The sequence below is a fragment of the Ranitomeya variabilis genome, chromosome 5 (genome assembly GCF_051348905.1).
Source record: "Ranitomeya variabilis isolate aRanVar5 chromosome 5, aRanVar5.hap1, whole genome shotgun sequence".
Lineage (NCBI taxonomy): Eukaryota > Metazoa > Chordata > Amphibia > Anura > Dendrobatidae > Ranitomeya > Ranitomeya variabilis.
In genome coordinates, this window is record NC_135236.1 from 347,173,155 (window position 1) to 347,461,512 (window position 288,358).

General features: G+C 44.2%; 2 protein-coding genes across 6 annotated transcripts; both read left to right on the forward strand.

The window, feature by feature from the left end:
* The first annotated feature begins 9,891 nt into the window (after positions 1–9,891).
* GRAMD4 (GRAM domain containing 4) lies at positions 9,892–217,189 on the forward strand. 5 transcript variants are annotated; one of them, XM_077264851.1, is made up of 21 exons: positions 10,138–10,210; positions 63,782–63,878; positions 73,434–73,641; positions 100,273–100,393; positions 111,759–111,879; positions 146,716–146,774; positions 148,254–148,389; positions 149,165–149,190; positions 149,909–150,000; positions 150,202–150,293; positions 154,252–154,300; positions 162,506–162,577; positions 163,883–163,926; positions 164,014–164,123; positions 167,879–168,033; positions 175,925–175,942; positions 185,020–185,164; positions 187,110–187,203; positions 192,473–192,557; positions 206,740–206,808; positions 214,937–217,189. In XM_077264851.1, the coding sequence occupies exons 3-21, from the start codon at positions 73,483–73,485 to the stop codon at positions 215,036–215,038; spliced, it is 1,749 nt and encodes a 582-aa protein (XP_077120966.1). In that variant the 5' UTR covers positions 10,138–10,210; positions 63,782–63,878; positions 73,434–73,482; the 3' UTR covers positions 215,039–217,189. The 5 variants fall into 5 exon arrangements, with proteins under 5 accessions (XP_077120965.1, XP_077120969.1, XP_077120966.1 ...); XM_077264854.1 differs by lacking the exon at positions 63,782–63,878 and having other exon boundaries at positions 9,912–10,210; XM_077264850.1 differs by lacking the exons at positions 63,782–63,878; positions 175,925–175,942 and having other exon boundaries at positions 9,892–10,210.
* Positions 85,554–90,837, forward strand: LOC143776001 (lamina-associated polypeptide 2, isoforms alpha/zeta-like). Its single transcript, XM_077264848.1, has 2 exons — positions 85,554–88,147; positions 88,271–90,837. The coding sequence occupies exon 1, from the start codon at positions 86,521–86,523 to the stop codon at positions 87,574–87,576; it is 1,056 nt and encodes a 351-aa protein (XP_077120963.1). The 5' UTR covers positions 85,554–86,520; the 3' UTR covers positions 87,577–88,147; positions 88,271–90,837.
* Positions 217,190–288,358: the final 71,169 nt, after the last annotated feature.

The following is a 288,358-nucleotide window of genomic DNA, read 5'->3' on the forward strand; positions in this document are numbered from 1 at the left end:
GACATCGGGTGATGTCACTGCTCTATAGGACCTTCAGTGACACACTGACAGGAGACAATGGCTCTTACAGTGCATCACTGAGAGGTTACTGTAGTTCAGAGTCTCACTTTATGGCAATTGCTGCATGGGAAATTTCTCACACAGCAATGCCAAAAGTGAGACTAGGGACTATTTTTTTACAGCGGCGGAGGAATACAGTGCAGAAGGATACCTTCCTCCCGTCATTGTATTCCTGGTGCCCCTAGAGAGCGGTCGCATCAGCTGATGCTGCCGTTCTCCATGGGAGATCGTCGTGGGACACTCGTGGATTTCTGCGGATCAGGGAGTATATTGTTTGTTTGTTATTTTAATATTTTTTACAGATGACACTGGCTTCGGGGATCAAAGTGACAAGAGATGGTGAGTATGTACTCTGTTATATGTACCGTATGTCTATATGTATGTATTGTATGTAATGTATGAATGTATTGTATGTAGTATGTATGTACTATGTATGTTGTATGTAGTATGTATGTAGTATGTTGTATGCATGTAGTATGTATGTAGTATGTATGTTGTATGTATGTAGTATGTATGTTGTGTGTATGTAGTATGTATGTATGTAGTATGTATGTATGTAGTATGTATATAGTATGTATGTAGTATGTATGTATTGTGATACAGTGACCCCTGTAACAGGTAGGGGGCGCTGCATGGTCTCCCCGGTATGTGCACGGAGTCGTATTGAGGCCGTGAGAATCGACCTGCAGTGATGTCAGGATCACGTGACCAGCCCAGGTGATCCATTACTGTGGGTGTGCTTACGGGTACATAATGTGGCCAGGGTGTGGGTCACATGGTTCCTGTGTGGTTCCAGTGTTTGGATCTGTTAGGTCCAAGTGCAAGGTCCTGGAAGCCTGTGTTGGAAGACCTGGGAGGAGGCTTCCTGGAAAGCACTTGGTTTGGACCTGGTGGCCTGTGGTGTTGGACTAAGTCCTGAATAGCACCCAGACAGGCCACATGCCTCTGTGGTTGGACGGTCCCAGGTGGGATGGACGTTCTGAAGACCACAGTGTGATCATGGTCCTGGACAGTCTGTGTTAGAAGCTCCTGTGAGTGGAGTCTTCTTGGAGCACCTGAGAGACTGTGGACCTGGATGATCGGTGTTGGGGAAGCTACCGGCCTTCGGTGGCTCTGGACTGACTGAGGTGTGCTGGCCAGGCAAGTTGGTGAACCCCGTAAGGCAGTTTCCCCAGGAGAGAGGACTGACAAGGAGTCAGCAGATGGAGCAGGAGCTCCCATAAGGTATCTCCATGAACTATTTGTGCTTGTAACATGAACTGTGTGGTAACCCACGGCCACGGCCATATTCTTCATGTGATGACGTCCTCTTGCTTCCTGTCGCGGCTCCGGCACAGGCGTAATTCTCTGCCCTGTTGAGGGCAGCACAAAGTACTGCAGTGTGCAGGCGCTGGACTTCTCTGACCTTTCCCGGCACCTGCACACTGCAGTACTTTGCTCTGCCCTCAACAGGGCAGAGAATTACGCCTGCGCAGGAGCCGCGACAGGAAGCGAGGAAGAGGACGTCATCGTATGAAGATGGGAGGCGCCGGACCAGGACGCCCATCGGACCAGGCCGAACCGGAACCGCCCCTGGGTGAGTATAATCTAACTTGCTTTTCTTATCTTTCACGTTACATCGTGGGCTTATCTACAGCATTACAGAATGCTGTAGATAAGCCCCTGATGGCAGTGGCCGAAGCTTATATATGAAAAAGTAGGTGATAGATTCGCTTTAAGACTAGGTTCATATTTGCAGTTGTGTCCGCAGCGTCTCGTCTGCAACCGCATTGCAAAACGCATGCAAACGCATGATAAAGCTGCGTTTTTTTATCCGCATCAACTTAGGCATGAATGATAAAAAACGCAACGTTTGCACTCGCTTTCATGCGTTCGCATTTTTGATGCACATGCGTTTGATAGGAAAACGTTTTCAAAGAAGAATTTCCTTGAAACAAGCCACGCCATATGGGCGTGGCTCATGGGATTTCTGTATATAAACCCTTGTACAGATGAAATCCTCACATTTTGCTCCTGTATCCTGTGTGCTTAAATACTGTCCTAAATATTATTGTTATAAAAGCCATGTTCTTTGTTTTGTTTGTTTCTTTCTTTCTGTTTTAAGCCACCCCCCACACAAACATTATAAAAGAAAGGGTGGGCAGTGGAAGCCCGCTGTTGCCACATCCATGTGCGGTGCCTGCTGCCACATACATGTACAGTGCCTGCTGCTGCCACATCCACATGTATGTGACAGCAGCAGGCACCGCACATGGATGTGGCAGCAGGCACCGCACATGGATGTGGCAGCAGGCACCGCACATGGATGTGGCAGCAGGCACCGTACATGGATGTGGCAGCAGCGGGCACCGCACATGGATGTGACAGCAGCAGGCACCGCACATGGATGTGGCAGCAGGCACCGCACATGGATGTGGCAGCAGGCACCGCACATGGATGTGGCAGCAGCGGGCACCGCGTATGTATGTGGCAGCAGCGGGCACCGCGTATGTATGTGGCAGGAGCAAGCACCGCGTATGTATGTGGCAGCAGCAGGTACCGCACATGGATGTGACAGCAGCAGGCACCGCACATGGATGTGGCAGCAGTGGGCACCGCACATGTATGTGGCAGCAGTGGGCACCGCACATGTATGTGGCAGCAGCGGGCACCGCGTATGTATGTGGCAGCAGCAGGTACCGCACATGGATGTGGCAGCAGCGGGCACCGCATATGTATGTGGCAGCAGCAGGTACCGCACATGGATGTGGCAGCAGCGGGCACCGCACATGGATGTGACAGCAGCAGGCACCGCACATGGATGTGGCAGCAGTGGGCACCGCACATGTATGTGGCAGCAGCAGGCACCGCACATATGGCAGCAGCGGGCACTGCACATGTATGTGGCAGAAGCAGGCACCGCACATGTGGCAGCAGCGGGCACAGCACATGGAAGTGGCAGCAGCAGGCACCGCACATGGATGTGGCAGCAGCGGGCACCACACATGTATGTGACAGCAGCAGGCACCGCACATGGATGTTGCAGCAGGCACCGCACATGGATGTTGCAGCAGCAGGCACCGCACATGGATGTGGCAGCAGGCACCGCACATGGATGTGGCAGCAGGCACCGCACATGGATGTGGCAGCAGGCACCGCACATGGATGTGGCAGCAGCGGGCATCGCGTATGTATGTGGCAGCAGCGGGCACCGCGTATGTATGTGGCAGGAGCAGGCACCGCGTATGTATGTGGCAGCAGCAGGTACCGCACATGGATGTGACAGCAGCAGGCACCGCACATGGATGTGGCAGCAGTGGGCACCGCACATGTATGTGGCAGCAGTGGGCACCGCACATGTATGTGGCAGCAGTGGGCACTGCGTATGTATGTGGCAGCAGCAGGTACCGCACATGGATGTGGCAGCAGCGGGCACCGCACATGTATGTGGCAGAAGCAGGCACCGCACATGTGGCAGCAGCGGGCACAGCACATGGAAGTGGCAGCAGCAGGCACCGCACATGGATGTGGCAGCAGCGGGCACCACACATGTATGTGACAGCAGCAGGCACCGCACATGGATGTTGCAGCAGGCACCGCACATGGATGTTGCAGCAGCAGGCACCGCACATGGATGTGGCAGCAGGCACCGCACATGGATGTGGCAGCAGGCACCGCACATGGATGTGGCAGCAGGCACCGCACATGGATGTGGCAGCAGCGGGCACCGCGTATGTATGTGGCAGCAGCGGGCACCGCGTATGTATGTGGCAGGAGCAGGCACCGCGTATGTATGTGGCAGCAGCAGGTACCGCACATGGATGTGACAGCAGCAGGCACCGCACATGGATGTGGCAGCAGCAGGTACCGCACATGGATGTGGCAGCAGCGGGCACCGCACATGGATGTGACAGCAGCAGGCACCGCACATGGATGTGGCAGCAGTGGGCACCGCACATGTATGTGGCAGCAGCAGGCACCGCACATATGGCAGCAGCGGGCACTGCACATGTATGTGGCAGAAGCAGGCACCGCACATGTGGCAGCAGCGGGCACAGCACATGGAAGTGGCAGCAGCAGGCACCGCACATGGATGTGGCAGCAGCGGGCACCACACATGTATGTGACAGCAGCAGGCACCGCACATGGATGTTGCAGCAGGCACCGCACATGGATGTTGCAGCAGCAGGCACCGCACATGGATGTGGCAGCAGGCACCGCACATGGATGTGGCAGCAGGCACCGCACATGGATGTGGCAGCAGCGGGCACCGCGTATGTATGTGGCAGCAGCGGGCACCGCGTATGTATGTGGCAGGAGCAGGCACCGCGTATGTATGTGGCAGCAGCAGGTACCGCACATGGATGTGACAGCAGCAGGCACCGCACATGGATGTGGCAGCAGTGGGCACCGCACATGTATGTGGCAGCAGTGGGCACCGCACATGTATGTGGCAGCAGCGGGCACTGCGTATGTATGTGGCAGCAGCAGGTACCGCACATGGATGTGGCAGCAGCGGGCACCGCGTATGTATGTGGCAGCAGCAGGTACCGCACATGGATGTGGCAGCAGCGGGCACCGCACATGGATGTGACAGCAGCAGGCACCGCACATGGATGTGGCAGCAGCGGGCACCGCACATGTATGTGGCAGCAGCAGGCACCGCACATATGGCAGCAGCGGGCACTGCACATGTATGTGGCAGAAGCAGGCACCGCACATGTGGCAGCAGCGGGCACAGCACATGGAAGTGGCAGCAGCAGGCACCGCACATGGATGTGGCAGCAGCGGGCACCACACATGTATGTGACAGCAGCAGGCACCGCACATGGATGTTGCAGCAGGCACCGCACATGGATGTTGCAGCAGCAGGCACCGTACATGGATGTCGCAGCAGCGGGCACCGTACATGGATGTGGCAGCAGGCACCGTACATGGATATGGCAGCAGCGGGCACCGTACATGGATGTGGCAGCAGGCACCGTACATGGATGTGGCAGCAGCAGGCACCGCACATGGATGTGGCAGCAGGCACCGTACATGGATGTGGCAGCAGCGGGCACCGCACATGGATGTGGCAGCGGGCACCGTACATGGATGTGGCAGCAGCGGGCACCGTACATGGATGTCGCAGCAGCGGGCACCGCACATGGATTTGACAGCAGGCACCATACATCGATGTTGCAGCAGGCACCATACATGGATATGGCAGCAGCGGGCACCGTACATGGATGTCGCAGCAGCGGGCACCGTACATGGATGTGGTAGCAGCGGGCATCGCACATGGATGCGGCAGCAGCGGGCACCGTACATGGATGCGGCAGCAGGGGGCACCGTACATGGATGCGGCAGCAGCGGGCACCGTACATGGATGTGGCAGCGGGCACCATACATGGATGTGGCAGCGGGCACCGCACATGGATGTGGCAGCGGGCACCGTACATGGATGCGGCAGCAGCGGGCACCGTACATGGATGTGGCAGCGGGCACCGTACATGGATGTGGCAGCATCAGGCACCGCACATGGATGTGGCAGCAGCGGGCACCGTACATGGATGTGGCAGCAGCGGGCACCGTACATGGATGCGGCAGCAGCGGGCACCGCACATGGATGTGGCAGCAGCGGGCACCGCACATGGATGTGGCAGCATCGGGCACCGCACATGGATGTGGCAGCAGCGGGCACCGTACATGGATGTGGCAGCAGCGGGCACCGTACATGGATGTAGCAGCAGAGGGCACCGTACATGGATGTAGCAGCAGCGGGCGCCGTACAGCAGCGGGCACCGCACATGGATGTGGCAGCGGGCACCGTACATGGATGTGGCATCAGCGGGCACCGCACATGGATGTGGCAGCGGGCACCGCACATGGATGCGGCAGCAGCGGGCACCGTACATGGATGTGGCAGCGGGCACCGTACATGGATGTGGCAGCGGGCACCGCACATGGATGTGACAGCGGGCACCGTACATGGATGCGGCAGCAGCGGGCACCGTGCATGGATGTGGCAGTGGGCACCGTACATGGATGTGGCAGCATCGGGCACCGCACATGGATGTGGCAGCAGCGGGCACCGCACATGGATGTGGCAGCAGCAGGCACCGTACATGGATGTAGCAGCAGAGGGCACCGTACATGGATGTAGCAGCAGCGGGCACCGTACATGGATGTGGCAGCGGACACCGCACATGAATGTAGCAGCAGCGGGCACCGCACATGGATGTGGCAGCAGTGGGCACCGTACATGGATGTGGCAGCAGCGGGCACCGCACATGGATGTGGCAGCAGCGGGCACCGTACATGGATGTGGCAGCGGGCACCGCACATGGATGTGGCAGCGGGCACCGTACATGGATGCGGCAGCAGCGGGCACCGTACATGGATGTGGCAGCGGGCACCGTACATGGATGTGGCAGCATCAGGCACCGCACATGGATGTGGCAGCAGCGGGCACCGTACATGGATGTGGCAGCAGCGGGCACCGTACATGGATGTAGCAGCAGAGGGCACCGTACATGGATGCGGCAGCAGCGGGCACCGCACATGGATGTGGCAGCAGCGGGCACCGCACATGGATGTGGCAGCATCGGGCACCGCACATGGATGTGGCAGCAGCGGGCACCGTACATGGATGTGGCAGCAGCGGGCACCGTACATGGATGTAGCAGCAGAGGGCACCGTACATGGATGTAGCAGCAGCGGGCGCCGTACTTGGATGTAGCAGCAGCGGGCACCGCACATGGATGTGGCAGCGGGCACCGTACATGGATGTGGCATCAGCGGGCACCGCACATGGATGCGGCAGCAGTGGGCACCGTACATGGATGTGGCAGCAGCGGGCGCCGTACATGGATGTAGCAGCAGCGGGCACCGCACATGGATGTGGCAGCGGGCACCGTACATGGATGTGGCATCAGCGGGCACCGCACATGGATGTGGCAGCGGGCACCGTACATGGATGTGGCATCAGCGGGCACCGCACATGGATGTGGCAGCGGGCACCGCACATGGATGTAGCAGCAGCGGGCACCGTACATGGATGTGGCAGCGGGCACCGCACATGGATGTGACAGCGGGCACCGTACATGGATGCGGCAGCAGCGGGCACCGTGCATGGATGTGGCAGTGGGCACCGTACATGGATATGGCAGCAGCGGGCACCGTACATGGATGTGGCAGCAGGCACCGTACATGGATGTGGCAGCAGCAGGCACCGCACATGGATGTGGCAGCAGGCACCGTACATGGATGTGGCAGCAACGGGCACCGCACATGGATGTGGCAGCGGGCACCGTACATGGATGTGGCAGCAGCGGGCACCGTACATGGATGTCGCAGCAGCGGGCACCGCACATGGATTTGACAGCAGGCACCATACATGGATATGGCAGCAGCGGGCACCGTACATGGATGTCGCAGCAGCGGGCACCGTACATGGATGTGGTAGCAGCGGGCATCGCACATGGATGCGGCAGCAGCGGGCACCGTACATGGATGCGGCAGCAGCGGGCACCGTACATGGATGCGGCAGCAGCGGGCACCGTACATGGATGCGGCGGCAGCGGGCACCGTACATGGATGTGGCAGCGGGCACCGCACATGGATGTGGCAGCGGGCACCGTACATGGATGCGGCAGCAGCGGGCACCGTACATGGATGTGGCAGCGGGCACCGTACATGGATGTGGCAGCATCAGGCACCGCACATGGATGTGGCAGCAGCGGGCACCGTACATGGATGTGGCAGCAGCGGGCACCGTACATGGATGTAGCAGCAGAGGGCACCGTACATGGATGCGGCAGCAGCGGGCACCGCACATGGATGTGGCAGCAGCGGGCACCGCATATGGATGTGGCAGCATCGGGCACCGCACATGGATGTGGCAGCAGCGGGCACCGCACATGGATGTGGCAGCAGCGGGCACCGCACATGGATGTGGCAGCATCGGGCACCGCACATGGATGTGGCAGCAGCGGGCACCGTACATGGATGTGGCAGCAGCGGGCACCGTACATGGATGTAGCAGCAGAGGGCGCCGTACATGGATGTAGCAGCAGCGGGCACCGCACATGGATGTGGCAGCGGGCACCGTACATGGATGCGGCAGCAGCGGGCACCGTGCATGGATGTGGCAGTGGGCACCGTACATGGATATGGCAGCAGCGGGCACCGTACATGGATGTGGCAGCAGGCACCGTACATGGATGTGGCAGCAGCAGGCACCGCACATGGATGTGGCAGCAGGCACCGCACATGGATGCGGCAGCAGCGGGCACCGTACATGGATGTGGCAGCGGGCACCGTACATGGATGTGGCAGCGGGCACCGCACATGGATGTGACAGCGGGCACCGTACATGGATGCGGCAGCAGCGGGCACCGTGCATGGATGTGGCAGTGGGCACCGTACATGGATGTGGCAGCATCGGGCACCGCACATGGATGTGGCAGCAGCGGGCACCGCACATGGATGTGGCAGCAGCAGGCACCGTACATGGATGTAGCAGCAGAGGGCACCGTACATGGATGTAGCAGCAGCGGGCACCGTACATGGATGTGGCAGCGGACACCGCACATGAATGTAGCAGCAGCGGGCACCGCACATGGATGTGGCAGCATTGGGCACCGTACATGGATGTGGCAGCAGCGGGCACCGCACATGGATGTGGCAGCAGCGGGCACCGTACATGGATGTGGCAGCGGGCACCGCACATGGATGTGGCAGCGGGCACCGTACATGGATGCGGCAGCAGCGGGCACCGTACATGGATGTGGCAGCGGGCACCGTACATGGATGTGGCAGCATCAGGCACCGCACATGGATGTGGCAGCAGCGGGCACCGTACATGGATGTGGCAGCAGCGGGCACCGTACATGGATGTAGCAGCAGAGGGCACCGTACATGGATGCGGCAGCAGCGGGCACCGCACATGGATGTGGCAGCAGCGGGCACCGCACATGGATGTGGCAGCATCGGGCACCGCACATGGATGTGGCAGCAGCGGGCACCGTACATGGATGTGGCAGCAGCGGGCACCGTACATGGATGTAGCAGCAGAGGGCACCGTACATGGATGTAGCAGCAGCGGGCGCCGTACTTGGATGTAGCAGCAGCGGGCACCGCACATGGATGTGGCAGCGGGCACCGTACATGGATGTGGCATCAGCGGGCACCGCACATGGATGCGGCAGCAGTGGGCACCGTACATGGATGTGGCAGCAGCGGGCGCCGTACATGGATGTAGCAGCAGCGGGCACCGCACATGGATGTGGCAGCGGGCACCGTACATGGATGTGGCATCAGCGGGCACCGCACATGGATGTGGCAGCGGGCACCGTACATGGATGTGGCATCAGCGGGCACCGCACATGGATGTGGCAGCGGGCACCGCACATGGATGTAGCAGCAGCGGGCACCGTACATGGATGTGGCAGCGGGCACCGCACATGGATGTGACAGCGGGCACCGTACATGGATGCGGCAGCAGCGGGCACCGTGCATGGATGTGGCAGTGGGCACCGTACATGGATATGGCAGCAGCGGGCACCGTACATGGATGTGGCAGCAGGCACCGTACATGGATGTGGCAGCAGCAGGCACCGCACATGGATGTGGCAGCAGGCACCGCACATGGATGTAGCAGCAGCGGGCACCGTACATGGATGTGGCAGCGGGCACCGTACATGGATGTGGCAGCAGCGGGCACCGCACATGGATGTGGCAGCAGCGGGCACCGCACATGCATGTAGCAGACGCAGCGCACAGGTGAGCAGTGTGACTGTGTACAGGCTACAGAGGGGGAGCGGCAATGCATTAAAAATAGAATAATCAGGGGGCGGGGCTGTGTCTGGCGCTCTGGTGACGTCACCACAGCACAGGCAGCCGGAGAGCGGTGTGTGTGCCCGGCGCTGTCAGTAGGTGGCGGAGCCGGCAGCCGAGAGGGAGGTGACGGAAGAATAGCGGGGCTAAGGAGAGTGTTGTGCGGCTCGCGTGTATGTGCGGGGCTGGGGCCGAGGCTCCGCTCATCCCTCTGTCGTGTACGAGGACTCCATGCTGCCACCACACCACCGCGCTCTATAGAGGGGAGAAGAGGGCACGGCGCTGTGTCGGGGGCACCGGGAGCTGCCGCTGCTGCTTGGATGAAAGTTTGCTGTGATGTCGGTGCAGGGTAAGGAAGGCCCGTGTGTCCGTCGGGGCAGGGGTTAATCCTCTCCGTGTGTGGCTGCTGCCGCTATGGCCGTGTGTGCAGGTGCTGAATAATTTACCTGCTGCACACTTGTAGCCTCCTCATCCTCACCGTGAGCCGCCGGCTGTGTGCTCCCCATCAGGAAGTCCTGGACAATGGCTCCCCCGGGGTGACACACTGCACCGGCAGCGTCCTGTCCTCAGTGCAACAGTTCATTACTGTACTTGTGAAGCAGCCAGTGACTGGGCTATGAGGGTGCTGTGTGTGTGTGTGTGTGTGTGTGTGTGTGTGTGTGTATATGTGTGTGTGTGTGTGTGTGTGTGTGTGTGTGTGTATATGAGGGTGCTGTGTGTGTGTATGTGGGTGCTGTGTGTGTATGTGTGGGTGCTGTGCGTGTATGTGTGGGTGCTGTGTGTGTATATGAGGGTGCTGTGTGTGTGTATGTGGGTGCTGTGTGTGTATGTGTGGGTGCTGTGCGTGTATGTGTGGGTGCTGTGCGTGTATGTGAGGGTGCTGTGCGTGTATGTGAGGGTGCTGTGCGTGTATGTGAGGGTGCTGTGCGTGTATGTGAGGGTGCTGTGCGTGTATGTGAGGGTGCTGTGCGTGTGTGTATGTGAGGGTGCTGTGCGTGTGTGTGTATATGTGGGTGCTGTGTGTGTGTATGAGGGTGCTGTGCGTGTATATGTGGGTGCTGTGTGTGTGTATGTGTGGGTGCTGTGTGTGTATGTGTGGGTGCTGTGCGTGTATGTGTGGGTGCTGTGCGTGTATGTGAGGGTGCTGTGCGTGTATGTGAGGGTGCTGTGCGTGTATGTGAGGGTGCTGTGCGTGTATGTGAGGGTGCTGTGCGTGTATGTGAGGGTGCTGTGCGTGTATGTGAGGGTGCTGTGCGTGTATGTGAGGGTGCTGTGCGTGTATGTGAGGGTGCTGTGCGTGTATGTGAGGGTGCTGTGCGTGTATGTGAGGGTGCTGTGCGTGTGTGTGTGTGTGTGAGGGTGCTGTGCGTGTGTGTGTGTGTATGAGGGTGCTGTGCGTGTATATGTGGGTGCTGTGCGTATATATGTGGGTGCTGTGCGTGTACAGGTCCTTCTCAAAAAATTAGCATATAGTGTTAAATTTCATTATTTACCATAATGTAATGATTACAATTAAACTTTCATATATTATAGATTCATTATCCACCAACTGAAATTTGTCAGGTCTTTTATTGTTTTAATACTGATGATTTTGGCATACAACTCCTGATAACCCAAAAAACCTGTCTCAATAAATTAGCATATTTCACCCGTCCAATCAAATAAAAGTGTTTTTTAATAACAAACAAAAAACCCATCAAATAATAATGTTCAGTTATGCACTCAATACTTGGTCGGGAATCCTTTGGCAGAAATGACTGCTTCAATGCGGCGTGGCATGGAGGCAATCAGCCTGTGACACTGCTGAGATGTTATGGAGGCCCAGGATGCTTCAATAGCGGCCTTAAGCTCATCCAGAGTGTTGGGTCTTGCGTCTCTCAACTTTCTCTTCACAATATCCCACAGATTCTCTATGGGGTTCAGGTCAGGAGAGTTGGCAGGCCAATTGAGCACAGTAATACCATGGTCAGTAAACCATTTACCAGTGGTTTTGGCACTGTGAGCAGGTGCCAGGTCGTGCTGAAAAATGAAATCTTCATCTCCATAAAGCATTTCAGCCGATGGAAGCATGAAGTGCTCCAAAATCTCCTGATAGCTAGCTGCATTGACCCTGCCCTTGATGAAACACAGGGGACCAACACCAGCAGCTGACATGGCACCCCACACCATCACTGACTGTGGGTACTTGACACTGGACTTCAGGCATTTTGGCATTTCCTTCTCCCCAGTCTTCCTCCAGACTCTGGCACCTTGATTTCCGAGTGACATGCAAAATTTGCTTTCATCAGAAAAAAGTACTTGGGACCACTGAGCAACAGTCCAGTGCTGCTTCTCTGTAGCCCAGGTCAGGCGCTTCTGCCGCTGTTTATGGTTCAAAAGTGGCTTTACCTGGGGAATGCGGCACCTGTAGCCCATTTCCTGCACACGCCTGTGCTCGGTGGCTCTGGATGTTTCCACACCAGACTCAGTCCACTGCTTCCTCAGGTTCCCCAAGGTCTGGAATCTGTCCTTCTCCACAATCTTCCTCAGGGTCCGGTCACCTCTTCTCGTTGTACAGCGTTTTCTGCCACATTGTTTCCTTCCAACAGACTTACCATTGAGGTGCCTTGATACAGCACTCTGGGAACAGCCTATTTGTTGAGAAATTTCTTTCTGGGTCTTACCCTCTTGCTTGAGGGTGTCAATGATGGCCTTCTTGACATCTGTCAGGTCGCTAGTCTTACCCATGATGGGGGTTTTGAGTAATGAACCAGGCAGGGAGTTTTTAAAAGCCTCAGGTATCTTTTGCATGTGTTTAGAGTTAATTAGTTGATTCAGAAGATTAGGGTAATAGGTCGTTTAGAGAACCTTTTCTTGATATGCTAATTTATTGAGACAGGTTTTTTGGGTTATCAGGAGTTGTATGCCAAAATCATCAGTATTAAAACAATAAAAGACCTGACAAATTTCAGTTGGTGGATAATGAATCTATAATATATGAAAGTTTAATTGTAATCATTACATTATGGTAAATAATGAAATTTAACACTATATGCTAATTTTTTGAGAAGGACCTGTATGTGTGGGTGCTGTGCGTGTATGTGTGGGTGCTGTGCGTGTATGTGTGGGTGCTGTGCGTGTATGTGTGGGTGCTGTGCGTGTATGTGTGGGTGCTGTGCGTGTATGTGTGGGTGCTGTGCGTGTATGTGTGGGTGCTGTGCGTGTATGTGTGGGTGCTGTGCGTGTATGTGTGGGTGCTGTGCGTGTATGTGTGGGTGCTGTGCGTGTATGTGTGGGTGCTGTGCGTGTATGTGTGGGTGCTGTGCGTGTATGTGTGGGTGCTGTGCGTGTATGTGTGGGTGCTGTGCGTGTATGTGTGGGTGCTGTGCGTGTATGTGTGGGTGCTGTGCGTGTATGTATGTGTGGGTGCTGTGCGTGTATGTATGTGTGGGTGCTGTGCGTGTATGTATGTGTGGGTGCTGTGCGTGTATGTATGTGTGGGTGCTGTGCGTGTATGTATGTGTGGGTGCTGTGCGTGTATGTATGTGTGGGTGCTGTGCGTGTATGTATGTGTGGGTGCTGTGCGTGTATGTATGTGTGGGTGCTGTGCGTGTATGTATGTGTGGGTGCTGTGCGTGTATGTATGTGTGGGTGCTGTGCGTGTATGTATGTGTGGGTGCTGTGCGTGTATGTATGTATGTGTGGGTGCTGTGCGTGTATGTATGTATGTGTGGGTGCTGTGCGTGTATGTATGTGTGGGTGCTGTGCGTGTATGTATGTGTGGGTGCTGTGCGTGTATGTATGTGTGGGTGCTGTGCGTGTATGTATGTATGTGTGGGTGCTGTGCGTGTATGTATGTATGTGTGGGTGCTGTGCGTGTATGTATGTGTGGGTGCTGTGCGTGTATGTATGTGTGGGTGCTGTGCGTGTATGTATGTGTGGGTGCTGTGCGTGTATGTATGTGTGGGTGCTGTGCGTGTATGTATGTGTGGGTGCTGTGCGTGTATGTATGTGTGGGTGCTGTGCGTGTATGTATGTGTGGGTGCTGTGCGTGTATGTATGTGTGGGTGCTGTGCGTGTATGTATGTGTGGGTGCTGTGCGTGTATGTATGTGTGGGTGCTGTGCGTGTATGTATGTGTGGGTGCTGTGCGTGTATGTATGTGTGGGTGCTGTGCGTGTATGTATGTGTGGGTGCTGTGCGTGTATGTATGTGTGGGTGCTGTGCGTGTATGTATGTGTGGGTGCTGTGCGTGTATGTATGTGTGGGTGCTGTGCGTGTATGTATGTGTGGGTGCTGTGCGTGTATGTATGTGTGGGTGCTGTGCGTGTATGTATGTGTGGGTGCTGTGCGTGTATGTATGTGTGGGTGCTGTGCGTGTATGTATGTGTGGGTGCTGTGCGTGTATGTATGTGTGGGTGCTGTGCGTGTATGTATGTGTGGGTGCTGTGCGTGTATGTATGTGTGGGTGCTGTGCGTGTATGTATGTGTGGGTGCTGTGCGTGTATGTATGTGTGGGTGCTGTGCGTGTATGTATGTGTGGGTGCTGTGCGTGTATGTATGTGTGGGTGCTGTGCGTGTATGTATGTGTGGGTGCTGTGCGTGTATGTATGTGTGGGTGCTGTGCGTGTATGTATGTGTGGGTGCTGTGCGTGTATGTATGTGTGGGTGCTGTGCGTGTATGTATGTGTGGGTGCTGTGCGTGTATGTATGTGTGGGTGCTGTGCGTGTATGTATGTGTGGGTGCTGTGCGTGTATGTATGTGTGGGTGCTGTGCGTGTATGTATGTGTGGGTGCTGTGCGTGTATGTATGTGTGGGTGCTGTGCGTGTATGTATGTGTGGGTGCTGTGCGTGTATGTATGTGTGGGTGCTGTGCGTGTATGTATGTGTGGGTGCTGTGCGTGTATGTATGTGTGGGTGCTGTGCGTGTATGTATGTGTGGGTGCTGTGCGTGTATGTGTGGGTGCTGTGCGTGTATGTGTGGGTGCTGTGCGTGTGTGTGTGTGTGTATGAGGGTGCTGTGTGTGCCTCATAGAGAGATCCTAGGTGTCCGTATAGAAGGTGTGAGCAGGCTCTGGCCGTCCCCAGTGACACAGGAGCGTTGTACCTATCTGTTGTATCCCACAATGTGACTTTCCCCTGGGAATCGCCTTCTCCTCGGTGTCTTGTGTAGTTTGTCAGACATTGAGGAGAAAGTCTCTGCCCCCAGTGGAGCCGCAACCTTTACGGTTGGTAGGAAGTGCGTGGGCGGTGCAGTGAGACATCCTCACTCTCGCCTCATCCGTGATGCGGTACTTTCCTCTGCTGCAGCAGTGTATAGTGTGGAATTGATATTATCAAACATGACATAACCTAGATTACTATGTATCTCACACCGCGTTCCCCAACCCAGTCCAGCAATGGAAAGTAGAATATATTTATTAGTTCTCGGTCTCGGTGGTGGGAGCGGATTTGGAAACTTTCTATGAAGGATGCAATCTGTGATCGCCGCTCAGGCCTGTGACTTACAGGTGTCTGAGCAGTGCTGCCGGGAAGCCATGGACGTGCCCGGTCCACTAGTCTTCTCTGAAATGCACAGGCCGGCTTCTACTAGGACCCTTGCTATTTATTGGCAGGTATCTTGTGAAGTACATACATTAGAGACCTATCCATCACCTGGAACAGCGCTGGGAGTAGCCAGCCAGGGTGGCATCAGACGGTTCTTGTCTCTTGCTCAGCGTCTCCAAACCAGGGCTGTGGAGTCGGTAAGCCACAGTTGCGACTCCGACTCCTGGATTTTATCAGGTTCCGACTCCTTCATAAATGGCCAATTCGTAACAATAAATTTACTGTTGTAAAATATTAACATCGTGCTTATTCAGTTTCTCACCATCATATAAGTAATCAGACCACTTAGAGCAAACACTATATTTAGTAGAATACAATTAGAATATAGCAAATAACTTTTATAAACTTTTCTAAACTCTTGTAAGTAAATATGCAATAAACACTGTTATGTAGTTAATAAGAAGAAATCTATAAATTTGTCCTCAGAAAAAGTATTGCCTCTGTCAGATCCTCCTTCATGGATGCCCTCAAATCTGATCTAATTATTTTGAGAGCAGAGAACAACCTCTCTTCACTAACTTGGATTGGTGGCAAAGCAGTAACCACTCGGGCAACATCTCTGACAATGTCAGGATACAGAGGAATCGCTTGTTGCATTGTTATTTTTGATGAAAGGTCAAATTTCTCAATTTCTTTTAGTGCACATGAAAAATTCTGCTGAAATGTACTGGCTGTGTTCTTTGATGGGGATGACTCTTCTTCTATGCGGGAACGCTTTGCAGGGTCCTTGTGATCCAAATATTTTTCAAAATTAAATTCTTCATCAGTTGATGAGGGTTAAGATGTGGCAGGACGACCAAATTCTTCTTGTTCCTCCTGACTGTTCTGCAACCCTTTCATCCTTACTGCTATTTCAAACAGAGCTTCTTTTCCTTTAGTTAGCTGTTGATCATCTAGAAGAATCCGATGCATTGGGTCTACATAAATAGCTGCCAAAAGAATGTTATTTTGTAATAGTAGTTCCTCTCTCCGTTTCATTGATGTAGCAATGCCACTTGCAATTAACCCTCCTCTTTGGGATAGGCGAAACATCAGGTTCTTCCACTCCTTTAAGAAAATACCTGGAGTTAAGTCCTCTGCTTGTAATTTTTTAGTCACTGTAAATGGGTGCTCTAGCAATTTTTCCAGCTCAGTCACCTGATTCCACTGACTTTCATTTAGCATCAGTTGAGGGTTAGCCATGTCTACAAGAAAGGTTTTCAGTTCAACCAAGCGCTGAATCATTAAGTAAGTACTGCCCCATCGTGTGGCTTGATCAATAATTGCCCCTTTTCCAGCACGTCTCTTCAAAATTGAGTCAACTTTAGGGGTTCTGGCAACAGTAGCCAATTTTCTCACCTTGCCAATCAGTGCAGCAGCATGTCCTTCTTGCAGACTGTCTCTTACAGCCAGCTGTAGCGTATGCACAACACAGCGCATGTGATGAATGAAAGAACGTATTGACCGTTTCAACAAGATCATCTAAACTATCATGTTGCTGTTCATCTGAAGCAACTTCAGTTTGCTCCTCAGTTACAATACTGTGTTCCTCTATTTCAAACATTTCTGTGTCTGTGGACCTAGAATGTTCTTCTAGCTGCTGGTCACCATCATTACTCTCATTCATTAGCTTAATAGTACTTATCATAGTTGAAGCATTGTCAGTTACGACAGAAAGAACTTGCTGTTTTTTAAGTTCATAGTCTTGCAGAACCTTTTCCACCAAGACCTGGAGAAACTCACTGGTGTGATGAGCTTTGGTGTCTTTTACTGCCAATGTCTTGGTAACTATTTCATTTTTGTCACAAATCGGATATTGATGGCAAAATAGTTCACTCTGTGACGTGTGCAGGCATCCTTTTTAAGAAACAGAAAGCGTCTCTTGAGAGTTTTTTTAAGTTCTTCCTTTTGTTTAAAAGCTTCTTTGATTACTAATTTTCTAATACTCTCTCTCCAGAGAAACACCAAGCTTGCGGGCCATTTCCCCATTCAGACACATAAAAGCTGGTTGTGAAAATAATGAAATAGGCACACTATCCTTTACAACAAGCTCTATGATCTGTTTTTTAAATGCATCTACTGTCATTGTCACAGTAACTTTTTTACTGACAAAATATCTTGCAACTGATGGCTGCAAAGTTCTCTGCTCCTTTGTTTGGCTGGAAGAGCTGGGCACTGGTTCATTGGTTTGGATGCAGTCTTTCTCATCCACTGCTTTCAGTACTTCTGGATGAAAGCGCTGGAAATGTCTCTTTAGATTAGAAGCTCTGGTAGGAGCATTTTTATCTTTGCCTGAATATGCACTGATCTTAGCTTCACAACATTTGTTTTCGTCTGGATCATTTGTCATACACTGACAGACATAATGTTTTCTATCTTGAGTGATGGTGAAATGTTCAAATACAGCTGATTTAATGTGACGCTTCTTTGACATTCTCATGTTTTTAATTCTGCATTCACAATCCAAATGACAATTGTTTTTCCTAAAAACAATTGTACAAAATTATTGCCAGGTCGTACAACTGATATAGTGGTCAGTAATACTGTCACTGGCTTCCTATCGCCCAGAGACTCCAGTTCAAAACCCTCACAATGACCTACAAAGCCATCCACAACCTATCTCCTCCATACATCTGTGACATGATCTCCCGGTACCTACCAACACGCAACCTCCGATCCTCTCAAGACCTCCTTCTCTACTCCCCTCTCATCTCTTCTTCCCACAACCGCATCCAAGACTTCTCCTGTGCTTCCCCCATACTCTGGAACTCTCTACCCCAACACATCAGACTCTCGCCTACCCTAGAAACTTTCAAAAAGAACCTGAAGGCTCACCTCTTCCGACAAGCCTACAGCCTGCAGTGATCCTGAACCTACTGAACCGCTGCACAACCAGCTCTACCCTCTCCTAGTGTATCATCACCCATCCCCTGCAGACTGTGAGCCGTTGCGGGCAGGGTCCTCCCTCCTTATGTACCAGTGTGCCTTGTTTTTTGCTCATGTTTAACCCTGGAACACATACCTGGGGCCTCGCAGGCCTGCCAGGTCACTTGTTTTCTATTTTCTGTAAAAGTACTTTAGTTAGAATTTTGAAAATCTAGGTAATCCTCAGGTATATAGTTGTTAGTAATTTCCAGTTATTCATATATTTTTATGTTACAGACATTTTGGTATAACAACCTTTTTTTGGGACTACCCCATATTCACGCACCTGGGGCCTTTTAGGCCTGTACTAGGTTTACATGTGATACTCAGTCTTTTTGTCTGTATTGTTGCTGGGGAAGAACTTTTATGACTCTGCTATTGCTGGGAAGAGTTATTTCAGAACCCATTTGCAGATCCACACTACAAAGCTACTATGTCCATCAATAGATTTGAGGGTATTCGGAGATGCCTTCGTTTTGCTGAAAAGAGAACTCGCCCTGTGAGGTTGGCAACCGATAAATTAGCCCCTATTAGCTATATCTGGAATCTTTTTATCAAGAACTGTACAAAGCTTTACCATTCCAGTGATAATGTGACAGTGGACGAGCAACTTCTTGCCTTTAGGGGACGTTGCAAATTCATTCAGTATATGCCCAGTAAGCCAGCTAAGTATGGCATAAAAATTTTCTGGATGTGCGATTCAGCAAGCTATTATGGGATGAATGGTCTGATTTACTGTGGCAAAGAAGCTGATGCTCCAGTCCAGAAAGACCTATGTTCCGACATAGTAAAAACACTTGCTCTACCAATTTTCAATTCGGGAAAAAATACTACAATGGATAATTACTTTACCAATTTTGAAATGGCCAACTTTTTGCTTCAAAAGCAACTTACCGTATATACTCGAGTATAAGCCGACCCGAGTATAAGCCGACCCCCCTAATTTTGCCACAAAAAACTGGGAAAACTTATTGACTCGAGTATAAGCCTAGGGTGGAAAATGCAGCAGCTACCGGTGAATTTCAAAAATAAAAATAGATGCTCCATACTGTTCATTATGGCCCCATAGCTGTGCCATATAGTGCTCTGCGCCATTATTGCCCCATAGCTGTGCCATATAGTGCTCTGCACCGTTCATTATTGCCCCATAGCTGTGCCATATAGTGCTCTGCACCATTATTGCCCCATAGCTGTGCCATACAGTGCTCTGCACCATTATTGCCCCATAGCTGTGCCATATAGTGCTCCGCACCGTCCATTATTGCCCCATAGCTGTGCCATACAGTTCTCTGCACCATTATTGCCCCATAGCTGTGCCATACAGTGCTCTGCACCATTATTGCCCCATAGCTGTGCCATACAGTGCTCTGCACCATTATTGCCCCATAGCTGTGCCATACAGTGCTCTGCACCATTATTGCCCCATAGCTGTGCCATATAGTGCTCTGCACCGTCCATAATTGCCCCATAGCTGTGCCATATAGTGCTCTGCACCATTATTGCCCCATAGCTGTGCCATATAGTGCTCTGCACCATTATTGCCCCATAGCTGTGCCATATAGTGCTCTGCACCATTATTGCCCCATAGCTGTGCCATATAGTGCTCTGCACCATTGCCCCATAGCTCTGCCATATAGTGCTCTGCACCGTCCATTATTGCCCCATAGCTGTGCCATATAGTGCTCTGCACCGTCCATTATTGCCCCATAGCTGTGCCATATAGTGCTCTGCACCGTCCATTATTGCCCCATAGCTGTGCTGCTGCTGCTGCAATAAAAATAATAAAACACATACTCACCTCTCTTGCAGCTCCTCGGCGCCATCTTCCCGGCGTCTCTCCGCACTGACTGATCAGGCAGAGGGCGGCGCGCACACTATATGCGTCATCGCGCCCTCTGACCTGCACAGTCAGTGCGGAGAGAGAGACGCCGGGAAGATGGAGACAGCGCCCGGCGTGTGGAACGAGGACAGGTGAATATGTCATACTTACCTGCTCCCGGCGTCCCGCTCCTTCCCCTGCCTGTCTTCGGTGCCGCAGCCTCTTTCTCTATCAGCGGTCACCGGCACCGCTTCATTGGAGAAATGAATAGGCGGCTCCGCCCCTATGGGAGGTGGAGCCGCCTATTCATTTCTCTAATGAGCGGTCCCACGTGACCGCTCAGGGGAAGAGGCTGCGGCACCCGGAGACCGTGGGACGGGCAGGGGGAGCGACAGGATCGCCGGGACTAGGTGAGTATATGACAGTCCTCACCCGCCGACCCCACCACCGATCATGACTCGAGTATAAGCCGAGGGGGCACTTTCAGCCCAAAAATTTGGGCTGAAAATCTCGGCTTATACTCGAGTATATACGGTACATTTGTTGGTACTATGAGGCCAAACCGCCGCGAAATTCCTCCAATCATGAAGCACAATGCACAGCGAACAATCTACAAGAGTGTATTCGGTTTCTGCAATCAAGCAACAATGGTGTCTTATAAAGCCAAGAAAGAAAAATCCGTGATATTACTAAGTACAATGCATCATGATGGAAGTATTGACACCAATGACAGGAAAAAAAACCCTGAAATCATACTGCATTATAATAAGACAAAAGGAGGTGTCGACAAGATGGACAAAATGATTGGAGAGTATTCGTGCAAAAGGCAGACTAAACGTTGGCCTGTTGCCCTTTTTTCCAATATCCTTGATGTGTCAGCCCTCAATAGCTACATTGTTTATTGTCAAACTAATCCAGAATTCCATGCCAACAGGAAAGACAAGAGATGTCTATTTTTGACAGAACTTTGTTATCAATTTTTGATGCCTACTATGATGGAGAGAAGCAGCATGATATGCTTATCAAGGCAAATTACGGAGGCAATGATCCGATGTGGAATACGCTTTCTGGAACATCCAGAGCAAAGAGAAAAAAAAAAGAAAGCGCTGCTATATTTGTCCAGCAAAGAAGGAAAGAAAATCGGAGCATTTCTGTTCTACTTGCGGACAAAATGTATGCAAGGAACATTCAGCCGAAAAAATAATATGCGAGAATTGTGGGGGGAATATGTAAAGTAACAAATAAATATTCCTGCACCAAGTTTGCTACAACCAAAAAATGTTTTCCTAAAAAAATTGCATATAGAATGCCTATATTTGGCGTGCCCGTTTACTTACTTTTTTGTTTTATGCACATAATTATGTTTTGAAATATACACATCTTAGGCTGTGTTCCCAGTAGCGCTGGGGTTCGCCAGAAGGGGATCCATAATGGATCTGACCTCCTGGTAACTCCAGCTAAGGCTGCCGGAATGGCGGGATTCTGCCATCCTTAGCTGGGGTCACCAGGTGGTCAGATCCATTACGGATCCCCTCCTGGCGGACCCCAGCGCTAGTTGGAATGCATCCTTACCTTGCAATTGTAAAATACATTTTGAAAAGTATTTTTATTTGAGTTTAGTGGATATAGAGAAATACGCCTGAGCACTCACCGGTCCTGGAGTCAAAGATTCCTTTATTAAATATCCATATACATCTTCACGGCACGGGGGAACAAGGCAGTGTGAGGAGTGTGCAGAAGGAGACGACGGCCGTTTCGCGCGTTGCACAGCGCTTCTACGGGTCTATCAATTTGAGTTATTCCGTGTTATTTGCACACAGGCCTAAAAGGCCCCAGGTGCGTGAATGTGGGGTAGTCCCAAAAAAAGGTGGTTATACCGAAATGCCTATAACATAAAAATATATGAACAACTGGAAATTACTAACAACTATATACCTGAGGAATACCTAGAGTTTCAAAATTCTAACTAAAGTAATTTTACAGAAAATAGAAAACAAGTAACCTGGCAGGCCTGCGAGGCCCCAGGTATGCGTCCGCCAGCCTTAGCTGGGGTCACCAGGAGGTCAGATCCATTACGGAATCCCGTCCTGGCGGACCCCTGCGCTAGTGGGAATGCATCCTTACTTTGCAATAAACTTTGAAAAGTATTTTTATTTGAGTTATTCCATGATAATTGTAAACAGGCCTAAAAGGCCCCAGGTGCATGAATGTGTAGATTTCTATGGGTATGCGTTCTAGGTTTAATGTAGTTGTCTATATTTGCCCGTATTTCACATGTAAAGCGTCATGGAAAAAATGGCGCTATAAAAATGTATAATAATAATGTTGATATTGTTGTTCCTCATGTACTCACAGTTAACTGATGCAAAGTTTGTTGAAAGGATAATACTTCTTACAGTCTTCCTCTTCTGAGTAGCAGCTGTGAGATGCTTGGAAGACGCACACCTAGTAAACATCTAGTCTAGAGGAGGAGCTTTACTACTAAGAATTTGCAACACATTTTCAGTTTCATACATTGTAAGTAGGGGGGTTGGGGCAGCATGAGGTTATCCAAGTATAAGATTAGAGAAGGGCAGTGGAGAACAGTGACGCACAAGAAGTAAGAAATGTCTATCTCCAGCAGAACTGCTTATCACTGTTGTTCATAATTTGATAGAACATATATATTTGAGTAACATTTATAAAATTCATGTGAAAGTTCAACTATGAAATATTAATACATTTTTTTTTAAAGCTGGAGTCGGTACATTCCTACCGACTCCAACCAAAACTAACTTCGACTCCATGACTCCGACTCCGAATCCACAGCCCTGCTCCAAACTGTATTTTGATTATACCTGGCTGTAATCTTGCGGCCGGCCTCTGATTGATTGATGCTGCCTATGGTTTTAGCGGCATGAATCCACTGGTTCCCCTTTAAAGGGAGTCTGCGAACACACTGTTGAAATCAAGCAAAGTTGCTCAGTGAATTTTCCCACTTACAGGTTTTACATCCATCTGAGAACCTGCCTCCTTGAGTGACAGCTCTGGCTTTACAGAGGCTTGAGAAATGGCGATGGTGGATGGCGTGAATGGATGTAGAAGGTGCGCTGAACTTTTTGGCTATGCCTAAGGTGAGCTGAGCACTAGCAATGAGCGAACGTGCTCGGATTGCGTGTTTGTCGCTGTTAGGCAATCCCTGTATGTCGAACAGTCACAAAACATGCTGCTGCGGGCCTTCAAGCACGTTCGAGACACTCGGATAACACGTTATCCGAGCACGTTCGCTCATCGCTACTGAGTACCTGTGCTTGGTTTAATTTTTGGTCCATCAGCTTTGCGCTCGTCATTAGAGTTGAGCGAATTTGATCGGGTCCCTGCTATAGCGCTTACCGAATAAGCTGCAGTGGGAACCTGGCTTCCTGGAGCGTGCTGGCTGATCGTCTCCGCAGTTGCATGTGTCGCGGCTGTGTCAGTCACAACACACAGGCTCTCCATGCTTGTGCTGTGACAGTCACGTAGCCGTGGCCCCGAACAGCTGATCAGCCGGCGTGCTCCAATCAAATTCGCTCAACTCTACTCGTCATGCATAACAAGCTCAATAGTTATTCACCCTCTTCTCCTCCAGTGACTCCTCTCCACCAAGGCTCTGGTTGAGCTCACGTGGTCTACATCTGCATTAATGCTGAGCCCAGGGATTGGCTGCAGTGGTTACATGTGCTGAAACTGTGAAGTCACTGCTACAGCCTGTCAACAAACACCAAAACCTTAGCAGAGGCAACAGTGGAGCAGAGAATGTTGGGGTTCTTTCATCATGGTGTTTTGGAACCTGTTCGTGGGTCCCACCGGGGCTTACGTTCAAACCTCCCCCCCCCCCCCCCCCTACAAAATGGATATGGACATATGAGCAAATTAGCAACAGGTCTATAGACTATAATGATGCAGACACCTACAGCTCTGCCGTGCATCATTTTCGGACGTGTACACCTACTGGAGACGGACACCTAGACGTAGTATTGGAGCACGCTGAAGATACTCTGTTAGCATACGAGCTTGGTCGGATAACACCTTATCCAAGCACTTTCGCTCATCACTATCCACTTCCAATAGGTGTGCGTGCCCGAAAATGAGGCACAACAGAGCACGTGTTCACTCTGAGCACCATTATAGTCTATAGCCCCGTCGGCACATACGTCTGAATCGTGTTTTGGGGGAGTTCGGACGTAATTCCTGAATGTGGCAATGAACGGGATGCCAGTGTGAAAGCGCCCTTACTGCTTTATTTTTAATAATTACAAGTGAATAGATTGAAATAAAAAAATTTCCGGAAAACCTCTTTTTTTGTTATATTGATGTTACCTGGCATAGCTTCCTGTATTGCGCTGTGTGTTGTTCTTATGTAGTGGAGATCACCAGGTGCATCCGTTGCCCAATTAAAAGCTTTTGGCAATGAGCCCAGATCCTGAATATTTTCATAACTGCATATAAAATCTGCAGTTTATTAGGCTATGTTCACACTTTGGGGGTTTTACCGCGGATCCGCAGCGTTTTTGCAGCTGCGGGTCCGCAGCAGTTTCCATTGCGTTTACATTCACATGTAAACCCTATGGAAACCGCAATCCGCTGTGCACATGATGCGGGAAAAAACGCGCAGAAACGCAGCGGTTTACATTCCGCAGCATGTCACTTCTTTTGTGCAGAATCGCTGCGATTCTGCACACATAGGAATGCATTGATCCGCTAACTTCCCGCATGGGGCTGTGCCCACGATCTGCTCTCCTCCAGGCCCTGGGAACCATATTAGTGTAAAAAAAAAAAAAAAAATTAAAATAAAAAAATGGTATACTCGCCTCTCAGCGCTGCACGCGGCCGTCCGGTATCAGGGTTGGTGTGCGAACAGGACCTGCGGTGACGTCGCGGTCACATGACCGTGACGTCACGAAGGTCCTTCTCGCACAGCATCTTTGGAACCGGACCGCCGCGTGCAGCGCCGAGGAGATCGGGACGTCAGAGGGTGAGTATAACCATTTTTTATTATTTTTAACTTTACTATTGATGCTGCATATTGCTGCATATGCAGCATCAATAGTATAGGAGTAAACCCGCAGCAGAAACCGCAAAACAAACCGCGATAAATCTGCAGGGATAACCGCAGCGGTTTTGCCCTGCAGATTTATCAAATCGGCTGCGGGAGAACCCGCAGAGGACCCCGCAAAGTGTGCACATAGCCTTACAGTAGCAGCAAAATGGATGTGTTTAAGAATCCATCATGTACATTGACCCTTCCCCCATTATTAATGGGGCCGCTAGACACTAGAGATAGCTTAGCGCTGCGCTCGACAGGTCTTTGGCACTTTTATAAGAATAAATGGAATGGGCCGTGTACATCGTTGACCACCGTTCCATTCATACGGGATCAGTGGAGGTTACAGGGGTCAGCTCCCCAGCGATACGTAAGTTAGTTATCCCCTATCTCATGAGTTGGGGACAACTTCAAGGCTTGAAGAAAATCTTTAGAACATTTCGACAAGTGTTCTACACTATTAGCCATTATAAGCTTGGTAATCACCTGATGAACGTGAAACTATTATTTGTTGCTGGATTGGATGTTGTAACCGTAAATATTGTTACAGGCAGCATATTGCCCATGTAAACGGGATGTGCTGCTGATATTGTGAACGAGTGTTCCATTATTAATGATTGATCGTGTGCCAGGGAAGCACAGTTGGCTTGTGTAAATGGTCTATTAAATGACCGCACATCTGCAAACATATAGCCGAACGGTAGCCGTGTAATGCCATAATTTGGCCATTCTTAACGAGCCATTATGGGTAGATGTCAAAGATCGCAACCGGTGAGTCGTAACTGAACCCATTTGCTGTTATCTTTGGAGCAAATGGCTCTCTGATGCCCGCTATAGTCTGGACGATTATGCGACTGACCGATTAAGAGAGGAGGCCTCATGCTGTTTCCACTACTATGCCGGTTATCAGGAATCTAACAGTGAGCGTATGGTACATACATCTCTGATTCCACCACACGGAATATGTGTTTATACCCCCGGTTCATTAACTTCTAATGTCACGATAACCCAAGACTATTCGCCACCACCACCAGTCGTTTATACAGGCTGACTAGAAGTCTGATTCTGATGGATTGTGTCTTCTCGGTGTGGTTTACAGAACAAAAGGAACAGAGCTATTACATTTTATATTTAATCCAGAACGATAAGCAGTGTTTGTAAAATCTTTTTTTGAATAATTTTTTTATAAAGGGGAGAAAGCCAAAACAATACAGCATATACCATTACATAAAATAAAACCAGATTAACAAAAGAACTTGTTACACCGATCACAAAGCTGATTCAGCTTGGCAAAGGAGAGACTTCGATTGGAGACATTCAGTGAATGGGATTTATGCATACACAGTTGGGTATCTCTCTACAGAAATCCAGATCATAATTTGCGTTGATGTTTTACAGTCGTGTGGATTACATATACAGTATTTTTACACGTAGATTTTCTGCATCTAATGCAATTCTATAGGGAAAATTTTCACGTATAACTTGGCGTACCTGCAAGAGACATCAACAGGTCTATTATTCAGGATCATTGCGCATTTGAAGCCTGGTGAATGCTTCCCAGCTTCAGAGGCGCACTGCGCATGACCGGAAGTGCAGAAGTTGGCTCACGTAATCTGCACTTCCAGCCATGCACAGTGCGCTGCTGAAGTCGGGTATACGTAATGCGCAATGATGCTGCCCAATAGAGCCGCATGAATGCGCAAGATTTGCAGGGTGCTGGCGATGACGCGGACTCTTGAAATCACGTTCAATAAATAAAAAAAATAAAAAAAGGCTGACAGCACTCACTAAGTTGTGGCGCCCGTTCCAAATCCAGGGAACCCTCCTGGATAGTCCAAGCAGTTGAATAAATAGATGAACAGTGCTCCATCCAGGTGTAGTAATATAAAAAAGGATTTATTCAGCCATAAAGAAGCAACGTTTCGACCATCAATAGGTCTTTGTCAAGCATGTCATGCTTGACAAAGACCTATTGATGGTCGAAACGTTGCTTCTTTATGGCTGAATAAATCCTTTTTTATATTACTACACCTGGATGGAGCGCTCTTGAAATCACGTCATCACACCCACATGGGTGTGATAACATGCAAAGAGGGCTGACTAGTCTGGGGAAACAAACTCTCCAACGACTAGTCAGAGGACTGATTGGCATAAGAAAAACGGATCTTATAAATACTTTTTTTTAATTAAACATTGATTTAAGTAACTAAGGGTATAAAGGCATGGGTTAGGCTGGGAATGTAGTACATATGTGAATACTGCTGGGTTAGAGGGCATGGGAGACCTGACCGGTTCCCTTTAAAATGCTTAATCTGGTGAAAGGTCCTTTGTAGAGATGGGCGAACCCGAACAGTAAAGTTCGCCGTCCATACCAAATACCTACTGTTCGGCCATAGACACCGAACACGGACTTCATCAGGACGTCCGTGTTACTGTTCGCATTCAGCTGTTCGAACACCGGGTGTTTGTCACGCTATCATGGGCATGACAGAGTGGCTAACACCGTTTCTGATGGCAGTGAAATCATCCCCGCCGGTTAGAGAGCCACGGTTCCAACGCAGTCAAAAGACAATCTTTAAACAGAGACCCAATCTCATAGTGATTTGTGAGCAAAGTACACAAAATACACTTGGCCACAAAAATAAAACCACTCCCAAAATGGCATAATAGAAAAGGAGAAACAAAGGAGTATTTTATTTTTTATTTTTTTGTATAAAATGTTATTAAGGCTAAGTTCACACTGCATTAGCAGCAGCCCGTTCAGCACATACGCTAACGGGCTGCTGTGACGCAAGTGCCGACGTTTACATCCCGCTAGTGCAGATAGAGCATCTGCTAGCTCTATCTGCGCTAGCAGTGACGGACCCGGAAACGCTGCAGTCCACGTCTCAGAGTCCGTCACTCAATGGCGGCACATCCCTAGCGCACGCCCATTATGGGCGTGCGCTAGCGATGTGTCTGACATTGCAGTCAATGGCGGCCGTATTGGACTACGTTACACCGCGTTTATGCCGCGGTGTAACTTAGTCCGTTCGACGGACTGCTCGGACGCAATGTGAACCCAGCTAACAGAATTGGCCAAAAAGCGACATAACATATAAAAGGTGCAAATAACATAGTAACATAGTTATTAAGGTTGAAGGAAGGCTTTAAGTCCATCTTGTTCAACCCATAGCCTAACCTAACATGCCCTAACATGTTGATCCAGAGGAAGGCAAAAAAAAACCATGTGGCAAAGAGTAAGCTCCACCTTGGGGACAAAAATTCCTTCCTGACTCCACATACGGCAATCAGACTAGTTCCCTGGATCAACGCAATATCAAGGAAACTAGTATATATAACCTGTAACACTATACTTTTCAAGAAAGGCATCCAGTCCCCTCTTACATTTAAGTAATGAATCACTCATTACAACATCATATGGCAGAGAGTTCCATAGTCTCACTGCTCTTACAGTAAAGAATCCGCATCTGTTACTGTGCTTAAACCTTCTTTCTTCCAGACGTGGAGGATGCCCCCTTGTCCCTGTCTCAGGTCTATGATTAAAAAGATCATCAGAAAGGTCTTTGTACTGTCCCCTCATATATTTATACAATAACATAAGATCACCCCTTAGTCTTCGTTTTTCCAAACTAAATAGCCCTAAGTGTAATAACCTATCTTGGTATTGCAGACCCCCCAGTCCTCTAATAACCTTGGTCGCTCTTCTCTGCACCCGCTCCAGTTCAGCTATGTCTTTCTTATACACCGGAGACCAGAACTGTGCACCGTATTCTAAGTGTGGTCGCACTAGTGACTTGTATAGAGGTAAAATTATGTTCTCCTCATGAGCATCTATGCCTCTTTTAATGCATCCCATTATTTTATTTGCCTTTGTAGCAGCTGCCTGACACTGGCCACTAAATGTGAGTTTGTCATCCACCCATACTCCCAGGTCTTTTTCATTGACGGTTTTGCCCAGAATTTTAGAATTAAGCACAGTTATACATCTTATTACTTCTACCCAAGTGCATGACCTTACATTTATCCCCATTAAAGCTCATTTGCCATTTATCAGCCCAAGCTTCTAGTTTACATAAATCATCCTGTAATATAAAATTGTCCTCCTCTGTATTGATTACCCTGCAGAGTTTAGTGTCATCTGCAAATATTGAAATTCCACTCTGTATGCCCCCTACAAGATCATTAATAAATATGTTAAAAAGAGGGCCCAATACTGACCCCTGTGGTACCCCACTGCTAACCGCGACCCAGTCCGAGTGTGCTCCATTAATAAACCACCCTTTGTTTCCTATCCCTGAGCAAGCTCTTAACCCACTTACACATATTTTCCCCTATCCCCACACACAGTAGTGACGCCCAGCAATATTTGTTTGTGATCATCACTTATTGCAGTGCATAATTAATTGTACTGGTAAGATGTGCCATATAGATTTTTAAACATATGTGAAACAATGCCTCTCAATAAATATTAGCCACCTGTCCACCATGAATTAAAACAATTTTTAGTATATGTGGATCAATAGTATACAGAGGCATGTTCACATAGTTAGACATCAGAAGAGTCACACACAGATTTCAAACAGAGACATCATACATCTTATCAAATATACAGCAATATAACCATAGATCATCTTACCAAATGCTTAGGGCAGATCACTCCGACCTTTTAACAACCCCGATGCTCGTTTCGCTTGTTAATGTTTTCGCATGCTTTCTCAAGGGGAGGTCATGGAAATGACAATGCAACAGGAGACTTCACAATCTTTAGAGGCATTGGTGGCCAGAACAAAATAATCCTAGTGTTTTTTTTTTTTTTTCCCTCGCGTTTTTTATTTTTATTTTTTTTAATTTTTTTAACTGAAAACAAATAACAATTGGGCATTATTTTACAAAGGACCAGAGAAGTGCGGACCCCTGCATGTTCGGGTTCAGTCGGACAGTTACAAAAAGTTTGGGTACCAGAAAAGAATCTGTACCTGAACCTGGACCCCATTCACTTGAATGGCGAACATCCAGTGTTTGCCATTCTGTCATGTGCATGATAGCGCTGCAAACACCAACTATTCCTACTCAGTCAAAAGACAGCGTGAGCACTTGGATGTGATCGGAGGTATAAACTTTACCTCCGGTCACTGGTGTCAGTGGATGGAACTACAGCTCCCATCATCCGTCACCTGCTGCTGCTAATAACAGTGAGAGCAGGAGCAACTGATGGGTGTATTCATTAGCCGGCTCCTGACTTGTAAATAAGTAATAATAATTTTTAAAAAAAGCGTGCGTTCCCTTTTATTTTTGCTAACCAGCCAAGCAAAACTCACGGCTGGAGGCTGCAACCCTAAGCTGTCAGCTTCAACAAGGCTAGTTATGAAGAATAGAGGGGTCCTCATGCTGTTTTTTTTTTTTTTTTTTAATTATTTAAATAATTTAAAAAAAATGAAATGGGATCCCCCCATTTTTGACATCCAACCTTGCTAAAGCTGACAGCTGGGGGCTGGTATTCTCTGGCTGGTAGGGGGCCATGAATATTGCCCCCCCCCCCCCCTAAAAATAGCAGCCCGCAGCTGCCCAGAAAAAGCACATCTATTAGATGCGCCAATTCTGGCACTTTGCCCGGCTCTTCCCACTTGCCCTGAAGCGGTGGCAAGCGGGGTTCATATTTGCGGGGTTGATGTCACCTTTGTATTGTCAGGTGACATCATGTATTTCGAACTACTGAGAGGTGAGGGATATTGTTGTTTTTTATTTTTGTTTTCTTACAGATGACGAAGGCTTCGGTGGAATAGGCGTTAGGTGAGTATAACTGTTTGTTATTTTTAAATAAAAAAGTGTTTTGTTTTATTTCGAATAAAATACTTTATTACTTTATTCTGACTGTGTCTTTATTTACAATACAACTATAGAATTAGTAATGGATAGGTGCCTTATAGACACCTCTCCGTTACTAAGCTGTGGGCTTGATGTCACATGACAATACAAAGGTGACATCAACCCAACAAATATGAATCCCACTTGCCACCCCTACAGGGCAAGTGGGAAGAGCCGGGCAAAGCGCTACAATTGGTGCATCTAATAGATGTGAATTTTCTGGGCGGCTGGGGGAGAGGGGAATATCCATGGCCCCTTACCAGTCTGAGAATACGCTCCTGCTCTTGCTGTTATTAGTGGCAGCAGGTGTCTGATAATGGGAGCTGTAGTCCCATCCGCTGACACCAGTGACCGGAGGTAAACTTTATACCTCCGATCACAGCTCAGTGCTCACTCTCTTTTGACAGCGTGGGAAATGCGGCTCTCTGACTGGCCCGCCGCACCCAAACATCCAGCTGTCCGCACATCTCTAGTCCTTTCTAAAATAATGCCCAATTGTTATTTTGTTTTCAGTTAAAAAAACAAAAAACAAAAAGCCAGAAAGAAACACTAGGATTAATTTTTGTGGCCACCAATGCCTCTTACTAAAGATTGTGAAGTCTTCTGTTGCATTGTCATTTCCATATAGTGTTACCTCCTAAGCGCTGCCAACTTTCAGAGACAGGCTGCTGAATGGAGACAGGAGCAGTCCTGCCAGGGATGCTGAACAAGGTCATAAGTGTTCTGTAGAGGGCACAGATATATTTATTCCATGATTGAGTAATAATTATACATGGGATTATGTTTCCCTTACTAAAAGAAGTCACTGGCGGATGGTTTTCATGCAGGCCATGAAATGCCAAAGTAATAGTCCAGATCTGTTACCTCTGATCATAATAAACCCTGTTACCTGTTCATTGTGACTTCATTATCTTCTTTTTAGCAGTCTTGTCAGCTGGTCTCCTACTTTATTTTCGTTGTATGCCTAGTAGAGCTATGTAGGGAGTTACTGCTTGTCATCATGTGTAACTTGGCACTTGGTATAACCAGAGACCCTTTCTATCTGCTAACGAGTGCTGTCAGCACGTTCCCTGCTCTAATAATTGACAGCAAATGCTACAATATGCCCGAGATACTGCAGAGCCGTGTATGAAAATTCTCTTTTGTTGTGAATTATGTCTTCCCTCCACCCCTATTTATATTTTCCCTGTGCCCTGATGGGGTGAGCTGTCCAAGCCTGATGTATACAATTAGATAAATTGGTCTTCAAGAAGCCTGTAAAATTTGTTTTGCCATCACAGTTCATAGGTTACTTATCCTTTTTATGATTTTGTGAAAGGACAAAAGAGTAAAACCTGACACTGCTGAAAATTGGATCATAAATAATTGATATTTGTACCATGTATTTTTTTTTTTTTTGCACACCAGTAAAATTGCAGAGGTGTGAACCAGGCCTAATGTGTATTCTAGCAAGCTGCAGTATAAAATATTCTGTAGTACCGGCCGCTGTCTGTAAAATTCAGAGTGGGAGCTACTGCTATGCTGTCACCTTGGTTTCTGCCACAAGAGAAACAATAGGTGGGTCGTCTGTGCTGCTGATGGAGACAGAATGGTACAGGATACAAAGTAGACTTGATGCGGTTTTATTATCAATAATAATTTATAATAAAACCGCTTGAAGTTTCCTTTCTATCCTGGACCATTCTTTCGGTTCTCCATCAGCAGCACAGACGACCTACCTATCGTTTCTCTCATCGTTGACATATTTAAGCTTGATCCTTGTTATGTGATAACACATCTTTACCAGGTGAGCAATTCCCTGCACCTTATTGTCCTTTATCACCAGATAAGACTCGATTGCACTTTTTGCTCCTCAGCTTTTTCCTACATCTGGGTTTCTGCCATTAGTCTTTTCTTCTAATTGCCCATCCCACTAGCTTCTCTATCCAAATAATTAAAGGGAACCTGTCAGGTCTCCCATGCCCCTAACCACCAGCAGTTGTCTGCATATGTAGACACACTGCATAACCAGTCTCTGTGTTATATTACACACCCAAACAGCTTTTTAGAAGTATTTCTATCCCCTGTTTATGATATGTAAATGAGGGCTTTGACTAGTCAAGGGGGTGTTAGTGTCCCCAGACTAGTCAACCACCTAAGCATGTTGTCATGCCCCTATGGGCTTTGTAACTTAACTTGCAAGCACTGACAACATTGCAAACGCTATAATAAAGCTGGTTCAGACTTGCGTTCGGCAGGGCTGCAGATGGCAGCCTTCTTCCTCTGTTAAGCCCCACCCACTGCCACACCTCTTCATCAGCTCCACCTACTTCTGCATGCGTCCCATATCTTTAACATTGGGTACACAGGTCATGCGGATGTATGTGGATGCCTCTGCATGCGTCGTTTTGATGCTGCGCTGACCTGCGTTGAACGCAACATGTTGCATTTTGCTGCGGTCGGCGCAGCTTCAAAAAGACGCAAGCGAAGGCATCCGCATACATCCGCATGGCCTGCGCACCCAATGTTAAAGATAGGATGCATGCAGAAGTAGGCGGAGCTGAAGGAAGAGGCGCGGCAGTGGGCAGGGCTTAACTGAGGACGAAGGCTGCCATCTGCAGTCCTGCCGAACGCTAGTGTGAAGCTAGCCTTACCTCGGGCATGCGCGCAGCTTCCCCACTCATCATTGATCCTCTGAAGCCAGGTGAATATGTCCCTTCTTCAAAGAAGCGCATTGCGCATGATCGGAAGTCTCCGACCACTCCTGGCGGCGATTCTGCAGACATCACGTCGACAGAGCAGCTGCTTCTCTTCCACTCTGCTGTCCTCAGGTTGTGATGGTGAATGTCATGCTGATTGATAGTTGGCTTACCGCTGCATAATTGAGTTGTGCCCTGTCGACAGAGCAACTTGGAAGAAGCAGCGCTGCTCTTTTGACCTGTAGTAGCTGATTCGCTCGCAGCGGTCAGTGATCCCCTTGAGCCGGCGCTGAATGGAACAAGCAGCTAGCTGCCAGTTTAGTTTTTTGAGTCATAGTTAAAAAACAAAAAATAAATTTAGTTCTGAATAACCCCTGTAAATAAAATGTGTATCTTTTCGTAATATTTTAAGGAAAAAGTCTGTTCTGTTCCCGCTTTGGCTTATCTATTACCTTCATGTCTTGTAAAATCATTCCTATTGTCACTTGGCATTACTAAAAATGGCAATTGAGCGAAAAAAATATTTTATTATCTGTATTTAAATTATTTCAAATTACTGCCTTTGTAAAAGAGCTCCCTTCCCCTTCTTCCCTCCCCCAAATCTCACCCTATAGCCTTCATATTGTACAGTGTTTTTCTTTTGTCCTCCTATACCCTATGATGAGATGACCTATAATGACCGGCCAAAAAGAAGCTTGTCTCCTCATTCTTAACTATGTAATCAGTAGTTCCTCTTCAGCTCATTGACTGCACTGCTTGTTGGAGACTAGTAGCCCTGTGCGACTTTGGAGACCAGAACGGGGACACAACATTCTTTCTATACAGCACTGAAACATAATTGCTGCTTACCGGGAGAGACCTGAGAATATTTCAGTATGAGGTAGTTCATCTTATCTATAACTTGTCTGCTTGTCATATTTGGACTTTTCGTGCTTTCCTTAGACATCGGCGCTTTAGATTTGATCTAAATGCTGCTTATTGTGAGTTATAGGAGCCAGGTTCTAAATCTTGGACTTGCACTTATTGAGAAAGAGAGCCAGTGACTGACAGATCTCCTTTACAGGTGATTCCGCAACCATTGTCTGGAAGGACGGGACAGCCACCTAAAATTCAGCTCGTATCCAACAGCCTTTAAGCTGAGTGTAATCTGCTGCTCCATATCTGCAGTCTTGAAAGAAGCTTAGTGGTCTGCTTTAATTGGATTACTCTCAGGAAGTCCTGAAAAATGTCTGCCCTTATGATCACTGCTTTTACCTTTTATTCTTCCAGTTCTGAAAACCGCTAGAATCAATTACTGATATTTGTAAATGCCATTAGCTGCTCTTTATATAGAATTCACTTGTATGAGGTTTAGTGATACCTTTAACAAAGGGTTTAAACTATGCTCTGACCGGTATTAGCATTAACCTCTTCATAATCTGATCTTTGCTACATTTCCACCTATTCGTGCTAAAGACCCTGTGTCCTACACTATTCTGAATGGCGGTTTGAATGCCAGCTTCAATGGAGCGAGCGCTGGAGTAAGGTTCGGCAAATTCCTTCTTGAATGTAGCACATCTTTACGTTGTGCGCCATAGCCAGTATTGTACTCGGGCAGGGGCTGGTGGACATTTCTTTTGAAATTTACTGGACTTTCGTGGTGTAAATTATGATGACTTTTTAGGAATTCTTAGCATCGCCCACTTAATAAGTTTGCACAGCTGTCAGGACTAATGTTTAAAACAAAAAAATGGTAAGACCTTCATGATGGTTTACGAACAACAATTTGGTCCAGTTAGCCATTGGCAAATTATTTTTTATTCCTTGTTCCCAAAAACCTCTAACATTATTTATGCTAAATCCATGTGATGAATGCCTTATGGTTAGACAGAAGTAGCTTATACCCTCCAGCAGGCAATTTGACATTTCAGTCATTTTGCTGCCGGCAGCTTTATCTTATCCGTAGGGTTGAAGGAACTCATCTTGCTCAAGCAGAAGATTTTACATGTCTAGAGTGTGGCTGTTGGGGTATGTGCAGGAAAACGGCACCATTTTGCCGCGTCTATGCTGCGTCGTTTTACTTGTGTTTTTAATGCTGCTTTTTCCACACTCATTAGTATGGGGCAAAATAAGCAAAAACGGTGAAAGAATTGACATGCAGCAGATTTAAATCTGCAAGTCACAAATGTGCTTGAGCTGTCAGGATTCTCATTCACTTTGCTGGCATCAGGAAACCCTTCAGGTTTTGTGATGAATCTGAACAGGAAAAAGTCCCAATTTGTGAGAAATCTGCAACGTCTGCACAGGCCCTTAAGGCTCATCCAGAATTTTTTTATTTATTTTTTTCAAATTTTTAATCCGTGTTTGAATGCCAAAACCAGGAACGAAACCTACAGATAAACTGTGTTTTGGAGACACTCCTAGTTTTCGCATAAAATCACTGACGTCTGGATGAGCCCTTTTAGGCTATGTGCATCGGACGTTTTTTTCAAGTGGATTCTGCAGAGGTTTTGTCTGAAAAAGTAACACAAAAGTTACATAGTTACATAGTTACATAGTTATTAAGGTTGAAGGAAGACTTTAAGGCTACTTTCACACTAGCGTTAACTGCAAACCGTCTCAAAACGTCTTTTTTCAGAAAAAACGCATCCAGCAAAAGTTTTTGCTGGATGCGTTTTTTCCCCATAGACTTGTATTGGCGACGTATTGCGACGGATTGGCATACGTCGTGTGCGTCGTACAACGATGCGTCGAAATTTGGCGACACGTCGTCGGCAAAAAACGTTGCTTGTAACGTTTTTTGTCTCCGCCTAAAAAACGTGTCGCGACGCATCCTGCGGCATGCGTCGTTGGCTACAATGGAAGCCTATGAGCGACGGATGCGTCGGGACACGTCGTACGACGCAATGCAGCGCTGCAATACGTTTTTTTACACTGAGCATGCTCAGAAGCTGGATTTTGTTGCCAATTGGCCTGACACCCCCAAATCTATATAAACCTGGCCTGGGCCTTCAACCCCACATATATGGCCACGTACTTAAGTGCCATGTATATAGGTGCCACGTATATAGGTGCCACGTATTTCAGTGCCACGTATTTAAGTACCACGTACTATAAATACTATAACCACGTGGTTATACGTGGCACTGAAATATCGTGTCACGTAAATACGTGGCACTTAAATGCGTGGCACTGAAATACATGGCACTGAAATATCGTGGCATTTACATGAAATACGTGGCACTTATGTACGTGGCACCTATATACGTGGCACTTATATACGTGGCACCTATATAGTGGCACTTATATACGTGGCATGTATATAAGTGCCACGTATATAGGTGCCACGTATATAGGTGCCACGTACATAGGTGCCACGTACATAGGTGCCACGTATTTCACGTAAATGCCACGATATTTCAGTGCCATGTATTTCAGTGCCACGCATTTAAGTGCCACGTATTTACGTGCCACGATATTTCAGTGCCACGTATAACCACGTGGTTATAGTATTTATAGTACGTGGCACTTAAATGCGTGGCACTTAAATGCGTGGCACTTAAATGCGTGGCACTTAAATACGTGGCACTGAAATACGTGGCACTGAAATACGTGGCACTATGACTGTCAGAAAATGTTCATTAAACGGTTAGGTGTGAGGTTAGGGGTAGGGTTAGGGTTTGGATCCCTTTATCATCATCTGTAGTTCATTAATCGGATGTATCCAGAGTCGCCTCCGTCTCCGTTGCTGCAGAAGCATCCTACGTCTTTCCGCTGCTGCCTCCTTCTCCCGCACTATGATATCCAGGCGATTCGTCTCAAAGATAACGTCGGTAACCAAACTAGCAATCCTCCCAAGAACACCTTCCATCGCTGCCACAAAACTAAAACCCTCAAAGATGGGCTGTAAAAACAGTAACTATATAGTTTTCCATATTTTCCAGTATTTTTCAAATTTGGGAGCCTCCCATTTTAAAAACGTATCCGTCGGAAAAACGGATGCAACGGATGGTAAAAACGGATGCAACGTATGCAACGCATCCAGTATTTCGACGGAAACGTTTAGCGGATTTGCGACGGATCCGTCGAAATGCTGTATGCGTTGCATACATTTTTCACTTTTTTTGACGCATCCGTTTTTTCGGCAAAAAACAGATTTGCGACGTAATGCAGTTAACGCTAGTGTGAAAGTAGCCGAAGTCCATCTAGTTCAACCCATATAGCCTAGCATGCCCTAACATGTTGATCCAGGGGAAGGCAAAAAAACCCCATGTGGTAAGAGTAAGCTCCATCATGGGGAAAAAAATTCCTTCCCGAGAAAGGGCCCAATAAAATGAAGGTAGTGCACAGTAATGTCCCAATGACTTGTTGTGCACGTTACAGCTTACGGTAATTACTTCCTTTAACCACTTCAGGGTTCGGAAACCACGAGGTGCTAAAGTGACATGCTCCTTCTCCGGCTCCCACGACAGAGCTGCTGCAATAACAACAGCAATACCACCGACCGCTAGCGTTTTCCTGGAGAAGGCTACACTTGTGAAAACTGTGTGCGCTGGCGGCTGTGTAAGGTGGTGGACTGTGCTATCACGTTCCTGTAACTGAAGACCCCAATCGCATTGTGTTGTACTGTAATGTAAATGTCTTTTGTATATATTGTGTAATGTGCCGGAAAACATGCGGGCTCATCACCGCAGCCCACATAGAGTGCAGGGACACGACCTATGACGTATACACACGTTATGGGTTGTGGAAGGGGTTAATAAAGCTGCTTTGTTTTTGATAGTTCCTGGCATTTGAGTTTGACCAATTTTATTGACAATTGTGCGGATTACATGCTGTTAGTGCGTTTCAGCTGCGGAAGCACTCTAAGAATGCATGTGCGTTTTTTTTCCCCTGCATCTGATGCAATTCTATGGGAGAATTCTGCACATAACTCTGCATACTCACAAGAGAAATTGACCTGTTCTGGATGCGTGTGAAGTGTAGATTGACAAAGCCAGTCAAACAGAAGCAAGAGGGAACTTCAAGGAAGGTAGTGATTAAATATCTCTTGAATTTCAAGAAACTCCTCATAAAAGGTAATTAAAAAAAAAACAACTAATTTTAACTGGTTAAAAAAACTGATCCAAGAACATGATGAAAATTCACTATAGTGATGGATGACTCAGCCTCATGTCAGATGTATGTGCTACTGCTTTGATTGAAATCCTTGATTTCCCCATCCATGCTGTCAGATTTCAATGCTATGATTTTCTGATAGATACATCTCTGTAGAAGCCTTCAGTACAATGTTATCTTTATTAAAAGCAAACACAAATAATGACCTTGATAATATAAAGAAAATGTATGGTATCAAATAACTAAAAATTGGAATGTACTTATGTATTCACCCCTCACAACTTTTTCTATGAAGCCCCCAAACCAGTGTTCCCCATCTCCAGTCCTCAAGAGCCACCATCAGGTCATGTTTTCAGGATTTCCTTAGTACTGCACAGGTGATAATTGCATCACCTGCACACGCAATAATTCCATCACACGTGCAATAAAAAGGAAATCCTGAAAACATGATGAAAATCTGTGGGAAGAGCTGAAAACTGCTGTTCACAAACTATCTCCATCAAACCTCACTGAGCTCAAGCTGTTTGCCAAGGAAGAATGGGCAAGAATTTCAGTGTCTCGATGTACAAAACTGATATAGACATACCCCAAGCGACTTGCAGCTGTAATCGCAGCAAAAGGTGGTGCAACAAAGTATTAAGTTATAGGGGCCGAATAATATTGCATGCCCCACTTTTCAGTTTTTGAATTTCCACAAAAATTTTGAATAAGCAATAAATTTCGTTCAACGTCACCATTGTGTTCCACTTGTTGTTGATTCTTCACCAAAAATTTACATTTGGCATCTTTGTTTGAAGCATGATATGTGGGAAAAGGTTGAAAAGTTCCGGGGGGCCGAATACTTTCACAAGGCACTGTAGCTTAAAGGGGTTGTCCACTACCTTCAATTAACCCCCCAATGTATCCCCCCGGGGCCCCTAATGAATTGTGCAAATACCTTTCGTTGCCGTTTTCGCCTGTGAGCGGCGCTATTCCGGCGGGTGAGTCTGGGGCACGTGACCCCCAGGCTGCAGCCGCCGCTTATTTCCGCCGAAGTCACGTCAATTTCCAGACTCTGGAAATTGACGTGACGTCAGCAGCAGGCGTGAGCCAGCCTCACAGTCAGCAGTCACTCATGAAAGAGTGACTGGGCTGTGGGCGGCGCTGGGGGCGGGCGGGGCTGTGCTGGGGGCGGGCGGGGCTGTGCTGGGGGCGGGCGGGGCTGTGCTGGGGGCGGGCGGGGCTGTGCTGGGGGCGGGCGGGGCTAGGCAGGGAATCCACGATGTGATGTGCGGGACTCTGCTTGCCGGCGCCGGTATGTGCGGGCCGGGGCTCTGCGCGCCGGTGCCGGTATGTGTGGACCGGGGCTCTGCGTGTCGGCGCCGGTATGTGCAGGCCGGGGCTCTGCATGCCGGCATGTGCGGGCCGGGGCTCTGCGTGCCGGCGCCGGTATGTGCGGGCCGGGGCTCTGCGTGCCGGCGCCGGTATGTGCGGGCCGGGGCTCTGCCGGCGCCGGTATGTGCGGGCCTGGGCTCTGTGTGCCGGCGCCGGTGTGTGCGGGCTGGGGCTCTGCGTGCTGGGGCTCTGCGTGTCGGCGCCGGTATGTGCGGGCCGGGGCTCTGTGTGCCGGCATGTGCAGTATGGGCGGTGCTAGGGTCTGCTGCGGGGGTGGTCATTGGGGTGTGTGTGTGTGTGTGTGTGTGTGTGTGTGTGTCTCGGGCTCTGCCTGCTACAGTGACAGTGAGTGACACATTAGCCAATGATGGGACAGTGGTAGTCCCATCATCCGGCTAATGTGTTGAATGTAAAAAAAAAAACACATACACATGTACAGTACATACACACATACATACAACACACACATGTAACATGTGACAACATGCAACATACAACATGTGACATGCACCATGCGACGACATGCACCATGCGATGACATGCAGCATGCGATGACTTGTGATTACATGCTGCGACATGCACCATGCAGCAACATGCGATGACATGCAGCATGCGATTACATGCGACGACATGCACCATGCGACATGCACCATGCGATGACATGCGATTACATGCGACGACATGCAACATGTGACATGCGATGACATGCATCATGCAATGACATGCCACATGCGATGAGATGTGACGACATGCACCATGTGACGACATGCACCATGCGACGACATGCAATGAAATGCGATTACATGCGACGACATGTGACATGCACCATGCGGCAACATGCAACATGTGACATGCGATGACATGCAGCATGCAATGACATGCCACATGCGATGACATGCAACATGTGACGACATGCAACATGTGACATGCAACATGCCACATACAGTACGTACATACATACAACATACATACAGTACATGTAACATAGAGTACATACTCACCATCACTTGTCACCTTGATCCCTGAAGCCAGTGTCATCTGTAAAAAATATGAAAATAATAAACAAACAATATACTCCCTGTCCGCAGAAATCCAATTAAAATGTGTGTCCCTCGACGATCTCCCGTGGAGAACAGGAGCATCTGCTGATGCGACTGCTCTCCAGAGGCTCCAGGAATACAATGATGGAAGGTATCCTTCCACAATGTATTCCTCACAATGTATTCCTACGCCCCTGTGAGAAAATAGTCCCTAGTCTCACTTTATGCCATTGCTGTGTGAGATATTTCTTCAGGCAGCAATTGCCATAAAGTGAGACTCAGAGGTTACTATAGTTCAGTGATGCACTGCAGGAGCCATTGTCTCCTGTCAGTGTGTCACTGAAGGTCCTATAGAGCAGTGACATCACCCTATGTCACTGTTCTATAGGGGAGATCGTCGTGGGACACTCATTATTAATTGGACTACGGCGGACAGGTAGTATACGGTTTATTATTTTACGTTTTTGCAGGCGCTGAAGTATGGTAAGTGTGGTGAAATGAAGAATATAAAAATACTTTTTCCTAATGTGTGTGTGTTTTATTAACCCTTTATTAGTATTGGATTAATAATGGATAGGCGTCTTATTGACGCCTCTCCGTTATTAACACGGCTTAATGTCACCTTACAATAGCAAGGTGACATTAAGCCCTTATTACCCCATATCCCACCGCTACACGGGAGTGGGAAGAGAGGGGCTAAGTGCCGGAATCGGCGCATCTTACAGATACGCCATTTCCGGGGCGGCTGCGGACTGGTATTTGTAGCCGGGGGGGACCAATATCCATGGCCCCTCTCTAGGCTATGAATATCAACCCGCAGCTGTCTGCGTAGCCTTTCTGGCTATAAAATATTGGGGGACCGCACGTCATTTTTTTGGGGGTGTCCCCCTATTTTAATAGCCAGTAAAGGCTACGCAGACAGCTGAGGGCTAATATTTATAGCAGGCTACAAATATTGGCCCCCGGCCGTCGGCTTTCCTCCTCTGGTGCAGAAAATTGTGCGGGAGCCCATGCCGTTTTTTTCCGTTTTTTTTATTAAATTAAACGCTTATTAAGGCCTCTTTAACACTTGCGTCGGTATGGGTCCGTCGCTATGCGTCTGACCGACTTACTGACGCACGTTGTTAAATTTGTGCACGTGGACAGCGGATGCAGTTTTTCAACGCATCCACTGCCCATTCTGAAGTCCGGGGAGGAGGGGGCGGAGTTTTGGCCGCGCATGCGCGGTAGAAAATGGCGGATGCGACTGACAAAAAACATTCACTTGAACGTTTTTTCGTGCCAACTGTCCGCCAAAACACGACGCATCTGTTGCACGACGGACGCGACGTGTGGCCATCCGTCGTAATCCATCGCTAAGACAAGTCTATGGGTAAAAAACGCATCCTGTGAGCACATTTGCAGGATCCGTTTTTTCCCAAAAAGACGGATTGCTAAAAACGCAAGTGTGAAAGTAACCTCAGAAACATCGCCCTTTCTATTATATATCTATGGATATATCTATCTATAGATATATTTATAGATAGATATATCTGTAGATACATAGATGTATCTATCCATATATCTGGCTGCTTTCACACATCAGGTTTTTGCCGTCAGGCACAATCCGGCGAGTTTTGAAAAAAAACGGATCCATTTTTTCCGCCGGATCCGTTTTTTTCTCATAGAGTTGTATTAGCGCCGGATTGCGCCTGATGGCCACACGTTTCATCCGTTTTTTGCCGTATCGGTCAAAAAAGCTGTTTCTGCCGGACGGAAAACACATACAGACGAACGTTTTTTCTGTCCGGCGAAAAAACGCACAGTGACGGATCCGGCAATAAAACATATGAAACTGAGATGTGAAATGATGAATCCGGCCTCGGAATCCGTTTTTTCATGCATGTTTCCTTTCAAATCATGCACATTTTCCATTTATTTATTTCCAAAAACTGCATCAAAACCGCGCAAAAACCGCACCAAAAACTGCATCAAAACCTGGTGCAGTTTTGCAGTTTTGATGCAGCTTTTGGTGCAGTTTTGGTGCGGTTCTGATGGAGTTTTTGGTGCGGTTTTGATGCAGTTTTGGGTGCGGTTTTGATGCGTTTTTTATGCAGTTTTTTTGCACGGTTTTGATGCATTTTTTAATTCTTTTTTGGTGCGGTTTTTGCACGGTTTTTATGCATTTTGGTGTGTTTTTGAAAGCTCAATAAAGATGTATTATTGAACAAAAAAAAGATTTGTGATGTTATTGTCCAACCTCCTCTTTTACATTTGTCCAACCCACACTCCATTACACACACAGATAAACATATAGATGATAGATGAAATGGATAGACAGATCTACATATAGATAGATTTATAGATGCATACATCTATCTATTCCTATATCTATCTATAGATATATATGGATAGATATATCTATTGATAGATGTATGGATAGCTTAGGGTGTGTGTCCACTGTCCAGATTACATCCGAATTAGTTGCAGATTGGATGCTGCGTACTTGTAGTCCCATCGGATGATGCCTGCACACACACCCCAAAAGACCCCCTGCACAGCCCCGCACACACCCGAGCAGCCGTGCACACACCCGAGCAGCCGTGCACACACCCGAGCAGCCCGCAAACCCAGCACACACATACATGCACACAGTCACCGCCCACTTTCCGCCCACACACTTCCCTCCTCCCAAAACTGCAGCGTTTCTCGGACCCACATCCGCAGCAAAACTGCAGATCTTTTTTACATCTGTGGTTTTGATGCTGATGTGCCCGAATCAATGAAAGTCTAAAGGTGCAGAAACGCTGCAGATCCGCACAAAAGGACGTCACCGCTGTGCTCTGCTTTACTGCCGGCGCTGACACATTCAGTGCAGTCAGCTCTGAGCAGCAGCGCGTAACCCTGTGGACGCCGGGGGACGTGACAGACATCAGAATGTGAGTATGTAGTGTTTTTGTTTTTTTTAACTTTTACAATGGTAACCAGGGTAAATATCGGGTTACTAAGCGCGACCCTGCACTTAGTAACCCGATGTTTATCCTGGTTACAAGTGAACACATCGCTGGATCGGCCTCACACACACCGATCCAGCGATGACAGCGCGTGATCAGCAATGAAATAAAGTTCTGGACTTCTAGCTTCGACCAGCGATATCACAGCGGGATCCAGATCGCTGCTGCGTGTTAAACACAACGAGATCGCTATCCAGGACGCTGCAACGTCACGGATCGTCGTCGTTCTCGCTGCAAAGTCGCTTAGTGTGAAGGTACCTTAATGGAGTGTGGGTTGGACAAATGTAAAAGAGGAGGTTGGACAGAAATTACATCACAAATCTATTTGAAGATAGAGGGGGAGAGGAGGGAGGGGTTGGAGTGTGTTTTGGAGTGGGTGTGCCAGGTGCAGAGTTACAGGCGAGTGCAATGCATCATGGAACTTGTAGTATTAGAGCACAGTAAGTCAGGAGAAAGGAAGTTGTCGATTAACCCCATGAGAGCTGGATCCAGCACTGAAGATGTGCTACTACAGCATGATAAAAGGTAATATTGCTAAAATAAACACAGTAGATGTTTTCAGTGGCACATAATAGCAAGATTTATGAAAAAAAAAAAAAAAAAGGTTATAGTAGTGGACAACTTCTTTAATCTGTGTGATACTGTCTGTTGAACTGTGATTTTTAGAAATGACACTGTTCATACTGTGTATTAGCTCCAATAATCTGTCGCTTGATATTACTGTTGCAACTTTGTATTATGAAGGTACAAATGACACTGATGTATATGCACTAGTGTCTGTTACACTCTAATTTCTCTAATTATTGCACGCCTGTACAGTTTCTGCTGTTTCTTGATTGGTCAGCACTTGTTTTATTTTGTCATGGGTTTGTTTGCTATACTCACTGATCAAGGGCTGTTCTTATCTGAATCGTGTCTGGATGTTACCTAACAATATCAAAAGACCGTCTTACCAAGAATAGCCATCTCCATATATAACTAACAAAGTAGCACTCTGTAGTGCTATAGCATGTAAACATGAAATATATGAAATTTGAATTGTACTGCACAAGAAAATATGAAAAATTGAGAATACTTGGTGCATTCATGTATACTCGGCAGCCACGATAAGGCGATTCTCGTTGCTGAGAACCCATCTAAAGTGAGTCCTCTCTTAGACTGAAGTCTACATTTATATGGGAAGGTAGGATCCTGCTGTAACTAAAAACACCTGAGGCTTGAGGGGTGGAATGCTCCGTCAGAGAGCTATGTATACAAGTATCAAGACTGACTGTCACTTCCAAACTTCTTATGTACCACTAATCCACTATTTATTCAGTCGCCATGACAGCACTAACGAGAGGGGATCCGCCCTTCAGGGACAGGAAACTTACAGAGATAAAAGGGCGGCACCTCTCTCCCGCATCAGTTGGTTTCCTGTCCCTGACAGGGGACCCTACAGACTTGCCTTATGAAGAAGGTGAAGACTGAAGACAGTACCCAGGCTCGGCAGGCCGGTTCTGGAAGCGGGGGTTCCCCGTCCACGGTCGGGTCCGATGCGCTGGAAGTGCCACACCACAGAGGGCTGTGGGGGTAGGCAACAGCAGATAAAAGCAGCCTTCAGGGGGAGTGCTGACTTTGGAGTGTCCCATCGCCGCAGGTACAGGTATGTATGCTGTGGGAGGCCCTGTCTCCGAAGTTCTGCGACGGTGGGGGCACGGGTGGCGGCAGAGCAGAAGCCTGGAGAGTGTCGGCGCCATGTGTGCGCTGTAGAGCGATGGCGGCGCATGCGCGATAGGGCCGCGGCGGTGATGATGGCGGCGTCCTGTGGTGATGACGCGCGGCGCATGCGTGATTGGGCGTCCTGTGGTGATGAAATGCATGCGCAGTAGGGCCGCGGCGGTGATGATGGCGGCGTCTGGTGATTGGGGCCGGCGAGGGCTAATGACACACGACACAGGCACAGTTGAACATGGCGGCGCCCTGCAGCACTCAGCGGAGGAATGCGGGGTTAAAGGCATACGGCACAGCTGTGAAGGTTCCGATAAGCGTGCGGGCTTCTGGGGGAGGGGCCTCCCATATGCAATGTACCAGGCAGTTCACCTGGATTAATCTGTTGACCCCATCCGGGGGAGGTACCTACAGGGGCCGGCTATTTAAATTTGGGCTACCACATGCTTCCTATCCGTATTACAATGGTGTCTCAGGAGCAGGAACCTTTGCAGTCTGAGCAACAGTGTCAATCCCTGGAGAAGCCCCAAATAAGCACCCAGCTGCGATCTAGTGGCAGTAGTCATCCTGGAGGTGATAGAGCCGGAAAATCCTCAGGCCGTAAGGATGTTACAACGGTTGAGAGGATCCCCCCGCAATCTACGGTACCACTTGGTCACTATAGGGGTAAGTGATCGCCAAGAAAGTTCACTTAGTGATGTATATCTCCCCTTATATTCCCTCTCTCCATATCGATCAGGGAAAAAAGCGATCCTCTAAATCTAAACACAAGGAATGTGCAGAATGTGGAATTCCTCTTCCGGATGACTACATAAGAAAATTATGTGGACCGTGTATTCAACGGTTAATAGCAGAGGAAACGCCAGATTTCACTACCAGCCTAAGGCAAATGGTCAGGCAGGAGATTAGGGGTTCAGCAAAATCCCTATCCAAAGTAGAGGGTCTAGAGTATTAGAACCTAGATCCCCAAGTTCATTTGAGTACAGTGACTCAGGCGAACTGAAGTCGGTGTTCTCATACATCATCATCTTCCTCAGAGATTGAGTACGGTCATTCATGTTTTTCCTTTGACCGGATAGACCGCCTCGTCAAGGCAGTAAATAACACAATAGGAATCGAACAAACTCCGTCAGAGAAATCTATGCAGGATGTGATGTTTAAAGGATTAGACCTTAAATCCCGCAGATGCTTTCCGGTAGTAGATAAAGTAAGCTCCCTCATTACTCGAGAGTGGGAAAAAAACTGAAGGGAAAGGTTCTCTTCCTCCATCATTTAAGAGAAAGTATCCGTTCGAGGAGACAGCATCTGCGACATGGGATAAAGCCCCAAAACTTGATGCAGCCGTGGCTAAGGCTTCCAAGAAATCCTCACTGCCGTTTGAGGATCTGGGAACTTTAAAGGACCCGCTAGACAGGGGAGCGGATGTGTTTCTTAAGGGAGCTTGGGAAACTTCAGCAGGGGCTCTCAGACTGTCAATTGCAGCCACCTGTACAGCACGCTCTATGATGGTGTGGCTAGACAGCCTGGAAGATCAGCTTAAAAATAAGACCCCGAGAAACAAAATCTTATCCTCCCTCCCTATGATTCAGGGGGCTGCTGCTTATCTGGCTTATGCATCAGCAGATTCGGTAAAATTGGCAGCCAGATCGGCGACACTTTCTAATTCGGCCCGTAGAGCCATCTGGCTGAAATGTTGGCAGGGGGACATGCAGGCCAGATCAAAGTTGTGCAGCATTCCGTGTGAAGGGGCGCACTTATTCGGTCCAGTTCTGGATGAGTTATTAGAAAAAGCGGGAGATAGTAAAAAACGATTCCCCTACCTGGGTAGACCCACTTACAGACTGGGCGCTAACAGAAGATGGTTTGACCGAACAAGGTCGAATAAAGAAAAACCCAGATATGACGCCAATAGGAAGAAAGGTAGAGGCTACATGTTCAACTCCTTTCGGGACAACAGAAAGCCACAATGACTGCCGGACCGAGTAGGAGGTCATGGCACATCTTCATGGTGGAGGTCATGGCACATCTTCATGAACAGGATATTCTCGTAGTTCCATATCTGGATGACCTGTAGATAATAGGGAACTCAAAATCACACTGCTCGGCCCAACTAGATAAAGTAATTGCAGCCTTACAGAGGTTGGGTTGGATAATTAACTTTAAAAAATCACGATTACAGCCCCTAAAGGTTCAAGAATTCCTGGGTCTCATATTGGACTCAAGGTTGCAGGAATGCCGTCTATCAGATACAAAGGTAGAAAAAATTCAACAACAAATACTCAGGGTTGTTAATAATCCATTGGTAACATTAAGAGGAGCGATGTCACTGTTGGGCTCACTCACGTCGTGTATCCCAGCGGTTCTTTGGGCCCAGTACCACACCAGAGTCCTACAGTGGGATGTATTGTACAATACTCGTCTGTTAGAGGGCCACCTGGATAGTACCTTTTCCTTGTCCGTTGCCTCTATTCAGTCCTTACGTTGGTGGTTACACACTCCAAACCTGTGTACAGGTGTTCCCTGTATAAACCATATATCTCGAGTGGTGACCACAGATGCTAGCCCCAGGGGATGGGGAGCACATATGGGTGATATGTGGGTCCAGGGGGTTTGGTCACGTTCCGAACAAAGTTTGTCCTCTGACCTTAAACAGTTATTGGCAGTAGAACAAGCTCTGTGCCATTTCCTTATGTCCTTACAGGGCCATCACGTCAGGCTATTCTCAGACAATCAGGTAACTGTAGCTTACATTAACCATCAGGGGGGAACCCGATCCAGATCTTTAATGGAAGTGGCGGGTCGTATCTTACAGATAGCCGAAACTCATCTACTGTCACTCACGTCGCTTCATATAAAAGGAAAACACAACATCATGGCCGACTACCTAAGTCGCAGAAAACTCGGACAAGGAAATTGGGTTCTCAATCAGACCATCTTCGACCAGATCACCCTTCTTTGGGGGTGCCCAGAGATAGACCTCTTCGCCAGCAAAGAGAACAAAAAGTGTCGCCGGTTTTACTCCCTAAACCCCAGAGACAATCCGTACGCGGTGGATGCCCTCCTAATTCCATGGCATTTCAATATGGCCAATGCCTTTCCCCCATTGAACTTGATCCCGATTGTTCTGAGGAAGATTCGGGAGGACAGAGCTCGAGTAATCCTGATAGCGCCATTCTGGCCCAGGAGGCCGTGGTTTCCATAGCTGAGGAAAATGTCCATTTCTCAGCCTTGGATTCTCCCAGACCTCCTCTCACAGGGTCCAGTTCTCCATCCACGAGTGTCCAATTTACATCTGACGGCATGGGATTTGAAGGGTCATTACTAAGAAAAAGGTTTTTTTTCACAAGGTCTTATTAATACTCTATTAAAAAGCAGGAAGGTTTCCACGACAAATATTTGTTAGTCTGGAAAAAATTCATGACTGTTTCAGGATCAGAGATGGGTCAAAAAGTCAGTATTACTAAGATTCTGGAGTTCCTGCAGAGAGGTCTAGAGATGGGTCTAGCTACAAGCACCCTTAAGGTACCGTCACACTTAGCGACGCTGCAGCGATACAGACAACGATGTCGATCGCTGCAGCGTCGCTGTTTGGTCGCTGGAGAGCTGTCACACAGACCGCTCTCCAGCGACCAACGATGCCGAGGTCCCCGGGTAACCAGGGTAAACATCGGGTTACTAAGCGCAGGGCCGCGCTTAGTAACCCGATGTTTACCTTGGTTACCAGCGTAAAATGTAAAAAAAACAAACACTACATACTTACATTCGCGTCCCCCGGCGTCTGCTTCCCTGCACTGACTGAGCCCGGCCCTAACAGCAGAGCGGTGATGTCACCGCTGTGCTGTACTTTCACTTTGCGGCCGGCGCTCAGTCAGTGTGGGAAGCGGACGCCGGGGGATGCGAAGGTGAGTATGTACTGTTTGTTTTTTTACATTTTACACTGGTAACCAGGGTAAACATCGGGTTACTAAGCGCGGCCCTGCGCTTAGCAACCCGATGTTTACCCTGGTTACCAGTGTAAAACATCGCTGGTATCGTTGCTTTTGGTGTCAAACACGATGATACACGCCGGTCTGACGACCAAATAAAGTTCTGAACTTTCTTCAATGACCAGCGACATCACAGCAGGATCCTGATCGCTGCTGCGTGTCACACTCAACGATATCGCTAGCCAGGACGCTGCAACGTCACGGATCGCTAGCGATATTGTTTAGTGTGACGGTACCTTTAGAGTTCATGTATCGGCTTTAGGGGCTTTGTATAATTGTAATTTAGCTAACAATTATTGGATTGCTAGATTTATCAAAGCAGCGGCTAGATCAAGACCAATTATTAAGAAAACACTGGTCCCATGGGACTTAAACTTGGTACTTACAGCTTTGATTGAAGCCCCCTTTGAACCTATAGAATCTGCTCCTATAAAAGTCCTGTCCTTAAAAACAGCTCTCTTGGTTGCTCTCACATCTGCGAGGAGAGTTAGTGACTTACAGGCTCTCTCTAGACAACATCCATATATTCAGTTTAAAGAAGATGGGGTAGTATTAAGAACTGATCCCCTCTATCTTCTGAAGGTAGCGTCAAAGTTCGGCAGATTTCAGGAAATAAGTCTCCCCACTTTTTGTCCTAATCCTAAAAATCAAAAAGAACTCAAACTCCATTCGTTAGATGTCAAAAGATGTCTACTTAGGTATATATCTTTAACAGACCCCTGGAAAAAAGAGAGTTCTATATTCATATCCTTTCAGGGAGTCAGGAAAGGGTTTAGGGTGTCCAAAAACACCTTAGGTAGATGGATTAGGGAAGCGATTTCTTTGTCTTATTCAGCAGGTGGCCTAGAAGTCCCAGGAGGCATAAAAACTCATTCCACTCGGGCCATGGCGACTTCCTGGGTAGAAAAGTCGGAGGTGTCCATTGAGGATATATGTAAGGCGGCCACATGGTCATCTCCATCTACTTTCTTTAAGCATTACAGATTAGATCTGGGTGGCTCCAACAATCTCACATTTGGTAGAAGGGTGTTGGAAGCAGTAGTCCCTCCCTGAAACTCTTTTCTCTGTAATTCTCTCGTTAGTGCTGTCATGGCGACTGAATAAATACTCAAGCTACTTACCAGGTAGCGGTGTTTTTCAGGAGCCCATGACAGCACTCCTATATTCCCTCCCTTTTAGGCTGGCAGGACTTATCACCACTTATTGATATTAATTTTTAAAGTTTAGTCACAGGGTGAAATGTGTTAATTATTTATGTGTTACTAACTAAGGAGGTCCTCTCATGCTCTGTAATCCAACTGATGTGGGAGAGAGGTGCCGCCCTTTTATCTCTGTAGGTTTCCTGTTCCTGAAGGGCGGATCCCCTCTCGTTAGTGCTGTCATGGGCTCCTGAAAAACACCGCTACCTGGTAAGTAGCTTGAGTATTTATGGCCACAACTGTTTATCACTCTCCCATAATGATAGTTCTGCTTCACGTCACTTATCTTATCTATTGCATTATTTCTTTCTGTGCTGTTTTGTGTATAAATATGTGATTCTTCAGATTTTATATTAGTCTATGCCTGATGAAGACACCTGAGTAGTCTCGAAAGCTTTCAATTTGTTACCATCTTCTCAGTTAGCCATTAAAAGGAATCAATCACTGAGGACTCTCAATTCTAAATATTTTTCTATCTACCACCATGAATTTTAATTTTATGTTTTGAAATAAAGCTTTGAAGATTTTATTCAGTTGCCGACACTTGGAATCTTTCTTTGTCTCAGTATGTAGTAGGTATAATCTTAGCAAATACCTCCAATTAGAAATCTAGTATAGTTTTTCTGATTCGCTATGTCTCTTTCCTCATGTGACGGCATTGCACAACCTTGGGTATCCATGGTTACAACCACTAGCAACTAGCTAACTCACAACCATGGATACCTAAGGTGCCTGCACAGGAAGAGACATAGCGAATCAGAAAAACTATACTACATTTCTATTTGGAAGTATTTATTAATATCATTGTTATTATTACACCTACTACATATTGACATAGGATTTTGGAACTGGGAATATCCCTTTTAAAGGGAGTCTGTCAGCAGGGTTTTGCGTTATAATGTGAGGGCAGCATGTGGTAGGGGCTGAGACACTGATTTGAGCATTATCACTTATTAGGCTTATTTTTGTTTCAAGACAAGTGTTTTATCAGCAGGCGATAATGTTATCACTGCCGGACTAGCTGCCCTCATGCCTCCTGGTCCAACCATGAGCACCGATTAGCAACTTACTGTCTATATGCAATCTACACAGAATGCTGTGTTGTGGGTGGGTTTAGCTTTCTGAGCACTGCTACATATACATCAGAGAAAATGAATTGTTTCACAACTGCTGCACCCAGTAAACTAAGTGACACATGGCTGGAATCTGGATTTCATTTCCTAAATGCTGCTTTCAGATGAGTTATCAAAAACCTGCTGGCATCAGGCTGCTCTCATAAGATTTGGCAAAAACCTGCTGACAGATTCCCTTTAAGGGTCACTTATACTGCAACCTGTTCATATCGTCTGGTGAAATTCATTTTATATGCAGCATAAACCTCTGTGGTGCATCATCCTGTGTAAACTTGACTTGTGCTGCTGAGAAGTGGCAGCCTGTGCACTCAGTGCGCAATGTTTGTTGGTCTGCCAGTGTAAACATTTACTGATCAGCGGTCGTATGGTGCCACATGTCAGGCCTAAGGGTCCCCTTACAGACTATAAACTTTTTTCTGCTAAAAATTAGCACATCGCAAAGGGATTTATTTTTGTCTGCTTGAAATATATACAAGCTAACTGCTGTATTTATTGATACATGAGATGAAATGTAGTGTACTGCACCTGGGACAGAGTAATCCTATTGCTGCCTATTCATTAAATGGGAGTATACTCGGAACTACAGATCAAGAGAAGGACTTGGGTATTCTGGTTAGGCTGCTTTCACACTAGCGTCGGTACGGGCCCGTGAAAGAAATGCCCGACCCATTGCAAGGTCCGGGGAGGAGGGGACGGAGTTTTGGCCGCGCATGCGCGGTCGAAAATGGCAGACTCTACGCAGAAAAAAACGTTACATGTAACGTTTTTTGTGGCGGCAGTCCGCCAAAACACGACGCAACCGTCGCACGACGGTTGCGACGTGTGGCACTGCGTCGCTCATAAAAGTCTATGGAGAAAAAACGCATCCTGCGGGCAACTTTGCAGGATGCGCGTTTTCTCAACGACGCATTGCGACGTGCAGTGCCCGACGCTAGTATGAAAGTAGCCTTACACGTAAGCTGAGCAGCAGTACTCAATGTCAATCAGCAGCTGCAAAAGCAAACAAGATTTTAGGGTGTATAAAAAGAGCGAGAAAATCCCGCAAGCCCAACGTATTTTTACCGCTTTATAAATCACTTGAGACCACATCTAGAATATGGGATCCAGTTTTGGGCCCCAAATTTAAAAAAGAGCATTCAGAAATTAGTCAGTTCAAAGGCAGGCAAATAGATTATTACAAGGGATGGAGATCCTCTCATGTGATGTAACTATGTAACATTATTATTATTTTTTTGTAAAGATGGGTGAATTCCATGCATGACTAATGCTTATTCACTTCTTGGAACACGTTCAAATCACTTTTATGCCATCTTTTGTGTAGTGTCAAATTCAGTCTAACTGTAAAGAATTTAAAGGGTTTGTGTGTAAAAATAAAATATAATTATATATTTTTATTAGTACACAGTCATGGTGGAAAGTGTTTGCACCCTTGATACTGTTTTATAAAATAAAGTATTTCTCACAGAAAATTGTTGCATGTTTTGTTGCACACTAAGGAAATATACAGTACAGACCAAAAATTTGGACACACCTTCTCATTTAAAGATTTTTCTGTATTTTCATGACTATGAAAATTGTACATTCACATTGAAGGTATCAAAACTATGAATTAACACATGTGGAATTATATACTTAACAAAGTGTGAAACTGAAAATATGTCTTATATTCTAGGTTCTTCAAAGTAGCCACCTTTTGCTTTGATGACTGCTTTGCACACTCTTGGCATTCTCTTGATGAGTTTCAAGAGGTAGTCACTGGAAATGGTCTTCCAACAATCTTGAAGGAGCTCCCAGCGATGGTTAGCACTTGTTGGCCCTTTTGCCTTCACTCTACGGTCCAGCTCACTCTAAACCATCTCGATTGGGTTCAGGTCTGGTGACTGTGGAGGCCAGGTCATCTGGTGTAGCACCCCATCACTCTCCTTCTTGGTCAAATAGCCCTTACACAGCCTGGAGGTGTGTTTGGGGTCATTGTCCTGTTGAAAAATAAATGATGGTCCAGCTAAACGCAAACCGGATGGAATATCATGCCGCTGAAAGATGCTGTGGTAGTCATGCTGGTTCAGTATGCCTTCAATTTTGAATAAATCCCCAACAGTGTCACCAGCAAAGCACCATCACACCTTCTCCATGCTTCGCGGTGGAAACCAGGCATGTAGAGTCCATCCTTTCACCTTTTCTGCGTCACATAGAAACACGGTGGTTGGAACCTAAGATCTCAAATTTGGACTCATCAGACCAAAGCACAGATTTCCACTAGTCTAATGTCCATTCCTTGTGTTCTTTAGCCCAACAAGTCTCTTCTGCTTGTTGCCTGTCCTTAGCAGTGGTTTCCTAGCATCTATTTTACCATGAAGGCCTGCTGCACAAAGTCTCCTCTTAACAGTTGTAGTAGAGATGTGTCTGCTGCTAGAACTCTGTGTGGCATTGACCTGGTCTCTAATCTGAGCTGCTGTTAACCTGCGATTTCTGAGGCTGGTGACTCGGATAAACTTATCCTCAGAAGCAGAGGTGACTCTTGGTTTTTCTTTCTTGGGGCTGTCCTCATGTGAGCCAGTTTCTTTGTAGTACTTGATGGTTTTTGCAACTGCACTCGGGGACACTTTCAAAGTTTTCCCAATTTTTCGGACTGACTGACCTTCATTTCTTAAAGTAATGATAGCCACTCGTTTTTCTTTACTTGGCTGCTTTTTTTCTTGCCATAATACATATTCTAACAGTCTGTTCAGTAGGGCTATCAGCTGTGTATCCACCAGACTTCTGCACAACACAACTGATGGTCCCAACCCCATTTATAAGGCAAGAAATCCCACTTATTAAACCTGACAGGGCACACCTGTGAAGTGACAACCATTTCCGGTGACTACCTGTTGAAGCTCATCAAGAAAATGCCAAGTGTGCAAAGCAGTCATCAAAGCAAAAGGTGGCTACTTTGAAGAACCTAGAATATAAGACAGATTTTCAGTTTTTTCACACTTTTTTGTTAAGTATATCATTCCACATGTGTTAATTCATAGTTTTGAAACCTTCAGTGTGAATTTACAATTTTCATAGTCATGAAAATACAGAAAAATCTTTAAAGGAGGTGTGTCCAAACTTTTGGTATGTGCTGTATATATTGGTAAACTGGACATAATTTCATACAAAGACCCCAAAAATTGGCTGGTCAAAATTGTTGGCAACTTTCCAAAAATGTTGGTAAACCGCTTTGAACAAGCATCACATGCTTGAAACAAACTCGCCTGTGGTAAGTAACAGCTATGGGCAATAAGAAAATCAAACCTGAGACTATGTAAAATTGGCAATCTGCTTTCAAATAAAATTGCTTTTTAGCAGGGGTTTCTGTAGTCTTGTGTCTGATACTTGGGTATTACACTAAGTGGAATTCTAGTTTTAATGTCTTAAAACATATGTTTTAAATGGGACCTGCAACTTGAAAATGGCGTCTGATCAGCAGGCAGGAGGAGTTGATCAGATTGATTTCAGAGTGGGTTTTGTGGGAAAAGTTTCAGCAATCTTTGCATTTTATTTGTCAGTAAGCATGAGTACAGTGGCAGGTCTTCACTGTGTGACTGCATGCGGAGATAGCTGTTAATCACTGCTGGGACCACCCAGTGGCTTTCCTGCATACAAATGCCATCAAATTCAAGCAATGAAATACAAGTTTGTCAGTGTGCAGACCGAGTATTTTTGCTGAGTTTCTGGAGTACAAACTGAGCAGAAGTTCCAAGGTTTTGAAACTTTTGAGGAGTAGTTGCAGAATTTATCCTACAAACCCTGTAAGAAAAACTGCTCATATCCCCTTATACTGAATAATTCCAACAATCCTATATATCTGCTCCGCTTCTCCTTTATACTATGATGATCACAGATCAGACTGTACAACTAGACAGGTTCCCTGTAAAGGGAACCTGCCATGCCCCCAAGGATTGTTAATTTCCAGGTTACTAGCATTCCAGTGCTTTGGAGATGCCTTGACGAAAACTTGGCTACCAGGAGAAAATTCCGCCATCAGTCAGAGTTGTTCCGGATTGTCTACGGTCACTGCTCAGTACTCAGTGAGTGGTGGATGTAATCACACTTTGACAGCTCGCTCTACTGTGTATCTATGCCGAGAAGCTATAGTACCAGTTTCGGGGCGTGCTCACAGCCACCACTCATGCTGTGAGTGATAACTGAAGCCGCTCTAGGTACGCCTCTACAACTCAAAGCCGGCGACTCTTGGTAGGAGTAATTTTTTTTTTTTCCGCAGTAGCCACTATTTCAGTAGAGCAGCCGAATAGCATTAAAACGCTATTAACATGTTGATAAACCCCACAACTTCAGGTCAATAGCTATTGGGGACATGACAGGTTCTTTTAAGAACGTGTGGTCTACTCATGTTGGGTCTACAGATTACTCTTAAGGTACCGTCACATTAAGCGACGCTGCAGCGATAGCGACAGCGATGCCGATCGCTGCAGCGTCGCTGTTTGGTCGCTGAAGAGCTGTCACACAGACCGCTCTCCAGCGACCAACGATGCCGAGGTCCCCGGGTAACCAGAGTAAGCATCGGGTTGCTAAGCGCAGGGCCGCGCTTAGTAACCCGATGTTTACCCTGGTTACCAGCGTAAAAGTTAAAAAAACAAACAGCACATACTCACCAGCGCGTCCCCCAGCCTCTGCTTCCTGACACTGACTGAGCTCCGGCCCTAACAGCACAGCGGTGACGTCACCGCTGTGCTTTCACTTTAAGTTTAGGGCCGGCGCTCAGTCAGTGTCAGGAAGCAGACGCTGGGGGACGCGCTGGTGAGTATGTGCTGTTTGTTTTTTTAACTTTTACGCTGGTAACCAGGGTAAACATCGGGTTACTAAGCGCGGCCCTGCGCTTAGTAACCCGATGTTTACCCTGGTTACCAGTGTAAAATATCGCTGGTATCCTTGCTTTTGCTGTCAAACACGGCGATACACGGCGACCTAGCGACCAAATAAAGTGCAGACCTTCTAGCAGCGACCAGCAATTTCACAGCGGGATCCAGATCGCTGCTGCGTGTCAAATACAGCGATATCGCTATCCAGGTCGCTGCAACGTCACGGATCGCTGGCGATATCGCCTAGTGTGACGGTACCTTTAGTCCATGTTCACATGTTGCGTTTTTTATTGCAAATTTTCTGCTGTGTTTCACAGTACCAGCAAAGTAAATGAGATTTCGGAAATCTCAAGCACAAACGTTTTTTGTTTTTTTTCCCCTGACATTTGTCAAAGAGCTGCTTTTTCCAAAATGCAGCATGTCACTTGTTTCATGCTTTTTTTTAACCCATTGAAAGCAATGGGTAGTGCAAAAGCGCTGCAAAAACTATGCGAAAAACGCAGGTATCAAGTTTTGGTATTAAAACATGATAAAGTTGAATCAGGTTTTTTTTTTTTTTTTTTCTATATGCACTAAACTTTCAGTAGGCACAAGAGACAAATGTACCCTGACAAAACCGCAGTAAAAAGCACATCAAAAACTAAGCAAAACTTGCTTGCTTAAACGTGGCATAAAAAATGCACCGTGTGAACATAGCCTTAATGAAAATATTAGGCTAGTTTTTGCTCTTGAACTATTTTTTTTTTCTTCTATTGCTCTTGCAGTCCTATGCGTGACTGAATTGTAGAGTGACACAGATGTGAACTTTCTCTCCATTCCGTGTATTGGTCTGACTCTAGTAAGATTGATCGTTAATCAATATGACATTGCTTCAACTGACAGATTCTCCGTGTAATTCATAGTACGGGAACATATTCATCAGTCCCTTAAAGTATTCAAATCCTGTACCCTGAAGGCTGTTCTAGTATATTTGCCCTGGGAGTTATCATGTTGTGTAGTGTCACTTATAGGCAATAAAGACCACAGAAAAGCCATTGTTATCACCAGAGAAAAGAACCTCCACAATCTTAAATTAACGGCCTATATAATGCAAGATCAGGCTGCGTCCGCCAGAACTGGAGCTACTCTTGTGGTTGTTATCAAACTTATATAAAGATGTAGATAGAAACACTGTATCAAAAAAAAATCTGTTTCTGATTTAAGTGTTATTTTCTGTTTCATTTTGTATTACTTATTTTGGAAAAAAAAAGGTGAAATACCCCTGAAACTTTGCTTTTGTGGCTGTCACAATGATATGATACTTGCGTAGTCCAATAGTAAACCTACTATATTCAAATTTCATTGTTCATGTAAACTACACATTGCTGTCTGTTTCACTAGTCCGATAAGATTTTTCACTTTTCGTAGTAACCAAAGTGTGCAAGGTGTTCAGTACTTCAGGATTCCTAATTTTCCATCGTTCAAAGCTATAGAAACAGTATGTTCATCATCATCATCATTCAGGTTAGTTTTCCCACAACTGTCTCATTGTTGATTCAACTCCAGATGTGGTTTCAAGAGGTTGCAAGCATCCAGCAGATGCCTTTTGTTATATCTGTTGAGAATGTATTAAAGCGGAAAATAGGAGAGTTCTCCATTTCATCATCAGTTAAGATGAGTCAAGCATACAAGGCATACTTCGAGATTCCTCTTGGAGACTAGGGCAAATACTGGACTCCACATTTCACTCTTGAGATGTGTAAGAAAACTGTGTAAGAGTGGTACAGAGGGGAAAAGAGGACTACGAAGTTTGGTATTCCAAGAATATGGCAAAAACCCATAGATCCTTCCATGACCTGTTACTTTTGTATGGTAGACCTCGCTAAACGACATGCTGGCAAGAATGCACCTACAGTCATAAATCCAAACATGCCATCAACCATTGCTCCTGTGCCACATGGCCCTGATCTTCCTGTTCCTACTCATCCGCAGAGAGATAAACCTAGTGATGAAAGTAGTAGCTCAGGTTCTACAGATTTTGAAGATCAGAATTACAGTTCTACAGATAAAACCAATGAATCTCAAACATAATTACCTTAATGATTTAACCAGGGAGCTTACAAAGTCTAATGCGGATCTTAAACATCATGATATAACTGGTCTGTTTCAGAATATTGGAATTCCTTTTGATCCTAGTGAGTGGTGCCTCTTCACTGACAGTTCATCAAAGAGTCTTAAAGCAGTATTACTCCATAATAGTAACAAGTATCCTTCTCTTCCCCTTGCCTATTCAGCGAAGCTTAAAGACGACTATGAAGATGTGAAGAGATTGCTAAATGCATTGAAACATTAGGAATATGGTTCAGCAGTAATTGGAGATTTTAACATGGTTGCATTCTTGATGGGTCTTCCTGGAAGATATACTAAGTTTCCATGCTTTTTTTGTCTTTGCGATAGCAGGGCCTCTAAAGCACACTACCGGCCATTATTGGCCTGAACGTACTGAGTTTTCTGTGGGAAATAACAATATTAAATGGGAGCCACTTGTAGACCCTCAAAATACAAATGCCACCTTTGCACTTTAAAACTAGGCCTAATAAAACAAATTCACAGCTTTGTACAAGGAATCGGTGGCATTCAAGTATCTACAAGATCTCTTCCCAAAGCTTTCAGAAGCAAACGTTAAAGCTGGAATTTTTGTTGGTTCTTAAATCAAAAAAGTTAGAAAGTGTCAAGAGTTTCTCAGCCTCCTCAAAAAAGGAGAAAGAAGCATGGATCCATTTTGGTAGAGTAGTTATAGGCTTCTTTGTAATTCTAAAAATTAAAGGACACTGTTTGTAAAAAGTAGAAATTGAGATTTTAAAAGCCCATTTGGGCTTGTTGATGTTTCAGTTCAACTAACAGAACCCTTTATAGGTACATCCACTGCATATCAATAATTACAATAAAGTGTAAAGTTTCTGCATTTATGCACAGTGCTTATCAAAATACATATTTTCAAATACTAGATAATATAAAGTGCATACATGTGAATTTCTCATAATCCGAATTCATACAAAGTATAAATGTCAATTGATCTTGTCAGGTGTGTATAATTTGAAGCTATTATCGCCCCATTGTGCATTCAGAATGAGTGCCTAAGATCAATTGCGCATGTCAAAAAACAAAAAACAGAAAATGCTTCCATCATTCAGGCTCACTGGGTGAAATGATGTCACCTGCGCCATCTACAATGAGGTCAGTGCCAAAGTGCTCATTGCACATGCTCCAAAGTTGTGTTAAGGCGCCATGTTTGTAAAGGTACCTTCACACTAAACAACTTTCCAACGAGAACGACAACGATCCGTGACGTTGCAGCGTCCTGGATAGCGATCTCGTTGTGTTTGACACGCAGCAGCGATCTGGATCCTGCTGTTATATCGCTGGTCAGAGCTAGAAGTCCAGAACTTTATTTGGTCGTCAGAACGGTGTGTATCGTCGTGTTTGACAGCAAAAGCAATGATACCAGCGATGTTTTACATGGAGCGAACTGGAGCGAACAACCACCGAGAACGATAAGTACGTCACTGACGTACTGACGGTGTCTGACTTCTCCTAGCGACCTAAACAGCGACGCTGCAGCGATCGGCTCGTCTATATCGCTGCAGCGTCTCTTAATGTGACGGTACCTTAAACCCATTGATGGAAACACGCATGTCAGGCATTCGCACATCGGATTTGTCCGAGAACCTGAGTGTCAACTATCTTCCTGATTAGATCATTAAGAGCTGCGGATGCACGCATACAAACTCACGGAAGAAGACTCCATCTTAAGGGACCATATATTGGCAAAAAGCTACCGGTTCTTATCGGACAATGAGACCAAATCCAAATACAGTGGTGAACAAGGGAAAGTGTCTTTGCTTTCTTTTTCTGTGTTTTGTGTGTATGTTCTTTTGAGGTTTTCATTCACTGGACTACGTCGAACCTGCATTGGATTATTTTTTTTTTTTTAAATAAAATGGTGAACCATGAAAAGTGTGAGGGAGTGTTTATATGTTTTTTTTTTTTTTTAATTTACTGGGTTAGTATTGGGTGTGTCTGATAGACACCTCTCCATTATGAACACTAGGGCTTCATGTGAGCTGTGTTTTTTGACAATTCACAGCTGACATCAGCCTAAAGCCCCATTACTAACGCATCATGGAAAGCCAAAGCTAAGTGCCTGATTTGGAGCATCTCATGTGGTGCTCCAATTCTGGGGAGGTTACAGGCTGGTATGGCCCCAATAACCATGGACCCTCCCAGCCTGATATCAGCTGTTAGCTTTACCTTTGCTGATTGCAAAAAATGGAGGAGGGGGGGGGATCCTCCCTCGTAATTGCACAACCCCATGACACATTATAAAATTATATTCATATATAGACCTCTGGCAGCTACATTCAGATATAATTATATCTGTGTGCGTAAGTGTAGCACGGGGCAGTAGCCGCGGGCGAGGCACTCTTCGTTTTTTATGCCCCAGTGTGCTACATGAGTGTGTGTCCTCCCTGGGTGTGTGAGTTGGTGCTGTGAAGATCTTGCACCTGTGCAGGCCACCTGTAGCTGCTGATGGTGTTAGCTGACCAGTACTATAGGTTGCACGGTTCAGTAAAGGAGACTCCCGTTCTTTAACAGTCTTTACTGAACGGATAATTGGAAAGGGTTATGTACAAGGAGTAGCAGTACGATGAGAAGTTTTTTTTTTCATTCTAACAGTAGCTTTACTCTGTAGTCTACTCCAGGGAATATTGTTTCACCCTACTTCATCACAAGTCTGCTTTTCGCCACAGTCCTGATCAGCAAGTCTCTACTCTCTCAGCGGTTCCACGTCTGGTGCCCTGGATCTACTGCTTGGGACGCCCACTTGTACCACAATCTGAGTCCTGTTTAGGCCCGTCACCTTAGGCATTTTGCAAGCTTAGGGTTCTTCATGATTTGTTGTCCTATCCAAGGGCTCTTATTTCCGGACGTCGATTCTTTCGTTTGTCACTTCAGGATCTCGCTTCTCCCCTGTCCCTTAGTTTCCTTCTCTTGTAGAAGACACTGCTCACATAACACTTTCTATTTGCACTTGAACTGGACCCTAACTTTTTACAGGAAGCTAATCTCAAATATTAACTGCTAACTAACCCTAATGTGACTACCTAAGCTATAGTCTTATACTACTTATGCTATGTACTAAGCCCTAAACTTTGTTCCTACAGTACCTGTCTTATACACTATGCATAACCATATCACGATACATTACAACACTATTACCATGGCACAATGTAAACAAAGAAGCAAGACACATAATGAGGTTGTTGTCCTCAGGTGGTAGGAATATGACAGTCCTGTCCAACACTCTGACATACAGCTCTGGCAAAAATTAAGAGATCACCACATCAAAACCTTGTCATAGGCAGCACAGTTTCCAGACTTGAACCCTATTGAAAACCTCTGGAATGTAATCAAGAGGATGATGGAAAGTCACAAGCCATTAAAAAAGAATTGCTTACATGTTTGCACCAGGAGCAGTGTGAAAGACTGGAGCATGCCAAGACGCATGAAAGCTCTGATTAAAAAATCATGGTTATTCCACAAAATATTGATTTCTGAACTCTTCCTGAGTTATAACATTAGTACTGTTGTTCCTAAATTATTATGAACTTGTTTTCTTTGCATTATTTGAGGTCTGAAAGCACTTTTTTGCCAGTAGTTTATAGAATAAAAGTAAAATTTATATTTTACTAAAATATACCTATAAAGAGAAAAATCAGACAAACTGAACATTTTGCAATGGTCTCTTAATTTTTGCCAGAGCTGTATATATAATATATATAGAGATCTGGAAAGAGGTCTCTGGTCTAGCCCAATGTCTGTTATACTGTATATAACCCCTGATTAGATACTGATGAGAACTCGTACAACTCCACAACGTGTGTTGCATGAAAAAAAGTGTCAGTGCATATAATGAAGTTCAGATTGTGCTAGATCAAATTTATGCAGAGATATCCACTTATATTAAACCCATGTGGGGTAATCTGGATTAACAAGACTGACCCAGGCCAGATACAAAGTTATTTCACATGGCTACCAAAATACTGCAACCTCGACGTCTTTCGCTATTTATAATGCTGATTTATCAGGAGGAATTAACAGGTAGTAGATGGGTGGTTTCTTGGAGTAACAATGAACCTGGTACTCAGGATTGTTTGAACGTATAACAAATTTATTGACAATTCATAAATTTAAAGTTTCGGTCTGTTTAGACTTTCATCAGAACTAATTGCCATGTGGAACCCGTCAGAAATGAGCGCTGACACAGAACGATCCGAATTGCCGTAGAAAGCACCTTTCTGCCGCAGTCAATTCTGATGAAGGTCTAAACCAGTGTTTCCCAACTCCAGTCCTCACGGACCCCAACAGGTCATGTTTTCAGGATTTCCTTAGTATTGCACAGGTGATGGAATTATCAGGAGTTCTCTCACTTGTGCAGCACTATGGAAATCCTGAAAACATGACCTGTACGTTAAAATAGTACCGAGTGCCAGGTTTATTGCTACTATTGGATTACGGGTTGGAATCCTACCTGGGCACCAGAGTCACTCACCAGGAGTGCCTTATATCTCTTTTCTACAGGGTAGTTTCTTGGAGTCATGATGCCAAAATCGGAGTATGTCTGTCTGTAACGAGAGGCACCTTTTTATATGCTCACCAAAGGTTAGAAGCACAAGAGGTAAGAATGTGTCAAGAGAGTGTTACAAGCGCAGAAAAACAAATGTATTTCTAAGTCCTAGAAAGCTCTAATGGTCGGAGACCAATTTGTGCACACATAGCCGGGCTTTTCATTGAAATATCGTTTTGTAACAAAAGGAGCTTGAACAAGGCAGTTAAAACTAAACTTCTAGTGTGGTGTTTGAGAAGTAAGCAAAATAAGGTAATAACAAAGATGAATAACTTTGCCAAGCCTAATCATTAATTTAAAAAACAAAAGTTAATTTTGTTACTAAACTAAATAATGCTACAATAGAAAGAGCTCTTTCATGGTCACTTCTGTCTAAACTGACTCACCAGTTACACCTCAGAAAAACTGATGCCTTAGTTTGTACAGTAGTCTGAAATAATCTATAACTGTGCTTCTGAAGGTATATTTTTAGTATGCATGCTTTTGCATGACTACAATTCAAGTAGTTCACCAAACTGCCAGTCTCCTAAATTTTATTGGAGAGCTATTATTTTTGAGCTTGTGTACGGTATTTTATTTCCTCTTGCAGTTCAGTGACTTTTACCCCATTGAATCAAAGAAAAGTAAAAACAAGTTTTGCCCAAGTGAGCAGTATCACAATGTAAGGGAAGTGCAAGGATAAATACACTGTGCTGTATTTTGCTTTGCTTGCGACCTCATGATCCTTGTTTGTGGTTTTGTTTAGAAGTGGGAATCCTTGTAATTGCAACTTTCCGCTCTTTCACAATACAGTTTGTCTTGACTTCTTCTGCTCAGTGTACCAAAGTTCATGTAGCTTGAGATGATGTGTAATGCGAGAAGGAATGTATTTGGATTTTTTTTTAGAGATTTAGCTTTTTTACTTCAACTTATCAGGCAGTGGGTAGAACAAATCTGAAAATGATCTGCTTGTAATTTTTCCAAATGCAATGTAGCTCAAGGATCCCATAAACGTGGCGCTTATAAATTCAGTGTCCAAAAATAGGAGCCACCAGATTCTATAATCGTGCACCTTTCCGCAGCCTTCCCAACAAAACTAACACTGTTGGTTAAACCAGCCTACAAAACGCATCAAGTTGAAAAATGTGAATAGAATTCTGAGTATAGGGAATTAATGACTCTTAATGAAGCCTTTCAGTATTTCCTCATTATAGAGAAGCTTTCTTTCTGGTAAGCCTTATCAAGCCTTCCTTAAGTTATGTGACGTCAATTCCCGGAAATGGCTGCCATATACTGTAAAACATTTTCACTGTAGCTACCACTGTCTGGCTTACACTTGCCCCAGCATTGTAAAAGGGGTTGTCTCATCATATATTTAATAGCCAGATAACTTGATAAACTATAGTTTTCAAAAAATAGTTTTGAATTCTGTATAAAGAAAAAGTTCGATCACACATGATCATGCAATGTTGTGGTTTTTTTTTTCCTTTTATATTCCTATTGGAATGTACAGATTGTGGTTTTGCTGCCTTCAGTCTGGATCTACAAAGGTAGATGTATGGAAACAAGAAGTAAAGAAACCCATGTGGAACAAAACGTGTTGCATTTTCAATTCCTCAAAGTCGCCTCCCCCCTTTTACTCTTAAAGGGAATCTGTCACCCCCAAAATCGTGGGTGAGGTAAGCCCACCGGCATCAGGGGCTTATCTACAGCATTCTGGAATGCTGTAGATAAGCCCCCGATGTATTTTAAGATTAGAAAAAGACGTTAGATTATACTCACCCAGGGGCGGTCCCGCTGCTGGTCCGGGTCCGGCGCCTCCCATCTTCATCAGATGACGTCCTCTTCTGGTCTTCACGCTGCGGCTCCTGCGCAGGCGTACTTTGTCTGGCCTGTTGAGGGCAGAGCAAAGTACTGCAGTGCGCAGGTGCTGGGCCTCTCTGACCTTTCCTGGCACCTGCGCACTGCAGTCCTTTGCTCTGCCCTCAACAGGACAGACAAAGTACGCCTGCGCAGGAGCCGCAGCGTGAAGACCAGAAGAGGACGTCATCTGATGAAGATGGGAGGCGCCGGACCCGGACCAGCAGCGGGACCGCCCCTGGGTGAGTATAATCTAACGTCTTTTTCCAGGACGTCCCTCCTGACAGCACCATGGAGGACGTCTCCCCTCCTCCTTGCTGGGACAGGAAACATATGAGAGTTTAAATATCCGGTACCACCCCTCACTCTTCAGTGTTTTTCCTGTCCCTGCATGGAGGGACACACGAAGAGGAGCAGCATGCTTACCGAGCTCAGGGGGATCGTGCGGTCATCCAGAGCCTTCCCCCTGTCAAGTGGCTCAGGGTCGAAACTCCCCAGCGGGGAGTCCCTCTACCCCAAAGGCCCGGAGCGGGACTAAGCTCCGGGATTGAACCGCTCCTCCCGGTGGGAGGCTTTCGGTTCACGACGCGGCAGCGATCCCGACAGGTCTCCAGGCTGCAGGCGTGGTTCGGGAGTCGCTACAGCCGGCCGGCACTTCCTGATCTAAGGAGCCGCGTCACTTCCGGTTTCGTCAGAGCCGGCAAAACGTCACTTCCGGTGGCGTTCTAAGAGCGGGGAATTCAAACACTCCACGGTGGAGAACGCTGAGCAGAGCGGTCGCTGGTGTGTAGCGTCCAGCTTCGGGCGGTGGTGCGTTATATACCTCGAAATCGGATATGGAAGACCGAATTGAAGAGGAAGGGGTAAGTCTGCCTGTGGCAGTATACCCTTACATCACAAAATACCGCACACCTTCTAGCCTATTACTCCCTATCTTATGTTGTCTAGGATAAGGGAAACCCTGCTGTCTCCCTGCTACGGCTAAAAAATCTGGGAAGGCCACGGCTAAGAGCATCAGATGTCCTGTATGCCATGTAAAGCTCCCAGATTCCCATGGCAAGACCCTCTGTACAGCCTGTACTTCTAAGGTCATGAAGGACGAGCAGTCGTCTCTGCTATCTGAGATGAGGTCCCTAATACGGGAAGAGGTTCAGGCCTCTATATCCAGCCTCTCACATTCACGCCCGGCCAGTCCTATAGTGGGTCGCAAACGTGCCAGACGGGAGGAACCCCAGGGGGAGCCAGAGTATTCTTCTGATGAAGGTTCCGAACTCAGGGATTCGCCATCAGAAGAAGAGGGAGAAATCCCAGTAGGAAGCCAGGATCAGAACAGGAAGTATCTCTTCCAGTCTGAAGAAACGGACGAACTCGTACAGGCAGTACGAAATACGATGCAGATCGAGGACACTTCCAAACCGCAGTCCAGACAGGACTTGATGTTTGGGGGACTAGTGGCTCGGAATCAGACTGTATTTCCTATAAGTGATCATATCAAAGCTATGATCCTGGAAGAGTGGAAAGAGGCCGAGCGTCGATTGGTTCTCTCACGTGACTTTAAAGGCCGCTTGCCATTCGATCTCGAGGAAGTCAATTTATGGGAGGAAGTCCCTAAAATTGACGTTCCTGTTGCTAAAGTCACCAAGAAAACGGCTATACCATTTGAAGACTCCTCCAGTCTTCGTGACCCTATGGATAGGAAGGCGGACATTCTCCTGAAAAGGGCCTGGGAGGCATCTGCGGCCCTGATCAGAACAAACATAGCAGCCACCTCGGTAGCCAGGTCTGTGTATCTGTGGATGGGGCAGTTGGAAGAGCAATTAGCTAATAAGACCCCTAGATCAGATATTTAGCATTCTCTTCCTATCATGAAGTCCGCTATGGCATTCCTTTCAGATATGACAGCAGAGTCAGTCAGATTTTCAGCTCGTAACAGCTCTCTATCTAATGCAGCTAGGCGGGCAGTATGGCTGAGATCCTGGTCTGGTGACAATGCATCTAAGTCCAAACTCTGTTCTATTCCATTTTCGGGACAGAGGGTGTTTGGACCGGCTCTGGCCTCTATCCTTGAGTCAGCATCCGATAAAAAGAAAGGGTTTCCAGAGGATAAACCTAAACGACCCCTGCCTTTTCGGAGAAGTTTCTTCTCCAAGAGACAGTTTGATCCGAGAGGCCAAGGTCGGTCCAGCAGAGGATCCTACAGAGGCTCCCGTGGACAGGGTGGCAGAAACAAAGGCTTTTTCTTTAGTCCATCCACTAGAAATAAGCCACAATGGCGCCACCAGCATTGGGGGAAGACTGCGGGGGTTTGCAAAAAACTGGGCTCAGATTACTCAGAGCCAGTGGGTTCGCAGAACTGTGTCAGACGGATACAGCATAGAGTTTTACTCCCCTCCCCCAGAAAGGTACATCGCTCCTACTATAGTCACGGCAGAGTCGGCCATACTAAAAGACTTACAGGTCATGCTCAGGACAGAGGTAATAATCCCGGTCCCTCAGTCAGAGATAGGAAAAGGGCACTACTCCTCCCTATTTACTATCGCAAGGCCGTCGGGCGACACTCGCACCATAATAAATCTAAAGCCTTTGAATGCCTGGGTGAGATACAAACGGTTTCGAATAGAATCCATTCGATCAGCAGTTCAGCTCATAAATCAGGATGCGGTTATGTGTACTATCGACCTAAAGAGGGCCTATTATCAGGTCCCAGTACATCCCTCATCTCAGAATCTGCTGAGGTTTGCAGTAGCGCTGCCATCAGGGACCTTCCATTATCAGTTCCAGGGCCTCCCGTTCGGACTGGCTTCAGCTCCTCGTATTTTTACAAAGCTTGTATCGGAAATGGTGGCCTTCCTGCGAAACCAAGGCGTTATAATAATTCCGTATCTGGACGACTTTCTTCTCGTGGCAGATTCAGTAGATCTATTGGTGGCTCACAGAGCTCGAACAATCGCAGTAATGGAACATCTTGGATGGGTACTAAATTGGCAGAAGTCCGATTTACTACCAGAACGGAGGAAAACTTTCCTGGGTGTGTGTCTAGACTCCAGACTAAGAACGTCCTTTTTGCCAGATGTCAGGCGAGTGACAATTCAGGTGCGGGTCAAGTATCTATTGGAACATCGTGTCACCGTAAGGATGGCAATGAAAGTTCTCGGTCTAATGACAGCTTGTATACCATGTATCAGGTGGGCTCAGAGCCATTCAAGACACCTGCAGAGGCAGATCCTGTCAGTGTGGGATCGACGTCAGTCTTCCCTAGAGGCTCCACTAAGGGTGTCGAGCTTAGCACGGAAGTCTCTCCACTGGTGGACACATACAGAGAACCTGAAGGTGGGTGTCCTATGGACCACCTCCCCCTACGTGGTCGTTACCACGGATGCCAGCGCATGGGGATGGGGAGCCCATCTACAGGGCAGAATCCTGCAAGGCAGGTGGCCAGCAAGCATCAGAAGCAGATCTTCCAATTTCAAATAGCTATATGCTGTCTGGCAAGCACTAAGACACAATCAGCTTACGCTCTCAGATCAACACGTAAGAATCTTCTCCGACAATATAACGACGGTCGCTTTTCTAAACCATCAAGGAGGCCCAAGATATCAGCCACTGCAGGATCTGGCAGAGACGATTTTCAACTGGGCAGAAGACACAGTGTTATCGATAACTGCTATCCACCTAGAAGGCTCTCAAAATGTGGTAGCGGATTATCTAAGCAGACGGGATCTGCGTCCAACAGAGTGGGAATTGGAGCAGAGCATCTTCCGGACATTATGTCACCGATGGGGAACCCCCGATATCGACTTATTCGCAAACAGAAGAAACGCGAAGACCCCAAGATTCTTCTCTCTGAACTCTGCGGATCTCCCAGAAGGGATAGATGCACTGAGCCAGCAGTGGAACCAGCCTCTCTCATACGCGTTCCCTCCCCTGGCATTAATTCCAGCTGTCCTACGGAAAATCAAGGAGGATCAAGCAAAGGTCATCCTGATTGTCCCGTTCTGGCCGAGAAGAAGCTGGTTTCCCGTACTGGGGACCTTAGCAGTCGACCATCCCGTTGAACTGCCTATCAAGGGGAGAGTCATCCACCAGGGTCCAGTATACCATCCAGACCCCAGCAGACTTCGTCTTTCAGCCTGGATCCTGAAAGGGACATCCTGAAATCAAAAGGCCTATCAGATCAGGTCATAACTACTATCCAAAGTAGTAGAAAACCTGTTACTTCAGCCATCTACCAGAAAATCTGGAAGCGTTTTTTGTCTAGAAGGTGGCAGGTCCGACGTCGTATCAGGATCTCCGGACATTCCCTGCATACTGGACTTCCTTCAAAAGGGATTCAACCTGGGTCTTCGTCCCAGCACATTAAAAGTCCAGATATCTTCACTAAGCTCATTTCTGGACTATCCGTTGGCATCTCACCCATGGATAATAAGGTTCATTCGGGCCACCCAATGAATGCGTCCTACCATTAGGCAGCTATTACCATCATGGGACCTTAACTTAGTCCTTAGAGCCCTGTGTAAAGGCGCTTCCGCTATGGGGGATGATATGCCCATTTCTATCCGCACCCGGAAAACGGCTTTCTTAGTAGCTGTCACTACGGCCAGGAGGGTTGGAGAAATTCAGGCCTTATGTACAAGGGATCCCTACCTCCAGATCAGAGATGATAGTCTAATTCTAAAATTAGATCCGTCATTTATCCCGAAGGTAGCCTCTATCAAAAATAGGAACCAGGCAATAATACTTTCTTCCTTTTGTAATAACCCTTCTAATGAGAGAGTGAGTCCTCCATTCCCTGGATGTCAGACAGGGGGTCCTGGACTATCTTAAAGCTACAGACTCTTGGCGTATAGATCCAAATCTTTTTATTCTTTTTGGGGGTAAGAACAAGGGTAAGAAGGCCTCTAAGGCCTCAATTGCACGTTGGATCACGGCCGTGATCTCAGAAGCCTATCAGTCAGAAGGCATGTCACCTCCAGTAGGTTTAAAAGCCCTCTACTCGGGGAGTATCTGCCTCTTGGGCGGAGCATGCAGGAGCCTCAGTAGAACAAATCTGTAAGGCGGCTACATGGGCCAGGGCTGACACATTCTGTAGACATTATAAGCTTGATGTTATGTCCAGCCAGCACACGGCTTTTGGGAGGAAAGTCCTCCAAGCGGTAATCCCACCCTAAGGAGGGTCTTTGGTACTCTCCATGGTGCTGTCAGGAGGGACGTCCTGGAAAATCGGTATTAGTCTTACCGGTAATTGTTTCCAGGAGTCCATACTGACAGCACCGGTACTTCCCCCCATTCTATCTGTATTTTTGGTATAATCAGTTTGTGTGCCTATATACTATTTGTTATATGATTCATTCATTAAAATGTTTTATTTGCATCATTCCATGAGTTGGTCCTTGTTACAACACTGAGGAGTGAGGGGTGGTACCGGATATTTAAACTCTCGTGTGTTTCCTGTCCCAGCAAGGAGGAGGGGAGACGTCCTCCGTGGTGCTGTCAGTATGGACTCCTGGAAACATAATTACCGGTAAGACTAATACCGATTTTCTAATCTTTTAGGGTACATCGGGGGCTTATCTACAGCATTACAGAATGCTGTAGATAAGCCCCTGATGCCGGTGGGCTTACCTCACCCACGATTTTGGCGGTGACAGGTTCCCTTTAAGACATCTTTACGCTCCCTTGGTGTTCTCTCAAGCTCCTTCAACTGGAATGGCTTCCAGTAAATAGGTACGACTTGTCGAGTATTCATTTGTGGACTCCTCAACCTTCAGAAAGTGTTTGTGACCATCAGGTGTGTTTTGCAGGGACAGTTCTATACAGTGCTGAGACCTGTGTTACAACTATTCAAAGCCAGAACAGGGCGAGAATCTCTCAACTTAGTAAAGAGAAACAGTCTATCATTGACTGACCTGCATGTCTTAAAGTAATCTGTAAAATTGCTGAATGCTTGATGGTATCCAAATGTGCAGTATTGAAAACCAACAATCATTATGCTGACATTAGCTGGATGGACTCCCCATGAGTTGAAGGCCAAGAGTTACCTTTGTTGAAAACTCAAATTGACAGCACCTCAGATAACAGCCCTCATTAATGATGCACAGACATCTGGTGCAGATACATCTCAACATCAGCTATTCAGAGGAGACTGCAGTAGTTTGATCATAAATGACTACTTCTCACAAAGAAGCCACTGCTGAGGACCGCAAACAAGATTAGTAGACTTGCTTGGCCCAAGCACACTTGCCCAGTATGGCTACCGCTACTTTCTGTAATGATGTGGCATCCCAATTACATTACTTAGTGGGACCACGATTTGTTTTGAAATAGAACAATGATCTAAACAACACCTTGAGGTTTTGTAAGGACTATGTGACCAATAAGGAGATGTTATGAGATGCGTTAGACTGCAGCAGAGAAGCAAAAATGCCAAAAGGTGCTTGGCACCACTGAGAGTACTATCAAGACTGTTGCAGAGCCGTTCATGGTGACTACCTGATGAAGCTGCTTGAGAGCATATTAAGGTGACTAAACGGCTGGAACGGCATGGCAGTTGAGTAAAAATGTTTTTTCATTTTATCAGGGCCAAACATAAGGAATAAGAAGGGGTTGTCCTAGTAGAGGAAAACCCCTTCTAATGACATTGGTTGTTCTTCTCTGCTCCCCTTCTACATCAGCTACGGCATCCTTATACACTGAGACCAAATTAATACACAGTATTTTAAATGCGGGCGCACTAGTGACTTGTGTAGAGGCAAAACTATGTTCTCGTCATGAGCATGTATGTCTCTTTTAATGCATCCCATAATTTTATTTGCCTTGGCAGCAGCTGCCACACACTGGTGGTCACTAAAGTGGAGTTTCACATCCACCCATGCACCCAAGTCTTTCAGTGACTGTTTTACCCATATTGATTGAATTGCATTATTTGTGCCAAATCTTTTGTGTGAATTGTGGCAATTTTAACAAATCTTTTGATGCTATGTACAAAATAGTCACAAACCTAACTAAAAATAGTATGAAAATGATAGTAGTAGTGATTGCAGTGCTATGGATACCAACCCAACTGTCTTCTGCAATAATTTCCACAAGTGGGCACGGTTGGATACTTTTTCACACACCACTAACTTGAAGAAATAAAGTGCTACACATTTGTTAACTGTTAAAGGGGTGTTCCCATCTCAAAGATCCTATCCCAATATGTAGTAGGTGTATTAATAATAATATTAGCACATACCTCCAATTAGAAATGTAGTATAGTTTTCTGATTTGCTATGTCTCTTTCCTTATGTGCATGCAATGCAAGATCTTAGTTATCCATGGTTACGTCCACTGATGAAGTGACGGCTAGGTGCAAGTGGTCATAACCATAGATGGCTATGGTCCTGCAAAGCCTGCACATGAGGAAAGACATAGCAAATCAAAAAAACTACACATTTCTAATGGGAGATATTTGCTAATATTATTATTGCACCTACTGCATATTGGGATATGATCTTGGATATAGGAATATTCCTTTAATGACCTGAACTCAGTGAAAGTTACTATACCTGTGTTGGGAGTCACTATGTGTCTTACCATGTGTGCATTGCTGGCTCCATTCTGTGGACTTAAGAAACTATATCAGCATGATAAGGTTTGCAGCCAGTGTTAATCCGTCACATGCTTTAGTTGGGTGTGGAATTAGGAAAGTTAAGTATGTGCAGCCAGAAATGTGAGAAATGCTGAAGATTTACTTGTTTTCTAAATGTCTTCCTATTTTCCTCTACACAGCGATGTAAACAGTCATGTTAAAGTGAAGCAGAGAGGTGCTGTGCAGAACATGCTAAGGAGACTGGACAAGATCAGGTTCAGAGGTCAGAAGAGAGACGAGTTTCCTTACTTGGCCGAGTCTCCCAATGCTTCCGATACAGAATGTGGCGAAGAAATCACCCTGAAGTTATCCCGATCTTCTAAAGAAAATGAGGAGTTGAAGGACCCTGTAAGTGCTCATCTTTGTGTCCCATATTTTGTTTTTTTTTCTGTATGTTGTACTAAAAAAGTATCTCTTAGCATAAACTGTTTTTTAGAGAGATTTTACATCTCACTTCTATGGAAGTATTTATTCCTCGATATCCAGCTGTGGCTGTAATGCATCATGTCAGTGCTTTCTGAGTGTGACGCTTCTAAAGAAGCAAACCCGGAAGTAGGCAAAAAAAATATCTACATCAGGTTTTAACACTGACAGATGGGAGAGGACTGTTGACTTGGCAAAAGCAAATTTATCCAGAATTCCAGGTTCTCAATTCTTACACACAACCTGTTGTGCTGACTCTCATTTATTTTTCTGCTATACTGTTCCATGTAAATTTATCGTTTTTTCCTTCACCCATGGCAGCACACCTGAGAGAGGGATCTGCCCAGCTAGGACAGGAAACCTACTAAAATAAAAGGGATGTACCGTATATACTCAAGTATAAGCCGAGATTTTCAGCCCAAATTTTTGGGCTGAAAGTGCCCCTCTCGGCTTATACTCGAGTCACGGTCGGCGGTGGGGTCGGCGGGTGAGGGGGAGAGGGCGCTGAGGCATACTCACCTAGTCCCGGCGATCCTGACGCTTCCCCTGCCTGTCACACTGTCTTCGGGTGCCGCAGCTCTTCCCCTGTTCAGCGGTCACGTGGGACCGCTCATTGGAGAAATGATTATGGACTCCACTCCCATAGGGGTGCAGCCGCATATTCATTTCTCTAATCAGTGGTGCCGGTGACCGCTGACAGAGGAAGAGCTGCGGCACCCGAAGACAGTGTGACAGGCAGGGGGAGCATCAGGAGCGCTGGGACTAGGTGAGTATTTTATATTCACCTGTCCACGATCCACACGCCGGGCGCCGCCCTGTCTTCGCGTCCTCTTGTTCTGACTGTGCAGGTCAGAGGGCGCGATGACGCATATAGTGTGCGCGCCGCCCTCTGCCTGATCAGTCAGTGCGGAGAGACGCCGGAACGGGACGCTGAGGAGCTGCAAGCAAGAGAGGTGAGTATGTTTTTTTTTTTTTTATTGCAGCAGCAGCGTTATATATGGCACAGATTTATGTGGAGTATCTATGGGGCAACGGTGCAGAGCATTATATATAAGGCACAGATTTATATGGCACATCTATGGGGCAACGGTGCAGAGCATTATAGATGGCACAGATTTATATGGCACATCTATGGGGCAACAATGAACAGTGCAGAGCATATAAGGCACAGCTTAATAAGGAGCATCTATGGGGCAATAATGAACAGTGCAGAGCATATATGGCACTGCTTTATATGGAGCATCTATGGGGCAATAATGAACAGTGCAGAGCATATATGGCACTGCTTTATATGGAGCATCTATGGGGCCATAATGAACAGTGCAGAGCATATAAGGCACAGCTTAATAAGGAGCATCTATGGGGCAATAATGAACAGTGCAGAGCATATATGGCACTGCTTTATATGGAGCATCTATGGGGCAATAATGAACGGTGCAGAGCATATAAGGCACAGCTTAATAATGAGCATCTATGGGGCCATAATGAACAGTGCAGAGCATATATGGCACTGCTTTATATGGAGCATCTATGGGGCCATAATGAACGGTGCAGAGCATTGTATATGGGGCATCTATGGGGCCATAATGAATGGTGCAGAGCATTATATATGGCACAGCTTTATAAGGAGCATCTATGGGGCCATAATGAACGGTGCAGAGCATTCTATATGGCACAGCTATATATGGAGCATCTATGGGGCAATAATCAACGGTATGGAGCATTATATATGGCACAGCTTTATATGGAACCTCCTTTGGGGCAATAATGAACGGTATGGAGCATCTATTTTTATTTTTGAAATTCACCGGTAGCTGCTGTATTTTCCACCCTAGGCTTATACTCGAGTCAATAAGTTTTCCCAGTTTTTTGTGGCAAAATTAGGGGGGTCGGCTTATACTCGGGTCGGCTTATACTCGAGTATATACGGTACCTCTCCCCTGCTTCAGTTGGTTTCCTGTCCTTGATGGGAACCTTCATGCTGAAACTCTGTGATTAAGAGTTTATTTTTTGTGTATGACTTACCCACTCCTGTCCCGGTGCTGGAAGAGCAGACGCCGGCCTTATGGAGATGGAAGCGACGTCCACTGGTCCAGATAGGGCTTTAGTGCATGTGTGGGCGGCACAGACGATTATGCTGTGCATGTCTGGATCTGCTGCGCCACTCTCCCTCCTCCCTCTTCCTGCTGACAGACTCCGTGGTGAGCTGCACTTCCTGAGTGCACTCCTCTGATGTCACAGGCAAGGTACGCTTGGAATGGGTGTGCCCAAGGGATGTTGGAGGGGGTGCGCTGGAAGCAAGATGGTGGCGACCTCGGCCAGCATGCCAGCCGGAGTGGGGAGGGGCTTTTTTTGGACTGGTGGAGGCGGAACCGATGATAGTGCTGTGGATCCACCTTAAAAAGTGGGGGGATGACCACGGGATATCACTTATGTCAGCTCACTCCATCATGGAGGATTTGAGAATTCAGCAGCAGCCATCGCAGCAGTAGCATCCACCAATATCGTTGACTGCTCACCAGCATGGGCACAGTAAAGGGAGCAGCCGCTCAAGTGGCAGGAGTCGCAGCTGTCCCAGTCAAAGGAGTGGAAGGTCCCAGGACTCATCGGTATCCAAGAGGGATGTTGTATGTTCCCCTTATCAGCCTCTGAATCCTGTACCCTTACTGTGACAGCGGGATGTAAGTGATCTACATGAATGTCATCCTTTTCAATATGGCCATTTTCTTGCTTAAATCACTAGGAAAGCTAGCACAAACAAGAATAGAGTCTGCCCTATGTAAGACTCTGCTAGCAGTGCACTAACAGAAGAGTCTCTGCTCAGACTGCATCCAGAAAACTAACATGGATGAGATTTCAGACATTGCCGCAAGCTTTAGGTCTGAGATCAAGGCTGAGGTTGAAGATTCCCTAAAGACCCTGTTAAAGAAAGGAAAAAAAGAGCTAAAGAGGTTTCTACTGAGTCAGAGGATTTTCCACTGTCGGAAGGAGAATGTTGCAGTGACTCCACGTCCTCCTCCTCGGACAGTGATATAGGGTGCAGACCATGCTTTCCAGCTGAGGATACGGATAGACAAGTTAGAACCGTTAAATCAACAATGGGCCTCAAGGAAGAAAGAACATCTAAGTCCCTGGAGAATATAGTGTTCAGAGGGTTGGAGGAGAGAAAAAAAGCACACCTTTCCGGTTAATAGCAAGATGCAGGCTCTCATAAATAGAGTGTGGGAAAAATCAGAAAAAGTCTGGTGTCTTGCCCTCATCCTCAATGAGGAGATACCCCTTTGAGGAAAAGGGCTCCGATCTGGGATAAAGTCCCTAAAATTGACAGAGTAGTGGCTAAATCTTCTAAGAGGTCGACTCTGCCCTTTGAGGATTCCGGGGTGCTTAGGGATCCGCTGGACAAAAAAGCACATGGGTTTCTTATCTGGGAGACAGCTGCTGGGGGTCTGAAGTTGGCAATTGCTGGAACCTGTACTGCTTGCTCCCTTATGATTTGGCTGCAACAAATAGAGGAGCAGCTTAAGGACAAGACCCCAAGGGATAAAATCCTGGCCAATATGCTTCTGTTACATGGAATGGCAGCTTTTCTGTCTCTCAATTCTGCAGACTCGGTGAGGCTAGCAGGCCCATCAAATGCAGCCAGACAGGCCTTATGGCTAAGGGCTATCCTGAGGATTTGCAATAAAAAAAAGAGACTTTGCTCCATCCCATGCGATAGACAATTTTTTTTTAGGAAGAAATTAGAGGACATTTTGGAAAAAGCCGGGGACAAAAAGAAGGGCTTTCCTGGATTCCCCACTGATGCTAGGAAACCTTCCTTTCGGAGGAGAAATTTTAAGTGGGTGTTCAACAGCAGAAAGGAGTCCGGTTTTATGTTCAGCTGGCCCTCTAAATCTTCCAAAAAATCCTCCCAATGATGCTAGGTCAGCTGCAGGGGGAATGTTCTCCCTGTTTCTCCCTGCCTGGGTGAATATCTTCCCCAGTCGCTGGGTCTCGAATATTGTGAAGGAGGGTCTAAAGATAGACTTTGTCTGCCACGTCAGACCTGCATAGTGACACCTCTTAGGAGGTCACCAAAAGAACAACTTCCCATGAAAGCAGAGATCATAGGACTCTTGGGAAAACAAACTTTGTGCGAAATCCCAGAGGAAGAAAAGGGAAGGGGATTTTATGCTTGCCTCTTTTTGATAAAAAATCCAGATGGTTCCTTCAGAACTACTATCAATCTGAGGAAACTCAACTGTTGGATTGTAAATCGCACCTTCAAGATGAAATTGGTGAACACTGCTATAAAGCTGTTATATCACAACGGTTTCATTGCAGTCATGGATTTGAAGGATGCGTATTATCACATCCCAATCTATCCGGACCATCAAAAATATTTGAAGGTAGCTCTGTATGGCCGGGGACAGGTCAATGATTATCAGTACACAGCTCTTCCATTCGGTCTGTCAGTAGCTTTGATACTTTTCACCTTGATAATGTAATATCCAAGGTGACTGCTTACCTGCGTACTCGAAACACCATTTTTCTCTTCGCCACGACAGCACCCACTGAGAGAGGGGATCCGCCCCTAGGAACAGGAAACCCTACGGAGAGATAAAAGGGGCGGTCCCCCTCGCTCCCACAGTTTGGTTTCCTGTTCCTATGGGAATCCACGGAGAAGAGGATGCCTAGCCTGGATGCCGCTTGCGCGGTTTACCTGTGAGGACGGCAAGGGCTCCAGAGCTGGAAGCAGCGTCGGGGGTCCTGGTGTCAGCTTCCCCCCTCTGCTGGCAGACGCTGTGAGGCCAGGGCTGGAGAGTGCTGGCTCACAGAAATTCATCCGGAACGTCTGCGGGGAGTTAGCGCTGTAGTTGGGGAACGCTGCGCCGTCCTCGGCGAGCGCTTATACGGCGTGGAGCCCCAGTATGCCCCCCGGAAGTATAAGCTAAAAAGCTTCCGAGGAGAGGGAGGAGACGGCGCCGGCGCTGGTGCCGGTGACAGCGCGGGCATATGGAATATGGCCGCGACCCGGAAGTGATTAGCACTTCCGGGTTCAACAGGAAGAAGATGGCGGCCCCCATGTGAAAAGGACGCCGGCAGTAACGCTCCGGCGTCCAATATGGATTCGGCACAGGACCCTGCGATGTCTTCTATTGAGGCCACCGCAACTACTCCTCACAGCCATACCAGCAGCAGCAGCCGCTCCAAGCGGAGCGGATCTTCTAAAAAGAGCAAGCCTCTGCAGTCTCCTCCTCGTCAGCCGGTACCTTCACAGACGCTTCACTGGGGTGAGTGTACATCTACCCTATTAAGCTGATTGCTGTCCCCTCTTCTCTAACACTCTAGGCAAAATGTACTGAAAAAACGAAACACAAACAGTGTGCGATATGTCTTCAGCCCCGTCCGGAAAGTTACACAAAGAAACTTTGTAAACCATGCATTGATTCCACCTTACGGGAAGAGGCCTCGGTTAAATCTGAGGACATTAGAGTGTTGATTAGAGAAGAACTACAAGCCCTGCATAGTTTGGGAAAAGAAACGCGTCCTAAGTGGACAAGAGAGTATGTTTCACCCATATCTGACCAATCTTCCGAATTAGAGAATGCAGATTCGGATATTTCTAGGGATTATGTTTCCTCGGATGAGGATCAAGATACGTGCTTCCCCACCGACAGTATAGATAACCTGGTGAAATCCGTCTGTAACACTATGGGCATCGAGGATTCTAAGACCCCTAAAACACAGCAGGACATAATGTTCGCTGGGCTGTCCGAAAGGAAAAGACCCTCCTTTCCGGTGATAGCAGCAGTAAAAAATTTAATTAAAAAAGAGTGGGAAAACCAGGGGCAGAAGGGATTACCACCATCTTCAAAGAGACGTTATCCCTTTAATGATGAGGAATTCTCGACCTGGTCAAAAGCCCCAAAAGTAGACGCAGCAGTGGCTTCCACATCTAAAAAATCCCTGCTACCTGTGGAGGATTCAGGTTCACTACAAGATCCTCTGGACCTCAAAGCCGACTCTCTCCTTAAAAGAGCGTGGGAATCTTGTGCGGGAGCCCTAAAACCGGCTGTGTCAGCTACATGCACCGCTAGGTCCATGCTAGTCTGGCTAAGTGACTTGGAAGAAGGACTTAAAAACGGTCTCTCTAGAGACAAGTTGAGAGCCTCTATACCTTTAATTAGGGGTGCTACAGCCTTCCTGGCAGACTCATCTGCTGATTCAATACGTTTAGCGGCCAAGTCGGCGGGGCTGACTAATGCAGCACGTAGAGCCCTGTGGCTTAAGGGCTGGAAAGGCGATCCCCAGACAAAATCCAAATTGTGTGGTCTTCCATGTCAGGGTGAGTACCTATTTGGTACTAAGCTGGACGAGATCCTGACTAAAGCAGGGGAGAGGAAAAAGGGCTTCCCTAATAATAATTACCTTCCATCTTATAGGAGGGCGTTCCGAAAGCCCATGTTTAACAAGAGGAAGGATTTCAAGAACCAAGATCGCTGGGCCACTAGAGACACCAGACAGAGAGGAGCACTTTTTGGGAAGCGCCCTTACAAAACTGAGGAAAAACCCCGTTAGAACAGATCTGCCTGTCGGAGGTAGATTGTCTTCCTTCTCAGATCAATGGCAGAAAATAACTTCGAACATTTGGGCAAATAGTATCATCACCTTCGGCCTAAAATTAAAATTTTCCCGAGTCCCGCCGGACTAATTTCTATTGACTTCTTTAAAAACCCAGTTACAACAGGAGGCTTTGGAGCAGGAGGTAATGAACCTTCTAGCCAAAGGGGTTTTGGTGGAAGTCCCATTTCTTCAGCAAAAAAAGGGGTTCTATTCCCCTCTATTTTTAATCCCAAAGCCAGATGGATCTTTCAGAACCATATTGAACCTTAAAAAATTGAACACCTTTTTGCAGAATCAAACCTTTAAAATGGAGTCTATCCGATCCACCATAAAACTGTTGTCTCCCCATTGTTTTATGACGGTACTCGACCTAAAAGATGCGTATTACCATCTGCCAATTTTTATAGAACATCAACAATATCTCCGCGTGGCGATTGTGTTGAATGGACGTATACGACACTTTCAGTATACAGCAATGCCCTTTGGACTATCAATAGCTCCAAGGGTATTCACTAAGTTAATGTCGGAAGTAATGTCATACCTAAGAGTAAAAGATACCCTCATAATTCCGTACCTTGATGATCTTTTAGTGGTAGGAAGTTCCCCTTCACAATGTCACCAACGATTGTGTAATATGGTCTCGTCCCTGCAGAGGCTAGGGTGGTTGGTGAATTGGGAAAAATCTAGACTTCTTCCAACTACTCGACAAACATTCTTGGGAATTATAATAGACTCCATAAGCCAAAAATGTTTCCTACCACAATCCAAGCAATTGACAATAAGAAATAAGTTACAGTCGGTAATAGATAAACCTCTAATATCTTTAAGACAAGGCATGTCCCTCCTTGGCTCCTTCACGTCATGTATCCCAGCAGTACCATGGGCCCAATTTCATTCAAGGTGTTTACAATATGCAATTTTACATGAGGAAATAAAATTACAAGGTCATCTAGAAGGTAAAATTTCCCTTTCTGAAGACGTAATTAAATCTCTATCCTGGTGGCTAGAACCAGATCACTTGGTTAGTGGGGTCCCCTGGGTAGTTAAACCTTCAAACACAATATTCACGGATGCCAGTCCTAGTGGTTGGGGAGCACATATGAGAGATCAGGTAGCCCAAGGTCTATGGTCGGTTACGGAGTCAGACGACTCATCTAATATAAGAGAGCTGAAAGCTATCCATCACGCTCTTTGTGAATTCCTTCCGCAGCTACACGGAACACATACAAGGATTCTGTCAGACAACATGACATCAGTAGCCTATATCAATCATCAAGGAGGAACAAGATCAGGAACACTCATGTCTATAGCCGAAGACATCCTAACTATAGCCGAGAAACATCTACTGTCTCTATCAGCACTACATGTCAGAGGAGTGGACAATTCAAAAGCGGACTTCCTCAGTCGCCATACCCTCCACCAAGGGGAGTGGGTTTTAAATCATCGAATCTTCAAAATGATAACCGTAAAATGGGGTTTACCAGAGGTAGATCTCTTCGCTACAAGAGACAACAGGCAATTAAAAAAGTTCGCTTCAATGTTCCAATCCGACAAACCCGATTTTCTCGATGCTCTCCAGGTACCATGGACATTTCAGAAAGCGTATGCCTTTCCTCCTCTGATACTTCTACCAACAGTAATCAGGAAGATAAGAGAGGACAAAGCCAATATAATCCTGATTGCCCCATTTTGGCCAAAGAGACCATGGTTCTCCCTGCTCAGAGCTATGTCCATCTCAGATCCATGGATTCTCCCAGAGGATCAGGATCTTCTCTTCCAGGGGCCATTCAACCACCCTCATGTGAAGGGTCTACGGTTGACAGCCTGGAATTTGAGAGGCAATTGTTGAAATTAAGGGGTTTCTCTGATCAAGTGATTAATACTCTATTATTAAGTAGGAAAAGATCCACTACTTCTATATATGTAAGAGTATGGAGGAAGTTTCTAAGTCTTTATCCATTGGCCTTGTCAAACGAAATTCCTATACTTAACATTTTAGAATTTCTCCAGAAAGGACGTGACTTAGGTCTTTCAGTTAATACCTTAAAAGTACAAGTCTCTGCTCTAGGGGCATTGTATAGTCACAATGTAGCGGGTGATAGGTGGATAACTAGATTTATTTCAGCCTGCCAGAGGTCAGAACCAGTTCAGATTCCCCGCATACCGCCTTGGGATGTTAATCTAGTCCTTGAAGCCTTGACAGGTCACCCATTTGAGCCACTACACTCAGCTCACATTAAACACGTTACTCTCAAAACTGCTCTTCTTGTCGCATTAGTATCGGCAAGAAGGGTAAGTGACATGCAGGCACTATCAGTAGATCCTCCCTTTCTGTCAATATTTCCAGATAGAATCGTCCTGAAAACAGACCCTTCCTACCTACCTAAGAGGTGTACTAAATTTCATAGATCTCAAGAAATTCTTCTTCCTACTTTTTATGATAATCCTACAAATCAGGAAGAGGAGAAATACCATACCTTAGATGTGAAAAGGGCTGTAATGACTTACTTAGACAGGACTAGCGCCTGGAGGAAGAGCAGGGCTCTCTTTGTTTCCTTCCAGGGTCAAAGGAAAGGAGCTGGTGTCACAAAAGGCACATTATCTCGATGGATTCGGGAGGCGATATACCTTGCCTATTCATCTAAAGGGGAAGATCCACCTGAGACTGTAAAGGCACATTCAACCCGGGCGATAGCATCATCCTGGGCAGAGCGAGCAGAGGTTCCAATAGAACTCATATGTAAGGCCGCAACCTGGTCTTCGCCTGTTACCTTCTATAGTCACTATAGATTAGATCTATCTGCTTCCACTGATTTGTGTTTCGGTAGATCAGTTCTTAACACGATAATCCCCCCCAAATAACTATCTCTGAAAGTCTCTCAGTGGGTGCTGTCGTGGCGAAGAGAAAACACCGGATTACGTACCGGTAATGCTCTTTTATAGAGCCACGACAGCACCCCTTTACTTCCCTCCCTTATATATATTAATTTGCATATGAGCACTGATAAGGGTGATTGGTTCTTGTAAATATACGTGATTAAGTCAAAGATGAAATGTTAATATAGAATGACCTACTAAAACTTGTGGGCGGTTCCTCGCAATCTCTGTAACCCAAACTGTGGGAGCGAGGGGGACCGCCCCTTTTATCTCTCCGTAGGGTTTCCTGTTCCTAGGGGCGGATCCCCTCTCTGTGGGTGCTGTCGTGGCTCTATAAAAGAGCATTACCGGTACGTAATCCGGTGTATCTTCTCTTACCTGGACGACTTTCTTAGGGTGCATGTCCACGTTCAGGATGGCCGGCGGTATCGTCGGAGCGGCTAAGCCGCTCGGCGCTAAGCCCCGCCCCCTTCTGGGACGCGATGATGCCGGATGTGTTAACTGTACACATCCGGGATCATCGCACTCCTCGCATAGGGCCCTGTGATATTCCTTGCGGCGTCGCCGCAAGGAACACGGACATGCTGCGATCTGAAAAGACGCGCAGCATGTCCGGAGTCGCAGGGCCGCCGCGTGCGTGTTTCCACGCATAGTGGACACTGGATTTAAAAAAATCCCCTCCACTATGCTGGAACATCTGGACGCTGCGTGTTTGACGCTGCGGCCCCACGCAGCGTCAAACACGCAGCGTTAACTGACCGTGGACACATACCCTCATAGTGGGAAAATCGGAACACCACTGTGCAGAGCAGCTAAAGGATGTAACAATGGTTCTTGATGGTGAACGCCCTTTAGTCAAGACTAAAACCAGAAAAGATAGTCCTTCCTAGGCATGGTTTTGAACTCTGAGCGCTAAATCTGTCTCTTACCAGAGGACAAAATAATGAACCTAGCTCTGTCAGCAATGGATCATCCAAGGATGACCCTAAGAGCAATGTCCCTGCAAGGATCCCTGGCATCTTGCATCCCGGCAGTAATATGGGCCCAATTCTACCTGAGGCAGCTTCAGTGGGCAATTCTGTCTGCACAGAGGTTAAGAGGACATTTAGAAGGATAGGTAGATTTTTCTTCAACAGTCAAATTCCCTCTCTTGGTGGACAGACAGGGAAAACTTGCTGTCAGGGGTCCAGTTGGTAAGGCCAGTACAGGACATAATTACAACAGATGTGAGCAGCACTGGTTGGGGGGAGCCCACCTGAGGAATCACACAGTTCAGGGGACTTGGTCTTCTCTAGAGAGAATCCAGGGATTGTACCTGAAATAACTATGGGCTGTGGAAAGGGCTCTAACACTTTCTTCCCTTCCTCTTGGGTTGCCATGTCCAGGTCATGTCAGACAACTGAGTTACTGTGGCTTATATCAATCACCAAGGGGAAACCAGGTCCCATACCCTAGTTATGGCAGCAGACCATCTACTCCAGCTAGCAGAACAACACCTGTTGTCCCTTACAGCACTTTTAATATAAGGGGAGTAGAGAAAACAAAGGCAGACTTCCTGAGCTGAGAGACTCTAAAAAGGGAGAATGGTCTTTAAATTCCCATATCTTTCAGCAGATAGTTCATGCATGGGGCGGCCGGAGATCTATTTGCAAGTTTACAGAACAGGAAAATGAGGAACTTCTGTTTGTTAGACCCAAGGGAAAAACCATTTGCAGTAGATGCTCTTCAGATTCTCTGGAAATTCTGGATTGCTTATGCCTTCCCTCCAAAAGCGATGATTCCAACAGTCGTGAGGAAGATCAGGCAAGGGTGATTCTCATTGCTCCATTCTGACCAAAGAGGCCATGGTTTTCCCTTAATGTCGATGTCAGATCCTTGAAACCTGCTGGAGATCTCGGACCTTCTCACACAGGGGCCAGTATGCCACTGTGCCAGGGCTTCCATCTAGCAGTGTGGAATTTAAGAGGGCAATACTGAGTCAGAAAGGTTTCTCACCTCAAGAATTTACGGCAGGACATGGAAGAAATTTCTGGAATATTCAGGGAAGTCTCCAGGGGAAAAGGCCCCAGTAGGATCCATTCTAGACTGTCTGCAGGCAGGACATGAGCTGGGGTTAGCAACCAACACCCTCAAGGTACAGGTGTCTGCCTTAGACGCCTTATATAACTGTAATTTGGCTGCAAATAGATGGGTGTCACAATTTATAAAATCCAGTGGTAGGTCCAGACTGGTTATAATGCCAAAAATTTCACCATTGTATCAAAATCTGGTACTAGAGGCACTAACTAAAGATCTATTCGAGCCCCTTCAGGTTTTATCTGCCAAATTCCTCACGTTTAAGACCATTCTTTTACTCTTCGCCACGACAGCACCCTACTGGAGAGAGAGGGATCCGCCCCGCAGGAACAGGAAACCTATTGAGAAATAAATGGGGGCGGTCCGCCTCTCCTCCTCAGTTTAGGTTTCCTGTTCCTGCGGGAACGACAGGACTCTTACTGAGAAGACATACCTGGGCTTGCATGCCGCCTGCGCAGTATCCGTGAGAACGGCAGGGGCTGCGGCTCAGAAGCAGCGTCGGGGGAGTTCCGTTAGACGGCTCCCCCCTCGTCTGATGGAGTGGGCAGACGGCCGGGTCCGGGAAAGGCCGACCGGCGTCCTTCCCAGCGTGCGGTACGGCAGCAGGAGCCGGGTAAGGTGACCTTCCAGCGGCCGGCGTTGAATCCTGGGCCGCGCGTGCGCCGACCGCCGCACATACAGGCTACCCCGGAAGTGGTTCTTGGACTTCCGGGGCGCCTAGGCCGGATCCAGGGCGGGGGAGCCGGCACTGATCTGCGCATGCGCGGGAAAAAAAAAAAAAAAAAAAAAAAAACGTTTTGGCGCTCTATTTAAAGCGCTCACTAACGCTGAATCGGCGATGCAGAGATGTCATCCCCAGGTGCCATGGACCCTACAACCGGAGTTCCAGTACCCCCCGCCAAAGATCACGCCAGAGGATCCTCGGACACCGCTCGTAAAAGCGACGGTTCCAGAACAGGATCTCGGCCTTCTGATCCGGTATTATTTGCTTCACTGGGTGAGTTGTGAACTCTACCTATTAAGCTAACGCTGTCTCCCTATCTCTCTCTTTCCCCTTTCTCTCTCTACTTACACGCTTAGAGCAAAAAACGACAAAAAACGAAGCACAGGGAATGTGCCTTGTGTAACCAGCCCCTCCCTGACTCATACCCCAAAAAACTTTGTGAGGACTGTTTAAAAGAAACACAGGGAGCAGCAGTGTCCATTACGGACCTTCGGGCCATTATTAGAGAAGAACTAAAAAATATGACCCAGGAAAAACCGCGTAGTTCTAAATCTAAAACGCCAACACTTGTGTCAGACTCCGACAGTGACCAACCGATACTGTCAGATGCCTCCCTATCATCATGTCCAGCGTCATCATCCTCATCAGAGATTGAGGGACGCTCATGTTTCCCCTTGGACAGTGTGGACAACTTGGTAAAATCTATTCGAAATACCATGGGGTGTGAGGAGTCTAAGGGTGCGCAAACCGCGCAAGAAATAATGTTCGCGGGTTTGGCAGACAGAAAGAGGAGATGTTTTCCGGTTATTCCAGCAGTGAAAACATTGATTAAAAGAGAGTGGGAGAAGCAAGATCAGAGAGGCTTTCTACCCTCAGCCTCAAAACGCAAATATCCGTTTAGTGACGAGGAGCTTCTTACTTGGACCAAAGTCCCTAAGGTCGACGCAGCTGTAGCCTCTACCTCCAAACAATCCACTCTACCTGTGGAGGATGCGGGACTATTGGTCGATCCTTTGGATCGTAAGGCTGAATCATCCCTTAAACGTTCCTGGGAAGCGGCTACAGGGATATTCAAACCTGCAGTAGCCAGCACTTGCGCGGCCCGGTCAATGATCATCTGGATTGATCAGTTAGACCAGCAAATTGAAAAGAAAAGCTCGAGGGAAAAACTAAGAGCAGCCATCCCTTTAATACGAGGAGCAGCGGCCTTTCTGGCAGACGCCTCCGCCGACTCACTCCGTTTAGCAGCAAGATCTGCGGGCCTTGTAAATAACGCAAGAAGAGCCCTATGGATGAAGAGTTGGAAAGGGGACGCGCAATCTAAGTCTAAAATATGCGCAATCCCATGTGAGGGTGAGTACCTCTTTGGTAAAACCTTAGATGAGATACTCAAAAAGGCAAAGGACAGGAAGAAAGCTTTTCCTGAAACCTCTATTCCGTTTTACAGGAGAGCCTTTAAAAGGAGGCCGTTTGGCAAAAGGAGGCAAACGGATAGGTCTACAACATGGACCCCTAAAGACGACAAGCAGAGAGGTACCATGTTTAGAAGACCCAACCCCCCAAAAGACAAATACTGAGGACATACCAGTTGGGGGCAGACTTAAATTTTTCACCACCCAATGGGAGAAGATAACATCTAGCTCGTGGGTTTTAAATATCGTCCGAGATGGAATTAAATTAAAATTCTCTCGTGTACCCCACGAGTCTTATATTATAACAACTCTCAGCTCGCCTATACAGCAACAGGCTTTAGAGCTTGAAATTCAAACCCTAATATCAAAACGGGTCCTAGTCCAAGTGCCAGTGGGACAGGAGGGTAGGGGATTCTATTCTCCCCTATTCTTAATCTCTAAGCCCGACGGTTCTTTCAGAACCATCATAAACCTTAAAAAACTCAATTCATTCATTGAAAATTATACATTTAAAATGGAGTCCATTAGGTCCACCATAAAACTCCTCTTCCCAAACTGTATGATGGGGGGCATTGATCTAAAGGATGCTTACTATCATCTCCCCATTCATAACAGATACCAAAAATTCCTCAGAGTGGCGGTAAAAATCAACAACGAGGTTCGTCACTTCCAGTATGCGGCCTTACCCTTCGGCCTCTCAACAGCGCCGAGGATCTTCACCAAGATAATGCTAGAGGTGATGGCATACCTACGCCAGAAGGAAACTTTGATTATGCCCTATCTGGATGACTTTTTGGTAATAGGAAATTCAGTTACTCAATGTGCCGATCGTTTGGCTCACGCAATTTCCTCTCTACAGGACCTGGGCTGGATAATCAATACCGACAAATCCAGACTCACTCCGCTTTCCCGTCAGGCGTTTTTGGGGTTCCAGTTAGACTCCATATCTCAAAAGTGTCTCCTGCCGCAGGTAAAAATCCTACTGATCAGACACAAAGTCCTAGCCGCAATAACTAATCCTCGTATATCCCTAAGACAAGCTATGTCGTTACTAGGGTCTCTTATCTCTTGTATACCAGCAGTGAGATGGGCTCAACACCACACTCGAGTCCTACAACATCAAATTTTACAAGAGGATAGACGGTTATTTGGTCACCTAAATACAAAAATAACCTTATCTCAGGAGGTTTTAACTTCCTTAGAGTGGTGGCTAGACTCAAACCATTTGTTGAGTGGGGTTCCATGGGTAATAACGCCATCTCACACCATAACCACTGACGCCAGTCCTCATGGATGGGGCGCTCATATGGGGAACGATTATTGCCAGGGTTTATGGAGCAGGGAAGAAAATTGCAGCTCCTCTAACTTTAAAGAACTGAATGCTGTAAAATACGCCTTATACCATTTCCTCCCACAGATTCGGGGGAAAGACGTCAGAGTCCTGTCCGACAACACCACCACGGTGGCGTATCTAAATCGGCAAGGAGGTACGCGATCAGAGACTCTGATGTCTTCTGCTACGGAAATCTTAAATCTAGCAGAAAGTCACCTAACATCCCTTACTGCATTGCACATAAGGGGAGCAAGCAATCAGCAGGCGGACTTCTTAAGCAGACACACCCTGAGGCAAGGAGAGTGGTGTCTAAACCAGCAGATATTTCTGGACATAATATCTCTTTGGGGCCGTCCTCAGATAGATCTCTTCGCCACAAGGAAAAACAGAAAAGTCCGGAGATTTGCTTCTCTATCTCCAGCGGATCATCCGGACATTCTGGACGCTCTCCAAGCCCCTTGGCAGTTCAGTCTGGCGTACGCGTTTCCTCCGATCATATTGCTTCCTCAAGTTATACGCAAAATCAGGGAAGAAGGGGCGAGAGTTGTACTGATAGCTCCATTCTGGCCCAAGAGACCATGGTTCTCATGGTTACAGACCATGTCGGTCTCAGATCCTTGGGTCCTCCCCTCAACGCCCAACCTTCTCTTCCAGGGTCCGTTTTTCCACCCTCAGGTGGACAATCTACACCTGACGGCCTGGAACTTGAGAGGCAGATGTTAAGATCGAGAGGATTCTCGGGGGGTTTAATTGATACGCTTCTCCATAGTAGAAAACCCTCCACCACAAAAATCTATACAAGAGTATGGAGAAAATTTTTTCAATTCCATACATCTACCGACACATCAGAAATTCCGATACATTCTATCCTGGAGTTTCTTCAAAAAGGGAGAGAACTAGGTCTAACTGTAAACACCTTAAAGGTTCATGTTTCAGCGCTAGGAGCCCTCTATGGCCATAACATCGCGGGGGATAGATGGGTATCCAGATTTATTACGGCCTGCGAAAGAATGAATCCAGTTAACATACCTAGGATTCCACCCTGGGATTTAAATTTAGTCTTACAAGCCCTAACAGACTCTCCATTCGAGCCAATAGACTCAATACCAATTAAATGTCTATCACTAAAAACGGCCCTCTTGGTAGCACTGACTTCAGCTAGGAGAATCAGTGACATCCAAGCACTCTCTATAGATCCACCTTTTTTGTTAACCTTTCAGGATAAGCTAATTCTTAAACCAGACCCTTCCTACCTGCCCAAAGTAGCAAAAAAATTCCACAGGTCACAAGAAATAATCTTGCCCACTTTCTTCAGTAATCCATCCACTCCTGAAGAACAAAAATATCACACTCTAGACGTTAAAAGAGTAGTGTTAAAATACATTGAAAAGACCAGCAGCTGGCGACAGAGTAGGGCTCTGTTTATTTCCTTCCAGGGCGTCAAGAAGGGTCATGGAGTAACAAAAAGCACCTTATCCCGGTGGATCAGAGAGGCTATCAGACTGGCTTACTCCGCGAGGAAAGAAAACCCTCCGGAAGGCATAACGGCACACTCTACCAGAGCGATGGCATCCTCCTGGGCAGAGAGGGGAGACGTCCCGATTGAAACTATATGTAAGGCGGCAACGTGGTCAAACCCTTCTACATTTTATAACCACTATAGGCTAGACCTATCGTCAACTTCTGACCTAGACTTTGGCAGGACTGTCCTCAGCACGGTGGTCCCCTCCCTAGGTGATGGTCTCTGAAAGATCTCCAGTAGGGTGCTGTCGTGGCGAAGAGTAAAAAGCCGGATTACTCACCGGTAATGCTCTTTTAGTGAGTCCACGACAGCACCCTCTTACATCCCTCCCTAGATTAATATAATACATATTATTTGAGTAAAATCCTTTTAATCATAAGCAAATAAGTTTAAACAATGAAATAAATGATATTTGCCTAATACTGGCGGTCCTCCGGGTACTCTGAAATCAAAACTGAGGAGGAGAGGCGGACCGCCCCCATTTATTTCTCAATAGGTTTCCTGTTCCTGCGGGGCGGATCCCTCTCTCTCCAGTAGGGTGCTGTCGTGGACTCACTAAAAGAGCATTACCGGTGAGTAATCCGGCTTATTAGTGGCTCTAACATCGGCCAACAGGGTGAGCGATATACAGGCCCTGTCTGTATGCCCTTCCTATACTCAGATATATGAAGATAGGGTTGTACGAAGACTTGACCCGACTTAACCCGACTAACTTCCCAAAGTGGCCCTTAAGTTCCATAGGATACAAGAAATTTTCGCCCTCCTTTTGTGATAGTCCTAGGAATCCAGGAGATTAAAGATTCCATAGGTTAGATGTGAGGAGGTCGCTGTTGGAATATATGTCCATGACCAGTCAGTGGAGGAAGGACCAGTTCCTGTTTATAGCTATTCAGGGTAGCAGAAAGGGGTATGGATTATCCAAGGGTACCATTGCCAGATTGATCATATAGGCCATTAGTTTGTCTTACACTGCAAGTGGTGCTTCGGTTCCTGAAGTCATCAAGGCTCTCTCCACTAGAGCCATGGCAACCTCCTGGGCAGAAAAAGCGGAGATATTAATTGATCATATTTGTAGGGAAGCTATCTGGTCCTCATCTACCGTCTTTAACCCCTTCATGCCACAGCCATTTTCATTTTTCATTTGTTTTTTTTTGCTCCCCTTCTCCGAGCCATAACTTTTTTTTTTTTTCTGTCAGTATGGTCATGTGAGGGCTTGTTTTTTGTGGGATGAGTTGTACTTTTGAATGACACCATTGGTTTTACCATGCAGTGTACAGGAAAATGGGGAAGAAAAATCCAAGTGCTGTGAAATTGCCAAAAGGTGCAATTCCACATTGTTCACCAAATGCTAAAACTGACCTGCCATTATGATTCTCCAGGTCATTGAGTTTGTAGACACAAAACATGTATAGGTTCTTTTTTTTATGTAAGGGGTGAAAAAACAATCCAAAGTTTGTTTAAAATAAATAAAATTAAAAAAATTGCGTCCTTTTCCGAGACCCGTAGAGTCTCCATTTCTCGTGATCTGGAGGGCTTATTTTTTTGCATGTCGTTCTGATGTTTTTATTTATACCATTTTAGTGTAGATACGATCTTTTGATCTCCCGTTATTGCATTTTAATGCAATCTTGCGGCGACAAAAAAACCCGTAATTCTGGTGTTTTGATTTTTTTTTTTCTTGTTACGCTATTTACTGCTGATTAATTTTTTATATATTGACTGGACGATTCCAAATGTGTGTTTATTTATTTTTAATTGTTTTATTTTGAATGCGGTGAAAGGGGGTGATTAAAACTTTTATATATATTTTTTTTCTATTTTTAAAAACTTTTTTTTTTTTTTTTTACTTGCGTCAATAGTCTCCATGGGAAACTAGAAGCTGCAATCATTCGATTGCTTGTGCTACACATAGCAGGGCTTCATCTGGGTTGTCATGCCAAGCCATCGGCGACCCGCGGTCATGTGACACAGGTGCAGATGGGCGGGATTAGTGACGCGCTTCTGATGCAATCGTGTTAAATGCCGCTGTCAGAGCTGCTCGTCTTCTGTTCTAACTGGCGCCACTGCAATCCTGCTCCGCCATCTTGTGACTGCAGCAACTGACCACAACTTATGGTTCCCTGCTTTCAATGCAAGTCTACGAGATCCTTGTTTTAGCTGTCATAGACTTACATTGGGAAGTGACTTCCAGTCTGCACAGTAAACCCTAGAGCAATCTGGCTAGTCATACGATTACCGTAGCCGTACCAAAAACGGCAGAAGACAGCGACTGGTATCTTACTGCGGGCAGGGAATATTCTTTATACATTAACCTCTTAGTGACTGAGCCCATTTTAACCTTAATAACCAAGCGAATTTTTACAATTCTGACCACTGTCACTTTGAGGCTATAGCTTCAACGGATTGCACTGATTCTGGGCTTGTTTTTTCATGAAATATTGTACTTCATGTTAGTGGTAACCTTTATTCGATATGTAAAAAAACTGAAATTTGGCAAATTTTGAAAATTTAGCAATTTTCAAACTTTTCATTTTTGTGTTCTTAAATCAGAGAGTCATATCACACAAAATAGTTAATAAATAACATTTTCCTCATGTGAATTTACATCCGCACAATTTTGGAAACATAATTTTTTTTCGTAGGATGTTATAAGGGTTAAAAGTTGGCCAGCGATTTCTCACTTTTCCAACAAAATTGACAAAACCATATTTTTTTTTTTAAGGAACCACCTAACAATGGAAGTGACTTGGGGGGGGGGGGGTCAATATGACAGAAAATACCCCAAAGTGACTCCATTCTAAAGACTGCACCCCTCAAGGTGAGCAAAACCACATTCAAGAAGTTTATTAACCCTTCAAGTGCTTCCCGAGAACTAAAGCAATGTGGAAGAAAAAAATGTTTTACTTTAGACCCAAACAAAGGTAATTACACAAGGGTATCAGGAGAACATGGACCACAAAATGTGTTGTGCAATTTTTCCTAAGTACGCCATCACCCTGTATGTGGGTGCATGGCAGGGCTCAGAAGGGAAGGAGCACCGTTACGACTTTGACAAGCAAAATTGGCTGGAATCGATGGCAGGCATCATGTCGCATTTGGAGAGCCCCTGATGTGCCTAAACAGTGGAAACCCCCCCCCCCCCCAATTCTAGCCCCAACTGTAACCCCAGCCCCAACCGTAACACTAGCCCCAACCCTAACCCTAACTGCAAAGAATGGAAAAAAATTATAATTTTTTTGTTTTATTTATTTTTTTCTAACAAAGGGGGAGTTGATTTACTATTTTTATTTATTTTGTTCACTATGACAGACCCTATCACATTGATCAAAATAAACCAATAGAAAAAATCGATTGTTGCTGGGTACCGTCTGGCAGATCTCGGCGGGTGCACTGCGCATACGCCCACCATTTTCTTCTAGGAAGATGATGTGGAGGGCCGCAGCACGGAGCAGCAGGGTACTGGGATAGCGGAGATACCGGGGTTATCAGTGGACCCCATTTTTCTCTCCTCTGGTATGCTAGTTCATAGCATGGGAGAAAGAAATGAATGGAAAATCAGACTTTTTTTTTTTTTGGTGATCGCCGTTATTCGGTGAAGAACGGCGATCACGTGACTGGGGACTATAAATACCAACCCCAATCATGTTCTCCGGGGTCTCGGCCACCGTGGGAGATTTTGTTGGCGCTATACATTTGTTTCTCAGCGCCGTTAAAAAGCGGTCAGGAGGAATAAGGCCCTTTAAAGGCTATATCGCTGGTCGTTAAGGGGTTAATGATGCCACCTCAGGCGTGAAATAAAAAACCAAAGTGTTGTTAGTGGTGCTGTTAAAGTGAGCGTTACATAGGTTTCCTGAGTTTATGAAGAAATTACCAAATATACATTAGGGTATGTGTGGGCATAACCTTAAATGTGGAACTTGGGCAAGAATTCACTTTGTTTGCACTGCCTTTCTTAAACTAACAAAAGTAATACTGGATCTTGACCGTTGCTTCAGTTTTGGTGGGGTAGTATCTAATAGAGCTTTCTTTCGGTGAATCATATCTCAATTGATTCTTGATTATATACCATATATTCCCTAGATATGATATTCCAAAATTTGGATTTCTTCTATTTTTCATATGTTGTGTAACATTCATCTACGTTGCTAGACTAATAAAAAAAAAAATAACATCATCATGGTTGTTTATATTTTATGTATTGAAATCCCCTGTAAGGAAAATTATAATATCGGTAATATAACATTAGACCAGTTGGCCCGTGTGAAATTTTCACACATTGGTTGCCGGGGGCGCAGGCAATTTCAGGAAGATGAAGCTGGTCAAATGTAAATGTATTTAATGAGATGATGAAAACAGAGGTATGTGTCTCACTGATTGTGTGTGTGTGTGTATATGTATGTATGTATATGTATATATATATATATATATATATATATATATATATATATATATCTATATATAATTGTCTAAGGGTTTTTCCGTCTGTCTGTCTGTCTGTCTGTCTGTCTGTCTGTCTGTCTGTCTGTCTGTCCTGGAAATCCCGCGTCTCTGATTGGTCGAGGCCGCCAGGCCTCGACCAATCAGAGACGGGCACAGCATGGCGACGATGATGTCATAAAGGTTGCCTCAACCAATCAGTGACGGGCACAGTCTGCCGCAAATTCTGGAATCATCATTGTCCATATACTACGGGGACATGCATATTCTAGAATACCCGATGCATTAGAATCGGGCCACAGTCTAGTATATATATATTTGTCTAAGGGTTTTTCCGTCTCTGTCTGTCTGTCTGTCTGTCTGTCTGTCTGTCTGTCTGTCTGTCTGTCCTGGAAATCCCGTGTCTCTGATTGGTCGAGGCCGCCAGGCCTTGACCAATCAGCGACGGGCACAGTATCGACGTAGATGTCATAATGGTTGCCAAGGCGACGATGATGTCATAAAGGTATACTACGGGGACATGCATTTTCTAGAATACCCGATGTGTTAGAATCGGGCCACAATCTAGTGTATGTATGTATGTGTATATATATATATATATATATATATATATATATATATATATATATATATATATATATATATATATATATATATATATATATATATATATTAATATATATATTATATACACGCACGCACGCACACACACACACTCATATACATATACACACACACACGAGATGGTGGCCCGATTCTAACGTATTGGGTATTCTAGAATATGTAGGTAGTATATAGCGCAGGCTACGTACTATATTGCACAGTGACGTAGTATATAACACAACCAACATGGTATATAACATAGCTACGTAGTATAGAACAGCTACGTAGTATGTAACACAGCGTACGTAGTATATAGCAGAGCTACGTAATATATAACATAGCCACGTAGTGTATTGCACAGCTACGTAGTGTATTGCACAGGCACGTAGTATATTGGTCAGCCACATAGTATATAGCAGAGCCACGTAGTATATAACATAGCCACATAGTATATTGTAGAGCCACGTAGTATATTGCACAGTCACGTAGTATATAGTACAGTCACTTAGTGTATTGCACAGGCACGTAGTATATTGGTCAGCGACGTAGTTTATAGCAGAGCCACGTAGTATATAACATAGCTACGTAGTATATTGCACAGCCACCTAGTATATAACAGAGCCACGTAGTATATTGCACAGTCGACGTAGTATATAACAGAACCGACACAGCCACATAGTATATTGCACAGCTACGTAGTATATAACACAGAGCACGTAGTATATTGCACAGCCACGTAGTATATTGGACAGTCACGTTGTATATTGCACAGTCACGTTATATATTGCCCATCTACATAGTATATAGCACAGAGATGTAGTATATAACAGAGTCCACGCAGTATGTAACACAGCCCACGTAGTATATAGCAATGTGGGCACTATATGCGTGGTTAAAAAAGACTTAAAATAAAAAATAAACATATACTCACCTTCCAAAGGCCCCTTGAAGTCCTGGCGCCTGTGGCAGCTTCCGGTCCCAGGGTTGGTATGAGCGCAGAACCTGTGATGACGTCGCGGTCACATGACCGTGATGTCATGGCAGGTCCTTCTCGCATAGCATCCTTGGCACCGGAACCTGCCGCTTGCACTGCCGAGGACAGCGCGCGATGTCTGAAGGTGAAAATAACTTTTTTTTTTTTTTTTTTTATTCTTTGTAACATTAGATCTTTTTACTATTGATGGTGCATACGCAGCATCAATAGTAAAAAGTTGGTCACATAGGGTTAATAGCTGCGTTAACGGAGTGCGTTAAACCGCGGCATAACGCGGTCCGTTAACGCTGCCATTAACCGTGTGTGAGGGCTGATTGGAGGGGAGTATGGAGCGGGCACTGACTGCGGGGAGGAAGGAGCTGCCATTTTGCCGACGGACAGTGCCCGTCGCTGATTGGTCGCGGCAAAACAGCCACAACCAATCAGCGACTTGGGATTTCCGGTACAGACAGAAAGACAGACAGAAAGACGGAAGTGACCCTTAGACAATTATATAGTGTGTATGTGTGTGTGTATATACCGCCCCTGGGTGAGTATAATATAACCTGTTTTTCTTATCTTTCAGGTGACATCAGGGGCTTATCTACTGCATTACAGAATGCTGTAGATAAGCCCCTGATGCCGGTGGGCTTAGCTTATAGGTGAATTTTGGGGTGACAGATTCCCTTTAAAGGGACACTGTCACCCCCTCCAGCCGTTATAAACTAAAAGAGCCACCTTGTGCAGCAGTAAGGGTATGTGCACACGTCAGGATTTTTTGCGTTTTTTTTGCGTTTTTTCCGCTATAAAACCGCGATAAAAACGTGAAAAAAACGCTAACATATGCCTCCTATTATTTACAGTGTATTCCGCATTTTTTGTGCAAATGTTGCGATTTTTTCCGTGAAAAAATCGCATCGCGGAAAAAAAAGCAACATGTTCATTAAAAATGAGGAATTGCGGGGATTCCGCACACCTAGGAGTCCATTGATCTGCTTACTTCCCGCACGGGGCTGTGCACACCATGCGGGAAGTAAGCAGATTATGTGCGGTTGGTACCCAGGGTGGAGACTCTCCTCCACGCACTGGGCACCATAAAATTGGTCAAAAATAAAAGAATTAAAATAAAAAATAGTCCTATACTCACCTTCGATGTCCCCCGGAGTGTTCCCGCCTCTCACCGCTGCATGCTGCCCCTTCGGTTCCTATAGCTGGTGTGCGGTGAAGGACCTGTGATGACGTCACTGTCTTGTGATTGGTCGTGAGCGGTCATGTGACCGCTCACGTGACCGCTCACATGACCGCGACGTCATGGAAGGTCCTGCGCGCACACACCAGCTATAGGAAGAGGAACGGACGCCGCTGAGGAGATCGTCTGGGTGAGTATAAGCATTTTTTTATTTTTTTAATTATTTTTAAACATTCTATCTTTTACTATAGATGCTGCATAAGCAGCATCTATAGTAAAAAGTTGGTCACACTTGTCAAACACTATGTTTGACAAGTGTGACCAACCTGTCAGTCAGTTTTCCAAGCGATGCTACAGATCGCTTGGAAAACTTTAGCATTCTGCAAGCTAATTACGCTTGCAGAATGCTAAAAGAACCGCGAAAAAAACTGAAAAAAAAAACGCAAAAAAAAATGCGGATTTCTTGCAGAAAATTTCCGGTTTTCTTCTGGAAATTTCTGCAAGAAATCCGGACGTGTGCACATACCCTAAAGCTGCATTCTACCAAGGTGGCTCTTTTAGTTTTTGTTGCGGTTATCCCCCAAATAAAGGTATTTATAATTCTGCCCAAATACCTTTCTTTAGACCTGGAGGCAGGTCTGAACCCCCGTCTTTGAAGCGCCAAACTACCGTCAGTCATATCTTCTGGGGCGCTGGTCGCCGCCCCCTCAGCGCTGTTTTCCTCGGAAATCCTGTGCCTGCGCTGTGCTCTCCTGCCTTGGGCAGGCGCATTGAGCATTGGCCGTCTGACCTCACCTGCTGGGTTGCAGACTGCGCCTGTGCGGGCAGTGCGGACACCCAGCTACTGAATCCCCGCCCCGCACTGTGTTATGCGTTATGCACAGTGCGGGGCTGGGATTCCTGGGCATGCGCACTGCGCTTGTCAGACGCTTTCCCAGGTCCCCCGCCTTCCAGCCCCGCACTGTGCATAATGCTTGTAAGTTATGTTTTCATGTCCACAGGGGCTTGATAACATTTAACTGGGCCGACAAGTCCATGGAAACAAACGCCACATCAACTAGTCAAAGACCACATTTACATATCATAAGCGGACTGTAGAAATACTTTTTCTAAAAACCAGTGTGTTGTATGCTCACTTTGCAGCCTATAACAGGGGATGTGCATGATATCCACCGTTTGCTATTCTTTTCACCTCCATCAGTGGAGTCGGCACACAGTTGGCCGTCCTACTAGCGTGTATGTGGCAGACTTTTTCGCTTGTGTATAGGGCACCTTAACTTCTGTTGATCTTTCTCATTACTATGTAAATGCCGAATTTATGTTGATGCCCTATACCTCATCTGATTAATAGGCCCTTGCAATGTCATGCGTGCATTGTGCCAAAGTATAATGGCGCCATGGGCCCTACAGGCACTGGGCATGCTGCAGATAGGAGGGTCACAGTGCTGTGGGCCTGTAACCATTGACTACCATTGTGGTTGTTGGATGAGAGTTCTGCAATACTTTTTGCTATGTGTACAATGCCGGTTTCCTCATTTATGCATTGTTTATCCCCATTATTGTGTTTTTTCCATCCATTATTTCCAGGAACTCTGGGGGTTCCTTGAGCCCTGATCAGGGGAATCACTAGAGCACGACAAGAAGACTGGTACTTTCACAATAGTAAAGAAAATAGAGCAGGCTAAAATCCTATTTTTTCCTAAAAATCATAGGAAAGCTCTAAATATATTTGACATGCCAAATTCTGCTTCAAAATGCTTTACCCACCCACTTCCGGCAAGCTTCTTTGATGCAGGCTTTTACGGGATGACAATTGGGATTATCCAGGAGTGAAAACCTTTTTTGGGGATTACCTTGCAGTAACCAGATTTGGATTTTTTTTTTCCTTTTACGCTGTGATCATAACTTTAGCTTGAGTTTCAATATAATTGTATAATACATTTCACACATGCTTACTTAACTGCCAAAGACTAAAACAAAAAACCAGTCTGGTCATTAAGTGGAATAACACATGTTGCTTGTGTTTGTAAAACCCTGTTTAATGTGTTTCTTTGCTTCCTATAATATGTACTTGAAACCAAGCAGCAGCCACATGCAGGGCTGAGGTTTCCGACTTGTGGCATATGTTTGTTATGCTCTGTCATTGACTTGGAATCTATCATTATCTCATACAGCACAATATTTTTGCCTGTGACTTCTAATGAATTCCATAAAAGCCTAGCGGGCACACGCTTTTCCCGGACTATATGTGTGTGCAGTATTAGAGCTCATTATACGCTCCCAGGCACAGCAGTATGCAGACCTGTGGCTCATTTCTTCATTCATCAGGTTCTCTACTTGTCCTGTTGTGGCTCTCTAATTCTATCCCGGCCAGGTCTTGCAGTCCTGCAGTGTTTCCTGTGGTCCCTCCCTATGGTTTTCTCAGGCATCGGTGACGTCTGGGCTCCTCTTACTGCTGCAGGAATGCTGACTGTTCATGTCTGCCTGGATGTAGCACTCCTATTTCTCCTACTGTCTAAGCTGGTAGAAAAGGCTTTCTGCTTGGGTCTGGACCTCCACACAATGCTGCGGTTCTTCCTTACATGACACCCCTACAGGATTTGTGCTGAGACCGCCACTCAAGGTATAGCGTTAACCCTTCTTTCCCTGTGTTCCTGGAGCAGAGTGCCAGGCCTGCTTTATTTAGAGCCCAGCACTGTGATTTGACTAGGTGTATACAAAGGAAAATTCTCCTCTATGTCCATAAGTAAAGTTTGCATTATAAATCTTTTCCCTGCTGAATTTGCTGCTTAACTCTTTCCTAGGCTACTTCAGTGACCATCATCATGGCTTCTGGAATACCGGAATATAACCGGACCGAGACGGACAGGCTTAACGAGGTTAAGGGCCATCTGGAAATCGCCCTATTGGAAAAACACTTTCTACGTAAGTTCTTTGTATCCTATGTTTTTATGCCTGAGCAGAATGCATCTTTATCTAATTTAGGTATGAATGACTGCTAATATAATGGTTTACCTCTATTGTGTTGCATTGTTGGTTTTTAATTAAAATTGAATTGTTCATGTATGTTTTATGTCCCTTACAAAGTAACCAAGTATAAGCAAGTATAATATAGGTAAGTAATCCATGGAGCTCCGCAATGGTATGGTTTGCAGGAAAATGCACATGACTTGCTCTCCAGGGGGGGATTTGGCCATGGAAAAGGTGTGGAGAGGGTTCCTCTTTGTGTATTCCTCTGGGTAGGATTATTTAGTTCACAATTATTAGCGTTGACATTGGGCATTTTTTTTCCTTCTCTTTCCTTTTGGTAAGGCATTTTTCACCCGTCCTTTACTTTTGCCGTCATTCATTCGTCCGTGGTTTTTCTGATATTTAAGAACACGGACTGTTAATTATTAGTGATGAGCGAACGTGCTCGGATAAGGTGTTATCCAAGCATGCTCGTGTGCTAACCGGGTGTCTTGAGCGTACTCGAATAATATGTGCGAGTTAGGCTACCCTGCATGTGTTGTGGCTGTCGATCAGCCGTGAGCAATGCCCCCACGGGGACGCGAGTAGATTTTTCAAGCCCGCTGAAGACATTCGGTTAGCACTAGTGAAGAGCGAGTGTGCTCATTACTCGAGTTTTCCCTAGCATGCTCGGGTGGTTTCCGAGTATTTGGGCGTGCTCGTAAATTTAGTTTGTGTCGCCGCAGCTGCATAATTTGTGGCTGCTAGACAGCCTGAATACATGTGGGGATTTTCTAACAAACAGGCAATCCCTGCATGTGTTCAGGCTGTCTAGCAGCCGCAAATCATGTAGCTGCAGCGACACAAACTAAATTTACGAGCACACCCAAGATGCTCGGAGAACACCCAAGATGCTCGGAGAACACCCAAGATGCTCGGAGAACACCCAAGATGCTCGGAGAACACCCAAGATGCTCGGAGAACACCCAAGATGCTCGGAGAACACCCGAGCATGCTCGGAGAACACCCGAGCATGCTCGAAGAAACCTAGTAACGAGCACACTCGCTCATCACTAGTTTGCGCACAAGCATGCTCAGATATCCTTGTCCAAGCACGTTCGCTCTTAAGTATTAATTATCAGTATTTTGGATCTGATTCTCTTCTGTTTGGTTGTTTTTTACCATCCATGTTTCATCAGTGATTTTCACTGATGAAAAATGTAACTGCAAAGCTTCTCCCATCCAGAAGCACACCGGTTGCACACAGATACCATCCGTGTGCTGCCCGTGTATGGGATATTTGATGTGTGATTCAGATCAACAATGGAAATATCTCTGGTTCTCTGTCTACCGTTTGATTTGCAAGAACATATGGACATGTGAGCGGCCTCATGGATTAGGATATCAATTATTCACATGTAATGTAAACCACTAAATCAAAATTTTATATAAGCAAAATTAGTCAAATCCGGATGACCAGGACAGGTACAAGAAAGGTCAAAGGTGTGCATGTGTAAATTTATAAAATGTAACTTTTAGTTCTGATCATTAAAAATAGTTTTTACAATTCATTCGCTATTCCTGACGATGAGTGTCGCAATGTTTGGGGAAAGGAGAGATAACAATCTGGTTAAACGTGGGTCCTTATTATATTTTTAGAATGAGTGACAGCGAGATAAGCGATAATGGGTTTGAATCTGTCCCCATGCAATGTTATTGCTCAAGCACTGCCAAGCTTAATTAATTCTGACTGTATGTCACCTAATGATCATGCTGTGGAAAATAATTATATCATTATTATTGACTGTCATAACTCATAACTATATCATAGCACCTAGTTTCACTACACTGTATGTTGTCAATTTGTGTGATTGTAACTGTGTATTACACAATATTGGGCACAATGTATAATTATGCTGGTGGTGGATAGCTATAGTGCATATTACTGGCGACATGCATTTAATTGTGGCCGCAGTATGTGTTCTGGCTCGTAAAGTGTCTAGTACTATTCTTGTGCTGGATCAACATGGTGAATGATGCCGGCCACATGTCTATTGGTGGCTACACTATGTATCCTGTCCATCTGCATGCACATCTTAGTAAATGGCAATATGCCGGCTTTTGGCAACTCTTTAGCGTGCTGCTGACCACAGCGTGACAAGTAGGTTTACTATCTATCCATGAAGAATCTCTTCCTAATCGAATGGTCGGGACCAACGTCCCAACACGAACCCTGCTTCATCTAGGAGAATTTTTTTTCCCTTCCTTGTAATTAATAGGGGCAGCCTCAGGGAAAAGCAGTATCTCAATAAACTAGAGACTGAGCTATTGGTAATCTATTGGGGGCCCCAGCCCAAGCTGTGAAAGATTGCGATTTTTCCCTTTGCCAAACAACTATAATTGGGATAATTTTGGTCAGGAATAGTGATTTTTTTTTTTTTTTTTTTTTTTTTTTTTTTTTTTTTTTATGCATTTTCTATTAATCAGAAATAAGTTACAGATGTGTGAATATGTAAGATGTATCTTTGATTTTTTTTTTTCTATCTGTCCTTGTCTTTTTGCTAATATACTGAAGCATAGATTATAAGCGTACATGTGCTATCCGAATAAAACACATACGTGATTCACGTCTGAGTGAGGCAGTAGGCTGCACATTGAGCATTCTCTGGTGCAATTGGTGTTGCATCTGTACTCTAACTTATCCATGGTGTTTTAACCTGTTTTGATACATTGAAAATACTGTTCGTATGGTATAAACAGACTCTATTGGCTGTTAATAATGGCTTATATTTTGTATTATTCGTTATTCCAAGGCTTATCTTTATATTGTCACTTTATATACTGGAATACGTTCACATTTGGCTTATACAGTCATTCAACATTTTGTCATTTTGTGTGATCGCAAATTATTTTTTAATATCTATTGCAATGTTGCAGTAATTGCCTAATTTAAATAATGTAAGAATGGCATGCGGGTTAATGACTGTTTCCTGCAATTAGAGTTAATAAGATGTGTGTAGTAGTGATGAGCGAACGTGCTCTGGTGTTATCAGAGTATCTTGGGAGTGCTCGGGTAATATGTTTCGGGTCCCCGCAGCTACATGATCTGCGGCTGTTAGACAGCAACGACACATGCAGAGATTGTCTAACAAACCAGGCAATCCCGCATGTATTGCAGCTGTCTAACAGCCGCGGGGACTCAAACATATTATCCAAACACGCCAAAGATATTCGGATGATAACCGAGCACGTTCGCTCATCACTAGTGTTTAGCATTACACAGCCAAGTTCAGAAATGTTTGGACAGTGACAGAACTTTTATAATTTTGACTTTTGTACACTAGTACAGTGAATTTGATGGTACTGACATGTATACTCATCACCAGCTTTCATTCAATTGACCAAAATATTGAATTAACAGTTTAGGTTCTACAGCATTTTCACAAATTTACATATGCATACGACAGCACCAGCACCATCATGAGTTCTTCCTTTCCATCGTTGTGCTGTTCTTTCTCATCATTCTGTCATCTTGGTTTCATCTTGCTATAGAGTTTTGTTACTAAAATAAGTTTTGGTTTTTTTTGCTTATTATTATTATTTATTTATATAGCACCATTAATTCCATGGTGCCGTACATCAGAAAGGGGTTACAGATATCGTTTACAGTACAAAAATTTACAATGAAAGACTGGTACAGAGGGGAGAGGACCCTGTCCTTGCGGGCTTAAATTCTACGGGATACTGGGGAAGAAACAGAAGGTCGGGGATGCGGCAGCTCTGGTGGTTGGTGAGGCGGCAGCTCTGGTGGTTGGTGAGGCGGCAGCTCTGGTGGTTGGTGAGGTGGCAGCTCTGGTGGTTGGTGAGGCGGCAGCTCTGGTGGTTGGTGAGGCGGCAGCTCTGGTGGTTGGTGATATATTTGAAAAAACTGACCGTCACATCCATACATAGACTAAGTGTGAACAGGTGCTGAACCTAGAGTAACCAACTCATATACAGTCAAGTAAAAAAGGCAGCACACTGCAGCGCTAAGACATGCAAACATGAAACATGAAAACTGAACTGCAATACTGCACTAGAAATATGAAAAATGAGAGCGTTTCATGTTTGCATGTCTTAGCGCTGCAGTGTGCTGCCTTTTTTACTTGACTGTATATGAGTTGGTTACTCTAGGTTCAGCACCTGTTCACACTTAGTCTATGTATGGATGTGACGGTCAGTTTTTTCAAATATATTATTTAGCCTTCTGACTGAGCACTCCGCCTCCTAGCCTCAGGTGTTTTAATTACAGCAGGTCCAGTACCCCTCCACAGAGAGAGAGAATATGAGTCTAGGAAGAGGTTTTTCACAGGTACCCATTCACATGGAGACGTTTATTCTCAGCGAGGTAGGCAAGCGTAGGACCTGATATAAGAGAGATGCCGTAAAGGGGCTATCAGGTACACATAAAATTGGCCATTTTTATGCGCTAAACGCTCTCATTTTTCATATTTCTAGTGCAGTATTGCAGTTCAGTTTTCATGTTTCATGTTTGCATGTCTTAGCGCTGCAGTGTGCTGCCTTTTTTACTTGACTGGTGGTTGGTGAGACGGCAGCTCTGGTGGTTGGTGAGGCGGCAGCTCTGGTGGTTGGTGAGGCGGCAGCTCTGGTAGTTGGTGAGACGGCAGCTCGGTTGGTTGGTGAGGCGGCAGCTCGGTTGGTTGGTGAGGCGGCAGCTCGGTTGGTTGGTGAGGCGGCAGCTCGGTTGGTTGGTGATGTGGCGGCAGCTCGGGTGGTTGGTGATGTGGCGGCAGCTCGGGTGGTTGGTGATGTGGCAGCAGCTCAGGTGGTTGGTGATGTGGCGGCAGCTCGGTTGGTTGGTGAGGCGGCAGCTCGGGTGGTTGGTGAGGCGGCACCTCACCAGTCTTTTTTAGCCTTTTTTGTTACTGAGTTTTATTCTCTTGATTGTAGACTTTGTCAGTAATGCACCCACCTGCTCAAGACTGGTCTTCACTTGGCTGGATATTGTAGAGGCGTTTTGCCTCTAGTTATAATTTTGCGATCAACCACTTTGTTTTCCAGGCTTATCCAGACATTTTGGGTTTCTTTAGCTTGTCAGTGAATTTCCTCTTTTTGAATGTACCAAATTGTTGATTCAACTCCCCGATATTTCTACTACCTACACCCCCCTCCCAAACACTAACCAAATAATGGCTTCTCTCGCTTGCAGTGTTGCACAATATATGTAGGCTTTTTATGAACCACTACTGTTTGCAAATATTTGGAGAAAGACTCCACTTCTTTCAGTGGTATAACAGTCGACATCAAACCACGGAGAGGCTTAGGTGTCCATTGTCCAATTAATAAATGGAGCCTTGTTATTTCTAAAGTCAATTAAGATTTTTTTTTTTATAGCCCCTTTAAACTAAAGCTGATTAACACTGTAAACTTAAATAACATCTTCTTGATTTTGTTACAACTGCATTGTACTGGTGTACAGAGGCAAAATTATGAAAATGCCCCATACTTCTAGACCTTTTAGATGCTGTAAAGATATTAAGCAGCTTAAATAGGTCGTGTAGTCACTCCACATTAGTGACCTGTAGTTGAGAGGTCATCAATATAAGATCAGTGCGGGATCGGCATCAACTGTTATTTGTTCCAACAGCAATTAAGTGTTCACTTGAATATGCGCTGTTCTGCAGTACCTGGCAGCGGCTGCCACACTTTATAATGTAGCTGATCTTCGTAGCTTCGTTTAAAGTGTTTACATTCTGCCACTAGCAGAGGTATAACATCTGATGGGTGGGGGAGGGGGTCTCCGATTGTCAGAGCCCCACCGATCACATATTGATGATCTTTATGGTGAATAGGTCATCAGTATGGTTTACCATACAACCCCTTTTGGTATTTAGCTGTGTCACCAAGCTCACAGAACCTTGGTTTCTTGTTACTGCTTTTATCATAGGTTTGTCCTGGTAGCATTTGAGTTTTTCTTGCGCTCGTCAAAATTGTTCTTTTGTGTTTCAATCAACTATTCTTGTATTCATTCTTGTACAGTTCAAGGGAAGTCTGAAATTTAATCAAAATGTTCTTTTATCTGTAATTGGCATGTGATCAGGAAGCAACTCTGGTACCAAGAATGAAATGGTTTGTTCTTTTGCACTGTTCCGCCAGCCATATTAGCAAATACTATTATAAAGTAATTTTTTTTTAGTAGGTTTTTGCTATGTAATCTGCGAGCATCATTATGTAGGTACTCCGAACCTGGTTCCAACAATGTATTATTTACTGGGCTGTGTGTTTTGTTTCAATAATCTGCTGATTAAACCCAGATTTTATCACTAGGGGTCTTGTGCCTCTTGGCAGCTTTCTGTGTACACTGTATATTGACAGACAGCTGCTATTCAGTGGTGTGCGTGGGATTATACAGGGCTCAGAATTCAGAACACTGCTGCATCTGCAGTAGAGAAAATTGATTTTATAACAACTGCTGCACCCAGTAAACTAAGTGATACATCATTAGAATCGAGATCTCTTCCCCATCAGGCTGTTCGAAGATGAGGGATCAAAACTTGGTACCAGATTACCTTTATACAGGTTTTTTTTCACTGTAATACTGTTCTTGGAGAGATCTTTCATATGGAGAGGAACAATCCTCTGCTTGATCATTTGATCCAACACTTGTCCCATAAACAACATGTTATTACTCCGATCAGTGAGAACTGAAGTGATAATGGCGATATGTAAGTGTAGTGTCCGGTATGAATGGAGTGGTTGTGTGACTAGAGCGCCATTCCCTGTCTATAAGAACAGAGCGTACATATGTGACCAATCACTTCTGTACACCCATAGAAGTGAATGGAGTGGTGGTCACAACACAATGTACCACCCTACTCCTTCATTCATATAGGGGAATTTGGGTCCCCCCTTCTAATTGCTGGGTGTCTAAGAAGTCGGTCCCTTGGCTATCATAATCTTATCTCTTCTATTTTGTGAATTTGTGATCAATGTGGTTTGTGATGGCTCCATGAGAAATAATACGTCTGTCAATAGTTGCAGTCTAGTAACTATTTCACACAATACGGCTGTCAATGATGGCAGTTTGGCAGCTAGTTCACATAAGACGGCTTATTATTATTATTACTACATTTATTTCATGGCGCTTTACATGTGAAATGGGGTGTACATAATAAAAAAACAAGTACAATAATCATGAACAAAACAAGTCACCGATTGGTACAGAAGGAGAGAGGACCCTGCCCGTGAGGACTGACAGTCTACAGGGGATGGGTGAGGGTAGACCTGGTCGTGCAGTGGTTCGGGGGTCACTGTAGGTTGTAGGCTTTTTGGAAGATGTGGGTCTTCAGGTTCTTTTTGAATGTTTCCACAGTAGGCGAGCGTTTAAGTAGACCGTTCCAGAATAGGGAGGATTCACTGGTAAAATCTTGTATGTGATTGTTGGAAGAGGAGATAAGAGGGGAGTAGGGAAGGAGATCTTGTGAATATTGGAGGTTGCGTGATGGTAAGTACTGGGAGACTAGGTCACAGATGTATGGAGGAGACAGGTTGTGGATGGCTTTGTACGTCATGGTTAGGGTTTTGAACTGGAGTCGCTGGGCAATGGGGAGCCAGTGAAGGGACTGACAGAGGGGAGAGGCCGGGGAATAGCGGGGGGACAGGTGGATTAGTCAGGCAGAAGAGTTGCAGTAGTCCATGTCAATGGTGGCATTCTGGCAGCTTTTTCACATAATACCAATGATGGCAGTCGTACAGCTATTTCACATAATATGGCTTTCAATGGGGGCAATTAATGAAGTAACCTCAAGCACTCAACATATAATTTTTAATGAAGAATTTGTCTTTATTTATGAAATCCACAGCCGATAATCAAACAGAAAATTCTTTCCCCAACGTTTCGGCCTTGTTGGCCTTTTTCAAGGGTATTTTACTATACAAAGACATAGCGAGAAATCCAAAAAAATCATAACTATCTATCAATCATAATCATATAACAGACACAACAACAGTAGAGACAATATTTTTAACAAATGGATGTGGACTCACCTAATGAAAAAAGAAATAGGAAATACATACCGGTAGCTATAATTTTCACATCATTAAAGCACCAGTCACTAGCGTTACAATTGAAACCTCTTTTCAATCAGAATTCAAAAAAGAAATAAAAAAATAAAAAAAGTACCCTCAAAATAAATGTTAAAGGAGAACCAAACCCACACATAAAGAAGGTTACTAGAGAGTAAAAAGAACCAAGTTAAAGCGAAACATATTCACCTATCGTTCCCCCATAAACAAAAGGCTATATAATAGAACTATAGGGGGCAGCTAGTTCACATAACGCTGCTGTCGGTGGTGTTTTTGGCAGTTTTTTCACCTCCCATAGACGTGAATGTAGATTAATTTACATTTAGGAGACAAGTGACTATTAGCTGGTCTCAGCCTTCACTATATTTGTTTGCTTACAGTTGAACAAGAAGAAAAATTAACTACAGAGAAAATTCATCACTAGTTCTAGATGTAAACCTTTCCAATGTTGACATGCCATGTAAATGCTGTATAAATGTCAAATAGGAAAAGCATGCAGATTTCTTTTGTAGATGAGGCTTATGGTTGCTACTGTAAGGCTATGTACACACAGTGCTTTTTTTATGTGTTTTCGCCACATTGACTTCAATTGAGTCAGTCAAATCCGCAGCAAAAACGTAGGTATAAAAATGTTTGCGGATTTGGTGAGTTATTGTTTGCGTTTTTTATGGGCTTCCCATGGTGTTTCCCACGCTGTCGTTGGTCAGAATGCTTATCGCAGGTCAGTAGGGGTCGGCTGATGAGACTACTGCTCCCATCAGCCTACGTCTGCCGTCACTGATCAGTGATGGGAGATGTAGTCTCTCGTCAGCTTGGCGCCTGTGCTCACACACTAAAAAAACATGTAAAATAATTACATACATAATCAAATAAAAAAGATATACTCGCCTAACTCCCAATCCCTGACACCCATGTCTCATAGAAATAATCAAAAATAATAAACCACCATATACTCACCTGTCTACTGTATTTCACATACTCCCGAGTGTCCCACGACGATCTCATGTGTACAACAGTCACATCGGGAGATGTGACTTCTCTACCCGGCCGTCGGTGATACACTGACAGGAGCGTCATCGCTCCCGCAGTGTATTACTGAGCTGTCATGAGAGAGTTCACTGGAGTTCATCAGCTAATCTGCGCCGGTCCACTCACTCACAGCACTATCGCTGTGTGAGAGCTTTCTCACGCAGCAGTGGTGCCGTAAGGGAGATCACTGAAGCTGGTGAACTCTCTCACAGCAGCTCAGTGATACACTTGCAGGAGTGATTACCTTCTGTTTCAGTGTATAGCCGGCTGTATTTGAAAGCAGTCACATCAGTGACTGCTCTCAAAATCATCAGGATTGTTATGGGACATTATGGATTATCTTCTCTGCTTACAGGTGAGGAATATTGTGGTTTTATTTTATTTTTGTTGCAGGAGACATTGGCTTCAGTGGATTAGTCATTCGGTGAGTATTATTTAATTTACAGTCAATAAAGGAGTCTGTCATTATTTCAAAGAAAATACTTTATTTTGGGTGTTTTCTTTTAAAATCACTATGTGGTTAGTAATGGGGCGTCTTATAGACGCCTCACCATTACTAACCTGTGGGCTTGATGTCACCTGATAATACAAAGGTGACATCAACCCCCCAAACCATTACCTCACTTGCCACCGCTACAGGGCAAGTGGGAAGAGCGAGAATAAGCACCTGATTTGGCGCATCTTATAGATGTCATCATTCTGGGGCGGCTGAGAGCTGATGTTTTTAGCCTGGGGGGTGCAATATCCATGGCCCTTTCCTAGACTATTAATAACAGCCCACAGCTGTCTGCCTAGACTTTGCTGGTTAGATTTTATAGAGTGACCCTATGTCCATTGTTTTTTTTTCTCGGGTCTCTCTGTAAACTTGCCAGTAAAGGATAATCTGACAGCTGTGAGCTGATATTAATAGCCTGTAAACTTTTATGGCTATTGGCTCCTTCCCAGAATATTAACATCGGCCCTCAGCCGTTGGCTTTCCCTATGCTGGTTATGAAAATTACACGGGAGCCAGTGCAATTTTTTTTTCTTTAATTTAAGAGTTCCCGTTTGGTTACAGCCTATGTAGGTTCATTCTGTTAGCACTCCTACATAGGCTGTGGTGACTGTGTGTGTGCGTGTGTGTTAGTGTTTTGCTTATCCGCTTAGTAATGAGTGTCAGGCAGACACCTTTTCATTACTAAGCCTAGGTGTCAATGACAGCTGCTGACACCAAGCCTTAATCCCATTATTCTGATGCTACTGCATCAGAATGAAAAAGGTGGTGTTGAACCAAGAAATTACATCACAATTTTTTTTTTTATTCATATCCTTATTTAGCTCAAAAAAGCCTTCATTGCTGTACAAAACTGCGGCAAATCGCACCAAAAATTGCGGCAAAACACACATTTTTGCTGCAGTGTTTTTGCTACCAAGAGATGCAGAAACCTTGCAGAAATTTCTGCAAGCAAATACTCCACGTGTGCACATAGCCTTAAGGTTACAGCACCTTACAGTCTTGTGTTTTTCCACCCTGACACCATGGCCAGGGCTTCTAATGTTGAAGCATATGCCTTGTGATGTGATTTTCATCTATTTGTTCCTTCTAGTAAAAGTGCCGTGTATTCAGCAGCATAGCGCAGATGGAGCGATGCATGTAACACCTTACCTGCAGGATTTTACTGTATCTTTCTCTTTTAACAAAATAACCCCCCCTCCCCCCCAAGTCGTTCTTCATGCAGTCTGCAGGTATATCTTAACTAATCTTCGAGTTCAAGGACTCTGAATATAGCAGCTGAGATATCTGCTTTCTGGCACTGTATGACTTTGGAGGGATGCTAACTTTTTCTCCTGTCTTATCTTTATTCTTAGGTTTGGAGTGATGGGACACTTTAAATTAAGCTTTCTGCAAGACTGTGTTTATGAAAACATGTCTTGGCTTATCTAGCAGTGGCACTAAAATGCTGTGCTTGGAGATGCAGAATAAAGATGCTTTACAAAGCCATTCACAGACTACAGACTGCCACAAGTGGCGCTTGTGCTCTGCGGAGGGTTGTACTGGCTAGCTGTAAAGAGTGGTGCTAATAAGTATGTTATACACAGGAGTTGCTGCTACTTTTGTTCTCTAATGTACAGTATACAGTTACTCCAAAGTGCATCGTTGTTCCTTTTTTAGTGTCCTTGCTTTTATAACCTCTTCTAGATCTGTTTTTAATTTTAAGCATCTGTTTCTGTGTTTGTTTTATGACAGAGGAAGAGCTCAGGAAACTTCGGGAAGAGACCAATGTTGAAACATTAAAACAGGACCTTGAAAAGGAAAGGCAAAAAAGGCTAGAATTGGAACAGAAAATGACTGAACTGGCGAAAGCAAGGTAACCTCAGCTCCTGTGTTAAATAATCATTCAAGAAATTCTCCACCAGAATATATTTATTGAAAACAGGTCTGATTTAATAGTCAGTGCCGTGAGGTGTTTGGTAAAAGGCTATGATTTATGTTCTTTGCCAACATAGGATAAGATTACATGTCAGATTTGTTAAATCGTATGAAAATCTGATCCATCATTTGGAATGGGTTTGGCCAATGTTCAAAGGGAACCGGTCACCATGAAAATGCAGTCCAATCTACAGGTACCATGTTATACAGCAGGGGGGGAAGCTGAGAAGATGGATATATAGTCTTGTGACATAGGATTCAGTATAACTTGCGCTTTATTCATTTAACCCTCTGCTCTTTCTGGAATTTTCAGTCCATTGGGTGGTCCTATCAGTGATTTGACAGCTATCTTCTCTGTATATACACTCTTACAATGCTGACAGTCACTGATAGGACTACCCACTGGACCAAAAATCCCAGAAAGAGTAGCGGTTGAAATGAATCAAACACAGGTTATGATGAATCCTTTTCACGTAACTATACATCTGCTCCGCTGCTCTATAACATGGTGCCTGCAGATTGGCCTGCATTTACATGATGTCAGGTTACCTTTTAATTTGTTGTCAGTTTAGAGGTTGTGTTCAAATGGTATTAATGACCTGCCTACAGGATGTCACAAAGATTGCTGGGGGAAATTCGGCACCAATCGGACCCTCACTAATCAGAGATGTCTCATGGAATGGTCATTGATATCTTGTGCCAAGACAACCTGTCACGGGGTTACCGCGTCAGTGTGGAGCCAGAAGACCACAGCCTCTGATTTCTCCTACTCCTGCGCTGAAAAGTAGCACTTCACCTTCTTTTTAAATGGTGTTAATTTCTTTTGGCAGAACGGGTTAATCGGCCATGTTGGGAGCTCTGGGACTGTGAGCTCTCTGCTGAGCTCGGTTAGCCACTCCTATCCCCTTTATAATCTTATGTCCTGACTGAAGCACATTGTCAGAGATTCCTTATGCTGCATGGCTTCGAGGAGAGTTGTTTGGTTATATGAGAACGAGTTTGGAAGAGTTATCTGTGACTGTTGCGTGGGATTGTAAGTGTAATAATTCTCTTCCCTTATCTTACTTTGTTTTTCCCATCCTCCACTCCCCGGTGCATTCCTCTGTTATGTGAGTGAATATTTGCCTGGTATTTTCAGCTGTCCTTGTTCTTGTTGCTTTGTTCGTCTGGTTGGTGTACTGGGGTGCACGGTTGCTCCCCTCTTCCCTGGGTGGGGGAAGGGTTCAGATGGAGAGTGGATACAAGAGATATGGCAAGGTTGATGGCCCTGGCATCTTCACCTTCAGAAGTAACCTGGGAAATAGGGCGAGCCCTAGTTAGGGACAGGGTAGGAGCCCCTGGTCTCGGGTCACCTGACAGCTGAGTCATGACATTAGTTCTGATCGAAACCATTTTTGAACCATTATGGATCCTATTACTGCTCTTCAGGGCAACTACAGATCTACACACTATTGTTTTGCAGCACCATAATACTTCTGGTGTAGGAATCATGTCTCCCATGTCGTGACACAGCCGCTTTAAGAATTACATCCCTTCATTGTTAATGTGCCCAGCACAAGACAGATTAGGACACAGTATTTAGAACGACACATTTACTGACCTAATGTATATGTTTTGGGGAAATTTAGGTGGAGATCCTCTAGTTTTTAATGACCATAGAACATTTTCATTTAGTGTTTTCGCTTATTATGCCACGAAAGTATCTTTTTTTTTTTTTTTTTTTTTAAGGTACCCTCATATGCACTTGTTCATTATATGGATACTACATCATAGTTCATCAGTACAGTCTCATTGCAGGTTACAGTTAGGTCTTAAATAAACTAGCATTTTGCCACCTTAGTAGTGTGAGTAGAGTGGGCTGTTCGGAAAAAGTGTTTTACTGTAGGATTCCATGTGTGAACATTGGTGTCTTATTTCTTATGCTTGGTCATGCCACTGAGCTTGCAAATTAAGCCTGTTTGCTTTGACAATTATTTCACAGTGCATTCTTCTCGTGTAACAGAGGCTTCCATCAGAAAGAACAGCTCAGCATTACTCAAGGGCTCAATTCATATGTTGAATATGCTTGGTGGCACAGATGTTGGTTTCATACTCAACGCAATAGCAATGTTTTTTTCAGTAGTCGTACAGGGGAGATAACTTAAAGAGGTTGTCCACTACTGCAACAACCCCTTCTTAATCCATATGTTCCTCCCTCTTAAATTAATAACACTCTCTCCACCTCCAGTGCCAGTACCTTACAGTAATGTTGGCACGCGCTCTGCTGATCCCTGTGGCCAGTCAGTCCAGGTTCTACTCTCTTCTCCTATGGATGTAATTGGGGAGAGCGCGTGAGCAGCTCACACTACCTTTAGATGTCTTGAATTTGCCTGAAGCAGGGATCGCGTGATTCATCATTCAGCGCTGGCTTCACTCTCTCCTATGGACAAATCGGACGTCCGATGAAGAGAGCGCTGCGGCTGTTCTCACTTCCTCCAGATGTCTATTATGTCCAGAGTGGAGCCAGGACTGATTGGCTGCAGGGATCGCGTGACACGGGTGCTGACATCCCTGGAACAGCTCTGGCACCGGAGGTGAGTATAACTGGTGTTTTATTACTGGGGGGAAACAAAGGAGTTCAGAAACAGTTGTCCAAGCAGTAAACAACCCCTTTAAATGTTCTAAATACTGTATTAAGTAGGAGATATATAATGAAAGTAAAACAATGCTACTTATTATTATTTATGTATATAGCACCATTAATTCCATGATGCTGTACATGAGAAGGGGTTACATCAAAATGCAAATATCACTTACAGTAAACAAAACTAACAATGACAGACTGATACAGAGGGGAGAGGACCCTGCCCTTGCGGGCTTACATTCTACAGGATTATGAGGAAGGAGACAGTAAGTCGAGGGTTGCAGTAGCTCCGATGGTGTTGAGGTGGTCGTTACAGGCTGTAAGCTTCTTTAAAGAGGTGGGTTTTCAGGTTAGGTTTCTTTTGAAGGATCCAAATGTGGTGGATAACCGGACGTGTTGGGGCACAGAATTCCAGAGGATGGGGGATATTCAGGAGAAGTCTTGGTGGGGATTGGGTGAGGAGCGAATAAGCGTGGAGGAGAGGAGGAGGTCTTGGGAGCACCGGAGATTACGTGAGGGAAGATATTGAGAGATTAGTTTGGAAATATACGGAGGAGAAAGGTTATGGATGGCTTTGTAGGTCATTGTTAGTAGTTTAAACTGGATACATTGGGAAATTGAGAGCCAGTGAAGGGATTTGCAAAGAGGGGAAGCAGGAGTGTAGCGAGGAGAGAGATTAATTAGTCGGGCATCAGAGTTAAGGATGGACTGGAGGGGTGCGAGAGTGTTAGAAGGTAGGCCACAGAGGAGGATGTTACAGTAGTCGAGGCAGGAGATGATTAGGGCATGCACAAGCATTTTGGTAGAGTGCGGATTGAGGAAAGGACGGATTCTGAAAATAGTTTTGAGCTGGAGGCGACAGGAGGTGGCGAGAGCTTGGATGTGCGGTTTGAAGGATAGGGCAGAGTCCAGGGTTTCTCCGAGACAGCGGATTTTGGGGACAGGGGAAAGCGTGATTTCATTTATTTTGATAGATAGATCAGGTAGGGAAGATATGCGAGATGGAGGAAAGATAATTAGTTTAGATTTGTCCACATTGAGCTTGAGGAAGCGAGAGGAGAAGGAGGATATGGCTGATAGACACTATGGGATTCTGGAGAGCAGAGAGGTGACATCTGGGCCAGAGAGGTAGATCTGAGTGTTATCAGCATATAGAGGGTACTGGAAGCCATATGACCTTATGAGTTGTCCCAGGCCGAGTGTATAGATTGAGAAGAGTAAGGGTCCAAGGACAGATCCTTCAGGGACACCAACAGAGGGGGCGAGATGAAAGAGGTGGTATGGGAGTAGGAAACGCTAAATGTGTGGTTGGTAAGGTATGAGGTGATCCAAGATAGGGCAAGGTCTTTGACCCCCAAAGGAAGAGAGGATCTGTAGTAGGAGGCAGTGGTCAACTGTGTCGAAGGCAGAGTACAGGTCTAGAAGGAGGAGTATAGAGAATTGTCTGTTAGCTTTGGCTGTAAGTAAGTCGTTAGTAATTTTGGTCAGGGCAGTCTCAGTGGAATGGTGGGGACGGAAGCCAGATTGTAGGTTGTCGAAGAGCGAGTTAGATACAAAGTGAGAGGAAAGTTCAGCATGGATGTGCTGCTCAAGGAGTTTGGATGCAAATGGGGCAAATATATGGGGCGATAGCTGGACATAGTTCTTGGGTCTAGGGGTGGCTTTTTGAGGATAGGTGTGATTGTGGCATGTTTGAAAGCAGTGGGGAACGTACCAGAAGTTAGTGATAGGTTGAAGAGATGGGTTAGGGATGGGATTAGTGTGGTGGTGAGGTTGGGGAGGAGGTGGGATGGGATGGGGTCAAGTACACAAGTGGTGAGGTGTGATTTTGAGAGATGAGCAAGCTCCCCTTCAGTGATTTTGGAGAGGGAAGTTATGGGGTTTGGGCATTGGTCTTGTATACAAAGGGGTTGTGGTGGTTTGACGACAAACATTTGCCTTGTTTGGTCGATCTTATTTTTGAAGTACGTGGCAAAGTCCTCGGCCATGATTAGGAAACGCGGAGGGGGCAGTGGTGGGCGGAGGAGGGAGTTAAAACTGTTGAACAACTGTTTGTGGTTGTGGGATAGGGAAGATACCAGGGTTGTAAAGTAGGCCTGTTTAGCAGAGGTGAGAGCTGATTTGAATGCGAGTATTGCTTGCAGTGAAATCATCTTGCGAATGAGTTTTCTTCCAACGCCGTTCTGCAATTCTGGATGCTTGCCGAAGCTTTTTAGTGATGTTATTGTGCCAGAGTTGTCTATTGGTTCGTCGCACTCTGCTATGCATGTCAGGGGCGACCATGTCAATAGCTGATGCAAAAGTGGCATTGTAGAAAGCAGTGTATGTGTCGTGGAGTGAGGATATGGATGCTAGTGGTAGGATAGTCAGAGAGTGTGTGGGTGTCTAGGTGTGCGAGGTTCCTGCGTGGGTGCGCATGTTGCTGGACATGGGTGATAGGTGAGGAGGACAGGGATGAGAAAGTGAGTAGGTGGTGGTCAGATTGAGGGAGAGGGGGAGGTTGTGAAGTTAGATAGAGAGCAGAAACGGGTGAAGGTCTAATGTGTGTCCGTCTGTGTGGGTGGCTGAGGAGGACCACTGAGTAAGTCCAAAGGATGAAGCAAGGGACAGGAGTTTGGAGGCTGCTGACTGGTGGGTGTCATTGGGGATGTTGAAATCACCCATGATGATGGTGGGAATGTCAGCAGAGAGAAAGTGAAGGAGCCAGGTGGAGAATTGGTCAATAAAGGCAGTGGTCGGTCCCGGAGGTCGGTATGACGGCCATTTGGAGGTTGTAGGGGGGAGTAGATGCGGACAGTGTGGACTTCAAAAGAAGGGAGGATAAGGGAGGGTAGAGGTGGGATTGGGTTAAAGGTACAGTTGGAAGAAAGGAGAAGACCCACTCCTCCACCATGTTTATTGCCAGGGTGAGGCGTGTGGGTGAAGTGGAGGCCATCGTAACATAGTGCAGCGGGGGAGGCTGTGTCAGAGGGTGTCAGCCATGTTTCTGTGATGCCCAGAAAGAAAAGATTGCGAGAGGTAAAGAGGTCGTGAATCACATGGAGTTTATTGCAGATGGAGCTGGCATTCCATAGTGATCCAGAGAGAGGGTACAGGGGGGTGGGCGTCATGGGCACGGATTTTTGGGTGTTTATAGTGGGTTGGGAGCGATAGGAGGGGGTAATAATAGGAGGTATGAGCTGTGGGGGTCCAGGATTGGGAGATATGTCTCCAGCAGTGAGGAGAAGCAGAGAGAGAGAGAGCAGGTGGGAGAAGGAGAGTGGGCGGCTTGTTTTGTGTTTTATTAGGAGAGGTCTGAGGTTGATGAGGAGCTCAGCAAAGGAGGACAGGTGGGGAGGCAGGAGGGAAGGAGAGATTATTTGGTTAGAGGGTGCTGGGGTTTGGGGATAGCGAAGGAGACTGAGGAGTAATGGAGCCAAAACTGTTAAAGCATATGTCAGCATGGTGAGAGTAAGTGTGGTGGAAAGGGAAAGAAATTTAGTACATTTATTAACAGTGGTTAGTCTTACCTTCTGTTCACTTCTGGCTCATTTCTGGCATATTTCTGCTGTCAGATTTGCTGTTATCCTTTTAGAGCATATTTCTGCTGTCATATTTGCTGTTATCCTTTTTAGAGACATCCTTCTAGAGACAGACCACGGTCCAGACAGACCTGTGTCTCTGAATTTATAACAGGCTAAGGCTACTTTCACACTTTCGTCGGCCCGATGTACCGACGGACGTTGTGCTAAATTTAACACAACGTGGGCAGTGGATGCAGTCTTACGACGCATCTGCTGCCCAGTGTGATGAGCGGGGAGAAGGGGGCGGAGTTCCGGCCGCGCATGCGCGGTCTGAAAAAGCGGAACCGATGGACAGAAAAACGTTACATTGAACGTTTTTTTGTGCGTCGCGGCCGCCAAAACACGACGCATCCGTCGCATGACGGATGCGACGTGTGGCCATACGTGGCTAATGCAAGTCTATGGAGAAAAAAACGCATCCTGCGGGCAACTTTGCAGGATGCGTTTTTTCTCCAAAATGACGCATTGCCACGTACGCCGTAAGACGGAAGTGTGAAAGTAGCCTAAGGGTACCGTCTCACATAACGATTTACCAACGATCACGACCAGCGATACGACCTGGCCGTGATCGTTGGTAAGTGGTTGTGTGGTCGCTGGGGAGCTGTCACACAGTCAGCTCTCCAGCGACCAACGATGCCGAAGGCCCCGGGTAACCAGGGTAAACATCGGGTTACTAAGCGCAGGGCCGCGCTTAGTAACCCGATGTTTACCGTGGTTACCAGCGTAAAAGTAAAAAAAAACAAACCGTACATACTTACATTCCGGTGTCTGTCCCCCGGCGTTCTGCTTCTCTTCACTGTGTCTGTGCCAGCCGGAAAGCACAGCGGTGACGTCACTGCTGTGCTCGCTTTCCGGCCGGCCGGCGCTCACAGTGCAGAGAAGCAGAACGTCGGGGGACAGACACCGGAATGTAAGTATGTACGTTTTTTTTTTTTTTACTTTTACGCTGGTAACCACGGTAAACATCGGGTTACTAAGAGCGGCCCTGCGCTTAGTAACCCGATGTTTACCCTGGTTACAAGCGAACGCATCGCTGGATCGCTGTCACACACAACGATCCAGCGATGACAGCGGGAGATCCAGCGACGAAAGAAAGTTCCAAACGATCTGCTACGACGTACGATTCTCAGCAGGATCCCTGATCGCTGCTGCGTGTCAGACACAGCGATATCGTATGGATATCGCTGGAACGTCACAGATCGTACCGTCGTAGCGACCAAAGTGCCACTGTGTGACGGTACCCTAAGTGCTCATGAAATAGGCTAGATGTGATCAGGAGGGAGGGGCAGCAGGAAGACTGATCACAGACACAGGAGGGGATTAATTAGGTCAGAAGGGAAAGTGCAAGGGGAAATAGATCTAAATGGAAAGATAAAGCCAAACTGTGTATTGGCATCAGGGAATTAAAATGAGAAAACATGCAGGGGAAGGAGAAAAAATAAAAATAAATAAATAATAATAAAAAAAAAACAGTAATAGCAGCCAGCGGACATACCAGGAATAGTTGGGTGAGGAAGATCAGGAAAGTTGGGTGATGGTGATGGGATTTGGGGTACAGCCAGCGGACATACCAGGAATAGTTGGGTGAGGAAGATCAGGAAAGTTACTTATTGTCATCATGTCACCTCCAGGAGCTATGAGTGAAGACATAAAATCCCATAGTTATCACAGTAAACTCTCCAGCATAACCGCGTCAGACATCAGCTGCAAAAATAGATCTGCTTGCTAATAACTTGGCTGACGGCGCTGTTTTCCACAGGGACAGATGAGATGTATGCCTGCTGATTACCTGCTTTAGCTGCAGCTGTACACATCACACTTCCATATCCTATTGTTTGCCACAGGATCATCAGAGGATGTGATTTATGGGGACTTTTTCCATCTGTCCCTTTTTGTTTAGCACAAATATCATTTACAAAGTGTATACAGTTTATCACGCGTTGGCACTAAATGTTAGTTCACCTACCTAGCTGCTGGATATTGCCTCTTATGATTTTTCCATTTTCAGTCAATCAAACCTATTTGTGGTTATTACGATTATACCTTGGATATGTGAGAAATGTCGAAGATGGGAGCACGCCACTGAGGCATTATAGGTGAAAGTCTGTTTCTTTCCTAGTGTGCGATATAACTTGGCTCCTAATTTTCCATACATATCCAATGTTCCAAGACCTCACAAGCATATTTTATCTCTGGCCTATATTCCCACACTACTCGTCACCGCATACCAAGATTTATCTGCCAAAAGCCTGTATCTCACTAGCATCTTATCTATAAGCAACACTTTTTCTTATGTCTATTTAATAGAAAGAATAATACATTTTTTGTTAAACATAGTAGAATTTTTATTAACAATGCTTATTAACAATGGACGGTCCTGTTTTTTAGGGCTCCTCTGACAGTGTGCTAACACTAAGGTGTCCCAATGCTAGAAGCCTGACCAATTGACTAATCTGCTAGCAGTATATTAAACCATTTTGAGTAATTCAACCCCATAGTGAACAAGCCTGATGAAGCCAATGTTGCCACTTTTCTTAGATTTTGCATCCCTTCTTTTCAGCAGCCATAATTCACACACGTATGTGTATGTTGTGCAACGCACATGTAGAAAACATTTTTTTTTCTGTTTTTATATTCATGTTTCATACCATGTAACCTATGAAATTAGTTCACCGTGTTTCTACAGTTGTGTAGCTATCTAACAATTGTTTTATTTAAAAAAAAAATAAATAAATAAATAAAAAAAAAATACAATAAATAAAAAAAAAAAAAAAAATAAAAGTTGACATGTGTATACATGGTCTTTATTTTATTTTATTTTTATATATATATAATCTGTCCTAAGAGCTCATTAAATCTCTGGGGAATTTTTTTTAATTCATGTTTTTCTCACTGTAATTCTGTTACTGCGGTGCATCCATAGGTACCCCAATTGAGGGTGAAAACAGCCCCCAATGTGGCAGAGCTGATCTAGGTCACCTACCCCCCAAAAGCTATGCTATTCCAGCACGGACCCAGCAATCGTGTTGCAAAGGTTCTTGATTGTTCCTTCTTACTGACCAATGTAATTTTATTTTGTCCTACATGTGGTGTAATCACATTTCTTCCGCTGCATCTTTTTATCTTTGTAATATGCCCAAGCTTATTGGAAAAGGGAGTCTAGTGTGGCTGAATAATGTGTGCGAGGATTACATTGACATGCCTGCATAAAGGCTGGGGTGGTATTCTTTTCTTTACAAACTCTTTGCCTTAATGCTCCCAGTGCAGCCTCAGCTGAACCTTATGGTAACAGATGCTGCCTGGTTTTTAATTTAGCACGACTCGTTCACCCTTTATCCATTTACAGATGTATCCCTGAGCACTATATTGTAAAGGAAGATGTGTGAGCCGTACATTACGTCTAAGTGCTTCCTACATTTTGTCCTTAAGTTTTTTTTTTTTTAAAGAGACTGTATTAATGTATGAATCAAAAAAGTGACTAATTCATCTTACTTGTCATCATATTAAGAATTAATTCTCTAAGCACTCAGTAAGTAAAAGGTCTCCGTTATCTTAGTTCTTGTTTATGTCTTCCCTTGTCTACCGACAGTGCTTGGCCTTGTGAGTCCACTTCATTCACTGCCCCCAATAAGTTACCATTTTTAGTTCCAAAAGATAAGATGAGGGTTTTTTTTTTGAGGGGGGGGGGGGTTTGAAAGGGGTGAAAGAATATTTTCTGGAGTCTCGGGAAATGAATGATGTAAACAGCATTTTGTCCATTCTCACCAATTTTCTGCCACTTGTACAAAATGAAATTATGATGTCTGACACATGGTGACTGCTTGACAAAAATGGCAGGCGCATGTGCAGTGCGCCCGCCGGCCGGCACCCTGAAAATCTTTGGGGTCTCGGCTGCCGTTGCCGAGACCCCAAAGAACATGATCGGGGTCGGTTTTTACCGACCCCTGTTTTGCAATCGCCGGTAATTAACTGTTTACCGGCGACCGCAAAAAAAAAAAGCGGTGTGTCATTCTCTGTCCTCTGATGTGATCGCACATCAGAGGACAGAGAAATAGGGGGATTCGGGGACCCTGTTATACTTACCAGTGTCCCTGGGTCCTCCTGCGTCCCCTCCTGCTCGCTGGCTTCTTCATCCGGTAAGAAAATGGCGGGCGCATGCGCAGTGCGCCCGCCATGATCTGCCGGCCGGCAGCTAGAGGAGTTCGGGCTAAATTTAGGGTTAGGGTTGGGGCTAAATTTAGGGTTAGGGCTAAATTTAGGGTTAGGGTTGGGGCTAAATTTAGGGTTAGGGTTGGGGCTAAATTTAGGGTTAATAGTAATAAAACACTTGGCACTCAAAGGTTCTTTTGCAAGATGAAAGTGAACATTTCGTTTATTTGTGCATCCAGTTCAAAGATTTTTAAATGTTTTCGGATTGGTGATACCGGCTCCTTTGCACCTCAGCGTCACGGACCTGGACACATCAGGGCCATTTCTCCTTTCGATTCCTCGCCTTTCCCTTGCGCCTTACCTCAAATATACCCTCCAGGACCCCAGAGGTGTATTCGTCTGGTTACATTTGTGCGAAGGCTGTCTGGGCAAATATATTGTGCTATCTTGCTTCCAGTATTATAAAAGATGTTTCTGATGAAGGTCTTGTGATTGGACCGAAAACGTTTAAAAATCTTTGAACTGGATGCACAAATGAACGAAATGTTCACTTTCATCTTGCAAAAGAACCTTTGAGTTCCAAGTGATTTACTACTATTTACTCACGGGCTGGAAACCTGACTTGTGCACGACCAAGGAGCCTCGAGTGCCGTGTGTACTTCCTGTAAATTTAGGGTTAAGGTTGGGGCTAAATTTAGGGTTAGGGTTGGGGCTAAATTTAGGGTTAGGGTTGGCAGGGCTGTGGAGTCGGAGTTGGAGTTAGTTTTGGTTGGAGTCGGTAGAAATGTACCGACTCCAGCTTTAAAAAAAAAGTATTAATATTTCATAATTGAACTTTCATATGAATTTTATAAATGTTACTCAAATATATGATCTATCAAACGATGAACAATAGTGATAAGCAGTTCTGCTGGAGATAGAGACATTTCTTAAGGCCCCGTCTCACACAGCGACGCTGCAGCGATACAGACAACGATGCTGATCGCTGCAGCGTCGCTGTTTTGTCGCTGTGTGGTCGCTGGGGAGCTGTCACACAGACAGCTCTCTCCAGCGACCAACGATCAGGGGAACGACTTCGGCATCGTTGAAACTGTCATCAACGATGCCGAAGTCCCCCTGCAGCACCCGGTAACCAGGGTAAACATCGGGTTACTAAGCGCAGGGCCGCGCTTAGTAACCCGATGTTTACCCTGGTTACCAAAAAAACAAACAGTACATACTCGCCTTTCGGTGTCCAGGTCCCTTGCCGTCTGCTTCCTGCTCTGACAGTGCCGCTGTACACTGAGAGCAGAGCGCAGCGGTGACGTCACTGCTGTGATCTGCTCTCACTTTCCGGCCGGATCTCAGTCAGAGCAGGAAGCAGACGGCAAGGGACCTGGACACCGAAAGGCGAGTATGTACTGTTTGTTTTTTTGGTAACCAGGGTAAACATCGGGTTACTAAGCGCGGCCCTGCGCTTAGTAACCCGATGTTTACCCTGGTTACCAGTGAAGACATCGCTGGATCGGTGTCACACACACCGATTCAGCGATGTCAGCGGGGCCTCAACGACCAAAAAAAGGTCCAGGCCATTCCGACACGACCAGCGATCTCGCAGCAGGGGCCTGATCGCTGGTACGTGTCACACATAGCGAGATCGCTATGGAGGTCGCTGTTGCGTCACAAAACTAGTGACTCAGCAGCGATCTCGCTAGCGATCTCGCTATGTGAGACGGGGGCTTTACTTCTTGTGTGTCACTGTTCTCCACTACCCTTATCTAATCTTATACTTGGTTAATCTCATGGTGCCCCAACCCCCCTACTTACAATGTATGAAACTGAAAGTGAAAATGTGTTGCAAATTCTTAGTAGTAAAGCTCCTCCTCTAGACTAGATGTTTGCTAGGTGTGCGTCTTCCAAGCATCTCACAGCTGCTACTCAGAAGAGGAAGACTGTAAGGAGTATTATCCTTTCAACAAACTTTGCATCAGTTAGCTGTGAGTACATGAGGAATAACAGTATTACTGACCACTATATCAGTTGTACGACCTGGCAATAATTTTGTACAATTGTTTTTAGGAAAAACAATTGTCATTTGGATTGTGAATGCAGAATTAAAAACCTGAGAATGTCAAAGAAGCGTCACATTAAATCAGCTGTATTTGAACATTTCACCATCACTCAAGATAGAAAACATTATGTCTGTCAGTGTATGACAAATGATCCAGACGATAACAAATGTTGTGAAGCTAAGATCAGTGCATATTCAGGCAAAGATAAAAATGCTCCTACCAGAGCTTCTAATCTAAAGAGACATTTACAGCGCTTTCATCCAGAAGCACTGAAAGCAGTGGATGAGAAAGACTGCATCCAAACCAATGAACCAGTGCCCAGTTCTTCCAGCCAAACAAAGGAGCAGAGAACTTTGCAGCCATCAGTTGCAAGATATTTTGTCAGTGACAAAGTTACTGTGACAATGACAGTAGATACATGTAAAAAACAGATCATAGAGCTTGTTGTAAAGGATAGTGTGCCTATTTCATTATTTTCACGACCAGCTTTTATGTGTCTGAATGGGGAAATGGCCCGCTAGCTTGGTGTTTCTCTGGAGAGAGAGAGAGTATTAGAAAATTAGTAATCGAAGAAGCTTTTAAACAAAAGGAAGAACTTAAAAAAACTCTCAAGGGACGCTTTCTGTTTCTTAAAATGGATGCCTGTTCAGAGTGAACTATTTTGCCATCAATGTCCGATTTGTTTGTGACAAAAATGAAATCGTTACCAAGACATTGGCAGTAAAAGACACCAAAGCTCATCACACCAGTGAGTTTCTCCAGGTCTTGGTGGAAAAGGTTCTGCAAGACTATGAACTTAAAAAAGAGCAAGTTCTTTCTGTCGTAACTGACAGTGCTTCAAATATGATAAGTACTATTAAGCTAATGAATGAGAGTAATGATGGTGACCAACAGCTAGAAGAACATTCTGGGTCCACAGACACAAATGTTTGAAATAGAGGAACACAGTATTGTAACTGAGGAGCAAACTGAAGTTGCTTCAGATGAACAGCAACATGGTAGTTTAGATCTTGTTGAAACTGTGTCAATACGTTCTTTCATTCATCACATGCGCTGTGTTGTGCATACGCTACACCTGGCCATAAGAGACAGTCTGCAAAAGGACATGCTGCTGCACTGATTGGCTAGGTGAGAAAATTGGCTACTGTTGCCAGAACCCCTAAAGTTTACTCAATTTTGAAGAGATGTGCTGGAAAAGGGGCAATTATTGATCAAGCCACACGATGGGGCAGTACTTACTTAATGATTCAGCGCTTGGTTGAACTGAAAACCTTTCTTGTAGACATGGCTAACCCTCAACTGATGCTAAATGAAAGTCAGTGGAATCAGGTGACTGAGCTGGAAAAATTGCTAGAGCACCCATTTACAGTGACTAAAAAATTACAAGCAGAGGACTTAACTCCAGGTATTTTCTTAAAGGAGTGGAAGAACCTGATGTTTCGCCTGTCCCAAAGAGGAGGGTTAATTGCAAGTGGCATTGCTACATCAATGAAACAGAGAGAGGAGCTACTATTACAAAATAACATTCTTTTGGCAGCTGTTTATGTAGACCCAATGCATCGGATTCTTCTAGATGATCAACATCTAACTAAAGGAAAAGAAGCTCTGTTTGAAATAGCAGTAAGGATGAAAGGGTTGCAGAACAGTCAGGAGAAACAAGAATAATTTGGTTGTCCTGCCACATCTTCACCCTCATGAACTGATGAAGAATTTAACTTCGAAAAATATTGGAACACAAGGACTGTGCAAAGCGTTCCCGCATAGAAGTCATCCCCATCAAAGAACACAGCCGGTACATTTCAGCAGAATTTTTCATGTGCACTAAAAGAAATGGAGAAATTTGACCGTTCATCAAAAATAACAGTGCAACAAGCGATTCCTCTGTATCCTGACATTGTCAGAGATGTTGCCCGAGTGGTTACTGCTTTGCCACCAACCCAAGTTAGTGTAGAGAGGTTGTTCTCTGCTCTCAAAATAATTAGATCAGATTTGAGGGCATCCATGAAGGAGGATCTGACAGAGGCAATACTTTTTCTGAGGAGAAATTTATAGATTTCTTCTTATTAACTGCATAACCGTGTTTATTGCATATTTACTTACAAGAGTTTAGAAAAGTTCATAAAAGTTATTTGCTATATTCTAATTGTATTCTATGATGGTGAGAAACAGAATAAGCACGATGTTTAATATTTTACAACAGTAAATTTATTGTTATGAATTGGCCATTTATGAAGGAGTCGGAACCTGATAAAATTCAGGAGTCTGAGTCGGAGTCGCAACTGTGGCTTACCGACTCCACAGCCCTGAGGGTTGGGGCTAAATTTAGGGTTAGGGTTGGGGCTAAATTTAGGGTTAGGGTTGGGGCTAGGGTTGGGGCTAGGGTTTGGATTAGGGTTGGCATTAGGGTTACATTTGGGATTAGTGTTAAGGTTAGGTTTGGGATTAGGGTTAGGGGTGTATTGGGATTAGGGTTAGGGTTGAGATTAGGATTAGGGGTGTGTTGGATTTAGGGTTTTGATTAGGGTTATGGTTAGTGTTGAGATTAGGGTTGTTTTGGGGTTAGGGTTGTGATTATCGTTAGGGTTGTGATTAGGATTATGGATCGGGTTGAGATTAGGGTTAGGGGTGTGTTAGAGTTAGGGTTGGAGTTATAATTTGGGGGTTTCCACTGTTTAGGTACATCAGGGAGTCTCCAAATAGGACAGCCAATTTTGCGCTCAAAAAGTCAAATGGTGCTCCCTCCCTTCTGAGCTCTGCCGTGCGCCCAAACAGTGGTTTACCCCCATATATGGGGCATCAGCGTACTCGGGATAAATTGTACAACAGCTTTTGGGGTCCAATTTCTCCTGTTACCTTTGTGAAAATAAAAACTTGGGGGCTAAAAAATCTTTTTTGTGGGAAAAAAATATTTTTTATTTTCGCGACTCTGCATTATAAACTTCTGTGAAGCACTTGGGCATTCAAAGTTCTCACCACACATCTAGATAAGTTCCTTGGGGGGGTCTAGTTTTCAAAATGGGGTCACTTGTGGGGGGTTTCTACTGTTTAGGTACATCAGGGGCTCTGCAAACGCAACATAACGCCCGCAGACCATTCTATCAAAGTCTGCATTCCAAAAGGCGCTCCTTCCTTTCCGAGCTCTGCCGTGCGCACAAACAGTGGTCCCCCCCACACATGGGGTACCAGCATACTCAGGACAAATTGGAGAACAACTTTTGGGGTCCAATTTCTCTTGTTACCCTTGTGAAAGTAAAAATTTGGGGGTGAAAAGATAATTTTTGTGGAAAAAAAAAATGATTTTTTTTATTTTCATGGCTCTACATTATAAACTTCTGTGAAGCAGTTGGGGGTTCATAGTGCTCACCACACATCTAGATAAGCTCTTTGGGGGGTCTAGTTTCCAAAATGGGGTCACTTGTGGGGGGTTTCTACTGTTTAGGCACATCAGGAGCTCTGCAAATGCAACATGACGCCCACAGACCATCCCATCAAAGTCTGCATTCCAAGCGGCGCTCCTTCCCTTCCGAGCCCCGATGGGTGCCCAAACAGTGCCCCCCTCCCCACATATGGGGTATCAGCGTACTCAGGACAAACTGGTCAACAGATTTTGGGGTCCAATGTCTCCTGTTGCCCTTGAGAAAATAAAAAGTTGCAGGCTAAAAAATCATTTTTGTGGAAAAAAGAAAGGATTTTTTATTTTCACGGCTCTACTTTATAAATTTCTGTGAAGCACTTGGGGGTTTAAACTGCTCACCACACATCTAGATAAGTTCCTTAAGAGGTCTAGTTTCCAAAATGGTGTCACTTGTGGGGTGTTTCTACTGTTTAGGCTTATCAGGGGCTCTCCAAACGCGACATGGTGTCCGATCTCAATTCCAGCCAGTTCTACATTGAAAAAGTTAAACGGCACTCCTTCTCTTCCAAGCTCTGCGGTACGCCCAAACAGTGGTTTACCCCCACATATGGGATATCGACGTAGTCAGGAGAAATTGCGCAACAACTTTTGTGGTCTAATTTCTCCTGTTACCCTTGTCATAATAAAAATTTAGGGGCAAAAAGATCATTTTTGTAGAAAAAATGCGATTTTTTTTTTTTCCTTTTTTTTTTTTTTTTTTTTTTTTTTTTTCACGGCTCTACGTTATAAACTTCTGTGAAGCACTTGGGGGCTCAAAGTGCTCACCACACATCTAGAGAAGTTCCTTAAGGGGTCTAGTTTCCAAAATGGTGTCACTTGTGGGGGGTTTCGGCACATCAGGGGCTCTCTAAACGTGACATGGCGTCCGATCTCAATTCCAGCCAATTCTGCATTGAAAAAGTCAAACGACGCTCCTTCTCTTCCAAGCTCTGCGGTGCGCCCAAACAGTGGTTTACCCCAACTTATGGGGTATCGGCGTATTCAGGAGAAATTGCACAACAAAATTTTTGGTTACATTTATGTTTTTACACTTGTGAAAATAAAGAAAAAATGGTTCTGAAGTAAAACGTTTGCAAAAAAAAGTTAAATGTTCATTTTTTCCTTCCACATTGTTTCAGTTCCTGTGAAGCACGTAAAGGTTTAAAGGGAACCTGTCACCACGTTTTTGGAAGATGGGATAAAAATAGCGTTAAATAGGGGCAGAGGTGGGCGTTACATTAGTGTGTGTGTTATGCGTTTATTACCCACCTAAGTTGCCGAAATAACTTTGCAAAGTCTCCGTTTTCGCCTGTCAATCAGGCTGGTCAGGTCGCATGGGCGTTGTCTTCCCCCAGATTTGGCGTAGTTTTCCGTTGGTGGCGTAGTGGTGTGCGCATGCCCAAAGTCCGGAATCCTCTTCCAGGGGATTTAAAATAGCGCGGTGTTCGTTATTGCATTGGTGATCGGTGGGCGCGGCCATCTTCCTTTGGCCGCGCGTGCGCAGAAGCGGCGCTCTGCTGGCCGCGGCTTCAGGAAAATGGCCGCGGGATGCCGCGCGTGCGCAGATGGATATCGCGGCGGCCATTTTCCTGAAGCCGCGGCCAGCAGAGCGCCGCTTCTGCGCACGCGCGGCCAAAGTAAGATGGCCGCGCCCACCGATCACCAATGCAATAACGAACACCGCGCTATTTTAAATCCCCTGGAAGAGGATTCCGGACTTTGGGCATGCGCACACCACTACGCCACCAACGGAAAACTACGCCAAATCTGGGGGAAGACAACGCCCATGCGACCTGACCAGCCTGATTGACAGGCGAAAACTGAGACTTTGCAAAGTTATTTCGGCAACTTAGGTGGGTAATAAACGCATAACACACACACTAATGTAACGCCCACCTCTGCCCCTATTTAACGCTATTTTTATCCCATCTTCCAAAAACGTGGTGACAGGTTCCCTTTAACTATTTTTTGTGACGTATTTCTCTGATTTAAGGGCATAAAAATACAAAGTTTGAAAATTGCAAAATTTTAGAAATTTTCGCCATGTTTCCGTTTTTTTCATAAATAATCGCAAATATCGAAAAAATGTTACCACTAACATGAAGTACAATATGTCACAAAAAACAATCTCAGAATCAGCGGGATCTGTTAAAAGTGTTCCAGAGTTATAACCTCATGAAGTGACAGTGGTCAGAATTGTAGAAATTGGCTCGTCATTAAGTACCAAATTGGCTCTGTCACTAAGGGGTTAAATATAGTGTAACGTTGATTACTATGATGAAATTGTTATTGATGTAGGAGGAATGCTATTGAACATTACGCATCAGTCCTGTAATGAAAAGTGACCTTGAGGCCATGATGTTCCACTGGAGAATCCTAGCATAAAGTCCTGTATTTTCCAGAGACATTGTTTTAATTCTCCTTCTAATATATCCAATTTCCTAAATGACTTCTTGATAATTACCCAGACCAGAGTTGCCGGGCCCATATGCTCAAAGTAATAACTGATTTATGCACAATTGTTTATTATAAATTACATCCAAGGAATATTCGAAGTGGTAACATGTTTTTTATTAAATCTCCAGTAACAACACAAGGATATACAGTTTGTGAATCTGCAGATGATGGTCCTTTACGGATAATGCTTGGGTAATCTGCATTTCAGTTACGCAGCCTATTCATATGGTGAATCTGTCCTACACCATACGCTGATGTCCTGCAAACTTGTCCAAATATGTAATGTGACGCTCAGCCACATGGATTGTACAGGTGCAGAGCGCTGACCACTTCTGCTTCACCTGTAGAATCTGCAGGGCCAAAAATACACTGCCAACCTGGTGGTAAAACAGTCTGGGCGCCATTAAGGCTACTTTCACACTAGCGTCGTGCACTGCAGGTCGCAATGCGTCATTTTGTAGAAAAAACGCATCCTGCAAAAGTGCTTGCAGGATGCGTTTTTCTCCATAGACTTGCATTAGCAACGGAGTGCAACGCATTGCCACACGTCGCAACCGTCGTGTGACGGTTGCGTCGGTCCGTCGCCACCAAAAAACGTTGCATGTAACATTTTTTGGTGCGTCGTTCCCGTCTTTTCTGACCGCGCATGCGCAGCCGGAACTCCGCCCCCTCCTCCCCGCACCTCACAATGGGGCAGCGGATGCGTTGAAAAACAGCATCCGCTGCCCCCGTTGTGCGGCGCTTTCACTGCTTGCATCGGTACATCGCAACGACGCAATTCATCGTGCGTCGTACCACGCAAGTGTGAAAGTAGCCTAACCTGGATTCAGACATGGTGGCAGGACTGCACTGCATGCAGGGCTTTTCAAAGCGTACTGCCATTTTCATGAAAAAATGCGGAAGCCATGCTGAAATGTCCATTGAGGATCAGCGGTGTGTCCAGCATTTGTTCGGCTATGTTCACATCTATATATATAAGAGACATCGTGATTACTCGCTAATCCCGCCCCCCCTGCACAGTAGCTCCACCCCCCCACCACATCACCACACACAATCCCGCCACTCACCACATTACCACACACAATCCCGCCCCCCGCAAATCCCACCCCCCCACCACATCACCACACACAATCCCGCCCCCCACAAATCCCGCCCCCCCACACCATCACCACACATAATCCTGCCCCTTCAACACATCACCACACATAATCCCGCCCCTTCAACACATCACCACACATAATCCCGCCCCTTCAACACATCACCACATAATCCCGCCCCCCAACACATCACCACAAATAATCCCGCCCCCACCCCATTACCACCCATAATCCCATCCCCCCACCACATCACCACACATAATCCTGCTCCCCCACCACATCACCACACACAATCCCGCCCCCCGCCACATCACACACAATCCTGCCCCCCACCACATTACCACACATAATCCCACCCCCACCACATTACCACACATAATCCCGCCCCACCACATTACCACACATAATCCCACCCCCACCACATTACTACACATAATCCCGCCCCCCACCCCATTGCCACACAATCCCGCCCCCACCACATCACCACACATAATCCCGCCCCCCACCACACATAATCCCGCCAACACATCACCACACTATTGTTATTAACTTCATTTTAAGTTAATTTACCACCTGCGTAAGCGCTATTGAATGTTGTCATTATTTACTTTAGTTTAACCCCTTACTGACATCGGACGGTATAGTACGTCCGATGTCAGCTCCCCTGCTTTGATGCAGGGCTCCGCGGTGAGCCCGCATCAAAGCCGGGACATGTCAGCTGTTTTGAACAGCTGACATGTGCCCGCAATAGCGGCGGGTGAAATCGCGATTCACCCGCCGCTATTAACTAGTTAAATGCCGCTGTCAAACGCAGACAGCGGCATTTAACTACCGCATCCGGCCGGGCGGCCGGAAATGACGTCATCGCCGACCCCCGTCACATGATCGGGGGTCGGCGATGTGTCAGGACAGTAACCATAGAGGTCCTTGAGACCTCTATGGTTACTGATCGCCGGTAGCTGTGAGCGCCACCCTGTGGTCGGCGCTCACAGCACACCTGCAATTCTACTACATAGCAGCGAACATCAGATCGCTGCTATGTAGCAGAGGCGATCGTGTTGTGCCTGCTTCTAGCCTCCCATGGAGGCTATTGAAGCATGGCAAAAGTTAAAAAAAAAAAAAAAGTTAAAAAAAATTTGAAAAAAATATAAAAGTTTAAATCACCCCCCTTTCGCCCCAATCAAAATAAATCAATAAAAAAATCAAATCTACACATATTTGGTATTGCCACGTTCAGAATCGCCCGATCTATCAATAAAAAAAAAAGCATTAACCTGATCGCTAAATGGCGTAACGAGAAAAAAAATCGAAACGCCAGAATTACATTTTTTTGGTCACCGCGACATTGCATTAAAATGCAATAACGGGCGATCAAAAGAACGTATCTGCACCGAATTGGAATCATTAAAAACGCCAGCGAGTTTCGGAAAATGGCGCAATTTTTTTTTTTTTTTTAGCAAAGTTTGGAATTTTTTTACACCACTTAGGTAAAAAATAACCTAGTCATGTTAGGTGTCTATGAACTCGTAATGACCTGGAGAATCATAAGGGCAGGTCAGTTTTAGCATTTAGTGAACCTAGCAAAAAAGCCAAGCAAAAAACAAGTGTGGGATTGCACTTTTTTTTGCAATTTCACCGCACTTGGAATTTTTTTCCCGTTTTCTAGTACACGACATGGTAAAACCAATGATGTCGTGCAAAAGTACAACTCGTCCCGCAAAAAATAAGCCCTCACATGGCCAAATTGACGGAAAAATAAAAAAGTTATGGCTCTGGGAAGGAGGGGAGTGAAAAACAAACACGGAAAAACGAAAAATCCCACGGTCATGAAGGGGTTAATCACCAGCAGCATTAATTAGATAGCAATGAGCGTGCCGAGCGTTAGCTGGCTGGAAACAGCTAGTTATTTTCTAATCACTGTATGGGTGGGCTGCATAAAATGCATTAGAACCTTCTGAGTTAGAAGCTATTATTGGCGTTTCCTGTACCCACATTATATAGTATTGGTTGCTTGGAGAACCCCTTAAATTTTGCATTGACAAGTGACGCCATTAAAGGGATACGGTTTGTGTGACGAACTAATTGTATGACAGTGTACGTTGTACAACAGAAGTGCTTTTTTTCATGCAGAAAGATATTATTTAAAATTAATGGCAAAATTAATGAGATTTCTAAAATTCATTCCCCCCTCCCCCACTCCTCTTTGCATTTTTCACATGTGGTGTGGGTTTTTTTCCCCTTTTTTTACAAAAAAAACAAACAAAAAAACTAAGGCTTCTTTTACACTTGCTGTGGTTTTTCATCCTGTTTTTGCAGCCCCAATAGATTTCTATGGAGCCGCAATAACAGGCCACAATAATTTGACGGAGCGCCGTACACTGTATGGCCATGAGGGCCATATTTACGGCCGTGAAAAAAATATCGAGCCTGCTTGATATTTTTCACGGGTTACGGACACGGTCCCCATTGAAAATAAATAGGGCCGCAAAAACAACGGAAGCTTGTTTTTGAGGTGCATCGTGTTGACTGTGTTTGTGGATAGGCGTTTTTTTCCCCCTACTTTTCCCTTACTATTCTAAACCATAAAAACGGCTATTAGCAAGATTTTTGCGGCAGACCGTGAAAATTACGGCAATACGACCCGCAAAAAAGCCCACAATAACGGGCCGCAAAAATCACGGCAAGTGTAAATGAAGTGGTTTGTTCCCACAGTGAGTAAACTCTGTGGGTTGGACGCTGTGTATATCTGGAGTGTCCAACCCGCTTCGGTCAGATGTTACAGCATAGTGGATGGGATTTCAAGAAACCCCATGTGCACTATGCGTGCATAGACGCCCGCAGCTCACCTGCGAAGACGGACATGCGGTGCGTCTTTCCAGACCGCAGCATGTCTATTTATCTTGTGGAGATGCAAGTCTCTGCAAGATAAATATCACCCGTACAATGTATTGGGAGCTGTGATTCCACACGGTTCAGTAAACGCATGCGAAATCACTTGTGTTCAAAAGCCGGGCAGCACTTTAGACACAGCGGACATGTGCTTCGTCCAAAGCACTGTCTATACTGACCGTGTGCACCTGGCCCCTCAGTATGTCGGTTTTCTCAGCAATGTTACTGCAGTTTGTCTCAATTGAGATCAAAATGGGTTAGGGGCAAATAACAAACTAGAAAACTGTGCCATAAGTGCACGTAATTATAGCTGTCCTTTTCTTGCCATAGTCTGTGTTTTTTCATGCAGAAGAAATGTGCATCAAATAAGCAGCTTATGAGCATATACCCTTATCTGATGTGCCGTCTCAGAGACATGAGTTTTGCACTGAGTTCCTTATTGTTATTTGTTTGTTGTTTTAGTCATGAACCTTTATACTTTTAGGTTCTTTTTATGAAGTACCTTGAGTCTCTTGTGTAAAGCCTCCATTGGCCACTTGTGTACACGCAGCGTTTCCTTCCTTCTCTTCATGTAGCCAGATGCTTTTACACTGACAATGTAGTTCTAATCGCTGTTTTGTCACACTGTCAGTGCAATGATGCAGATGTTAAGAGCCTGTGCGCCTTCTCACAACATGCACGACTCGGCTAGCTGGCCATACACCTTGCTAGATGTTGCTCTTGGGAGCCTAGCTGCCTGCTAGTAGTCACTGGCTTTTATGAAGTTCCCCTCAGCCTTCAAGTTTCTTTAATTACCTGAGAGAAATACTGAGAAGCATGACAAAATATATATTTTTTTAGTCCATCTTTTAGTACACATGTAATATGGTGAATTATTTGGGGTATGTATAAATTTTATATAACCGTACATTTTATAACGTTTCAAAACATTGTAACACACCTAGATGTCTAATCCTATACAATGGTTCACCTGTGCATAAAGAAATGTGTAAAGGTTACAGTATAAGTATAGTAGGCTTCTCAAGCAGGAATCGCCATATTTTTGTTAGTTATTTTATTTTTCTAATGTTTAACATAAAAACTAAAAAACTATCAAAATTGAGTCCTCAGTAGTTAATACCTACATTAAACATTGCAATTTTTGGCACGGTTCTTTTTTTTAATTTATTAATTTTTTTAAATGTTCCATGTGATTGTATTAATAACCTTTTAATATTGCAGTTTACTGGCCATTGAGACTCAAAATCGCCTTATTACTGTTTTGATTGTCTCCACAGTCATTTCATTGTTACAGGCAGTATTTCCATTACCAGTATTACCTCTGTTATAAAGCTGGAGGCAGAGAACACAAGATCCACTGTCAGTAGTTGTGGATCACATGTTCTCTTCTCCTTCCTTGCGCAGGGGTGTCTGCACAGGTCATAGAGCATGCCTGGAACAAGGAGTCATATCCAGACACTAGCTGCCTATGGTCTATGTGGCTGCTGTAAAGCACCTATTTGTATGCTAATAGCGGCAGCTCAGGCTAGGCATCTGCCTCATGATCATCAAAAAGGAGGAGAGGGACCTGCTGCTGTCAAATTAACCCTTTTAGAAGAATGTCCTGTCAGGTCATTTTATTACAAGGTTATATAGTCAGCAGCTTTTTCATAAAAGGGTTGTCAAATCTTCTTAAATGAGAAAAAATGTAAAATGCTCATATATACAAGTAACTTTCTCCATCTCAAGAATAGAGGTATTTTTAGTTCTGTAGTTTGCTGCTTGATGCCTAGGTTACAGCCCATCTCTGCAGTCTTTGGGCTTGTCACATGTAGTGTTTTTGTGCAGTTTTTCCACACACAAAACTGGCCAATTGCATGAGTTTTCTAAAATTTCACTGAGAGGTTACTTTTCCTAGCATCTTTTGACTAGTGGGCCTTTTTAGTTGCCTTTTGAATACTGTGTGTAAACTATTTCAGCATTTTCACATTGTGATCAAAATAGCTTGGTACAAAAAAAAAAAAGCGTGAAAGTATGCATGAAAATACTTGTAATTTTCGCTGTAGCTTTCAAGTTAGACACTGTTTTTTTTTAAATTTATTTATGCATCAAAAAAACAAAATCTACATGTGAGCATGCCCAGCTGTGGCAGTTCTTCTAAGAAAGAAGTGGTTTTAATCTCTTTGCTGTGCTGCTCGGAAACTGGCCTGATCGCCAGCTTCTGTATACCTCCAATGCAATAGAGGCAAAGCTCTCTCATCTTGCAGCATGGCAGAGCGCACGGTGCAGACCAGTGGCACAACCCTACCATGCTGCTGTCAGTCATCGGGAACGTACCTCCACTGGTAAGCAGGAAGCCAAAAGACAGGGGAGTAGTGTGCTCCTGAAGAATGGAATTGAGAATAACCCAATAATATCAAATTGTGTTTTCACTTTCTTTTATTCTTTTTAAGCAACCAGCTGCTCTTCTAGTGACTGGTTATAATTGCTCTTTAGTCACAATGTCTGTGTGATCCTTTGGGGTATGTGCAGATGATCTAGAAATGGCAGCGCTGACTCCAAAGTGCTGCCTTCTATTGAACACGGGTGAATCTGCATGGGTTCACTGAACCGTGTGGATTCAGCGCGTCCAATACATTCTTTTGGTGAAATTTACATACTGTGGTCTGTAAAGACGCGCCACATGTCCGTCTCAGCAGCTGAGCCGTGGGCGTTTGTGGGCATCTTTTGATATCCCATCCACTATGCTGTAACATCTGGATGCTGCACAAGTATGCAGCATTCAACCCGCAGCATTTACTGATTGTCTGCACATACCCTTAGATGTTAGGAGAGTATTAATAGAATGTGATGCCTGCGCTCCTTCCGCCTCCCACAACGTGTGCTTTTCGATCTTGTGATGTACCTTGCTGGTTGCTGCTCTTGGAAGACTGTGTTGCTGATGTCTGCCGGTGATCACATCGCATCCTGCTCATTAGTTCACACTTATCTGTGAGAAGGTCAATACATAGGAGAGCAATATAAATGGTATAAGATAACATGACTCTCAGAGCAGCATTCATGCTTACCTGGTTATATTCCTCTGTATTGTCCAGGTATATACACTCCCTGACAGAAGATATGTCGCTTATCCATGTTATGTAAATAAAAGCTTATAACCTGACGTTAAATTCATCTATTTGTTGTATAAATTATTCTTTTGAAAGCTGAAACCCTCCGAAATGTGGTTTAGGTTAAGAAAATAAATTGGCATCAATGCAGAAATATTGATCAGTTTATGGACACAGAATGGTCAGATTTTGACAAGACAAATATATATATATATATAATGCACCCAATCCTAGTTTACATCCTCACCTGTGCTCAGTAAACGATCGGTTAATTAGTGTGTGTGTATAAAAAGAAACCCAGCACCCCAGACCTTCACTTGAACTGCAACTTGAGCTCTGACAACATGCCAAAAATCCACCCTGCGACCAAAGCCTGGATTATAAAGAGGCTGAAGACCAGATCCACTGCAGAGGTGGCTGGCACCCTTAATGTGTCTCAGCGTAAAGTACAAAGAATTAAAAAAGGATTTGAAGAGACTGGAGATGTATTTGACAAGCCCAGGTCCGGCAGACCCCACAAGATAAGTGCTCAGGAGGAATGTTTGTTGGTTAGAAAATCCAAAGCAAGCCCCTCTTCCAGTGCAGCAGAGCTCCAATAGGCCTGGTCACCTCAAGTCCCTGTGTCAACTAGAACAGTTTGTAGGATTCTGTCTCGAAATGGCCTCCATGGTCGAATCAGTGCCCAGAAGACCGCACTAAACAAAAGGCAAATAAAAAAACGTGTGGCATTTGCAACGTCCCACAGCCTGCTAAACAGATGGACGTTGGAAAAGTGGCAGAAGGTGGATTTCTCTGATGAATCTTCAGTAGAATTACACCACAGCCGCCGCAAATACTGCAGGAGACCTACTGGAGCCCGTATGGATCCAAAATACACCCAGAAAACAGTTAAATTTGGTGGTGGAAAGATCATGGTCTGGGGTTACATTCAGTATGGGGGGGTGCGAAACATTTGCAAGGTAGAAGGCAATATCAATAGCCTAAAATATCAAGAAGTATTAGCTACCTCTTATATTCCAAATCATAAAAGGAGTCAAATTCTGCAGCAGGATGGTGCTCCATCTCATATATCCATCTCTACAACAAAGTTCCTCCAGGCAAAAAAGATCAAGGTGCTCAAGGACTGGCCAGCCCTGTCACCAGACATGAACATCATTGAGCATGTTTGAGGTAGGATGAAAGAGGAAGCTTGGAAGACAAAACCAAAGAATCTAGATGAACTCTGGGAGACTGCATTCTTTGCTATTCCTGATGACTTCATTAATACATTGTATGAATCATTGTTGAACCGCATGTATGCAGTCCTTCAAGCTCATGGAAGTCACACAAAATATTAAATATGACTCTAATAGCACCACAACTTCATTCTCCAATGTTATGCAACATACAGTGCAGACCAAAAGTTTGGACACACCTTCTCATTTAAAGATTTTTCTGTATTTTCATGACTATGAAAAAAGTACATTCACACTGAAGGCATCAAAACTATGAATTAACACATGTGGAATTAAATACTTAACAAAAAAGTGTGAAACAACTGAAATTGTCTTATATTCTTGGTTCTTCAAAGTAGCCACCTTTTGCTTTGATGACTGCTTTGTGCACTCTTGGCATTCTCTTGATGAGCTTCAAGAGGTAGTCACAGGGAATGGTTTTCACTTCACAGGTGTGCCCTGTCAGGTTTAATAAGTGGGACTTCTTGCCTTATAAATGGGGTTGAGACCATCAGTTGTGTTGTGCAGAAGTCTAGTGGATACACAGCTGATAGTCCTACTGAATAGACTGCTATAATTATGGCAAGAAAAAAGCAGCTAAGTAAAGACAAACGAGTGGCCATCATTACTTTTAACAAATGAAGGTCAGTCAGTCTGAAAAATTGGGAAAACATCAAGAACTACAAAGAAACTGGCTCACATGAGGACCGCCCCAGGAAAGGAAGACCAAGAGTCACCTCTGCTTCTGAAGATAAGTTTATCCGAGTCATCCTCAGAAATCGCAGGTTACCAGCAGCTCAGATTAGAGACCAGGTCAATGCCACACAGAGTTCTAGCAGCAGACACATCTCTACAACAACTGTTAAGAGGAGACTTTGTGCAGCAGGCCTTCATGGTAAAATAGCTGCTAGGAAACCACTGCTAAGAACAAGCAGAAGGGACTTGTTTGGGCTAAAGAACACAAGGAATGGACATCAGACCAGTGAAAATCTGTGCTTTGGTCTGATGAGTCCAAATTTGAGATCTTTAGTTCCAACCACAGGGTCTTTGTGCGACGCAGAAAAGGTGAACGGATGGACTCTACATGCCTGGTTCCCACTGTGAAGCATGGAGGAGGAGGTGTGATGATGTGGGGGTGCTTTGCTGGTGACACTGATGGGGATTTATTCAAAATTGAAGGCATACTGAACCAGCATAGCTACCACAGCATCTTGCAGTGCATGCTATTCTATCTGGTTTGCGTTTAGTTGGACCATTATTTATTTTTCAACAGGACAATAACCCCAAACACCTCCATGTTGTGTAAGGTCTATTTGACCAAGAAGGAGAGTGATGGGGTGCTACGCCAGATGACCTGGCCTCCACAGTCACCAGACCTGAACCCAATCGATATGGTTTGGGGTGAGCTGGACCACAGAGTGAAGGCAAAAGGGCCAACAAGTGCTAAGCATCTCTGGGAACTCTTTCAAGATTGTTGGAAGACCATTCCCGGTGACTACTTCTTGAAGCTCATCAAGAGTGTGCAAAGCGGTCATCAAAGCAAAAGGTGGCTACTTTGAAGAACCTAGAATATAAGACATACCGTACATACTCGAGTATAAGCCGAGATTTTCAGCCCACTTTTTTGGGCTGAAAGTGACCCTCTCGGCTTATATTCGAGTCAGTGTCGGTGTGTGGTCGGCGGGTGAGGGGCAGCGGCGGCTGTGATATACTCACCTGTTCCTGGCGCTGTCCCTGCATCTCCGATGGTCTCCGGACAGCTCTTCCTGTGTTCAGCGGTCACGTGGTACCGCTCCTTAAAGTCATGAATATGCACGCATATTCATGACTGTAATGTGCGGTACGTGATCGCTGATGCCGCCGGCTCCCGGAGACCATCTGACAATGAGACGCTGCCAGGGACCGCGCCGGGAGCAGGTGAGTATATCAGGGGAGGGGTAGCATTGCGCGATAGTCACCTGTCCCCCGTTCCTTCGCTGCGCGCTGCTCTGTCTTCCGTCCTCTGGCTGTGACTGTTCAGGTCAGAGGGCGCGATGACGCAATTAGTGTGCGTGCCGCCCTCTGCCTGAACAGTCAGTGCAGAGGATGGAAGACAGAGCAGCGCGCAGCGATGGAACGTGGAAGGTGACTATCGCAAGTGCTGGGGGCCTAAGCGAAGAGAGGTGAGTATGTGATTTTTTTTTTTTTATTTTAATCGCAGCACCAGCAAATGGGGCAAATATGAGGAGCATCTTATGGGGCCCCTAATGTGTGGAGCATCTCATGGGGCCCCTAATGTGTGGAGCATCTCATGGGGCCCCTAATGTGTGGAGCATCTCATGGGGCCCCTAATGTTGGAGCATCTCATGGGGCCCCTAATGTGTGGAGCATCTTATGGGGCATAATATGAGGAGCATCTTATGGGGCATGATGTGTGGAGCATCTCATGGGGCCCCTAATGTGTGGAGCATCTCATGTGGCCCCTAATGTGTGGAGCATCTCATGGGGCCATAATGTGTGGAGCATCTCATGGGGCCATAATGTGTGGAGCATCTTATGGGGCCATTATTAACCTTTGTGCAGGATTATATGGGGCGTATTTTGTATGGAGCATCTTATGGGGCCCTTCATGATCTGTATGGAACATTATATGGGGCTCCTGATTCAATATGGATATTCAATAACCCGTAACCTACTGATGTCTCAATTAATTTTATTTTATTGGTATCTATTTTTACTTTTGAAATTTACCGGTAGCTGCTGCATTTTCCACCCTAGGCTTATACTCGAGTCAATAAGTTTTCCCAGTTTTTTGTGGCAAAATTTGGGGGGTCGGCTTATACTCGGGTCGGCTTATACTCGAGTATATACGGTAATTTCAATTGTTTCACACTTTTTTGTTAAATATATAATTCCACATGTGTTAATTCAGAGTTTTGATGCCTTCAGTGTGAATGTACAATTTTCATAGTCATGAAAATACAGAAAAATCTTTAAATGAGGTGTGTCCAAACTTTTGGTCTGTACTGTATTTTAAGTTAATTATTTGTTTGAATATCACATTACTTTCTGTGGGCGACAAAACTTTTGTCTTGCCAAAATCTGACCATTCTGTGTCCATTAAGTGATCAATATTTCTGCATTGATGCCAATTTATTTTCTTAACCTAAACCACATTTCGGAGGGTTTCAGCTTCGTGATGCAGAGGTAGGACCATACACAGTGAAACGGCAGTGACCCAAGCAAGTTCAAACAAAACGTTCTTTTATTGTGTTACTTCACACAGTCAATATAGTATACAGCTTCTTCATACAGTCCATTAATAATGCATGGCTATATGATGCAGTTAATACACAGGCCGAACTTCCCTCTGTCCAGTTTCCCTGGGTGACCGCACGCCGGTAACAAGTCTCTGTACTCACTCAGCGCACTGCACTCTTTATCCTCTAGAGTGCAGCCGGGTACACATAAGACAGCCCAAGACGCAGGGTGTCAGTCTCTCTGGTTCCTTTAGCCTCTGTTACTCCACACAGAGAGAGCTCTGCAGACAACTGCCCTGTCTGCTTCCAAGAACACACTGACACACCTCCCCCACTACTACAGGGCTTTTTAATCAGTCACTGCTTCACTATTCTAATTACAGCCACACCTGTGTCTGTAGTACGCCCTCATGCCTCACTACGCTTCCATGCACATTCTGCAGAGCACATACAGCGCCCCCTAGCTGTAACGGGTCACTGCCTCACAGCTTTCAAAAGAAGAATTTATACAACCAATTGATGAATTTAACGTCACGTTATAAGCTTTTTTTTTTACATAACATGGATAAGCGAGAACTTCTGTCAAGGAGTGTACATATTGGTTGTCTCCGCAATCCGGGTCAGGCTTCAATTCTGCTACAGAATTTAGATCCCGACAAAAGTTTGTGTTGTATCATAATTTCATACATGCAGAGCAGTAAATATAGGACTTTTTAAATGCGTTAGCAAATACTTGGTATTTCATAAAGGCTTGACTGCTTAGTGTGTAAAAAAATAAAAATAAATAAATAAAAAAATAAAAAAAAAAACACACCAAAAAACCTGTATAATGAAATGGGTAGACTTTTATATTTTACCAAAAAACACAGATAACAAGCAGCTTGTACATAAAACAAGGAGCCTTCCCTGTCATTTTCATTAGCGTCTTTTATTACAGTGATTCAAAGAGTCCCTGTCATTTGATTCATAATGTCCAAACCATAGGCAGCAGGAATCAGAATCCGGTTGCAACCATGTACATTTCTTTCTGAGACGCTGTGGATAGGAATTACAGGGCGAGAAGTGACCATTCCGGTGCCACCCTGGCTGGCTTCTACCACCTCCACTCACAGTGATTAACCCCTTTCTGACATTGCACGTACTATCCCGTTGAGGTGGGGTGGGCCCGTATGACCACCGACGGGATAGTACGACCAGCGCGATCGGCCGCGCTTACGGGGGGAGCGCGGCCGATCGCGGCCGGGTGTCAGCTGACATCCGGCACTATGTGCCAGGAGCGGTCACGGACCGCCCCCGGCACATTAACCCCCGGCACACCGTGATCAAACATGATCACGGTGTGCCGGCGGTACAGGGAAGCATCGCGCAGGGAGGGGGCTCCCTGCGTGCTTCCCTGAGACCCCCGGAGCAACGCGATGTGATTGTGTTGCTCCGTGGGTCTCTACCTCCTCTCCCTGCAGTCCCCGGATCCAAAATGGCCACGGCTTCCGGGTCCTGCTGGGAGGGAGGTGGCTTACCGAGTGCCTGCTCAGAGCAAGCGCTTGGTAAGCCTGCAGCACTGTAAGTCAGATCGCCGATCTGACAGAGTGCTGTGCAAACTGTCAGATCAGCGATCTGTGATGTCCCCCCCTGGGACAAAGTAAAAATGTAAAAAAAAAAAATTTTCACATGTGTAAAAAAAAATAAAATTCCTAAATAAAGAAAAAAATATATATTATTCCCATAAATACATTTCTTTATCTAAATAAAAAAACAAACAATAAAAGTACACATATTTAGTATCGCCGCGTCCGTAACGACCCAACCTATAAAACTGTCTCACTAGTTAACCCCTTCAGTGAACACCGTAGGAAAAAAAGAGGCAAAAAATAACGCTTTATTATCATACCACCGAACAAAAAGTGGAATAACACGCGATCAAAAAGACGGATATAAATAACCATGGTACCGCTGAAAACGTCATCTTGTCCCGCAAAAAACGAGCCGCCATACAGCGTCATCAAAGAAAAAGCAAAAAAGGTAATAGTCCTCAGAATAAAACGTTGCCAAAATAATTATTTATTCTATAAAATAGTTTTTATCGTATAAAAGCGCCAAAACATAAAAAAATGATATAAATGAGGTATCGCTGTAACCGTACTGACCCGAAGAATAAAACTGCTTTATCAATTTTTCCAAACGTGGAACGGTATAAACGCCTCCCCCAAAAGAAATTCTTGAATAGCTGTTTTTTTGTCATTCTGCCTCACAAAAATCGGAATAAAAAGCGATCAAAAACTGTCACGTGTCCGAAAATGTTACCAATAAAAACGTCAACTCGTCCCGCAAAAAACAAGACCTCACATGACTCTGTGGACCAAAATATGGAAAAATTATAGGTCTCAAAATGTGGAGACGCAAAAACTTTTTTGCTATAAAAAGCGTCTTTTAGTGTGTGATGGCTGCCAATCATAAAAATCCGCTATAAAAAATGCTATAAAAGTAAATCAACCCCCCCTTCATCACCCCCTTAGTTAGGGAAAAATAATAAAATTAAAAAAAATTATTTCCATTTTCCCATTAGGGTTAGGGCTAGGGTTAGGGTTGGGGCTAGGGTTGGAGCTAAAGTTAGGGTTAGGGTTGGGGCTAAAGTTAGGGTTTGGATTACATTTACGGTTGGGATTAGAGTTAGGGGTGTGTCAGGGTTAGGGGTGTGGTTAGGGTTACAGTTGGGATTAGGGTTAGGGGTGTGTTTGGATTAGGATTTCAGTTAGAATTGGGGAGTTTCCACTGTTTAGGCACATCAGGGGCTCTCCAAACGCGACATGGCGTCCGATCTCAATTCCAGCCAATTCTGCATTGAAAAAGTAAAACAGTGCTCCTTCCCTTCCGAGCTTTCCCGTGCGCCCAAACAGGGGTTTACCCCAACATATGGGGCATCAGCGTACTCGGGACAAATTGGACAACAAATTTTGGGGTCCAAGTTCTCTTGTTACCCTTGGGAAAATATAAATTTGGGGGGCTAAAAATCATTTTTGTGGGAAAAAAAAGATTTTTTATTTTCACGGCTCTGCGTTGTAAACTGTAGTGAAACACTTGGGGGTTCAAAGTTCTCACAACACATCTAGATAAGTTCCTTGGGAGGTCTAGTTTCCAATATGGGGTCACTTGTGGGGGGTTTCTACTGTTTGGGTACATCAGGGGCTCTGCAAATGCAACGTGACGCCTGCAAACCAATCCATCTAAGTCTGCATTCCAAATGGCGCTCCTTCCCTCCCGAGCTCTGCCATGCGCCCAAACAGTGGTTCCCCCCCACATTTGGGGTCCAATTTATCCTGTTACCCTTGTGAAAATACAAAACTGGGGGCTAAAAAATCATTTTTGTGAAAAAAAAAAAAGAATTTTTATTTTCACGGCTCTGCGTTATAAACTGTAGTGAAACACTTCGGGGATCAAAGCTCTCAAAACACATCTAGATAAGTTGCTTAGGGGGTCTATTTTCCAAAATGGTGTCACTTGTGGTGGGGTTTAATGTTTAGGCACATCAGGGGCTCTCCAAACGCGACATGGTGTCCCATCTCAATTCCAGTCAATTTTGCATTGAAAAGTCAAATGGCGCTCGTTCCCTTCCGAGCTCTGCTATGCGCCCAAACAGTGGTTTACCCCCACATATGTATGAGGTATCTGTGTACTCAGGACAAATTGCACAACAACTTTTGGCATCCAATTTCTTCTCTTACCCTTGGGAAAATAAAAAATTGGGGGCGAAAAGATAATTTTTGTGAAAAAATTTGATTTTTTTATTTTTACGGCTCTGCATTATAAACTTCTGTGAAGCACTTGGTGGGTCAAAGTGCTCACCACACATCTAGATAAGTTCCTTAGGGGGTCTACTTTCCAAAATGGTGTAACTTGTGGGGGGTTTCAATGTTTAGGCACATCAGGGGCTCTCCAAACACAACATGGCGTTCCATCTCAATTCCAGTCAATTTTGCATTGAAAAGTCAAATGGCGCTCCTTCCCTTCCGAGCTCTGCCATGCGCCCAAACAGTGGTTTACCCCCACATATGGGGTATCAGCGTACTCAGCACAAATTGTACAACAAGTTTTGGGGTCCATTTTCTTCTGTTACCCTTGGTAAAATAAAACAAATTGGAGCTGAAGTAAATTTTGTGTAAAAAAAAAAAAAAAATGTTCATTTTTATTTAAACATTCCAAAAATTCCTGTGAAACACCTGAAGGGTTAATAAACTTCTTGAATGTGGTTTTGAGCACCTTGAGGGGTGCAGTTTTTACAATGGTTTCACACTTGGGTATTTTCTATCATATAGACCCCTCAAAATGACTTCAAATGAGATGTGGTCCCCCCAAAAAAATGGTGTTGTAAAAATGAGAAATTGCTGGTCAACTTTTAATCCTTATAGCTCCCTAACAAAAAAAAATGTTGGTTCCTAAATTGTGCTGATGTAAAGTAGACATGTGGGAAATGTTACCTGTTAAGTATTTTGTGTGACATATCTCTGTGATTTAAGGGCATGAAAATTCAAAGTTGGAAAATTGTGAAATTTTCAAAATTTTCGCCAAATTTCCGTTTTTTTCACAAATAAACACAAGTTATATCGAAGAAATTTTACCAATATCATGAAGTACAATATGTAGTGAGAAAACAGTGTCAGAATTGCCAAAATCCGTTGAAGCGTTCCAGAGTTATAACCTCATAAAGGGACAGTGGTCAGAATTGTAAAAATTGGCCCGGTCATTAACGTGCAAACCACCCTTGGGGGTAAAGGGGTTAACAGGTCTCTCCTATCTGTCTATGCTCCCCGGTTGGCTATTCAAGCTTTGTTTTCTCTGACATGCCAAGGTGTTTAAGAGTAAAACTTACCTGCAATCGTGCAGCCAGACTCTGATTCATGCTGCCTGTGGCTTGGGCAGCATGGATTGAGCGAAAGGTTCCCTTTAACGCATTTAATGTGCCATCTGTTGTCCTGAGCACTTTATTAATGATTTGTTCTCTATTCTCTTATAAGGAGTGAAGAACCTGTGACACAACAATCTTCGAAGGGACAGTCTCAGAACAATGGAGCAGGTATTTTTCCAGCACACTGATGAATTTGCCTCTAATACTTGATAATCAGTATCTAATCAAGTGTAGGCTGAAAGTAAAGTTACGGTAATTAGAAGTTGTATGCATCTAATTCTAATACCTCACTGCACCATGATTAGATTCAGTCTTAAAATGAAGATCCCTACATGAAAAAGTACACCTATTACACGCACATGCATACTATATATATCCTCACCTACTGTATTCTCACCCAACCCTTGTAGATTGTGAGCCCTCGCGGGCAGGGTCCTCACTCCTCCTGTACCAGTTATGACTTGTATTGTTCAAGATTATTGTACTTGTTTTTATTATGTATACCCCTCCTCACTTGTAAAGCGCCATGGAATAAATGGCGCTATAACAATAAATAATAATAATAATATATACACATATTAAACATGATCTACACATACATCACAAGATATGCACATTTGCCCTTACTGTGCATTTCGCCTGAATCCGCAGTGGAGTCTTGATTTCTAAGGCTAAGTTCACATTGCGTTAAAGCAGCCCGTTCAACACATGCGTTAAACGGGCTGCGTTAACGCAAGTGCCGTCATGCTAGCGCAGATCGAGCTAGCAAATGCTCGATCTGCGCTAGCGGTGACGGACCCGGAAACGCTGCAGCCCACGTCCCAGGGTCCGTCACTCAATGACGGCACATCGCTAGCGCACGCCGTCTAACGGACTGCTAGAACGTAATGTGAACCCAGCCTTAACGTGTTCAAAATAGTAAAAGGTGTTCTTTAAATCTAAAGACTGCACTACTCGCATCAGAAAGTTGTCCCTCTGGTTCCCCAAGGTTAAGAGGATGCCAAATCTGATGAGGAATCTGGCATGGAGCTGACTGACTTGATAACTTTTTTTTTCGTGTTACACCCACAAATTTAAATGGGGTTTTATGTGATATACCAACACAAAGTAGCTTTCCACATTTCCAAGTTTAAGTAATGTATCCTCCTAATGTGGCTCACTGATGAGATGTAGTAATCTCCACACGGATAGCTAATACAAGAGCAGAAGTTCTCAGTTGACCGCTGCTCTCCTTGGAGATGGATGACCGGCAGCACATTTCTTAAAAAATCAGTTAGTTTTTTCCCCCACTCATGTAATGTTTCAGTTCAAAGGATTTTTCTCAAGTGTATGCTAAACTGTTGGATGAAATTTTTGTTTTTCCTAGATCTCTGGTTCTCTCAGGCCGGCACCACATCCACTGATACCCGATGCTGCTGCTGCACTTTTTCTTTTGGTTACTTTCGAGCCTAGCTTGAGCGTTGTAGGAGAGCAGTGTTCGGCTTGCTGGTTTCTGCTCCTTCATTTTAGTGATTGGTGGTGGGGTTGTCTGCACCTAGATGCCCACCAATCAAAACTTCTGACATCCAAAAGCTGTAAAAGTTCAGTTGCACATGGAACCTTATATTTCATATGACACTTTCTTTTTTTTCTTTTTTTCTTTTCAAGATAAACCCAAAAAGCAAACTATTTGCTCTAAAGTTCAGAAATGGTTTTATGACCGATTCGGTGAATATATTGAGGACTTTCGATTTCAGCCAGAGGAGAACACAGTTGAAACAGAAGAGCCGCTGAGTGCTCGAAGGTAAATTTACACTGCCAATCTGTAGTGTGAGGTTGAATAGATTTTCCATTAAAGGGAATGTCAGCTGTCCTACCCCCCTAAACTGCCACCATGTCTCCACTGCTCCCTATTTCTACATTTTAACAAGTTCCTTCTTATCCATTATTGCTCTAGAATTGTAAAATCTTGCAAGTTTGTGAGGACTGGTCCGACCAGGGTAGTGTCTCTCCCATCCTGGACTAATCCTTCCTCCATCTCCCCCATTGCGTCATTGACTTGATTTGTAAGAACTATATCGCCATTGGCTCTCTGAAAATCTCATGCATGTACGTGGGGCATACGATTGGGCCAGACTTCATTTCACACCTCAATAGTGATGATTGCACGCATACGCTAGTGTTGAAAGGATCCAGCGCTCTTATAAATCATGTCAAACATGCGTCGGCGCATGCTTACAAGATCAGAAGAAGGATTAGTCTGGGGAAAACGACGCCCCATCAAACTAGTCCTCACATTTCCAGAACACGAGAGCAGATTAAAATTAATTTCACAATTTTTAGATCTACCACTAAAGCATGAGAAGGATCTAGACTGAAGCAATAGGGTGCAGTGGATATATGTGGTGGCTAGGGCAGCTGGCCATTTCCCTTTTAGTTTTACGTTGCCACCACATGTTCACCAAACTCTATAGTAAAATTCTTTATAATAGTCTTATACATGCAGAAAATGCCTTCATGATAAAGGAGCAATGGGAATCCCTTCTATAACGATTTCATACCATTTTTTCCCCCCTAAGGTTGACTGAAAATATGAGAAGATTAAGTAAGTACCAACTATTCTTGCTGGCATATGTTGTGATGGGTTTTCTAATAAGAAGATTGCCACTCGTTTGACCAGTGCTGTACATCATTACATCAAAATTTAGAACTGTGATTTGATTATACAGCTTGAGAACCTATGAAATCTAATTACAAGGCTTGGCGACATTTTTTCTAACTAGCCGGAGATGGCTTGTATTGAACTTTTCATTTCCCAATTCCTCTTAAAGGAAGAAAAAACATATTCCAAACAAAATATAAACTGGAATGCATATGTTAAGAGGGTGTAACATCTTAGTGGGGTCTGATTTGTATGGAATCTACGTATTCTGTTGCTTACAGCCAGAGCAGGGGCAGACATACCATCTGTGCAATCTGGACAGCCGCACATTTCCATCTCCAGAGTAGTAAGGAGGACCTTTTCTACCTCCAGAGCAGTAAGAGGGCCTACTTGTAGAAATGTTAATTATGATGAGTGATCAGACCGCAAACGCTCATATACTGTTCTTGCATGAGAGCCCTCTTCTATGTGTGTCTTCTCCTGACCAGAGGTTCAGAGGCATGGTGTGTTTCCGAGGGCTGCCTTATCCAGGTCAACCCATATGAAATGGCAGACTTTTAAATATGGCCATGGGAAAAAAAAACAAAAAACTATTTGCAATTGACAGTGGGATGCCAGAACGTCCTTTTGTTTTATTAACAGAAGCATTTCTTCCTATTAGAGAGAGGTGCCAAACCTGTTACAAATTTTGTGAAGAACCTTTCTGCCTTATCAGACTGGCATTCTGTTTATACGTCTGCAATTGCCTTTATTGTAAGTAGTTGCTCTTTATTTTAAAATCCTTGCATATTTTTATATGGTTTTTAGTATTTCAATGTTTCCGGCATAAGCTAAATATGTCATCTTTTTCTGAAGCACACTTGCATAGTCTTTGAATTAGTAGATAGCTGCTGCTAATAGTATTTTTAGGTTACACAATTGTGTAATACTAATTAATTTGTTTTCATTTTTTAGATGTACATGAATGCTGTATGGCATGGCTGGGCCATCCCTATGTTTTTATTCTTAGCTATTTTGAGGTTGTCACTAAATTACCTCATTGCCAGGTAAGGTTTGTCCCATTCCTTCCTAATTACTAGCTGGTATGCCAATTAAAGGTTGGTATATATGAAATTCCTGGCTTAAGCACAGCTGTTACTGCAATTTACAAACTACGCTCTTTTTCTTGTTCCTTTTGTCCTGATGAATGTTTATTTCGGTAACTAAAACTTAAATTTTTTTTTTTTAAAAACCCCATGAAAACAAAAGCTGAGAGATGGAGGTCTCTTGAACAGTAGACCGGTCTAAGCCTTTTATAGTATTGCCTTCCCAATAAAGAATATGGAATTCAGGGATGTAATGAATTTGTTCCGATTGCAGTGACGGCCATTATTAGAGGCTACCTGAATACACACGTTGCTCTGTTTCCCAGTGCACAGTTATGAGCAGTCCACAGCTTGACAACAGTTTTTAGTACATAAAACTCCAAATTTCCATGTTCATAAACGTACATGATAAAATTATAGCTTTCGTTGGCCATCGCTAGAGGCATGCTCTATTGAACTCATTAATTAAAGGGACCCTGTCATATGTCACATTGTGCTTGCAGTCTTTGTGACCAGCATAGTGAAGGAGACGATGAGCAGAGTGATGTATAAGTTTGTGGGAAAAGATTCAGTCCAGTGGGCGGTCCTAGTCAGTGATTGACAACCATCTCTCCATGTTCAGTTTTTCATATGACCAGTTTCCTTTGGACAATGTACAATTACTGTCTCTAGTGGTGATTGCAGGCAGTCAGAATTTTCTTCAGAGCACCACTCCAGCGTTTTGTTTTGTTTTCACTGCTGGAGTGGTGCTTCTAATCAAAGGTCGCTGCTACTAGTGTTATCCTTATCCGCCACCGGCTTCACCTTCTATCATCACCGCTCCCATTGATCTCCAGCAGTTTGTGACCTGGCATGTCACCCCAGTGTTTGCTGGAGTGAGTGAAAGGTTACTTTTTAATGCACTGAGCAGCACTAGAGACTGTTAACTCTGACTTCCTGACACTCAGAATTTGTGGTCACAAGATGGGGCTGTGGGACCGAAGCGACGCAGCTAGAAGGTGAAGATGCCAGCGTGGGTAAGTACAAGATTATGGCCAGTAGGTTAGTAGCACCGCTCCAATGCTGAGCACATAGCGCTGGAGTGGTGCTTTAGAAGAAACCTATCATGATGCACATTCTGTCCCATCCGTAGGCCGCAGGGTTTAGAGAAGTCACTGGTCAAATTGGTTGTATTGCTTTGTGGAAAAAGCTTTAATCTAGCCATTTCTGCATACAGTTATTCAAGCACTGAGAAGGACCACCCTCAGGACTACAAATCCCACAATAAGTAGAGATTTAAATCACTAGAATACAAGCTAAGCCTCGTTTAATTTAATATGGATTTTTATGACCCCCACTACTTTGCTAGATTTGCATTGGACATGAACAAGTAAGGACATTTCACAAACTGACTTTAGAAACCAGAGAATTATTCTGTATATTCACACTTGTAATTTAAAATTGATGTCTAATTAAAATGTTCAACCTGTAAGTATGACTAAAATATAAGAAAAATGCAATAAAGCTTAAAAAAGATGAAATATGGTCTTTACAAAACATTTTAATAATACGTATTAATCAACGTAACATTTTAAGCATTTGCTCTGCAAACCTTTAGATAATAATAATCTTTATTTTTTATATAGCGCTAACATATTCCGCAGCGCTTTACAGACATTCTGCTAAACCTCTGTGTATATAATGTGTTTTCTATCATATAGGTATCAGTTTTGTATATTGATGCTCAGATATACACTTCCTTAATGTCACTACCTGTGCAAAACAAATGTTACTGGCATATTTCTTGAATATACCAGTACGATCTTTTAATCACCCCAGGAATCTAATCTGCTACACGCACCTAAAGATGACGTTAATGTCTGTTAGGGAAAATCCCAAACCATAGTTTTAGCCAACCGATCAGGGGCGGTCTGGAATTAAGTCAGCTGTGTTTAAAGGGAACCCCACAGCTGCCCTAGCTCCCCTATACTGTGCAAGATTTAATTGTACAATTATTTAGCAATTGCTGTGCAGCAAAAAGGGGCTTAAAATAATGTAGGAAAAGGTGCATACTAAGTCATGGCGCTGTTTTAAAGGGGCTACGACTACTGTCACATTCTCTTTAAAATGTTTTCCTGTGGGGCATCTGCCTTCTGAAAAAGGATTTTTGAAGGGCAATAATGGGATATTGTCTTCATACCTCCTTAGAAAATATGTACATGTTATTATGGACATTTTTATAAGACCATTGTTAGCCTATTTTGAAAACAGGCGCTCTCAGGCCCTCCATGTCACTCTTACTGCTATTTGGGCATGCAATGGTCAGCAGGTAATAAAAAAAAAAAAAAAGATGAATAAAGTTATATATTTCTATTTGCGATCAGATGCCTTATTCCAGAGAAATCCACATTTTTCTTAATATGTGAATGAGCTGCTAAAATCTATTGGTCAGACACAGATCTGTCCGAGAATCTGCTTCCAGAGCTTATTTTAAATATAAAGGGAGTTACCAGTGTGAGACATGTAATGACTGACCGTCTGCTCCCCTGATGTACATGTCTCACACTGGTAATGCCCTCTTTTATTTAAAACAAGTAATGGAGGCAGATTCTCTGGGAGATCTATGTCCGGCCCTTAGATCTTAACTAGTGATGAGCGAATATACTCGTTACTCGAGATTTCTCGAGCATGCTTGGGTGTCCTCCGAGTATTTTTTTAGTGCTCGAAGATTTAGTTTTTCTTGCCGCAGCTGAATGATTTACATCTGATAGCCAGCATAAGTACATGTGGGGGTTGCCTGGTTGCTAGGGAATCCCCACATGTAATTATGCTGGCTAACAGATGTAAATCATTTCGCTGCGGCAAGGAAAACGAAATCTCACAGCACTAAAAAATACTCGGAGGACACCATTAATCTTAACAACTGATTTAAATATTAAGAAAAATGTGAATTTCTCTGTAATAAGACAAGGGATTGCAGATATCAAGGTATCATTGTATTCAGCTTCCTACGGCCTACATGCCCATATTGATGGCTTAGGAGGGTTGATCCCACTGATTAATTCCCTTCACCATGTCCTTTCTGTACAGAAGATATTATGTGCTGTGCAGTATGTACAACCTTGTCCAAATAGCATCTCCCTGTAGTGACTATAGAAATAACTGTGTAGTCCCTTGTTATTATTATTATATGTGCTATATGCTTCGTTTTTACTGTGCATTTATTTGCCTGATGATCTTCATTGTTCTGATTTTTCTGCTATTTTAAATATTTTCATCTGTTTTGTTTGTTTTTTAGAGCTTTGTTTGTGCGGTCTTTGTATAGAGAGATGTGGGAACCAGTCACATCATTCATTCTGCCCAAATCACGTGCAACATGGATCCATGGCCGCCTTCAGCATTACAAACATCGAAACTTTGCTCTGAAACCATGCTGTGTTTTAGAGCAACCCTAGCAAGAAGCACGGCCGTGGCAGAGGTGACTAGTCCGAGTCGGGTCCTGCCGGCATCCCCCGTCTGCCATGTAGCCTGACTGGTTTCTCCCCATATACACAAGCATGGACAGAGCTGTCGGTGTAGCAGAGCATCCGGGAGGAGCCGGCAGGGACCTGATTCCTGGACTAGTCACCTGATTCCTGGACTAGTCACCTGATTCCTGGACTAGTCACCTCATCCATGGCTGCACTTTGTATTCTTCCTAAGCACAGCAGCGATTCACAATAGTTCAGAGAAGGTTTTAATACAGTAGCCGTTTTTTTTATTCATGTGGTCTGTGGTTTGGGCAGCATTAATCAGCTGACTGGCTCCTGTTACCAGTAAATGGTTTACTGTATTAATATTAAACCTGTCACTTACTTGTAAAAGTTGGTAACCATTTTGGCGTTTGCTTTAATTTTCCCATTTGTTATTTTATATTCATGGTGTGCCTTTCTGTACATAGGGGTTGGAGGATACAGTGGTGCATTGTGCCTCAAGTTTCAGAACCCATAGTAAGTTCTTCAGCAGATGTGTTACTACGGATTGCATGGGTGTATAGTATCTTTTTCTTCCTGAGACTTAAAGGCATTTTCCCACAAACCAAGTTAATGTTAATCAACATTTTAATCACTAGATCTTGGAATAATAATAATTTCCACAATTGGATGTGATTTAATAAAATGTTCCTGTGCTGAGATCTAATATATAAAGCTGAATGTGTGTGTGTGTGTATGTATGTATGTATGTATGTATGTCCGGGATTGGCATCTGAACCGTAGCAGCTACAGCCACAAAATTTTGCACAGTCACACGTCTGGACCCCGAGAGCGTCATAGGCTATGTTGTGAGGTGAAATTTTAACCCCGCGCTTTCCAATTCACCAAACAATTTTGCCCCTATCTACATAATGGGGAAAAAGTGAAAGGAAAAGTGTTGGAGGCGTCGCAGCTACAGGCACAAAATTTTGCACAGTCACACGTCTGGACCCTGAGAGCGTCAAAGCTATATTGTGAGGTGAAATTTTAACCCCGCGCTTTCCAAGTCACCAAACAATTTTGCCCCTATCTACATAATGGGGAAAAAATGAAAGGAAAAGTGTTGGAGGCAAATTAACAGCTGCCAGATGTGAACAAGGGGGACTTAAAGAATGACAGCGATGGCACCAAAGAGTATATACTGTACAGTTGCTAAGGTGGGGCCCCAACATGGGATAATCACACCACCACGGGGATATGAACACACACACAAAATGCGCCACACACTACCACGTGCTCGAACACATATACCACCCTCAGTGCACATTTCACCACACATACACCAACCTCGCCACATAAAAGTAGAAACACAAAAGTCGCCGCTCAAAACTCGCCACGCGCAAAACTCTCCACATGCAAAACTCGCCACACGTGCAAAACTCGCCACACGCAAAACTTGCACACGCAGAAAAATTGCCACACGCAGAAAAATTGCCACATGCACAAAAGTTGCAACACATGCAAAAGTTGCCTCACACAAAACTTGCACATACTCAAAAGGCACCACACATAAAACTCGCCACGCGCAAAACTCGCCATGCGCAAAACTTGCTGCACACAACTTGCTACACTAACCTGTCACATGCAACTCGACACACAAAAAGTTGCTACACGCATGTCGCCACACAAAACTCATCTCACAAAAGTCCCTACATGCATGTCGCCACACGCAACTCAACACACACAACTTGACACACGAAACTCGCCCTAAAACACACACAAGTCTGGTATCCTTCAAAAATAAAAATCTGATTAATAAGCAGACAAACTACAAGAGCAACAAATGTACCATATAGGAATCCGGCAGCTGTCAGTCACATGACCAGTCTATTATGTGTATGTGTGAGCTAATATATACTGCCAGGGGGTGGGCTTACTGTTGGCTGGGGATTTATCAGGCTGCCATTTTAGCTTACAAATACTGAGGTAAAAATACTGACCAAATAACGTGTGAACGAGGGCTAATACAGGAGGAGATGGCATACAGCTATATACTATATACAGGAGATGACACACAGGTATATACTATTTACAGGGGAGATGACACACAGGTATATACTATATACAGGAGGAGATGACACACAGATATATACTATATACAGGAGAGATGACACACAGGTATATACTATATAGAGGAGGAGATGACATACAGGTACATACTACATACAGGAGGAGATGACATACAGGTATATACTATATACAGGAGGAGATGACACACAGGTATATACTATATACAGGAGCAGATTACCTACAGGTATATAGTATATACAGGAGGAGATGACACAGGTATATGCTATGTATAGGAGGAGATGACATACAGGTATATACTATATACAGGAGATGACACACAGATATATACTATATATAGGTGAGATGACACACAGGTATATACTATATACAGGAGATTACATACAGGTATATCTAATATATAAAGCTGAATGTGTGTATGTATGTATGTGTGTATGTCCGGGATTGGCATCTGTACCGTCGCAGCTACAGCCACAAAATTTTGCACAGTCACACGTCTGGACCCCGAGAGCGTCATAGGCTATGTTGTGAGGTGAAATTTTAACCCCGCGCGTTCCAATTCACCAAACAATTTTGCTCCTATCTACATAATGGGGAAAAAGTGAAGGGAAAAGTGTTGGAGGAAAATTGACAGCTGCCAGATGTGAACAATGAGGACTTAAAGAATGAGAGCGATGGCGACAAAGAGTATATACCGTACAGTTGCTAAGGTGGGGCCCCGACATGGGATACTCACCACACACGGGGATATGAACACAAACACAAAATGCGCCACACACTACCACGTGCTTGAACACATATACCACCCTCAGCACACATTTCACCACACACACACACCAACCTCGCCACATAAAAGTCGAAACACAAAAGTCACCACTCAAAACTCGCTACATGCAAAACTCGCCATATGCAAAACTAGGCTCACGCAAAACTCGCCACACGTGCAAAACTCACCTCATGGAAAACTCACCTCATGCAAAACTTGCACACACAGAAAAATTGCCACATGTACAAAAGTTGCACCACATGCAAAAGTTGCCTCACACAAAACTTGCACATACTCAAAATGCACCACACATAAAACTCGCCACGCGCAAAACTCGCCATGCACAAATCTTGCTGCACACAACTTGCTACACTAACCTGTCACATGCAACTCAACACACAAAATGTTGCTACACGCATGTCGCCACACAAAACTCATCTCACAAAAGTCGCTACATGCATGTCGCCACACGCAACTCAACACACACAACTTGACACATAAAACTCGCCCTAAAACACACACAAGTCTGGTATTGTCCTTCAAAAATAAAAATCTGATTAATAAGCAAACTACAAGAGCAACAAATGTACCATATAGGAAATACGGCAGCTGTCAGTCACATGACCTGTCTATTATGTGTATGTGTGAGCTAATATATACTGCCAGGGGGGAGGGCTTCCTGTTGGCTGGGGATTTATCAGGCTGCCAATAGCAACCAATCACAGCTCAGCTTCTATTTTGCTACAGTTAATTAACCTGAGCTCTGATTGGTTAATATAGGCAACAAAGACATTCTCAGTATAACAAAGCTAATATATGTTGTGAAATGCTTCTATTTGCTTAGTTTTTGCCTTTTAATAATTACATTTCTATCTATTTGTTTTGTGGTTTTTGTGTGCAGAATAAATTTTTGTTAACACATTCTATTTTGCTAACAGCAGTCATTAACCCGGGCGAAGCCGGGTAGTACAGCTAGTAATCTTATAAATGTGCCCCTGCTGTGTACTGTGTAATGGCTGTGTCTGACCGTACAGGGACATGGTCTGATCATACCACAGCTCCTGGGCAGGGGAGGAAGGAAAAGAGTCTACAGACAGGACTGCATGAGATCGCAGATGATTCTTCTTGTGAGGCAAATATTCCCCTGACTGTTTTAATGTTTTACCTCAAGAAAGAATCGAATGCGCTCCCCGGCTGTCCAGTCTGTAGACTCTCTTAATACTCCTCACCCCCCTGCCCAGGAGCTGTGGTATGATCAGACCATGTTCCTGTACGGTCAGACACAGCCATTACACAGTACACAGCAGGGGCACATTTATAAGATTATCTCAGCACAGGAACATTTTATTTAATCATATCCAAATGTGGAACTTATTATTATTCCAAGATCTATTTATTAAAGTGTACTTTGTGGGATAACCCCTTGTCACTAGACAATCCTCTATTGTAAATACCTGTAAGAAGCGCTAATGATGAGCAGTAAGAGCCCTCCCCCTCACAAGTTGTACAATTATGGGGTTGTGAATTATGGGAACTGATTGTGTAATTACTAGTGATGAGCGAGTATACTCGTTAATTGGGTGTTCCCGAGAATGTTGGGGTGGTCTCCGAGTATTTGGATATGCTTGGAGATTTAGTTTGTCTCTGTAGCTGCATGATTAACGGCTGCTGGACAGCCTGAATACATGTGAGGATTCCCTATCAAACAGGCAACCCCCACATGTACTTATGCTGCCTAGCAGTCACTAATAATACAGCTGCGGCAACAAAAACCAAATCTCCGAGCAGTCACAAATACTCGGAGCCCACCCGATGATGCTTGGGAAAACTCGAGCAACGAGTATACTCGCTCATCACTAGTAATTACATAATACTCCCTCTCCTACAAGGTGCAGAAAGTGATCAGGAGGTTGTGTCCAGTTTGCAGGCTAAGTTTCTTTTGTGTCTTTCTACCTATGTATGTTTAAAACTACTTGAGGCCTGATAAACACTTAGGGTATGTGCACACGTCCGGATTTCTTGCAGAAATTTCCTGAAGAAAACCGGAAATTTTCTGCAAGAAATCCGCATTTTTTTTTTTGCGTTTTTTTTCCGGTTTTTTCGCGATTTTTTTTTTTAGCATTCTGCAAGCGTAATTAGCTTGCAGAATGCTAAAGTTTTCCAAGCGATCTGTAGCATCGCTTGGAAAACTGACTGACAGGTTGGTCACACTTGTCAAACATACTGTTTGACAAGTGTGACCAACTTTTTACTATAGATGCAGCCTATGCAGCATCAATAGTAAAAGATAGAATGTTAAAAATAATTAAAAAAATAAAAAAAATGCTTATACTCACCTGCAGACCTCAGCGGCGTCCGTTCCTATAGCTGGTGTGTGTGCGCAGGACCTTCCATGACGTCGCGGTCACGTGAGCGGTCACATGACCGGTCTCGCGACCAATCACAGGACCGCGACGTCATCACAGGTCCTTCACCGCACACCAGCTACAGGAACCGAAGCAGCAGCATGCACCTGAGAGGCGGGAAGACATCGCAGGTGAGTATATGACTAATTTTTATTTTAATTCTTTTTTTTTTTACCACTTATATGGTGCCCAGTCCGTGGAGGAGAGTCTCCTCTCCTCCATCCTGGGTACCAACCTCACATGATCAGCTTACTTCCCGCATGGTGTGCACAGCCCCGTGCAGGAAGTAAGCAGATCAATGGACTCCTAGGTGTGCGGAATCCTCGCAATTCCGCATTTTTAATGAACATGTTGCTTTTTTTTCCGCGATGCGATTTTTTCACGGAAAAAATCGCAACATTTGCACAAAAAATGCGGAATACACTGTAAATAATAGGAGGCATAGGTTAGCGTTTTTTTCGCGTTTTTATAGCGAAAAAACGCGAAAAATCCTGAACGTGTGCACATGGCCTTAGAGAATCACTCGCCTGCTTTTTACTACCCCCATCTGATGTGTGATTTGTCATTTACTGGGCTTCAATAAAATCCGTTTCATCTGCTCCAGATCTATCAGTTCTCAGAATGTTAGAGGTATTACTATCTCCAAGATTTTATCCAATATATAGTAGGGGTAATAATAACAATATTGCAAATACCTCCAATTAGAAATGTAGCATAGTCCTTCTGATTTGCTATGTTGCTTACCCCATGTGCAGGGCATTTCAGTAGCTTAGGTATCCATGGCTACGACCACTAACAATTAACTGTCATTATATGAATGGTCGAAACCAAGGATACCTAAGCTACAGCAATGCCCTATATATGAGGAAGGCGACAGTGAATCAGAAGCACTATACTACATTTATAATTGGAGGGATTTGCTAATATTATTATTATCATTATTATTATTATTATTATTATTATTAAAAAAAAAAAAAAAAAACCCCAAAGGTATGAACTGGGATATAAACTGGTGTGCCTGCAGCAAGTAAGTGCACGTTCACGCTAGCCACTAAACTGAAAAAAAAACCAGTGACAGAAACATAATGAATAATTACCCTGCAGTAAATAAATTAATAGCATAGTGCATGAAAATAATATACGGTACTTAGTTAACATGTTTTTTGATAAAAGAAAAAAAATTGCGAAAGCCATCCCACCTCATCACGGGACCGTAATTGGGACAGTCCTAACTTTAATATTAAAAACATTATCGTTTGTCAAGTGACATGAATGTATATAAGGGTTGAGAGGGACTGGGCCCAACTAGTGGACACACGGCCAAGACTGACCACATCAATAAAGCCCAGCTCAAAGGAAGGCAGACTATTATTATTACACCTACTATGTAGAATTTTGGAGATGGGGGACACCCATTTAGGCTGTGTATTACCCTGCCCACGCTGCTGACTGGCAGCTTTCTGCCTATGCACAGTGTACACAGAAAGCTGCCAATCAGTGTTGCGGGCGCGGTTATACAGAGCTCATGAATATGGAGGACTACATGGCAGGTGTACTAGTCCTCTAGTGATAAATCTCCTGCTGGTAAAACAGGGATTTCAGCAAATTCAAGCAAGCAGCCCAGTAAGTGACACATCGCTGGAATCAAGGTTTCTGTCTCTACAGTATGCTGCCCTCAGATTAAGGGCTTCAATCTGGTGACACATTTGTTTTCCATTAATAGCTTCTCCTTTTTTGTTAGATGTAGTGTTGCTGTGTTTTTTTTATTCCGGACCTTTGTGGAGATATACATGGCGAGCTGGGCGCCATCCAAGCCTTCTAGGGTATAGGATGTCGTGCAGATGGTGCCTTGGGTTATATGCAGTTCCCATGGCAGCAATGTACCTGATGTAAAGGGTAATTTAATAACATTTCTCAGTGTTGTAGCCTCGGGCTTTAGGCCAAAACCCGCAAACAATAGAACGCCCAAATTGAAGTTTTAGCTTACTATAACTTGTATATCAGTTTGTTACTGCGTATAGATATTAAAATCAGTGTGTTTTTCTAGTCAGAGGTGACTCGATGGCAGCCATCACATGTCCCCTGCAGTAAGTGCTTACATTGTGCCTGCTGATAATGTCACGGCAGCTGATGCCATCACTGGGTCCGTCTAGCTGGTGACGTCATATGGTCAAAGGTCGCCCTTTAGAGAACACTATCCTGAGGGCATCATCTTTTTAGCGGATTTTTAATTCCTTTTTAACCTATGTATTTATATTGACCCCTAAAAGACCATTTTGTGATGAGTTTTGGCGGCACTTAACCTGTTTGAAGTGCAGCTTTAATGAAACCATGAAATGAAACAGATGTAATGTTAGCAATTGTTGTTTGGAGACACGTATATCTGCTGGGGATTATTTATACAGGTAAGTTCACACTTTGGTTAGCGAGCATGCCCTGCAGGTTACAGCTTGTGCACAACTAGGCTGTGTAGCTCTTGGCTTTAATGTAGAATCATTGGGTTGTGCTGACACCTAGTGGCACAGTGATGAATTACGGACTGCATCTGTGCTGCTTTTTCATTCATTTACCCTCGGAAACTGTTCACTTTTTAAATGAAATAGTCAGATGGGCTCTAGACTCTTTCAGTAAAATGTGTCCATTTTTATTGTTCTTTGTCCAATAGTTTATCGTAGTGATTACACAGCTGTGTGACCTGTTGTGTTGTGAAAATGTGTATCTGTTGCAAAATAAAACCAATACAATGTTAAAGTTTGATGAATTTCTGGCTTGGCTGACTGCAGCATTCATTTGAGGCATGATTGAAGATCAGCATGTGTTATGCGGCATCGGCTATCATGCAAACATTCCCATGCATTGTGCTATACAAGTGTGTGATAATAGAGGACAGTCACAGCGTTGGGTTTGGGATGCGTTCATGCCACCAGTGACTTGTTGATACATTTGTACATTGAGTTCATCACAGCACTCTTATAGATCTTTAGTCTGTACACCGAGCTCTGAGGAGTCCAGCAGAGCCGATCATAAATGGAGGAGCACAGTGCTCTTCAGTTTAGCAATCAGTGGAGGTTTCTGACCCCAGACCTTTACCCATCTAACCTCTGTCATGTCAGACTTTTACATGATAGGAACCAGCTAGCCCCCTACAAAAAGTGAACCACTTTGCATAGCACATGTTCATACAAAGTGTGCAATGGGAACTGTTTTATTCCCCTACCCCAAGGAAACTGCTGCAAACAATCAGGATGGCCCTTTCTCCATGACAGTGGTCACCATCATTCTGTCGTCATACACCTGACCAAAATGTGATGTGGGCATAGTCTACCTGGTGTTTAGGGGCAGCCACTGTGCATAAACCTCTTTTTCCAGCCACTGTTCTAGGCTTTACTATAGGCCAATGACGTCATATTTGTGTAGGAAATGAGAAGAAAGTTGGGAATTTCTGAAGTCAAAATGATGATCGCCCTTTTTTTAACTTTCCAGGAGCCTCCAAAGGAAGACCTTACTGTGTCTGAGAAGTTCCAGTTGGTTCTGGATGTAGCACAGAAAGCCCAGGTCTGTTCATCCTCACTGGACTGAGCGTATGCTCCTAGACCAGCAGTACAGCCATCGCTGCCTGGTGTCTCGGGGGTTCTCACTGCGGAGCCGTTCATCACTGTACCAGACATGTGCGCCTGCAGAAGCTGCATAGATGTTAATAGGAGTTACTAAAACTGATCAAGGGCTTGGACACGTTGCAGATTTGTCGTGTTTTTGTCTTCTGTGCAGATTTTACAAAACCTGAAGGGTTTCCTGATGCCAGCAAAGTGAATGTGAATCCTGAAATGTCATGCACACGATAATTAATGGGGACTTGCAGATGTGAATCAATTATTTCAGTGTTTTAGTTTCAGATTTCATTCATACTGAGTGGGGAAAATCTGCACCAAAAACGCGCACAACCACCTATTTTATATTTACTGTGTTTTATAGGAGCTATTGAAACAGTAGATAGTGTGGCCCCCTCAACTGTTTCCAGAGCCCTACCCAGCTGTGGCTGCCCCAGAGAGATAGTAATTTCCAGATCAACCATCTGCGGCTGAGATCTTCAAGGCCCATAATTATTATTGTAGATAAATGCAGTAAGGCTGGCTATGAGACTTATTAAAGGGACTCTGTCAGCACAGAATGACTGTTCGAACCAAGCACTGTGCACCATGGTGGGGCCAAACCTTTAAATCTACCTTGCCACCTGTTTGTTTTCCTGCTCTATGCATCCAGAGCTGTCAATCAAAGATGGGGGGTGGAGATAGAGGGAAAACAAGCAGGTGGGAAGGTGTATGTGGCTCCATCATGAAGCACCGAGCGCCTGTGCTTGGTTTGAACAGTCATTCTGTGCTGATGGTCCCTTTAATGGCAGCTAAGTTGTACACCTCTCTGTACTAGTCTGTATGTTTACTACAGGATCCAGTATCCCCTTAGGTCATGTTCACACTATTAGTATTTGGTCAGTATTTGACCTCAGTGTGTATAAGCCAAAACCAGGAGTGGAACAGTCAGAGGAAACGTATAATAGAAACATGTCACCACTTCTGGATTTATCACCCACTCCTGGTTTTAGCTTATAAATACTGACGTAAAATACTGACCAAATATTGAGCATGTGAACGTGGCCTTAGAAGTCGTCTGTCTTACAAAGTTGCTGAAGTGTGACCTTTGAGAAAAATATATGTCCATTAATAAATGAAGTTAATGTCTTATAAATGTCTTATAAGTTGTCACACTCCTATCAATATGGTGTTTTTCATTTCAATACTTTGGTATATTATGTCTAGTTACACTTTGCAAGAAAAGATAGTAATACTTGTGCTCCTTTCTCAGAACCTGTTTGGAAAGATGGCAGACATACTGGAAAAAATAAAAAAGTATGTTATTTTTAAAGCTTTAGTTTGTGCGCATGTATGTATGTGTGTATATATTACAAATCTGTTCCTTTTATGTTCCAACTTTAGCCTATTCATGTGGGTCCAGCCAGAAATTACGCAGAAACTATATGTTGGCTTATGGGCGGCCTTCATCGCATCCTGCTTTTTTCCATATAGACTGATCGGGCTCTGTATAGGTAAGTAGTACAATAATTTGTGTTGTTTTGCTGAGTATTTTTTCTTCTATTCTGGAACTCCAACATAGTTCTCCTTCAGTTTTCTTGTAGGAACATTTCCCAGCCAGTCATTACTATGTGTGCAGTTTCTTCAGTGTTGAGTGCCAAGTTATGCCATTACTGTTATTTAGCAAAGGCCTGATCTCCGCAACCAATATCAATAATGAGATCTAATGGATGCAGCACTTCAGGTGAATGGGCCGGTGCTGCTTCTCATGGAACTTTGGGAAAACGCAGAAGCGGACACTCTGTTAACCAGTGTTGCAGCCTCTTCTTTGTCAACAGCAATGAGTATCCCAAAAGTTAGACGCCACCAATCATAAAATTATCCTTTAAAGAGAACCAGTCAGCATGATTTTGGAATGGGGCTCTAATACTGATTAAGTTGATACCTTTGGTGAAGAAATACCCTTTGTTGTTCATCTGTAGTCAGCATTTGATGTTTTCTGCTAATTAGATTTGGGTGCACGGGGGCTGGACTGTACCCGGGGTCTTCTCCTCCTTGTCTGCGATTCCCGACCCTTCCGCCTGCCTCCGGTCTGTGAATAACATGCCTCCTTAGTTTGAAATCTCAGCAATGACCTGTCATTCACAGACTGCAGGCAGGCGGAGGGGTCGGGAATCAGACTGTAGGCCGGCAGAGGCGGCGGGAATCAGACCGGAGGCTGGTGGAGGGGCCGGGAAATCGCAGACTGGAGGCAGGCGGAGGGGTTGGCAATCACAGACTGGAGGCCGGTGGAGGGGGCGGGAATCAGACCACAGGCAGGCGGAGAGGCCAGGGAATCATAGACTGGAGGCAGGCGGAGGGGGCAGGAATCACAGACCACAGGCAGGCGGAGGGGGCGAGAATCACAGACCACAGACAGGCAGAGGGGGTGGGAATCACAGACCACAGGCAGGAATCACAGACTGGAGGGGGCAGGAATCACAGACTGGAGGGGGCGGGAATCACAGACCACAGGCAGGCGGAGGGGGCGGGAATCACAGACCACAGGCAGGCGGAGGGGGCGGGAATCACAGACCACAGGCAGGCGGAGGGGTTGGCAATCACAGACTGGAGGCCGGTGGAGGGGGCGGGAATCAGACCACAGGCAGGCGGAGAGTCCGGGGAATCATAGACTGGAGGCAGGTGGAGGGGGCAGGAATCACAGACCACAGGCAGGCGGAGGGGGCGAGAATCACAGACCACAGACAGGCAGAGGGGGTGGGAATCACAGACCACAGGCAGGAATCACAGACTGGAGGGGGCAGGAATCACAGACTGGAGGGGGCGGGAATCACAGACCACAGGCAGGCGGAGGGGGCGGGAATCACAGACCACAGGCAGGCGGAGGGGGCGGGAATCACAGACCACAGGCAGGCGGAGGGGGCAGAAATCACAGACCACAGGCAGGTGGAGGGGGCGGAAATCACAGACCACAGGCAGGCGGAGAGGCCGGGGAATCATAGACTGGAGGCAGGTGGAGGGGGCAGGAATCACAGACCACAGGCAGGCGGAGTGGGCGAGAATCACAGACCACAGACAGGCAGAGGGGGTGGGAATCACAGACCACAGGCAGGAATCACAGACTGGAGGGGGCAGGAATCACAGACTGGAGGGGGCGGGAATCACAGACCACAGGCAGGCGGAGGGGGCGGGAATCACAGACCACAGGCAGGCGGAGGGGGCGGGAATCACAGACCACAGGCAGGCGGAGGGGGCAGAAATCACAGACCACAGGCAGGTGGAGGGGGCGGAAATCACAGACCACAGGCAGGTGGAGAGGCCGGGGAATCATAGACTGGAGGCAGGTGGAGGGGGCGGGAATCACAGACCACAGGCAGGCGGAGGGGGCGAGAATCACAGACCCGAGGCAGGCGGAGGGGGCAAGAATCACAGACCACAGACAGGCGGAGGGGGCGGGAATCACAGACTGGAGGGGGCAGGAATCACAGACTGGAGGGGGCAGGAATCACAGACTGGAGGGGGCAGGAATCACAGACTGGAGGGGGCAGGAATCACAGACTGGAGGGGGCAGGAATCACAGACTGGAGGGGGCAGGAATCACAGACTGGAGGGGGCAGGAATCACAGACTGGAGGGGGCAGGAATCACAGACTGGAGGGGGCAGGAATCACAGACTGGAGGCAGGCGGAGGGGATTGGAATCACAGACCACAGGCAGGTGGAGGGGGCAGGAATCACAGACTGGAGTGGCGGGCATCACAGACCACAGGCAGGCGGAGGGGGCGGGAATCACAGGCAGGCGGAGGGGGCGGGAATCACAGGCAGGCGGAGGGGGCGGGAATCACAGGCAGGCGGAGGGGGCGGGAATCACAGGCAGGCGAAGGGGGCGGGAATCACAGGCAGGCGGAGGGGGCGGGAATCACAGGCAGGCGGAGGGGGGCGGGAATCACAGGCAGGCGGAGGGGGCGGGAATCACAGGCAGGCGGAGGGGGCGGGAATCACAGACTGGAGGGGGCGGGAATCACAGACTGGAGGGGGCAGGAATCACAGACTGGAGGGGGCAGGAATCACAGACTGGAGGGGGCAGGAATCACAGACTGGAGGGGGCAGGAATCACAGACTGGAGGGGGCAGGAATCACAGACTGGAGGGGGCAGGAATCACAGGCAGGCGGAGGGGGCGGGAATCACAGGCAGGCGGAGGGGGCGGGAATCACAGGCAGGCGGAGGGGGCGGGAATCACAGGCAGGCGGAGGGGGCGGGAATCACAGGCAGGCGGAGGGGGCGGGAATCACAGGCAGGCGGAGGGGGCGGGAATCACAGGCAGGCGGAGGGGGCGGGAATCACAGGCAGGCGGAGGGGGCGGGAATCACAGGCAGGCGGAGGGGGCGGGAATCACAGGCAGGCGGAGGGGGCGGGAATCACTGACAGGGAGGAGACGACCCTGTGTACAATCTGACTCTTGTCCCCTGAAATCTAATTAGCAGAAAATTTCAAATGGTTAAAGAACCACAAATCTGATTTCTTCACCAAAGGTACCAATGTAATCCGTATTACCAGGCCATTACAGCCATGGCTTTACTTTACATTACAAAATTGTGCTGACAGGTTCTCTTTGACGTACAGCTGAATTCTAATACCATAAATATCTATTTGACACACTGTGAATCCCTTAACCCTTTCACAGCCACATCATGTAAAATGATGTCATATGGTTGTGGTGGGTGTATGAGCCTGCATGATACCCAGCAGATGCTTCCTATGTTACACCGCCATCATCTGCCTACACAATCAGCATTTAAAAGCTGTTTAGTCGCTGACCGTAACATGTAAATGACTGCTGGTGTGCACCCATGTACCAGCTATCATCATCTCCCCGTAACACGATCGCATTGAACAGGAGGGTTGTCGTTTCAGCTGGGAATTTGCTGCAAGCCCCAGTAAATGCTGTCTTGGTCAGACTTCCTTTAAAGCTCAGCCTATAGAAAAAATTTTTTTTGCCATACTTGGAATTTTGGCCCCATTTTTAGGATAGTACAAGGTAAAGTGAACTGTCCTATTCAAAACTACAAATTGTTCTGCAGAAAACATCCCTCATATGGCTTTCTTTATGGATAATTGAAAAAAAAAAAGTTTTGTCTTTTGGAAGTAGGGGGAAAATGAAAAGCACAAAAACGTGACCATTTGCTGGTCCTGGAGGGGTTAACATCAACATGTAGAATTCCCTAGACTTATTATATTGCTTGCTCATGTGATCCTTTTTTGCTTTTTAGGGCTATATGCCGGAATTAAGTTTTTCCTCATCGATTTCGTTTTCAAGCGGTGTCCAAGGCTCCGTGACAAGTATGACACTCCATACATTATCTGGACAAATCTCCCTACAGATCCTCAACTTAAAGAACGAACAAATGTAACTGCGTCTAGAAGGGTGAGCATAGAAGACGCAATATAAAATGTGGTGTCTCCTGAATTAAACATGCACCAACTGCTAAATATTCCTGTACAACAAGATAATGGGGAGCATTTGCCCAATCCTTTTGCAGACGTTTTTGGGCGTAAAAAAATAAAGTCGCCTAACTGCTAATAAATTTGTCACGGTTCACTCCAGCGTACTCTGCCATAAGACCGGAGTACTAGATAAATTTTTCCAATACCCACTGATCAATCAGTAATATTTCAATCATGAAAAAGTCTGCAATCCAAAATAGTAATAATATTGCAGAAAATTCATGCTAGCTTATATTACACTTGACATCTAAGCAAATGTGTCAAGAGACTTGGCATTATAAACTTCACCCATTACTAAATAGATCTCGATTCCTGATGAGGCTATGGACTTGCTGTGAAAATATGCTATTTTTTTTCAAAATCGTTTTCCTGTCTGGTCATAAAGCTTTTAAACCATATGCACAATGTGAGGGAGAAAACCACTGTTTGGGCGCATGGCAGAGTTGGAAGGGAAGGAGCGCCATTTGACTTTTTGAATGCAAAATTTACAGGAACAATTAGCAGACGCCATGTCGCATTTGGAGAGCCTCTGATGTGCCTGAACAGTGAAAATCCCCCACAAGTGACACCATTTTGGAAACTAGACCCCTCAAGGAACTGATCTAGATGTGTGGTGAGCTCTTTGACCCACAGCTGCTTTACAGAAGTTTATAACGTTGAGCCGTAAAAACTAAAAAAAAAAAATCTAATTTTCCCCACAAATATGTTTTTAGCACAACATATTGCATTTTCATAAGGGTAACAGGAGAAATTGCACCCTAAAATTTGTTGTGCATTTTCTTCCTGAGTACGCCAATATCCAATATGTGGGGGAATACTAGTTTTGAGGCACAGTGCAAAGCTCAGAAGGGAAGAGGCTCCATATTGGTGTTCAGATTTGCTGGAATGGTTTGAGGGTGCCATGTCACATTGGCAGAACCCCTGAGGTGCCAAAACAACAGAAACCCCCTATATGTGGACTTATTTTACAAACTACACTCCCCAATGAATTCATCTAGGGGTGCAGTGATCAAATTGACACCACATGTGCCTCACAGAGTTTTATACAACTGAGCGGTGAAGAAAGAATAAATTACATTTCTACCACTAAGGCTACGTTCACATTTGTGTTGTTTGGCGCAGCGTCGTCGACGCAACGCACAGCGCATGGCAAACGCATACACAACGCAACGTTTTTTGACGCATGCGTTGTCCTATACAATTGAAGATCCAAAACGCCCCCCAAAAATACATTAAGTCAAAAGACGCATGCGTCAAAAAACGCAGCTCAACGCAGGCACCTGCGCCCTATGCGTTTTTCATAGACACTAATGTGTTTTTTTGGCGCATTTACGACACAGGTGCGTTGCATGCGTTTTTCTTCGTAAATGTGACGCATCAAAAATGCAACCTGTAGCGTACTCCGCGTCCTGTATGGTGCGCCAAAAAAACGTATGCGTCGCAAAACGCACGAAAACGCATAACAACGCATGTCCATGCGCCCCTAATGTTAAAGATAGGGGCGCATGACGCATGCGTCGCTATGCGTCGACGATGCTGCGCCCAAAGGCGCAAATGTGAACGTAGCCTAAAATGTTGTTTTAGCCCCAAGTTTTAAATTTTTCTAAGGGCTAATAGGATTTTTTTATACAACAAACTGAGGTTCATTTTTTTCCTGAGTGCGCCAATACCCTACATGTAATCGGGAAATATTTTTCAGGCACAGTGCAAAGCTCAGAAGGCCAGGAGCACCAGATATTACTGCTATGGTTTGCAGGTGCCATGACCCACTGGGAGAGCCCATGAGGTGCCAGAACAGCAGAACCCCCCATAAGTGACCCCATTTTACAAACTACACCTCTCAATGAATTAATCTAGGGGTGCAGTGACCATATGGACTCCACAGGTGTGTCACAGCATTTTATACCACTGAGCAGTGAAGAAAAAATAACTACATTTTTACCACCAAAATTTTGTTTTAGCCCCAGATTTTACATTTTCACATAAGAAGTGGGTAAAAATGGCACCAATTTGTCTCAAAGTTTCTACTGAACGTGGCAATACCCCATATGTGGCTGTACAGTACTACTTAGCCACATGGAGAGACACAGAGGAACAGAGCGCTATTTGTCTCCTGGAGCGCAGATTTTCCTAGAACAGTTTGCGGACTCCATATACAGAGCCACTAGTTGCAAAAGGAGCAGAATCCCCCCTCAAGTGACCCCATTTTGGAAACTATACCACTTGGGGAATTCATCTATAGGTATTTTGACTCCATGAGTATTTTCCAGAAACAAGCAGAAATGAATATATAAACATAGACGTCAGTAAATTAATACATACGGCGACTCAATAACACATGACTAGCATTGGAGAAACAAGAGTCAAAAAAACTGGCCAAAAAGGTAACATTGAAATGTATGTATTGAAAATTCATTTTTCACCTAAAAACATCATACGTAGTATAAAACATATTATAAGCAGTAAATCGTGACTAAATCCAAAGTGCAACCAGTGCTCCAGGTTCACAAGGCGGACAATAATATATTAATTATTGCGGCAGCAAGTACTTATAACCTCTGCATGTGTGCAATTAGTTCTGATGCATAACAATTAAAGTACATATTACAATGGCACAATGACACCAACCATATCACGCATCATACGCTAACACCCCGCAATATGTAACATGTTAGTAAAAAGATAAAGGGGTTAATTAACCATGAGTATCCGTAGTGGCCCGTCTGGATCCTAGATTCGTACCCCAACGCGCGTTTCGCGTTCGTGTATAACCACTTCCTCAGGGGGAGGATAACACGCCACCAGGTTTTACCCTCGGCTGTTCAGAGGCACTCTCCAGCGTGGCGTCCGAGCAGCCCCCACTGCACCACCACTATTAAGAGCGGATGGTACAAGGAGGCGGACGGTTCCTCTCCTCCTCCCTGCTAAAGGGACAATGGATTGAGGGTTTTTTCTTTGTCTCTGCACCGTTCAAACAGCAGCAACAGCACAGGATCTTTTTTCTACCTTCTGACCTGCTGAACAAAGCTGCATACTGGGGTAAGTGCCGGGACTCGAGCGGTTGGAGGGCTCTGCGCATTTTCCCCCGTTCGGCGCCGGCTGGCTTAAAAAATTTAGCCCCCGGCTTCGGGTTTATCTAGGCCGCAACCTGGAACTCCAGCCCATGCTAGGCCGCGCTTCAGGCTCCGCCCCCCTATTCAGGCACCTCTCATTCAGGACAAGAGCTCTATTCTCGGCGGCCATCTTCATCCTCCTGCCATTTCCGGACACGAGCTCATCCGGAAGTGGCTGCTGCATCGCACCGGTGGTACTCACACAGCGCTGTTCCAGACGGGGGACTCAGAATCTCGGTAAGGAGAATCCTCCCCCGCACGCACCCCTCCCCCGCACGCACCCCGGCAGCATAAAGGGACTAGCGTTCCCTATTTTTAATACTTAAGACCTGTAATCTCTGGTTGTCCAGCAAGCTCTGGTCTTAAAGGCACGGGTCTTAAGGGTACATGACTGCATTCCCTGGTCTTAAAGACGCATGCCCAGTAGTCGCTGGGCTTATAGGTACATGTCCAGCTTTCCCTGGCTTTGTAAAAACACATGACCAGCATTCCCTGGGCTTAAAGGTTCCCTAGTTTAAAAGGGGCACATTACCAGCATTCTCTGCTCTGTAAGTCATGACCAGCCAGAAGCCGGTCACCTTTCCCAGAGTACTTAGTTCAAATGAGCTCAGGAGCCGCCCGCCGCCGCCGATCCCGGCTCTTCCCAGAGTACCTAGTTCCCCTCAAGGGGCTTCACCTCTGGCGTAATCCTTGAAAAATGCCCCGGTCTTAAAGACATATGACCAGTATGCCCTGGTCTTAAAGGCACATGACCAGTATGCCCTGGTCTTAAAGGCACGTGACCAGTATGCCCTGGTCTTAAAGGCACGTGACCAGTATGCCCTGGTCTTAAAGGCACGTGACCAGCATGCCCTGGTCTTACGCACATGACCAGCATGCCCTGGTCTTAAAGGCACACGACCAGCATGCCCTGGTCTTAAAGGCACATGACCAGTATGCCCTGGTCTTAAAGGCACATGACCAGTATGCCCTGGTCTTAAAGGCACATGACCAGTATGCCCTGGTCTTAAAGGCACATGACCAGTATGCCCTGGTCTTAAAGGCACGTGACCAGTATGCCCTGGTCTTAAAGGCACATGACCAGTATGCCCTGGTCTTAAAGGCACATGACCAGTATGCCCTGGTCTTAAAGGCACGTGACCAGTATGCCCTGGTCTTAAAGGCACGTGACCAGTATGCCCTGGTCTTAAAGGCACATGACCAGTATGCCCTGGTCTTACGCACATGACCAGCATGCCCTGGTCTTAAAGGCACACGACCAGCATGCCCTGGTCTTAAAGGCACATGACCAGTATGCCCTGGTCTTAAAGGCACATGACCAGTATGCCCTGGTCTTAAAGGCACATGACCAGTATGCCCTGGTTCTTAAAGGCACATGACCAGTATGCCCTGGTTCTTAAAGGCACATGACCATTTAAAGGCACATGAACAGTATGCCCCCCTAAAGGCACAAGACCAGTATTCCCTGGTCTTAAAGATGCACGACCAGTATTCCCTAGTCTTAAAGACGCACGACCAGTATTCCCTAGTCTTAAAGGCGCACGACCAGTATTCCCTAGTCTTAAAGGCGCACGACCAGTATTCCCTAGTCTTAAAGGCGCACGACCAGTATTCCCTAGTCTTAAAGGCGCATGACCAGTATTCACTGGTCTTAAGGTCACATGTTCAATCCGAAGCTGGTCACCCTAACTGAGCTCTGGAGCCCTCTGCCGCTGATCCCAGTTTATCTCAGAGTACCTAGTCCCCTTCAGTGGACTTTGTCACTAACCGCAACCCATGGTTTCTCTTTCCTCATTCACAGCCCAGCAGATCCTTTTTGAGGTTGATCCTGCACAAGAAGGATGGTAATCCTCTCTCGAGTCAAGGTCGTGGCCTTTCAACAGGGAGCTCGGCACTTGGTCACTCATTCCCTCGGTTCATTCTACTCCCTAGGAGGGTTCTGGGGAAAAAGACGACAATGGAAGGAGTTTTCTTTGGCTCCGCTCGTTTTCAGCAAGTCAATCAGGCTTTCAAAGAGCAATCTCTAAGCTCCTTCCTCATCTAGAGCCTTCTCCTGGTCCAATGGTTATTAGGGAATACCAATGCCAGTCTTCTTCTCCCGATCATTGCACTGGGGATCCGAACGGTACGGCTAATCCTACAGCAGGTCCACTGCCTTCAGGCGGGTCAACCGTCCATCTTCAATTGGATAATGTCACGGCTGCGCCATACGTCAACCATCTAGCAGGTACCCACAGTCAAGCGCCATGGCCGAGGTACCTCGCACTCTCTGATGGGCCGAGATCTATCACTCGGTGATCTCAGCAGTACATATCCCTGGAGTAGAACACTGGGCGGCAGACTTATTCAGCCGTCAGGGTTTTCTCCTCAAGTGAGTGGGAACTTCACTCGGAAGTCTTCCATCAGATCTGCCTTCACTGGAGTATTCCAAATGTACGTCGGATGGCGTCCAAATTGAACACCAATGTATTCCAGTTCATGGTTCGACCTCGAGATCCAAGACCATCGCAGTGCATGCTCGGTTCTTCCATGGTACCAATTTCCATAACCCCTCTTCCACTACTTCTGAGATCTTTTTGGAAGCAGAAGGGGCCCCAGGGGTCCCGGGAGACCCACACTGACAATGTCAGGTTCTCTCGCTTGCCGTACTAGTATTTTTTCCGTCTTATTGCGACAAAACTGCAAATATGGAATTTCTAGCAGGGAGTCTTCACCTGTAGATTTTATCTACCGCGTACCGTTAGTGGGGGGCATTTGGATTTGGGGGCGGAGAATTTGCTGAATTTCTTTTGGTGGGTGAGGAGCCATTTCACTTTTTCAGATCCTTTGTGCTACCAGTAACGTGGAAGCCTCTATATTTCTGTTAATAGATGACGGACCTGAGCCAGGGCTAGCTTTTTTTGTGGATTGAGTTGAAGCTTTTGTTAGGAACACTTTACATAATGTTTGGGATCACATTTATCCGCCGCTCTACGCTGAGGACTTTGAGGTTTCCATCTAAATCTCCAAGTGACGTGATTCAGATGAAACCCCTGAGGGATCCATTCACTATAGTGAGGCAGCAGTGTTACTCTGGACTGCGATTGGCCTCTGTTGAGCGGTGTCCTTCTTTTCAGAAGTGCACAAAACTGGCTGACTGCACTTTTATGCAATCCTAAAAATGACACCGCCGGTTAACCGGTCACATGACGTCCGCAGTGCCTCCATCTGCCTCATTATAGGGAATTTTCTGCCACAGGTTACGATTGTCTTCTCTGTGAGTTTTGTTGCCCGATTATGATTGGTCATCGCCATACAAGTAGAAGTACAAGCTCCCAGCAAATTCCATCTGATAATACCTACTTGAACTTAAAAGGTTACTCATTAGGTGCCAGATACTTTGAATGTTGACATTTCTGCAATGGAGAGGCAAAACTAAAAAAAAAAAAAAATTTTGCTCTGCAGCCACTATTATCTCTTGTGTCCAATTGAACATGAAATATTTGGTGAAAGGTCCTCTTTAAAAGGAAAGTCTTGTTGTCTTACATTACATGTAGTTGATGCTGTAAATCTGTCCATAGAAGTTGCATTGAGCAACTAAGGAGAGCAAACCTGACATTTACCGAACTTGTATTCTAGTTTCTTGTTCTAGTCCCGTTATTTCTTGTGTTACCAATCTAGTAATGCAGTCATGTTTGTATATGTTTATACATGTGAGGACAAGCAAGTACTCCCCTTGTCTGGGAACCTTTAATTCATCGCTCTGTTCTGCAATGTAGTTTAAGTAGTGTATGCTATATAACCATGGTTTATATTTTATTTAAAACTTTTGTTTTTTGATTAAAATAACTCTTCAGTGTGGTAAACATGCTCACTGTGTGGGATACGTGCTATGTTGCAGGTAAGGTTAAACTAGTAGTGACTCTTTTGGGTTGACCTTTTTTATCTGATGGCTGTACATGATCATGTTATAGAAAAGTATGCTTTCTATGTGGAAAAAATCCCAAAGTCGCCCTAATCTCTTTATGCACTTCATTGTCTTCGCTGTAAGTTTATTTAGTCGTCTGAAAAAACAAAAAACAACAAATCCCAGCATGCTCCATCTGATGCAGGAGGCAAGCTTTTCTGTGTATGCTTGCGGACAGACCACATACGTGGCCCAGGCTGTGCATTCTGTGCAGCTGTAGCAGATGGTCTTTGATGCATTTTCCTACAGATGTGCATGTATAAGAACAGGTCTGCTACAGTGGGCAAATGCGCAAACTGATTTCTTATCAGATTAAGGGAAAATAAAAACCTTATATAAGAATATGAATGGATATTTTAAATCATAAAGATTTTTCAGTGCTTTCTATGAGCTTCTTCCAGTGGTTCTTACACTGGCCGACAGTCATCTGAAATCGATTATATTGTAGGTTTTTGACCGTACAAGCAGTATTAACAGAATATCTACCATATGGGTATGGAGAATGTTGTCCTGGAGGTCTGGGGCTGATGGAATGGTCGATACATCAACATTTACTGTTCCGTCCATTGTTACATTTTATTCCCTGCATTTCACTGCAGCAACCAGTAGTAGAGTATTGATTTTAATTGTGCATATCTGTAGTGTTTGTGCATTTTTCTGCTCAGCTCCTGTGTGTATTGCGTGGATAAAATGTCGACGCTGTCACTTTTTCTTTTGTCACTGTCACATATGTGTTTTTCCTTTCCTGCTAGCTGTCAGGGCATGAAAAGGTACGGATCTCTAGAGTGCTGTTGGTTCTTTTGGATTCCATTAACCACCTAATCTAGTCTGCTTGACCAGTTTGTTTTACTTTGTTTTGCTCCACATTTCTTCTAATCTGTGTGCTCACTTTCAGGGCTATTTTTCCATTGCCACTAAACGCTGTACTTGTGCATGTCATTTCCGTTTGTATGTCGCATGGGCTGGTCACATAATTAAATTAATATATTGATCCCTTTTCATTAATCAGTTTTTCAAATCTCTGGGAGTATACATTTTGGTTTTCGGTATTTATCTGGCTAGCAATTCCTTTCATGCTTACAGCCATTCAATACAATGAAAATATGTATTGAGATATTTATTTATGTCAATAAAGGAAAAATCCTTCATGCTGAACACTTTCAAGTATTATAAGTAGATTCAAGTTTTGAAGAGAGTATCATAGTTAGTAAAATGGTAATAATCCAACTTGACTGTATACATGTAGATTTTGAATTATGTTATAAACTGTTACAAAAATACACCAAGCTAACATTTCCCTTCAGAACTGTTCATGTTGGTGTATGTCCACATTACGTAAGCTTCTGAAGCTGGCCATATACTTGAGCTGGCAGGTGGCTATCTACTGACTCCTTTCCCAACATCCACCACGAGTCATTGGCTTTGTTTGGGAGAGCGGGTCTGGCTTCACATGGTGAGAGAGAAGTTGCTTTTCTCCCCTGCAAACAAAAAATCTGCTATGAAATTCCAAAGACCCAATCTTTTTCTGCAACAAATGATAGTAGGGTGACAAAATCTGGATACCCCCAAATATGTCAGATGAAGACCGGCCATACCAAATTCGATGGGTTTATCTAATTTATTAAATTTGTGTGGGGCCTCTGTAAAACACCTGGATGAATGTCTTGTGAATTCAGATTTCTTCCTCCTTCACACATTCTCGGGCAAATAACCACTGTGCCATGATAATGGGCCGAATCAGGGGTGTAGCATGAAACTTATGTATAGTTGGATACTATTCACCTTGTGGATGTAGGCAAGAGAGCCTTAAGAATATAATGAAAATGTAAAAATGTCCTTCAAGGCAACCTCGACTATTAGCAAAAGAAAACTTCTTACTTGTTCGTGGGAAAAATGGTCTAGACATCTAAATTAATTGAGGCCAAACCAAAATATGTGTCACATTCGTGAAGTCATTTGAACCCGATGCTTGCAAATTAACTAACAGCCCAGACCCATAAGTCATTGCATGTCCAGATTAGACTTTTAAACTCCATATCATGATCTGTAACCACAAATCAGATTCCTAAAGTTGCTTAGACTCCAAGCCAGTCCCTAAAGTTAATCTGACTCTAGACCAAACTCCCTAGATTAATTCAATCCCAGAGAGCAGACCCCTACAGTTATTCAGACTCGACTACTTCAATTAGTCAGACCCCCAAACCAGACTGCTGCAATTGGTCAAATCCCAAACTAGCTCCTGAACATAGTCCGAATCCTAGATATACTCGTAAAATTCAGACCTCTTACCTGCTACACAAATTAATTCAGATTCTGAAAATTAGCTTAGATCAAAAGTAAGAAAAGCATAAAAATACAGCTGCAATAAATTATTCAAACCTAGTTACAAATTTGTTGCTGTAGCACAATTTACAAACTTTCTGCTGTTTGCAATAAACCAGTCAAGAACAATTTAAATAGCTGAACACAACTGATATCAGCAGTGGTGTCTCCAAATTTTTCAAAAAAATGCCACTGTTCCTGATAATTGCAGTTTGAGTTATTAAGCACTCATCTCAAGCATCTTTAAAACTTAATAAAGTCCCTTTTGCTGTTTTGTGAATGTGATGTATAGGCAGACACCAGCTTCTGGCAGCGTTTTGAGTACGATTGGCCCATTCCTCAGGGGTAACGGTCTCCAGTTCAGTAATAATAAGGGTACGTGCCCACGATCAGGAACTGCTGCAGGTTGGACACTGTATTTATGCAGCGTCAAACCCGCAGCGTCCAGCTGTTACATTGTGTATGGGATTTCAAGAAATCCTGTATGCATTATGGGTCCTCAGACGCCCGCGGATCACCCACGGAGACTGACTTGCGGCACGTCTTTCCAGACCTCAGCATGTGTATTTGTCTTGCGGAGACACTAGTCTACGCAAGGGAAATTGCATCAATAGAAATGTATTGGATGCAGTAAATCCACATGGTTCAATGAACACATGCGGATTCCCCTGTGTTCAATAGAAGGCATACACTGCGTCCAAATTGCTGCTAGTTGTGGATTGTGAGCACCTTATGGGTTTGAGTGCTCAAACTATCTTCTGCAAATCCCACCAAAGATTTACTATGGGGTTCAAGTAAGGTGACTGTTACGGCCACTCCAGAATCTTCCACGGCTATATCTGAAACCAAGGCTCTGTGTGCTTTCAAAGTTCTCAATGGATATCCTAATCCTTCATGGCATTCATCTTGCTCTACATACGGTGCAGGTTTCCTGTGTTTAGAGCATGGAAAGCACAACCAAAGGTTCACAGAACTACTGGGATACTTCGCGGTAGGCAGGATGTTCTTTTCAGCTTATTCTTCTTCCTCCAGTGATTACGTGGAGTCATAGGCTTGAAAAGTTCCTTTTTGTTACATTGACTGATACAATAGTCCTTAAACGTCTGTGGCTTCTTTTTTATATGTTCTTTTTTTTTTCTTTTTGTTCAAGTGTATTTGAGCTGACTTTTCTTGTGCTTTTGGTTCAGTAGAGTTGTACGTGTTCAAGTTTGGGAATTGAGACCTTCAACATTCAGTGATGCGCAATATTGAAAAAAGAGCCTACTACCACCAAATTTTGCTTCAGGTGTTTTTGCAGTCAATTGAGCGTTTTTTGATCACCCACCTCCTCAAAAATGTGGTAATACCTTCCTCATTCCACTACGTCTGTGTAGTGTAGCCTGTTTCTTTTAATATTGTACTTGCACAGTATGCTTCCAATTGTATATCTAGGAAGATTTGGTGTCTTTTCTATCTCTTATTGCCTTTTTCTTGTGTGAGCAAGGCAATTATCCCTTCTCTTTTTGGACAACCCAGGAATATTAGTAAACTGAAGGCCATAGCCTATTTGGAATGGTCTAAGATTCCTTAAAACACCAGAAGAAGCATCAGGCTAGCAGCAATTCATAACAGCAAGTAAGCTGCTTCTTATGAAGGCGTTGAATAACTCTAAAACTGCAGTAGTCATTGAAAATGGAACTTTGTGAATAATTTGGAGTAACTGCTTATGTAAGTTGTGTTGAGGTATTTAAACTGTTCTTGTATTATTGGTTTACTGCAAACTACAAAGTCTGTAACTTTTGCTAATAAATCTAATTTCCAATTGGGGATTGAATAATTTTGATTGCAACTGTGTATACTAGTTGTGCTCATATCGCCTTCATTCCAGGGACTGCCATTCACAATATCCTGATACTGGCCAGTGTCAAGGGCTTATGTACTGTGCTGCAGTCCTAGTTCCTTTCCTTATGGCTGACCTGTTAAGCCAGGACTGAAATCCAGGAGATCCGAGGCACCAATGAATAATCCTTAAAAAAAAAAAAAAAAAAAGTCATCTTTTTTCCATAATGGTTAAAAAGCGGTCACAACAATAGAAAGACAGGGCAACGTTCTCAAGGCTAAAAACATACAACTATGAATCACGTATAGCATGACAAAGCTTTATATACAGGTCTGGCAAAAATTAAGAGACCACCACATCAAAACCCTGTCATGGGCAGCCCAATCTCCAGACCTGAACCCTATTGAAAACTTTTGGAATTTAATCAAGAGGATGATGGATAGTCACAAGCCATCAAACAAAGAAGAACTGCTTACATTTTTGTGCCAGGAGCAGTGTGAAAGACTGGTGGAAAGCATGCCAAGACACATTAAAGCTGTGATTAAAATTCATGGTTATTCCACAAAATATTGGTTTCTGGTTTTTTGTTTTTTTTTTGACCATTTCTCCTTTTCAGAAAAAAAAAATACAAAATGTATTGCTTGGAAATTTGGAGACATGTTGCCAGTAGTTTATAGAATAAAAGAAAGATTTACATTTTACTCAAAAATATACCTATAAAAAGAAAAATTAGACATACTGAACATTTTGCAGTGGTCTCTTAATTTTTGCCAGAGCTATACATCTCATAGCAAAATGGCCTCCATCTCTTCCTTAAAGCCCATCCTGTTTGTCATGGTAGAAATCTAGTACATTAAATAAACAACAAAGTTAAAAACACCATAAAAACATATTGTATATGTAAGTAATTGCTGTATACAATAATGAAAGGAACATTGTACCCTAGGAATGCCACAAATCCAATGTGATTGATCATAAGAATACATGATTGTTTAATATGTCCAATGGATAGTGTGCATCTATTGGGATTAATTATGTGCCAGTTAGTTTTTAAGCCCCAATCAAAAATGATAAATAACTTATAAAGCGGTCACACCGTACTTATTAAAGATGATGGAATAAAGATCAAGTTTTATAAGGATTATTCATTAGTGCCTTGGGTCGCTTGGATTTCTAATGTCTTGGACCTAGTGGGAGGCACTATCAAGCAAGCTCAAATCTGATCAATGATTTATAAGAATTTTGCTTGTTGAACTGAGATCTGTGGGGTCTGAACAGCTGGTGTCCCAGCCCACATTTGGACCATGATCTGGCTGTTGAGTACCCATGGATATTATGACAACACAAATGTTCTAGCCCAAATTTGATTGAAAGATTAATGTTTCCTTGAAGAATTTTTGAATATACACTCATCAATATTGAAATTGTAACACCAAGAAGAAAGTCATGGAATTATGAAAATCAGAGGATGGATAGACAAGTTACTGATATGCAAATGATGAAAAAACAAATGCTTTCTCCCACTGCCCCCTCCCCCCCCCGAAAAAGAATCAAAGAAACATTTTGATTGTTTGTTTTTTGTCATCATGTATGAGCGCTATGATCAGAAATACCTGCACCTGCATAACTTGGCATGCGATCAATGAGATTATTGATTGAGGAATGTGCTGGCTTGCTGAATGCACTTGATAAAGAAAATGGTCTAGATCCACTGCTGGCAGCTCCCTTTTGCAGTTGCCAACTAATGGGCGCTCGACCCCATCCCATCCCACCTCCTCCCCAACCTCACCACTACTCTTATCCCGTCCCTAACCCACCTCTTCAACCTATCACTAACTTCTGGCACCTTCCCTTCTGCTTTCAAACATGCCACAATCACGCCTATCCTTAAAAAGCCAACCCTCGATCCAGCAGCTATGTCCAGCTATTGCCCAATATCGCTGCTCCCATTCGCTTCCAAACTCCTGGAGCAGCACGTCCACGCTGAACTTTCCTCCTACCTCTCATCTAACGTGCTCTTTGACAATCTGCAATCTGGTTTCCGCCCCCATCACTCAACTGAGACAGCCCTGACCAAAATCACTAACGACCTACTTACAGCCAAAGCTAATGGACAATACTCTGTACTCCTCCTTTTAGACCTGTCCTCTGCTTTCGACACCGTTGACCACTGCCTCCTACTACAGATCCTCTGCTCCTTTGGCATCAAAGACCTCGCCCTATCCTGGATCTCCTCATACCTTTCCAACCGCACATTCAGCGTCTCCTACTCCCACACTATCTCCTCATCCCACCCTCTCTCTGTTGAGTCCCCCAAGGTTCTGTTCTGGGACCCCTACTCTTCTCAATCTATACACTCGGCCTGGGACAACTCATAAAGTTTCATGAATTCCAGTACCACCTTTATGCTGATGACACTCAGATCTACCTTTCTGGCCCAGACGTCACCTCTCTGCTGTCCAGAATCCTGGAGTTTCTATCAGCCATATCCTCCTTCTTCTCCTCTCGCTTCCTCAAACTGAATGTGGACAAATCTGGACTCATCATCTTTCCTCCATCTCATAGGTCAGGTTTTAAGGAAGATCTATCTATCGCATTAAAGGACATCACGCTTTCCTCCCTACCGGAAGTCCGCTGCCTCAGAGTAACCCTCGACTCTGCCCTGTCCTTCAAACCGCACATCCAAGCTCTTTCCACCTCCTGTCACCTCCAGCTCAAAAATAGCTCCAGAATCCGTCCTTTCCTCAACCGTCAATCAATCTACTAAAATGCTTGTGCATGTCCTCATCATCTCCCGCCTTGACTACTGCAACATCCTTTTCTGTGGCCTCCCTGCTAACACCCTTGCACCTCTCTAGTCCATCCTTAACTCTGCTGCCCAACTAATTCATCTCCTCGCTACTCCTCCGCTTCCCCCTCTGCAAATCTCTTCACTGGCTCCCATTCCCTCAGCGTATCCAGTTCAAATTACTAATACTGACCTACAAAGCCATCCATAACTTGTCTCCTCCATATATCTCTGAACTAATCTCCCGATATCTTCCCTCACGTAATCTCTGGTCCTCCCAAGACCACCTTCTCTCCTCCACACTTATTCGCTACTCACCCAACCGCCTCCAAGACTTCTCCCGAATATCCCCCATCCTCTGGAATTCTTTTCCCCAACATGTCCGACTATAAATCACATTCGGATCCTTCAGACGGAACCTGAAAACACACCTCTTCAGGAAAGCCTACAGCCTGCACTGACCTTGCTGCCTCCTAACCACTACCGGAGCTACCGCCTCACCAGCATCGGAGCTCCTGTAACCCTCAACCTATTGTCTCCATCCCCAACATCCTCTAGAATGTAAGCCCGCAAGGGCAGGGTCCTCGCCCCTCTGTATCAGTCTGTAATTGTTAGTTTGCTTACTATAAGCGATATCTGTAATTTGTATGTAACCCCTTCTCATGTACAGCACCATGGAATCAATGGTGCTATATAAATAAATAGTAATAATGATGACGTCCCAGATGTGGTCCGTGCAAAGCAATCTGGAGACACTTCATGCCATGTTAGCAAGTTTAGGCCACGCAGGCTGGTTACAGTAGTACGAGCAACATGCGGCCTGGTTTTATGTAAAAAAAATTAAGGCTTTTGGGACACCTTAGAGAAATGGCTGTACCACTGGTTTCACAACCAAATCCATGTAACACCGAGCTGTTGTACCTGAAATGACAATAGTGGGGTCTAGCTATCGCATGTTATGCCACCAACACTACAATCCCAGGAGTATTACTATTGTGACGTTCCTTCATGAAGAACTACCTAATGGTTTTACTCATGTGGTCTCCTCAAATTCAAAGAATGGCGCATAGTGATCCATTCTCTACTGCAAGTGATATTGGATGTCACATACCAAGCCTGTGGTGTCAAAAAGTGTCTACATAAACTATCATAAGGTGTTTACACAGTGGGCTATTAGCCAGGTGCCCACCTTACCTCACGCCACTGGTCTATAAGTCTTTATCAGGTTGCAGAGCAAGACACAATTGAGTCTGAAATGAAGGACTATCCTTTCCATGTTGAGTTCCTCTTTAGTCTTGAATGCATTGATATCCGCATTGGAGACCGTGTGTGCAACGCTATGAAGAGGCCTTCACGAGGGAATGTAAAAGTATTCTAGTAGCTGTTTTTAACCCAACAACGCCAGTACACACATTGCTCATTCTACTGTGAACAGCCTGCATGACCTAAATGTGCTTCCATGATCTGCAGCGTCTCCAGACCTCTCTCCCTTTGAGCTCATCTGAGACATCATTGGTCAGCAATTGCAAAGAAACCGCCAGCAGTGGATCTTGATTATTTGTGTGCCCAAGTACGTTTAGCATGACAGAACCTTCCTCAGACAACTATTAATAACCTTATTCATAGCACGCCATGGTGTGTCAATCTGTGTGTCAGTTTCTGCGCACTGCTTTCATACTTGATTCTGAGAAAAGTTGAGGTGTTTTAAACATTGTTATCATTTTTTAATTTACATACCACTTAACATGTCTATCAATTCCATAATCTCCATAACTTTTCCTTGTTTTAATTACAATGTTGAATGTATGTGAAAATAGTGCTTCTCGGAACTGATAGTATATACCGTACATGTTATGTAACAAAAAATGTGTAGATATGATGCATCTATTGTAAAGTTGTTGGTCAACAGATAAAATGTATTTTGCATTTTACTAATGTTGACTTTCTTTAGTTGGTTAGGCTACTTTCACATTAGCGTCGTGCACTGCACGTCGCAATACGACGTTGCGGCGCACCGATGCATACTGTGGAAGCGCCGCACAACGGGGGCAGCGGATGCAGTTTTTCAACGCATCCGCTGCCCTATTGTGAGGTGCGGGGCGGAGTTCCGGCCGCGCATGCGCGGTCGGAAATGGCGGACACGACGCACCAAAAAACATTACAAGCAACGTTTTTTGGTGGCGACGGTCCGACGCAACACGACGCAACCATCGCACGACGGTTGTGACGTGTGGCAATGCGTCGCAAATGCAAGTCAATGGAGAAAAAAACGCATCCTGCAAGCACTTTTGCAGGATGCGTTTTTTCTCCAAAACGACGCATAGCGACGCAGTGCACGACGCTAGTGTGAAAGTAGCCTTAGAGCGACAACTGTCAACGGTGGTAATTAGTTTTTTAGTAAATGCTCAAGCTTTGGCTAAGGAAAGTGTGCAGAGACTTTTTGTAGTAAATAGCCACGTTTGTCTTTAGGAAAGTTGTGGGTCTCAAAGATGAAATACTGGAGCTTCTATTTTGAATAACATACATCATATATTATGAAAATGCCAAAAACCTCATTGGAATATGTATGCTTTTGTGATAACCATTCTTGGCAGTAGCAGTCAGCCCACCCTCTCCCTGTGAAACTTGTCATTAAGGGTTCTTTTAAAGCAAAATGCCATCTATCTTCCAGATTTGTCTACCAAATGTTGGCATACCCCCTTCCAGGCTCTCAATTTCTATAGGTTTTTACTCTGCAGATACAAGTCGTAGTCTGATCTTATCTTCACATCCTAAGCTAATTGTCATATTACTAATCTGCTCTTTTAGACCCTTGCTAGCTGCTTTATGTATCTGTGCTAGCTGTGATTCCGTCTTGGCCAGATATTGAGCCACTTGTTTTGTTTCAGGAAGAATAAGGTATTGTTGTTCATTTTCAGATGCAGTCAGTATCAAAAGTTAATGTAACCTCTGGTGCGCCTCCAGCAACAAGCCGAGAAGACGAAGGTGGAAGATGCCATACAACAAAAAAGAGCAGTTTTCATGAGGTCTTCAGTTTAACGGAAACAGAGCGCCCCTTGCCAGGTAAATAAATAAAAAGGATAAAAGAAGTAACATCAGAAGTCGTTTTTTTCTTTTTTTTTTCTTTAAAAGTTCCCTATTAAAGTAGAATAAAGGGTCGGGAGGACGATTCATCACCACACTCATCTCGCCCTCTGCCATTCAGGTACAGTGTGCTGCGGGGTCCCATTTAATATTACCTTGCATAGCCTGCGGGCAATCCTTAATGTATTATATATTTATCCTTCTCACAGTGACTTCTGTGTGATACTGGACCTATATGCACAGAACCATGCACATGCACTTTTGTTCAGCCATACATGCTGCTCATAAATACTTTGTGTTCTTCACATTGCCTGCATGTATATCTCAGTGGTTAATACATCCGCCGTGTGGACACCAATATATGGATTTAAATAGCACTTTAATGTAGAGACCAATATGGATGGTAAATTTAATAATGTTAATCTATGGCAATTATCTATTACAGTTTTGATGTATATGCTATATATTTATAACTCATGTATGAGTGTCGCATCGAATTGCGTCCATTGCACTACCAGTTATTTTCCCCACCCCACACTTTTTTATGCTATTGTCTTTGACCAATAAAGTTGTATATTTTATTTACCTATTTGGACTTGCATTTTCATTTTTTTCTTCTTCTCTTGCATGCTTATCCATGGGTCCGTCATTGATCCATAAATACACATATGGTGTTAGTAGGGAATTTTCCCTTCTATCTATTTTACGATTATCATATTTTCATATTACCGACGTGTATCTTCATCCCGATTTTCCTTTCCCCTTCTTTTTTTTTGTTTTTTTTTGTTAATAGTTTATTTTTAATGGGTGGAAAGGGATGATTTTCATTTTATACTGGAAAAAAAATGTAACTTCTAAACAATCAGAACCCCTCCGTCCAGCAGCTGCTGGGAGACACAGATGTGGCTAAGTAATATAGTGGGAATGCGAGAATCACATTGCAGTGCCCGGTCTGGCCCTGGCACCTCTCCAGACCTGAGTGCGATGTATTTCTATGCAGCGGTCATGCTCGGGTCAGGAGAGCTGATGGTCAGTCTGAAGATTGTGATGCGATCCTGGCACAAGAAATATGGCCATCTGTCTGCCGCCTTATTCCCATCGTCACTGATGGATATTGTCATTTTAATTAGTCCGCTAAATGGAGATATTTCCAACATGACCGAACTTGTTCAAGTAAATGGGTCTGTTTAAAAATGGGCCACAACATAAATGGCACATTTTCTAAGGACTGTCTGATGGTATACACTTAGAAAAGCTTTTTTTTCCTTAGTTTTTTTTCTCATTTATGGCTATGTGCACTTAATTCGTATTTGCAGGAAAAGCACTTGGAAAAAAAAAAACTTGCATTTTTGCCACATTTTTTACTTGCATTGATCTGAATGTGTGAAAATACTGCAAACATGCTGACAGAATTGCCATGCTGCAGATTTTGAAAAAAAGCAAACAAAAAAGTCCTTTGGATGATTTCTGCAAGGGAAAAATCGACAACATGTGCGTAAGATTTCTATTGCTTTGCAGGTACTGTAAAAAAAACCACTATTTTTTCCATGGTAAAAACGTGGCAAATACGCATCGTGTAAACAAGCCCTAAACTCTCGTGAACAATACGATACCCATGTTAGTAACAGACACATGAAAGGCAAATAGATGTAGAGGTGACCAGAGATTTTCATTTTATCGGATCCAAAATGGTTGCAGACAAATAAATTAGAATTTTCAATGGCTCACTCAAATTTCATAAAACTTCATCCTGGTGGGGGAAAAAAAGCAGCTACTAATTTTCAATCCTGGCATATTGCAATTATTAAGAGGTAAATGACTTGCGCGATGTTGCAGAGATAGTCTAGTTGTACTTGGCCATGCATATGGGCAGTCAGATTTTAGTGTTCTGTGTTGGTTACCTTTCCCACCGTTTTTCTTCTAGCTTGTGACACAGGCTGGCGCTGCTGTTTGATTAACAGAGATCGGAAAATGCCAACAGACTACATCCGAAATGGTGTACTTTATGTTACAGAAAAGTAAGTGTTCACAATAGATTTACCATTGTAAATGACAGCAGTCCTGTGGACCTCCTAACTATAAACAGAGTTTTGTAGCTTTTTTTTAAATATCTCCTGCAGCCATTAACTAGGTAACAATGAAAAGTAATGTACATATTGCTGAACTTTTGTGCTTATTTTCTTGCCTCTGCGCAGCTGTTCTGCTTCCTCTGGCTTAAATAGTCAGTTTTCTCCTTCCCTATGTGGTCTCATTTAGATGACCTCACATACCAGCAGCCAGTCTACAAAAGCAAGTGGGGTGTCTTTAGTATACTGTAGGTAGCATGACTACAAGATCTAGCAAGGATCATCAATCTGCTACACTGACAGCATATCAGACATAAGATATAGTAATGGGCTGTGCAGGCAGCTACCATAACAATTGTATAGCTTCTAGATCTGAGGATCCTTAGACCCATCAGCTGCCTTAACTGGTCAGTTTTAGGGAATAGGAATTGTATTTCTGATGATATAATAATTCTGGAGTAACTGTTCTTCGGGTTTTCATGTTCTTTTGTTACTTGTCCTGAAAACTTATGAATAAAATGAAACGTAGGTGTTCCCATTTGGGGATGTATACCTCGCTGTCACACTTTCCAATCAGCGCTGAGAGCACCAGACTTAAGAGACTTATCACCTTGACAAGTGGATTGAGAACTCCCAGTTATAAATTTCTTAATGAATTGTTGGAAGGAGTAGTAAAGGGGAGGAAGGGCACCACAAACATCCATAAGAAATACTCCAGAATTCCTCACATGGAAAGTATTTGAGTTTTTGGCATCACCCTACACATGTCTGGTTTAACCCAGTCGGTGATTTTATTTTGTGACTGAAGATTAAAGGAGGTTAACCCACGAAGCAAATTTTAATAAATAGATCTTGGAATAATAATACATTCCAAAATTGGATGTGCTTAGAAAATATTGCTTTGCTGAGATCTTTTATAAATGTGCCCTTCCATATATTGTTTGCCAAGTCTGACCATGCAGAGCTGCTCAAGGTAATGGTCAGCAAATACCACAGCTTCTGGCGAGGGGAGGAAGCATGTCACTTACAAAAAGTGAGTATACAGATAAAACATTAGGGGACACTCAGCTGATGCATTCTTAGGTAACACATTTCCCTGCCTATTTTTTTTCACAGCAGTGAGTGTTTATTCCACGTCTTCCTGCCTTCTGAGCTCGTCCTAAATCAAGTCAGTGATGTAGGAGTTTCAGAGGGCTGGAGATGTGGCAGAGACGCTCGCTACTGTGATAAAACAGGCAGGGAAACGTGTCACCTGAGAAAATAGTATTTGTGAACCCGCCGTTATTTTGTCTGTATAAGGCTACGTTCACATTTGCGGTCAGCGCCGCAGCGTCGGGCGCCGCAGCGGCGCCGCATGCGTCATGCGCCCCTATATTTAACATGGGGGCGCATGGACATGCGTTGTGCTGCGTTTTGCGCCGCATGGCCGCAAGCGTTGGACGCAAGAAACGCTTCAAGTTGCATTTTTTTTGCGTCCAACTTTCGGCCAAAAAGGACGCATGCGGCGCAAAACGCAGCGTTTTAGCGTGCGTTTTGCCGCGTTTTTGTTTGCGTTGTGCGCTGCGGCGCCGACGCTGCGGCGCACAACGCAAATGTGAACGTAGCCTAATTGCGTATACGTGACTTCTGCCCCCTTTCAACCCCAGCCAGCAGCTGTGGTATGTACTGACCATGAATTGGAGCAGCTCTGCATGGTCAGATTCTGCAAATAACAGGAGTAAATTTATAACATTCAGGGTATGTGCACACGTCCGGATTTCTTGCAGAAATTTCCTGAAGAAAACCGGAAATTTTCTGCAAGAAATCCGCATTTTTTTTTTTGCGGGTTTTTTTTGCGTTTTTTTTTTAGCATTCTGCAAGCGTAATTAGCTTGCAGAATGCTAAAGTTTTCCAAGCGATATGTAGCATCGCTTGGAAAACTGACTGACAAGTTGGTCACACTTGTCAAACATACTGTTTGACAAGTGTGACCAACTTTTTACTATAGATGCTGCTTATGCAGCATCTATAGTAAAAGATAGAATGTTTAAAAATAATAAAAAAATTAAAAAATGCTTATACTCACCTGCAGACAGCTGATCTCCTCAGCGGCGTCCGTTCCTATAGCTGGTGTGTGTGCGCAGGACCTTCCATGACGTCGCGGTCACATGACCGGTCTCGCGACCAATCACAGGACCGCGACGTCATCGCAGGTCCTTCACCGCACACCAGCTATAGGAACCGAAGCGGCAGCATGCACCTGAGAGGCGGGAAGACAACGAAGGTGAGTATATCACTATTTTTTATTTTAATTCTTTTTTTTTTTTACCAATTATATGGTGCCCAGTCCGTGGAGGAGAGTCTCCTCTCCTCCACCCTGGGTACCAACCGCACATAATCTGCTTACTTCCCGCATGGTGTGCACAGCCCCGTGCGGAAAGTATACAGATCAATGCACTCCTAAGTGTGCGGAATCCCCGCAATTCCGCATTTTTAATGAACATGTTGCTTTTGTTTTTCCGCGATGCGATTTTTTCGCGGGAAAAAAATGCAACATTTGCACAAGAAATGCGGAATACACTGTAAATAATAGGAGGCATATGTTAGCGGTTTTTTCGCGTTTTTATCACGTTTTTATAGCGAAAAAACGCAAAAAACCCGCAAAAAATACTGAACGTGTGCACATGGCCTAACAAATCCAATTGTGGAACTTATCATTTCAAGATCTATTGATTAAAATGTATTGTGTGTATGGGACAACCTCTTTGTCTAGACTTTTCTTGTATGATGAAAACCTTAAAATAACTTGGCTTATTCCCTTCTTTGTTTTCATGGCTGAGAAGTAACGTCATTTAGGTCCTAGCCACCAAAATTAAATATCTAAACAGCTGTACCATGTTGTTTGTGTAACTTGCATATAAATGAATGGGGGTTTTGGAAATTTCTCCAATTTTAAGGGGTTACACCAAGAGCATAATTTTCTTTGCTACGCAGTTTTGTAACTCCTATTCATTTCTATGTAAGTCAGGAAAAACATCTAGCACTACTTCATTCAGCTGTTTTTGTAACTCTACCTCTGGTCGGACCTAGAATCAGTTAGGCTGGTTTCACACGTCCTGATGTTTGTGATATCGGAAAAAGCGGTAACGACGATATCCGTGTTTGTGTCTTTAATACTTGTGGCACACGTGTGGCAACCGTGTGCCGCATAAGTACCACACGTACCAGCACCTGAGAAGCAACGGTGCAGTTAGCGCTGTTCCCCAGCACCGGGTGCTGTAGATCGCTCTCTTCATTCTCCTCTGCTCTAGAGCAGGGGAGAATGTTAAGTTATATTCAAGTGATGAGAGCAAAAGCAGGCGGCGGCTTATAGGACTACACGTGCTGTTGCTAATAACAGTGAGGAGACAGCTGATGGGAGTATTCATCAGCCGCCTCTTGTGTTATATCTAAACAAATACATTAAAAAAACCTGCGTGGTTTCCCCTGTATTTTCTATAACAAGTCAGTCAAACCTCACAGTTGGGGGCTGCAACCGTCAGCTGTCGGTTTCATCAAGGCTGTTTATCAAGAATAGAGGGGTCCCCACATTGTTTTTTTAATTATTTAAATAATTTGAAAAAACTGTTGTGGGGTTCCCCTCTTTTTTGACAATCAGCCTTGCTGATGCAAACAGCTGGAGTCTGGTATTCTCAGGCTGATAAGGGGCCATGGATATTGACCCACTCCCCATCCCCCCTCCCTACCCAGCCTGAGGCCATGTGCACACGTTCAGGATTGTTAGCGTTTTTTTCGCGTTTTTTCGCTATAAAAACGTGATAAAAACGCGAAAAAAAACGCTTACATAAGCCTCCTATTATTTACAGGGTATTCCGCATTTTTTGTGCAAATGTTGCGATTTTTTCCGCGAAAAAATCGCATAGCGGAAAAAAAAGCAACATGTTCATTAAAAATGCGGAATTGCAGGGATTCCGCACACCTAGGGGTCCATTGATCTGCTTACTTCCCGCACGGGGCTGTGCACACCATGCGGGAAGTAAGCAGATTATATGCGGTTGGTACCCAGGGTGGAGGAGAGGAGACTCTCCTCCACGCACTGGGCACCATATAAGTGGTCAAAAAATAAGAAATAAAATAATAAACAGTCCTATACTCACCCTCGATGTATTCCCGCCTCCTCGCACGCTGCCGTTCGGTTCCTGTAGCTGGTGTGCGCTGAAGGACCTCGCCGAATGACGTCCTGTCCTGTGATTGGTCGTGAGCGGTCATGTGACCGCTCACGTGACCGTGACGTCACGGGAGGTCCTGTGCGCACAGACCAGCTAGAAGAGGAGCCGGACGGCCGCTGAGGAGATGTCTGGGTGAGTATAAGCATTTTTTTATTTTTTTTATTATTTTTAAACATTCTATCTTTTACTATATATGCTGCATAAGCTGCATCTATAGTAAAAAGTTGGTCACACTTGTCAAACGCTATGTTTGACAAGTGTGACCAACCTGTCAGTCAGTTTTCCAAGCGATGCTACAGATCGCTTGGAAAACTTTAGCATTCTGCAAGCTAATTACGCTTGCAGAATGCTAAAAAAACGCGAAAAAAACGGAAAAAAAACGCAAAAAAAAAATGCGGATTTCTTGCAGAAAATTTCCGGTTTTCTTCAGGAATTTTCTGCAAGAAATCCGCAACGTGTGCACATACCCTAAAAATAGCAGCTTGCAGCCGCCCAGAAAAGCCACATATACTAGATGCGCCAATTCTGTCGCTTTGCACGGTTCTTCCCATTTGCCTTGTAGTGGTGGTAAGTGGGGTTAATATTTGTGGGGTTAATGTCACCATGAGAAAAAGTCACTGAGTTCACCACAGATCTTTGATCTGTGGTGAACTCGGTGACTTTTTCGCAGCACCATCAGACCGCGCCTGCAGTTGAATATAATACTCATCATTCTCCCCTGCTCGCGCTGATCGCAGAGCAGGGGAGAATGATAGGACTGAGTTGCACAGTGCTGCAGTCCCATGCACAGGTGCACCAGAATGAAAGACTCTATACCAGCTGAATAGGTGGCAAGGTGTGGGATTCCCATCCATTTGTTATCAAAGGCTTATCCTTGGGAAAGGCCATCAATATCGAGGTCCAAGAAAAGACATAGTATTGTTTTTGTATTGTCATACAAGCAAAACAGAATAAAAAAAACTTTTGTTTTTGTGCTTATTTCTGCTGTTAATTACGGTAACCTTGTTTTTCAGCTACTTGTGCTTTGAGAGCTCCAAATCTGGGTCATCAAAGAGGAACAAAGTCATAAAATTAACAGATATTACAGACATCCAGAAGGTACTTTAGCTGTCCCTCTGTTCATCTTTACATGCAACTGTTCTCATTTGTTCATGTTCTCAGTTGTTTATTTTTAAGTTTTGTTATATTGTCTCCAATTTTGTCTTCAGTTTACAAAAATATTTTTATTGCTTGTTCGACTTTGTTTTCATAAGATAATTTTTTTAGAAAGTACCACAAGTCCTAAGTCATCTGACCAAAAGGGCAACTGCTTGCACATAGTTCCTATCGTCATTATGCTAGAATTATTATAAATGCCCTTAGCTTTTATACAGCTTTGTAAAAACGGTTGTTTGTCGTTGTGAATGGAATAGCGTAAAGTATTCTCTAAGGCTAAGTTCACATTTGTGTATATGTGCGCAGCGTATCATCTCATCTGCATACGCAAACGTGTGCCAAAACGCGTGTTTACGCAGTGTGGCAAAAAAATGCTGCATGTTTATGCGTTTGTATGCGTTTTTTGCTTGCGTTTGTGTGTTTTATGCGTATGCGTTTGATATTTCTAGGAGGGCGTGTCTCAATGGGTGTGTCTCAAATCAGTTCCTGGACATGCGCAGTCCGAAGTACGCAAGCGCATCAAACGCATGCGTTCCCATAGACAGTAATTCATTTTTTTAATGCACTCACCTGCATGCGCATGCCTGCGCTTATTTGACGGACTTCTGACGCCTCAAAAAATGCAACATGTTGCGTTCGCCACACCCAGCTCCACACTGCGCAAAAACGTATGCAAAAGCAAACGCATGTCCATGCGTACACCATGTTAAATATATGTACGCATGACGCATGTGGATGTATGCGGATCAAACGCTGCGCGCACAGACGCAAATGTGAAACCAGCCTAAGAGGTTTAGCTAGTGGGTGATGAGCGTAATATGTGATACGTTTTAAAATTTTCTTGATCGGGAAATATGATTTCTCATTTTTATCTGTACATTGTGTAGGAGACAACATGTACATGTTGAGCAATCTCACTTCCATAATTGACATAGTAAGGTAGAGTAGCACAAGGCAGACATGGTAAAAGCATTGATGGAATTTAAAAACAAGCGACAAATTTATCTCGGGGGCGAATTCTTATTTTAATTTCAGAATTGGCATAAGCCAGAGTAATTACATTAAACTCATCCAAGAATATTAACTCAGTTGAATCGAGAAGGAATATTCATCCATCACTGTAAGGCCAAGTTCACCCTTGGTCCAAGTGCTGTCTTTGAAAAAACTGACACCACATGGTACTGGGACCTGCCAGGCGAACACTCACCAGGAGCCTGAGCGGTCCGAGCTCCGGGAGGTCAGAGTCACAGATGCCCCAGGACGGACAGTAGCTCCCACGCTGTCCAGGAACTGAGGGCAGCGTCAGCAGTGTCGCGGTGCAGGCAGAGCAGCCGGGAGAGTGAGTAGAATGCAGGAACAGGACCTGCGATCATGTGACCGCAGGTCACAAGGGAAGGGGGCGGGGCCAAGCGCAAAGCTGTCAGAGGAGACAGTGGAGCACACAGCAAATACCAGAGGTTTGGAGGGGAACGGTAACCACGGGAAAACAGAGGGGGAAGGGCACAAGGGAAGAATAGTCAAAGGAAGGCGAGGTCAGGGAAGCCGGGTCAGACGAGGAAGTACCGAATCACAAGACAAGCAGCAAAAGCCCTAGGACACAGCCGAAGTCAGAAACCAGAGAAGCAGATGAGGTACAGAATCAGTAGGCAGAATCACAACGGGGAACAAACCAGGTCAAAACCAAACATACAGAAGAGGACTCGGGCACAAAGGCACACGGGGGTCGACGTAGTCAGCTGAGGGCAAAACTATAACAGACGACGCCTAGATCCACAAAGAGGCTATAAAAAGCCTAGCTGAAACCAAAGAGATGCTCCCAAGGTTAACCCCAGCAGCTCCAGGCCTAAGCATCCCAGGCAAACCATGACACATGGACTGCACTAGCACTAATGTTATTGAAGTAGGAGGTTGAGATGACTGAAAATGCACATGGAAAAATCGCTGCATGCACTAGTTTCTTCTGCATGTCTGAGACTTGCCTTTTCAAGTCCATAGGTGCGCAAAAAAAGAAAATCTGATCCCATACAGATCAAATGTCTAGCATCCAACTTGTGCAGATACATTGCAATTCTTTATTAGTCTTGTAAATTTGAATAGCTGTTGCAGTGTAAAAGCTGATGCAATGCAATGTCAATTGCATATGTATGACAATTGAGATGACAATTGTCTTTTTATTATTCATTGATGTTGGAGGGGGCAATACACAGTATTAAGAAATGGGGTATGTGAACTTTTGATCAGGGTCATTTGGATGTTTTGAGTTGTCGTTATGATTTAAAAAGAGAAAACACATTAGTTTGACAATAAATGGCTTCACCCGATCACTAACCACAAGTGGAGAAAAAGTTTTGGCGTTAACATTCATATTTTCAGAAAAAAGGCCAAGAAAGCAAAAATTCTGCCGGGGTATGTAAACTTTTGAGCACAACTCTATACACTTGTAGCTGGCTGTGGGAACATAAGAGGGGTTGTGGGGGATATCCTATTATATGGGAGACTGTGAGAAATATTATAGTGGAACCTGTGGGGGACATTATACCTGGGCTGTGGGGACATCATGCTATATACAATATGTGGAGGGCATCACGCTGTATAGGGGTCTGTAGGGGACATTATACTGGGGGCTGTGGAGGACATAATACTGTAGTATGATGCCCCACCATAATCCCCTATACATTATTAGCTTTGGGTGGACATCACAATGTATAGTGGATTGTGAGGAAAATTATACTGAAGACTGGAGACATCATACTGTATAGAGGGTTGTGTTGACCATATTTTATAAGGAGCAGTGATGGACATTATACTGTATATTGGGGGGCTGTAGTAGACAATTTACTGCATAGAGGACTGTGGTGTACATATCAATGTATATTAGAGGGCTGTTGTAGATATACTGTTTGGGCTCCTGTGGTGACCAACATTCTGTGTAGGGGGACAGTGTGAGGAGGGGATACAGTTTGGGGAGGACAACGTGGTGAACATAATATGAAAACGGAGCACATAATGGATATGGAGAGGGGGCAATGGGGGCACAGTATGGAGACAGGTTAGCATGGCGGGGGGGACAGTGTGGAGATGTAGAGAGTGTAAGGGAAAACGGTGGAGAGGGGACAACCATGGAATAGACCGTGGTTCATAAGCATTGGCGATGTGGCGGTTATATCTTAATGGCAGTGGGGTGGTTATAGATCATAAAGGCGGACAGTGTGGTGGGCCATATACCATTGAAGGCTTATGTAGGGTACAGTGTGGACAGATATTTTTATGCAGAGGGCATTATAATGACTTATTTTTAAGTGCACTGTGTCGGAATGTGCTGCAGAAGACTGGAGAAGAGGGAATCGGGGGAGAAGAGTGGTGGATGTGAAGTAATCATGGCGTCAGAACAAGATGGCGACGAAAAGAAAGAAATTACTCAGAGAAGATGTCACCTACAAAGTACCAGAATGTAAATGTTTACTTGTTGATATGCTACTGACTACATCTCAGTAGTATTGTGGTTCCTGTATGGTCTGCAGTCTGAAAAAGACTGATACCAACTCCCAGCATTTCATTTCCATTGTTAAGGACATACTGAGAATTGTTGGTTAATGATACAAATGTATATGGGTCGGACTTGCTGTCCTAAGCTTGGTCATGTATTCATGTAGTGATGGGGGTTCTGGTGATTCATTAATGTTCTGATACTTCTAGCGATGTATTCATGTTCTTATGATAGTTCTGGTTCCGAATTGATGTGCTGATGGTGGTTCTAGTGACCTATTTATGGATTTTTAGTTATGGTGCTGTATTTATGTACTAATGATGGCTCTGGTGGTCTATTTATGTACTGATGATGATTTTGGTTTTGTATTCATATACTGATAGTTTTATTGATGAATACAGCACCAGAACTGTCATAAATACATGAAACATCACAAGAGAGGTCAGGAGTATATGAATACAGCACCAGAACAACCATCACCACATGAACGTGTCACCAGAACCACCATCAGAACAGGAATACGGCTCAAGAACCACCATCAATTTTGTTGCAGACTGTATTTGTCACATCACTGTTGTAAAAACAATCTAGTTCTCTTTATACTGGGGTTTTAGTTTCCATTAGGGTATCTGCTAAATGCTGAACCTTAATTGAAACCAATTGGCCAACATTACTGTCAAGTCATATTAGTTTACATGACCGCCCTTGAGCCAGACATTTAAATATTATATACAGTGGGTAAGGAAAGTATTCAGACCCCTTTAAATTTTTCACTCTGTGTTTCATTGCAGCCATTTGGTAAATTCCAAAAAGTTCATTTGTTCACATTAACCCCTTCCCGACCTTTGACGCATACGCTGCGTCATGAAAGTCGGTGCCTTCCCGACCTGTGACGCAGCGTATGCGTCATGGAAAGATCGCGCTCCTGCAGATCGGGTGAAAGGGTTAACTCCAATTTCACCCGATCTGCAGGAACAGGGGGAGTGGTGCTTCAGCCCAGGGGGGGTGGCTTCACCCCCTCGTGGCTACGATCGCTCTGATTGGCAGTTGAAAGTGAAACTGCCAATCAGAGCGATTTGTAATATTTCACCCCAAAAAACGGTGAAATATTACAATCCAGCCATGGCCGATGCTGCAATATCATCGGCCATGGCTGGAAAACCTAATCTGCCTCCCCCCCACCCCACCGATCGCCCCCCCAGTGCTCCGTTACGTGGCCGCCCCCCTAATTCGTCCTGTCCGCTCCTCCGTCCTCCTGTCCGCTGCCCCCGTGCTCCGGTGCCCCCTCCCTGTGCTCCGGTCCCCCCCCCCGTGATCCGATCACCCCCCCTTCATACTTACCGGGCCTCCCGGTGTCCGTCCGGCTTCTCCATGGGCGCCGCCATCTTCCAATATGGCGGGCGCATGCGCAGTGCGCCCGCCGAATCTGCCGGCTGGCAGATTTGTTTCAGATGTATTTTGATCACTGCGATATAGCCTATCACAGTGATCAAAATAAAAAAAATAGTAAATGACCCCCCTTTATCACCCCCATAGGGACAATAATAAAAATAAATAAAATATTTTTTTTTTTTTTTTTTTCTGCTAGGGTTAGGGTTAGAACTAGGGTTAGAATTAGGGTTAGAATTAGGGTTAGGGTTAGGGCATGTGCACACAGTGCGGATTTGGCTGCGAATCCGCAGCGGATCGGCCGCGGATCCGCAGCGGATCGGCCGCTGATCCGCAGCGGACTGGCCGCGGAACCGCAGCGGATTGGCCGCTGCGAATTCGTAGCAGTTTTCCATCAGGTTTACAGTACCATGTACACCTATGGAAAACCAAATCCGCTGTGCCCATGGTGCGGAAAATACCGTGCGGAAACGCTGTGTATTTTCCGCAGCATGTCAATTTTGTGCGGATTCCGCAGCGTTTTACACCTGATTCCGCAGCGTTTTACACCTGTTCCTCAATAGGAATCCGCAGGTGAAATCCGCACAAAAAAACACTGGAAATCCGCTGTAAATCCGTAGGTAAAACACAGTGCCTTTTACCTGCGGATTTTTCAAAAATGGTGCGGAAAAATCTCACACGAATCCGCAAAGTGGGCACATAGCCTTAGGGTTAGGGTTGGAATTAGAGTTAGGGTACCGTCTCACAGTGGCACTTTGATCGCTACGACGGTACGATCCGTGACGTTCCAGCGATATCCATTCGATATCGCTGTGTCTGACACGCAGCAGCGATCAGGGACCCTGCTGAGAATCGTACGTCGTAGCAGATCGTTTGGGACTTTCTTTCGTCGCTGGATCTCCCGCTGTCATCGCTGGATCGTTGTGTGTGACAGCTATCCAGCGATGCGTTCACTTGTAACCAGGGTAAACATCGGGTTACTAAGCGCAGGGCCGCGCTTAGTAACCCGATGTTTACCCTGGTTACCCGGGACCTTGGCATCGTTGGTCGCTGGAGAGCGGTCTGTGTGACAGCTCCCCAGCGACCACACATTGACTTTCCAACGATCACGGCCAGGTCGTATCGCTGGTCGTGATCGTTGGTAAATCGTTTTGTGAGACGGTACCCTTAGGGTTGGAAATAGGGTTAAGATTAGGCTTGTGGTTAGGGTTAAGGATAGGGTTAGGGTTGTGTTGGGGTTACAGTTGTGGGTAGGGTTGGGATTAGGGTTAGGATTAGGGTTGGATTTAGGGTTACGGGTGTGTTGGGGTTAGGGTTGTGGTTAGGGTTATGGCTACAGTTGGGATTAGGGTTAGGGGTGTGTTGGGGTTAGTGTTGAAGTTAGAATTGAGGGGTTCCCACTGTTTAGGCACATCAGGGGTCTCCAAACGCAACATGGCGCCACCATTGATTCCAGCCAATCTTGCGTTCAAAAAGTCAAATGGTGCGCCCTCCCTTCCAAGCCCCGACGTGCGCCCAAACAGTGGTTTACCCCCACATATGGGATACCAGCGTACTCAAGACAAACTGGGCAACAACTATTGGGGTCCAATTTCTCCTGTTACCCTTGCAAAAATAAAAAATTACTTGCTAAAACATAATTTTGAGGAAAGAACAATTATTTTTTATTTTCACGGCTCTACGTTATAAACTTATGTGAAACACTTGGGGGTTGAAAGTGCTCACCACACATCTAGATAAGTTCCTTCGGGGGTCTAGTTTCCAAAATGGGGTCACTTGTGGGGTGTTTCTACTGTTTAGGCACATCAGGGGCTCTGCAAATGCAACGTGACGCCCGCAGACCATTCCATCAAAGTCTGCATTTCAAATGTCACTACTTCCCTTCCGAGCCCTGACGTGCGCCCAAACAGTGGTTTACTCCCACATATGAGGTATCAGCGTACTCACAACAAACTGGGCAACAAATATTGGGGTCCAATTTCTCCTGTTACCCTTGCAAAAATAAAAAATTACTTGCTAAAACATAATTTTGAGGAAAGAACAATTATTTTTTATTTTCACGGCTCTACGTTATAAACTTATGTGAAACACTTGGGGGTTGAAAGTGCTCACCACACATCTAGATAAGATCCTTTTGGGGTCTAGTTTCCAAAATGGGGTCACTTGTGGGGTGTTTCTACTGTTTAGGCACATCAGGGGCTCTGCAAATGCAACGTGACGCCCGCAGACCATTCCATCAAAGTCTGCATTTCAAATGTCACTACTTCCCTTCCGAGCCCTGACGTGCGCCCAAACAGTGGTTTACCCCCACATATGAGGTATCAGCGTACTCACAACAAACTGGGCAACAAATATTGGGTTCCAATTTCTCCTGTTACCCTTGTGAAAATAAACAATTGCTTGCTAAAACATCTTTTTTGAGGAAAGAAAAATGATTTTTTATTTTCACGGCTCTGCGTTGTAAACTTCTGTGAAGCACTTGGGGGTTGAACGTGCTCACCACACATCTAGATAAGTTCCTTGGGGGGTCTAGTTTCCAAAATGGGGTCACTTGTGGGGGGTTTCTACTGTTTAGGCACATCAGGGGCTCTGCAAACGTAACATGATTCCCGCAGACCATTCCATCAAAGTCTGCATTCCAAATCGTCACTACTTCCCTTCCGAGCCCCGCCATGTGCCCAAACAGTGGTTTACCCCCACATATGGGGTATCAGCGTACTCAGGAGAAACTGGACAACAACTTTTGGGGTCAAATTTTTCCTGTTACCCTTGGGAAAATTAAAAAATTCTGGGCTAAAAAAATATTTTTGAGGAAAGGAAACACATTTTTTATTTTCACGGCTCTGCGTTATAAACTTCTGTGAAGCACTTGGGGGTTCAAAGTGCTCACCACACATCTAGATAAGTTCCCTTGGGGGTCTAGTTTCCAAAGTGGGGTCAATTGTGGGGAGTTCCTACTGTTTAGGCACATCAGGGGCTCTGCAAACGCAACGTGACACCCGCAGAGCATTCCATTAAAGTCTGCATTTCAAAACGTCACTACTTCCCTTCCGCTCCCCGACGTGTGCCAAAACAGTGGTTTACCCCCACATATGGGGTATCAGCGTACTCAGGAGAAACTGCACAACAACTTTTGGGGTCCAATTTCTCCTGTTACCCTTGGGAAAATAAAAAATTGTGGGTTAAAAAATCATTTTTGAGGAAAGAAAAATAATTTTTTTATTTTCATGGCTCTGCGTTATAAACTTCTGTGAAGCACTTGAGGGTTCAAAGTGCTCATCACACATCTAGATTAGTTCCTTGGGAGGTCTAGTTTCCAAAATGGGGTCACTTGTACGGGAGCTCCAATGTTTAGGCACACAGGGGCTCTCCAAACGCGACATGGTGTCCGCTAATGATTGAAGCTAATTTTCCATTCAAAAAGCCAAATGGCGTGCCTTCCCTTCCGAGCCCTGCCGTGCACCCAAACAGTGGTTTACCCCCACATATGGGGTATCATCGTACTCAGGACAAACTGGACAACAACATTTGGGGTCCAATTTCTCCTATTATCCTTGGGAAAATAAAAAAACTCCGGGCTAAAAATCATTTTTGAGGAAAGAAAAATATTTTTTTATTTTCATGGCTCTGCGTTATAAACTTCTGTGAAGCACCTGGGGGTTTTAAGTGCTCACTATACATCTAGATTAGTTCCTTGGGGGGTCTAGTTTCCAAAATGGGGTCACTTGTAGGGGAACTCCAATGTTTAGGCACACAGGGGCTCTCCGAACGCAACATGGTGTCCACTAACGATTGGAGCTAATTTTCCATTCAAAAAGTCAAATGGCGCGCCTTCCCTTCCAAGCCTTGCCGTGCACCCAAACAATGGTTTACCCCCACATATGAGGTATCGGCGTACTCAGGAGAAATTGCCCAACAAATTTTAGGATCCATTTTATCCTGTTGCCCATGTGAAAATGAAAAAATTGAGGCTAAAAGAAATTTTGTGTGAAAAAAAAGTACTTTTTCATTTTTACGGATCAATTTGTGAAGCACCTGAGGGTTTAAAGTGCTCACTATGCATCTAGATAAGTTCCTTGGGGGGTCTAGTTTCCAAAATGGGGTCACTTGTGGGGGAGCTCCAATGTTTAGGCACACAGGGGCTCTCCAAACCTGACATGGTGTCCGCTAATGATGGAGATAATTTTTCATTCAAAAAGTCAAATGGCGCTCCTTCCCTTCCGAGCTTTACCATGTGCCCAAACAGTAGTTTACCCCCACATATGAGGTATTGGCGTACTCAGGAGAAATTGCCCAACAAATTTTAGGATCCATTTTATTCTGTTGCCCATGTGAAAATGAAAAAATTGAGGCTAAAAGAAAATTTGTGTGGAAAAAAGTACTTTTTCATTTTTACGGATCAATTTGTGAAGCACCTGAGGGTTTAAAGTGCTCACTATGCATCTAGATAAGTTCCTTGGGGGGTCTAGTTTCCAAAATGGGGTCACTTGTGGGGGAGCTCCAATGTTTAGGCACACGGGGGCTCTCCAAACGCGACATGGTGTCCGCTAAAGATTGGAGCCAATTTTTCATTCAAAAAGTCAAATGGCGCTCCTTCCCTTCCGAGCCCTGCCGTGCGCCCAAACAGTGGTTTACCCCCACATATGAGGTATCAGCGTACTCAGGACAAATTGGACAACAACATTCGTGGTCCAGTTTCTCCTTTTACCCTTGGGAAAATAAAAAAATTGTTGCGAAAAGATCATTTTTGTGACTAAAAAGTTAAATGTTCATTTTTCCCCTCCTTGTTGCTTCTGCTGCTGTGAAACACCTGAAGGGTTAATAAACTTCTTGAATGTGGTTTTGAGCACCTTGAGGGGTGCAGTTTTTAGAATGGTGTCACTTTTGGGTATTTTCAGCCATATAGAACCCTCAAACTGACTTCAAATGTGAGGTGGTCCCTAAAAAAAATGGTTTTGTAAATTTTGTTGTAAAAATGAGAAATCACTGGTCAAATTTTAACCCTTATAACTTCCTAGCAAAAAAAAAATTTGTTTCCAAAATTGTGCTGATGTAAAGTAGACATGTGGGAAATGTTATTTATTAACTATTTTGTGTCACATAACTCTCTGGTTTACCAGAATAAAAATTCAAAATGTGAAAATTGCAAAATTTTCAAATTTTTCGCCAAATTTCCGTTTTTTTCACAAATAAACTCAGAAATTATCGACCTAAATTTACCACTAACATGAAGCCCAATATGTCACGAAAAAACAATCTCAGAACCGCAAGGATCCGTTGAAGCGTTCCTGAGTTATTACCTCATAAAGGGACACTGGTCAGAATTGCAAAAAATGGCAAGGTCATTAAGGCCAAAATAGGCTGGGTCATGAAGGGGTTAATGCATACTCTGCACCCCATGTTGACTGAAAAAAAAACAGAAATGTAGTAATTTTTGCAAATTTAAGAAAAACTGAAGTATCACATGGTCATAAGTATTCAGACCTTTTGCTCAGACACTCATATTTATAAGTCACATGCTGTCCATTTCCTTGTGATCATCCTTGAGATGGTTCTACACTTCATTGGGGTCCAGCTATGTTTAATTAAACTGATAGGACTTGATTTGGAAAGGCACACGCCTGTCTATATAAGACCTCACAGCTCACAGTGCTTGTCAGACCAAATGAGAATCATGAGGTCAAAGGAACTGGCCAAGGAGCTCAGAGACAGAATTGTGGCAAGGCACAGACCTGGCCAAGGTTACAACAATTTCTGCAGTACTTAACGTTCCTAAGGGCACAATGGCCTCCATAATCCTTAAATGGAAGAAGTTTGGGACCACCAGAAGTCTTCCTAGACTTGGCCGTCCAACCAAACTGAGCAATCATGGGAGAAGAGCCTTGGTGAGAGAGGTAACAAAGAACCCCAAAATCACTGTGGCTGAGTTCAAGAGATGCAGTAGGGAGATGGGAGAAAGTTCCACAGTTCAGTGCAATCCATAGGAATAGTAAAGCCTGCATAGAGTTTGCTAAAAAAAAAAAACACATGAAGGACTCCCAATCTATGAGAAATAAGATTCTCTGGTCTGATGAGACGAAGCTAGATCTTTTTGGCGATAATTCTAAGCGGTATGTGTGGAGAAAACCAGGCACTGCTCATCTGCCCAATACAATCCCAACAGTGAAACATGGTGGTGGCAGCATCATGCTATGGGGGTGTTTTTCAGCTGCAGGGACAGGACGACTGGTTGTCATTGAAGGAAACATGAATGTGGCCAAGTACATAGATATCCTAGATGAAAAACTCTTCCAGAGTGCTCTGGATCTCAAACTTGGCCGACAGATCACCTTCCAACAAGACAATGACCCTAAGCACACAGCTAAAATAACAAAGCAGTGGCTTCAGAACCACTCTGTGACCATTCTTGATTGGCCCAGCCAGTGCCGTGACCTAAACACAATTGAGCATCTCTGGAAAGACCTGAAAATGGCTGTCCACCAACATTCACCATCCATCCTGACGGAACTGGAGAGGATCTGCAAGGAAGAATGGCAGAGGATCCCAAATCCAGGTGTGAAAAACTTGTTGCATCATTCCCAAGAAGACTCATGGCTGTACTAGCTCAAAAAGGTGCTTCTACTCAAAACTGAGCAAAAGGTCTGAATACTTATGACCATGTGATATTTCAGTTTTTCTTTTTTAATAAATATGCAAAAATTTGTACATTTGTTTTTTTTCAGGTAAGATGGGGTGTAGAGTGTACATTAATTAGAAAAAATGAACTTTTTTGAATTTACCAAATTCCTGCAATGAACAGAGTGAAAAATTTAAAGGGGCATGAATACTTTCTGCACCCACTGTATATAACGATTGTATATCTAACTTTGAAAACTCATTCCCTGTTGAGACTTACCCCTAACACACCTATTTTTTTCTTACTTTTGATTATATTCGGTTACAATTCTAGTGGAAGTTGCTGACAGAGCTTATTACCTGACCAGTCGGAGTTGGAGGGGGATGTGTTGGGAATCTTTTTACTTTAGTCTCCCTGACCCATTCCTTTACTTGGGGAGGTTAGAGTTCATCAGTAGTGCCATTGGCTTGATCTGCCTAGGGCACCAAAATACGTTGTCCTGGCCCTGAGGACAAGAATAAAATTATTTCTATTTTCCAAGGCATGTTTTTAAAGCTAAATGTGCCAAAATTCTCCTGCAATTTGAACCACGACTTTCATGACTTGTCCCAGGTGATTTGTCATGTGTTGGACACTTTTTCCGCATAGTCCAACAATGGGGCAGGGCCTCTCTGAAAAAGGGTATGGTTTATCAGTAACAGGAGTGGCCTAAAGTGCAATGCCATGTGCTAAAATTTTTATCAAAATTTCTGGAACAAAGTAAGACAACTAATATATCAAATAGGGTCAGGTCGGCACATCCATGCGAGTACAAATTGCTCCTTTATTTCCACATTACATTAAAAGACATCCAAAAAATGGTTAATTGTGCGTTTCAGCTATGTGACAGATTACAATTTAACAAGCATCAAGTGTTCCCAATAAAATACTGGTACAGTGGCATGTAAAAGTTTGGGCACCCCTTGTCAAAATAACTTTTATTGTGAACAATTTAACAAGTTGAAGATAAAATGATCTCTAAAAGGGCTAAAGTTAAAGATTACACATTTCCTTTGTAGTTTAGGAAAATATATATATATTGTAATTTTTTTACATTTTAAAAATTACAAAAAGGAAAATGGGCCGATGCAGAAGTTTGGGCACCCTGCATGGTTAGTACCTAGTAGCTCCCGCTTTTGAAAGTATCACAGCTTGTATATTCTTCTTGTAGCCAGCCAAGTGTCTTTCAATTCTTGCTTGAGGGATTTTCATCCATTCTTCCTTGGAAAATGTTTCCAGTTCTGTGATATTCTTGGGTCATCTTACATGCACTGCTATTTTGAGGTCTAGCCACAAATTTTTAATGATGTTCAGGTCAGGGGACCGTGAGGGTTATTGTAAAACCTTCACCTTGCACCATTTGAGGTAGTCTATTGTGGATTTTGACATTTGCAGAAGTCCTCCTCTTTTCAACTTCAGCTTTTTTACAGATTGTGTTATGTTTGCATCAAGAATTTGTTGAAATTTCATTGAATCCATTCTTCCCTCTACCAGTGAAATCTTCTCCGTGCCATTGGCTACAGAACGACCCCAAAACATGATTGAGCCACCCTCAAGCTTAATGGTTAGAGATAATTTTTTTCCTGAAATTCAGTGCTTTTTTTACTCCACACAAACCTTTAATCATTGTGGCCAAAGAGTACTATTTTAACCTCATCGGTCCACAGGATTTGTTTTCAAAATGCATTAGGTTTGTTTAGATGTTTTTTTGCAAACTTCTGATGCTGAATTTTATAGTGAGGATGCAGGAGAGGTTTTCTTCTGAAGGCCATATTTGTACAGGTGTCTCTGAAAAGTAGAACAATGTACCACAACTCCAGAGTCTGGTAAATCTTTCTGAGGGTCTTTTGCAGTCAAGAAGGGGTTCTAGTTTGCCTCTCTAGCAATCCTACGAGCAGCTCTCACTGAAATTTTGCTTGCTTTTCCAGACCTTATCTTGACCTCCACTGTTCCTGATAATTGCCATTTCTTAATTTCATTTCAAACTGGGAAAAGAGCAACTTGAAAAAGCTTTAGTATCTTCTTATAGCCTTCTCCTGCTTTGTGGACCACCACCATTTTCATTTTCAGAGTGCAAGGCAGCTGCTCAGAATAACCCATGACTGTTGTATTTTGGCACAAGGTTAGAGGTGGCTAGGTTTTTATAAAGCTGGGAAATTTGCATCAACTGCCCTTTCCTAACAATGATAGTAAACAAGCCATAACTCTAACAGGCTAATTAAGGTCTGAAACCTTGGTCTAAGTTATTTTAGCACAGAAATATCCAAGGGTGCCCAAACCTTTGCATAGGCCCATTTTCCTTTTTGTAATTTTTAAAATGTAAAAAATGACAATATATTTTATTTTTTTGCCCAAAATACAAAGGAAATGTGTCATCTTTACCTTTCGGCCTTTTGGAGATCATTTAATCTTCAACTTGCTTAACTGTTCACAATAACAGTAATTTTGACCATGGGTGCCTAAACTTTTACATGCCACTGTATATAAAGTCTTTTTGAGTGATTTTTTTTTTTTTTTGAATATTTCTTTGTATTTGGATTTGTGTATTCAACCTAAAAAATATTTAGCAACATTTTTTTTTTTATCTTCTCTAGTATAAAGTTCTTTCAGTTCTCCCAGGATCTGGTATGGGAATTGCAGTTACAACCCCCTCAACACAAAAGGTATTTAACTTTGTAATGGCTTTTTTCACACATGCGTTTTAACCTCTGTTTGTCCATTGCAATATAGGAATTGATATGGAAAACAAATCTATTACAAAATGAATGCAAACTAACAGATCGTTTTCCACTTGAAGTCCTTTTCTCTGTGAGACTGAATTTAAAGCAGGGCTGTGGAGTCGGTAAGCAAAAACCTTTGAAGCCAACTCCGACTCCTCAATTCCCATGACAGAGACTCAACGACTCAGACTTCCTCATACATGGCTCATGTTTCAGTGATAAATTTACTGTAGTAAAATGGTAACATCAGGCTTTTAATCTTTATTATGATACAAATATCAAGAAGATGCGGCACTCACCTGTTGTGAATTCCGTTCTGGAGCTCCCTCCTGTGGTTGCTAATGGTATTTTTGTGAGTTCTGCCCTTGGGCTCCCTCTGGTGGTTTCGAGTGGAACTGCTGCTCCTTTAGGTAGCTGTAGCAGCTGCCTTCACTAATCGCCTTGCCTGGGTTTGTTATTTAAAACTGCTCTGGGCTTTAGTTCATGCCAGCTGTCAATGTTCTTGGTTGGATTTGGTTCTCTCCTTGGATTTCTCATATGGCCTGTCCTTGTCAGCAAAAGATAAGTTTTTGCTAGTTCTTGTTTGTCCATTTGCTTGGACTCTATTGCTCTGCAAATATGTCTCTTTTTGTCCAGCTTGTCATTATGTAATATTCAGGCTAGCTGGAAGCTCTGGGAAAGCAGATTTGCCCCTCCACACCGTGAGTCGGTGTGGAGTTCATTTTTGTAACCTCTGCGTGGATTTTGTAGTTTTTAATACTGACCGCACAGTATCCTTTTCTCTCTGTCTATCAAGTTTAGTATTGGCCTCCTTTGCTGAAATCTGATTTCATTTCTGTGTACGTCATTTCCCTCTCCACTCACAGTCAATATTTGTGGGGGGCTGTCTTTCCTTTTGGGGTTTTCTCTGAGGCAAGATAGCTTTCTATTTCCTTCTTTAGGGGTAGTTAGTTCTTAGGCTGTGAAGAGGTGTCTAGGGAGAGTCAGGAACATCCCACGGCTATTACTAGTGTTGTTGTTAGGATTAGGGACTGCGGTCAGTAGAGATACCACCTTCTCAGAGCTCGTTCCATGTTGCGTTTTAGCCACCAGGTCATATCAGTGTGGCCTCTTAACCACCAGGTCATAACACTCACCCATTTGCAGTGGAAAACGATGTCTTTATCACGGTTAAAAGACAAAGTCCATAGGTACGGCAGGTGTGTAGAGGGATGCGGGGAAAGAAGGTGGACGACGACCGTTTCGCGCAGCGTGCCATTCCTATGGACTTTGCCTTTTAACTGTGATATGGTACAATAAAGACATCGTTTTCCATTACAAATGGGTGAGTGCCGCATCTTCTTGATATTTATATATTGGCTTAAGGCTCTTTTTTGCTGAGCACCTGATACCCTTTGCATTGTATCGCTGACAATCGTTTTTTTAACCCCTTCCCGACCTTTGACGCAGCGTATGCGTCATAAAAACCAGTGCCAATCTGACCTGTGACGCAGCATATGCGTCATGGTCGGATCGCGTCCCTGCAGGCTGGGTGAAAGGGTTAACTCCAATTTCACCCGACCTGCAGCGACAGGAGGAGTGGTACTACAGCTCAGGGGGGTGGCTTCGCCCCCCCGTGGCTACGATCGCTCTGATTGGCTGTTAAAAGTGAAACAGCCAATCAGAGCAATCTGTAATATTTCACCTATGAAAATTGGTGAAATATTACAATCCAGCGGCGATCTGCAGCTGCCGTCAGTGTTCCCTACCCCTCCGTCCTGTCCTAAGCGCCTTCCAAAAACGGAGCCGAAAAATCCGCACACAAATCCGCAACGTGGGCACATAGCCTTAGGGTTAGGGTTGGAATTAGGGTTAAGACTAGGGTTAGGGGTGTGTTGGGGTTAGGGTTGTGGTTAGGGTTGGGATTAGGGTTAGGGGTGTGTTGGGGTTAGTGTTGAAGTTAGAATTGAGGGGTTTCCACTGTTTAGGTACATCAGGGGGTCTCCAAACGCGACATGGCGCCACCATTGATTCCAGCCAATCTTGCGTTGAAAAAGTCAAATGGTGCTCTCTCCCTTCCGAGCCCGGACGTGTGCCCAAACAGTGTTTACCCCCACATATGGGGTACCAGCGTACTCAGGAGAAACTGGACAACAACTTTTGGGGTCCAATTTCTCCTGTAACTCTTGGGAAAATAAAAAAATATTTTTGAGGAAAGAAAACATATTTATTATTTTCACGGCTCTGCGTTATAAACCTCTGTGAGCGCACTTGGGGGTTCAAAGTGCTCACCACACATCTAGATAAGTTCCCTTGGGGGTCTAGTTTCCAAAATGGGGTCACTTGTGGGGAGTTTCTACTGCTTAGGCACATCAGGGGCTCTGCAAACGCAACGTGACGCTTTCAGAGCATTCCATCAAAGCCTGCATTTCAAAACGTCACTACTTCCCTTCCGAACCCCGACGTGTGCCCAAACAGTGGTTTACCCCCACATATGGGGTATCAGCGTACTCAGGAGAAACTGGACAACAACGTTTGGGGTCAAATTTCTCCTGTTACCCTTGGGAAAATAAAAAATCGCGGGCTAAAAAAATCATTTTTGAGAAAAGAAAAATTATTTTTTATTTTTATGGCTCTGCGTTATAAACTTCTGTGAAGCACTTGGGGGTTCAAAGTGCTCACCACACATCTAGATTAGTTCCTTGGAAGGTCTAGTTTCCAAAATGGGGTCCCTTGTGGGGGAGCTCCAATGTTTAGGCACACAGGGGCTCTCCAAACGCGACATGGTGTCCGCTAATGATTGGAGCTAATTATCCATTCAAAAAGCCAAATGGCTTGCCTTCCCTTCCGAGCCCTGCCGTGCGCCCAAACAGTGGTTTACCCCCACATATGGGTTATCAGCGTACTCAGGACAAACTGGACAACAACATTTGGGGTTCAATTTCTCCTGTTACCCTTGGGAAAATAAAAAATTCCGGGCAAAAAAATCATTTTTGAGGAAAGAAGAATTTTTTTTTTTTTTCACTGCTCTGCTCTCGTTATAAACTTCTGTGAAGCACCTGGGGGTTTAAAGTGCTCACTATGCATCTAGATAAGTTCCTTGGGGGTTCTAGTTTCCAAAATGGGGTCCCTTGTGGGGGAGCTCCAATGTTTAGGCACACAGGGGCTCTCCAAACGCGACATGGTGTCCGCTAAAGATTGGAGCCAGTTTTTCATTCAAAAAGTCAAATGGCGCTCCTTCCCTTCCGATCCCTGCCGTGCTCCTAATCAGTGGTTTACCTCCACATATGAGGTATCGGCGTACTCAGGACAAATTGGACAACAACTTTCGTGGTCCAGTTTCTCCTTTTACCCTTGGGAAAATAACAAAATTGTTGCTAAAAGATCATTTGTGACTAAAAAGTTAAATGTTCATTTTTTCCTTCCATGTTGCTTCTGCTGCTGTGAAACACCTGAAGGGTTAATAAACTTCTTGAATGTGGTTTTGAGCACCTTGAGGGGTGCAGTTTTTAGAATGGTGTTACTTTTGGGTATTTTCAGCCATATAGAACCCTGAAACTGACTTCATTTGTGAGGTGGTCCCTAAAATAAATGGTTTTGTAAATTTTGTTGTAAAAATGAGAAATCACAGGTCAAATTTTAACCCTTATAACATCCTAGCAAAAAAAAATTTTGTTTCCAAAATTGTGCTGATGTAAAGTAGACATGTGGGAAAAGTTATTTATTAACTATTTTGTGTCACATAACTCTCTGGTTTAACAGAATAAAAATAAAAAATGTGAAAATTGCGAAATTTTCAAAATTTTAGCCAAATTCCCGATTTTTTTCACAAATAAACACAGAAATTATCGACCTAAATTTACCACTAACATGAAGCCCAATATGTCACGAAAAAACAATCTCAAAATCGCTAGGATCCGTTGAAGAGTTGCTGAGTTATAACCTCATAAAGGGACACTGGTCAGAATTGCAAAAAATGGCAAGGTCATTAAGGTCAAAATAGGCTGGGTCATGAAGGGGTTAAATGGATCTGGTACACAATAGCATATGATCACCTGGTGCCATTCATTCATTTTTTTCTCTTTTGGACTGTATTATGATACAATAATCAAGCCATTTAGATAGAACATAAAATATATTTATTGGAAATACAACTTTAGAACAAATAAACTTTGCATATTTCCAATTTATTATGCACTCTGCAGTAAGTGGGGAAAAAAAGTTATCAACAAAAATGTACTGAAAAGCATATGAATTTGTTCTGAGAAATAGTATCGCCTCCATCAGATCCTCCTTTATAGATGACCTCAAATCTCACCTAATTATTCTGAGGCTAGAGAACAACCTCTCTACACTAACTTGGGTTGGTGGCAAAGCAGTAACCACATGGGCAACATCTCTAACAATTTCAGGGTATAAAGGAATTGCCTCGTGCACAGTCAGTTTTGATGAACGATTGAACTCTTCTACTTCTTTGAGAGCAAGTGAAAAATTTTGCTGAAATATGGTCAATCTGTTTTCTATGGGAGTGGAATCTTTTTCACTGCGGCAACTCTTTGCCTGCTCCATGTCGTCAAAATACTTGTCGAAATCAAACTCCTCATCTGATGAGAATGAAGGAAGGGCAGCAGCAGCAGCACTGGCAGGACCGGAGTCCTCTTGCTCTTGGCCATCCTGTAGCCCATTCATCCTAACTGCTACCTCAATCAAAGCTTCTTTTCCTTTAGTAAGCTGTTGAACATCCAGCAATTTACGATGACTCGGGTCCACATAAACAGCTGCCAGAAGAATTTTATTTTCTAATAGCAGTGTCTCTCTCCATTTCATTGAAGCAGCAATGCCATCTGCGATTAAACCTCCTCTTTGGGACAGTCAAAACAAAAAGTTCTTCCACTCCTTTATAAAAAATGCCAGGAGTTAAATCCTCCGCTTGTAATTTTTTAGTCACTGTAAATGGGTGATGAAGAAATTCCTTCAATTCAGCCACCTGTGTCCATTGACCTTCATGTAGTGTTATCTGAGGGTTGGCCATATCTACAAGGAAGGGTTTCAGCTCAAGCAATCGCTCAATCATTAAATAGGTGTTACCCCACCGAGTGGCTTGATCTACAATTGCCCTTTTTCATGCATGTCTCTTCAAGATGGAATCAATTTTAGGTGTTCTGGCAGTCCACTTTGCTAATCAGAGTTCCAGATTGTCCCTCTTGCAGACTTTCTCTTATTGCCAGCTGCAACGTATGCACAACACAGCGCATGTGATGAATAGGAAAGAGGTGTGAAGCAGCTTCAACAAGATCATCTAAAGAATCATTTTGCTATTCTTCTGTAGTAATATCTGTTCCTCCGTTGTGGGAACAGAAGTGTGGCCTTCCATCTCCAACATACTGAATGTAAAATGTTCTTCTAGTTGCTGTTCACCTTCATTATTCTCATTCATCCCATCCGTTTAATTGTTCCTTCATGTTTGAAGCATTATCAGTTACAATAGCAAGAACCTGTTCTTTTTTAGTTCATAATCTTGCAGAACTTTTTCCACTAGGGTCTGGAGAAACTAGCTGAGCTTTAGTATCTTTTACTGCCATTGTCTTAGTAACAATTTTTGTTGTTGTCACAAAGATATTGAACGTTGATATTAAAATAGTTCACTCTGTGAAGTGCAGGCATCCATTTTTAGAAATACAAAGCGTCTCTTGAGAGTCTTTTTAAGATCTTCCTTTTGGTTAAGGGCTTCTTCAATCACTAATTTTCTAATACTTTCTCTTTCCAGATACACACCAAGTTTGCAAGCCATTTCTCCATTAAGAGCTGTAAAAGCTGGTCATGCAAATAATGATAATGGTACACAGTCCTTCACAACAAGCTCGATGAGCTGTCTTTTAAACATCAGCTGTCATTGTTACAGTAACTTTGTCACAAAATATCTTGTAACTGACCTTTGAGATGCTCTTTCCTCCTCCTTTGTCTGGCAGGAAGTGCTGGTCTCTGGTTTCTTGGTGCTGCTGTGATCTTTTTCAGTCACAGCTTTGTAAACGTCTTGGTCGCAGCGTTATGAATGTCTTTTTAGATTGGAAGCTCTTGAAGGAGCATTTTTGCCACTGCCTGAGTATGCACTGATTCTGGCATCACTGCATTTGTTTTCATCTAGGTCACTTATATATACACTTACAAACAAAATGTTTATTATCTTGAGTCACTGTGAAATATTCAAATACAGAGGACTTCATAAGATGCTTCTTAGACATTTTGTAATTATGTAAATTCGCTTTCAAAATAATTTTGTCCTGTAAAAAGTAAATTATATTGTAATTCTTGCAAGAATATGGAATCGAGCATTGTAAAATTTGAGACAGAAATACAACAATCTTTGCATAAATCAATAGGACAGATGATAAGTATAAAGTTTTTTTTAAATGTGTTGTTAAATAGCTTTACTCTGAGCTTTCAATGTCAAGGCTTGTCTCAGCAGGGTACACTTCACTAAATGCTTCACATCATATTTCTTCACAGTCTATAAAGAGGGGAGGATGGAGGGAGGGAGCATGTTTGTGCTGAATCACATTCCAGAACACACAGGTTCTCATCGATCCTGTTACTGTATTTCCGAATTTGAGATGTTAGAAAACATTTTGTCCCCTTATATTTTATGTATAGTCTATATGTCATCAGAGGAGCTAATTTCTCCAAACATGAGATAAGAGGAAAAACAAACTAAAACATCAAGCATACAAAGACAACATATACTGGACTATTGATTTATGCACAGTTTATTGAGAGTTTAGATATGCTTTGGGAAGTACCTTCTTTAATCCTACTATCCTGTTCACTCCAGAAATTTTGAGATGAATGTAGGCTTTCGTTCCCTGTGTTTATTTTTTCCCGTTATCTGTAGAGGAGGAGCTTCACTACTTATCATGAACATAAACTGGAGCACAGATTCATCTCAGCTAAAAGTCTAGACCTTAGGTCAGGAATAGGACAGACATTTATAGGGCATTTCATAACTTTCCCAAATTCTTATGAAAAGAATTTTCCCCACAAACTGCATTGAACTACTATACCCAATTTATTATATATTTTAGGAGTCGGTCCATTTTATTCCGACTCCACCAAAATGGGCTCCGACTCCACGACTCTACTCCACAGCCCTGATTTAAAGCACAGTTAAGTTGCACTCACAGATATCATGCCAGGCCGGTGAATCAAACACCGCGCCAGGGAACCCTGACGCTGGGGAAATTTGCACAGCTCCGGTCCACGGCCAGAAGCACTGACCCTGACCGGGGTTGCGTGAAGTCATCCACTCATACCAGAATGGGAGGAATAGAACTAAGCAACAGCATGTGTGAAAAAGACTTTTGTATAATAATAGATCACAAACTGCACATGAGTTAAGTGTGATTCAGCAGTAAAAAAGGCAAACACAGTTCTAGGATGTATTAAGAGAAGCATAGAGTGTAGACCATAGTCTATATCACGTGAAATAATTAGCCCCCTCTTCTCCTCCTTGGTCAGGCCTACTCTGGAATACTGTGTCCAGTTTTGGGCACAATATTTTGAAAACCATATTGAAAAACTTGAGCAAGTTCAGAGAAGAGCTGCCAGAATGGTGAAAGGACTGCAAAGTATGTCCTACGAGTAACAGTTAAAGGATATGGGAAGGTTTAGCTTGCGAAAAAGACTAAGAGGAGACTTAAGAGTTATATACAAATATCTGAAAGGAATGTCACAGTATAGAGGGATCATCTCATTTGCACATGAAACACAAGAAGCAATGGAATGAAAGAGTGGGAAGATACAGATTAGATATTAGAAAAAACTTTTGACAGTGAGGGTGATCAATGAGTGGAACAGGCTGCCGTGAGAGGTGGTGAGTTCTCCTTCAATGGAAGTCTTCCAACCAGTTGGACAGACATCTGTCAGAGATGGTTTAGTGAATCCTGCGGTGCATTGAGCAGGGGGTTGGACACGATGACATTGGAGACCCCTTCCAGCTCTAACATTCTATGATTCTATGATCTCTAGTTATGAGGCCACGTTGTAATGTTGGCTTGTGCTATTATTCTGTTTAATCTTCTCAAACCTTTTCTTGCAGCCTCTTATTTTTGGCGCCATGGTGCACAGAGATGAAGCATTTGAGACCATCTTTAACCAATATATGAAAATCACTTCAGCAGCAACGAGCAGTGACACATAAGATACTGTGATTCTTCACCATGACTTTATATTGTTCTTTTTGCCTTCCACTTCTTTAGTCCATTTTGCAATAATTTTCATGAAGAGGGTATTTTTTTGCTGTCACAGAGAGCAAGCATTCTGTGTTTTATGTACTCTGCCCTAATATATATTTTTTATATATATATATGCTAAAAGTAATAATGCACATGAAATGATTACCCTTGCTAACAGTTGTTCTCCTGTTTCATGTATTTATTATTTTTATGTAATTTTTAATGTTTGTATGTACTTTGTAAAGTCTGACATATTGATTGGGTTTCAGTCAGATATGTGGTACCATAGTACTACTTAGAGAGAATTTGTTACACAGAAAGGTTTCTTTTCATGCTGGCAAAATCCAGATAAATAATGGATAACCTTTTCTACAAAGTATCTCCTAACGGTAAATTATGAAACATAAAAAATTGCACTTATAGTTGTTTTACCTGTTTTAGTGTTTCAGTTTAAAAATAATGAATTATGTAGGCTTTGCAAACTATAATGCCCATCAGTAACTCTAGAATTCATCATTGCTGTTTGTCGTCCATTTTTCTTTTTAGGATATTGATAAAAAAGTTCAAAGAATACATTTTGCTTGTTCATTTTCTAATATACATTTAAAAACAAGCTTTTAAATATTGTAATCCTCTCAGCAGTGTTTTGGGGAAAACCAGTGGTAGTGATGTACAGGTATTTGTTCATTAATTAAAACTATACACATTAGTTGCTTCCTTGCAGAGAAATCCTCATTATTATCCACATGAAAATTGAACTTCAAGTGCTTTGGTTATTGCAAGTGGACTTGCAGTCCTGAGACAGAGGTTGCTTTCTCTGACAGTGTTCACAGATCACAGCCTCTGTGTCTGTCAATTACCGGAGGTGGCTCTGGACTGGAAAAAATGAAGGGTAACTGTGGACTGCATGTGCGCTTGCAACGCCCTGTGAACTTGCAGTTCGACTGCAACGGATCAGGAAGATATTGGTGTCGTTTTAATTGTTACACATTGATTAGTAGATTATCTCTGATTTCACCCTAAAACACTGCCAACAGGTTCCCTTTAAACTAGTGAACAATTTTTTACCCTCAACCCCTATTTGCTGGTACTTTGTGTAGTGTTCAGAGTAGCTGTAGTTCCTGATACTTGCTATATACAGTTAATAGGAGGTGAACCAAACCATAAACTGCAAAATTTTTCATTCGTCATAGGGTTTAATTCATCCCTTGTTTCTAGATTTTAAGGTTCTCCAAACTAATAGTGTTCTTTACCGTGAGGTCATTAAGCTGATGTCGGCGCACAGATTGCTAAAGAATGGTCTGGTCAAGGGTCTCCAGACCTGTGCATGCCAGCCTCATTGAAATATTTGAAGCCGCCCCTCTCGGGAGAAATTGAACAGAGATCCATTGACGTTTGTTAGTTAAATGTCACTAGTTTAGAAAAATGCTGAAACTAAAGAGTTTTCAGTGTAATTGATTATCCAGAGTTAGGGCTTGTTCACACTATCCTTTTTTTTCTGCGGATTTTTCAGCTGCGGATTTGAAAACCCGCAGTGCAAAACCGGGCTGGTTTTCACTGCGTTTTTTTGTGCGGTTTCTACTGCGGATTCCACTGCGGGTTTCCAACTGCACTTTCCTATTGGTGCAGGTGGAAAACCGCTGCGGAATCCGCAGAAAGAATTGCATTGCTACTTCTTTTTTTCCGCGGAAAAACGCAAAGTGGGCACAGCGGTTTTTGTTTTCCAGAGGGTAACATTGTACTGTACCCTGCATGGAAAACGGCTGCAGATCCGCAGCTGCAAATCCGCTGCGGATCCGCAGCAAAAAACGCAAAGTGTGAACATAGCCTTAAGGCTCTCACAAATTTTGTCTGATTAGTGTCCTGCTCAAGGTGTAATTTGGAGCTTTGCCTAAAGATAAGCTTCTGGCTAAAGCCTGACCTAATGACCGCTGCGTGCATTTCCCACTCTCCTGTGGACATCAAAGTTTTGCATTCAAACAGGAAAGCGCCTCAATATCTTTTATCGGTAATATGCTCTCATTTGTGTATGTCTAAAGCTATCCTGCCCAATACTTCCACATTTCACTTTCCCAAAGTAGAATTAGCTGTAAGCATGCAGTGATGCATTTTATTGTAAAAAAAAAAAAATGTTTTTACCCCCAAGGTGTTCATTGTGTAGATAATGTCAGCATTTTCGATATTTTCAATATCTGCACTTAAACGGGTGAGAGGGGTGGAGAGATTACAATAATTTTCTATTTTTGATTTGTGACTTTGCAGACCATCATGAATCACGATGTCGGCCAGTAAACAACATCCTATTAGAAATGCTAAAGATAAAATGTAGCCGTACAGTAGTAATTCCAGCAGCCGGTCTGATGTCTAGGAACACTGCCATAAGCATCATTTTTTTTATAAAAGTTTTCCCTTTATAGCTGTCTTATTTTGTAGAGCCTTTAAATGAATCGTATAAATTAAATGGTACAAACTTGATAAATAAGCAATTTCTATTATAATACTTCTATTATACCATTTTAATTAATGTACAACTTATAACTACTGTCTATTGAAAGGTTTTCTGTCACTTTGAGAGGTTTACATAATTTATTTTTGTCAGAAATATTGGGCACTTTGGCACCCCATGCGAGCATAGCGGGGTGCTAATTATGGGGTCAGAGGAATGAGGCACCTTGATGTCTCAGAAGAAGAGCTCTATATAATTCTTGGTTTGGTAAATGGCTGAATCGGCGTCTGGAGAGGGAAGGTCAAATATAATGCGTTCACTTTCTGTCCTCTACAAGGGTGTTAAATAAGAAAAGCTTCACTCAGTAGTTCTTGGCTATTGGTATTTTCAATGAATGTAACGGGATCACTTTAGTATCTCTCATTTGTCTTTAAAGTTACCACAGTATAGAAGATAACTTACTAATAAGTAATTCTAGTTTAATTAATCTTTGGCTAATTTGGTGGTAATGGTCAAATCCATTTGTAAACTTCAGAATCTTCCCTTTGTTTCGAGCATGGGCAAGGAATTGTGATATCCTGAGAACTGTAATGTTGTACGTAATGTTCAACTAGATTAAAAAAGTCAGTATAGCAATGTAAAGGGAACCTTTAGCATTGGAAAATGCCATTTAACAGCACATATAGGGTTAATCTGCAGGTGAATAGTGTTATAATGCTGCCCGGCCACCTTACTGAAGTTGCGTCTACTGGAAAAAATTCATGTATTTCCTCTCAGGAGCTGCCAAATTTCAGTCATAAGGGCGTGCGCATGGATTACTGTCACTGCTCACAGCTTTGCTCTTACTGTGAGAAGCAGCTGCATGCATGCCCCTACACTTTTTCAGCCGGCTGTGCAGTGCATCTGTGCAGTGCATCTGTGCAGAGCGATCCGTCAATCAAACTGCCAAGGTATGCTTGCAGCCACCATTCGCAGTATAGCGATGACTGAAGCCCCTCCGTGCATACCCCTATGGCTGGAGTGCAGTAGCTCCCAGGAAGAAATAAGTTAATCTTCTCCCGGAAGCCACACGTTCAGTATGGTAGCCTAGCAGCATTGTAATGCTTTTTACCTGCAGATTAACCCTATATCTGCCTATATCTGCCATTTTCTTACGTGATTTGTTCCCTTTAAGTTTAAATGTGCAAGATCTCCTCAGTCACAATATATGCTAGAAAAGTTTACACTGTTTCATTACATGATTTAATTTGTCACGGGTCACAAATATTGGTTGGTGATGGGTATTTAGTAATTTTATCGTCTTGCACTCCTTTCATATCTTGTACAGTAGAGATACAATCTTTTTACGATTACTCTCGCCACAGTCCCCTACCTGTAAAACAAAATAAATTCCTGGTTTCCCCTGTGAGGGTGCTGGTAGGGTATATTCATAAAGGCACTGGTTATTCGGCTCTATATAGTGTCACAGCTCAATCTGGAGAATAACGTGGGTCTATCAGAAGTGCCAGTAGTTAGTCCCCCCAAAGAGGATATTGCACTGGGAAACTACAGCTGTTAGCTGATTCCCCCCTCTCCCTGACTTATCTGACTTTGTATTTCAGTACCTTATATCCTGGATGACTTTCGTTTTGTTATTCTCCAAGTAAAACGTGTTACAGTATACTGTATACCAATGAATCCAATATTGTAACTATTTGTGCTATTTTCTTATACTGCAGTTAGACTGATTGCTCTCAGCTGGCTAACAAGGATCAAAACCTTTTCTTTTTCGACTTTTAATGCATTGGCACTGTGAAGTGTTCTCCTTAGATAAAGGTACAGCGCCTGGTGTAAAGACTTTTTTCCCAGAAGCCCCTGAAGCCTTTGGAATTGTAAAAGCAGCCTAGTTGCAATACAGATTGTCTCTTTAATACAACGGAAAATTAAGGAAAAAAAATTATTTTGGGCTAATTAGGACTTCACTGATGTTCTTCACTTCACTACCTTAGAACAACAAGCAACTCTTGAGATCTATGGTAAATTAGAAGTTATATGGTTATTCCTAAAATATTAAGTAACTACCTCTCCATTGGATAGGGGATAAGTTATGGATTGCTGGTGATCTAGACCCTGGGACCCTCTGAAATCCTCTGATTGAGGCTTTGCAACTCAAAACTAGACTCTGTAGAGCCCCATCTTGAATGGAGCGGACATGAACATGTTTGACCTTTGCTCTGTCAATTGTCTATGGAACTGTCAAAGAAAGTGAGTAGTTACATGGATATGGATTCACTTAATATTTTTAGATTAACTCTATAATGTATGATTTATAGGTGGTCTTGGGTAGAACAGCAGGTTACTATTTCATTTTTTGGCTGTCTTGGGTAGTACTTGTTTTTGGTGGCCTAGGTTAGAAGAGCTGCAGAGTACTTTTATGATCTCTGCCCTATAATTAGGGAACTAGTCTGGGAAGTCTGGTGACACTAGGCCCCCTTTTTCTGTGCATTATAGAACGCATACACTACTTAATATCTGCTGAGTTATAGCTTTTTTTTATTGTCCCAAAATACTGTAGGTCAGGGAATTACCTGTTACCTTATGTAGTCTTATTTTATGATGACTGGTGACATTGTAACAATGAACATATGCTTTCTAACTTTTACTTAGTTGTCCCTGAACAGCTGAGTTATCCTTTATAAAGATGTCAGTCAAGCACACCCTCTACCAGAAGATACAGGGTGTCCCCCGTACCTCTATGAACTTACCCAGTGTAGGTCCTTTTACATGGGCAATTTAAGTATTAATATTTGTATTCCCCCTCTCATGTGCTTACATCACAAACCCCACACAGATACTTGTTTAGTTACAGATGTTTTGCTCACACACTTTGATTTTTCCATGAACAGAAAAGATGTGATAGATGACAAAAACATAATGGCTGCACTTTTTAATACTGGCCAATGAATTTGAGCTATTGGGGGGGTTAGCGCCCTCATAACAGGCCCTTATCTTGTGTGGTGTAGGGCTCTTAGTTTGCTGCCTTATAATTACAGTAAATGATGTACAGATAATGCTTCCAGGCTCCATAGTTTTCTGGTGGTCCATCATTTTTTACAGATCTGCTTAATGATTAGTGTAATTGCTCACTGTACTGTCGATCACCGGTAGCAAAAATGTTCTTTCGTCTAGGTATTTTTTCTGCAGTGCCAATTTCAACAGTTTGTGCTTTAGTTGCTGCAAAGTGAATATAGAGATGTCTGCAGTAGAGCACACCTGCCATCTCCACTTGGTTGAGGCAGTATTTTCTGCAGCGATTCCACATGTTTAACAGAGGGTTAAATTGCGTTAAAATCTGAAGTTTCCACAACATAATATGCAATACGTGTGAAGTTCTGTAGCACTTTCTCTGATTTTCTCTTTATACCCGGTACTGCTCTCCTTAGTAGATGGTGCTGAAAAGCCACAAAGTTTCAGGCTCATCTGAAATAGTCATTGCCACGTAATCAACTTGGGTGGCACATACGTGGCTGGCTTCTTTTGCTACATGACATTTTCTGCATGCGGGACACAAAAACACAGCTTTACATACCAGCTTTCATTACCGCTGGCCACCTTAAAGTATTACTTACCTGTATTCCTTCCTAGTGTGGAGGAGCATTGTACCAGTGTTGCGTTGTATGCTGTTCCACGGAGAACTGGTATAGTAATGGAGCTTTATCTAATGTAATATGTGTGGCCTGAATTTTGTAGAATGAAAATACCTAGTGGATGTCATAAAGAAATATTCAGATTTACTTTGTAAATTATTGTAAAACCTTTCTTGTGGTACAGGTTCTAAATGTGAACCGTAAAAGTTTTCATATTATATAAACAATGACCTTCCATTTAAATAAATGTCAGGGATTTTCCCAATTTTGTAAGCTTGTCACTAGACGTTCCAGTATGACCAAATGTTACAAAACACTGGGCTGACTTTTCTGATGAGAGAAAGCACTATGTAGAAAGTTGACTGCTGTATTAGTTTTGCAGTGCTGACGTTTAACTGAGAAATGTGGATTTCTGTTTATATTGCAGTTTGCCTTTTTTATAAAAGGTTTTCAATAATGTATGTTTGGGATAATTGCAGTTTGTGTCTTTGCAATCACTCTGGCTTGTCGGAGTCTCATTACCATTGTAAGGGGAAATGAAGACAGCCTGATTAGTGCACCATGTGTTTCTACTTTCCGGTTATGACTATGTGATGGTTTTTATTGTAATACAAATGGTCTACGTACTCGCTGATATGGGTCAAATGTGATGAAGAACAAAGTGCATCACATGGGCAGTATATGATTTCTGGAATGTTCTTATCCATGGCCACCATTGGATTTTATTCTGTTACATGGCATAGAAAGCAATGATGTGCAATATTCTTTAGTAAGGCTTTGGTCTTGTTCTGTTTCCATAATGTTATTTAGGGTTTTGTATGTCCACAACTACACCATAAGTGAATGAACATGCGCATCACTTCAAAATTGACATACCTGATACATATATATCTATCTGTCGACCTTGTTGAACAGATTATCTCATGTAAGATTGAGAGTTGCATAGGTTTCATGACTGTAACATACCCTTAAGTGGATGCCGAAGGTCTTTTTTAATTAACGTAGGAGATATCGAAGATCTAGTAGACATGAATAGTGGACTTCTTGTTTGTGATACTTTAAAATTTTAATTCTACTAAGATTCCTACCGGTCAGCGAGACCAACCTAAAGATGTCTGTGACATTGTGTACAGAATGTCAAACAGAAACAATCTACAGGGTGAGCCATTTATATGGATACACCTGGGTGGGCCAGTTATAAAATTGGATTCAAAATGGCCACCATGGTCACCACCCATCTTGAAAAGTTTTTCCCCTCCCATATACTAAGGTGCCACAAACAGGAAGTTGATATCACCAACCATTCCCATTTTATTTAGGTGTATCCATATAGATGGCCCACCCAGGTCTATCCATATAAATGGCCCACCCTGTATATACACAACCCTTTTTTCTCTTAGTGACTTTGTCAGCACAGAGTGACTTTTCAAACCAAGTACAAGTGCTCAGTGCTTCACTGCGGGCCAATAATTTATATTCACCTTCCCACCTGCTCAGAGATGGAAGGAAAACAAGCAATTGGGAAGGTATATTTAAATGTTTGAACCTACCGAGAAGCACCGAGCGGCGGGACTTGGTATCAATAGTCCTTCTCCAGTGCGGACAGAGCCCCTATAAGGCTACATTCACATTTGCGTTGTTGGGCGCAGCGTCGGCGACGCAACCAACAACCCATGTACACAACGCAGCGTTTTGCGATGCATGCGTTGTCATAAGATCCTACAGATCGGGACTTTCGGCGCAGGGAAAACGCTACAAGTAGCGTCCCCTGAGCCCTGTCTTGTGCGTCTATATGACGCATGCGTCGTAAAACGCAGTACAACGCATACCAGCGCATGTTCATGCGCCCCCATGTTAAAGATAGGGGCGCATGACGCATGCGTCGGTATGCGTCGACGACGCTGCGCCCAACAACGCAAATGTGAACGTAGCCTAAGACCTATGGACTGCAGAGACTTGCTATGAAATATTCTGTTGACTTTTTATTGGCACTTTCCAATACATGTCCCCCACCACATTTCTCAGCAAATTGGTGGCAATCGAGTGATAGGGTGCTGGTTGGATTGTCGTGTCTGAAAAAGGAGTTGTTGTCATGCGAGAACTTTAGTGCAAAGGATTGGTTTTGAAGTTTGTGAGCTTGACTTGCATGTGATGATTTTTCCCTCAGCTGTAGCTTTGGTGTGGTCTACCAAGGAAATTTTTTTCTATACACTCTAGAATAATGGGTTTTATTGAGAAGTTCTCAGGTGGTAGTTATGGAACAAAACTATTTAGTAGGAGAAATTCGTAGAAAAATAGATGTGGCACTCACCAAATGTGTTATAAAAGTCCTTTTATTCTCCCACTTTGTTAGAGTTGAGGAAGTTACATCAAGGGCGACAGGTACAAACGAGGGTGCAAGGAGGTGAAAATAGGACCTATTGTCCTATTTTCACCTCCTTGCACCCTCGTTTGTACCTGTCGCCCTTGATGTAACGTCCTCAACCCTAACAAAGTGGGAGAATAAAAGGACTTTTATAACACGTTTGGTGAGTGCCACATCTATTTTTCTACGAATTTCTCCTATATGCTACTTTAAAGTTGAGCACCACCGTGTGTTTGAAAACCACCACCGCTATGCAGTTAAAATAGGATCTGACTAATATGTGTTGCCTAATGTGATTCATCAGCTGCTGCCACATCCTGGTGCCGTTTTGCTTTTTTTTTTTTTTTTTTGGCTTTTAAACTATTTAGTAGAACTATATCCTTGGCTTGTGACCTTTCATGAAGGACACATAGACTTCTTTACCAATACACTTAGTCATTCTGTATCATTCTGAAAGCTTTACCATACTCCTGACCTGATGGACAGATGGCAGCCTCAATTTTACAAAACTGATTACTATGAAAGGGAGTGGCAGCACAGACATGCGTTTCTTGAGCATTCAAGAATGAATTGTATATATATTTTTTGACATTTGTCTCTTATGTATAGAAATGTTTAGTTTTTACTAAACTATAAATCTGAGCGGTTATTATTTCTTGTACCAGACTACATTAGAACGATGTTACTATTTCTATGTGTGAAGTCTGAAAGTCTATTTTTTTGAAGTTGTGAATAATTCTATCTAATAACAAACTTGTATGTAAGAAGATTAACATGCCCTGTACATTTTTTAAATGATCTTTATTGTTTAACAAAAAGTTGAAGAAAGTCTTGTAAAAAAAAATAAAATCTCATTTTGATGAAAATGAATGAAGATGTTGTTGTTTTTTTCTTATGCTGGGGATGCGAAGTCCTTTAGTGCACTTTTGTAACCCTTTGTTCTACCTTATTCTTCCAGTGAGGCTTATGGCAGACGAAAGTTGCAATTATTGGACTTGTCAAGCCTGCACGTTGTAGACTGTATTATGGACAAGTGCGGGAACGATCTTCCATCTTCACAACAGACTTGAACGTTTCTATTTTTGGGAGACAATCTCTAATGTGCACATGAACAGCACATTGATTAAACATACGCCAGTTTGGATGTAGTCTAAAAGACACTGCAGCTGTCCTGAATTTTATCTCTGCATCTTAGAAAAATAGCTGCTTCTGAATATTCAGAAAGGGCTCAACACTTTTCCAGCCCACTTTGAATACTGGATTTGCTCAGTAATGTGATTTTAGACTCTGCTAAGCTACACTAAATCTGATTGGTCAGAGCCCTCGCTAAAGCTCCAAAACGAAGACTTGTTCACACAAAAACTGACTAGTAATTTCATTTCAAAGTGAATGAGATTTTATAAAAAGTATAAAATGGGAAAATGTCCGTTATGTTGAATGCAATCTATCATCGGGTTTTTGCTACCTTTTCTGAGAGCAGCATGATGTTGCAGTTTTGATTTAAAATGAATTTTATCTGCTGCAAATCTACCAGTTCTCTGAATGCTGAGCTCTTTATAACCCTACCTACATCAATGATTAGATTTGCAGCTGCCTATCGGTGCTGGTGGCAGGGTTTTACAGAGCTCATGAACATGGCGGTCAACATGGCTGCAGGTTTACTAATTCTCTAGTGATCTGTTTGAGTAAAACAGTGATTTTTATCAAAACTACACTAAGCAGAGCTTGGGCAGTGGTAACTGACCCAGACTTGGTGTCTAGAACAGGTCAATTCCCTTGAGTGTGGAGCTAGGTCCAAAAGTGGGTAGTCTACCTCAATACCTTTCCGCTGCCACTGCAGGGTAATTATATTTGGCCCATCCCCCAGCATTATTGATGCTGATACAGTTGGAAGTAATTATGGAGGAGGGAAGCCGCCCGCTCTCTCCCCATCATTCTCCCTCTACGTCTGATGTATCAGTGCCGCGGATGTGATGAGGTCACCAGTTTGCGCCTGCTGTGCCGAGCAGTGAAGAAATTCAGCGTGCTAGCTGTTGAGACCGCAGCAGTGGGGAACGAGGAGAGGTGAATTTATTTTTTAATATGTGGCCCATTATACTCTATGGAGGACTATGTGGGGAGAAATATTCTGTATGGAGGACTATTTGGAGCCCATTATACTGTATGGAGAACTGTGTGGGGCCCTTTATACTATATGGAGTACTGTGTGGGGGTCACAGGGCATCATACTCTTGGGGGTCACCACAATGTACCTTGGGTTTTGAAAGGGTGGAGGGGTACAGTGGGGTATTCATACTCCCACGGTGAATATCTCCATGCGTGCGGTATCATACTGTGTTTGGGAGATACTTTTGTTGGCATCATACTTTGTGGGATATCTAGGTGCTTTAATAAAAGGAAAAATAATTTGTAATTGCTGGAAAGATGTAAGATATGCTCTTCTGTCACCCCACCAAATATTTTTTTTTTGTTCACCCGCTTTGGTCATGTGATCTGACTCTTGAGATCTATTAATTAAAATGTAATTTGTTTGTGGGACAACCCCTTTGTTTCCATATGAAAAGGTTCATCATTATATTTAAGGAAAAATTTCCTCAATTGAAGATGTTAAAAAAAAATAAAAAAAATAAAAAATATATATATATATATATATATATATATATATTATATCTATCTATCTATATATCTATATATCTATCTATCTATCTATCTATCTATATATATATATATATATATATATATATATAATATATATATATATATATATATCTATCAAGGATGGTCCGTGACTTTGTCCAATTTATTATTCTGGCCCTCTGTATATTTGAGTTTGACACCCCTGCCTTAGACCTTTCTTCTGTTGAGTGAAATATACAGCTTTCTACAAAATCGTTTGTGGATTTGCGCTTAGGAGCAGTTGAACAGTAGGATTCAGCATACTGTATGCATGATGTATGAGTTCCCTAACAGAAAACTTTAACTTACAATGCATTTCCTACTTGTTTTTGCAGCAGTAAAGTCTATTAAAATGATGCATTTCTCCATTTTCTGGATGGAAAAGGTTGGGTTTTTGGCCTCAGGAAAATAAAAGCACAGCCAATGAAATAAAAGGAACTTAAAAAAAATCTCCAAATAATTAAATTATAGATCTAGCAAAAACACAATGGTGTTTACCAACCAAGGAACATGCACAACCAGGATGCAGCAGACCCCTTACTAAAGGAGGTAACACAGGTGCAAAATACAGATGAAACAACCACTCTCAACAATCCATGGAGGGGTTGATTGCCTAGTATTAGATTTATACACAGATGACACTTGCAATAGGGCATAAGTCACACACATGTAGAGCACAGTGCCCAATTAACAGACTACTGCATGTCCCTATTATTAGATTAGGTGGGCTGCCCGACACTATAAGTGCATCACAGGTGCAAGTCCCTAGTTTACAAGACCACCACTGATGGGTTTGGCTGCACCCTGCAAAGAGAAAACGTGGGAAAAAAAAATATTAGGAGGTATTGGTTAATATTTTGGCCAACATACAGAAGCCCGCAACTCGTGTCAAGGGTTCTCTCTATCCTGCAAGTCCCTACACTAAAATAAAAATAAAAACAAAAGAAATAAAAGGAACTTTAAAAATTCCCGTTCTGTTTTTGGCCTCATGAAGCGGTCACACCATCCCATTTTAGCATATTACAACAATACAAGTGGAGGGTGTAGTGATTTTACAAATCTGATTGGAACTGTCCTGAAATAACTTGGAACCAATACGTAGAAATATGCTGAAAAGGGGCTGCAACCTTATCTTTATAGTGGGTGCAAGCTAGCCCAACCCTTAATGCCGTATTATATATGCTGGATACCATTCTCTTTTCGGTACAAGCCTTCGTGTTGCTCAAGCACATCCTTGGGATGTTGAGAGAGTTTCTATCTTTTGAACTTTAGTCTCTCACACTGAATACTTTCAGAAATCTTATACAGTAAATGAGTGAGTAGGCAGCAGGGGTGCACGTCAGTTTTTCATATTTGGAGGGACAGCCTCCTTATGCCTCTGGTTGCCAGCCTCTTCGCTATATCTGTCACCGAGTCACATTATTCTTTTTTTGATTTACAGACATTTTCATCACTATCTGCATTGGGGTTCGCAATCTAAACTCCCTATAAGTTGCCTTTGTATGGAAATCCTGGCAAACACAGGGAGAACTTATAAACTTCTTGCATATGTGCTTAGTGGGATTTGAACCCAGGACCTCCGCACTGCAAAGTGCAAGTGCTACATATTGAGCCACCGTTGTGCGGTCTCTTGGTAGATGCTCTATTTACTCACATGAAGAAGCCTTTTTGCTCCTGCTTGTAGCAATCCTTGAACTTGATCTGGGCAAAGTTGGTACTTTTGAGCAGGTGAGCTGGTCTCTCACTTCTGGGACAATATTCGGCAGTACAGTTTGGTTTCTCTGCTCTAATATTCTCTATAGCCCTGGGGTTGTGCACTACATATGGGAAGTGTTACTCACACCCACTTTTGCCTAGCTTTAACACACTTACTCTGCTGGACTCCATAGCTTTCCTTTCTTCTGTCCAATTGTCCATCTAAATATTTCTGACCTCTACTGGAATGTGTTTCCTGGACAACATTTGGCTTCCAAGGTGAATAGTTGTCAGTGCCATCCCTATGACTAGAATGTTAGAGGGAATCTGTCAGCAGATTTTTGCAATGTAATCTAACTGCATGAGGTAGGGGTTACAACACAGAATGCAACAATGTGTCACATGTCAGGGTGTGTTCTGTTTAATTACACTGAAAGTTTTACCACTAGGACATCATTGCTGTGACTAGCTGGCGCACAATCACTCCTGTGATAAGCAGTTTACTGGCTGTAAACAATATAAATACAGAGTCTGATGTGGATGAATGCAGCTTTCTCAGCTATGCTACTGTGAGGGACAAGGGAGAATCCATTTTGGATTTTAAGTCTCCTCCACTCTTGAAATGTTCCCCCACCCTTGGGATTTCCCAGGCTCTTAGTTTTCTTTTAATTAAACGAGCTAGGACAGCTCTTTTGAAGTTAACACAAGGGTGCAAACTGTTGGGCAGCTGTGGAAATCTGAACCTCTGTGTGACCAAGCACATGGGAAAGCAAGGCTAGGAGGTATTGAATATGGGAAATGACTATAATAACATAATGCAATATGTGTAAGATGAACCAAGCGCATATTCCGAATCAGCATCCCTTTTTCCACGTGCCCATATTATTTATCCACTTGTAGCACTCTGGATCATGGGGTTATAACCAGTGGCGTAACTACGAAGTTATGGGCCCCGGTGCGAACTTTCAAATGCCCCCCCACACACACACACACACCATGCCAAAACATTTTCCTTCCAAATTCGCATTTTCCCTATTCATTTCTCACAATATAGCTTTATTGCAAAGTTGTATAGTGTGACCTCAGTTGCATAACTGTCCGGTTCCCCATCCTGGGATATATTTGTCCCCTGTACTACCATTGTTATGTAATGTATAAAAGAAAATAAACCATTATACTCATCAGGGGCTAACATAGTCATGGGGATCCATATAAGAAGTATAATACACTCCCCATAGTCCTCCTTATAGTATAATACACTCCCCATAGTCCTCCTTATAGTATAATACACTCCCCATAGTCCTCCTTATAGTATAATACACGCCCCATAGTCCTCCTTATAGTATAATACACTCCCCATAGTCCTCCATATAGTATTGTACACTCCTCATAGTCCTCCATATATTAAAATACACTCCTCATAGTGCTCCATATAGCATAATACACTCCTCATAGTGCTCCATATAGTATAATACACTGCTCAGTCCTCCATATAGTATAATACACTGCTCAGTCCTCCATATAGTATAATACACTGCTCATAGTGCTCCATATAGTATAATGCACCCCTCATAGTCCTCCATATAGTATAATACACTCCTCAGTCCTCCATTTAGTATTATACACTCCACATAGTCCTCAATATATTAAAATACACTGCTCAGACCTCCATATAGTATAATACACTCCTCATAGTGCTCCATATAGTATAATGCACTGCCATCGTCATCCATGTCACACAATTCACTTCCCACAGTATAATGCACCCCATAGTTCTTCATATAGTATAATATATTCCCCATAGTCCTCGATTCAGTATAATGCAGCCCACATATAGTATAATGCAGCCACCCCACAGAGTATAATGCAGCCACCCCACAGATTATACTGCAGCCCTGCCATACAATTCAATGTAACCCCCATAGAATATAATGCAGCCCCTCCATACAGGGGCAGTGAGAAAGACACAAGCAAATGGTGACAAGGGGACAGGGCACAAGGGGGCTAGGGGAGACAGGCACAAGGGTAACATAGGAGGGCTATGGAGCATGGAAGACAGGCACAAGGGGACACATGGGGGCTAGGAGTGTTATGATTGAACTGGTGGTTAGGAGCACTAGAAATGACCAGATGAGCAAACTAGTGATACAGGATGAGCTCTGGGAAGTGGGAGCTCTGCTGACCGCAAACCCTAATCCTATCAGAACAACTAGAAATAGCCGTGGAGCGTTCCTGACTCTGCCTAGACGCCTCTTCACAGCCTAAGAGCTAACTACCCCTAAAGATAGAAAATACAGCCTACCTTGCCTCAGAGAAATTCCCCAAAGAAATAGGCAGCCCCCCACATATATTGACTGTGAGTTAAGATGGAAGTCACAAACACAGAATGAAATAGGTTTCAGCAAAGGAGGCCGGACTGAACTAAACAGACTGAAGACAGAAAAGGTATCTTTGCGGTCAGCATAAAAAACTAACAAAAAACCACGCAGAGTGTGCAAAAGAGAGCACCGCACCGACTCACGGCGCGGTGGTGCCACTCTGCATCCCAGAGCTTCCAGCTAACAAGACAAAATCATAATAGCAAGCTGGACAAAAACATAGTGGTAACAAATAAGCTAGCAGGGACTTTTGCTGAAGTAGACAGGTCATCTGAAAGATCCAAGAGAACTGAACCAGTACTAGGACATTGACAGCTGGCATCGAGTAATGATCTGAGTGGAGTTAAATAGAGCAGCCAGCCAAGGCCTAAACGAGATCAGCTGGAGGAGGAACCTCAGAACCAGCAGCTCCACTCACAGCCACCAGAGGGAGTCTATGGACAGAACTCGCCGAAGTACCATTCATAACCACAGGAGGGAGTTCGAGAACAGAATTCACAACATAGGAGGCAGGGGAAAAGGTTACAAGGGGACTAGTGGGCAAGGGAGACTGACACAAGGGGACAAGGGAGACTGACACAAGGGGACACACGGGGACTAGTGGGCAAGGGAGACTGACACAAGGGGCACACGGGGACTAGTGGGCAAGGGAGACTGACACAAGGGGCACACGGGGACTAGTGGACAAGGGAGACTGGCACAAGGGGACTAGTGGGCAATGGAGACTGACACAAGGGGACACACGGGGACAAGGGACAAACGCAAGGGGACAAGGGAGACAGGCACAAGGGGACACACAGGGACTAGTTGGCAAGAGAGATTGACACAAGGGGACACACGGGGACAAGGGATACAAGCACAAGGGGACACACGGACTAGTGGGCAAGGGAGACTGACACAAGCACAAGAGGACAAAGGAGACAGGCACATAGGGACACACAGGGACTAGTGGGCAAGGGAGACTGACACAAGTCTACACACGGATCAAGGGACACAAGCACAAGTGGACTCATGGGGACTAGGAGGAAGGGGAGAAGGGCACAAGAAGACACAAGGGGACTCCGAGGGCAGAGTAGATAGGAATACACGGGGAGACGGGGGGGGGGGGAGACTTGGGAGGAGGGAAGAAGGGCACAGGGATTACGAGGACAGGGTAGATGGGGAACACGGTGAGAAAGGGGACAGGGGAGACTTGAGAGCAGGGCAGACGAGTCACATGGGGACAAGGGGCAGGGAATGCATGGGGGTGCAGGAGGACTCGGCATGGAAGATGGGGAGCATTGGGGGACCAGGGGAGGAGGAACAAGGCGTGTATGGGGGGCCCAGAGGAACACAATGACCTGAACCTGGGGACCTACTAGGACATGGGGCACGGGAGAGCAGGGAGGAAACGGGGCTGGTGTCACAGGAGGCTGGGGGCCAAGGATGGCGACACACGGGCAGCAGACACCTCACTTCCACCGGTCCCGTACACCTCCATGTTCATCCCCGGATCCTCCACATGGCTGAGCCACTGCGGCATCCCCCTCCTGGGCGGCTCGGTCCACGTGCCCCCCACCAGCTCCGGAGCCACCTGTTCCCGATCCTAGCAGCCGCAACAGGCTTTGCCAATATGGCGGCCACCATCACCTGTGCAGATGCTGCACTGCCTGGGCCCTGCACACAGCGGGTGCGTGATGAAGTGATGTCATCACGCACCCGCCGTGTCAGAGGCAGAGGGGAATGATGGGAGAGGGAGTATCAGCTGACGCTCTCTCCTCCATCATTGCTTTGAACTGTACCGTCATCATAGATGCCGGTATAGTTCACTGCGGCGGGGGGAGTCGTGTGCCTCAGACCTGTCGGGCCCCTGACCTGCCAGAGCCGGTTGCAGCGGTGACCGCTGTGACCGTAGTATTTACGCCCCTGCTTCACACACACACACACACCAACACACTACAGATATCACACACACACACATACTACAGATATCACACACACATACTACAGATATCACACACACATACTACAGATATCTCACACACATACTACAGATATCACACACACGTACTACAGATATCACACACACGTACTACAGATATCACACACACGTACTACAGATATCACACAGACACACACACTACAGATATCACACACACACTACAGATATCACACACACACTACAGATATCACACACACACACACACTACAGATATCACACACACACACTACAGATATCACACACACACACACACTACAGATATCACACACACCACAGATATCACACACACACACACACACACATCTCACTCTCCTCTCTGGTACAGGGGAGGCTGATATAACCGTGGCGCAGCTCCTCAGTTTCTCCTGACTATAGCAGCTCTGTCTCGCACCTCCCCCCTGCTCTCGCCTTCTGTCCCGGGGCTGCAGAGCAGGAGAATCTGTCTCACTGTGCTGACTGGAGCTGCTTCCTATCTCTCACATGCCCCGGCTGCCCCCTCCCCCTAGATATGCCTCGGACTGTTGCCATGCGGGAGGAATCTCCTGCACTGCAACATGGTGTTGGGTGCCTCTGACCTGCCGGGCCCCTTACCTTGCCGGGTGGTAGTTACGCCACTGGTTATAACACATAGCTAGCAATAATTACATACGGTAGTCACATTTTAGTCTCTATGCGCAGATAAAATCGAGCAGAATCCAGTGGCGGTACAACCACCCCAATCAAAGCTTCGGGCGCCAAGATAAGGGCCAGACACGGTTCTAGGCAGAAAATATCAGGGGGTGGGAGCAGATGTGTGAGGTAGCAGCCTAGGGGATATAAGGTAGCCCCTCATTTTAGTCAGTGTCTTTCTGATGGCCGGAGGTTGCATTTGCTGGCGCAGCCCGGAAAGCCTGTAAGGGTATGTGCACACGTAGAATGGTCCACTGCGGATTTTTCTGCAGCGGATTTGATAAATCCACAGGGCAAAAGCACTGCTTTTTTCCTGCGGATTTATTGCGGATTTACCCCGGTTTTTGTGCGGATTCCACTGCGGTTTTACACCTGCTGTTTTCTATTATGGAGCAGGTGTAAAACCGCTGCGGATTCCGCACAAAGAATTGACATGCTGCGGAATGTAAACCACTGCGTTTCCGCGCGTTTTTTTCCGCAGCATGTGCACTGCGGATTGACTTTCCCATAGGTTTACATTGTACTGTAAACGCATGGGAAACTACTGCGGACGGGGCTTATTTTAAATGAGGAACTGGTGGCAGAATACCGTATTGTTTAGTGAGGGACTCTGGCAGTGACGGCCGGGAGGTTTAGATATATATCCCCAGCCTGAACTGGTGATATATATTCCCCCTCATTGGGAGCGCCTCACTAACTTGTACCTATAAGGGAAGCTTTTCTGGAAACTATTTGCCCTCGGTGCAGATCCCTGACTAACTGACCTGAGGCAAGTGGTGGCGCCAGAGAGCTGACCCCTGCTGGGCTCTTCTCTCCCTTTCCCCGAGGTGAGCGAAGGCAACACCCCCTTCCCCTGTGAGATCTGACAGATCAACATTGCTAAATCTGAAAAAATATAAAAAATTTAGACTCCTCAGTGGTTGATAGCATCTTTTCAGTTGGCCATTAACCTCTTTCTAACCTTGGACGGGATAGCACGTCCGAGGTCTGATCCCCTGCTTTGATGCGGGCTCCGGCGGTGAGCCAGCATCAAAGCTGGAACATGTCAGCTGTTTTGAACAGCTGACGTGCCCACAATAGCGGAGGGTTGTGCCGCTATTAACTAGTTAAATGCCGCTGTCAAACGCTGACAGCGGCATTTAACTAGCGCTTCCAGCCAACCGGCCGTAAATGCTCTCATCACTGACCCTCATCACATGATCGGGGGTCAGCGATGCGTCAGCATAACAACCAGAGGTTGGTTGTTGATGCCGGATTGCTATGAGCACCACCCTGTTGTTGGTAATCATAGCAATGCTGTAAGGCTATGTGCCCACGTTGTGGATTCGTGTGCGTATTTTTCCACACCTTTTTGAAAAATCCGCAGGTAAAACGCATTGCGTTTTACCTGCGGATTTACATCGGATTTCCTGCGTTTTTTGTGCGGACTTCACCAGCAGTTTTACACCTGCGGATTTCTTTTGAGGAGCAGGTGTAAAACGCTGCGGAATCCGCACAAAGAATTGACATGCTGCAGAATCTGACATGCTGCTGAAAATACAATGCAGCGTGTCCGCGCTGTATTTTCTGCACCATGGGCACAGCGGGTTTGGTTTTCCATAGGTTTACATGGTACTGTAAACCTGATGGAAAACTGCTGCCAATTCGCTGCTGCGGATCTGCAGGCAAATCTGCACCGTGTGCACATAGCCTAATTCTGCTGCATAGAGGTGATCTGTGCATCACCTCTATGTAGCAGAGGCATTCAAGTTGTGCCAGCTTCTAGCCTCCCATGGAGGATATTGAAACATGGCAAAAGTAAAGAAAAAAAAAAAAGTTTTAAAAAATATGAAAAAAATAAAAAAAATAAGTTTAAATCACCCCCCTTTCGCCCCATTCAAAATAAACCAATAAAAAAATCAAATATCGATATTGCCGCGTTCAGAATCGCCCGATCTATCAATAAAGATTAACCTGATCGCTAAATGGCGTAGCGAGAAAAAAATTTGAAATGCCAGAATTGCATTTTTTTGGCCACCGCGACATTGCAATAAAATGCAATAACGGGTGATTAAAAGAATGTATCTGCACCAAAATGGTATCATTAAAAACGTCAGCTCGGCACGCAAAAAATAAGCCCTCACCTGACCCGAGATCACGAAAAATGGAGACGCTACAGGTATTGGAAAATGGCACAATTTTTATTTATTTTTTGTAGCAAAGTTTGGAATTTTTTTTCACCACTTAGATAAAAAATATCGTAGACATGTTTGGTGTCTATGAACTCGTAATTATCTGGAGAATCAAAATGGCAGGTGAGTTTTAGCATTTAGAGAACCTAGCAAAAAATCCAAGCAAAAAACCAGTGTGAGATTGCACTTTTTTTTGCAATTTTACCGCACTTGGAATTTTATTTCCCATTTTCTAGTACAAGACATTGTAAAACCAATGATGTCGTTCAAAAGTACAACTCGTCCCGCAAAAAAAAGCCCTCCCATGGCCATGTTGACGGAAAGATAAAAAAGTTATGGCTCTGGGAAGAAGGGGAGCGAAAAACAAAAACCCGAAAATACCCAGGATCATGAAGGGTTAAAAAAGTAACAAATAGCTTTCGAGACTACTCGGGTCTCTTAATCAGGCTCAGTATGTATAAAGAGTATAGGATATATAACTATACACACCAATTTTCTAAGTTAATATACAGTGCCTTGCAAAAGTATTCGGCTCCCTGGAACCTTTCAACCTTTTCCCACATATCATGCTTCAGACATAAAGATACCCAATGTAAATTTTTGGTGAAGAATCAACAACAAGTGGAACACAATTGTGAAGTTGAATGAAATTTATTGCTTATTTAAAATTTTTGTGGAAATTCAAAAACTGAAAGGTGCGGCGTGCAATATTATTCAGGACCTTTTACTTTCAGTGCAGCAAACTCACTCCAGAAGTTCACTGTGGATCTCTGAATGATCCAATGTTGTCCTAAATGCCTAATGATGATAAATATAATCCACCTGTGTGTAATCAAGTCTGTATAAATGCACCTGCTCTGTGATAGTCTCAGGGCTCTGTTTGAAGCACAGAGAGCATCATGAAGACCAAAGAACACAACAGGCAGGTCTGATACTGTTGTGGAGAAGTTTAAATCCGGATTTGGATGCAAAATGATTTCCAAAACTTTAAACATCCCAAAGAGCATTGTGCAAGCGATCATAGTGAAATGGAAGGAGTATCATACCACTGCAAATCTACCAAGACCCGGCCGTCCCTCTAAACTTTCATCTCAAGGAGAAGACTGATCAGAGATGCAGCCAAGGGGCCCATGATGACTCTGGATGAACTGGAGAGATCTACAGCTGAGGTGGGACAGTCTGTCCAGAGGACAACAATCAGTCATACACTGCACAAATCTGGCCTTTATGAAAGAGTGGCAAGAAGAAAGCCATTTCTCAAAGATATCCATAAAAAGTGTTGTTTAACGTTTGCAACAAGCCACCTGGGAGACGCACCAAACGTGGAAGAAGGTGCTCTGGTCAGATGAAACCAAATTTGAATTTTTTGGCAACAATGCCAAACGATATGTTTGGCGTAAAGGCAACACAGCTCATCACCCTGAACACACCATGCCCACTGTCAAACATGGTTGTGGCAGCATCATGGTATGGGCCTGCTTTTCTTCAGCAGGGACAGGGAAGAAGGTTAAAATTGATGGGAAGATGGATGGAGCCAAATGCAGGACCATTCTTGAAGAAAACCTGTTTGTCTGCAAAAGGCCTGAGACTGGGATGGAGATTTTGTCTTCCAACAAGACAATGATCCCAAACATAAAGCAAAATCTACAATGGAATGGTTCACAAATAAACGTATCCAGGTGTTGGAATGGCCAAGTCAAAGTCCAGACCTCAATCCAATCGAGAATCTGTGGAAAAAGCTGAAAACTGCTGTTCACAAACGATCTCCATCAAACCTCACTGAGCTCAAGCTGTTTGCCAAGGACGAATGGACAAGAATTTCAGTCTCTTGATGTACAAAACTGATAGAGACATACCCCAAGCGACTTGCAGCTGTAATCGCAGCAAAGGGTGGGCAACAAAGTATTAAGTTAAAGGGGCCAAATAATATTGCACGCCCCACTTTTCAGTTTTTGAATTTCCACAAAAATTTAAAATAAGCAATAAACTTCATTCAACTTCACAATTGTGTTCCACTTGTTTTTGATTCTTCACCAAAAATTTACATTTGGTATCTTTGTTTGAAGTATATGTGGGAAAAGGTTGAAAAGTTCCAGGGAGCACTGTAGTTCTAAAAGTGCAATTGACATGAAATTCTCACCAGATGTCTGACATAATAAATCCAATCCACACAGGCAAAGAAATCAAACCATAGATGTCGATAACTTACTTTATGTGTAATAATGAGAAATGACACGGGGGAAAAGTACTGAGCACACTTACTGAAATGTAATTAATACTTTGAACCAAAGACATTTATTGATGACAGCTTCAGGTTGCCTCCTGTATGGATAAACTAGTCACATGCATTGTTCAGGTGTGAATTTGGCCCATTCTTCCACAAAAACACTTGTCAAATCCTGAAGGTCCCTCAGGTTTCTCCTATGAACTCTGAGCTTTAGTTCCTTCTATAAATTTTCTATTGGATTCGGGTCAGATGAGTGGCTGGGCCTTTCTAGCAGCTTTATTTTCTTTCTCTGAAACCAATTGAGCATGTCCTTTGCTTTACTTAACTGCTCACCCTCATTTGATAATCATCATCCTGGTAGGTGGCAGCTGATTTTTATCAAGAATGTCTAGGTACATTTGTCTATTCAGCTTTCTTTCAATTACACAAAGCTATCCAGTGCCTTATGCCGGAAAGCAACCCCAAACCATGATATTCCCACCTCCAAACTTCACTGTTGATATGGTGTGTCACGTAGTGACAAGAGACTGTGGGCACCTACCCTATCCCTCGAACTAGGTGCACCCTAGGCTATCTCTGTCCCCCGGATTACCCTGGATGGTGGAGATGCTGAGGTCTCTGACATTACTATGCTCCTATCTTAACCCTTATCTGTTCCCTCCTCCAACCAGGGAGGTGTGAGGCCGAAGTGTATTAAAAAACACTCACCACTAACCAGACAGATGGGGTAAAATACCGGGATAAAAGAAAACTACAATCATACATATACAATCACAAAATAAACTGTGGGAAACAGGAGGAATAGGCGGCACAAACAATTTTGAGAGAGGATAAGGATAAACACACTAACCAAGACTCCATTACTGAAGAACTTTTTGTTCAGTATTGAAGTCTTACTTGGTGAGCTTGCATACAGGCCATGGAGGGTGTGTGTTGCTTATAGTTTTGTTTAAAACAACTGTGCCTGATGATTCCAGGTTTTTCTGTACCAGGTGGTCCTTGTCACTTGGACAACTCTTCTGATAAATCTTTTCACTCCTCTGTCTGAAACCTTGCGGAGAGCATCTGGATGTGGCCGGTTTGTGGTAAAATAAAGTTCTTTCTACTTCTGGATTATGGCCCCCAACAGTGCTCACTGGAACTTCAGTAGTTTTACAACTATTCTGTAACCAATGCCATCAGTATGTTTTGCAACACTAAGGTTGTGATGGTCTTGACACAGCTCACTGGCTTTACCTATCATGAGATGTTTTTTTGTGTGGGACCTTGTTAACACCTTTTTATAGGCGATCTGTTGAACCGGTTGATATTATTTTTCACTAAGTGGCATGTTTGCTTTCTAATTATTGATAGATTTAATCTGGTGTCATGGCTTTCAATTTGCACCTCTTTCTTCATGTGTTCAATACTTTTTTGCTGTGTCATTTCTCATTATTATACATAATTTATGGACATCTATGGTTTTATTTCTTTGCCTGTGTAATTGGATGGGTTGTTACTGACATCTCATTAGAAATTCATGTCAATAGCACCTGCAGAAATATATATACTTAGAAAATTGGACACATGTTCAATACTGTGTAGAAGTACAATTATTGTGTATAGTATGACAGCACTAATAGTTGTTACTGTCCATCCAAAATGGAATTGTGGTCCTACATCAACAAACTAAGCTACTTTATATAAAATTGTAATTAATACTTACTGTGTATGAGACCATGTAAGTATATGGCCTGTGCCTGTATGTATAACTGGATGAAAGAAGTGTTTGTTGGTAGGATTTGGGAGTGCACCACAAAAAAACCAGGGCAGACTTAGCACATTGATCCAATATTACAATTTTGTCTTGTGAAACTTACATACATGTTCAGCAAGTTTTTTTTAGTATTCCCTTGTGATGCCATCCAAATATGTTAATTAATTTATTTACGTAGCAATCAGTAAGCCTGAAGGTTAGTGTGGCATGAATTTATAATATATATTCGTCATTGTTTGCATGTATAATGTAGATGCCCAGATAGGCACTTTCACAGTCATGGCTGATTTGTGTTTATATGAATTTGTTAAAAGGTATTAACAATGCTTTTTCATACGCTATTACTGCCTTTTGCAATGCAATTTATCATTATAATAAGCACCTCATAAGATTTGTTGCTCACTGATAAAATCTAAAGCTCTACCACTAGATGGCAGTATTTACACAGTAATAACGCATTTTCGCCATTAGGCTGTGAAGTCTCATCATGAAAACAAGAAGGTATTTTCTGAATTAGCTGTAACATTAGCATTTGATTTTATTTGGACAGCAGGTCTGGTGTATTTATTCACATTAAAAGTGCATAGAACTATTTAGAGAGTCGGAACAAACATTTCAAAATGCAAACGAAAAATAGTTTGGCTATATGCTGGAAATTTTGCCTGGCAGACTGATACAGTGATTGTGATTTTGCCTCATATACTTAAGTAAATGTCTACTTGCCATCAATCTCCTTCAACATGCCCTAATTGTGGTATGTGCACACAGGGCTGCCAGTCCGGGCCCTCCCTTTTGTGCTTCTGCTCACTGAACACCAGGGTGTAATAAAGGGCTGTGCATCCCAGTGCACACCTCGGTGCTGGGAGCTTTCCCGCAGCTCCACGGCCATCAAACCTGAATGGCTGCGCAGCTCCAGCACCCTTCACCTTTTCTGGATGTCTGGTGACAGCGCGTACGTCATGTACACGTGCCACTGGCTGGTGCCAAGACACCAGAAGCGGAGCTGCACATGCAGGGGCTTGTCAGTGAGATAAGTATTAAAAACTTTATTTTCCTTTATAAAATGATTTAAATAAGTGAGGGGATGGACTACAAATGATGAACTGAGGGGGGAGACTGCAAATGATGAAGTGAGGGGATGGACTACAAATGATGAAGTGAGGGGGGACTGCAAATGATGAAGTGAGGGGGGACTGCAAATGAAGTGAGGGGGAGACTGCAAATGATGAAGTGAGGGGAGGGACTACAAATGGTGAAGTGAGGGGAGACTGCAAATGATGAACTGAGGGGGAGACTGCAAATGATGAAGTGAGGGGAGGGACTACAAATGATGAAGTGAGGGGGGACTGCAAATGATGAAGTGAGGGGGGACTGCAAATGATGAAGTGAGGGGGGAGACTGCAAATGATGAAGTGAGGGGGAAGACTGCAAATGATGGAGTGAGGGGGGACTGCAAATGATGAAGTGAGGGGGGACTGCAAATGATAAAGTGAGGGGGGAGACTGCAAATGATGAAGTGAGGGGAGGGACTACAAATGGTGAAGTGAGGGGAGGGACTACAAATGATGAAGTGAAGGGGGAGACTGCAAATGAAGTGAGGGGGACTGCAAATGATGAACTGAGGGGGGAGACTGCAAATGATGAAGTGAGGGGAGGGACTACAAATGGTGAAGTGAGGGGTGACTGCAAATGATAAAGTGAGGGGGGAGACTGCAAATGATGAAGTGAGGGGAGGGACTACAAATGATGTAGGGAGGGGAGGGTCTACAAATGATGAAGTGAGGGGGGAGACTGCAAATGATGAAGTGAGGGGAGGGGCTACAAATGATGAAGTGAGGGGAGGGGAGGGTCTACAAATGATGAAGTGAGGGGGGAGGCTGCAAATGATGAAGTGAGGGACTACAAATGATGAAGTGAGGGGGGAGACTGCAAATGATAAAGTGAGGGGTGACTGCAAATGATGAAGTGAGGGGGGACTGCAAATGATGAAGTGAGGGGGGACTGCAAATGATGAAGTGAGGGGAGGGACTACAAATGGTGAAGTGAAGGGAGGGACTACAAATGATGAAGTGAGGGGTGACTGCAAATGATGAAGTGAGGGGGGACTGCAAATGATGAAGTGAGGGGGGACTGCAAATGATGAAGTGAGGGGGGACTGCAAATGATGAAGTGAGGGGGGACTGCAAATGATGAAGTTAGGGGGGACTGCAAATGATGAAGTGAGGGGGGACTGCAAATGATGAAGTGAGGGGGGACTGCAAATGATGAAATGAGGGGTGACTGCAAATGATGAAATGAGGGGTGACTGCAAATGATAAAGTGAGGGGGACTGCAAATGATGAACTGGGGGGAGATTGCAAATGATGGTGAGGGGAGGGACTACAAATGGTGAAGTGAGGGGAGGGACTACAAATGGTGAAGTGAGGGGAGGGACTACAAATGATGAAGTGAAGGGGGAGACTGCAAATGATGAAGTGAGGGGGGACTGCAAATGATAAAGTGAGGGGGACTGCAAATGATGTACTGAGGGGGGAGATTGCAAATGATGGTGAGGGGAGGGACTACAAATGATGAAGTGAGGGGAGGGACTACAAATGGTGAAGTGAGGGGAGGGACTAAAAATGATGAAGTGAAGGGGGAGACTGCAAATGATGAAGTGAGGGGGGACTGCAAATGATAAAGTAGGGGAGAACTGCACAACAATTACCATAATCGAGGGGCCGGTGGAGCATGATTAGTACACCAGCATCGACCCTACTAATCAATAAGGGACATGGATATCTGTGTCTCTTTATGCATAAGGCATCTAGACAAAGGAACACTTGACCTTTTGCCTCACCCACCCGTACACTGGAAATGTCTTCTTGACTGAGCGTTCCTGCAAATGATGAATTGAGGGTTGAGACGGCACTTCATATGATGAATTGGGGGATTGGGGACAGTAAATGATGAATTCAGAGTGGGGGACTGCAAATGATGAATTGAGGGTAGGGAATGGGGGACGGCAAATGAATTGGGTGTGGGAGACAGGGAACAGTAAATGAATTGAAGGTGGGGGGTAGTTGCAAATGATGAATTAAAGGTGGGGGAGCAAATAATGAATTGAATTTTCAGGGCAGGGGAGTAAATGATGTTTTGAGACTGGTGATGAGGGACAACAAGTGACTGATGATGAACTGGGTGTGGGGCTGCAAATAATGATAAATTGAGGATGGGGCAAAGTAAATGATGTATTGAATGTGGAGGAGAGCAGTTGATAATAGAGGGTGAGAGTGGGAGAGCGAGAAGATATGACAAAGAATTGAGGCAGAAGGGGTATATAAATATAATGAATTGGGGGAGCGGAAGGTACAGAGTGGGGGGTGTTGATGCAGTGATGTGTTGAATTTTGGGAAAGAGTACAGGTTCTGATTAATTTATATATTAGGTGGGGAAAGTGGCTATTTATAGTTGGTGGGGGCACAGTGGAGGATTATAATTTATATTTGGAATGGTTGGTTGCATAATACCTAATTATTAGTGATGAGTGGATATAATCGTTACTCGAGATTTCTCGAGCACGCTCGAGGGTCCTCCCGAGTAGTTTTTAGTGCTCGGAGATTTAGTTTTTCTTGCCGCAGCTGAATGATTTACATCTGTTAGCCATAGTAAGTACATGTGGGTGTTGCCTGGTTTCTAGGGAATCCCCACATGTACTTATGCTGGCTAACAGATGTAAATCATTCAGCTGCGGCAAGAAAAACTAAATCTCCGAGCACTAAAAAATACTGCTAAGCTGCATTTAATATTTACACCAGGTGTTGTGGACTTGAGTTTCTCTCTGCACCTGTTTGAATCACCGTGTGATAATATAGACTTTACCACTTATAAAACCGTGTCCTGTAGTTGTCTTGTTCCACGCAAAGAGTCTCCTGAGAGTTATCCCCTATAATTATTACAGGATACTCTAGCCTAAGAAAAAAAAGGAGACTGCTGGAACAATGACTGCAGAAAGCAGACTAGAGCAGGTTTTTTCCATAATTAGATAACTGCAGAAAGATGTGGAAGGTCTGCAAAAGAAGTTTGGAAGCTTTGAACACAATCAACAAGTGTTTGGACAGACTTTGCAGGACTTAAGCACCCGCATGGCAGCCCAGGAAAACAAACTTGCTGGCATAGAGTCCCAGTATGGATGGGCTTTTCAGGACATAAGCACGCAAATAGCTGACCAAGCGACTTTTCCCTCTGGGCAACCGCCACCAGCCAGCCCACCTAAGTTGCCCCCATTCAGATTTAATGGTGATTGCGACAAATTTCGTGGCTTTGTGAATCAATGCATGCTATATTTTGATGTACATGCTGACCGTTTTCCTTATGATAGATCCAAAGTATTGTGTGTAATAATGCTGCTGACTGCACGAGCGCTCGCCTGGGCGAATCCGATGATTGAGTCTCGTGACCCACGGTTAAATAACTTGGATGATTTTTTGGCCGCTATGGCATTAATGTTTGATGATCCTAATCGCCGTGCAACCGCTGAATCTGCTTTATTGTCTTTACGCCAGGCAAAATGTTCTGTTATTGAGTATGCTACTGAATTCAAGAGATTAGCGGTAGATACCAATTGGGACAGTTATGCACAATTGCCTATTTTTAAAAGGGGTCTGTCTAGTATTGCAAAAGATGAAGTAGCTCGCTCTGAGTCACCACAAGAGCTAGAGACATTTATACAGCATTTTGTGCGCATTGACATTCGCCTTACTGAGCGTAGGCAGGAGAAGTTTGCTGCATATAACCGTATTTCTAACTTTTCCCTTCCTTTCAAAGAGCCTGCAGGTAAAACATCTCGGGAGGTGGAGGAGGTGCCCATGCAAATTGATTCCGTTCAGAGGCGCGAGATCAATGAGCGCCGGGAGCATCGCCTTCGTGAAAGTCTGTGTTTCTACTGCGGCCAGTCTGACCACTTCTTGATCAATTGTCCTAAGTGTCCTAGACGGCCTAACAAGTGGTTAGCAGCAATAGGGGAGTATGACAACTGTGATGATGAACCTGACATCTCTGAATGTAGCCTGCCTTTAAACTCTATTCCATTCACTTTCTATGACTTCACCCCCCAAGGAGCTTAAGGAAAAGAACTTCCACTGTTCTCTCCCTATTAAGATCCTGTGTTCAGGACAGTGGATTTCCAGTGCAGCTATGATTGACTCTGGTGCAGGTGGCAATTTCATGGATATCGCATTTGCCAAGGAACATGGTATTAAAGTTCAGCAAAGAGCCTCTCCAATTACCATGGAAACAGTGGATGGGTCACCTTTAATCTCTGGGCCTGTGGATCAGGATACTGTACCCCTTGAAATTTTGTTGGAGCCTAATCATCAGGAGCAACTTTCTTTCTTGCTAATTTCTTTCCATTTTCCTGTGATTTTAGGCATTCCTTGGTTGCGTTCTCAGAACCCAATTATCAACTGGGAGACCAAGGAGATTATCTTTCCAACAAGGAGCAACTCAGCGTTAACAGAAGCTGTCCCTGAGTCCACGGCTACGGAACCACATGTTCAGGTATTTTCTTTACCTCCAGCATATAAAGAGTTCTCTGACATCTGTGACAAGAAGAATGCAGATCAGCTTCCTCCACACAGGCATTATGACTGTACCATTGAGTTGCTTCCTGGGGCAGCTATTCCTTTTGGTAACGTATACCCTTTGGCGGCACCTGAGCTTCAAGCCTTAAAGGAGTATATTGATGAAAATCTGGCCAAAGGCTTCATACGTCCTTCTTCCTCACCAGCAGGGGCACCTATTTTTTTTGTAAAGAAGGATGGGACCCTGAGACCCTGTGTTGACTATCGGGAACTCAATAAGGTAACCGTACGAAACTGTTACCCTTTGCCTCTGATTCCCAAATTACTGGAAAGAGTCCGACATACTAAGGTGTTCTCTAAACTGGATCTTCGTGGGGCTTATAATTTGGTGCGTATTCGTCCAGGGGATGAGTGGAAGACAGCATTCAGATGCCGGTATGGACACTTTGAATCTCTTGTGATGCCCTTTGGGCTTTGTAATGCCCCTGCAACGTTTCAACACCTTGCAAATTACATTTTCAGAGATTTGTTGGACCAGTTTGTAGTGATCTATTTGGACGATATACTAATCTTTTCTGACTCTCTACAGGAACATGAAGAACATGTCAAAACTGTCTTAAGACGTCTGAAAGAGAACCATCTGTATATTAAGCCAGAGAAATGTGAGTTCCATCATTCTGAGATACAGTTCTTAGGTTATATCATCTCTCCCCAGGGGCTGAACGTGGAATCTGGTAAGATTCAGGCTATCCTTGACTGGCCGGTACCCAAGAACGTTAAGGAGGTCCAACGTTTTATTGGTTTTGCAAATTTCTACACACGCTTCATTCGAAATTTTTCTGATATTGTCCGTCCCATTACTTCCTTGACAAACAAGGAAAAGCCCTTTAAGTGGTCATCACAGGCTCAAGAAGTTTTTGATCGGCTTAAGATCTCTTTCACATCAGCACCGCTGTTGATACACCCAGATCCAACACTTTCTTTCATTGTGGAGGTGGACGCTTCTGATAATGCTTTGGGGGCTATTCTCTCCCAAAGAACTGGAGAGAAGGGTCTGCTACATCCTTGTGCTCTCTTTTCCCGTAGACTAACCTCAGCAGAGAAGAATTACGACGTGGGAGACAAGGAATTGCTGGCTATTATTGTGGCTTTCAAAGAATGGAGGCATCATCTGCAAGGAGCTGCACAACAGATCATAGTGCTAACTGACCATCGCAATTTAGAGTTCCTTAGATCCGCTAGATGTCTTTCTCCTCGTCAGGCTCGTTGGAACTTATTTTTAAATCAATTTAACTTTATCTCGTACCGTCCAGGTTCTCGTAATGGGAAGGCTGATGCTTTATCCTGAATCCATGCTGCGGATTCTGTACCTGGAGCCCCGTCCAAGACCATTCTATCTGATGCCAATTTCATCGGAGTTCTCCACGATCAGGACTTGTGGAAGGAGTGCAGGGAGGCATATGACGGTGATGTATTTCTGGCCAACCCACCTGTGGATATTAATCTTGTCCTTAAGGGTGGCATGTGGTTCAGAGATCGACGTATCCACGTCCCTGAGGTCGTCCGTCTGCAGATCCTCAAGTTGGTACATGACTCCAAGTTGGCTAGTCACAGGGGGGTACAGAAGACACAAGAGTTCCTGAGCCGATTCTTCTGGTGGCCAACTTGCCTGAAGGATACCAAGGACTATGTTCTCTCTTGCGAGGTATGTGCTTGTTACAAGACTCCTCATGTGGCACCTACGGGTCTTCTACAACCATTACCTGTTCCGTCCCGCCCTTGGGGGTCTATATCAATGGACTTTATTGTGGAGCTGCCTACATCGGGGGGCATGAATACAATCATGGTGGTAGTTGATCGCCTGACTAAAGCTGCTCATTTTGTTCCGTGCACCGGCCTCCCCTCAGCTAAAGGTACAGTGAACTTGGTTATACAGAATGTCTTTCGGTTGCATGGGGTTCCGGATGAGATCATCTCTGACCGTGGAGTGCAGTTCACTTCAAGATTCTGGAAGGGGTTTTGCTCTGCACTCAATATTAATGTCTGTCTCTCTTCCGCTTACCATCCCCAGACAAATGGTCAGACTGAGCGTACCATCCAGACACTGGAACAATATCTAAGATGCTATGTCAGCCATCTCCAGGATGATTGGTTGGAGTTGCTGCCGTTAGCCGAATTTTTATATAACAATTCTCAGAGCGCCTCCACTAAATTTACACCTTTCTTTGCCAATCTGGGTTATCATCCGTGTATCTTACCTAGGTCTCCAATTAATTCTCCGGTTCCGGCAGTGGAGGAAAGGCTGACTGCGATGAGGCAAAATCTGGAGGTTCTGAAGGAATCCCTGACCACAGCTCAAGAACGTTATAAGAGATCGGCTGATAGATTCCGTAAACCTGCAACCATGAACTAGATGGACTTACAGTCTTCCTTCAACCTTAATAACTATGTAACTTTGTAACCATGTTCAAGGTAGGAGATTCCGTGTGGTTAGCAACTAAGAATCTGAAGTTAAACGTTCCTTCACAAAAACTTGGACAGAAATTCATCAGCCCTTTCAAGATCAACGGTATTGTGAGCTCTGTGGCCTGCCGGCTGAAGCTGCCTAGGACTATGAAGGTACACCCAGTTTTTCATGTATCTTTACTAAAGCCTGTATCTCCTAATACCTTCCAGGGACGTGTTGTGCCACCTCCGCAGCCTGTGGTGATTGATGGGCAAGAACAATTTGTGGTGGAGGAAATTGTTGATTCCAGGATTCGCAGGAATCGGCTCCAATATCTGATAAGATGGCAGGGATATCCCCCTGAGGAAGACTTGGGAACCTGTGGAAAACATCAATGCCCAACAGAAGATTTCATGTTTTCATCAGAGATTCCCTGAGAAACCAGGTCCAGGATCGTCCTGAGGCCGCTTCTAAGGAGGGAGTAATGTCAGGACTCTGAACATTTTTTATTACTTTTTGTGAATTACTGCCCTTTTCCAAGATGGCGTCTTTGGTCTCATGTGCACTGTCTTCCTGCTATAAAACTCCACCCCAGCCTTCAGTCTGTGCTAGAGTATTCTGCCTTGCATCCAGCTCCTGACCTCTGGTTACTCCCTGGCTATATACCTGCTCCTGTGAACCTGTGGGGTTATCCTGCTACTCTGCTCTGAGTTCCTGCTGCATACACTAGTTCCAGTAATCCTCCTTCATCTGCTGCTCGTGTTTACTTCCATCTGCATTTGCTGGACATGTAAGCTGTTGCTGTTCTGCAAAAACATGAGACTATTACCCAGGCCTTCCTGGTTGAGCTAAGATATTATTTGAACTGCCTTATAAGCATATCTATATTTGTTTTGGACTAAGCAAGGACTTATTCGTGTCAAGTATCCTCAAGAATAATTGTGCTTCATAGACTTTCTGTGTGATTGCATTTTCCTCTGAAATTTCCTATAGACTGCTAAGCTGCATTTAATATTTACTCCAAGTGTTGTGGACTTGAGTTTCTCTCTGCACCTGTTTGAATCACTGTGTGATAATATAGACTTTACCACTTATAAAACTGTGTCCTGTAGTTGTCTTGTTCCACGCAAAGAGTCTCCTGAGAGTTATCCCCTATAATTATTACAATCATTCAGCTATGGCAAGAAAAACTAAATCTCCGAGCACTAAAAAATACTCGGAGGAACCCCGAGCGTGTTCGAGAAATCTCGAGTAACGAGTATATTCGCTCATCACTACTAATTTTATATTAATGGTGGGTACACTTCTGTATCTAGCTGTGTATTGTAGAATAAAGGAAAAAAGTGGGGAATGTGCTCTGGAAGCGGTGCTCTAAATAACTGTTATTTTATGTAGAGACGAGCCCTGGCTGGCAGAAATGATGGTGGTCTGCGCTGGATGAGAAAGAAATGCAAACATGAAGGATTTCAACAGGAAACTTTACTGGTGAGTCAGTGTGTTACCTGTAAACTGACACTATACACTGTATACTATATGCAAAGCTCCTGTGTATCATATCACTGGTGATCACTGTATTACCTGTACACTGACACTATATACAGTGGGTACGGAAAGTATACAGACCCTTTTAAATTTTTCACTCTGTTTCATTGCAGCCATTTGGTAAATTTTAAAAAAGTTCATTTGTTTTCTCAGTAATGTACAGCCTGCACCTCATCTTAACTGAAAAAAAAAACAGAAATGTAGAAATTTTTGCAAACTTGTTAAAAAAGAAAAAACAAAATATCAAATGGTCATAGGTATTCAGACCCTTTGCTCATTATTGAGTAGAAGCACCCTTTTGAACTAGTACTGCCATGACTTCTCTTGGGAATGATACAACAAATTTTTCACACCTGGATTTGGGGATCCTCTGCCATTCTTCCTTGCAGATCTTCTCCAGTTCCATCAGGTTGGATGGTAAACATTGGTGGACAGCCATTTTTAGGTGTCTCCAGAGATGCTAAATTGGGTTTAGGTCAGGGCTCTGGTTGGGCCAGTCAAGAATGGTCACAGAGTTGTTCTGAAGCCACTCCTTAGTTATTTGAGCTGTGTGCTTAGGGTCATTGTCTTGTTGGAAGTTGAACCTTCGGCCAAGTCTGAGGTCCAGAACACTCTGGAAGAGGTTTTCATCCAGGATATCTCTTTTTGACCGCATTTATGTTTCCTTCAATGGCAACCAGTCGTTCTGTCCCTGCAGCTGAAAAACACCCTGATAGCATGATGCTGCCCCCACCATGTTTCACTGTTGGGATTGTATTGGGAAGGTGATGAGCTGGTTTTCTCCACACATACCGCTTAGAATTATCACCAAAAAGGTCTATCTTCGTTTCATCAGACCAGAGAATCTTCTTTCTCATAGTCTGGGAGTCATTCATGTGTTTTTTAGCAAACTCTATGTGGGCTTTCATATGTCTTGCACTGAGAAGACGAATTATCAAAATTCACCGCACTCTCTTGTAGATTAGTTTATGCAAAAAATTATCAGTTGATTGGGAGCGTAACAGGATATTGCAGCATATGCGATTAACAACGTTTCGGCTCAACCAGAGCCTTTGTCACGTATTTGCTTGTTCCAATTAGAGGATAGTGTGCAGAGAGGGAAAAAAGTCCCAGCGGTGGGGTGTATACGCTCTTAAGCAATGTACTGAGTATGCTTGTGAAGGCTCCCTTCAGATGGTGTGGACCTGTGGTAGCTGGGTCTAGAGCGGCGCTCCCGCGCTGTGCTCAGGTGCAGCGTGTGCCTGGTCCAGGCACACGCTGCACCTGAGCACAGCGCGGGAGCGCCGCTTGGAACAAGCGAATATGTGACAAAGGCTCTGGCTGAGCCGAAACGTTGTTAATCGCATATGCTGCAATATTCTGTTACGCTCCCAATAAACTGATAATTTTTTGCATAAACTAATCTACAAGAGAGTGCGGTGAATTTTGATAATTCGACTGTATCAGGACCACTGGTCCATTACACCAGCACCTCGCCTTAATCTAGGCTGAGTGCACGCCAAATAACCCTTTCCTTGCACTGAGAAGAGGCTTCCGTTGGGCCACTCTGCCATAAAGTCCCGACTGCAGTGATAGTTGACTTTGTGGAACTTCCTCCCATCTCCCTTCTGCATCTCTGGAGCTCAGCCACAGTGATCTTGTGGTTCTCCTTTACCTCTCTCACCAAGGCTCTTCTCCCTCAATTGATCACTTTAGCTGGATGGCGAGGTCTAGCAAAACTTCTGGTGGTCCCAAACTTCTTCCATTTCAGGATTATGGAGGCCACTGTGCTCTTAGGAACCTTGAGTACTGCGGAAATTCTTTTGTAACCTTGGCCAGATATGTGCCTTGCCACAATTCTGTCTCTGAGCTCCTTGGCCAGTTTCTTTGACCTCATGATTCTCATTTGGTCTGACATGCATTGTGAGCTGTGAGGTCTTATATAGACAGGTGTGTGCCTTTCCAAATCAAGTCCTATCAATTTAAGCACAGCTGGACTCCAATGAAGGCGTAGAACCATCTCAAGGAGGATCACAAGGAAATTGACAGCATGTGACTTACGGTATATACTCGACGATAAGCCGACCCGAGTATAAGTCGAGACCCCTAATTTTGCCACAAAAAACTGGGAAAACTTAATGACTCGAATGTAAGCCAAGGGTGGAAAATGCAGCAGCTACTGGTAAATTTCAAAAATAAAAATAGATACCAATAAAAGTAAAATTAATTGAGACATCAGTAGGTTAAGTGTTTTTGAATATCCATATTGAATCAGGAGCCCCATATAATGCTCCATACAGTTGATGATGGGCCCCATAAGATGCTCCATATTAAAATATGCACCATATAATGCTGCAAAAATGTTGATTATTACCCCATAAGATGCTCCATACAGACATTTGCCCCATATAATGCTCCACAAATGCTGATTATGTCCCATAAGATGCTCCATAGACACATTTGCCCCGTATAATGCTCCACAAATACTGCACATGGCCCCATAAGATGCTCCATAGAGATATTTGCCCCATATAAGCTTCACATGACCCCATAAGATGCTCCATACAGATATTTGCCCCATATAATGCTGCACATGGCCCCATAGAGATATTTGCCCCATATAATGCCGCACATGGCCCCATAAGATGCTCCATAGAGATATTTGCCCCATATAATGCTGTACATGGCCCCATACAGATATTTGCCCCATATAATGCTGCACATGGCCCCATACAGATATTTGCCCCATATAATACTGCACATGGTCCCATAAGATGCTCCAAACAGAAATTTGCTCCATATGCTGTTGCTGCGATTTTTAAAAAAAATTACATTCTCACCTCTCAGGCCCCCGACACTTGCTATATTCACTGGTCTGCGTTCCACCTACGGCCACCGCTGCGTCTTCCCCGTCCTGTGCACTGACGTTCAGGCAGAGGGCGGCGCGCACACTAATTGCGTCACCGCGCCCTCTGACCTGAGCGTCTCTGCAGAGGACGGGGAAGATGCAGCGGCGGCCATCGGTGGAACGGGAAACAGGTGAATATCGCGCACTGCGTTATACTCACCTGCTCCTGGTGCGGTGCAGTCCCTGGTTCTCCGGCGCCGGCAGCTTCTTCCTGTAGTGAGCGGTCACATGGTACCGCTCATTACAGTAATGAATATGCGGCTCCACCCCTATGGGAGTGGAGCCGGGTCCATATTCATTACTGTAATGAGTGGTACCATGTGACCACTCACTACAGGAAGAAGCTGCCGGCACCCAGAGAAGCAGGGATGTGCAATTATATATTGTAGTATTCGATCACTATGTTTTGGTAATATGTGGTCTGGTCATAGTGTGGAGGTATTTGTTCCTTGTATGTGGTATTATTCGGTTACTATGCATGTGACACATTCCCCTAAAGAAATTGAAAAATATACCTAAGGCTAGTTTCACACTAGCGTTAACTGCAATACGTCGCAAATGCGTCGTTTTGCCGAAAATACGCATCCAGCAAAAGTTCTTGCTGGATACGTTTTTTCGTCATAGACTAACATTAGCGACGCATTTGCGACGCATTGCAAAACGTTGCGTCCGTTTTGCGACGCTTGGGCGTGTGGTAGCGGACCGTCGGGAAAAAAAAACGTTACATGTAACGTTTTTTGCTCCCGACGGTCCGCTTTTTCCGACCGCGCATGCGTGGCCGGAACTCCGCCCCCACCTCCCCGCACTTGCCCGCACCTCACAATGGGGCAGCGGATGCGTGGGAAAAATGCATCCGCTGCCCCCGTTGTGCGGCGGAGACCTTGCTAGCGTCGGGAACGTCGGCCCGACGCACAGCGACGGGTTGTTCCCGACGCTAGTGTGAAAGTAGCCTAAGAAAGCGTATTGGATATTTTTAGAAATTTTCATAGGTTAGAGTAGAGCAGGGCCCGGCCAAAAGAGTCTACCTTGTCATGGTGGCAATTATCAAAGGTGGAACAAATTGTATAAAAAATAAACGTCAAGCACAAAAATAAATTAAGATCATATAAAAGAAATTGTGCAATAAAGACAAATAAGGATATAATTGATAAAGTTTTATTAAAGTTAAAAAATGATAAATAGTAATAGCTGAATCAAATAATGGCACATGTTTTATATAAAGTGCACAATATTAAAATATAATATCATAGATATGCCCAAAATAAAAAACAATAAATAACAATAATAAATACATGTATAGCTCACAGAAAATGCATACCCCAACAAAGCACCATAAAAAATAAAAAAAAAAATTGAATACCACCAAAATGAATCTAGAAAATCAAGTGATACACAATGAAAACTAATATCAAGGTGCCAAAAATAGTAACAAAGTGCATAATCAACTAAGAAACAAAAAGAATTTACTGTGCACAAAACTGTGATAAATAATGTATCACAAGGTGCTAATGAGAACAAAGTGCTACAGTGCATGCACAGCTCTGTGGTCATTAGTGTAAGGTGCTGTTTAGGAAAGAATGCATATCAGAATCCAAATAATCAAAGGGGCATTGTTTACCTAAAAAAGTGCTTCCAGGTCTCAACGTGCATTTCAGCCTTACGGGGGGATGGGGGGTGTTTAATCAAAAACAGGAGATTGCATATAAATAGGGCCTTTGCCCAATCACTAAGGAGCTAATAAGTGACGTGCCATGGTGGCAGCTTAAAAAATCTTTTGGCAAAAACAAAAGCTGATGGCTATGTGTATGATCTGGTGTTTGACGGAACTGTTAATGTGTGATTGGTGAGGATGTGGTGCAGAAGTGGAATTTTTCCAAGAGTGGGCGGTGGGACTGTGGAAGGTTCGAGGGTGTGGAGTCTCAACGTCTCAACATTTTCTGCCAGTATGAGGCATTGAAATTTATGGTGGCAGCCTTGTGTGCACACGTTCAGTATTTGCATCACAAATGTCTGCAACAAATACTTAGGTGTTGGCAGGAAAAATGGAACATACAATGCGCATTTTTTTGCCTCATATTTGATGCATTTTTAGACGTGTTTTTTGGTCCATTAGAATAGGTGAAAAACGCAGCAAAAACGCTAAAAGAATTGATATGCTCCAAATTGGAAACTCCTTCTAACCTGCAAAGAAAAATAAGCAATGTCTGCATGAGACTTCAAGAACATCTTTCTCTTTGCTGGTACTAGGAAATTCTTCAGTTTTTGTGACAAAACTGCGTGGAAAAAAATGTGACAAAAGCGCAGGAAATATTTAGAGTTTGCCCATACCTTTGGGCTTATTTAGCTGATAAAGGAATATGCAAGCAGATGAATTCACAGAGAGAAGAATAAATTGTTTCTATACCCTTGGGGTCAATGGGGATCTTCATATTTTATTCTTGCAAAGAAGGTCATGTATGCTCAGTTCAGTCTAGCAGACGTGTGTTTTCATTGGGGAGAGTGGAGTACACCGCTGTGCAATAGCAGATGAATGGTATATAACTTAATTTTTATTATAGTTAAATTAAAATATTGCTTTCTAGAAACAAACACAGAGTAAAGCCCAATTGGGCCTAAAGTGCTGAAAACAGTGCAGAACAAGCCACTCTACCATTCATACAGAGTTTTGGGGGTTATTTCTATTACCCCCTAAGGGTACCAGCACTGGCAAACCCTCCAACCATATATACTCCTTCAGTATTGGGTACAAATATCACTGCTACCTGTTGGTGCAATCTGTCTTGCACTAACAACAACACAGTGGCTAAATGTCTTCCCCTATCAAATGGTGAGAGGCATGGAATTATATTAGGTAGTAAAATTGGAACGCTGTCACCATGTTTGTGACTTCTATGGGTTGTGTAATCCAGTCCAACAGGTACCCCTGGCGCAGGTCTAATTCTCAGCCTGTCGGGTCCAGGATGCAATTATTGGTGCGCTGCTCTCCACACATTTCCTCTACCCTTGATTCATCAGGAGAGACTTGTATTAAATGAGGGGTCACCATCCCCTCTGTTGTCACCTTGTCACCACTATGTTTTATGGCTGTGTGGTGCTGTCAGTCTGCGCTACCTAGGTTATAAACTCCCGTGTTTCTCTATTCATAGGAGTCACTTCCGGCCTTGCCCGTGTCACTTTCGGTTTATGGAATGCATCGGTCATTGGTGACCCGCGAGCTGATCTCTGGAGTCATTTCTGGCTGTGAGCACGTGACTTCCATTATATGGAACGCATCAGTCGGCGGTGATAAAACTACGTCCCGTCCGGTCCGTGTTTTCATCTGCGCAGGGGATATGGGTGTGAGTAAGATATAAGGGGCGGCATCAGAGGGAAACATCATTGCCCCCTATAGAGCCTCCACCTATTAACCCCCCCAAAAAATTCTGAGTAATATACTTTAAAGATCTGGTTGGGAACTATAGCTGGATTCTCCCCAGCTGTTTTCTCCCATCACTGCTCTAATTGATTGACACGTGTCTCACTTCAAAAGACCTGTCAATCACATACAGTATCTTGGGACGAGTCGACCGAGGGGTGGAATCAGACTAGCCTGGTTTCCAATTAAGGATCTTTAAAGTATACCTTCTCTGAAACAGATGATAATATAACTGTCAGAAATCTGTTTTAGAAGCATGAATCTAATGACTGACAGCGGCATTTAACTACCGCTTTCGGCCGCGTGGCCAGAAATGAGCGGATCGCCGACCCCCGTCACATGATCGGGGGTCGGCGATGCGTCAGGATGGTAACCATAGAGGTCTTTGAGACCTCTATGGTTACTGATGCCGGCCTGCTGTGAGCTCCACCCTGTGGTCAGTGCTCATAGCAAGCCTGCATTTCAGCTACATAGCAGCGATCTAATGATCGCTGCTATGTAGCTGAGCCGATCGAGTGGTGCCAGCTTCTAGCCTCCCATGGAGGCTATTGAAGCATGGCAAAAGTAAAAAAAAATGTTTTAAAAATATGAAAAAAATAAAAAAAATAAAAGTTTAAATCACCCCCCTTTCGCCCCAACCAAAATAAAACAATAAAAAAAATCAAACCTACGCAAATTTGGTATCGCCGCGTTCAGAATTGCCCGATCTATCAATAAAAAAAAGCATTAACCTGATCGCTAAACAGTATGGAGATAAAAAAAATTAGAAACGCCAGAATTAAGTTTTTTTTGGTCGTTGCGACATTGCATTAAAATGCAATAACGAGTGATCAAAAGAATGTATCTGCACAAAAGTGGTATCATTAAAAACATCAGCTCGGCATGCAAAAAATAGGCCCTCAACCGACCCCAGATCACGAAAAATGGAGACGCTACGGGTATCGGAAAATGGCGCTTTTTTTTTAACAAAGTTTAGAATTTTTTTTCACCACTTAGATAAAAAATAACCTAGACATGTTAGGTGTCTATGAACTCGTAATGACCTGGAGAATCATAATGGTAGGTCAGTTTTAGCACTTAGTGAACCAAGCAAAAAAGCCAAATAAAAAATAAGTGTGGGATTGCACTTTTTTTTGCAATTTCACCACACTTGGAATTTTTTTCCCGTTTTCTAGTACAAGACATGGTAAAACCAATGGTGTTGTTCAAAAATACAACTCGTCCCACAAAAAATAAGCCCTCACACGGCCATATTGACGGAAAAATAAAAAAGTTATGGCTCTGGGAAGGAGGGGAACAAAAAGCAAAAACGAAAAAGGGCAGCGGAGTGAAGGGGTTAATCTTTATTTTCAGTTTTGTGTTAATGAGATTTTCGTGCCCTAAGGCGGGGTTCATGCATGTGGTGCTCTGATTAGGTATTCATAATGCAGACTGCTGACAGGTCACTGAACCCTCACTGACCTGCCCCCTAGTTTGCATAATGAATATACACTGCTCAAAAAAATAAAGGGAACACTTAAACAACAGAATATAACTCGAAGTAAATCAAACTTCTGTGAAATCAAACTGTCCACTTAGGAAGCAACACTGTTTAACAATCAATTTCACACGCTGTTGTGCAAATGGAATAGACAACAGATGGAAATTATTGGCAATTATCAAGACACACTCAATAAAGGAGTGGTTCTGCAGGTGGGGACCACAGACCACATCTCAGCACCAATGCTTTCTGGCTGATGTTTTGGTCACTTTTGAATGTTGGTTGTGCTTTCACACTCAGATGGATTCTACAACCCACACAAGTGGCTCAGGTAGTGCAGCTCCTCCAGGATGGCACATCAATGCGAGCTGTGGCAAGAAGGTTTGCTGTGTCTGTCAGCGTAGTGTCCAGAGGCTGGAGGCACTACCAGGAGACAGGCCAGTATACCAGGAGACATGGAGGGGGCCACAGCCTTTGTGCAATGAGGAACAGGAGGAGCACTGCCAGAGCCCTGCAAAATGACCTCCAGCAGGCTAAAAATGTGCATGTGTCTGCACAGACGGTTAGAAACCGACTCCATGAAGATAGTCTGAGTGCCCGACGTCCACAGATGGGGTTATGCTCACAGCCCAACATTGTGCAGGACGCTTGGCATTTGCCACAGAACACCAGGATTACAAATTCGCCACTGGTTCCCTGTGCTCTTCACAGATGAAAGCAGGTTCACACTGAGCACATGTGACAGAGTCTGGAGATGCCGTGGAGAGTGATCTGCTGCCTGCAACATTCTTCAGCATGACCGGTTTGGCAGTGGTCAGTAATGGTGTGGGGTGGCATTTATTTGGAGGGCCGCACAGCCCTCCATGTGCTCGCCAGAGGTAGCCTGAATGTCATTAGGTACCGAGATGAGATCCTTAGACATATGCTGGTGCGGTTGGCCCTGGGTTCCTCCTAATGCAGGACAATGACAGACCTCATGTGGCTGGAGTGTGTCAGCAGTTCCTGCAAGATGAAGGCATTGAAGCTATGGACTGGCCCGCCCATTCCCCAGACCTGAATCCGATTGAACACATCTGGGACATTATGTCTCGCACCATCCACCAATGTCACGTTGCACCACAGACTGTCCAGGAGTTGGCGGATGCTTTAGTCCAGGTCTGGGAGGAGATCCCTCAGGAGACCATCTGCTGCCTCATCAGGAGCATGCCCAGGTGTTGTAGGGAGGTCATACAGGCACATGGAGACCACACACACTACTGAGCATCATTTCCTTGTCTTGAGGCATTTCCACTGAAGTTGGATCAGCCTGTAACTTCATTTTCCACTTTGATTTTGAGCATCATTCCAACTCCAGACCTCCGTGAGATATTAGTTGTGATTTACATTGATAATTTTTAGGTTTTTTTGTCCTCAACACATTCCACTATGTAATGAATAAAGATTTACAACTGGAATATTTCATTTAGTGACATCTAGGATGTGAGATTTTAGTGTTCTCTTTATTTTTTTGAGCAGTGTACTAATGTGTGTATTTGAAAAAAGCATGTCACTTTATCCAAATGACGGCACCTGTGCACTTTCTCTTATCGGTTAGTGGCTATGATCTTCCTGTGTCTTAAAGAAAAAAATCACCATCAATATGGTGTCATCGGGTGCGCCTGCGCATTAGCATCTATCAGCTTCCGATAGATGCTACTGCGCCAGCGCCACCGCCGGCTCCTTGTTGCTACAGCCAAAAAAATGTATACTACAGCAAAATGGAGGCGGCGCTTGCACAGTAGCATCTCTCTGTACGTAATAGATGCTTGCCAACAAGGGTTTTGCCACCAAGTATTAAGTCATGTTTGCCAGAGGAATCAAATAGTTATTTCTCACTGCAAAATGCAAATCTATATATATGAGGCATCATGATTACTTGCTAATCCCGCCTCCTGCACAGTAGCTCTGCCCCCCCAGCACATCACCACAGACAATCCTGCCCCCACCACATTACCACACACAATCCCGCCCCCACCGTATTACCACACACACAATCCTGCCCCCACCACATTACCACACACAATCCCGCCCCCCATCACATCACCACACACAATCCCGCCCCCCACCACATCACCACACACAATCCGCACCACATCAGCACACAATCCCGCCCCCCACCACATCACCACACATAATCCTGCCCGCCCACCACATCACCACACATAATCCCGCCCCCCCACCACATCACCACACATAACCCGCCCCCCAGCACATTACCACACACAGCCCACCCCCCACCACATAACCACAGATAATTCCACCCCCCACCACCTTACCACACATAATCCCGCCACCCCACCACATCACCACACATGATCCCGCCCCCCACCACATCAACACACATAATCCCACCCCCCACCACATCACCACAGATAATCCTGCCCCCCACCACATCACCACACATAACACCCCCCCCACCACATTACCACACACAATCCCGCCCCCCCACCACATCACCACACATAATCCCACCCCCCCACCACATCACCACACATAATCCCGCCCCCCACCACATCACCACAGATAATCCTGCCCCCCACTACATTACCACACACAATCTCGCCCCCCCACCACATTACCACACATAATCCCGCCCCCCCACCACATTACCACAGATAATCCCGCCGCCCCACCACATTACCACACACAATCCCGCCCCCCACCACATCACCACACAATCCCGCCCCCCCACCACATTACCACAGATAATTCCACCCCCCACCACCTTACCACACATAATCCCGCCACCCCACCACATTACCACACATAATCCCGCCCCCCACGTTACCACACGAGGCTCCGTCCCCACACATTACCACACGAGGCTCCGTCCCCACACATTACCACATGAGGCTCCGTCCCCACACATTACCACATGAGGCTCCGTCCCCACACATTACCACATGAGGCTCCGTCCCCCCACATTACCACACGAGGTTCCGTCCCCACAAATTACCACACGTGGCTCCGGCCTCACACATTACCACACGAGGGTGCATCCCCACACATTACCACACGAGGCTCCGTCCTCACACATTACCATACGAGGCTCCGTCCTCACACATTACCACACGAGGCTCTGTACCCACACATTACCACATGAGGCTCTGTCCCCACACATTACCATATGAGGCTCCGTCCTCACACATTAACACACGAGGCTCCGTCCCTCCACATTACCACATGAGGCTTCGTCCCCACACATTACCACACGAGGCTCCGTCCTCACACATTACCACACGAGGCTGCGTCCCCACACATTAACTCACCAGGCTCTGTCCCCACACATTACCACACGAGGCTCTGTCCCCACACATTACCACACGAGGCTCCGTCCCCACACATTACCACACGAGGCTCCACCCCCCCACATTACCACACGCAGCACTTCCTTTCTATGTAATTCAACCACCTCAGCCAAGGTAAACGTACATTTAATTGAATGTTGTCATTATTTACTTTAGTTTAATCACCAGCAGCGTTAATTAGATAGCAATGATCATGCCGAGCGTTAGCTGGCTGGAAACAGCTAATAAATTTATATAATTTATACAATGTGATTTTCTGGATTTTATTTTTGATATTCTATCTCTCAATGTTAAAAATTAACCTACCCTTAAAACTATAGACTGTTCATGTCTTTGTCAGTGAGCAAACTTACAAAATCAGCAAGGGATCAAATAATTATTTCCTTCACTGTATATGGATTAACTTTTGAATATATGTCTATTGGTTTATTTACACATCTCCTCCTGCTATTTGTCTGTCGACACCTTGTGTGTATTGTATTGCATTGTATTTTTTAACCTTAGATTAATAACGATTTATATTGTATTTAATTGAGTTTCTATCTTATATGGTTATATTTATCATGTGAATTGGTTCTAAATTGGAGAAGCCGCAACTTGCAAACACTTCCAGCAACCCAACAATCCAATGGTGAATGTTCCATAACCTTCAGAATATTTTTAGGGTAACCCTTCTCCCTAAACTTCCTATTCAGGATATGTGACTCTTTCTGAAAATCGTCATTCCTCGTACAGTTTTTTTTAATGCGCCAGTATTGTCCATATGGCACATTTTTTATTCACTTATGGAGGTGCCCACTGAAGTAATCTAAATAACTGTTGTTGTCCACTTTCTAGAAATGAGTGGACGTATAGATTTCACCATCCTCACGCTTCAAAATAATCAAATCGGGAGATTCTATGCAATCTTCCTGAAAAGGTGGACATAATTCCAACCCCTACAGGTTCTTACAACAAAGTACAAAGAACTGAGCCTCATACGCTGTTACTGTCCAGATGAATGGTAAATCTATGATTCTTATATACAAACAGATGTGACCCACTGGCAGGAAGAATCGCCCAATGTGAAGAGACTTGAACCACCCCATGTGGAGATTGGCATAACTGGGAGCGAATCTCGTTCTCATGGCACAGCCCCTTGCCTGCCTATAGGTCATGCCCTTAAAGGTGTGTATCTTAGTAGCCTCAGCATCTGTACGTGCCCTTATAACCTGTTCACTGAGAGTTGAAGATTTTGAAGAGCGCAACCTGGATGACCGCTTTGACTGCTTGGAGGACCCAGAAAACCAAGAAGGCGTCTCTGGTATTTGTGCGGTACTTGCCTCTAGGACTTAATATCACTTATTGTTGTGCAAACTCTCTCAAAATTTATTTGCTAGAAACTTTGCAGCTCTTCACGAGAATCGCGTATTACGTTTCTCCGGAGTTGTAGTGTGTTCCCTGCTCTTTCTAGTATAGATGTTATAATCTGCACACAGTTGTCCTCAAGCTTCCGCTGGTGGTATTTAGTGCGAAGCCAGGTGAGAGATGATGGTGATATAACTCATCAATTTTTGTCATGAGACTGTTACGTTACATGAAAGTTCCATATATATACTAAGAGAAAAAGGTAGGCCTTATGAACGGGAGTCACCACTTATATGAATGAATAAATAAATAGCACAGCTTTATTAAACATATATGCAAGAGACAAAACACACTAAAAACATTTAAAACAACAAAGGGATATACAATACCCCCCTATTTACACAAAACCTGTAATAAGGCAAAAAACCGCACCTCCCACAACAGAGTATGATTCACATGTCAATAATTCAATACCACCTGAATGGCACAAAAATAAGATAACAACCTGGCCAGTCTCCTAAAATAATCTCATGCACCGTGTGGACCAACAGCCGTTAATGCCACAAGAAACGTGCTGACATATAGGACTATTGATCGCCCATGTAAGCTGTGAAGGACAAAAATGCAGGTTAAATGAAAACTAATATGTATACTGACCCATGTCCATCATACATTGAACCAACAGCCCGGGATAAAGATAAACCAATAGCCAAAAGAACCTGTGATGTCCCTCAGGTGCCAATGTGAGACAGGGTCAGGCCAGGTCAATGAAGCATATGTACCCTGTGTGCAAAAAGGAGGTGCGGACAGAGGTGCCGCTGGTTCAATGTATGATGGACATGGGTCAGTATACATATTAGTTTTCATTTAACCTGCATTTTTGTCCTTCACAGCTTACATGGGCGATCAATAGTCCTATATGTCAGCACGTTTCTTGTGGCATTAACGGCTGTTGGTCCACACGGTGCATGAGATTATTTTAGGAGACTGGCCAGGTTGTTATCTTATTTTTGTGCCATTCAGGTGGTATTGAATTATTGACATGTGAATCATACTCTGTTGTGGGAGGTGCGGTTTTTTGCCTTATTACAGGTTTTGTGTAAATAGGGGGGTATTGTATATCCCTTTGTTGTTTTAAATGTTTTTAGTGTGTTTTGTCTCTTGCATATATGTTTAATAAAGCTGTGCTATTTATTTATTCATTCATATAAGTGGTGACTCCCGTTCATAAGGCCTACCTTTTTCTCTTAGTATATATATGACACTTCATTTGGCCTTGGTTTGAGTCCCAGTGACCGTGGTGCCCCCATTGATTCTAGTTCAGTTACATGAAAGTTCATATTTAACATGCTCCAGGTTTTCTCTGGCCATCCATGTTAGCTTAGCAGAGCGCATAGCCTTCTCACTGGACTACGGATTGTAGAGAGATCATCATTATTCTCATTTGCACATGGAAACACGAAAAGTAATGGAATGAAACTGAAAGGGAGAAGATGAGAGATAGTGAGTTCACTTTCAATGGAAGTCTTCAAACAGAGGTTGAACAGAAAATCTGTCTGAGATGGTTTAGTGAATCCTGCATTGAGCAGGGGGTTGGACACAATGGCCCTTGAGGTCCCTTCCAACTCTAACATTCTATGATTCTATAATAAAATTTTACAGATTCTTCGTCTTGCAAAGACAGTACAGTCTTTCCCTCAGCCATTGTGACTCACAGGCAGAATGGATCTACATAGTAATGCGAGCTGCAAGGTGAAAGCTGGGGGAGGGGGCTGTGCTGTGAACTTTATACACATACACTGATGATTGCTATATGCTTGGATGCCTATGTTCTGCTGTCTGTGCTGTATCTGTATAAGAGCTGTGGACTCGCTTTACAGATATATCCGGCAGAAGTTCTTTTTACTATTCTGACTCCATAACTAGGCTGAGTCTGTGGGACACGTGAGAGACTGTTTCTGTGGCTCTCTATGTACTGTTCCTCATAAAGTGATTTCATCAGATAGTTTGACTCGACTGCAGAGGCACGTGTAAAGATTCCAGAAGGACAGACTTCTAAAGGGGCAAACCTCGCTGCACAACAAGCAAATAGCAGTGAAATTATAATAACAATACAATACTGCATTTACTCATTTTCACAGCGTATCCAGTTTGAATCACTAACACTGACCTACAAAGCCATCCATAACCTTTCTCATATTTTCGAACTAATCTCTCAATATCTTCCCTCACGTAATCTCTGGTCCTCCCAAGACCTCCTTCTCTCCTCCATGCTTATTTGCTCCTCACCCAATCGCCTCCAAGATTTCTCCAGAATATCCCCCATTCTCTGGAATTCTGTGCCCCAACACATCCGGTTATCCACCACATTTGGAACCTAAAAACCCATCTCTTCAAAAAAAGCTTACAGCCTGCAATGACCACGGGCTACTGCAACCCCCGACCTACTGTCTCCTTCCCCATAATCCTGTAGAATGTAAGCCCGTAAGGGCAGGGTCCTCTTCCCTCTGTACCAGTCGATCATTGATAGTTTGTTTGCTGTAAGTGATATTTGTATTTTGATGTAATCCCGTCTCATGGAATTAATGGTGCTATATAAATAAATAAATAATAAAATAATAATAATACTGCATGATTTTCAAGTCATGGGACATGACAACAGTTGTCCACATTCCTACAGACGGGAGAGTTTGGGATGTTAGAACAAGTTTACATTTTAAAAGTCCAAATACATGATACTTAACGAGTAAAACAATATTATGGCAAGAAAATGTTAATGTCTAAATTGTTACTGTTGAAAAAGGTAGGGGTTATTATATACAGTAGATGTTCTTGGTGCTTAATTCACTGTTTACTCATGTCATTCAAAAAGGACCTCTCACCAACTTTTTCATGTTGAACTTACTACATGATGCAATAGGTGCTGCAGAGCAGAATAAGACTTTTTTTAAACGTCATCATACTGGAAATCAAAGTTTTTGGTCACTTCAGGAAAATGGCCACGGGATGCCGTGCGTGCGCAGATGGAGATCGCGGCGGCCATTTTCCTGAAGCAGAGTTCGCATCTCTGCTTCAGGAAAATGGCCGCCGCGATCTCCATCTGCGCACGCGCGGCATCCCGCGGCCATTCTCCTGAAGCCGCGGCCAGCAGAGCGCCGCTTCTGTGCACGCGTGGCCAAAGGAAGATGGCCGCCCCCACCGATGACCTATGAAATAGTGCACATCGCGCTCTTTTAACTCCCCTGTGCAGTGGATTCGGGACCTTGGGCATGCGCAAACCACTACGCCACCAACGGAAAACTAAGCAAGATCTGGGGGAAGACACCACGCCCTTTTGACCAGACCAGCCTGATTGACAGGCGAAAACGGCTACTTTGGTAACGTATTTTGGCAGCATAGGTGGGGAATCGGGGTCCACAAAATACACTATTGTAATGCACAGCTCAGGCCCTATTTAACAGTATTTTTATCTCATACTGAAAAAACGAGGTGACAGGTTCCCTTTAAATAGTTATTTTTTAAGTCCAAGGGGTATTACCTAAAAGATTTAACTGGGGTCATGTACTTCTCTTTCCAGTTCACGCCAATCATAAGCAAACAGCAACACACTGAGGAAAGAACACACCACATAATAACTTACAACAGGCTCAGTATGGGACATGTAGTATGGGGAAAGCGGTCTGCTTTCCTTAAGGCCCCGTCTCACATAGCGAGATCACTAGCGAGATCGCTGCTGAGTCACAAGTTTTGTGACGCAACAGCGACCTCAGTAGCGATCTCGCTATGTGTGACACGTACCAGCGATCAGGCCCCTGCTGTGAGATCGCTGGTCGTGTCGGAATGGCCTGGGCCGTTTTTTGGTCGTTGAGGTCCCGCTGACATCGCTGAATCGGTGTGTGTGACACCGATCCAGCGATGTCTTCACTGGTAACCAGGGTAAACATCGGGTTACTAAGCGCAGGGCCGCGCTTAGTAACCCGATGTTTACCCTGGTTACCAGCGTAAATGTAAAAAAAACCAAACAGTACATACTCACCATCTGATGTCCGTCAGGTCCCTTGCCGTCTGCTTCCCACACTGACTGAGCGCCGCAAAGTGAAAGTACAGCACAGCGGTGACGTCACCGCTGCGCTCTGCTCTCACTGTACGGCGGCACTCAGTCAGAGCAGGAAGCAGACGGCAAGGGACCTGACGGACATCAGATGGTGAGTATGTACTGTTTGTTTTTTTTGGTAACCAGGGTAAACATCGGGTTACTAAGCGCGGCCCTGCGCTTAGTAGCTTAGTAACCCGATGTTTACCCTGGTTACCCGGGTGCTGCAGGGGGACTTCGGCATCGTTGAAGACAGTTTCAACGATGCCGAAGTCGTTCCCCTGATCGTTGGTCGCTGGAGAGAGCTGTCTGTGTGACAGCTCCCCAGCGACCACACAGCGACTTACCAACGATCACGGCCAGGTCGTATCGCTGGTCGTGATCGTTGGTAAATCGCTATGTGTGACGGGGCCTTTACTGTAGAGTGATAACGTGCTGGAGCACAGCAGACCTGAGTGTGATTCGCTGTCAGCTTTCATCTCCAGCAGTCAGTTGGTAGAAGGGATGGTTTGTGAAATTGCAGAGTTTACTATCCAAACACATCTAGCACTTCTCCTCTTAATGTGTTGCCAGCTCTGCCAATCATGAGCAAGCATCCACATACAAGAGAAAAAAAGCACGCCCTCACATAGCTTTATGTGAGACATTTAGAAATGGTCTGTTCTAATCACTGTGAAGTGATTACTTGTGCCAGACTGATATGGTCCTGAGAGTGATTAGCAGGTTTCATCTTTCATTTCCAGCAGTCAGTCTGGGGGGGGAAGGGCAGTACAGCATTGTTGTCAGCACTACACTTGCTCAGGCAATACTAATGTGTATTTTGTCCTGGCAATAAAGCACATTTCAATTTGAGAAGAGAGCTACTAGAAGTGTTTGTAATGAAACGCAACTTCTTCAATACTGCTCTCTGCCGATATGCATGCGAAACGTGCGTCTGCTGCGGTGGGACTCCCTTAGTGACTTGCTGTAGTCTTGCAACTATGTTGATAATAACTGTCTCATAGACAAGTTGAACTTATTTACTATTTATATATCTTGGCAATTTAAGGGTATGTGTCCACGTTCAGAATTGCATCAGGATTTGGTCAGGATTTTACATCAGTATTTGTAAGCCAAAACCAGGAGTGGGTGATAAATGCAGAAGTGGTGCATATGTTTCTGTTATACTTTTCCTCTAATTGTTCCAGTCCTGGTTTTGGCTTACAAAAACTGATGGAAAATCCTGACCAAATCCTGATGCAATCCTGAACGTGGACACATACCCTAATATAGAATTTTTACTTATTGTTTCTACTAAATTGCCAATTATAGGTTTTACAACTATAACTACAGGCCTTGCTGCACTCAATTTTGCCAATTTTATAAGGTTTACAATGTTGCCATTTTGAAATATACTTCTGTTTATGAATTTATATTATATGGAAAAAAGTGGAACTTTACTTTTATACTTAAGACCAATACTTTTCTAATTATTTCCAGAGATTTTGCTCCCCTGATAAATTCTTGACACTAATCACATATTTTCTTTCAGTTCATACTTTACCGCTCCATCATTTTCAACGGTCTTAATGGAGCACTAAACTTAAGATAAATAAGAAATAGGCAGAAATCAAACACTTAACCATTTATCAGGGTGAAGAGGTTTCCGCTGGTACCCAAGATGAGATACATTGCCAGTTTTGTGTGGGGTGTTTTTTTTTATTCTCTCCCCACAGCACGTTTTTGTGGCAAGAAGGATAATTTGTTTGATTTCAACATTTCTGATCCTTTTTGATAAACTGTCACCAGAATTTACTCCCCTCTCTCCAGTAAGGAGCTCCTGTACCCATAAACTAGCAGGGTGTGCATACTGCTGAATGAGCCTTAGGCTGAGAGCCATCTATGCTGTATGGCTACCGTAAAGCAGTTGCCATTGTAAAAAAAGGAATTAAATGAGCTTAAATTAGTAAAGTATACAGCTTACTAATTTAAGGTACCGTCACACTCAGCGACGCTGCAGCGATATAGACAACGAGCCGATCGCTGGAGCGTCGCTATTTAGGTCGCTGTAGAGACGTCAAACACAGCAGCTCCACAACGATGCAGGAGCGATCCAGTGACGTAACGGTGACTCACTTATCGTTCTCACAGGTCGTTCACGCTCCATGTAAAGCATTGCTGACATCGTTGCTTTTGATGTCAAACATGACGATACACGCCGACCTGACGACCAAATAAAGTTCTGGCCTTCTAGCTCCGACCAGCGATATCACAGCGGGATCCAGATCGCTGCTGCGTGTCAAACACAACGAGATCGCTATCCAGGACGCTGCAACGTCACGGATCGTTGTCGTTCTCCCTGCAAAGTTGCTGAGTGTGACGGTACCTTTAGTTTGCAGGATATTGTTGCCTTTGTCTCCAGAGAGACTAGAGACGTATTTATCTTAGGTGATACAAAGACAGGGTCTAGCTTAGCTATTAAATTGAGCAGTCAGATAACCCCTTCGCATAAAGCTCAGGTCACGTGCACACAGAAAATGCTGTCTTCTGTCAGTCACAATTCTTTTTAGTATAATACATACTTATTTCGGAAGAAATCTTACTGCAGTGTTTTCCCTATTGGAAGACTTATTTTCAGTTTTTTTTATGGGAAGAAGGGCTTGTTCCAAATACACTGGGATTATTAACGGGGTGTGGAAAGTCTTACCGAAGTGTGGCATAATAAGAAAGCTGCCATAGTGCCTGGCACTTCAGAAGAGGTGTGAAGTTGCACTTGGGAATATTTCTCAACTATCTGAATAAGGGCCAAGTTCACAATTCACAGACACATTCTTTATTAATAAAAGATGAAGCGACTTTTATTTGCTGTGCAGCAGTGCAGAATTTTTGGGTTATGAGTAGTGATGGGCGGACCTTTGGATGTTTGGGTCCATTCGGCCGCACATTAAAAAAAAAAAGTTTGGTTTGGGAACGGTAACTCGAACCTGGACCCCATTTAAATGAATGGGGTGCCTGAACATCCGGCTTTTCCCACGCTGTATGACAGCATGAGAAACACCGGATCTGATTGGCGGTAAGTCCGTTATGGCCAGTCGCAGCGCTGCAGTTTCCACGCTGTCAAACAGATGACAGCATGTGAACCAGCAGCTGTGACAGGTGGTAAAACGGTCACAAACATCAGCTAATGAAAGTACTACTCCCATCATCATACACCTGGTCTCACTGATAGCAGTGAGAGCAGGCATACGATGATGAGTATTCATCAGCCGGCGGCTGTTCAATAAATAAATAAAAAAAACTGTCATGGGGTCCCCTCTATTCTTGCTAACCAGCACTGGCAAAACCGAGAGCTGCGGACTGCATCCATCAACTGTCAGCGTTATCTTGGTTGGTTATCAAAACTAAAGGGGTCCCAATACTGTATTTTTTTTTTAATTATTTCAATAAATTAAAATGGCAAGGGGTCCCCCCCATTTTTTACAATCAGCCAAGCTAAAGCAGACAGCTGGAGGCTGGTATGCTCAAACTGGTAAGGGGCCATGGATATTGTCCCCCCCAGCCTAAAAGTAGCAGAGTGCAGCTACCCCACAAAAAGCACATCCATTAGTTATGCCTATCCTGGCACTTTTTCCGGCTCTTCCCACTTGCCCTCATGCTCTGCTCTGGGTGAGCCGGCTGTTTTGGAGAGCGGTCTCATCATTGATGTGACCACTCTCCAAACCATCTGGATCGTCGTAGGGCATGGCCATTAATCAATTATCAGTGGAGCCAGACAAAGCATCAGAATTGGTGCATTTAATAGATGCACCTTTTCTGTGGCAGCTATAGGCTGCTATTTTTAGGCTGGGGGGTCAATATGCATGGCCCCTTCCCAGTCTGAGAATACCAGCCCCCAGCCTTTCAACAAACTTTATTCAGGCTGCTGAACCTGAGCAGTAAGAGTTCTGGTTCCATGCACAGACTCTAGGTGTTCGGTGCGGACCTCGAATTTTACCATTCTGGTTTGCCCATCCCTAGTTATGAGGAATGTGGTGTGAATTGATACATAATGTTTATTATAAATCTGAAGAGCACCGGCTAGAAAATCAGAATCTGAGCTTGTAACTGAAAACTGGGGAATCTTTTGGAGGAAAATTATATTAGTAATTTTAAAAGTGCATTTACTTCATTTTTGCTTACATGGACAACCTATTTAAGGTAGCCATTTACCTGAGATTGCTCTCAGCTGAAATTACAGAAGTTATATAATTTTTTAAGCATTTTAAGAACAAGAAAGTGTGAATCAATTTGTCATTGGCAAAAGTTTCATGAAACTTCATCTTAGTAGTTAACCTAAAGGAGAGTATGTAATTGTATGTAGGATATTGAACGATGGGTAGGTGGTATTTGCGTGAGACTTAGCATGATAGAATTGTATTTGGACTAGGACGGGTAGTTATCCCAGTATTACAAAAAGCAATACAATAGACAAATTACTGTGAATTATCCTCCTGAAGAGTTTTGCGCATGATAGCTGCTCCTCGTAATAGTCTTATCATCCAGATATAGCGAACACAGCTCTTTGAAATATTATATTATGAATGTGGAGCTGCTCATCTTGTAAGTTTTTGCTAAATGTTCCAATTCTACAGTAAATAGAAGGTGCCAGTATGATACAGCTCAGCATCCGTGTTTCATTTCCCAGTAGTCCTGATATAACCATGATAAATTTGTTGACAGGAAAAAAAGGCTTTCTAAAGAAGTGACACTTCACTACTTTTCTCTGTCTTTTCCTGACTAATGGCCACTATTTTCTACTGCTCCTATGGTGTCCGAACAAAGACAACTTTACTTAAGTCAGTTGTGCATTGACTTGTGCAAATATTCTCTGATAAATAATCCAGGGTGGAATTGTCGTGGTATCTTTATAAAGTAGAATAAATGGGTTTATTTCACTTTATTTTATCATTAAGACATAGTACTGTTGTGCTCTGCTATCCATTTAGGTGAGTATATCAAAAACATATCTTTTTTTGTCCAGGGGCACATTATTACAAGGCTTTTATCCAATTTATATTGTGCTCTGCCACAAAGCATTTTTGAAAGAAGTACAAATAATTGGCTGCCTTGGGTCTCCTGTAAGGACAAGCCATTGTTATTAAAAAAAAAAAAAAAAGGAGGATGCCCCACTATTATCTTATCTAATCCATCCATTCTAGACTGCTGACTACACGTGGCAATTAATTTATTTGCAGTGAGAAATTTCCTTTTTCTTCAAAGGGTTTTTTCCAGGATATGTTTTCTTTAATGGATATCCTCTACATAATAATTAGAAAATGAGCGGTACTTATTCTTTGGGGCTCCTGTGTTGTTTATTTGCTGCTAATTTGGATTCTTGTTGGTACGGCTTCAGCGTTAATGTAACAACTACAAGATATGGCTGCTCTATCTAATAACTGCGCTCAGCAGATGACATCGGCTTGATTGCTGAGCCCAGTCAATGGCTGTAAGAAAGACTTGGGGTAGTAGCAGAGAGACAGTGCTGGAATGACAGGGTAAATAGGCTCATTTTGCCTATAAATATATATTTTCCTTTGTTGCAGTGCACAGTTTTGCCATAGTGTATGCTCTGTGACATGACACTGTCTTCCACAACCTCACCTTTGTTTGGCTGTTCTTCATCCAGTTCTATACCTCCTACACATAATCTATTTTAAAGCATTCTTACTTTTTAATTTTTTCACACCTGTTTAAAAAGCTGCACATTACTGTATATACAGTTGTGGCTAAATGTTCTCAAACTTTTGTTGAGATGATTCCCAGTCTCCTATAGTCCATACACTGGTACTAGGATCTGGTCTCAGCAGCAAATCCTCACCCTTCCAAGCAGGGCCAGTGTTAGTGCAGGACAGATTAGGCATCTTCCTAGGGCCCCATTACCTTAGGGGCCCCCAGCATCTACAGCAAAACTTTCACTGAAAATAGCATTATCAGTGAAGCTTCTGATGTAGAGACGGGTTGAGAACCTGTAGTGACATTATGAACAAGTGACCCCTGCCATGTGACCGTGATGTTACCACAGGCCATGTACTCTGGGAATGTCAGGACCTTTGGTGAGGGCCTGGCATTGAAAAAGGAGTGGTCAGTGAAGGACAAAACACCGGCCACTGAACCTCCCCATCAGAGTGATAGAAGTGCTCATTGGCCAGTGCTCCTGTTGTCCTGCATGGCACCTCTGAGGGGGAGGGAGAGCTGGAGACCCAGTACCTACCAACCTGAGCAGTCAGATAAGTAGAACAGCACCCAGTGTGTGTGCTGCTCCTGGTAAAGATGGCTCCGTCCAACTGTCAGCTCCTCCTGCTCTTGTCCAAACGTAACATCACTCTCCCCGTGAGGAAAGCAATGCTACTGTGACGACCAGGACCCTGGGGCGCCACATGTACAATGTACGTGTGTGTGTATAAGTGTGAGCTACATATGTATGTGTGTGTGTGTGTATATATATATATATATATATATATATATATATATATATATATATATATATATATATATATATATACGGTATATATAATATATATACAGCTCTGGCAAAAATTGAGACCACTTCAAAATGTTCAGTCTGTCTGGTTTTTCTCTTTATAGGTATATTTTTGAGTAAGATGTAAATTGTTCTTTTATTCTATAAACTTCTGACAACATGTCTCTCTGAATTTCCAAGCAATAAATTTTGTATTTTTTTTCTGACAAAGAAAAATGGTCAAAATTTTAAAAAAAAAACAACCCAGGGCTTTCAGACCTCAAATAATGCAAAAAAAAAAGTTCATAACAATTTATAAGCAACAATACTAATGTTTTAACTCAGGTAGAGTTCAGAAATCAATATTTTGTGGAATAACCATGATTTTTAATCATCGCTTTCATGCATCTTGGCATGCTTTCCACCAGTCTTTCACACTGCTTTTGGGTGACCTTATGCCACTCCTGGTACAAAAAATTAAGCAGTTCTTTGTTTGATGGCTTGTGACTATCCATCATCCTCCTGATTACATTCCAGAGGTTTTCAATGGGGTTCAGGTCTGGAGATTGGGCTGCCCATGACAGGGATTTGATGTGGTGGTCTCTTAATTTTTGCCAGAGCTGTATATGTGTGTATAATTTTTTGCATTATTCTAACTTGTATATATGTTAATAGTATATGTAGCTGGCCGAGTATAGAAACACAGTGACAGTATATAACACACTGTGTGTGGCATACACATTTTTAAATACCGGCTGCACAGACAAGAGATCATATATATAAACATCTTGGCAATCGTCCAACAAACGAGCAAAATGCTGCTCATTCATCGGGTGATTGGATTATATATGGCAGTAGCAGTATATACCCTGATAACAGCACTCTGTGCCTTGAGGGAATACCCACCACTGTTGGATTCCTTATATGTTTTCAAGCAAAGGCACTTCATAAGCACAGAGACACTTTATTCTTCAAGCTGATGCCTCCCAATAGAAAGTACACTCCCCTGATGATTTCTCCTAATGGAGAAAGAAACGCGTTGGAGGGAATCCTCTTTTTGGCATAATATCTCCACTTGGGTACTGCCCTTGTAAGAGCAGGAACAACAGCAGAATGCACGACAGGGCAGAGTGAGGGATGCTTCTACTCGTATGGACGTGACCCAGGGAACAATTCAATTGGGTGAGAGCCACGATATTTCTTCCTTTTTCATTCACTTAATTGCACTGTGACACTTTACTCATTTAGTCCTAGCATCACTAGTCAAAAACGTTAGCTAGCATTCTTACTAAAAGATGGGAATTTTTTTTGTGGTGTGTAGCATCTTGATAGTAGGTGTTAGGTTTGGATTTGGGCCATTTATCAGTGTGAAAATGTAAAGTCTGGGGCTAAAACTAATTTTTTGTGGAAAAAATGTAATTATTTTTTCTTCACTACCCAATGGTATGAAATTCTGTGACACCCCCGGGGTGTCAATATGATCAATGCATGCTTAAATGTATTCATTGAGAGGTGTAGATTATAAAATGGAGTCACTTATGGGGGCTTCTACTGTTCTGGCACCTCATGGGCTCTCCCTTGGGTCATGGCACCCACAAACTACAGTATAATAGCAAAATTTCTTCTATAATATTGCGCTACTTGCCTTCTGAGCTTTGCACTGTGACTGAAAAGTCGTTTCCAATTACATGTAGGGTATTGGCACACTTAAGAAAAATTTCACAATAAACTGAGAGGTCCATTTTTTCCTATTAGCCCTTAGAAAAATTAAATATTTGGGGCTAAAACAACATTTTAGTGGTAAAAATGTAATTAATTTTTTCTTCACTGCCCAATGGTATAAAATTCTGTGAGGCACGTGTGGTGTCAACAAGCTCACTGCACCCTAAATGAATTCATTGGTGGCTATATAGTTTGTAAAATGACATGACTTTTAGGGGATTTATGCTGTTCTGGCACCTCCAGGACTCTGTCAATGTGACATACCACCCTCAAACCATTCCAGAAAAAAATGGACTTCAATATATCGCTTCTTACCTTCTGAGTTTTTGACCACATTTGGGGTATCAGTGTACTTAGGAGAAATTGCACAACAAATTTGGGGGTCCATTTTATCTTGCTACCCTTGTGAAAGTAAAAATTGGGGGCTAAAACAACAACATTGGATTTTTTATTTTCATGGCTCAACCTTATAAACTCCTGTGAAACACCTGTGGGTTCAAGGTGCTCACCACACATGTAGGTAAATTTCTGGAGGGGTATATTTTCCAAAATGGGGGCCCTTATGGGAGTTTCCACTGCTTCGACACATTAGGGGCTCTCCAATTACAGCATGGCATCTGCTCTCGATTACCGCCATTTTTGCATTCAAAAGTGAAACTGTGCTTCTTCCCTTCCAAGCTCTGCCATGTGCCCAAACAGTAGTTTTCTCCCCACATGTGGAGTATTGGTGTACTCAGGAGAAACTGCACAACAAATTTTGGGTGTACATTTTACCCTTGTGATAATAAAAAATTGGCTAAATCAACATTTTTGCGGGACTTATGTCTTTTTTTTACAGCTCATTGTTATAAACTTTTGTGAAGTACCTGGGGGGTTCAAGGTGCTCAACACACAGCTAGATAAGTTTGTTGAAGGGTCTAGTTGCCAAAACGGGGTCACTTGTGATATATCAGCATTCACAGGAGAAATTGTACAACAAATGTTGTTGTCCATTTTCTCCTGTTACTCTTGTGAAAATAAAATATCTGGTGCTAAAGTAATATTGTGCTTTAATTCCTGTGAAGCACCTGAAGGGTTAGTAAACTTCTTGAATGTGGTTTTGAGCACTTTGAGGGGTACAGTTTTTACAACAGTGTTACTTCTGGGTTTTATCTGTCACATAGATCCCTCAAAGTAACTTCAAATATGATGTGGTTCCTAAAAAAATGTTTCTGTGAATTATGTTGGAAAAATGAGAAATTGCTGATCAAATTTCAACCCTTTTAACTTCCAAATAAAAACAAATGATGATTAAGGAATGATGCATATGTAAAGTAGGTATGTGGCAAATATTATTTATTAATTATTTTGTGTGTCATGTCTCTCTGGTTTAAGGGCATATAAAAATTTCAACATTTTCTCCAAATTTCTGATATTTTCACAAATAAACATGCCATATAGACTTGAGTATAAGCCGAGTTTTTCAGCACATTTTTTTGTGATGAAAACGCCCCCCTCAGCTTATACTCCAGTCATTGTCACAGAAGACGTCGGAGAGGGGAAGTGACGGAGCAGCTGGTCAAAGGAGGCAGGAGCCGGCTGATACTGCTAAAGCCTATGCCCGCTGATAAAGAGAAATGAATATTCACTGCACTGGCAGTGAATATTCATTTCTCTTTATAACGCGCACAGTGTAAGCCACAGCCGCTGGCTTCCAGCAGCAGCCGGGCTCTCATGGGTGTGCACTACTAAAGAGTTATGAATATTCACTTCTCTTCACTCTTAGGCATGGAATTGAGTGAATATTTATTACCTTAATGAGCGGGGACACATGATCGTTAGGTTGCAGGAGCTACTGGCACCAGAACAAGATGCTGCGATGGCGTGCAGGAAGGTAAGTAGGATGTTTTTTTTAATGCTTTTCTCATGGAGGTCATGCATACAGGGATAGGGAAGAGAAACCATGCATACAAGGATAAGGATGAGGAGCAATGCATACAAGGATAGAGATGAGGCGCCATGCTTACCAGAACAGGGATGAGGAGCCATGCAGACAAGGATGGGGATGAGGAGCCATGCATACAAGGATGGGGATAAGGAGCCATGCAGACAAGGATTGGGATAAGGAGCCATACAGACAAGGATTGGGATAAGGAGCCATGCAGACAAAGATGGGGATGAGGAGTCATGCATGCAAGGATGGGGATGAGGAATCATTCATACCACAATAGGGATGAGGGGAAAATGCATAACCATTTACATTTCAAAATATCATTTTCTGCCTGTATTAAAAGTAGCTATACACATTGGAAGTCAAGTAAACCCATCAAGTTTTTTGAGAGGCTCATCTCGTGACTCACCGGGTTTTCGCAAAAAATAAAAGTCAATTTTTGGCATGTATCTGTGCAATGATATTGGTCTGCAGAAGTATTCATAAACTTGTATAACATACAATAAATAAGACTCTTTTTTAACATATCACAAGCTGTATTAAACATAAAAAAATAGAAATCTTGCAATTTTCACACTAGTAGCGGGGGCTTTTCAAGACTTAAACTTCCTTTAGTTTCAGGAAACAACACATGTACAAAGCAACAATGGTCAGACCCCGACTTTATCTTTTGCATTGAAATGTCTAATGTAATGAGTCTGTGCAGGGTAATTATGAAGGGTTGGGGAGCAGGGTTAGGGTACCGTCACACAGTACCATTTACATCGCTACGACGGCACGATTCGTGACGTCGCAGCGTCGTATAATTATCGCTCCAGCGTCGTAGACTGCGGTCACACGTTGCAATCACGGCGCTGGAGCGATGCCGAAGTCCCCGGGTAACCAGGGTAAACATCGGGTAACTAAGCGCAGGGCCGCGCTTAGTAACCCGATGTTTACCCTGGTTACCAGCGTAAATGTAAAAAAAAAAAAACAGTACATACTCACCATCTGATGTCCGTCAGGTCCCTAGCCGTCTGCTTCCTGCTCTGACTGAGATCCGGCCGTACAGTGAGAGCAGAGCGCAGCGGCGACGTCACCGCTGTGATCTGCTCTCACTTTCCGGCCGGCAGACAGTAAGAGCGGAAAGCAGACGGCAAGGGACCTGACGGACATCAGATGGTGAGTATGTACTGTTTGTTTTTTTTTTACTTTTACGCTGGTAACCACGGTAAACATCGGGTTACTAAGCGCGGCCCTGCGCTTAGTTACCCGATGTTTACCCTGGTTACCAGGGAACGCATCGCTGTCACACACAACGATCCAGCGATGACAGCGGGAGATCCAGCGACGAAAGAAAGTTTCAAACGATGTGCTACGACGTACGATTCTCAGCTGGGTGCCTGATCGCAGTAGCGTGTCAGACACTGCGAGATCGTAACGATATCGCTACAACGTCACGAATCGTGCCGTCGTAGCGATAAAAATGCCACTGTGTGACGGTACCCTAAGTCCTATTTTAATTGGTGGATCCAATGCTATCAGCTGTGAATAAAGGTGTTACCTTTCATTGTAATCAAACCTCTTCTGATAAGGATAACAATAGTGTTATATTGCCAGTTAAACACTATTAAAAGCAATAAAAAAAACAACCCCCCCCCCTCACCAGAAGTTCTTGTTCACTCAGTGTTTGATGCTGGAGCACATTCACTTTGCAAGCTGACAGACAAAATGCTAAGATCCTAAGCTGTAAGAAATACCAGTTGTAAGCTTTTTGTTCCTGAATAAATATGCATTCACTGTTGAATGGCTGGATTATGCAGATACTAATCCGCTGCCCACATGCACAAACCTGAATTAAGGAATAGGTACTTTTCTGATGATAACCTCCCTTTAACAAGATTTTTGCCAGGAGTGATTGGTAGTGGATTATTCCCCTTACCCCTGTTCCCCAACAAAAATCCCCCGCATGTAAATGTTTATGATGGTGGTAAAGCTGTCAGACTCTTATTATTTCTTGCACATAGCTACCATGGATTGCTAATTGATCTCCCTGCTAGAAAAAAAGACCAGAAACTTACAACTACTGCCTGCTAGTTATTTTTTGGTATATCATTGGAACAGTGAGATAACTTTCTTTGCTGCGATCAGTGAAGTCAATTCCAAATGAATTATTAAATAAGGAAATAAACATTGAAGGTGGTAAAAAAGGCAGTAAGGAAAAGTATGAATGAAAGTGATTTAATGTGTAAAAAGAGTTGTAATTACTATTACATATAAGTCGGAGTGACCTGCGCTGGATTAAAAGTTTGCAACCTGTGGAAATCTAACAATTCGTTTGTGCATCAATATTTTACAAAAACAGACAACTGTTGGAGGAGTTCACAGCAAATAGGAAGTTTTGTGAAATATGATGTAAAAAATGCAGAAGGAAAAATATGAATCTCCATTGCCATTCTTTAGATTTCAATTCATTTACTAGATATATAGTTCAAATATTCAGTATGACATATCTGCTTTTTGAAAATATAGCAGGTTACCTATTACTTTAGGCACTGTACACACTACCATCAAAGGTGCAACTGGCAGTCTGTGCAGATTTAATGAAAGGAATAGTGAGTGCTGTTTGCAGTGCTACTCCTCTCCAACGTAACGGAAATCACAGCAAGACTTGACAGTTTGTCAATCACAAGTGGCTAAATATTGTACGATGGTTCCAGCAGAACATGGGTTCAGTTATGAACTATTGCTATATGATAGTCCTCATTATCTGATGTGATAAAGGCTCAAAACGCTTCTATCAGGGGCCTGAAGCTTCAGTGACTTCTTTGATGTTTGGGGGGTGCTCTGTTTTTTGACAGTTTGGATCAGCCGCATCATTGCACTGCTGACCCTAAGTGTACATGCTCCAATGTTGCTATACGAGGGAGTTTTTCCTCTGCAGCTTTGGAGGAGCATAGTGACACCGAAGCTTGCCAGGATCGGGAGCGAACAGGTTAATTCAGTAATCCTGGCAGGCTTCAGGGCAGTACTTACAAAATCCACTGGAAAGAGCTTGTAGGCACTGCATGTGGTGGTCAGTATACTTTGTGATGAGCCTTAAACAATAAAATATAACATTACTCTGCTCTTGAGAAGGGAAAGCCATGTTAATGAAATTGCATAATTGCAGGTATATTGCATTTTTACTTATATAAAAAATGGTGATAAGCCATAAAACATAATGTACAAAAATGTAATGCATTTGGAATTTTTGCCAGAAAGTCACACCTGCTGTATCCTAAAGTTGGCTTGCCAGAGGTAACATACTTGAACCTGGGTTCAAATCCCACCAATGACAACATCAACAAGGAGTTTGTATGTTCTCCCTGTCTTTATCTAAGCTCCTTCTTTTGTAACCTCCTCCTTTAATGGAGTGTGAAGGTTTGATTCATATCTGACTCTGTCTGAAGACTTTTTTTAATGCTGTAAGTTTGAAATGTTGATATTCATGATACACAGTTTGGCATTTTATACCATTTCATAGTTCTGGGCTGTGGAGATTAACCCCTTACCGACCTCCGCCATACTAGTACTGCAGAGGTGGTGAGCTCACATCAAAGCCGGGACATGTCAGCAATAGCGGCGGGTGGAATCGCGATTCACCCCCTGCCATTAACTAGTTAAATGCCGCTGTCAAACGCTGACAGCTTCATTTAACTAGCGCTTCCATCCATCGGGCCAGAAATTAGCGTATAGCCGACCCTGTCATGTGATCGGGGGTCAGCGATGCGTCGGCATAACAACCAGAAGTCTCCTGGAGACCTCTGTGGTTGTTGATGCCGGATTGCTATGAGCGCCAGCCTGTGGTCACCGTTCATAGCAATGCAGCAAATCTACTACATAGGGGCGATCTGAGCTTCGCTCTTATGTAGCAGAGCCGATTGAGTTGTGCCAGCTTCTAGTCTACCTTGGAGGCTATTGAAGCATGGCAAAAGTAAAAAAAAAAAATATATAAAAGTTTAAATCACCCCCCTTTCGCCCCATTCAAAATAAAACAATAAAAAAAAAAAATCAAACATACACATATTTGGTATCGCCGCATTCAGAATCGCCCGATCTATCAATTAAAAAAAGGATTAACCTGATCGCTAAATGGCGTAGAGATAAAAAAAATTTAAACGCCAGAATTACGTTTTTTGGTCACTACGACATTGCATTAAAATGCAATAACAGCGATCAAAAGAACGTATCACAACAACAAAACACCCTTCCCCATAAGATGTATTCAAATAGACTCCTCTATATATGATTATACATCTGGGCCCAAAGAAACTACTACAGGCAAGAAAGTTGCATCAATAGTGGTATAATAGTGGTATAATACAAAATACACGATCATATATGTGCATACACAAAGCTATAACAGATAAGAGATAAAGCCTGTATGTAGTCAAATGAAGGATTTAATCCTATATTTAAAGACAAAGTGAGGGCGTCCCCACAATTCGTCCAGAGTAAATTCTCCCTGACGAAGCTGCCCAGCAGCAGCGATACGTGTGGGATTTCCCACACCCTTCTCTCTCCTCTTACTCCTCTGGGTTCTGTATTCGGAATTGGATTCTCTGCAGTTTGTCTCATGTCCATCTGCAGATTCATTTCCCTCTGGATTGTGTGGCTCATGGGTTATCCATGCTTGGGGTAGGGCTCATATTTTTCGGTGCTTTGACACTGATTTCATTGATGGCAATTTGCCAATTACTGCCTTAAAACTCCACTAAGGATATACCCCATTTATTTGATATATCTTTTTGACTCCAACAGGGCTCATATCTATCTGGGCGTTGCCTTACAGGCATTAGGGTTATTTACTCTGGAGGAATTGTGGGGACGCCCTCACTTTGTCTTTAAATATAGGATTAAATCCTTCATTTGACTACATACAGGCTTTATCTCTTATCTGTTATAGCTTTGTGCATGCACATATATGATCGTGTATTTTGTATTATACCACTATTGATGCAACTTTCTTGCCTGTAGTAGTTTCTTTGGGCCCAGATGTATAATCATATATAGAGGAGTTTATTTGAAAACATCTTATGGGGAAGGGTGTTTTGTTATTATGTTTTTAATTGGTTTTATGTGATATATGTGTCCTTGTATGTATACAATAAAATTTTGATAATTCTTTCATCTTGTAGCAGGTGTGCACATATTTATGCATTGGCTTTTCTCTTTTTCATTCTGATATTGGTACTTTCCATGCATGTTGTAGCACCCTGATCTACTGCTTATTATTAGTGATAAGAGCAATATATATTTACATGTTATAGTTTTTTTGTAATAGTGGTGCACCTAATATTCTACTTATTGGCAAAAGAACGTATCTGCACCAAAATGGTATAATTAAAAACGCCAGCTCGGCACGCAAAAAATAAGCCCTCATCCGACCCCAGATCACGAAAAATGGAGATGCTATGGGTATCGGAAAATTGTGCAATTTTTTTAGCAAAGTTTGGAATTTTTTTTCACTACTTAGATAAAACATAACCTAGACATGTTTGGTGTCTATGAACTCATAATGACACTTTTTTTGCAATTTCACCTCACTTGGAATTTTTTTCCCAGTTTCTAGTACACGTCATGCTAAAACCAATGATGTCGTTCAAAAGTACAACTTGTCCCACAAAAAACAAGCCCTCACATGGCCATATTGATGGAAAAATAAAAAAACTTATGGCTCTGGGAAGGAGGGGAGCGGAAAACGTAAAACTGAAAAAGGGAACTAGAAGGAAGTTATTTCCTGGTTTTAGTCAGTCAGAGTGTGAGAGTAGTGAAGTGAAGAAGGTGACATTTCTAGACCAGCATCTGGGTGTGTGTGTATGTGTTAAGGGGAAGGTCGAGAAACACAGGTAGCACGCAAACTGGATTTCATTAGTGGGCGTGGCAGAAAGATCTGAAGACAGCAAGCAAGCTGGGGAACCTTGTGTGTTCGAGAAATAGTAGACTAGCGTAAAGCTTCTGAAGTACAGAGTTGGAAGTCTTAATGAGATAGCTGTGGATATCTGGGAACCCTGAGACTACACAGTGGATCAGAGAGACTGAGGCTGACGTGTAGGCCAGGCCTGGGAGTATTGGTGGCCATGATAGACTGAGGCACAAGTACTGTAAGGGAGTGAGCTATGGATGAGGTGAGCTGTAGCTGGAGGACCCTGATGATGTCTACTGTATGTGAAAAAAATAATTACAATTTAATTACATTTCCTCAAAGATATTGGAGCAAAAAACAATAAAAAATACAGAATTCCTAAATTTGTCTCCTTTACATTTTTCTCAATACTGACCTCAAAGAAGTAGAAGTTTTGTTGGAGCAACAGTGAATAAAATTTCCCTTTTGTGTAAAATGTCTAAACTTCTAATTCTACCAAAGACAAAAGGTTTACAATATTATCTTGTGCATAAGCCAGGCGTCATAAAGTCTGCTCCCCCAACTATTGATATTTTGTCTTAGCTATTAATCAATTGAGTTATTAATCAGATGATTTATTTCGCCATTATGCAACTATTATGAATTATCTTTTGCAATGTATTATGCAAACAACCTATACAATGTTGGGTCACTCGCATATTACGGTAAATGGGAATCTTTGCAAGACAAACTGGTGTGTTTGTCTTTTGATCAAAATCCTGGGTTTTCCGATCTACCTGATGGACTTTACCTTATATTGCTGCAATGCTGTTCACAAGATATGTGCCACCAAGAGCAACCATAAAACGTGAACCTCTGGATTGTGCAGAAGATGCTAAAGTCAACTTTCATTCCTGCTGCCTATTCTACATATGTTTTACCTATTCTTTCAGTAAACAACCATTTACTTTTGTATTCCTTCCTTATGTGGTTACTGGGTCCTTGTTTGTTATGACATCCAGCAATATGTGGTCGGTCACTGGTGCCTGGCATTTCAGGGTTACACCTTGACTGATGTGAGGACTCTTCCACTCCTGTGGTGCCCCTGAGGGTCCAGTCACCACAGAGGTACTGCACCTCAGCCAGAGGTGTGGTATCCCACTCTCGGGTAAGGAGGGGGGCACTACCCAGTACCCGCACACTAGCATCCAACACCACTCCAGGCCAGGGCATCTGGGCAGACCCTATTTATGGAGGGCCCCATCTCAGGCTGGAGGGGGAACTAGGTATAGGGTGTGGGTGGATGAGGTAGAGTGACAGGGTTGTCATGGAAATGGGAGGAGGAGTCATTAAGGAGTTGGTTGGTCGGTGAGAGGAGGATGGAGGAGTTGGAGAGGAGCTCCAGAGAGAAGGCCTCCTAGGGGCCAGAGAAGTGAGGAATGAGTGGAATGACCAGGTCGCAGTGGGGACCAGCCCCAGATTAGTGGAGAAGACTGTAGGACTCAGATAGCGAACCGGAGGCGGTGGTATCTGTATGTACCACAGCCAAATCTACACACATTTGCCAAAAAGGCAGCCACATAGGGTCAAGGTGACCAGGAGGACGTCGCCCGACAGGACCTGAGGCTGCTGGCTTGGGACACTGTGTGTGAGGCGCAGGGCAGGAGTGTGTGAGCCAGTGCAGAGAGACGACCTTGAAAGGTACACAAGGGGGTCCTGGAAAAGTGCACCCAAATTACACGAGAGCTGGCTGGACCACCGACCTGGAGGACACAGCACCCGGCTTGTGATTTTAACCTAAAGACTGTGAGTCAAGTGTGAAGACTGCACCCCGCTGTGTCCTCAGAATTATTTACTGTGTCACCTTCCCTGCATCACAACAGTCCCCATCATCAAATTTGCCCTGTAACTGCTCTGGGGCCTCGCTCTACCCGTGGGGAGCTGTACCACCATTGCTGCATCATCATCGACCCCAGTGAACCTGAACCGCAGCGTCGGCCATCCCTTGCCAAACACCACGGGTGGCATCACGAATCAATCCCATATAACTTTTCCTGTTGCATTTTAATTGCACGCCCAGGGTCACGGAGTAGGGTCACGGAGTAGGGTCACGGCCTTGTGACATCCCCAATGAACTGTCCGACCTGGTTCCGAGTATCCCACGACCCTGGTGGGTGTCGTACTCCCACACCACAAAAACATACCAATGGGGAATCTAGATTGTAAACCCCTATGGGGACAGTGATTTCTGTAGAACGTGCCAAAAATGCTGGTGCTAAATAAGCGAGTAAATGAGCTTTCTCCTCTACTAGTGAGCAAAAAATAATGATAATTTTGTACTGTCTTTGTGAGTGTATACACTGGTAATAAATTACAGTCCTTTGTCCTACTCATATATTTACTTTTAGCACATAACTTTACATTTTTACTTTACATGCAGACAAAAGTATATTTTTATATAATTTGGTTACTATGGAAACAGTAATAAAATTGTAACTTGTGAATAATTGGATAATGATACATGTTATTAACAGTGTAAAGGATCATTTTCTTCATATTTTATTTTTAATTTGATATGGGAACCCTCTTTCCTTCAGCTACAGCCTTTATCGATGTCAGGTATGTTAATTCCTGGCTGTACTGGCACTTTACTATAAATTTACATTACAATGACACACAATGATTGCCAAGTGTATTTTAGTTGTTCTTCTAAGCTTTCATTTTTGGGTTTACTGTCATCTAGTCGGAACACACATAGTTAATTATTGTGACATGTGTTTAGGATGCATGCTAAAGTGCCAAGTATCTTGGTATCTAAGCAACCGCAGCATCTCTTTATTTGTCTTTTTTCCTTAGGAGCGGAGGATTTAAGAATGAGCGCTCCTAAGTCTCTGCTCAGTCAGGCAGCCATGCTGGTATTCTGGCTGGCTGACTGGAAATTTGTTTTGTTCATCAGGCCCATGTCAAACAGTTCTGTGCACCCACATGATGTGCGTTATTATCATTGGCGTCTATTGAGTAAGCTGGATAATGTGTATTTAAGTAATAGTTAATAGATATGTCTTTATTTAGCACTGTATTATATATACATAAGCTTTTGGGATTTTCCCTTTGAGGCTGTGTCCTTTTGAAAATGATTCTTCAAGTGATGGGACTCCAAACATCACATTAGATGGGAAATAATGTGGGTTGTTTGTGTCAGGTGGGCAGGGCTGGCATTGGGAGAGAAAGTGGACAATTGCCCAGGAACCCCACTCCCTCATACTTCCCCAGAACCTACAGTAGAAATTATATTGATAATAGCTCTGCTATTTTCAATGTAATTTCAGGTGTTGAGCCTGCCTAGGGACCTTTGGTGACATCACAGTCATGTGACCGTGATGTCACCACAGGTCCTGTATCGTGCAGGAGCGTAGAAGAATTGAAGAAGAAAAAACTGGTAAATATTCTAGAGTGTGTGCGTGTGTATATGTATGTGCTGTCACGGGATTACCATGACGGAGGGGAGCCAAAAGACCGCGGCTGGATGCTCCTACTCCGGCGCTGAGGAGAAGCACTTCTCCATCTTATTAAAACGTGTTTATTTCTTATGGCAGAACACAGGTTAATCGGCCATATTGGAAATCCGTGTCCTCAGCTGTGCTTGGTTAGCCACTCCTTTTCCCTATATAAGCTGGGCTCTATTACTAATCCTCATCAGAGTTAGCTTTTGCTGCACGGCTAAAGGAGGGAGAGAAGTTGGTATGAGAAGGAGTGCTGGAGGAGTTATAAGCGACTATTGTTTGGTTTGTACGCTTGGTAATTCCTTATCCTTCTCTATTTTGGTTTCTTCCCCTTCCTACACACCTCGGTGGATTCCTCTGTTATTATTATTATTTATTAATATAGCACCATTGATTCCATGGTGCTGTACATGAGAAGGGGTTACATACAAGTTACAGATATCACTTACAGTAAACAAACTAACAATGACAGACTGATACAGAGGGGCGAGGACCCTGCCCTTGCGGGCTTACATTCTACAGGATTATGGGGAAGGAGACAATAGATTGAGGGTTGCTGCAGCTCCGGCGTTGGTGAGGCGGTAGCTTCGGTAGTGATGAGGAGGCAGCGGGGTCAGTGCAGGCTGTAGGCTTTCCTGAAGAGATGGGTTTTCAGGTTCCGTCTGAAGGATCCGAATGTGGTTGGTAGTCGGACGTGTTGGGGCAAAGAATTCCAGAGGATGAGGATATTCGTGAGAAGTCTTGGAGGCGATTGGATGAGGAGCGAATAAGTGTGGAGGAAAGAAGGAGGTCTTGGGAGGACCAGAGATTACGTGAGGGAAGATATCGGGAGATTAGTTCAGAGATATATGGAGGAGACAGGTTATGGATGGCTTTGTAGGTCAGTATTAGTAATTTAAACTGGATACACTGAGGGAATGAGAGCCAGTGAAGAGATTTGCAGAGGGGGGAAGCAGAGGAGTAGCGAGGAGAGAGATGAATTAGTCGGGCAGCAGAGTTAAGGATGGACTGGAGAGGTGCAAGGGTGTTAGCAGGGAGGCCTCAGAAAAGGATGTTGCAGTAGTCAAGGCGGGAGATGATGAGGGCATGCACAAGCATTTTAGTAGATTGACAGTTGAGAAAAGGACAGATTCTGGAGATGTTTTTGAGCTGGAGGCGACAGGAGGTGGAAAGAGCTTGGATGTGAGGTTTGAAGGACAGGGCAGAGTCGAAGGTTACTCCGAAGCAGCGGACTTCCGGTACGGGGGAAAGCATGATGTCATTGATTGCGATAGATAGGTCAGGTCTTTTATATGTGTGTGGAGTTTTCAGTTGCCCCTTGTTTTTGTTGCCCTGTTTATCGGGTTGGTGTACAGTAGAGCCCCCTTTTCCCTGGGTGGGGGAAGAGAACAGACGGAGGGCTGAGTTAGGAGATAATGCAAGAGCGTAGGCTCCGGCGTCTTTGCAATCTGAAGTGTCCCGGGGAACAGGGCAAGCTAGGGCCTGGAAAGGAGACCCTGGTCCCGGGTCAGCTGTGTCATGACATGTGACCTTTGTGTGCAAGTATTTGTATGTATGTGCCTGTACTAAAATTAAAAGCAAAGGCACAAAAAGAGGAATTTCAGTTCCCCAATAAATTCAAGAAGCAACACAGCAAAAAAGGGAAACAGTGTTTTCCTGCCCAGGTCACAGAACTAATGCACGATCAGGATGCAGCAAACCCATAAGTTAAAGATGGTGGCAACACAGGTGCAAAATACTGAGGAAACAACCTCTCACAACCTATCAATTCAGGGAGGTTGTGAGTGGTTGTCTCATCAGTATTTTGCACCTATGTTGCCTCCATCTTTATTAAGTGGGCTTGTTGCATTAATTAATGTATGTACCTATGCATGCGTGTCTCTGTATGTATATGCATGCATGTCTCTGTATATAGTATATATGCCTGTGCATGCATGTCTCTATATTTTTTTGCATGCATGTATCAGTATGTATGTGTCTGTGCATGCATGTCTTTGTATGTACAGTATGTGCATGCATCTACAGTATATGTAAGCATGTATCTGAATGTAGGTGCTCCATGTAAGCCTGTATCTATGTAAAGGTACCGTCACATTAAGCGACGCTGCAGCGATAGCGACAGCGATGCCGATCGCTGCAGCGTCGCTGTTTGGTCGCTGGAGAGCTGTCACACAGACCGCTCTCCAGCGACCAACGATGCCGAGGTCCCCGGGTAACCAGGGTAAACATCGGGTTACTAAGCGCAGGGCCGCGCTTAGTAACCCGATGTTTACCCTGGTTACCAGCGTAAAAGTTAAAAAAACAAACAGCACATACTCACCAGCGCGTCCCCCAGCGTCCGCTTCCTGACACTGACTGAGCTCCGGCCCTAACAGCACAGCGGTGACGTCACCGCTGTGCTTTCACTTTCAGTTTAGGGCCGGCGCTCAGTCAGTGTCAGGAAGCAGAGGCTGGGGGACGCGCTGGTGAGTATGTGCTGTTTGTTTTTTTAACTTTTACGCTGGTAACCAGGGTAAACATCGGGTTACTAAGCGCGGCCCTGCGCTTAGTAACCCGATGTTTACCCTGGTTACCAGTGTAAAATATCGCTGGTATCCTTGCTTTTGCTGTCAAACACGGCGATACACGGCGACCTAGCGACCAAATAAAGTGCAGACCTTCTAGCAGCGACCAGCAATTTCACAGCGGGATCCAGATCGCTGCTGCGTGTCAAATACAGCGATATCGCTATCCAGGTCGCTGCAACGTCACGGATCGCTGGCGATATCGCCTAGTGTGACGGTACCTTAAGTGCTCTGCATATATGCACTTCTATGTACATGCCTATAGGTATATGATCTGTATATACATGCATCTGTATGTAGGTGCTTTATGTGTGCATGCATCTGTATGTTCTCTGTATATATATATATATATATATATATATATATATATATATATATATATATGTATTTGTATGCATGTGCTCTCTCTGTATACATACAGTAAATGTGAGTGTATGTGCTCTATGTATATATGTCTGTGTGTGTGCTATGTGTATATACAGTACATATGTATATGTAACAAGCAGTGTGTGTATATGTGTGTGCAACGTACAGTGTTTGAGTCCCCTTACGATGTGCGTCTGTAGTATCCACATTTAAAAATACCGTCAGCACAGACCTGAGTTCATAGGTGTAAAGATCGGCAGGTGATTGAATTGTATATGCTGAAACAATAATTATTGTTTTTCAGCAACACATCACCTAGTGCAAACTGCATATATGTATGGGGACTAGTGTTGAGCATTCCGATACCGCAAGTATCGGGTATCGGCCGATATTTGCTGTATCGGAATTCCGATACCGAGATCCGATACTTTTGTGGTATCGGGTATCGGTATCGAAACAACATTAATGTAAAAATGTGTAAAAGAGAGAATTAAAATAAAAAATATTGCTATACTCACCTCTCCGACGCAGCCTGCACCTTACCGAGGGAAGCGGCAGCGTTCTTTGTTTAAAATTCGCGCTTTTCTTTCCTTACGTGAAGTCCCGGCTTTGTGATTGGTTGCGTCGCAGTCACATGGGCGACGCAACCAATCACAGCAAGCCGTGATGTAATTTCAGGTCCTTAAGGATTTTAAAATTACGTCCCGGCTTTGTGATTGGTTGCGTCGCAGTCACATGGGCGACGCAAC

Excerpts from the sequence above, each read along its gene's own strand:
- GRAMD4 (XM_077264854.1), top strand. The coding sequence starts at position 10,182 with ATGAAAGTTTGCTGTGATGTCGGTGCAGG. Across the intron at positions 10,211-73,433 it reads TGCTGTGATGTCGGTGCAGG|CGATGTAAACAGTCATGTTA; the intron begins GTAAGGAAGGCC and ends TCCTCTACACAG. Across the intron at positions 206,809-214,936 it reads CAACCCCCTCAACACAAAAG|CCTCTTATTTTTGGCGCCAT; the intron begins GTATTTAACTTT and ends CTTTTCTTGCAG.
- LOC143776001 (XM_077264848.1), top strand. The coding sequence starts at position 86,521 with ATGACCCAGGAAAAACCGCGTAGTTCTAAATCTAAAACGCCAACACTT.